Source organism: Pseudophryne corroboree, chromosome 5 (assembly GCF_028390025.1).
Source record: "Pseudophryne corroboree isolate aPseCor3 chromosome 5, aPseCor3.hap2, whole genome shotgun sequence".
Taxonomy (NCBI): domain Eukaryota; kingdom Metazoa; phylum Chordata; class Amphibia; order Anura; family Myobatrachidae; genus Pseudophryne; species Pseudophryne corroboree.
This window is the reverse complement of record NC_086448.1, coordinates 510,130,506-510,418,863: the sequence shown is the minus strand read 5'-3', so window position 1 is coordinate 510,418,863 and position 288,358 is coordinate 510,130,506. Positions and strand designations below refer to the sequence as shown.

At 46.9% G+C, this 288,358-nt stretch overlaps 2 protein-coding genes, 1 long non-coding RNA gene and 2 pseudogenes across 4 annotated transcripts; 3 read left to right on the top strand and 2 right to left on the bottom strand.

Annotated features, from left to right (window-relative positions):
- Window positions 1–74,099: 74,099 nt before the first annotated feature.
- LOC134927933 (tubulin beta-2 chain) lies at window positions 74,100–95,717 on the top strand. Its single transcript, XM_063923062.1, has 4 exons — window positions 74,100–74,426; window positions 75,637–75,745; window positions 75,939–76,049; window positions 94,370–95,717. Exons 1-4 carry the CDS (start codon window positions 74,370–74,372, stop codon window positions 95,428–95,430), a joined length of 1,338 nt encoding a protein of 445 aa, XP_063779132.1. The 5' UTR covers window positions 74,100–74,369; the 3' UTR covers window positions 95,431–95,717.
- Window positions 75,356–279,913, bottom strand: BPHL (biphenyl hydrolase like). 2 transcript variants are annotated; one of them, XM_063923063.1, is made up of 8 exons: window positions 279,730–279,911; window positions 241,847–241,950; window positions 207,578–207,744; window positions 163,010–163,163; window positions 129,536–129,667; window positions 117,235–117,358; window positions 96,639–96,758; window positions 75,356–75,708 (listed from the first exon to the last, which is right to left on the bottom strand). In XM_063923063.1, exons 1-7 carry the CDS (start codon window positions 279,831–279,833, stop codon window positions 96,665–96,667), a joined length of 879 nt encoding a protein of 292 aa, XP_063779133.1. In that variant the 5' UTR covers window positions 279,834–279,911; the 3' UTR covers window positions 75,356–75,708; window positions 96,639–96,664. The 2 variants fall into 2 exon arrangements, with proteins under 2 accessions (XP_063779133.1, XP_063779134.1); XM_063923064.1 differs by lacking the exon at window positions 129,536–129,667 and having other exon boundaries at window positions 279,730–279,913.
- On the top strand, window positions 234,246–234,364 carry LOC134931587 (5S ribosomal RNA; annotated as a pseudogene).
- LOC134931617 (5S ribosomal RNA) lies at window positions 263,268–263,386 on the bottom strand (annotated as a pseudogene).
- A 332-nt stretch (window positions 279,914–280,245) lies between the features above and the next one.
- On the top strand, window positions 280,246–280,994 carry LOC134929162 (uncharacterized). Its single transcript, XR_010178341.1, has 2 exons — window positions 280,246–280,444; window positions 280,658–280,994. It is a non-coding gene; the product is annotated as an uncharacterized LOC134929162 (long non-coding RNA).
- The last annotated feature ends 7,364 nt before the right edge of the window (window positions 280,995–288,358 follow it).

Below are 288,358 nucleotides of genomic sequence, written 5' to 3'. Positions count from 1 at the left end.
AGTCCCGGAGGCAACGGAGTCAGTTGCCGCCGGGCTCCAGCCTTGAAGGGGGCACTTGGCTCCTTCATTGTCCCCTCGTCCATGTAGTGCAGGAAAGGCACCCGCTGATACGGAAGGCATTTCCGTCAGAGTGCCGTAATACCTGCAGTCAGACTCCGCATCAGTCTAAATTACAGTGCTGCCGAGTGAAGAGCTGAGCATCATTAACGCGGCACTCCCCACCAGTGACCTGGACATAGTGCTCTGGGGGTCGCAGTCATCATGTAACATCCGACTGCGACCCCCAGAGCACTGTGTCCAGGTCACCGGTGAGGAGTGCCACGTTGATGATGCTCAGCTCTTCACTCGGCAGCTCCTCTAACAGGAAGCACCCGTCAGGCTTTCAGCACACTGAGCAGTTGGATGTGCTGAGGAGCCGAGAGAAAATAAAAGTGTTCGGCCATGCGCGGCTGTCACTCTGTGTGTGGACGGGAGACGGGAGTCGTGATAGCAGCAGCTGCATCACAAAGGTCTGGTGGCACACAATAACTCTTTAGTAATTGCAAGCCCTGTGGTGAGGTGTGTGTGTGAGTTGAGCGGGTGTCTATATTCTGTGGAGGGGGTAAGGGAGGCGGGTGTCTGTACGTGCTGCAGGGGTGAGGTGGGTGGATGTCTATGTGCTGTGGGGGGGGGGGGGGGGTCAAGTGTCTGGATGTGCAGCAGGGGTGAGGTGAGTGGGTGTCTATGTGCTGTGGGGGGGGGGGGGGCAGGTGTCTGTATGTGCAGCAGGGGTGAGGTGGGTGGGTGTCTATGTGCTGGGTGGTGTGGTGAGCGGGTGACTATGTGCTTGGGGGGGAAAGGGGGCAGGTGTCTATATGCTGTGGGGGGATATGAGCAGGTGTCTGTATGTACTGTGGGGGAGGGGAGCGGGTGTCTATGTGCTGTGGGGGGATGTGAGCAGGTGACTGTATGTGTTGGGGAGGGGAGCGGGTGTCTGTATGTGCTGTGTGGGGGAGGTGAGCGAGTGTCTATGTGCTCTGTGGGGGAGGTGAGCGAGTGTCTATGTGCGGTGGGGGGGGGCAGGTGTCTGTATGTGCTGCAGGGGTGAGGTGAGTGAGTGTCTATGTGCTGTGTGGGGGAGGTGAGCGAGTGTCTATGTGCTGTGGGGTAGAAGGTGAGCGGGTGTCTGTATGTGCTGCTGGGGGAGGCAGGGTGAGCAGGTGACTGTGTGTGCTGCGTGGGGGAGAGGAGCGGGTGACTGTATGTGCTGCTGGGGGGATGAGCGGGTGACTGTGTATGTGCTGCAGGGGGGCAGGTGAGCACCGGTGACTATGTGCTGAGGGGGGTGAGTACCGGTGACTATGTGCTGAGGGGGGTGAGCACCGGTGACTGTATGTGCTGCAGGGTGCGGTGAGCTATATGACCGATGGGACCCAGAAAAAGACAGGTAAAACCCCCATTTTTAAAAGTTACCCACTTTTTGGGGGGCTCAGTGTGATCACTGTTACTGTGTGGTTTAATTTGTAAGTGGCACTACTGTGACATTACAGAATAAGGGGCACTACTATGTGACAGGATGTGAATAAGGGGCACTACCGTGTTGCGTAATGTGAATAATAAGATTTTACTTACCGATAAATCTATTTCTCGGAGTCCGTAGTGGATGCTGGGGTTCCTGAAAGGACCATGGGGAATAGCGGCTCCGCAGGAGACAGGGCACAAAAAGTAAAGCTTTTCCGATCAGGTGGTGTGCACTGGCTCCTCCCCCTATGACCCTCCTCCAGACTCCAGTTAGGTACTGTGCCCGGACGAGCGTACACAATAAGGGAGGATTTTGAATCCCGGTTAAGACTCATACCAGCCACACCAATCACACCGTACAACTTGTGATCTAAACCCAGTTAACAGTATGATAACAGCGGAGCCTCTGAAAGATGGCTTCCTTTAACAATAACCCGAATTAGTTAACAATAACTTATGCAGATAATCCGCACTTGGGATGGGCGCCCAGCATCCACTACGGACTCCGAGAAATAGATTTATCGGTAAGTAAAATCTTATTTTCTCTATCGTCCTAGTGGATGCTGGGGTTCCTGAAAGGACCATGGGGATTATACCAAAGCTCCCAAACGGGCGGGAGAGTGCGGATGACTCTGCAGCACCGAATGAGAGAACTCCAGGTCCTCCTTAGCCAGAGTATCAAATTTGTAAAATTTTACAAACGTGTTCTCCCCTGACCACGTAGCTGCTCGGCAAAGTTGTAATGCCGAGACCCCTCGGGCAGCCGCCCAAGATGAGCCCACCTTCCTTGTGGAGTGGGCCTTTACAGATTTAGGCTGTGGCAAGCCTGCCACAGAATGTGCAAGTTGGATTTTGCTACAGATCCAACGAGCAATCGTCTGCTTAGACGCAGGAGCACCCATCTTGTTGGGTGCATACAATATAAACAACGAGTCAGATTTTCTGACTCCAGCTGTCCTTGCAATATATATTTTTAATGCTCTGACAACGTCCAGTAACTTGGAGTCCTCCAAGTCACTTGTAGCCGCAGGCACTACAATAGGCTGGTTCAGATGAAATGCTGACACCACCTTAGGGAGAAAATGCGGACGAGTTCGCAGTTCTGCCCTGTCCGAATGGAAAATCAGATATGGGCTTTTGTAAGATAAAGCTGCCAATTCTGACACTCTCCTGGCAGAAGCCAGGGCTAGAAGCATGGTCACTTTCCATGTGAGATATTTCAAATCCACCTTTTTTAGTGGTTCAAACCAATGAGATTTTAGGAAGTCCAAAACCACATTTAGATCCCACGGTGCCACTGGAGGCACCACAGGAGGCTGTATATGCAGCACTCCCTTAACAAAAGTCTGGACTTCAGGGACTGAAGCCAATTCTTTTTGAAAGAAAATCGACAGGGCCGAAATTTGAACCTTAATAGATCCCAATTTGAGACCCATTGACAATCCTGATTGCAGGAAATGTAGGAATCGACCCAGTTGAAATTCCTCCGTCGGAGCACTCCGATCTTCGCACCACGCAACATATTTTCGCCAAATTCGGTGATAATGTTGCACGGTTACTTCCTTCCTTGCTTTAATCAAAGTAGGAATGACTTCTTCCGGCATGCCTCTTTCCTTTAGGATCCGGCGTTCAACCGCCATGCCGTCAAACGCAGCCGCGGTAAGTCTTGAAACAGACAGGGACCCTGCTGAAGCAAGTCCCTCCTTAGAGGTAGAGGCCACGGATCTTCCGTGATCATCTCTTGAAGTTCCGGGTACCAAGTCCTCCTTGGCCAATCCGGAACCACTAGTATCGTTCTTACGCCTCTTTGCCGTATAATTCTCAATACTTTTGGTATGAGAGGCAGAGGAGGAAACACATACACCGACTGGTACACCCAAGGCGTTACCAGCGCGTCCACAGCTATTGCCTGCGGATCTCTTGACCTGGCGCAATACCTGTCCAGTTTTTTGTTGAGGCGAGACGCCATCATGTCCACCATTGGTCTTTCCCAACGGGTTACCAGCATGTGGAAGACTTCTGGATGAAGTCCCCACTCTCCCGGGTGAAGATCGTGTCTGCTGAGGAAGTCTGCTTCCCAGTTGTCCACTCCCGGGATGAACACTGCTGACAGTGCTATCACATGATTCTCTGCCCAGCGAAGAATCCTTGCAGCTTCTGCCATTGCCCTCCTGCTTCTTGTGCCGCCCTGTCTGTTCACATGGGCGACTGCCGTGATGTTGTCCGACTGGATCAATACCGGTTTTCCCTGAAGCAGAGGTTCTGCCTGGTTTAGAGCATTGTATATTGCTCTTAGTTCCAGAATGTTTATGTGAAGAGACGTTTCCAGGCTCGTCCATACTCCCTGGAAGTTTCTTCCTTGTGTGACTGCTCCCCAGCCTCTCAGGCTGGCGTCCGTGGTCACCAGGATCCAATCCTGTATGCCGAATCTGCGGCCCTCCAATAGATGAGCACTCTGCAACCACCACAGAAGAGACACCCTTGTCCTTGGAGACAGGGTTATCCGTAGGTGCATCTGAAGATGCGACCCTGACCATTTGTCCAACAGATCCCTTTGGAAAATTCTTGCGTGGAATCTGCCGAATGGAATCGCTTCGTAAGAAGCCACCATTTTTCCCAGGACTCTTGTGCATTGATGTACAGACACCTTTCCTGGTTTTAGGAGGTTCCTGACAAGCTCGGATAACTCCTTTGCTTTTTCCTCCGGGAGAAAAACCTTTTTCTGAACCGTGTCCAGAATCATCCCTAGGAACAGCAGACGAGTTGTCGGCATTAACTGGGATTTTGGAATATTCAGAATCCACCCGTGCTGTTTTAGCACTTCTTGAGACAGTGCTAATCCCATCTCTAGCTGTTCTCTGGACCTCGCCCTTATTAGGAGATCGTCCAAGTATGGGATAATTAATACGCCTTTTCTTCGAAGAAGAATCATCATCTCGGCCATTACCTTTGTAAAGATCCGAGGTGCCGTGGACAATCCGAACGGCAGCGTCTGAAACTGATAGTGACAGTTTTGTACAACGAACCTGAGGTACCCCTGGTGTGAGGGGTAAATTGGAACGTGGAGATACGCATCCTTGATGTCCAAGGATACCATAAAGTTCCCCTCTTCCAGGTTCGCTATCACTGCTCTGAGTGACTCCATTTTGAACTTGAACTTCTTTATGTACAGGTTCAAGGACTTCAGATTTAGAATAGGCCTTACCGAGCCATCCGGCTTCGGTACCACAAAAAGAGTGGAATAATACCCCTTCCCTTGTTGCAGAAGAGGTACCTTGACTATCACCTGCTGAGAGTACAGCTTGTGAATGGCTTCCAACACCGTCTCCCTTTCGGAGGGGGACGTTGGTAAAGCAGACCTCAGGAAACGGCGAGGTGGATCTGTCTCTAATTCCAACCTGTATCCCTGAGATATTATCTGCAGGATCCAGGGATCTACTTGCGAGTGAGCCCACTGCGCGCTGTAATTTTTGAGACGACCGCCCACCGTCCCCGAGTCCGCTTGAGAAGCCCCAGCGTCATGCTGAGGCTTTTGTAGAAGCCGGGGAGGGCTTCTGATCCTGGGAAGGAGCTGCGTGTTGCTGTCTCTTCCCTCGACCTTTGCCTCGTGGCAAATATGAATAGCCCTTTGCTCTCTTATTTTTAAAGGAACGAAAGGGCTGCGGTTGAAAAGTCGGTGCCTTTTTCTGTTGGGGAGTGACTTGAGGTAGAAAGGTGGATTTCCCGGCTGTAGCCGTGGCCACCAAATCTGATAGACCGACTCCAAATAACTCCTCCCCCTTATACGGCAAAACTTCCATATGCCGTTTTGAATCCGCATCGCCTGTCCACTGTCGCGTCCATAAAGCTCTTCTGGCCGAAATGGACATAGCACTTACCCGTGATGCCAGTGTGCATATATCCCTCTGTGCATCACGCATATAAAGAAATGCATCCTTTATTTGTTCTAACGACAGTAGAATATTGTCCCTGTCCAGGGTATCAATATTTTCAATCAGGGATTCTGACCAAACTACCCCCGCACTGCCCATCCAGGCAGTTGCTACAGCTGGTCGTAGTATAACACCTGCATGTGTGTATATACTTTTTTGGATATTTTCCATCCTCCTATCTGATGGATCTTTAAGTGCGGCCGTCTCAGGAGAGGGTAACGCCACTTGTTTAGATAAGCGTGTTAGCGCCTTGTCCACCCTAGGAGGTGTTTCCCAGCGCTCCCTAACCTCTGGCGGGAAAGGGTATAATGCCAATAATTTCTTTGAAATTATCAGCTTTTTATCAGGGGCAACCCACGCTTCATTACACACGTCATTTAGTTCTTCTGATTCAGGAAAAACTATAGGTAGTTTTTTCATACCCCACATAATACCCTGTTTAGTGGTACCTGTAGTATCAGCTAAATGTAACGCCTCCTTCATTGCCAAAATCATATAACGTGTGGCCCTACTGGAAAATACGGTTGATTCGTCACCGTCACCACTGGAGTCATCGCCTGTGTCTGGGTCTGTGTCGACCGACTGAGGCAAAGGGCGTTTCACAGCCCCTGACGGTGTTTGAGTCGCCTGGACAGGCACTAATTGATTGTCCGGCCGTCTCATGTCGTCAAACGACTGCTTTAGCGTGTTGACACTATCCCGTAGTTCCATAAATAAAGGCATCCATTCTGGTGTCGACCCCCTAGGAGGTGACATCCCCATATTTGGCAATTGCTCCGCCTCCACACCAATATCGTCCTCATACATGTCGACACACACGTACCGACACACAGCAGACACACAGGGAATGCTCCTAATGAAGACAGGACCCACTAGCCCTTTGGGGAGACAGAGGGAGAGTTTGCCAGCACACACCAAAAGCGCTATATATATATCAGGGATAGCCTTATAATAAGTGCTCCCCTATAGCTGCTTTGTTATATAAAAATATCGCCATAAATTTGCCCCCCCTCTCTGTTTTACCCTGTTTCTGTAGTGCAGTGCAGGGGAGAGACCTGGGAGCCGTCCTGACCAGCGGAGCTGTGAGAGGAAATGGCGCCGTGTGCTGAGGAGATAGGCCCCGCCCCTTTTCCGGCGGGCTCGTCTCCCGCTATTTTGAGAAATCAGGCAGGGGTTAAATATCTCCATATAGCCTCTAGGGCTATATGTGAGGTATTTTTAGCCTTTATAGGTACTCATTTTGCCTCCCAGGGCGCCCCCCTCCCAGCGCCCTGCACCCTCAGTGACTGCCGTGTGAAGTGTGCTGAGAGGAAAATGGCGCACAGCTGCAGTGCTGTGCGCTACCTTTAGAAGACTGCAGGAGTCTTCAGCCGCCGATTCTGGACCTCTTCTGTCTTCAGCATCTGCAAGGGGGCCGGCGGCGCGGCTCCGGTGACCATCCAGGCTGTACCTGTGATCGTCCCTCTGGAGCTTGATGTCCAGTAGCCAAGAAGCCAATCCATCCTGCACGCAGGTGAGTTGACTCCTTCTCCCCTCAGTCCCTCGCTGCAGTGATCCTGTTGCCAGCAGGAATCACTGTAACATAAAAAACCTAGCTAAACTTTCTCTAAGCAGCTCTTTAGGAGAGCCACCTAGATTGCACCCTTCTCGGCCGGGCACAAAAATCTAACTGGAGTCTGGAGGAGGGTCATAGGGGGAGGAGCCAGTGCACACCACCTGATCGGAAAAGCTTTACTTTTTGTGCCCTGTCTCCTGCGGAGCCGCTATTCCCCATGGTCCTTTCAGGAACCCCAGCATCCACTAGGACGATAGAGAAAAGTTGTATTATAGTGCAGTGTAATGAAAATAAGGTTACGCTACTGTGTGGCGTACTTTGAATTGGGGGTACTGTTGTGTGGACACACCCATTCACAGTGAGACCACACCTTTTATTGGTGCTGTCTCTATTTAGCATGTGGTGAGTGAAGGGGGGGCACCAACATCTATCTTGCCTCCGGGCAACTGGGAGGAAGTTACGCCACTGCCTGTGAGTCTATGTTGCCAACCGTTTTGGTGGTTTAACACAGTGCCATCTTCATAGGATGCATCTAATTATTCCCCCCCATCTAGCCTTCAGTAGTTGGGAATAATTAGTGTGAAATGCTAGTCACTTTATTCCATTCAAACTTGGTGACATTTGGTTTATGTTGGGGACAAGACCTGGTCTCTAGGTTGACAGTAACTAGGTCGACACTATCTAGATCGACCACTATTGGTTGACAGTAACAAGGGGATAGGGTTTCTAGGTCGACATGTTCTAGGTCGACATGAGTTTTTCACAATTTTTTCTTTTTTTGAACATTTTCATACTTAACAATCCACGTGGACTACGATTGGAACGGTGATCTGTCCCGAGCGAAGCGAGGCACCTTGCCCGAAGCATGGCGAGCGAAGGGAGCCATGCGAGGGGACACGGTGCACTAATTGGGGTTCGCGGTCACTCTACGAAGAAAACAACACCAAAAAAACCCATTAAAAAGTCATATCGACCTTTTGACCTGTCGACCTAGACCATGTCGACCTAGAGACCCTGTCGACCTAGTTACTGTCGACCAATAGTGGTCGACCTAGACACTGTCGACCTAGTTACTATCTACCTTCCATACCACACCCGTTGGGGTCTGGGAACAGTGGCTCCTCCAAAGATGGAGAATACAGCATCTAGCAAATGCATCTACAAAGGACAGGAGTACATTAGTCAAAGACTTTTTGGGTCTATAATGCAAAACCTAGAAAGAAAGTAGAATAAAGTCTACTTATCCTTTAAAAAAAAAAAAACAGTGATCATTTGTCTAATATACAGTAAAACTACAGTATAGTTCACAAGTCATTTCTATTAACTACAGTATATGTAACTTTTAAGTTTTTATTTGTACGGAAGTCTTTTTATTCCTTGTGACATTTCAGACAGTGCCACGATACATACTTTAAAATATTTCTTGATGGCAGTTTCTTAGGGTTAATTTTCAAAAAGCTGATAACACGAGAGTCATGTGTATGCTGAAATGAGCATAGCAAGGTCCTGCCTCACACAGCAGCTGCTGTTCTATTAAAATATGTAGAATTCTTTAAATACTAAATTTGTGACATGTCCCACACTCTAACTTCATCTATGCACTTGGTTTAGTTTGTTGCGGAAAAAACATTAATGAAATGAAGTTACACATTAGTGACTGAGAAGAGCACATGGGCAGGTCTTGAGTTGCTTCCCATTGTATTTACATTTGCTATAAAGCGGAGGTGTAACTGTTAGAGAGATTATGTCCTCCTTTCAGTATTTAACAAACAGCTTACTGCTTATGCCATCTATAGATGGGGATAGCAATATGGACCCCATTGCCATATATAGTTGCGGACCCAGCAACAGCCTGTACAGCTTCAGCTAAGCCTTCCAGTCATTGCAGAGTCCCCTGGCTGATGGGAACTTCTTGTATTGTTTATTTGTGTATCCCGAGAAAGGAGATCTGTTCTCCGAAAAGTTGAACGAAGCATGTTCTTCTTTCACCTGCACTACAACCTATGAGTGCCGTCTTTATTGCAGCTGCTGCTATTATATATAACACACACACATATATAGTACTGTGCAAAAGTGTTGGGCAGGTGTGGAAAAACTGCTGCAAAGTAAGAATGCTTTCAAAAATAGAAATGTTAATAGTTTATTTTTGTCCACTAACAAAATGCACAGTGAATGAACAGAAGAGAAATCTAAATCAAATCAATATTTGTTGTGACCACCCTTTGCCTTCAAAACAGCATCAATTCTTCTAGATACACTTGCACAGTTTTTGAAGGAACTCGGCAGGGAGGTTGTTCCAACCATTTTGGAGAACTAACCACAGATCTTCAGTGGATGTAAGCTTGCTCAAATCCTTCTGTCTCTTCATGTAATCCCAGACAGACTGATGATGTTGAGATCTGGGCTCTGTGGGGGGCTATATAATCACTTCCAGGACTTCTTGTTCTTCTTTACACTGAATATAGTTATTAAATACATTAGCTGTGTGTTTGGGGGTCATTGTCCTGCTGCAGCATAAATTTGGAGCTTGTCAGGCGCCTTCCTGATGGTATTCTATGATGGATCAGTACCTGCATGGTTGGTGACTGGTTCTTCCATCATGACAACGCATCTGCCCATACAGTACTGAGTGTTAAGCAATTTTTTACCATAAATTACATGACACCTTTGCCCCATCCACCGTATTCAGCTGATCTTGCCCTGTGCAACTATTTTTTATTTCCTCAGATGAAAAAAGACCTTAAAGGAAAACATTTTGCTGATATTGAGGTGAGGTGAAACAAAAACTTCAAAAGTACTAAAAGGCATCAACGAAGATGAGTTTAAAAAATGTTTTGAGTGATAGAAAAAAACGTTTGGACAGATGTATTGATTCAAGTGGAGAGTATTTTTAGGGTGACTGACGTTTCAAAATGTACAAATAAATAATAAATCATTAACTCCAGTTTCTTTTATGTACCCCCTTGTATATGTATATGGGTGTGTATACATTATATATATATATGTATATACATACACACACACACACACACACACACACACACACACACACACACACACACACACACACACACACACACACACACACACACACACAGAGCTGGATTAAGGCTATGGGGGGCCCGGAGCACTTAAGACAGGGGGGCCCTAAAGTAAAAAGTTAAAAGGCATTGTAAATGTTGAAGATTCTTTATTAAATATTGATAGTTAATGCAAAAGAAGAAACCGTCACTCTAAACTATCATTTGCTTACACACAGTGGTTTATTGGCAATATACAAAGTTTTGGACGCTTGGCTTAAGTGTTTGAAACGTTGCTGATTATTGCTACTAAGTTTGAAGTGCCGGTCTCTTCTTCTGCAATAACTATAACACACACACACACACACACACACACACACACACACGGGTCTACTACGGTATGCCTGTGCTCGGGATCCCGATCGCCAACATGCCGGCAGCTGGGTGAGCGCAAAAGAGCGCCTTGAGGGTTAGTTGCGCTCGCCGCGCTGAGGGGATGGTGGCGCGCTGTGCTATTTATTCTCCTTCCAGGGGTGTTGTAGACACCCCAGGAGGGAAAATAGTTGTTGGTATGCCAGCTGTCGGGATTCCGGTGCCAGTATGCTGAGCGCCGGGATCCCGACAGCAGGCATATCAAATGCCCCCCCCCACACACACACACATATATATACATATATATATATATATATATATATACACATACATACATACATACACACACACACACATGTTTTTGCAGGTGGCACTCACAACACATTCATTGTACTTGAGCTACACACATATATGTAGCTGGATACCTGGGAGGGCACCTAGGCAAGTACATACTATATAAGTGGAGTTGGTCTGAGTATGTGTTTACAAAGAGAGAGAGATATACACAAACACACACATATAGAGAGACAGAGGAATACAAACACACACATATACATATATATATATATATATATACACACACATACTTGTTTGTGTCTCTCTCACTATGAATATATATATATATATATATATATATATATCTATCACACCCACATATATACATACACATGGCGGGATGTACTGGAGTGCGAGACCGGTGGAGGTGCAGGATGCCGGCCGCTCTCGGACATTTTTTTAAAGGGTCAGTCACTTACAAGGCAAAACCGTGCCTTGTAAGTGATTGTCCCTTTAACAAACATCCAAGATCGGCCGGCATCCTGCACCTCCACCGATCTCGCACTCCAGTACATCCCGCCCATAGAGAGAGACACACACTGATGTATATATATATATATATATATATATATATATATATATATATATATATATATATATACACACAAACAAATATAGAAAACCACAGCACTTGCCACCCCAGAAGCGGGGTGCAGTGTCTGCACTCACCACTCATAGGGTGGGGTGCATGCAGCCCATGGCCACCTACCCAAATACATACAAATAGAGAATTCAGCACTCACCATAGCAAGCTCACTTGTCCTCACAACATCAATTAATAAATGATGGGGGTTTAGTTAGTGAATTGGCCAATGCACGGAAGCCTGCATACCGCTCCACGGTACCCCACCTACATGCAGGTCCTACACTATCACAAAGCCTTAAGAATTAAAACCTGGCAACTGTATCACATAATATAACTGCAAATATGCCCACTAAGTTTAATGTAAGCATGCCACATATCTAGTGGCTTTTAAAGGCATACTAGTCACCTGACACAGCCGGTAAATTACTAAGGAGCAGCTGACACAGGTTTAGAACAATTGAGATTACACAGGGGTGCATGAAAAGGCCTGTGACCATGGTTAATAAGAGTTAACCAAAGATTAACCCCATAATATACAAACAAATATAGAAAACCACAGCACTCGCCACCCCAGTAGCGGGGTGCAGTGTCTGCACTCACCACTCATAGGGTGGGGTGCATGCAGCCCATGGCCACCTACCCAAATACATACAAATAGAGAATTCAGCACTCACCATAGCAAGCTCACTTGTCCTCACAACATCAATAAATAAATGATGGGGGTTTAGTTAGTGAATTGGCCAATGCACGGAAGCCTGCATACCGCTCCACGGTACCCCACCTACATGCAGGTCCTACACTATCACAAAGCCTTAAGAATTAAAACCTGGCAACTGTATCACATAATATAACTGCAAATATGCCCACTAAGTTTAATGTAAGCCTGCCACATATCTAGTGGCTTTTAAAGGCATACTAGTCACCTGACACAGCCGGTAAATTACTAAGGAGCAGCTGACACAGGTTTAGAACAATTGAGATTACACAGGGGTGCATGAAAAGGCCTGTGACCATGGTTAATAAGAGTTAACCAAAGATTAACCCCATAATATACAAACAAATATAGAAAACCACAGCACTCGCCACCCCAGAAGCGGGGTGCAGTGTCTGCACTCACCACTCATAGGGTGGGGTGCATGCAGCCCATGGCCACCTACCCAAATACATACAAATAGAGAATTCAGCACTCACCATAGCAAGCTCACTTGTCCTCACAACATCAATAAATAAATGATAGGGGTTTAGTTAGTGAATTGGCCAATGCACGGAAGCCTGCATACCGCTCCACGGTACCCCACCTACATGCAGGTCCTACACTATCACACAGCCTTAAGAATTAAAACCTGGCAACTGTATCACATAATATAACTGCAAATATGCCCACTAAGTTTAATGTAAGCCTGCCACATATCTAGTGGCTTTTAAAGGCATACTAGTCACCTGACACAGCCGGTAAATTACTATGGAGCAGCTGACACAGGTTTAGAACAATTGAGATTACACAGGGGTGCATGAAAAGGCCTGTGACCATGGTTAATAAGAGTTAACCAAAGATTAACCCCATAATATACAAACAAATATAGAAAACAACAGCACTCGCCACCCCAGAAGCGGGGTGCAGTGTCTGCACTCACCACTCATAGGGTGGGGTGCATGCAGCCCATGGCCACCTACCCAAATACATACAAATAGAGAATTCAGCACTCACCATAGCAAGCTCACTTGTCCTCACAACATCAATAAATAAATGATGGGGGTTTAGTTAGTGAATTGGCCAATGCACGGAAGCCTGCATACCGCTCCACGGTACCCCACCTACATGCAGGTCCTACACTATCACAAAGCCTTAAGAATTAAAACCTGGCAACTGTATCACATAATATAACTGCAAATATGCCCACTAACTTTAATGTAAGCCTGCCACATATCTAGTGGCTTTTAAAGGCATACTAGTCACCTGACACAGCCGGTAAATTACTAAGGAGCAGCTGACACAGGTTTAGAACAATTGAGATTACACAGGGGTGCATGAAAAGGCCTGTGACCATGGTTAATAAGAGTTAACCAAAGATTAACCCCATAATATACAAACAAATATAGAAAACCACAGCACTCGCCACCCCAGTAGCGGGGTGCAGTGTCTGCACTCACCACTCATAGGGTGGGGTGCATGCAGCCCATGGCCACCTACCCAAATACATACAAATAGAGAATTCAGCACTCACCATAGCAAGCTCACTTGTCCTCACAACATCAATAAATAAATGATGGGGGTTTAGTTAGTGAATTGGCCAATGCACGGAAGCCTGCATACCGCTCCACGGTACCCCACCTACATGCAGGTCCTACACTATCACAAAGCCTTAAGAATTAAAACCTGCAGTGCTGTGCGCTACCTTGGTGAAGACTGATGTCTTCTGCCGCCGATTTTCCGGATTCTTCTTGCTTCTGGCTCTGTAAGGGGGCCGGTGGAGCGGCTCCGGGACCGAACACCAATGGCCGGTTCCATGCGGTCGATCCCTCTGGAGCTAATGGTGTCCAGTAGCCTAAGAAGCCCAAGCTACCACCAGTTAGGTAGGTTCGCTTCTTCTCCCCTTAGTCCCTCGCTGCAGTGAGTCTGTTGCCAGCAGATCTCACTGTAAAATAAAAAACCTAACATATACTTTCTTTCTAGGAGCTCAGGAGAGCCCCTAGTGTGCATCCAGCTCGGCCGGGCACAGGATTCTAACTGAAGTCTGGAGGAGGGTCATAGTGGGAGGAGCCAGTGCACACCAGGTAGTCCTAATTCTTTCTTAGCTGTGCCCAGTCTCCTGCGGAGCCGCTATTCCCCATGGTCCTTACGGAGTCCCCAGCATCCACTAGGACGTTAGAGAAATATATATATATATAATCAAGACATACATTTAAACACATATACAAACATGTAGATATATACACACACTTATATCTAGATATATATACTGTGTGTGTATGTGTATGTATATATATATATATATATATATATATACACACACATAAATATATACTGTACATATATATTAGTATTTATGGAGGGTGGGTGTGTCCTTGCCTGAGACACGGAGAGAAGTGGCTTGATGCAGGACAGCACGTAAGCCGGCACCCGGATGATGGACTGGAGAGCTGAAAGGCAGTGCTGGGAGAAATACTGTATCTTGTTGTAGCAATACACAGCCCTGGATTCACGAACGCTGATGAAGTAAGCAAGAGCGGATTCCATCTGCCCGCCCCCTTCCTCCCGATGTGTCCCGCGCACCAGCCAGACAGTTACAGCACAGCCGCAGGCTGCAAATACGCATCCCATTGGACAGCCGCTGCCGCCGGCATTCTGGCACTACTCTGTGGCGCTGTTTGTATGACGGCTGTCAGAGAGTTAGTGTCAGCAGCTGCTGGCTATAGCGCTGCAGATCGGATCAGCACTTAAGGTCTGATCTGTGGTGGCTGACGGGGGGCCCGGGGTACTTACCCCCTGGGACCCCCCCTTAATCCGGCTCTGTATACACACACACACACACACATACACATACATACTGTGTATAGGGCCCCAAGTGAGTATCTTGACTAGGGCATCATGGGGCCGTAATCCAGTGTTTGGTATTGGACTCCATAGTTGCTGCTATGTGCCTCTGGTCATAGTGGGCTTGATTCAGATGTGGTTAGCGGAGCTATCACTGCTGCTTACATGCAATTAGTGATCCATGCAGAGTCCTAGGGCACAACATAAACTGCCACACCATCCACCAGCTGCGTCGTGCAAGCCATCCGCCACAGGTCCGACCACGAGGCCAGGCAATCTACGTCCCTGGACGGAGATCCTGGCCTCATCCCTTCCCAACAACGGCAGCAACACATGTCCTTTTTGAGAAATAGAGGTTGTCTCCACCCCCTTCGGCATCCAACAGTCAATTACTGACAGTCTGATGCTGAAGCGTGACTGCACTACGGTACTGATGCCGTAGTACCAAATTGCTGACCTTTGCGACATACGCTGCTACAGCGTCAGGACCTGAACCGGGCCCAGTGTGTCTTGTGTGAGCATGCCTAAAAGCAGTTTGAGTCTGAAGTTTAAGATTTTTCTGTCAGTGGGCTAAAAGAAAAACTACTAGTGCCACAATTTTAGAGCAGAGACTGCAGAACTAATCATAGAAAATTATTAACAAAGGATCAACACTAACATGGCAAAATGTAATTGCTTCCAGTTAATTAGGATTATTAACATAATGCATTTTTATTTTCATGTTTAGCTCTACTTTCTCTGGTTACACTGCAGCTCAAGTATCAGCTGTTTTCTCAGTATCCACAGCTTCCTGGAAGCACAATCTCTCCATAATTACAGGCCTGTTACATGTAATGTCTGCTTTATACAGTCTGCTTCTCATAACCAATGGAAGCTTCTACATGCTGGAACATCTATTTTGCTGCAAGCAACCTATTTCATTTGGTTAATGATAAACTCTGTCCATTGCCATGAGAATAGTAACAAGGATGGTAGTAGCGATGGGCATACCTGAACACCAGAGAAATACCGTTATGATTTAGTTGGAAGCAGGGCTAAGTTAGGCCTTGGGGCATACTTGCCTACCTGACCCTCTCCATGAGGGAGAAAATACTCCGTTCCTGGACTTACCTGGTAATGTATGATTGCCATCACCTGTGGTGAGCTAGTTAATTGATAAGAAAGGTGTTTCACCACAGGTGATGGCAATCATACATTACCAGGAAAGTTCAGGAACAGAGCATTTTCTCCCTCATGGAGAGGGTCAGGTAGGCAAGTATGCCTTGGGGGGAGCCTGGGGCACTTCAGTCAGAGGGGCCAATATATTAGATTGTGCATACCTCTCAACATGTCTCATTCCAGGAGGGACAAAATGCTTTCTATCTGGACTTCCGTCTTAATATATATTTGGCATCACCTGTATTGAACTATTTCATTGATAAGAAAGGTATTTCAACACAGGTGATTGCAAACATAAATTAGGAGGGAAGTGCAGGTAGAGATTATCTTGTCCCTCCTGGAATGGGTCATGTTGGGAGGGGATGTAGTTATATGACCCCACCCATACCCAACCCGTTGGGAGGTATGGATTGTGTATATTACAGTTAAACCAATACTGTGTATTATATTTAAATAGTTTAATAATGCCTGGGGACTGTGTATAGCTCCACTTAATTGAGAGACAACTATTTTATGAAGTATTCTTGTAGTGGAACAATGACAATTTAAACAACCTTAAAATACACATAGAAAAATAAAATCTATAAATTTATCTTGTCACATGCAAGAATAGCAGCAGCCTCTACTACGTACACACTGGGAAGGGTTGGAAGTATCTTGAGCTATGCGCCACTCACCATTACGTTTGTGTGGAGACCACTAGCCTGATTTTGTGTCGCACACAAATGCAAACACTGCAGCTGAGATGCCCACTTTTAGGGTCTGTGCATGATGTAATACCCATTGGTTCAGCCTTATACACCACCATCGATACACCATCATAAACTGAATCAGCCCTATGGCAGGCGCAGTTTCTTAACCACGACATCCTATGCCTGTAGCAGTGCATCTGCGAACACAACCGCTTGCATTGACACACTCGCCAGGGGCAAACACAGGATTTACTCTGGAGGGTTTCAAAATGAACATACGTATGTATCTCTCTTGCTCTCTGATGCTGCAGCCACATGGTTTTTGATGAGTTAGAGACACAGCTGTCTCCGTCTGTACAATATACAATTTGGGTAACTGGAGGGGGACGGGGGTTATCCAGGTACTTGGAAACCCCCCTGAGTGCACCACTGCTCGCTACAGTCCTATATTACGACCAATTTCTCGCACACCAGTAGCCACCTCCAAGTCACTGCCCAGGAATGCCGATCACTTTTATGCCATTTTTCTGATACCATCTGTCCCAATCGCAACAGCCCCCTCGCCGCAGGGGTTTTCAGTAATTGTTTTGCGCATACGCAATTACAAATAATCACTCAAATATGTGAACATCAGAATCGCGTATGGCTCTGAATCAGATGTGCAGAGGTAAATTGTGGCAGTAATGAAGGCAGCAGGTGTACAGAATTGGTGCAACCAAAGTTTTACATGAGTCATAAGAGGCCAATTTAATTAGCGGCGATGTGCCACCAGCAGCACTCATATTCACCTGTTACACTAGGCTCAACATTGCTAATATTCAAGCGCTACACAGTGGGATGTGAGGTAAAACTAGGGATTGTTATGGCCCCAGTGTGCCATTTCAGAACAGAATGGTACAAGCGTGATAGAAATCTTATATAGATACATAAACTGGTTAATTGCTATAAAACTGCTTAGAGAATGAAATAGAAAACAATTTTTTTTTACAAATATAAAACTTGAGTTGTGTACACACAGTAGGTGTGTACACACGGTGAGATCCTTGCTATGCACGAATTTGACTATGCGATTTCCCTTGAACTCCCCCAGAGCCCAGATAGCACAGATTTTGACTATCTATACTTTCGATTTTGTCTATGTATGATTTTGACTATACTTTGTAATAGATAGTACACTAGATAGTCAAGATTGACTTGCCTGCACAGTCCATCTAGCCTTGTGATACCGACCCCACGGTAGAGCGCATTGGGATCGAATCTGTATTGCAAGCTGCCTAACACCTTGAGATGTGCACTAACTTTCCTTAAGATTTTGACCATAATTACAGATCTATTATTGTTGCCCAATACTTTTTTTAAATAAATAAATAATAAGATTTTACTTACCGGTAAATCTATTTCTTGTAGTCCGTAGTGGATGCTGGGGACTCCGTAAGGACCATGGGGAATAGACGGGCTCCGCAGGAGACATGGGCACTTTAAGAAAGAATTTATATTCTGGTATGCTCTGGCTCCTCCCTCTATGTCCCTCCTCCAGACCTCAGTTAGAGAAACTGTGCCCGGAAGAGCTGACAGTACAAGGAAAGGATTTTGATAATCCAGGGCAAGATACATACCAGCCACACCAATCACACCGTATAACTTGTGATAACCTTACCCAGTTAACAGTATGAACAACAACAGAGCATCATAACCCTTATTTAAGCAATAACTATATACAAGCATTGCAGAAGAAGTCCGCACTTGGGGCGGGCGCCCAGCATCCACTACAGACTACGAGAAATAGATTTACCGGTAAGTAAAATCTTATTTTCTCTAACGTCCTAGTGGATGCTGGGGACTCCGTAAGGACCATGGGGATTATACCAAAGCTCCCAAACGTGCGGGAGAGTGCGGATGACTCTGCAGCACCGATTGAGCAAACACAAGGTCCTCCTCAGCCAGGGTATCAAACTTGTAGAACTTTGCAAAAGTGTTTGAACCTGACCAAGTAGCCGCTCGGCAAAGCTGTAATGCCGAGACCCCTCGGGCAGCCGCCCAAGAAGAGCCCACCTTCCTTGTAGAATGGGCTTTAACTGATTTTGGCAGCGGCAATCCAGCCGCAGAATGAGCCTGCTGAATCGTGTTACAGATCCAGCGAGCAATAGTTTGCTTTGAAGCAGGAGCACCCAGCTTGTTGGATGCATACAGGATAAACAGCGACTCAGTTTTCCTGACTCTAGCCGTTCTGGCTACATAAACCTTCAAAGCCCTGACCACATCCAGTAACTCGGAATCCTCCAAGTCCCGAGTAGCCACAGGCACCACAATAGGTTGGTTCATATGAAAAGATGACACCATTTTTGGCAGAAATTTTGGACGGGTCCGCAATTCTGCTCTATCCATATGGAAAACCAGATAGGGGCTTTTATGTGACAAAGCCGCTAATTCTGACACACGCCTAGCCGAAGCCAAGGCTAATAGCATGACCACCTTCCACGTGAGATATTTTAACTCCACCGTTTTAAGTGGTTCAAACCAGTGTGATTTCAGGAAACTCAACACCACGTTAAGATCCCAAGGTGCCACTGGAGGCACAAAAGTGGGCTGAATATGCAGCACTCCCTTTACAAACGTCTGAACTTCAGGCAGGGAAGCCAGTTCTTTTTGAAAGAAAATGGACAGGGCCGAAATCTGGACCTTAATGGAACCCAATTTTAGGCCCAAAGTCACTCCCGACTGTAGGAAGTGAAGGAAACGGCCCAGCTGGAATTCCTCCGTAGGGGCATTCCTGGCCTCACACCAAGCAACATATTTTCGCCATATACGGTGATAATGTTGAGCAGTCACGTCCTTCCTAGCCTTTATCAGCGTCGGAATAACCTCTTCCGGAATGCCTTTTTCTGCTAGGATCCGGCGTTCATCCGCCACAAATCTGAGGCACGCCTGATGAGGTGGATAAATGGGGACATGAAGGTATGCATCCTTTATGTCCAGAGACACCATAAAATCCCCCCCTTCCAGGCTTGCGATGACCGCTCTGAGCGATTCCATCTTGAACTTGAACCTTTTCAGGTATCTGTTCAGGGATTTTTAAATTCAATATGGGTCTGACCGAACCGTCCGGTTTCGGTATTACAAACATGGTCGAATAATAACCCCTTCCTTGTTGAAGGAGGGGAACCTTGACCACCACCTGTTGAAGATACAATTTGTGAATTGCAGTTAACACTATTTCCCTCTCGTGGGGGGAAGCTGGCAGGGCCGATTTGAGGTATCGGTGAGGGGGCATCTCTTCGAATTCCAGCTTGTATCCCTGAGACACAATATCTATTGTATATCTTTCTTAGGTTGTGAGGAAACATATGACAAAAAATTTGACTTTCCAGCAGTAGCTGTGGAGACCAGGTCCGAGAGACCCTCCCCAAACAATTCCTCACCCTTGTAAGGTAAAACCTCCATGTGCCTTTTTGAGTCGGCATCACCTGTCCATTGCCGAGTCCACAGGACCCTTCTGGCAGAAATCGACATAGCATTTATTCTAGAACCCAGTAGACTAATGTCTCTTTGAGCATCTCTCATATAAAGGACAGCGTCTTTTATATGCCCCAGGGTCATTAATATAGTATCCTTGTCTAAGGTATCAAGTTCCTCAGACAGGGTGTCTGTCCATGCTGCTACAGCACTACACACCCAGGCCGACGCGATCGCTGGCCTCAGTAAGGTACCTGAATGTGCATAAATGGACTTCGGGGTACCCTCTTGCTTTCTATCCGCAGCATCTTTGAGGGTGGCCGTATCCTGTGACGGCAGGGCTACCCACTTGGATAAGCGTGTTAAAGCTTTGTCCACCCTAGGGGAGGATTCCCAGCGTAGCCTGTCCGTTGGCGGGAAAGGATACGCCATAAGCATCCGTTTGGAAATCTGCAGTTTTTTATCTGGAGATTCCCAAGCCTTTTCACATAACTCATTTAGCTCGTGTGAAGGGGGAAAGGTCACCACCTGCCTTTTTCCCCCATACATATGAACCCTGTTGTCAGGGACTGGGGTTTCCTCTGTGATGTGCAACACATCCTTAATTGCTATAATCATATAACGGATGGATTTAGCCAATTTAGGATGTAACTTTGCATCATCGAAATCGACACTGGAGTCAGAATCCATGTCGGTATCTGTGTCAACAATTTGGGATAGTGGGTGCTTCTGAGACCCTGACGGCCTCTGCGACATAGGATCAGGCACGGGCTGAGACCCTGACTGTCCTAAGGCTTCAGCTTTATCCAACCTTTTATGCAAGGAATTAACATTATCATTTAAAACCTTCCACATATCCATCCAATCAGGTGTCGGCGCCGTCGGCGGAGACACCACATTCATTTGCTCCCGCTCTGTTTCCACATAGCCTTTCTCGTCAAACATGTTGACACAAGCGTACCGACACACCACACACACAGGGAATGCTCTTTTTGAAGACAGTTCCCCCACAAGGCTCTTTGGAGAGACAGAGAGAGAGTATGCCAGCACACACCCCAGCGCTATATAACCCAGGAATAACACAGTAACTTAATGTTAACCCAGCAGCCGCTGTTTATATTGATTTTTTGCGCCTAATTATGTCCCCCCCTCTCTTTTTACCCTCTTCTACCGTGTATCTGCAGGGGAGAGCCTGGGGAGCTTCCTCTCAGCGGAGCTGTGGAGATAAAATGGCGCTGGTGAGTGCTGAGGAAGAAGCCCCGCCCCCTCAGCGGCGGGCTTCTGTCCCGCTTCAATGTACAATTTTTGGCGGGGGCTCATACATATATACAGTGCCCAACTGTATATATGTGTAATTTTTGCCAAAGAGATCCCAATTTCTGCCCAGACGCCTAGCGGGAACACTACATGACATGCCCCCCAGCAGTGCCAGCTACACGTGACATGCCCCCCAGCAGTGCCAGCTACACGTGACATGCTCCCCAGCAGTGCCAGCTACACGTGACATGCCCCCCAGCAGTGCCAGCTACACGTGACATGCCCCCCAGCAGTGCCAGCTACATAAATGGCCACACAGTGCCAGATATGCACCCACAGTTCAGATACATAAATGCCCCCAAAGTGCCAGATACATAAATGCCCCCACAGTGCAGATATGCCCCCCACAGTGCCAGATACATAAATGCCCCACAGTGCCAGATACATAAGTGCCCACACAGTGCCAGATACATAAGTGCCCCCACAGTGCCAGATACATAAGTGCCCACAGTGCCAGATATGTCCCCACAGTGCCAGATATAAAAATGCCCACACAGTGCCAGATATGTCCCCACAGTGCCAGATATAAAAATGCCCCCACAGTGCCAGATATGCCCCCACAGGGCCAGATACATAAATGCCCCCAGTGCCAGATACATAAATGCCCCCAGTGCCAGATGCATAAATGCCCACAGTGCCAGATATGTCCCCACAGTGCCAGATATAAAAATGCCCCCACAGTGCCAGATACATAAGTGCCCACAGTGCCAGATATGTCCCCACAGTGCCAGATATAAAAATGCCCCCACAGTGCCAGATATGCCCCCATAGGGCCAGATACATAAATGCCCCACAGTGCCAGATACATAAATGCCCCCAGTGCCAGATGCATAAATGCCCCCAGTGCCAGATGCATAAATGCCCACAGTGCCAGATATGTCCCCACAGTGCCAGATCTAAAAATGCCCACACAGTGCCAGATATGTCCCCACAGTGCCAGATATAAAAATGCCCCCACAGTGCCAGATACACATGTCCCATGCCCCCCCCCCCCCCACAGGGCCAGATACATAAATGCCCCCAGTGCCAGATGCATAAATGCCCCCAGTGCCAGATGCATAAATGCCCACAGTGCCAGATATGTCCCCACAGTGCCAGATATAAAAATGCCCACACAGTGCCAGATATGTCCCCACAGTGCCAGATATAAAAATGCCCCCACAGTGCCAGATATGCCCCCCAATGCCAGATACACATGTCTCATGCCCCCAGTGACAGACATGTTCCCAGTGCCAGATATCCCCCCCCCTCACCTGCCCCCGTGCTGCTCACCGGTCACCGCGATGGTTGCTGAGGCTGCTGCTAGGTGCTGCTCTTTGGCTGAGGGCAGAGAGGAGAGCGCAGCGTGCGCCTCTCCTAGGAGCCCTCAATCTCCGGCGGCGGTGTACAGGTTCAACTAGGCGCCGGTCCGCAAGCCAATCAAAGCTCGCGGTCCGGCAGCCAATCAGCCTCAGCTGCCGGACCGCGAGCTGTGGTTGGCTCACGGGCCGGCGCCGGTTAGCAGGGAGGGGAGCGGACTGCAGCTGTAGCGACGGCTCCAGGCTCCAATATGGCGGCCAGAGCTAGCGGCGCCCATAAAGTGTGGCGCCCTGTTCGCCCGCTCTATTGGAACATGCCTGGAGCCGGCCCTGGCTGTGCGCTACCTCAGTGAAGACTGGAGTCTTCTGCCGCCGATTTCAAAGTCTTCTTGCTCCTTATGCTCACCCGGCTTCTGTCTTCCGGCTCTGCGAGGGGGACGACGGCGCGGCTCTGGGATCGGACGACGAGGGTGAGATCCTGTGTACGATCCCTCTGGAGCTAATGGTGTCCAGTAGCCTAAGAAGCAGGACCTATCTTCAGAGAGTAGGGCTGCTTCTCTCCCCACTGTCCCACGATGCAGGGAGTCTGTTGCCAGCAGAGCTCCTTGAAAATAAAAAACCTAACAAAATACTTTCTTACAGCAAGCTCAGGAGAGCTCACTGAACAGCACCCAGCTCGTCCGGGCACAGATTCAAACTGAGGTCTGGAGGAAGGACATAGAGGGAGGAGCCAGAGCACACCAGAATATAAATTCTTTCTTAAAGTGCCCATGTCTCCTGCGGAGCCCGTCTATTCCCCATGGTCCTTACGGAGTCCCCAGCATCCACTAGGACGTTAGAGAAAAATAAATAAGCAAGGCCTGGAGATTTAAAAAATAAACAAATAAGCAAGGCCTGGGGCTTTTTTATATAAATAAGCAAGGCCTGGGTGTTTTTTTTTACATAAATAAGCAAGGATAGCAAGGATCTCACCTTGTGTACACACTTTTATTGTTGCCCAATACTTTTTTTAAATAAATAAATAAATATGCAAGACCTGGGGCTTTTATTTTTATACATAAGCAAGGTATGGGGATGTTTTCTTTTTAAATGAATAAGCAAGGCCTAGGGCTCTTTAAAAAAATAAAATAAGCAAGGCCTAGGGCTTTATTTTTAATAAAAAAGCACCGTACATATATATGGCAAGAGTAGGACAGTACAGGATACACAGAACATTGCATAGCATTACAGTAACCAAGACATAAACAGGTAACAATTAGCACCACAATTCTCAGTACACAATACAGCTGGGAAGCCAGGTAAGTGAGGGAGTAATCTGCGAAATGGTGGAACCTGTCTCCAATAGCGACGACACAACTAGAGGAGTAGAGCCGCTGGAAGAGATAAACAGCTGTGAGCGAGAGGAATTCTGGGCTAAATGGCCACTGAGTAGGTGAAGGCTGTCATTGAAGTGCTAGATAAGAGAGATGTAAGAACAGGAGGGAGGAGGAACCTGCTCCTAGGAGCTTACAATCTAGGGGAGAGGGGAGACTGACAGATGACATGAGGGGTGAGCATGTGTATGGGAACCTGAGGGCAGGAGGTAGGTGAGGTAGAGGACACAACTTAGGTCGACACTCATTAGGTCGACTACTAAAGGTCAACAATGCCAGTAGGCCGACATGCATTAGGCCGGCATGGTCATTAGGTCGACATGTACTAGGTCGACAGGTCAAAAGGTCGACATGAGTTTTTCAAATTTTTTGGATTTTTTCATACTTAACGATCCACATGGACTACGATTGGAACGGTAATCTGTGCCGAGCGAAGAGGTATCGGAGAGAGGCACCTTGTCCAAAGCATGGTGAGCGAAGCGAGCCATGCGAGGGTACACGGTGCACTAATTTGGGTTCCCCATCACTTTACAGAGAAAACGACACCAAAAAATAAGATTTTAAACCTACCGGTAAATCTTTTTCTCCTAGTCCGTAGAGGATGCTGGGGACTCCGTAAGGACCATGGGGTATAGACGGGCTCCGCAGGAGACATGGGCACTCTAAAGACTTTAGAATGGGTGTGCACTGGCTCCTCCCTCTATGCCCCTCCTCCAGACAGTACAAGGAAAGGATTTTTGTTAGTCTAAGGGCAAGATTCATACCAGCCCACACCATCCACACCGTATAACATGGAATATACGCAACCAGTTAACAGTATGAACAAAACAGCATCAGCCAAAGACTGATCTCAACTGTAACAGAACCCTTATGTAAGCAACAACTATATACAAACCTTGCAGAAATATGTCCGCACTGGGACGGGCGCCCAGCATCCTCTACGGACTAGGAGAAAAAGATTTACCAGTAGGTTTAAAATCTTATTTTCTCTTACTTCCTAGAGGATGCTGCGGACTCCGTAAGGACCATGGGGATTATACCAAAGCTCCAGACCGGGCGGGAGAGTGCGGATGACTCTGCAGCACCGATTGAGCAAACATGAGGTCCTCATCAGCCAGGGTATCAAACTTGTAGAATTTTGCAAAAGTGTTTGAACCCGACCAAGTAGCTGCTCGGCAAAGCTGTAAAGCCGAGACGCCTCGGGCAGCCGCCCAAGAAGAGCCCACCTTCCTAGTGGAATGGGCCTTTACCGAATTTGGTAACGGCAATCCAGCCGCAGAATGAGCCTGCTGAATCGTGTTTCAGATCCAGCGAGCAATAGTCTGCTTAGAAGCAGGAGCGCCAACCTTGTTGGCTGCATACAGGACAAACAGTGCCTCTGTTTTCCTAACCCGAGCCGTCCTGGCTACGTAAATTTTTAAGGCCCTGACCACATCAAGGGACTTGGATCCTCCAAGTCTCCCGTAGCCACCGGCACCACAATAGGTTGGTTCATATGAAACCACCTTAGGCAAAAATTGAGGACGAGTCCTCAACTCTGCTCTATCCACATGGAAAATCAGATAGGGGCTTTTGTGAGACAAAGCCGCCAATTCGGACACCCGCCTTGCAGATGCCAAGGCCAACAACATGACCACCTTCCAAGTGAGAAATTTTAATTCAACCGTTTGAAGAGTTTCATACCAGTGAGATTTTAGGAACCGTAACACCACGTTAAGGTCTCATGGTGCCACTGGGGGCACAAAAGGAGGCTGGATGTGCAGTACTCCCTTTACAAAAGTCTGGACTTCTGGGAGAGAAGCCAATTCCTTCTGAAAGAATATAGATAGGGCCGAAATCTGTACCTTAATGGAGCCTAACTTCAGGCCCATATCCACTCCTGTCTGTAGAAAGTGGAGAAAATGGCCCAGGTGGAAATCTTCCGTAGGAGCATTCTTGGCTTCACACCAAGATACATACTTCCTCCAGATACGGTGATAATGTTTCGCCGTCACCTCCTTCCTAGCCCTTATCAGAGTAGGGATGACTTCCTCCGGAATACCTTTCCCAGCTAGGATTCGGTGTTCAACCGGCATGCCGTCAAACGTAACCGCGGTAAGTCTTGGAACACGCAGGACCCCTGCAGCAACAGGTCCTCCCTGAGAGGAAGAGGCCATGGATCTTCTGTGAGCATCTCCCGAAGATCCGAATACCAGGCCCTTCGAGGCCAATCTGGAACAATGAGTACTGTCTGCACTCTTTTTCGTCTTATTATTCTCAATATTTTTGAGATGAGAGGAAGAGAAGGGAACGCATAGACCGACTGAAACACCCATGGTGTCACCAGGGCGTCTACCGCTACTGCCTGAGGGTCCCTTGACCTGGCACAATACCTACGAAGTTTCTTGTTGAGGCGTGACGCCATCATGTCTATTTGAGGAAGTCCCCAACGACTTGTTATCTCTGCAAAAACTTCTTGATGAAGTCCCCACTCTCCTGGATGGAGATCGTGTCTGCTGAGGAAGTCTGCTTCCCAGTTGTCCACTCCCGGAATGAAGACTGCTGACAGAGCGCTTACGTGATTTTCCACCCAGCGAAGAATCCTGGTGGCTTCCGCCATTGCCACTCTGCTCCTTGTCCCGCCTTGGCGGTTTACATGAGCCACGGCTGTGACGTTGTCTGATTGAATCAGAACCGGTAGGTCGCGAAGAAGATTCTCCGCTTGTCGTAGGCCGTTGTATGTGGCACCTTAATTCCAGTATGTTGACGTGTAGACAAGCCTCCTGGCTTGACCATAGTCCCTGAAAGTTTCTTCCTTGTGTGACTGCTCCCCATCCTCGGAGGCTCGCATCTGTGGTCACCAGAACCCAGTCCTGAATGCCGAACCTGCGATCCTCTAGAAGGTGAGCACTCTGCAGCCACCACAGGAGAGACACCCTGGCCCTGGGTGACAGGCTTATTTTCTGATGAATTTGAAGATGGGACCCGGACCACTTGTCCAGAAGGTCCCACTGAAACGACCTTGCATGAAACCTGCCGAAGGGGATGGCCTCGTAGGTCGCCACCATTTCCCCAGTACTCGAGTGCATTGATGGGCTGACACTCTTTTCGGTTTTAACAGGTCTCTGACCATGTTCTGGTGTTCCTGAGCTTTTTCCATTGGGAGAAAAACCCTCTTTTGTTCCGTGTCCAGAATCATGCCTAAGAAAGATAGCCGAGTCGTTGGAACCAACTGTGACTTTGGTAGATTTAGAATCCAGCCATGTTGCTGCAGCACCCTCAGGGAGAGCGACACGCTTTTCAGCAACTGATCTCTCGATCTCGCTTTTATCAGGAGATCGTCCAAGTACAGGATAATTGTGACTCCCTGCCTGCGCAGGAGCACCATCATTTCCGCCATTACCTTGGTGAAAATCCTTGGGGCCGTGGAAAGCCCAAACGGCAACGTCTGAAACTGGTAATGACAGTCCTGTACAGCGAATCTCAGGTACGCCTGATGAGGGGGATATATGGGGACATGAAGGTATGCATCCTTTATGTCTAGTGACACCATAAAATCCCCCCTTCCAGGCTGGAGATAACTGCCCGGAGCGATTCCATCTTGAATTTTAACTTTTGCAAGTACAGGTTTAGGGATTTTAGAGTTAGAATGGGTCTGACCGAGCCATCCGGTTTCGGAACCACAAACAGGGTTGAATAGTACCCCTTCCCCTGTTGAACTAGGGGAACCTTGACAATCACTTGCTGTTGACACAAGCTTTTGAATTGCAGCTAAAACTATTGCCCTCTCTGGGGGAGAAATTGGTAAAGCCGATTTGAAAAATCGGCGCGGAGGCACCCCTTCGAATGCCAGCTTGTAGCCTTGGGATACAATTTCCATCGCCCAAGGATCCACATCTGATTGAACCCAGACGTGGCTGAAGAGTCGAAGACGTGCCCCCACCGGCGCGTACTCCCTCAGTGGAGCCCCAGCGTCATGCGGTGGATTTAGTAGAAGCCGGGGAGGACTTCTGCTCCTGGGAACTAGCCGTAGCAGGCATTTTTTTTCCCCTCTACCCTTACCTCTGGCGAGGAAGGAAGAGCCCCGACCTCTTCTGGACTTATGCGACTGAAAGGACTGCATCTGATATTGTGGTGTTTTCTTTTGCTGTGGGGGAACATAAGGTAAAAAAATAGATTTACCCGTGGTAGCTGTGGAAACCAGGTCCGCGAGACCTTCCCCATATAAAATCTCACCCTTGTAAGGCAAAACTTCCATATGTCTCTTTGAGTCGGCATCACCCGTCCATTGGCGGGTCCACAGGGCTCGCCTAGCAGAAATCGCCATGGCGTTGGCTCTTGAACCTAACAGTCCAACGTCTCTCTGGGCATCTCTCATATATAAGACTGCATCTTTAATGTGACCCAAGGTCAATAAAATGCTATCCCTATCTAGGGTATCAATGTCAGCTGACAAGGTATCTGCCCAAGCTGCTACAGCGCTACAAACCCAAGCCGACGCTATTGCCAGTCTGAGCAAGGCACCCGTATGTGCATAAATTGATTTTAAGGTAGTTTCCTGTCTGCGATCAGCAGGAGCCTTGAGGGCTGCCGTGTCTGGGGACGGCAACGCCACCTTTTTGGACAAGCGCGTTAAAGCCTTGTCCACCCTAGGTGAGGATTCCCACCGTAACCTGTCCTGTGCAGGGAAAGGATACGCCATAAGAATTCTCTTGGGAATCTGCAGTTTCTTGTCTGGAGTTTCCCAAGCTTTTTCAAATAATGCGTTCAGCTCATGAGATGGGGGAAAGGTTACCTCAGGTTTCTTTTCCTTAAACATACATACCCTCGTGTCAAGGACAGAGGGGTCATCTGTGATATGCAAAACATCTTTTATTGCAATAATCATATAATGAATACTTTTGGCCACCCTTGGGTGTAACCTCGCATCATCGTAGTCAACACTGGAGTCAGAATCCGTGTCGGTATCAGTGTCTGCTACTTGGGACAGGGGACGTTTCTGAGACACTGAAGGGCCCTGTGACACAGTCAAAGCCATGGACTGACTCCCTGTTTTATCCCTGGACTCTGCTTTGTCCAATCTCTAATGTAATAAAGACACATTTGTATTTAAAACATTCCACATATCCAACCAATCAGGTGTCGGCGTTGCCGACAGACACCACAATCATCTGCTCCACCTCCTCCTTAGATGAGCCTTCCGCTTCAGACATGCCGACACACATGTACCGACACCCCCACACACTCAGGGATATATCTATATGGAGACAGTCCCCCAATAAGGCCCTTTGGAGATACAGAGAGAGAGTATGCCAGCACACACCCAGCGCCAACCGGACACTGGAATAAAATCCCAGTTAGTACAGCGCTTTTATATAAATATATAAATACATTCACTGCGTCAATTTAATGTGCCCCCCCCCCCCTCTTTTTTTGCCCTGTGTAACCGTGTTCAGCAGGGGAGAGTCCAGGGAGCCAGCTTCTCTGCAGTGTGCTGTGGAGAAAATGGCGCTGGTTAGTGCTGGAGGATCAAGCTCCGCCCCCTCAGCGGCGGGCTTCGGTCCCGCTCAAATTATTTATACTGGCGGGCTTTTTTTAATCTACCGCCTCTGCAGTAGCTAATCTATTTGCCAGTGTCCCTTGAGGTTCATATTGCTGCCCAGGGCACCCCCCCTGCGCCCTGCACCCTTACAGTGCCCGCTGTGTGTGTATGTGTGGGAGCAATGGCGCTGCGCGTTACCTCAGTGAAGATCTGAAGTCTTCTGCCGCCTTTGAAGTCTTCTTTCTTCTTAATACTCACCCGGCTTCTATCTTCCGGCTCTGTGAGGAGGACGGCGGCGCAGCTCCGGGACGAACGGCGAGGGTGAGACCTGCGTTCCGACCCTCTGGAGCTAATGGTGTCCAGTAGCCTAAGAAGCAGAGCCTATCAATTAAGTAGGTCTGCTTCTCTCCCCTCAGTCCCACGATGCAGGGAGCCTGTTGCCAGCAGTGCTCCCTGAAAATAAAAAACCTAACAAAAAGTATTTTTCAGAGAAACTCAAGAGAGCTTCCCTGCAGTGCACCGAGTCTCCTCTGGGCACAGGATCAAACTGGGGTCTGGAGGAGGGGCATAGAGGGGGGAGCTAGTGCACACCCATTCTAAAGTCTTTAGAGTGCCCATGTCTCCTGCGGAGCCCGTCTCTACCCCATGGTCCTTACGGAGTCCCCAGCATCCTCTAGGACGTAAGAGAAACAGTCAAAAACCTCATGTCGACCTTTTGGCCTGTTGTCCTAGTACATGTCGACCTAACATCCATGTCGACCTAATGCATATCGACCTAATGGCAATGCGACCTTCAGTGGTCGACCCAATGAGTGTCGACCTAAGTTGAGTCGACCCAACGACCCATACCCGTGCAGAGTTGGCAGGTGATGCAGACAAGTGTTTGATGTGATGATTTAGTGAACTTTTGTGGTTTTAACAAAGTCCATCTGCAGTAGTGCTGGTTTGTAGTCTGTTTAATGCCGTTATAACACCAATTTTGATTTTAACAACTAATGACACTTTAGAACTAGACAGCCAACCTATCCCATACTATCCTATACTGAATAAATAGGCAACAAACATGTGTGCACCCCAACCCTATACACATACACCCAGGGCAGTAGAGAGCCGTGCTGGGCCCAGGTACTTTTCAGAGGGGGGGTGTGGCCTAATCACAGGGGGCGTGGTCATGCACCCTTTGAAAAAATACAAAAAATATTATTTTAAGCGCCACCATGGCCATACTCCAGCCCAGCAGTCAGTAGAGTGTGCTGGGCATAGGAGAAAAGCTGCAGCTGCTGCTGCCAGCAAGAGATTAAGTCTGCCTGCACCGCAAGGAATAATTTTGAATAATAGCAATATACCAACAGTTTCAGATAATCATAGGCATCATATGGTTAGAATTGTATATACGTTGGTGGTGCACCCCAGAGGTATTAATATAGTTGCAAAAAAAGAGAGTTGTCCCTACAAAGAAATAGGGAACAAAAGAAAAAAGCCTCTTTGTGGGGGCACTCTTTCAAAATTTTATATATTGTTTAAAAATACATTTTAATTCGATAAATATAAAATTATGTGTATAGAAAAAGGGAAAAAATGTACCTATTGGTACAACCCTATTGAGAAAAAACAATCATGATTCTGTGGTGAATACAATATAATATACTCCTCCAATATAACAATGGCCCTCATTCCGAGTTGTTCGCTCGCAAGGCGAATGTAGCAGAGTTACACACGCTAAGCCGCCGCCTACTGGGAGTGAATCTTAGCTTCTTAAAATTGCGACCGACGTACGCGCAATATTGCGATTACAAACGAGTTAGCAGTTTCAGAGTAGCTCCAGACTTACTCTGCCTGTGCGTTCATTTCAGTGCTTGTCGTTCCTGGTTGACGTCACAAACACACCCAGCGTTCGCCCAGGCACTCCCACCGTTTCCCCGGCCACTCCTGCGTTTTTTCCGGAAACGGTAGCGTTTTCAGCCACATGCCCCTGAAACGCCGTGTATCCGCCCAGTAACACCCATTTCCTGTCAATCACATTACGATCGCCGGAGCGAAGAAAAAGCCGTGAGTAAAAATACTTTCTTCATAGTAAAGTTACTTGGCGCAGTCGCAGTGCGAACATTGCGCATGCGTACTAAGCGGATTTTCACTGCGATGCGATGAAAAATACCGAGCGAACAACTCGGAATGAGGGCCCATGTATCTAAAATTGGACAGTTTGTAGCAGCCTCTGTATCAAGTGATATGTCTGAGAGTACAGATAGAAATCCCTGTACTCTTGACACAGGATGCAATTTAATAGATTAATTGCCTTAAGCAATACTTATGGAGGGAAATTAATTAATTAAATGCTAGGTGAAAATTATAGACAATTAAAATAGTTGTTAAGTAGGCAAAGGCTTGGTACTTGTTAACCAGACCATTAGCTAAATCACCGCAATAAATTCAGATGATATAAACATGACAGAGGTATCTTAATTAATATCTTTGTTAATCTAATTATAGATAAAATAGTAATAATCAGTGTTGATAGCCACCCAAGAAAACGACCTCTTTTTTGTAAATAGTCTGGCGCGTGCATAGAATACAATACAATTGCTTAATGATCTAAGGATAAATCATAGGCGTGCGCAGCTGATTTTATTAGGGGGTGCACCGCCAGAGGGGCGTGTCTAGCACCGCCTTTTGGGCGTGTCTAGCACTGCCCTGGGACATGTCTAGCACTATTTCACATTCCCTCAGTAAAATCACAAAGCTTAATCAAATTTCTCCCTAGTTCTTAATAAAGTAAATATAATCCACCCCAGAGAAATAAAATATAATAGTGCGACCATCAGCTGGTACTGACTGCCTGCTATGGCATAACCCTTAGTCCTAGCTGCCACTGCACCCTATTGCTGCTTACACTTCCTCAACCTATCCCTGACCCAGTGGCGGAACTAGAGAGTGGTGAGCCTAGGTGCATATATATTCCTCTCCCTGCCACACACCCCACTCATTGCACCCCCCAGCACCAACACCCCGGTTTTGAGTGGGCCACTCTGAAAAGTATGGGAGATTTAGGGGGGCGAACATTTGGGTTTTAATATAACACAAGTAAAGTTTAAAATTTACATATGTGCCATCAGAACCCTCGTTGGCAGGACACCAGCATTTGTCACACATGTCCCCATGCTCGCCAGTTAACCCTTATTCATATTATGCCACATAGTATGAGACAAAATTCACATTACGCCACACGGTATGAGCGGAAATTCATATTACGCCACATAGTATGAGCCAAATACAGAGTATGCCACACAGTATGAGTGGAAATTCACATTATGCCACATGGTATAAGCGAAAATTTACATTACGCCACACGGTATGAGCCGAATTCACATTATGCCATATAGTATGAGCCAGATATAGATTACGCCACACAGTATGAGTGGAAATTGACATTACGCCACACGGTATGAGCCGAATTCACATTATGCCACATGGTATGCCCCAGCAGGGCAGGATACCCTTAAAGGAAACTACTAATAAACAGCTAATAATAAGATTTTACTCACCGGTAAATCTATTTCTCGTAGTCCGTAGTGGATGCTGGGACTCCGTAAGGACCATGGGGAATAGCGGCTCCGCAGAAGACTGGGCACAACTAAAGAAAGCTTTAGGACTACCTGGTGTGCACTGGCTCCTCCCACTATGACCCTCCTCCAGACCTCAGTTAGGATACTGTGCCCGGAAGAGCTGACACAATAAGGAAGGATTTTGAATCCCGGGTAAGACTCATACCAGCCACACCAATCACACCGTATAACTCGTGATACTATACCCAGTTAACAGTATGAAATATAACTGAGCCTCTCAACAGATGGCTCAACAATAACCCTTTAGTTAGGCAATAACTATATACAAGTATTGCAGACAATTCGCACTTTGGATGGGCGCCCAGCATCCACTACGGACTACGAGAAATAGATTTACCGGTGAGTAAAATCTTATTTTCTCTGACGTCCTAAGTGGATGCTGGGACTCCGTAAGGACCATGGGGATTATACCAAAGCTCCCAAACGGGCGGGAGAGTGCGGATGACTCTGCAGCACCGAATGAGCAAACTCTAGGTCCTCCTCAGCCAGGGTATCAAACTTGTAGACTCTTACAAAAATGTTTTAACCCGACCAAGTAACAGCTCTGCAAAGTTGTAAAGCCGAGACCCCTCGGGCAGCCGCCCAAGAAGAGCCCCTTTCCTCGTGGAATGGGCTTTTACAGATTTAGGGTGCGGCAGTCCAGCCGCAGAATGGCCCTCATTCCGAGTTGTTCGCTCGGTATTTTTCATCGCATCGCAATGAAAATCCGCTTAGTACGCATGCGCAATGTTCGCACTGCGACTGCGCCAAGTAACTTTGCTATGTAGAAAGTATTTTTACTCACGGCTTTTTCATCGCTCCGGCGAACGTAATGTGATTGACAGGAAATGGGTGTTACTGGGCGGAAACACGGCGTTTCATGGGCGTGTGGCAGAAAACGCTACCGTTTCCGGAAAAAACGCAGGAGTGGCCGGAGAAACGGTGGGAGTGCCTGGGCGAACGCTGGGTGTGTTTGTGACGTCAACCAGGAACGACAAGCACTGAAATGATCGCACAGGCAGAGTAAGTCTGGAGCTACTCTGAAACTGCTAAGTAGTTAGTAATCGCAATATTGCGAATACATCGGTCGCAATTTTAAGAAGCTAAGATTCACTCCCAGTAGGCGGCGGCTTAGCGTGTGTAACTCTGCTAAATTCGCCTTGCGACCGATCAACTCGGAATGAGGGCCAATGTGCAAGTTGAATCGTGCTACAGATCCAGCGAGCAATAGTCTGCTTAGAAGCAGGAGCACCCAGCTTGTTGGGTGCATACAGGAGAAATAGCGAGTCAGTTTTCCTGACTCCAGCTGTCCTGGAAACATATACTTTTCAGGGCCCTGACTACGTCCAGTAACTTGGAATCCTCCAAGTCCCAAGTAGCCGCAGGCACCACAATAGGTTGGTTCACATGAAAAACTGATACCAGCTTAGGAAGGAATTGGGAACGAGTCCTCAATTCCGCCTTATCCATATAAAATACAGATAAGGGCTTTTGTATGACAAAGGCGCCAATTCTGATACACGCCTGGCCGACGCAAAGGCCCACAGCATGACCACTTTCCACGTGAGGTATTATAGCTCCACGGATTTAAGTGGCTCAACCCAATGCGACTTCAGGAAATCCAACACCACGTTGAGATCCCACGGTGCCACTGGAGGCACAAACGGGGGCTGACTATGCAGCACTCCCTTAACAAAAGTCTGAACTTCAGGCAGTGAAGCCAGTTCTATTTTGGAAGAAAATCGATAGAGCCGAAATCTGGACCTTAATGGAACCCAATTTTAGGCCCATAGTCACCTCTGACTGTAGGAAGTGCAGAAATCGACCTAGCTGAAATGTCTCCTTTGGGGCCTACCTGGCCTCACAGCACGCAACATATTTCCGCCATATGCGGTGATAATGGTTTGCGTTCACTTCTTTCCTAGCTTTAAATAGCGTAGGGATAACTTCCTCCGGAATGCCCTTTTCCTTTAGGATCCGGCGTTCAACCGCCATGCCGTCAAACGCAGCCGCGGTACGTCTTGGAACAGACAGGCCCCCTGCTGCAGCAGGTCCTGTCTGAGCGGCAGAGGCCATGGGTCCTCTGAGATCATTTCTTGGAGTTCTGGTTACCAAGCTCTTCTTGGCCAACCCGGAACAATGAGTATAGTTCTTACTCCTCTCCTTCTGATTATTCTCATTACCCTGGGTAAGAGAGGCAGAGAAGGGAACACATACACCGACTGGTACACCCACGGTGTTACCAGAGCGTCCACAGCTATCGCCTGAGGGTCCCTTGACCTGGCGCCATATCTTTGTAGCTTTTTGTTGAGGCGGGACGCCATCATGTCCACCTGTGGCCTTTCCCAACGGTGTACAATCATTTGGAAGACTTCTGGATGAAGTCCCCACTCTCCCGGGTGGAGGTCGTGTCTTCTGAGAAAGTCTGCTTCTCAGTTGTCCACTCCGGGAATGAACACTGCTGACAGTGCTAACACATGATTTTCCGCCCATCGGAGAATCCTTGTGGCTTCTGCCATCGCCATCCTGCTTCTTGTGCCGCCCTGTCGGTTTACATGAGCGACCGCTGTGATGTTGTCTGACTGGATCAGCACCGGCCGGTGTTGAAGCAGGGGTCTAGCCTGACTTAGGGCATTGTAAATGGCCCTTAGTTCCAGAATATTTATGTGTAGGGAAGTCTCCTGACTTTTCCATAGCCTTGGAAGTTTCTTCCCTGTGTGACTGCCCCCCAGCCTCGAAGGCTGGCATCCGTGGTCACCAGGACCCAGTCCTGTATGCCGAATCTGCGGCCCCCTAGAAGATGAGCACTCTGCAGCCACCACAACAGCGACACCCTGGCCCTTGGAGACAGGGTTATCCGCCGATGCATCTGAAGATGCGACCCGGACCACTTGTCCAACAGATCCCACTGGAAAATCCTTGCATGGGACCTGGCGAATGGATTTTCTTCGTAAGAAGCTACCATCTTTCCCAGGGCTCGCGTGCATTGATGCACCGACACCTGTATTTGTATTAGGAGGTCTCTGTCTAGAGACGACAACTCCTTGGACTTCTCCGGGAGAAACCCTTTTTATCCTGTTCTGTGTCCAGAACCATACCCAGGAACAGTAGACGCGTCGTAGGAACCAGCTGCGACTTTGGAATATTCAGAATCCAGCCGTGCTGTTGTAGCACTTCCCGAGATAGTGCTACTCCGACGAACAACTGCTCCCTGGACCTCCCCTTTATAAGGAGATCGTCCAAGTACGGGATAATTATTTCGGCCATTACCTTGGTAAATACCTCGGTGCCGGGGACAGACCAACGGCAACGTCTGGAATTGGTAATGACAATCCTGTACCACAATTTTGAGGTACTCCTGGTGAAGAGGGTAAATAGTGACATGCAGGTAAGCATCCTTGATGTCCAGTGATACCATGAAATTCTCCAGGCTTGCAATAATCGCCCTGAGCGATTCCATTTTGAACTTGAACCTTCGTATATAAGTGTTCAAGGCTTTCAATTTTAGAATGGGTCTCACCGAACCGTCTGGTTTCGGTACCACAACATTTTGGAATAGTAACCCCGGCCTTGTTGAAGGAGGGGTACCTTGATTTCACCTGGAAGTACAGCTTGTGAATTGCCGCCAGTACTACCTTTCTCCGAGGGCAGCAGGCAAGGCTGATGTGAGGTAACGGCGAGGGGGAGTCGCCTCGAACTCCAGCCTGTATCCCTGTGATACTATTTGCAGAACCTAGGGATCCACCTGTGGGCAAGCCCACTGGTCCCTGAAGTTCCCGAGACGCGCCCCTACCGCACCTGTCTCCACCTGTGGAGCCCCAGCGTCATGCGGTGGACTCAGAGGAAGCGGGGGAAGATTTTTGATCCTGGGAACCGGCTGCTGGTGCAGCTTTTTCCTTCTTCCCTTGTCTCTGTGCAGAAAGGAAGCGCCTTTGACCCGCTTGCTTTTCTGAAGCCGAAAGGACTGTACCTGAAAATACGGTGCTTTCTTAGGCTGTGAGGAAACCTGAGGTAAAATGTTTTCTTCCCAGCTGTTGCTGTGGATACGAGGTCCCAGAGACCATCCCCAAACAATTCCTCACCCTTATAAGGCAGAATCTCCATGTGCCTTTTACAGGCAGCATCACCTGTCCACTGCCGGGTTTCTAATACCCTCCTGGCAGAATGGACATTGCATTCATTCTGGATGCCAGCCGGCAAATATCCCTCTGTGCATCCTTCATATATAAGACGACGTCTTTAATATGCTCTATGTTAGCAAAATATTATCCCTGTCTAGGGTATTAATATTATCTGACAGGGTATCAGACCACGCTGCAGCAGCACTATTTATGCTGAGGCAATTGCAGGTCTCAGTATAGAACCTGAGTGTGTATATACAGACTTCAGGATAGCCTCCTGCTTTTTATCAGCAGGCTCCTTCAAGGTGGCCGTATCCTAAGACGGCAGTGCCACCTTTTTTGACAAACGTGTGAGTCGCCTTATCCACCCTAGGGGATATCTCCCAACGTGACCTATCCTCTGGCGGGAAAGGGTACGCCATCAGTAACTTTTTAGAAATTACCAGTTTCTTATCGTGGGAACCCACGCTTCTTTACACACTTCATTCACTCATCTGATGGGGGAACAAAACACTGGCTGCTTTTTCTCCCCAAAAATAAAACCCCTTTTATGTGGTACTTGGGTTTATGTCAGAAATGTGTAACACATTTTTCATTGCCGAGATCATGTAACGGATGTTCCTAGTGGATTGTGTATATATCTCAACCTCGTCGACACTGGAGTCAGACTCCGTGTCGACATCTGTGTCTGCCATCTGAGGTAACGGGCGTTTTTTTTGAGCCCCTGATGGCCTTTGAGACGCCTGGGCAGGCGCGGGCTGAGAAGCCGGCTGTCCCACAGCTGTTACGTCATTCAGCCTTTTATGTAAGGAGTTGACATTGTCGGTTAATACCTTCCACCTATCCATCCACTCTGGTGTCAGCCACACAGGGGGCGACATCCCATTTATCGGCCTCTGCTCCGCCTCCATGTAACCTTCCTCATCCAACATGTCGACACAGCCGTACCGACACACCGCACACACACAGGGAATGCTCTGACTGAGGACAGGACCCCACAAAGTCCTTTGGGGAGACAGAGAGAGAGTATGCCAGCACACACCAGAGCGCTATAAAATGCAGGGATTAACACTATAAATGAGTGATTTTTCCCCCAATAGCTGCTTGTATACATATATTGCGCCTAAATTTAGTGCCCCACCTCTCTTTTTAACCCTTTGAGCCTGAAAACTACAGGGGAGAGCCTGGGGAGCTGTCTTCCAGCTGCACTGTGAAGAAAAAATTGCGCCAGTGTGCTGAGGGAGATAGCCCCGCCCCTTTTTCGGCTGACTTTTCTCCCGCTTGTTTATGGATTCTGGCAGGGGTAATTTATCACATATATAGCCCTGGGACTATATATTGTGATGATTTGCCAGCCAAGGTGTCTTATATTGCCCTCAGGGCGCCCCCCCCCCCCCAGCACCCATCAGTGACCGGAGTGTGAGGTGTGCATGAGGAGCAATGGCGCACAGCTGCAGTGCTGTGCACTACCTTGTTGAAGACAGAAGTCTTCTGCCGCCGATTTTCCGGAACACTTCTTGCTTCTGGCTCTGTAAGGGGGGCGGCGGCGCGGCTCCGGGAACGAACACCAAGGTCGGGTCCTGCGGTCGATCCCTCTGGAGCTAATGGTGTCCAGTAGCCTAAGAAGCCCAAACTACCACCTGTTAGGCAGGTTCGCTTCTTCTCCCCTTAGTCCCTCGCTGCAGTGAGTCTGTTGCCAGCAGATCTCACTGTAAAATAAAAAACCTAAATATACTTTCTTTCTAGGAGCTCAGGAGAGCCCCTAGTGTGCATCCAGCTCAGCCGGGCACAAGAATCTAACTGAGGTCTGGAGGAGGGTCATAGTGGGAGGAGCCAGTGCACACCAGGTAGTCCTAAAGCTTTCTTTAGTTGTGCCCAGTCTTCTGCGGAGCCGCTATTCCCCATGGTCCTTACGGAGTCCCAGCATCCACTTAGGACGTCAGAGAAATATTTTTATAACCCTACTTTTCTTAAAAATTTTTTTCCGGAGTACACTTAAAGATCTTATATACTTTTTTGTTTTGGGTTTGGGGGGGGGGGGCAGGTTCATGTACACAGTACATATATGTATACAAAGTCAAACAGACAGTATGTATATTGCCCATTGCTGGCCCCTGTCTTTCCTCTACAGGAGCAGGCTCAGCTGCAGCACTGCAGTTAACTTACTTTAGTCACTGACTGAGCGGTGACAGTTACTTTCTCAGTCTCAGCTGAACCGTCTGCTGAGCTGAATTTGTCCTCGGGTCCGTGACTCCTCCTGATTGAAAGGAACGCTGTGCGGCTGTGGTGGCACTCAATGGAGAGCGAGCGGGAAGGGTGGGTGGCATGACCTCCTGTCACACCGCGTGGCGGAGCTGAGAGGAGGTTTTTACTTCAGTCATTCACCCACTGCCGAGTGTAGCCGCGCTGGTCAGTCCCATCCCAGACAATCAGTCCGTCCTGACTGTGCGGTGGGGCAGGGCAGGGTGGCGCAGCAGAAGAGGGAGGAGGAACAGGCATGGAGCATCAGACGATCACTGTGCTGCAGGCGTGCAGGGGGTGCCGGACATTAGGGGGTGCCTGTGCGCACCAGGCACCCCCCGTGCGCACGCCTATGGGATAAATACCCAATTATTTCAACAAGTACCTGATAAGCAAGCTCAGCAGCAGTAATGGAGATTGATTTGTATATTTGCAAATTTCTATCAATAAGCTAGCATTAATAAGGAGTGACAGTGACAGTACCCGTGCCGTTCGTCCGCTAACTTCTGCTGCCTTCCCATATGTGAAAATCGCCACAGTGAATGGGAGGTGAGAGAGTCAGCGGCTGGAACGGGTATGAAAAAAGAAAGTGGCGTTACTTGCTGTTGTCGGGAACAGGGAGGGGTGACCGTGGTAACAATTTGTCATTGCAGGGAAAACCCACTCCCGTCCCGCAATAAGTGCGCGCCGAAATACCTATAGGAGTGGTGTATAGTCCTCCTGCTGTGCTGGGTTGCTGCCGTAGGTTTGACACATGTCCCTGGTTGCCTACGAGTCCGGGCCCGTGTGCGCTTCATGGGAATCCCGGAGAGGACGTCAAAGTGACGTCAGTATGAGACTGAAGCTGGACGTACGTTTCACCCTAGCCGGGCTTGTTCACCATGGATCCTATTGTGGTCCTGCTACTTTGTACCTATATACTGCCCGCAGCTGCTGCTGCCAGTTAAGGGGGAGGAAGCCTGGGGCCCTCACTGGCCCCTCCATCAGACCTGGGCCCAGGTAATTTGTATCCCCCCCCCCCTCTCTCGACACCACTGCACACACCCTCCTCCAACAGCAAAAGGTGTTAATCAAATCTAACAATTGTAAGGTCATTATACCAGACTCAATCACTATAATTTCTTGACATAGGGGGTCATTCCAAGTTGATCGCTAGCTGAAAATGTTCGCTGTGCTGCGATTAAGTAAAAATCTGGCACTTCTGCGCAAGCGGCGCAGTGCGCACGCACAACGTACTTTCACAACGGCCGATGTATTTTTACACAAGGTCTAGCGAAGCTTTTCAGTCGCAATGGCAGCCACAGAGTGATTGACACGAAGGGGGCGTTTCTGGCCCGTTTTCTGGGAGTGTTCGAAAAAACGCAGGTGTGCCAGGAAAAACGCAGGCGTGGCTGGCCAAACGTAGGGCGTGTTTGTGACATCAAATCCGGAACTGAATGGTCTGAAGTAATCGCAAGTGCTGAGTAGCTCTGGAGCTACTCTGAAACTCCACAATTTTTTTTGTAGCCGCTCTGCGATCCTTTCGTTCGCACTTCTGCTAAGCTAAATACACTCCCAGAGGGCGGCGGCTTAGCGTTTGCACTACTGCTCAAAACTGCTAGCGAGCGAACAACTCGGAATGACCCCCATAGTACAGATATAAAACTTAAAATGACTTTTAAAATTTTACTTATGCAACGTAATCACTGCTATGCTATAAAACATAAATCACTTGCATCCAATGGGAGTAGTGACTGATCAAATTGCCTAAATAATGTTTTAGAACACACAGTACAAACAGGATGTAGTTACATTGCCGGCGGACGGGATCCATGTTGACTGCCGGGATCCCGGACGCAGGCATCTCATACCCAACGCAGTACAAACAGTTGGGATCCTCCTTAACATGGCTGAGTCAGAGAGACAGACAGAGATAGTGTTGGTTTAAGACCCCATGGGGCTCCAGGCAAGATAGAGGTATGGGGCCGCCTTCCTCTGTTACATCCACATTACAATTTCCTATACATAATAAAATTTACTTTGGTTATACTGTATTACAAGTTTACGAATGCTAGGTTAGAGTACCAATGAGCCACATAAAATACATTGAAAAAGCCAGTTCCACCTAAGATACATTGAAAAAGTCAGATCCAAGTTACATTATATGTAAGTAATAAAATGCCCCCAATTCACACATAGGCCCTCATTCCGAGTTGTTCGCTCGCAAACTGCTTTTAGCAGCATTGCACACGCTAAGCCGCCGCCTACTGGGAGTGAATCTTAGCTTAGCAAAATTGCGAACAAAAGATTCGCAATATTGCGAAAAGACTTCTCTGTGCAGTTTCTGAGTAGCTCGAGACTTACTCTTCCAGTGCGATCAGTTTAGTGCTTGTCGATCCTGGTTTGACGTCACAAACACACCCAGCGTTCGCCCAGACACTCCTCCGTTTCTCCAGCCACTCCCGCGTTTTTCCAGAAACGGTAGCGTTTTTTCACACACTCCCATAAAACGGCCAGTTTCCGCCCAGAAACACCCACTTCCTGTCAATCACATTACAATCACCAGAACGAAGAAAAAACCTCGTAATGCTGTGAGTAAAATACCAAACTTCATAGCAAATTTACTTGGCGCAGTCGCAGTGCGTACATTGCGCATGCGCAATTAGCGGAAAATCGCTGCGATGCAAAGTAAATTACAGAGCGAACAACTCGGAATGACCACCATAGTGCACAACATTCACATTATGCCAGAGTAGTAGTACATCATGTACACGTTATGCCACACAGTAGTAGAATCCCATATACACGTTACACCAGAGTAGTAGTATTATGGCACACAGTAGTAGTGCCCATTATAGACATGTCACACTGTTGTAGTACCCCATATACACATTATGCCACACAGTAGTAGTAACCCATATATACGTTATGCCACACAATAGTAGTACCCCATGTACATACTACATCACATATTTTTAATGCCCATTATACACATGCCACACAGTAGTAGTACCCCATGTACGTTATACCACATAGTAGTATTTCCCCATATACACGTTACACCAAACAGTAGTAGTACCATATATACACTTTACGCCACACATGTCAGGATTCATTGTGGTAAACACTTACCAGCCCGCTGGTTGTGGGTGCTGGTTTCTGGAATTCAGCATCATGCCCCTCTGTCACCACTTAGTGTTGTCTGTCATTTCTCCCCCAAGCGCTCCTGCCTATCTTCCATTCCAGCATCCACATGCGGTGATCCCACCGGCTTCAGTCTCTGGGCACTGCCATCTTGGCAGGGCCGGCAACCGAAATCTTGGGGCCCCCTCAGATTATATAGGGAACTATTAATACATATTTATTTATTCATTTATCTATTGATAAAGTCAGTTATTACCTATAAACATTAAGCTATATTCTATTATGGACTAAGTACGCTATTGGCGCACTGAGTACCGTAAGGTACGCACCTAGCGTAGCAGACGCTAGGCCGTGGACGCGACGCACGAGCGAGCGACACGCACGCTCACTGAATGTTACACAGTAACCCTTAGTAACAACACACCGTAAGGGTATGCTTACACTTTAAACCTTGGCAATGAAATATTATAACGATGTAATGCTTATAAACCTTGCAGTGGCGTAACTACTGCCCCCGCAGTCCTCGCGGTGGCTTGGGGGCGAGGGGCTGCGGGGGCGCCACTGATTACAGCAGACTGACATGCGGACGAGCGCCCGCATGTCAGTCTGCTTTCTCCTTCCCGCCGCCGCTTGTTGGAGGGACACGGACGGCACAGCGTGTGCCTCTCCTGTGTCCCTCCTGCATCATCTCCGGCGGCCGCGGGTCTAATAGGGGGAAGTGCCGTCCGTGAGCTCTAATTGGCTCACGGACGGCACTTCCCCCTATTAGACCCGCGGCCGCCGGAGATGATGCAGCAGGAGGGACACAGGAGAGGCGATCTGTGCCCTCCGTGTCCCTCCAATAAGCGGCGGCGGCGGCGGCACTGGGGGGAATATCTGGCACTGGGGGGGGGGGGGGGGGGATGTCTGGCACTGGGGCATATATGGCACAGGGGGGGAGATCTGGCACTGGGGCATATATGGCACTGGGGGGGGGATGTCTGGCACTGGGGGGGATATCTGGCGCTGGGGGGGGGATGTCTGGCACTGGGGCATATATGTCTGGCACTGGGGGGGATATCTGGCACTGGGGGGGGGGGGGGATGTCTGGCACTGGGGCATATATGGCACTGGGGGGGGGATGTCTGGCACTGGGGGGGGATGTCTGGCACTAGGGGGGATATCTGGCGCTGGGGGGGATGTCTGGCACTGGGGGGGAATATATGGCACTGGCGGCATATCTGGCACGGGGGGAATATCTGGCACTGGGGGCATATGTGGCACTGGGGGGGGGATGTCTGGCACTGGGGGGGGATGTCTGGCACTAGGGGGGATATCTGGCACTGGGGGAATATCTGGCACTGGGGGCATATGTGGCACTGGGGGGGAATATATGGCACAGGCGGCATATCTGGCACGGGGGGAATATCTGGCACTGGGGGCATATGTGGCACTGGGGGGGGGGGTATATGTGTACCTGGCACATGGGGGGGGCTATATTTGGCACCGGGGGCATGTGAGTACCTGGCACCGCGGGGGAATATCTGGCACTGGGGTCATATGTGGCACTGGGAGCACAGCCCTAGCAACAAGGACTACCTCCTAGCAACGAGCATGACACCCAGTGCATGAAACACCTGACAACGAGCATGACACCCAGTGCATGAAACACCTGGCAACGAGCATGACACCCAGTGCATGAAACCCCTGACAACGAGAAGGTAATTGAAAAGTAATTAGAAGCCTTACTGTAGGACTTAATGTGTAATGGGCATTACGGTGTGTGGCATAATGTATCACGGACATTGCGGTGTGTGTCATAATGTGTCAGGCATTACGGTGTGTGGTATACTATATCACGGGCATTGTGGTATGTGGTATAATGTCTCAGGGTCATTGCAGTGTGGCATAATACATAACGGGCATTGCGGTGTGTGGCATAGGGTATAACGGGCAGGGCATTGCGGTATGTGTCACAGGCATTACGGTGTATGGTATACTATATCACGGGCATTGTGGTATAATGTCTCAAGGTCATTGCGGTGTGTGTCATAATGTGTCACAGGCATTGTATGTGCTATAATGTATCAGGGGCATTGCAGTGTGTAGCATAATGTATAACGGGCATTGCGATTCCTGTCATAATGTGTCGGGGGCATTACGGTGTGTGGCATAATGTGTCACAGGCATTACGGTGTGTGGCATAATGTGTCGGGGGCATTATGGTGTGTGGCATAATGTGTCATGTGCATTATTGTGTGTGGAATAATGTCTAAGTGCCATTGCAGTATGTGGCATAATGTATACTGGGCATTACTATAAGGAGGAAAAATGACAAATAATGTAAGGGGCATGAATCAGGATTATTTTTCTTTCCTGTGGTGGCTAACGTCTGGGCGTGCAGGTTGCAAAACTGGGGTATAAGGTAGTCTTTTCCTGCAATACCACGCCCCTTTATGAAAAACCACGCCCATTCCAACAAAACCACGCCCCTTTTTTTGCAGCGCGCGTCGAAGGCGCGCGCATATTTATCCCTTTCTTGCTCCCAATTATGCAGCGGGTGGGGGGGGGGGGGGCGCCAACGAATTTTTTGGCTTGGGGGAGAAAAATTTCTAGTTACGCCACTGAAACCTTGATAATATGAAAAGATGTTTGAGCGATTGAGACGCTCAGAAAGACCTTTACAGTAACTAGTGAAAACACAAGACCTGGTTAGGATTTAAAATCCACTTAGGCTCTAACACCCTCGTGGATAATTCTTTTAGTGTAAAAAGGGGAAAAACAGTACAGCTTATACACTACAAAACTAACATCAAAATCTAAACAGAATAACGAGGAATAATATGAACAATAGCGAACGATCGCAAACACAAGCAAACAGAATGAGTACACAATGAGAACAAATGGCAAACACAGAGGATAACAAAATGGCTACAGAGAACTTACACACGTGGGAATGATTCGCAGGCGCGTCCTGAATCCAGCCCTCAGCCTTCAATGTGAAAACCTTGCAGAGAGAGTGAGTGACTGGACAGGCAATGGTGGTCTTTATATACACAACATACAGTAACAATACAATGGTCCCTATAATCTCATGGTTCATTGGACACAGGAATGTGTCTCTGCATTATAACAAAAGGTCATAGGTGGGTTCGAACAGGTGGGCTGTGCCTTTCTCCAACTGCTCAGGTGGGAGGTATCCTTAGGATTCCCGCCGCATGGGTAATGAACAGCAAATACAGTAAATATCTATAAAGTACTTTTGTACATAACTATGCGCAGGAGCGAGCATTCTCTTCCTAACCAACACCGAAATGTCACCAATAAAATACTCTACAGCTGGATACTAGACACCACCGTTCTACCTTTATCTGACCCTTCCCATCATGCAAAGAGGAATTTCTCTGTCCAAGAACCGTTTAAACTAAACATACTTTCTGACATTGTTAAGGGGAATATTATCTATAAAACACACTATGTGGGTAAAATATGTTACGATCGAGTCGCCCGCTAGACGCTTACAAACTCTACCGTAAATGCGCATACACCGCGCGTGATCGCCGGAGCGATCTTACGCAAATTGCGGATATGTGCACGCATGGCAGAGCGTGTGCACGTGCAGGGGGCATGTGCATGAGGGGTTAGTACAAGGCATATGTATCAGGATATTTTTCGACTTTGACACTGTATACATGTATAAATATGTATCTCTCCTTCCTCCCACACACACACACACACACACACACACACACACACACACACACACACACACACACAACCAGTCTGTGTCTCCATCTCTCCTTCCTTCCACAAACCACACAGTCTGTCTCTCCCCAATGACTCCATGCTGCATTCTCATATGCCCCACCCCATCCCAAAGCTCTGTATCTCCTCACCAATCCACTCTTACCCCGGGGAGAGACTCACCTGCGCTGCACTCCCCAGTATCCAGACCTGAACACTGCACAACAGGTACCATGCTGCCCCTTGGTCCCTGTCAGCTGACCACGGGCAGACCAATCAGACGATGCTTCCAGTCCAGCTGACCATATCCACCAATGGCTGTAGAGCAAGGTGGATAATAGGCGACTTCTGGAAATCAGAAGACACCAGAGCAACGTTTGTCTTCAGGCATCTTGTGGCTCCAGTTACCAGGTCTCCCTATGTATCTGCATATCTAGCCAGCGTATTATTCCAGATACTGCAGCTTATTGTACTAAGCTATTCCAGGCCAGCCCAGATCCATTGTACCAAGCTATACATTGTACTACTAAGCTTTTCCAGTCCAGATAGGATCCATATTGTCAAGCCATTCTCGACCAGCCCGCATCCATTGTACCAAGCTACTAAAGGTGCCAAGTCATTCTGGTTCAAACCAGATCCATTGTGCCAAGCTATTCTGGCCCAGCCTAGATCCACCGGGTCAAGCTGTTCATAGTGCCAAGCCATTTCGGTTCAAGCATGGATCCATTGTGCAAAACTATTCCAGTCCAGCCCAGATCCATTGTGCCAAGCTATTCTGGCCCAGCCTGTCCCATTGTACCAAGCTAATCATAGTCACCAGCCATTCTGGTTTAACCTCAGATTCATTGTGCCAAATTATTATATTACTGTTTATGTAGCTTATGAATTGGCTCAATGAGTCTAGATCTCCTCAACATATGAAGAATATGTCATCAATGAACCTTGTCCAGAGGATGAGGTTCACGTCAAGGTCGCCACTGGACCAGATATATTCTTCGTCCCAATGGCTCATAAAAAGATTGTCATAGCTTGGTGCGAACCTCATCCCCATTGCTGTTCTTGTTGTCTGGAGGTAGAAAGCATTTTCAAACCATACATAGTTATGGGTCAGCATGAAATGGATGCTGTTGGTGATGAAATCTTTTTGTTCTGGTTTAAATTGTCTATTGTTAAGTAATGATGTGTGCTGGCTATTCCTATTGCGTAATCTATTACCGTGTATAAGGAAGTCACGTCACTGTTGACCTATCAGAGTTTATCATCCCATTTCACCTTTTGTAGTCTATTAAGTATATCAGTGGTATCCCTTAGGTATGACCTTTGTGCTGTTACGTATGGTTTTAGGTATGTGTCTAGATACTGAGAAAGGTTTGAAGTAAGTTTATGCCAGCTATAATGGGTCTGCCTTGTGGGGATGATGGGATATGGACTGCCTAGAAATTAATATTCTTGTGAAGTCAGCATGCAGGAGTTCAGACCTTCTTTGAGTAATGACTGTAATTCTTGTTTTAAGGTGTTTGTTGGCTTTTTGTCTAGTTTCTTGTACATCATGGGTGTGTGCCTGTCTTATGTAGTCTTCTCGATTGAGTATAACAATACCCCCTCCCTTATCTGCAGGTTTCACTATGATAGTTTTGTTGTTGCTGAGGTCTTTAATGGCAGTGTGGTCCACGAACATTTTGTGTTGTCACATGCTAGTGAATGTGTCAATTTGCTGCCCCATCATGTAGCTGGGGTAAAATATATTGTGTGGTTTGTGTTCAGTATGTTTGTAGATGTCGTTTACTCATGGCTTGTGTTTGGGGAACTGGTGTTTTGTGGAAAAAAAATGTACAGTAAGTGTTAGTTTGCGAGTAAATTTCTGTATGTCTAAATATGTTTCAAATTTATTCATGCTGGATGTGGGTGCAAATTTGAGACCTTTGTTCAGTGCATTTTAGTGGTCTTTGTTCAGAGTTGTGTTGCTGAGGTTTAACACTCCTTTTCCTGGGGGGATATGTGTCCTTGATCCTTTTCTTTGGCTTCCTTGTCCCCCTCTACATCCTCTCCTAGTTCTTCCATTTTTCTTTTTGTCTGTTTGGTGTTGTGACAGGCCTTGCTCTGAGGCCTGTCTCCTGCGCTAAAAAATAGGATTTTAATACCTACCGGTAAAATCCTTTTCTGTTAGTCTGTAGAGGATGCTGGGGATGCTTCAAGAACCATCGGGTATAGACGGGATCCGCAGGAGACATAGGCACACTTTAAGACTTTGATTGGGTGTGAACTGGCTCCTCCCTCCATGCCCCTCCTCCAGACTCCAGTTTAAGTAACTGTGCCCAGGGAGACGGACATTTCGAGGAAATAACTTATTGTTAAACCACGGTGAGCATCTTACCAGCTCACACCTCAGTATGCCGCAGAACTTGTCATTCAATAGAACACCAGCCGACGGCATGAAGAATATGCAGCAATACGCTGATATAAAGCATAACACAACCTGTGTGTGTAAACACAACCAATAACAGCATAACGCATGCCATTGCATGAACCTCATCAGCAACAGGCTGACTGAAACACAACACACCATGTGTGTAAACATACCCAATAACTGCAGATACAGTACGCACTGGAACGGGCGCCCAGCATCCTCTACGGACTAAAAGAAAAGGATTTACCGGTAGGTATTAAAATCCTATTTTCTCATACGTCCTAGAGGATGCTGGGGATGCTTCAAGAACCATGGGGTTTATACCAAAGCTCTAGAACGGGCGGGAGAGTGCGGATGACTCTGCAGCACCGATTGACCAAACAAGAGGTCCTCATCAGCCAGGGTATCAAACTTGTAAACTTCGTAAAGGAGTTTGATCCCGACCAAGTAGCAGCTCAGCAAAGGTATAATACCGAGAGCCCTCGGCAGCCGCCCAGGATGAGCCCACCTTTCTGGTAGAATGGGTTCTCACCGATTTCGGTAACGGCAATCCTGCTGTAGAATGAGCCTGCTGAATCGTATTACAAATCCAGCGCGCAATGGTCTGCTTAGAAGCAGTAGCCCCACTCTTGTTCGGAGCCCATAGGACAAACAGAGCCTCTGTTTTCCTAATATGAGCCGCTCTGGCGACATAGATTTTTAAAGCTCTGACCACATCGAGAGACTTCGATTCCGCCAAGGTGTCAGTAGACACTGGCACCAAAATAGGCTGGTTTACGTGAAACCACTTTGGCAGAAATTGCTGACGAGTTCTCAACTCCGCTCTATCAGCATGGAAGATTAAATAGGGGCTTTTGTGAGACAAAGCCGCCAATTCAGATACCCGCCTTGCGGATGCTAAGGCCAACATCATGGCTACTTTCCAAGTAAGAAATTTTAATGCAATCTTACGTAAAGGTTCAAACCAATGAGATTGCAGGAACTGCAACACCACATTAAGATCCCATGGAGCCACAGGGGACACAAAGGGAGGTTGGATGTGCAACACGCCTTTCAAGAAGGTCTGTATTTCTGGAAGGGAGGCCAATTTCTTCTGAAAGAAAATTGATAAGGCCGAAATTTGTACTTTAATGGAGCCTAACTTTAGGCCTGCATCCACACCTGCTTGCAAAATATGGGGCAATCGCCCCCCGCGGAAAATTCTTCCGTAGGAGCTTTCTTGGATTCACACCAAGAAACATATTTTCACCAAATACGGTGGTAATGCTTTGCCATTACTTCTTTTCTAGCCTGAAGAAGTGTGGGAATGACTTCACTGGGAATACCCTTCCAGGCTAGGATTTGGCGTTAAACCGCCATGCCGCCAAACGCAGCCGCAGTAAGACTTGATACACGCACGGCCCCTGTCGTAACAGGACCTTTCAAAGAGGAAGAGGCGAGGGATCTTCTATGAGCAACACCTGAAGATCTAGATACCAGGCCCTCCTTGGCCAGTCTGGAACAATGAGCATCGCCTGAACCCTTGTTCCCCATATGATCTTTATCACCTTGGAATGAGTGGAAGTGGAGGGAACACCTAGACCGACTGAAACACCCACGGTGTCCCCAGGGCGTCCACCTCTATTACTTGAGGGTCCCTCGACCTGGAACAATATCTTTGAAGTTTCTTGTTGAGGCGAAACGTCAACATGTCTATTTGACGAATTCCCCAACGACTTGACACTTCTGCAAAGACCTCTTGATGAAGACCCCACTCTCCTGAATGGAGATCGTGTCTGCTGAGGAAGTCTGTTTCCCAGTTGTCTACACCCGAAATGAAGATCGCTGACAGAGCGTTTACATGCCTTTCCGCCCAGCGGAAAACTTTTGTGGCTTCTGCCATCTCCACTCTGCTCTCCGATCCGCCCTGGCGGTTTACGTACACCACTGCTGTACGTTGTCCGACTGAATTAAGACGGGTAGACCACGAACAAGAGGTTCCAGAATGTTTATGTGCAGACAAGCTTCCTGGCTTAACCATTTTCCCTGGAAATTCGTTTCCCCCAGAATGACTGCTCCCCCGCCCTGGACACTTGCATCCATGGACACCAGGATCCCATCCTGGATCCCGAACCTTCGTCCTTCTAGGAGGTAAGAACTGAGCAGCAACCACAGGAGAGAAATTCTGGTCCTGGAAGATAAGATTATTTTCCGGTGCATGTGCAGGTGAGCCCCGGACCACATGTCCAATTGGTCCCGCTAAAAACCACTCTGGCATTTAACCTGCTCACTGAATGGCCTCGTAGACCGCAACCGTTTTTCATCAATGGAACGTATTGATGGATTGACACTGTTGTAGATCTGACCCGACTCTGGATCTTCACAGCTCTTTCCATTGGAAGAAACAAACTCTCAACAGTTCTGTATCTAACATTTTTCCCAACACCGACAACTGCGTTGTTGGGAACAACCGTGATTATGGCAAGTTCAGGAGCCAACCACTTTGTTGAAGATCAGTCAGAGATAAAACAACGTTTTGCATCACTTGTTTCTTGCCCTCCCCGTACACAGGAGAGCGTCCCAGTACAGAGTAATAATGACTCTTTTACTATTGAAGAAAACCATCATACCGCCATCACTCCGGTGAATTGGCACTGACAATCCTGAATAGCAAACCAGGTAAGCCTAATGTGGAAGAACCGTATTTAGACCCTCTTTCTCCTTAACAGATTGGAGATCCCTGCCCAGAGAGATTCCATCTTGTAGTTCAACTTCTTAAGTAGACATTGTTTGGAATTGTTCTGACCGAGCCTTCCGGCCTCAGAAGCACGAAAAAGCTTGTATAACAAGTTTTAGCCTTTTTTTTGTGTGACCGGGATAGCAGGACATTGACTTGATCCTGACCCAACTCTTGTATGGCGTCGCATACTATCTCCCCGTCCAGAGGAGAATTGGAAAGGTTTATTTGAAAAATCAGTGAGGGGAATCGTCTTGGGACTCTATCCTCAAACTCACTGGTCCATGTCCGTTCCAGGACTGACTGAAGAGTATTAGACGCGGTCCCATCGGTGTGGGCTCCCGCAAGATAGACCCAGCGACATGCGGTGGATGTGGTAGAAACAGAGGATGATTTCTGCTTCTGCGAACTTGAAAAGGCTGCTGACCTCTTACCTTTTCACCTTCCCCTACCTGCAAAGAAAGGGAAAACCATATCCATTCGGTCGAAATGACTGCATCCTACAAAAATGCGTCACCAACCGTTGTGAGGGAACATAGGTCAAGAAGGTAGACTTACCAGTGGTATCTGCCGAGATCAACTTAACAAAGCCATCCCCAAACCAGGTTTAACCTTCATAGGGAAGATAATCCAGTTCTTCTCGGAGTCAGCCTCAGCATTCCATTGGTGAATCCACAACGCCCTTCTAGCCGAGACCGCCATGGAAGTGGCCCGCGAAAACAAGAGTCCCACATCCCTTGTAGTCGCACGGCAGTATGCTGCAAAGATATAGACATGACTCAACTTAAGTTGCATACAACTACTCCCCCATGTGCATGTAATGCAAGTATAAACAACGTACATGCGGACACATAATTAGAGGATCACATATCTTCCTGCATACGATCCTTTTGTGACAGGTCCCCGTGCAGAACAGGGGGTGGCTCTCACCTTCTATCCATTGAGAAGGACAAACTTTCCCTCAGCATTCATTATAAATATCTTTATATACATACATATATACCTTCCAATGCACCTATACACACATACATCTATATATATATATATATATACATATATATACACATACACATATCTAAATATATATATATCTACATATACATATTTTTTGTCAGGAACAGCAAGGTCCCTAGTGACGTTAATACGTTCAAATGTGTATAAACAGGTACTGAATGCCAACATTATGGTCGGCCTAAGAAAGATTTTCGAGTCGATCTCAAGGAGTAGTAACTGGGCAAAATAACATTCTTGCGACCCTGAAGGGTCTGAGAGAAATCTATTCTATGAATATGATTCCCACCATAAAATTATCACGTCTGTGATCGAGCCACAGACCTATACAATCATACTATACATACATATTACACATAGGTATAGATCTATCTGATATGCATCATATTAACATGTCCATATCCACCCAGTCAGATATTGTTGGTGCCGACAGGGACACCCCCCACGTCTGTGTCTCCAATATAGTTTTCTCTTGGGAAAAATATACCTCTACTGACATGTTGACATATTTACATGTACTAAGTACCATTAGGAGTCGACAGCACCGACATAGTCCTTCCCTTTGTGGCAGAGCCCTCAGCCTCAAATATGCTGACACACGTGTACCAAATACCCACCGACATTTCACTGGCTATAAGGGATAGACCCCAGTACATTTTGTCATGGAAACACAGAAGGAGTTTATCAGCTCATTTTCCCCAGCGCCCATGATATAGTGTTTTTATTTCACTTTATATCACACCAAACCACTGTGCCCCCCCTCGTTTTCCACTATGATCCATGCAGCAGTGTTTAGGAAGGACCAGCGTCTCTGTGAGGAGAAAATGGCGCTGGAAGTGCTGTGAGGGCTAAGCCACGCCCCCTCACCGGCGCGCTTCAGTCCCGCTCAAATTCACATCTTTATACCTGCGGGGGTTATATTTTAGTGCCTAGGCACTTATAATACCAGTTTTAGAAGCTTCCGTGTCCATGCTGCCCAGGGCGCCCCCCCCCCTGCGCCCTGTCAGTGCCGCTGTGTGTGTGGGAGCATGGCGGTACCTCAACACTGAAGTCTTCTGCCGTCACTGAAGTCTTCTTTTCTTTATACTTACCCGGCTTCTTTCTTCCGGCTCTGTGAGGGGGTTGACAGCACGGCTCCGGGAACAAGCAGCTAGGCGTACCAAGTGATCGAACCCTCTGGAGCTAATGGTGTCCAGTAGCCTAAGAAGCAGAGCCCTTGAACTCTTAAGAAGTAGGTCTGCTTCTCTCCCCTCACTCCCACGAACCAGGGAGCCTGTAGCCAGCAGGTCTCCCTGAAAATAATAACCTAACATAAAGTCTTTTCAGAGAAACTCAGTAGAGCTCCCCTGTGTGTGACCAGTCTCTCTGGGCACAGAATCTAAACTGGAGTCTGGAGGAGGGGCATATAGGGAGGAGCCAGTTCACACCCAATCAAAGTCTTAAAGTGTGCCTATGTCTCCTGCGGATCCCGTCTATATACCCCATGGTTCTTGAAGCATTACCAGCATCCTCTAGGACGTATGAGAAAATGATTAAGTATATACCTGGCGAGATGTCCAACAGCGGACACTCCGCTGGGTACACTGCCCTGGCCAGCAGTGCCCCCGTCTGCTGGGCCTGCCACGCCGCCACACCTTTGGTCTTAAGGGGATATTTACCAGGCCAGTTTTTCACAGTTTCTGTATACAAGGGGTGTGCAATAGGTTTCTGGATGTGCAGTGCATATGTAGACACAATCTGACTGTTTGTGAAGTGTACTCTCTGACTAAAGTTCTTGTAAAATGTCAGTTCACAGAACCGTATATACAGTAAGCAGCACTGCACACCGAAGACGTCTGCATGTTCACTTCCTTCACAAACTTATTATGGAGTTTAACAGAAGCCACTGGAGAGCCATGATCTTCTATGACTACAAGAGTGGTCTGGGAGGAAGCAGGAGAGGGTTCTTGTAATCCTTTCTAGTAGCCTCAATCCTTTTTCGGTGGAGTTTCACAAACTGAGACTGTGCACACGCATTGGGGACCTAACTCAGATGTGGTCGGAATAGCAACAGATGTGGTAAAGTACTGTGCATGTACTGCGCCCAGTGCCGAGCCTGACCTGTATCCCAGATTAACACCTCCCCCCAACTGTGTGTTTTCCCATTGTCTTCTGTGACTCTTAATCTGGGTACACACAGTGATTACATGTCTACTCCTGTTATCTGGTATGTGCTATGCTTTCTAACTTCCCCATGTGTATGTGGTACAGGGCCGTTTCTAGACAATTTTGCTCCCAGTGCGAACAGTGAAAAAATGTGCTCCTGCCCCCCCCCCCCCTCCCAACTTAGACATTCTAAAATTTCCAAAGTGGGGGCATGGTCTCGTTAAAGTGGGTGAGGTCTCACTTAAAATGGACGTGGCCTTGCAGGAAAAGACTACTTTACACCCAGTTTTTGACCCTGCACCCCGAGACCTCAGACACCGTAGGAAAGAAAAAATTCCACCATATACCAAACACAGTAATGCCCTTTGCAGCATATTATGCACCACACAGTAATGCCCCCTGCACCATAATAAGCCATACACAGTAATGCCCCTGACACTTTATTATGCCCCACAAAGTATTGCCCAGGACAACTTATTATGCCCCATAGTTATGCCCTGGCCCTGACACGGTCACCTTAATATGCCCCACAGCATTGGTAACTTTTGCTCATTGTCAGGGGGTTTAATACCGCGTGCTGTCTCCCGTTTGGTGCCCGAGGTCAATGCAGCATCTCTCCACAGACTCTCTGGCATCTCCCGGCACTTCTGGGTATCAGAGTCCTCTTCTTTTCTCCAGTAGAACCTCTAGCATCGGTCTCCTCTAGGGCGGTGGCCATTTTGGGGGGGACATTTTAATCTGTATTCCATGCAGACAGGCCACATAGAACACTGCTGAAGACACTGGCCACGGCTCCCAGTGTGATTGCCCGGCTATAGAAACGGTCCTGATGTGGTAGCTTGCTGCTGCTCTGTGTATGGGACGCTGTCAGTGACTGAAAGTCTTCTGCCGTTTGGGAGTGGGCAAGGACAGCCTTTGTTTCCCAAAAGGGTAGCATGTTGCCACCATTGTGGGGAAGGGATGAGACCAGGATCAGAGGATGGAGGCAGCTAGGACGCAGCATGGATTACTAATGCAAGCAGGAGGCGTCACTGCATTAACATATTAGTGCTATTGCTTTCATGTAAGCATTCATAGCAACTTCATGCACATCTGAATCAGGCCCATCTGAATCAGGCCCAGAGTCAATAACTGTGGAGGAGTCTTTTTGAACACATAAAAGACACATTTAATGTGCCAGGAAGTATTGCAAAGGGACAGCGCTTTCGCTGTAAATATTGCTAGTACACACCAGGTATAATCGTGGAAAAAAATATTACCTTGTGATACAGCCTGGAAAGAATTGTGGCATTTCTGGGATTGCTAATACATAGGCACCTTAATGCGGAGTCAAAATTCTCTCCTGTATAATAATAATAAGCAGCAGTAGTCATGCCAGTTAATGTGCCCAATAAGAAGCGCTACAATTGATGTACATTTCATATTTACTATATTGCTAGTTAAGCTGGGTACACACTGGAGCGATGTCGCTCCAAAATGCCATTTTGGAGCGGCATATTGCTTACATCGCTCAGTGTGTTCCCAGGATTGCGCACTCCAGCTGTCGCAAGTGGCGGATGCTAGGTTTGATGTGCTGCACATCAAACCTAGCGTCCATGTTTATGCTAATGGAGGAAGGAACACTGGGGCAAATATATTAAGCCTGGAGAAGTAATAAAGCAGTGATAAGTGCAAGGTGATAACGCACCAGCCAGTCAGCTCCAAAATGTAAATTGACCATTAGGAGCTGATTGGCTGGTGTGTTATCACCTTGCACTTATCACTGCTTTATCACTTCTCCAGGCTTAAAACATCTGCCCCATTGTAGTTTCGTCCTTCATTAACATCGTGTCAGTGTGTACTGGCACATTCGTTCCGATTTCGGAACGAATGCCCGTCGCTTCAGTGTGTACCCAGCCTTACTCACTTCCATTTGTTTTTTTGTCCAGGTTTCACCACTGCTCTGCCACAGCACAGCCCTCACTGATTTCTAGATGTGCACCACCTTCTTCATAGACCGCTTTAATGGCATGATGTACAGTGCAGTAATAGTTTCCATTTGGTTGATAAAAGGAGACCAATCAGAAGTCAATTTCATATGAAACATTGAAAAGTTTAATTATGCAGATAGCAAATGTGAAAGATGTTCTTCTTAATGATAATGGTTTGAGTTGTGCAAGGCAAGCACTAGAGAGTGCCACCTTGCAAACTGCAGTGTCCATGCACATCCGCTAGCCTAGGACCATGCTCACTATAGCCCTCATTCCGAGTTAATCGCTCGCTAGCTGCTTTTAGCAGCAGTGCAAACACTAGGCCGCCGCCCTCTGGGAGTGTATCTTAGCTTAGCAGAAGTGCGAACGAAAGGTTAGCAGAACTGCTCGTAAAAATTTTCATGCAGTTTCTGAGCAGCTCTAAACCTACTCCTACCTTGTGATCACTGCAGTCAGTTTAGTTACTGCTTTGACGTCACAAACACGCCCTGCGTTCGGCCAGCCACTCCCCCGTTTCCCCAGGCACGCCTGCGTTTTTACCTGTTACGCCTGCGTTTTTTAGCACACTCCCGGAAAACGGCCAGTTACCACCCAGAAACACCCACTTCCTGTCAATCACTCACCGATCTACACAGAAAAGCGTTGCTCGACCTTGTGTAAAACTGCATAGTTTTGTGTGAAAGTACTTCACGCGTGCGTACTGCGGCCCGTACGCATGCGCAGAAATGCCGATTTTTAGCCTGATCGCTGTGCTGCGATCAACGGCAGCTAGCAATCAATGAATGAGGGCCTATGACCAAAAATGTGCTGCCCTAGAAAAGTAGTTAGGATTGTGAATAATTAGTATATTATAAAGTGTTGTCTTGTTCCTCATTAATGATCCTATATGCAGGATTTACACTTGAGTTGCAAAAGCAATTGTCTCGTCTTGTATGGCATCTATTGTATTCTGTAATTACTGGACCTGCTGCAGACTTCTCCTATGAATGAATTATTTCCTGGCGAGCACATGACTGCTGCAGGTCCCTGAGGTTATGATCAGAATGATAATATCAACTCTTAAACTTGGATAGAAAGTTATTTTATTTATTTTGGAAAAAAACAAGACTTGTGCTTATCCAGTCCAACTCTATCAGCAACATTGTGATTTATTGCCCTGTGATTTCTTACCTTAAATAATTGTACTTTCTATAAGAAAATATATAGAAATATAGTTTCTATATAAGAAAATTTGTTTATAGGAGTAAAAAGGGGTGGTCTTCAGGTTGCCATACCGGCGCCGGAATTCCGACCGCCGGCATACCGACAACTTTTCTCCCTCTTGGGGGTACACGACCCCCCTGGAAGGAGAATAGATAGCATGGCCCGCATAGCGCGCCACCGTGCCCGCAGCGTGGCGAGCGCAGCAAGCCCGCAAGGGGCTCATTTGCGCTCGCCCAGCTGTCGGTATGCCAGCGGTCGGGATTCTGGCGCCGGTGTGCTGGTCACTGGGAGCCCGACCGCCGGCAACACATACTACACCCAGTAGAAAGAAATCTCTAGTCCGGAGAAGTAAAGCATGTGCAGTGTCAGTCATGCCGCAGACAATCTTAGCAGCCCAGTGCCACGCCAGAGCTGGGACTCCGACCAGAAATAGATACTGGAGGAATAGTCAGGAAGACTTTGTGATTAGATCATTATACTTTATCCTACGACTGATGAAACATTTGTCCTAATGATACAAATGCATGGCCACCTTCTACTGTCTATGTTGACATATTTGTTATAAATTAATTATTCCTATTAGGTTTACAGAATAAGTAATATATTATTATTTTAGCAGGATATGTTTATTGTGTGTGTGTGTGTGTGTGTGTGTGTGTGTGTAGGAGTGGTTCTTGGTGCAGGCAAGCAGTGCCTGCGCCTGGGGCGCGCGGACGCAGGCACCGCCGCCTACCCGCACCCCAGCTGCAGCGGACGCTATGGGCTGTGTGGGCGTCCGCTGCAGCCGGCTCCAGTGGCAGACACTAGAAGTCAGTATTGACCTCTAGTGTCTGTGCGGCGCTGCTATGGGAGAGACGTCATGACGTCTCTCCCATACAGAGGAGCTAGCGGCCGAAGACGGAGCATCAGCAGCAGCGGCAGTCTTCGGGAAGCAGGAGTGGGGTAGTGGTAAGTATTGTTTTTTTGTGTGTGTTTGACAGCAGCAGGGGGCACAGCAGCAGAGGGCACAACTACAGGGGGCACAGCAGAAGAGGGCACAACTCCAAGGGGCACAACTACAGGGGGAACAGCAGCAGAGGGCACAGCAGAAGAGGGCACAACTCCAGGGGGCACAGCAGCAGAGGGCACAACTACAGGGGGCACAACTACAGGGGACACAGCAGCAGAGGGCACAACTACAGGGGACATAACTACTGGGGGCAAAGCAACAGGGGGCACAACTACTGGGGGCAAAGCAACAGGGGGCAAATCTACTGGGGGCAAAGCAACAAGAAGCACAGCTACTGGGGGCAAAGCAACAAGCGATGGGGCACAACTAATGGGGGCACAGCAGCAGAGGGCACAACTCCAGGGGGCACAGCAGCAGAGGGCACAACTACAGAGGGCACAGCAGCAGAGGGCACAACTCCAGGGAGCACAGCAGCAGAGGGCACAACTACTGGGGGCAAAGCAGCAGGGGCACAACTACTGGGGCAAATCTACCTGGGGTAAAGCAACAGGGTTCACAGCAACAGGGGGCACAACTACTGGGGGCAAAGCAACAGGGGGCACAACTACTGGGGCAAAGCAACAGGGGGCATAGCTACTGGGCAACAAGCGACGGGGCACAACTAATGGGGGCACAGCTACGGGGGCAAATCTACTGGGGGGCACAACTACTTGGGACAAATCTGGGGGCATAACTGTGGCCACGGCCCTCCCCTATGAAGCAACGCCCCTATTTTTTGGCGCGCGCCAGTGGAAAGTTTCGCACTGGGCGCCACAAGGTGTAGGACCGGCCATGTGTGTGTGTGTGTGTGTGGAAGGGTTAAATTTGATAGACAGCAAACTTCAATCTGTACAGGGCAGACATATAACATACCAAAATCTGAATTGTGGAATTCCAGTTCATCCTTTTCCATTGACTGTATTGATTGTAACACTGCCTTACGCAGCCACTCCTTTGACATATAGTACATGTTCCTTGAGAATGATGCTACTCATCATAATGGATGTTTCTGAGAAAAGCTACTTTCTCTGACGTCCTAGTGGATGCTGGGAACTCCGTAAGGACCATGGGGAATAGCGGGCTCCGAAGGAGGCTGGGCACTCTAGAAAGATCTTAGACTACCTGGTGTGCACTGGCTCCTCCCACTATGACCCTCCTCCAAGCCTCAGTTAGATTTCGTGCCCGGCCGAGGTTGGATGCACACTAGGGGCTCTCCTGAGCTCTTAGAAAGTAATAGTCTTAGATTTTTTTATTTTCAGTGAGACCTGCTGGCAACAGGCTCACTGCAGCGAGGGACTAAGGGGAGAAGAAGCGAACTCGCCTGCTTGCAGCCGGATTGGGCTTCTTAGGCTACTGGACACCATTAGCTCCAGAGGGATCGACCGCAGGCCCAGCCTTGATGTTCGGTCCCGGAGCCGCGCCGCCGTCCCCCTTACAGAGCCAGAAGCAAGAAGATGGTCCGGAAAATCGGCGGCATGAAGACTCTGTCTTCACCAAGGTAGCGCACAGCACTGCAGCTGTGCGCCATTGCTCCTCTCACACACTTCACACTCCGGTCACTGAGGGTGCAGGGCGCTGGGGGGTGGGGCGCCCTGAGGCAGCAATAAAAACACCTTGGCTGGCTAAAATACCTCAATATATAGCCCCAGGGGCTATATATGAGGTAAATACCCCTGCCAGAATTCCATAAAAAGCAGGAGAATAGGCCGCGAAAAAGGGGCGGAGCCTATCTCCTCAGCACACTGGCGCCATTTTTCCCTCACAGCTCCTGCTGGAAGGAAGCTCCCTGGCTCTTCCCTGCAATCTACAGTACCAGTAAGAGGGAAAAGAGAGGGGGGGCATTAAATTTGGCAGTATATATATTTTATTGAAAAGCAGCTATTAGGGACATAACTCAGTTAGTCCCTGTATATATATAGCGCTCTGGTGTGTGCTGGCATACTCTTACTCTGTCCCCCCAAAGGGCTTTTTGTGGGTCCTGTCCTCTGTTTGAGCATTTCGTGTGTGTGTGGAGTGTGTCGGTACGGCTGTGTCGACATGTTTGAGGAGGATAATGATGTGGAGGGGGAGCAGATGCCTTTAGCAGGGATGTCACCCCCTGGGGGGCAGACACCTGAGTGGATGAGTTTATGTCAGGAAATGAGTGCACGTATAGACTCCTTACATAAAAAATTTGACGACATGCCGACTGTGGGACAGCCGAGTCTTCAGCTCGTGCCTGTCCAGGTGTCTCAAAAGTCATCAGGGGCTCTGAAACGCCCGCTATCTCAGATGGCACAAGTAGATGTCGACACGGATACTGACACCAGTGTCGACGACGATGAGTCAAATTTAATGCCCGTTAAGGCCATTCACTGCATGATTGAAGCAATGAAAGAGGTGTTAAATATTTCTGATTTACATCCAGGTACCACAAAAAAGGGTATTATGTTTGGGGAGAAAAAACTACCTGTAGTTTTTCCCCCGTCAGATGAATTAAATGAAGTGTGTGAAGAAGCATAGGGTGGATAAAGCGCTCACACGTTTGTCTAAAAAGGTGGCACTACCGTCCCAGGATACGGCCGCCCTTAAGGAACCTGCTGATAGAAAGCAGGAGGCGATCCTGAAGTCTGTATATACACACTCAGGCATTATACTTAGACCAGCTATTGCGTCAGCATGGATGTGCAGTGCTGCCGCTGCGTGGTCAGATAAACTGTCAGAAAATATTGACACATTAGACAGAGACACGATTCTGCTAACAATTGACCATATCAAAGACTCAGTCTTATACATGAGAGATGCACAGAGGGAAATCTGCCGGCTGGCATCTAAAGTAAGTGCATTATCCATCTCTGCTAGGAGATGCTTATGGACTCGCCAGTGGACTGGAGATGCAGATTCCAAAAGGCACATGGAAGTTTTGCCTTATAAAGGGGAGGAATTATTTGGGGATGGTCTCTCCGACCTAGTTTCCACAGCAACGTCTGGGAAGTCAGCATTTTTACCCCATGTCCCCTCACAGCCTAAGAAGGCGCCATTTTATCAGGTTCAGTCCTTTCGGACCCAGAAAAACAAGCGGGGAAAAGGAGGGTCTTTTCTGTCTAGAGGCAGAGGTAGGGGAAAAAGGCTGCAGCAAACAGCAGGTTCCCAGGAACAAAAGTCCTCCCCCGCTTCCTCTTCCAAGTCCGCCGCATGACGGTGGGGCTCCACAGGTGGAGCCAGGTACGGTGGGGGCCCGCCTCATGAATTTCAGCGATCAGTGGGCTCGCTCACAGGTGGATCCCTGGATCCTTCAAATAGTATCTCAGGGATACAAGCTGGAATTCGAGGCGGCTCCACCCCACCGGTTCCTAAAATCTGCCTTGCCGATTGCTCCCTCAGACAGGGAGGCGGTGCTAGCAGCGATTCACAAGCTGTATTCCCAGCAGGTGATAATCAGGGTACCCCTACTTCAACAAGGCCGGGGTTACTATTCCACACTATTTGTGGTGCCGAAACCAGACGGTTCGGTGAGACCCATTTTAAATTTGAAATCCTTGAACACATACATAAAAAAATTCAAGTTCAAGATGGAATCGCTCAGGGCGGTTATTGCAAGCCTGGACGAGGGCGATTACATGGTATCCCTGGACATCAAGGATGCTTACCTGCATGTCCCCATTTACCATCCTCACCAGGAGTACCTCAGATTTGTGGTACAGGATTGCCATTACCAATTCCAGACGCTGCCGTTTGGACTCTCCACGGCACCGAGGGTATTTACCAAGGTTATGGCGGAAATGATGATACTCCTTCGAAAAAAGGGAGTTTTAATTATCCCATACTTGGACGATCTCCTAATAAAGGCACGATCCAAGGAACAGTTGTTAGTGGGAGTAGCACTATCTCAGGAAGTGCTGCGCCAGCACGGCTGGATTCTGAATATCCCAAAGTCACAGCTGGTCCCCACGACACGTCTAATGTTCCTGGGAATGATTCTGGACACAGTCCAGAAAAAAGTGTTTCTCCCGGAGGAGAAAGCCAGGGAGTTGTCTTCTCTAGTCAGAGACCTCCTAAAACCAAAACAGGTATCGGTGCATCACTGCACGCGGGTCCTGGGAAAGATGGTAGCTTCTTACGAAGCAATTCCATTCGGCAGGTTCCATGCCAGAATTTTTCAGTGGGACCTGTTGGACAAGTGGTCCGGATCGCATCTTCAGATGCATCGCTTGATAACCCTGTCCCCAAGAACCAGGGTGTCTCTTCTGTGGTGGCTGCAGAGTGCTCATCTTCTGGAGGGCCGCAGATTCGGCATACAGGACTGGGTCCTGGTGACCACGGATGCCAGCCTACGAGGCTGGGGGGCAGTCACAAAGGGAAGAAACTTCCAAGGACTATGGTCAAGTCAGGAGACTGCCCTTCACATAAATATTCTGGAACTAAGGGCCATTTACAATGCCCTAAGTCAAGCAAAATCCCTGCTCCTACACCAGCCGGTGCTGATCCAGTCAGACAACATCACGGCAGTCGCCCATGTGAATCGACAGGGCGGCACAAGAAGCAGGATGGCAATGGCAGAAGCCACAAGAATTCTCCGATGGGCGGAGAATCATGTACTAGCACTGTCAGCAGTGTTCATCCCGGGAGTGGACAACTGGGAAGCAGACTTTCTCAGCAGGCACGACCTCCACCCGGGAGAGTGGGGACTTCATCCAGAAGTCTTCCAAATGATTGTAAATCAATGGGGTCGTCCACAGGTGGACATGATGGCGTCCCGCCTAAACAAAAAAACTAGAGAGGTATTGCGCCAGGTCAAGAGACCCTCAGGCGATAGCTGTGGACGCTCTAGTGACACCGTGGGTGTACCGGTCAGTTTATGTGTTCCCTCCTCTACCTCTCATACCAAAGGTATTGAGAATAATAAGAAAGCGAGGAGTAAACACAATTCTCGTGGTTCCAGATTGGCCAAGAAGAGCGTGGTACCCGGAACTTCAAGAGATGATCTCAGAGGACCCGTGGTCTCTGCCGCTCAGACAAGACCTGCTACAGCAGGGGCCCTGTCTGTTCCAAGACTTACCGCGGCTGCGTTTGACGGCATGGCGGTTGAACGCCGGATCCTGAAGGAAAAGGGCATTCCGGAGGAAGTCATTCCTACGCTTATTAAAGCCAGGAAAGAGGTCACAGCAACTCATTATCACCGCATATGGCGGAAGTATGTTGCATGGTGTGAGGCCGAAAAGGCCCCAACGGAGGAATTTCAACTAGGTTGATTTCTGCATTTCCTGCAAGCAGGAGTAAATATGGGCCTAAAACTGGGCTCCATTAAGGTACAGATCTCGGCTCTATCGATTTTCTTTCAAAAAGAACTAGCTTCAGTACCTGAAGTTCAGACATTTGTTAAAGGAGTGCTGCATATTCAGCCCCCGTTTGTGCCCCCTGTGGCACCTTGGGATCTCAACGTGGTGTTGAGTTTCTTAAAATCACATTGGTTTGAACCACTAAAAACCGTGGATCTGAAATATCTCACGTGGAAGGTGGTTATGTTATTGGCCTTGGCTTCTGCCAGGCGAGTATCAGAATTGGCGGCTTTGTCCTGTAAAAGCCCTTATCTGATTTTCCATATGGATAGGGCAGAATTGAGGACTCGTCCCCAGTTTCTCCCAAAGGTGGTGTCAGCGTTTCACCTGAACCAGCCTATTGTGGTGCCTGCGGCTACTAGGGACTTGGAGGACTCCAAGTTGCTAGACGTTGTCAGGGCACTGAAAATATATGTTTCCAGAACGGCTAGAGTCAGAAAATCTGACTCGCTGTTTATCCTATATGCACCCAACAAGCTGGGTGCTCCTGCTTCTAAGCAGACTATTGCTCGTTGGATTTGTAATACAATTCAGCTTGCACATTCTGTGGCAGGCCTGCCACAGCCAAAATCTGTCAATGCCCATTCCACAAGGAAGGTGGGCTCATCTTGGGCGGCTGCCCGAGGGGTCTCGGCTTTACAACTTTGCCGAGCTGCTACTTGGTCATGGGCAAACACATTTGCAAAATTCTATAAATTTGATACCCTGGCTGAGGAGGACCTGGAGTTCTCTCATTCGGTGTTGCAGAGTCATCCGCACTCTCCCGCCCGTTTGGGAGCTTTGGTATAATCCCCATGGTCCTTACGGAGTTCCCAGCATCCACTAGGACGTCAGAGAAAATAAGAATTTACTCACCGGTAATTCTATTTCTCGTAGTCCGTAGTGGATGCTGGGCGCCCATCCCAAGTGCGGTTTATCTGCAATACTTGTACATAGTTACTGTTAACTAAATCGGGTTATTGTTGAGCCATCTGTTGAGAGGCTCTGTTGTTTCATACTGTTAACTGGGTTTCATATCACGAGTTGTACGGTGTGATTGGTGTGGCTGGTATGAGTCTTACCCGGGATTCAAAATCCTTCCTTATTGTGTACGCTCGTCCGGGCACAGTATCCTAACTGAGGCTTGGAGCAGGGTCATAGTGGGAGGAGCCAGTGCACACCAGGTAGTCTAAGATCTTTCTAGAGTGCCCAGCCTCCTTCGGAGCCTGCTATTCCCCATGGTCCTTACGGAGTTCCCAGCATCCACTACGGACTACGAGAAATAGAATTACCGGTGAGTAAATTCTTATTTTCCCATTCCTGCACTGAGCCTAGTCTATGCATCTCATTATTCCCTGCACTGGCTGTGTGTGAGCTTGCTGGCGTACAGCCCCTCCGACGCTGCAGTACTACAAAGAAAGGAAAAGAACTCTGTGCATGTCAGCGGAAAACTGTAGGATTTCTTCCTCTACACAAAGATCTGAACTTGGCTTGGTGGACAGCTCCTGACCAGCTCTGGAGCACTGGTATGATCTAAACAAATGAGCTGATCTGAACCCACAACTTGTCTACTACACAGAATAATACCATGATGTCAAATGATAGGTGAAGGTAAAATGCAATATTTATAGTTGACTGGTCAGCTTAGTGTCATGTTAGATATTTGGCGACAACCGGGGATGAGGGGAATCACACACACACTCGCACATACTTATAAACAATCACACACACATTACTACACTCATTGCTGCAGCAGGAATCCAGATACCGACACTGGAGAAGACACAGCTTCGGAAGGTGAGTAATTACAGACTAATTAAGCGAACTTCCAATTGCTAAATTGGTCTACAGGGGCGGTGCCAGAGCAAGTCCCGGTGATTTTTCTTAAATTAACGATTTTAGGAAAAGTCAGATTTGCTGAGGAGGTGCCTTACTAAAGGAGCAGTAACGTATATATAAATCACTGCGTTTCATTTTCTGTCCTCTAATTGAATAGCAAAACCCTGCGGCTGCAGAAAATAAGATTTTAAACCTACCGGTAAATCTATTTCTCCTAGTCCGTAGAGGATGCTGGGGACTCCGTAAGGACCATGGGGTATAAGACGGGCTCCGCAGGAGATAGGGCACCTAAAAAGAACTTTGACTATGGGTGTGCACTGGCTCCTCCCTCTATGCCCCTCCTCCAGACCTCAGTTAGAGAACTGTGCCCAGAGGAGATGGACAATACAAGGCAGGATTTAGCAATCCAAGGGCAAGATTCATACCAGCCCACACCAATCATACCATGTAACCTGGAACATACATAACCAGTTAACAGTATGAACAAAAACAACAGTAACGGTCCCAGACCGATGTCAACTGTAACATAACCCTTATGTAAGCAACAACTATATACAAGTCTTGCAGAGTTTCCGCACTGGGACGGGCGCCCAGCATCCTCTACGGACTAGGAGAAATAGATTTACCGGTAGGTTTAAAATCTTATTTTCTCTTACGTCCTAGAGGATGCTGGGGACTCCGTAAGGACCATGGGGTTTATACCAAAGCATCCAATCGGGCGGGAGAGTGCGTATGACTCTGCAGCACCGACTGAGCAAACGCTAGGTCCTCATCAGCCAGGGTATCAAACTTGTAGAATTTAGCAAAAGTGTTTGACCCCGACCACGTCGCCGCTCGGCAAAGTTGTAAAGCCGAGACGCCTCGGGCAGCTGCCCAAGAAGAGCCCACCTTCCTAGTGGAATGGGCCTTAACCGAATTTGGTACCGGCAATCCAGCCGTAGAGTGAGCCTGCTGAATCGTATTACAGATCCAGCGAGCAATAGTCTGCTTTGAAGCAGGAGCGCCAATCTTATTGGCAGCATACAGGACAAACAGAGCCTCTGTTTTCCTAATTCTAGCCGTCCTGGCTACATAAATTTTTAAAGCCCTGACTACGTCCAGGGATCTGGAATCCTCCAGGTCACCGGTAGCCACAGGCACCACTATAGGTTGATTCATATGGAACGACGAAACCACTTTAGGCAAAAATTGCGGACGTGTCCTCAATTCAGCTCGATCCACATGAAAAATCAAGTAGGGGCTCTTGTGTGATAGAGCCGCCAATTCTGACACTCGCCTTGCTGATGCTAAGGCCAACAACATTACCACCTTCCAGGTAAGAAATTTCAACTCAACCTTGTTAAGCGGTTCAAACCAGTGTGATTTTAGAAACTGCAACACCACGTTCAGGTCCCATGGTGCCACTGGAGGCACAAAAGGGGGCTGGATGTGCAGCACTCCCTTTACAAACGTCCGGACTTCTGGAAGAGAAGCCAATTCCTTCTGAAAGAAAATCGAGAGGGACGAAATCTGTACCTTAACCGAGCCTAATTTCAGGCCCATATCCACTCCCGTCTGTAGGAAGTGGAGAAGACGACCCAAATGAAAATCTTCCGTAGGTGCATTCTTGGTCTCACACCAAGACACATACTTTCGCCAGATACGGTGATAATGTTTTATCGTCACCTCCTTCCTAGCCTTTATTAAAGTAGGGATGACCTCTTCTGGAATGCCCTTTTTTGCTAGGATTCGGCGTTCAACCGCCATGCCGTCAAACGTAACCGCGGTAAGTCTTGAAATACACAGGGCCCCTGCTGCAACAGGTCTTCCCTCAGAGGAAGAGGCCAGGGGTCTCCTGTGAGCATCTCTTGTAGTTCCGAGTACCAAGCCCTTCGAGGCCAGTCTGGGACAACGAGTATCGTCTGTACTCTTCTTCGTCTTATGATCCTCAACACTTTCGTGATGAGAGGAAGAGGAGGGAACACGTAGACCGATTCGAACACCCACGGTGTTACCAGTGCGTCTACTGCTACTGCCTGAGGGTCCCGAGACCTGGCGCAATACCTCCGAAGTTTTTTGTTGAGGCGTGACGCCATAATGTCTATTTGAGGAGTTCCCCAAAGACGTGTTACGTCTGCAAAGACTTCTTGATGAAGTCCCCACTCTCCTGGATGGAGATCGTGTCTGCTGAGGAAGTCTGCTTCCCAGTTGTCCACTCCCGGAATGAAGACAGCCGACAGAGCGCTTACATGATTTTCCGCCCAGCGAAGGATCCTTGTGGCTTCCGCCATCGCGACTCTGCTTCTTGTCCCGCCTTGGCGGTTCACATGAGCCACTGCTGTGACATTGTCTGATTGAATCAGAACCGGAAGGTTTCGAAGAAAACTCTCCGCTTGTCGAAGGCCGTTGTAAATGGCCCTGAGTTCCAACACATTGATGTGTAGACAGGACTCCTGGTCTGACCAAAGACCCTGAAAAGTCTTTCCCTGTGTGACCGCTCCCCATCCTCGGAGGCTCGCGTCCGTGGTAACCAGGATCCAGTCCTGAATCCCGAACCGGCGACCCTCCAGCAGGTGAGCACTTTGCCACCACCACAGGAGGGACACTCTGGTTCCTGGGGACAGAGTTATTTTCCGATGTAAATGCAGATGGGACCCGGACCACTTGTCCAGAAGGTCCCATTGAAAAGTCCTTGCATGGAACCTTCCGAAGGGAATGGCCTCGTAGGCCGCCACCATTTTCCCCAGAACTCGAGTGCATTGGTGAACTGACACCCTTTTCGGTTTTAGCAGGTCTCTGACCATGTTCTGGATGTCTTGGGCTTTCTCTATTGGGAGGAAGACCTTCATTTGTTCCGTATCCAGTATCATACCTAGGAACGGTAGTCGAGTTGTCGGAATCAACTGTGACTTCGGTAGATTTAGAATCCAACCGTGTTGCTGGAGCACTCTCAGAGAGAGCGCCACACTGCTCAGCAATTTCTCTCTTGATCTCGCTTTTATCAGGAGATCGTCCAAGTATGGGATAATTGTGACTCCATGCTTGCGCAGGACCACCATCATTTCCGCCATTATCTTGGTGAAAATCCTCGGGGCCGTGGAAAGCCCAAACGGCAACGTCTGAAATTGGTAATGACAATCCTGTACAGCGAATCCCAGGTATTCCTGATGGGGGGCATATATGGGGACATGAAGGTACGCATCCTTTATGTCCAGAGACACCATAAACTCCCCCTCCTCCATGTTGGCTATTATTGCTCTGAGAGATTCCATTTTGAATTTGAATCTTTTTATGTACAGGTTTAGGGATTTCAGATTCAAAATCGGTCTGACCGTACCGTCCGGTTTCGGGACCACAAATAGGGTTGAATAGTAACCTCTTCCCTGCTGGTGCAGGGGAACCTTGATGATCACTTGCTGTATACACAGCGTTTGAATTGCAGCTAACACTACATCCCTTTCCGATGTGGAAGCTGGTAGGGCCGATTTGAAAAATCGGCGCGGGGGCACCTCCTCAAATTCCAATTTGTAACCCTGGGAAACTATTTCCAACACCCAGGGATTCAGGTCCGAACTGACCCAGGCCTGACTGAAAAGTCGAAGACGTGCCCCCACCGGTGCGGACTCCCTCATGGGAGTCCCAGCGTCATGCTGTGGGTTTTGGAGCAGCTGGGGAGGACTTTTGTTCCTGGGCACCTGACGAAGCAGGTGCTCTCTTGCCTCTGCCCTTACCTCTGGCGAGGAAAGAGGATCCCCGACCTCTTTTGGACTTGTGCGACCGAAAGGACTGCATCTGATAGGGTGTTGCTTTCTTTTGCTGTTGGGGAATATATGGTAAAAAATTTGATTTACCTGCTGTAGCTGTGGAAACAAGGTCCGTCAGCCCATCCCCAAACAATACAACACCCTTATAGGGTAGTACTTCCATATGTTTTTTGGAATCCACATCACCCGTCCATTGGCGAGTCCATAAGGATCTTCTCGCTGAGATAGACATGGCATTGGCCCTAGACGCTAGCAATCCAATGTCCCTTTGAGCATCCCTCATAAATAAGACTGCGTCTTTTATATGGGTTAGAGTTAGGAATATAGTATCCTTATCCATGGTATCAAATTGATCTGTCAGCTCATCTGTCCAATCTGCAATTGCGCTACACACCCATGCCAACGCAATCGTCTGTCTTAACACAGCACCCGTATGAGAATAAATACCCTTTAAGGTAGTTTCTTGCCTGCGATCTGCAGGGTCCTTAAGGGACGCTGTGTCAGGAGACGGTAGCGCCACTTTCTTGGACAAGCGCGTCAGGGCCTTGTCCACAGTGGGGGGTGATTCCCAAATCTCCCTGTCCTGCTTAGGGAAAGGGTATACCATAAAAATTCTTTTGGGGATCTGCGGTCTCTTATCCGGAGTCTCCCAAGCTTTTTCAAAGAACTCATTTAATTCATGAGATGTGGGAAAATTAATAATCTGTTTCTTTTCCTTAAACATGTGTACCCTTGTGTCGGGGACCGAGGGTTCATCCACAATATGCAACACATCCCTTATTGTCACAATCATACACTGAATGGTTTTAGTCACCCTAGGGTGCAATTTTACTTCGTCATAGTCGACACTGGAATCAGAATCCGTGTCGGTAGTAGTGTCTTGTGTTAAGGGACGCTTTTGAGACCCCGACGGGCCCTGTGAGTCGGTCCAATCTGAGGATTGACCGCCTGATGTCCCCCCTAAACCAGCCTTATCAAGCCTTTTATGTAAAGATGCCACACTTGCATGCAACGTATGCCACATATCCATCCAATCTGGAGTCGGCACAACCGACGGGGACACACCACTCATTTGCTCCACCTCCTCCTTGGAGAAGCCTTCCGCCTCAGACGTCGACACACACGTACCGACACCCCCCACACACAGGGAGTTACCTATAAGGGGACAAACCTCCAACCAGGCCCTTAGGAGAGACAGAGAGAGAGATATGCCAGCACACACCCAGCGCTTAAAAACACTGGAATATATGACCAGATAGCGCTGTTATATGTTTATATAATTATAATCTCCACTCACTGCGTCACCAAAGTGCCCCCCTCCTCTTTTTTCCAGCCTGTGAAGCTCAGCAGGGGAGAGAACAGGGAGCCAGCGTTTTCTCATGCAGTCTCTGTGGAGAAAATGGCGCTGGTTAGTGCTGAGGATCAAGCCCCGCCCACCCGACGGCGGGCTTCGGTCCCATCAACTTTCTATAAAAAAATGGCGGGGGTTACCGGATTTACTGTGCCACAGCCTAATCCATACTTATCAATGCCAAATATGAGGAATATTGCTGCCCAGGGCGCCCCCCCCAGCGCCCTGCACCCTTTAGTGCCTGCTTGTGTGACTGGGAGCAATGGCGCGCAGCTTACCGCTGCGCGCTTACCTCATGAAGATCTGATGTCTTCTGCCGCCTGTCTTCTTTGCCTTCTCATACTCACCCAGCTTCTATCTTCAGCATCTGTGAGGAGGAAGGCGGCGCGGCTCCGGGACGAACCCCAGGTGAGACCTGTGTTCCGACTCCCTCTGGAGCTAATGGTGTCCAGTAGCCTTAGAAGCAGTGCCCAACTTAACAAGCCAGCTCTGCTTCTCTCTCCTCTGTCCCACGATGCAGGGAGCCTGTTGCCAACAGGACTCCCTGAAAATAAAAAACCTAACAAAATTATTTTTCCACAGAAAACTCTGGAGAGCTCTCTGCAGTGCACCCATTCTCCTCTGGGCACAAGATCTAACTGAGGTCTGGAGGAGGGGCATAGAGGGAGGAGCCAGTGCACACCCATAGTCAAAGTTCTTTTTAGGTGCCCTATCTCCTGCGGAGTCCGTCTTATACCCCATGGTCCTTACGGAGTCCCCAGCATCCTCTAGGACGTAAGAGAAAGTGGTTTTAAATTTCCCACCCTCAATTGAATGGTTCCGGTATGAATGGTCGACCATGTTATGGTCGACCACTATTGGTCGACATTGACATGGTCGACATGGACACATGGTCGACACATGAAAATGGTCGACACGTGAAAAGGTCGACATGAGTTTTTTAACTTTTTTGTGTCGTTTTTTGCGTAAAGTGACTGGGAACCCCAATTAATGCACCGCGTCCCCTCGCATGGCTCGCTTCGCTCCCCATGCTTCGGGCATGGTGCCTTCGCTCCGCTACCGCTTCGCTCGGCACAGATTACCGTTCCAATCGTAGTCCACGTGGATCGTAAAGTATGGAAAAGTTCCCCAAAAGAAAAAAAAGTTAAAAAACTCATGTCGACCTTTCATGTCTATCATTTTCATGTGTCGACCATGTGTCCATGTCGACCATGTCAATGTCGACCAATAGTGGTCGACCTAATGACTGTCGACCATAACATGGTCGACCATATGAACGGATACCCAATTGAATTCCCCCCTATAAGTAAGATACTAACACGTATCTTTCTATTTGCTGAAACAACAACTGTAGTCTGCACAGTGGAGGCTGATATTACCCACAGCAGGATGCGGTCAGGATCCCGGCAGTTACAACCCCAACAGTCAGAATACAGACAGCGGAATCCTACAAGTAAGTACTGGGGTTAGGGTTGGGCTGCGAGGATGGATGGGGACAGGTAGGGTTAGGCTACGGGAGGGGAAGGTTAGGTTTAGGCTGCGGGACGGGTCGGTAAAGGTTAAAATAGCGCAATCCATCAGAATTCTGTACGTTGGGATCCTGACTGCAGGCATTTAGGGGTCTATTCATGTAGAAAACGAAAACATAATTGCTACTTATCACTATACATCGCATCTCTTCGATGCGATGTATAGCTGTGATAAGTAGCAATTCATGTATACTCACCCTTCCGACGATGCGCTGCGGTGTCTGGGGCTCCTGCGGTGAGGTCTTCTCCAGCTTTCCCTCCCTGCGATGCGCGGAGTCCAGCGGCGGGTCCCTTTGCGCATGCGCAGCTTGATGACCTCCCGGCAGGCCGCAGTGGTTGCTGGGAGGTCGGGGGGCGGAGCCAGCACGAGGTGCCGAGCAGCGATCAGGGAAGCATTGAGCTTCCCTGACGTCTCCGCACTACAGTTCAGGTTACGCCGTCCTGAGATGGCGAACCTGAACTCCATGGAGAAGCGGAAAGCAGAGCTTTCCGCACCTTCATGAATTGCACTCACCATACAAAGGTATGGTGATGCGATTCAGGCACAGAGCGGGGGTACCGCTGGAGAAGTCAGAGACTTCTCCACGGTAACCCGCTCTGTGAATTGCGGTAGGCAGAGAAAAGCCCAGTTTACCGCAAAACAGGGCTTTTCACTGCTGCATGAATAGACCCCTTAGTATCCAACCCTCTACCAGTGTAACAATTCCATAACATGACAGAAACCATATCAATCTTGTAAAATGTGTAGATAGGATTATAATCATTTTCTAATTGAACCTGTTGCTATACAAGAGACTTATGCCTATATTTCATCATATCCTTGGAGGAACAGGCATTAGAGAAAATGTAACTATACCCTGGGGGAAACCAACAGTTAAATGGGCAACATGAGACAGCTCTCTGGCACCAAGTTTAGGGGTATTAAACAAAACGGGATTTATTTTTACAAGTGCTAATTTTCCGAGTTTTACTATCATTTACCTTACTTAATAGACCTTATATTGTTCATGTACATATACTCCATGTAGTTATAATAAGAAGGGGTCAGCAGGTGTTGTGAACAGATCTGTAGAATAAGAGTAATGGTCTTCATCAGCTGCAGTGGACCAGGCACTGGATCTTTCATGTAGTTCCTCAGCAGCAATACAGGAACTTTGCAGCCACTCCTCACCAGTCCTGCCCAGAGTGATGGAAATGCTGGGAATGGTGGAGGGGCTGTGAGTGAGAATATTATGTGATACAACCTTCTGGTAGAGTACACATATCCCATCCCATTGCTCGGGTACACATCTCCCATTGCTGAGACACGTCTGTTGCCTCCTCCCATTCTCTTATCTTTGATGGGCAGACAATGCACTGAATGCAAAACCCATACAACCACCCAGTACACCGCCCTTACTGCTGCCAGCTCCCCCACTCTAACCACACCCTTTGTTCCGTCCCCCATTACATCATCCAGCCCAGGAACAAGTGGAAGTGAATGGAAGAGCGATGATGCCGGTGTCCTCAGGAGAGTTGCGGAGGGAGGGATCAGCATACTCCCCATCCCGCATATATAAGGGCGAAGACGGGGGACCTGGCAGCTCACACACCATCACCCGGCGGCAGTGCACAGGAGCCAGGGAAGCCAAAAAACAAGAAAGGGCTGAAACATCCGCACAAAGAAACCGCAACTAATACCCCGAGCTTCCCTGCATCACCCAGACACAGCCATGCGTGAGATCGTGCACCTCCAAGCCGGCCAATGTGGGAACCAGATCGGCGCAAAGGTAAGATCACGTCGCATGGCACTGATCGCTGCTGGAGGGAAGCGCTGCGGGCACACAGCCAGTCTGTCCGACCGTGTGACCCGCTGTAAGCAGTAGTACCACAGTGACAGCTCCCATGCATTATTCATCCCCACGCTGCTGCACGTCGCTGGTAGTTCACACTACAGAGATGCTGTCTCTCATTCATCTGGAAGGATCCGCTCCTCATCTATTCCCCACATCAGCCACTTGTACTACATAGCAGGGCGAGCCGGTCCTCAATGCTGGCATATATCCGGGAACCTGTCTGCTCACCTCCTGAGCAGTGCACGATCCATATACATACTGTAGCATGCCAGGGATGGTTTCGTAGGACAGTAAATGCACCGTAATCTTCCACGTATATCTATACGGTCCCCTGTGTTATGCGATAGTGATCTGGCTGGGTGGAGTGCCCTGACAGCCACCTTCATCGCTCGCTGTGGGGGAGGTGTGCCAGCTCTTTGTGGGGCTGAGGGATTGCCTTTGTGCGATGCACTGAAATGAGATTGTGCTGGGTGTTGTCTTGCCAACGGAATAAATGTAATGTCACTGCTGCTTAGACAACTGGGCAATGTGTGTGTGGTTACACTGTCGCATATTATATGATCAAAGTCATCTTTATATTCTCAATTGTCTACAATGATAACTCAATACATGAGCACACCTATACAGTATATCTGTAATGGGCAATCAATGGCGTATACTGTCTTCCCTATACTGTATTATTTCCACAGTCATATGTATTTTCCCTTACACATGAAACTACAGGGACTACATGGCTAACGCATTCCTAGCTTGCTCCTGTTACAGCTCTCTGCAGACTATTACTTTGGGTGTGGTATCACCAGATTTGTATTCACAGACAAATCCTATAGTAAAAGGTGTACACACAACTGTCTTTAATGCAATTATTTGCTAAATGTATTTATTTTAATTTATATTTCAGAAGATTTGTATTCATCTTCAATAATAGGTGTCTGCTTCACTTTTTAATTAATATATTCAAATTGTTAGTCTTCTTCCTTAGTCCTGTTTCAATAATGGGTTTTTTTTTCATGTAATTAAACACTGTAGTACTTTACAGGCATATTTCAGTTCTCTTACCATGTGGAATTAGGCTTGGTGCTATATTGTAATCTATAACAATGCCAATGAGTATTCAAACATTTATTTTATATTCTCTTGACAGTTCTGGGAAGTCATCAGTGATGAACACGGCATTGATCCAACTGGTAGTTACCATGGAGACAGTGACCTGCAACTGGAAAGAATCAATGTATATTATAATGAAGCCACGGGTAATCTCATTTTGATTAATATTTGGGTTGATTGTGTATGTTAACTGTCTATGTATTTATTTTCAGCATTAAAACTAAAATGAACATTTCTGGCTGATAAGGCTTGGTACTGGTGCATGAAAATTTGTAGCTCACTTTATGGTATGACTGTAGATTTGCAGTAATTATGAATTGTTTATGTCATCATCCACAGGTAATAAATTTGTACCACGCGCAATCCTTGTGGATTTGGAACCCGGCACAATGGATTCTGTAAGATCAGGACCATTTGGACAGATATTTAGACCAGACAACTTTGTATTTGGTAAATATTTGGGTCATCTTAATATAAAATGTAACCTAAAACAGGTATGCTAGAAAATATACTTGGCATTATAAGCACCAGCATCATATACTTGGCATTATAGAACAATGTAAATATGAATTAGTGTCAGGCTTTCATGCTCATGTTACAAAACAAAATATCCAGTGAATCCATTGAAGAATGAAAAACTGAAATATGACAATTTTGTTAACACATGCATTTCACAGTCATATTATGGCAGAAAATAAAACCTGATTAAGGTGAGAGAGCTGACTGACTGGGCACAATCAAGAAAATACTATTGATCTGATTGTAAATACATTTTGTTATATTAGTCAGACTTCCTATCCACTTTTAGGGCCCTATCACTTTGCTGCTCCCAAGACTGTTGCCTCACTACCCCTGGTAATACATAGATCATGTCCACTTTGAATGCTTTTGTGATGGTCTTGCATTGTATATCTATGGAACTCACTTCCTCGCACAGTGCGAGAGGCCCCAACTATATAATCCTTCAAAAGTAGACTCAAGACTTTTCTGTTTACTCAAGCATTTCCATAATGTCCCTTTTAGCATCTTCATGCTGCTGTATTTTATGAAATATACTTCATTATTTTCTGTACTATATTATGCTATGCATCTGTTAAGCGCCTTGAGTCCCATTGGAGAAAGAGCGCTATATAAAAAAAAAATATTATTATTATTATTATTATTATACTATCCACAGTTAAAGGAAATATTTCATTGTTAAGACCTTGGATAGACAAAATTGTAAACCATAATATATCAAGATGGCTACCTTTTCTCTTTCATCCACTAGGGGACACTGGAGTTCCATTATACATTAGGGGTGTGAAGCTTGCAAACCGGAGGTGTGGCAAAATGTTAAAAAAATATTGCCTGCACAGCCGGTTCCTCCCCCTTCACATCCCTCCTCCCTCAGTTTTGAAAATTGTGCTAGGAGATGTAGCACATGGAGCTCAGAGCTCCTGACAAAAGAACTATAAAAAGAAAACTACTCTGCTGCGTCAACCTAAGAAAAGGGGGACAAAGCCCATGAGTATAGGAGAGACAAAGATCCCTTCTGAAGGGACCTGCATCTCTCACAGGAGATCCTATTAGACACTAACAGTGAGTACTGGTTGTATGTAAAAGGACCCCAGTGTAAGAATAGGGGGTTTTACAGGAAGGATAGGGATTATCACTGTCTAATGATTTTAACTGTTCAGTCTCCCCTGTTAGAAGGCGCCGCTGTAGGGACCGAGTGACGGGTCCCGTAGCGCGCGTGCTCTGGAGATAGAGTAGCGCAGCTCAAGCCCTCTCTCCCTGTCAGGATTCCGCCTTCAGCCTCTAGGGCTCTAAACCCGTCCACAACGGCACAGTGGATATGGTATTCTCGTCGAGGGCAGACGCACCGCGAGGGGACGGGAGAGTGCAGTCCCAGTGCGCGCGTGCGTTGGCGGACACAGTGCAGTGCGGGTAAAATATAAGCACAGCACGGAGGTGAGACTCCACGGGCGCAGTGAAACCAGTTATAGAGGCTAGAGGTAGGGATAGAGCAGCTCCTCCTGCTGAGAGACAGTTAGGGTCACATAATCTAATGAAGGGACTACTATTTTTCAGTGGCGGCCATTTTAATTTCTCTAACGTCCTAAGTGGATGCTGGGGACTCCGTAAGGACCATGGGGAATAGCGGCTCCGCAGGAGACTGGGCACATCTAAAGAAAGCTTTAGGACTAACTGGTGTGCACTGGCTCCTCCCCCTATGACCCTCCTCCAAGCCTCAGTTAGATTTCTGTGCCCGACGAGAAGGGTGCACACTAGGGGCTCTCCTGAGCTTCTTAGTGAAAGTTTTAGTTTAGGTTTGTTATTTTCAGTGAGACCTGCTGGCAACAGGCTCACTGCATCGAGGGACTAAGGGGAGAAGAAGCGAACTCACCTGAGTGCAGAGTGGATTGGGCTTCTTGGCTACTGGACATTAGCTCCAGAGGGACGATCACAGGCCCAGCCTGGATGGGTCCCGGAGCCGCGCCGCCGCCCCCCTTACAGAGCCAGAAGAGCGAAGAGGTCCGGAAAAATCGGCGGCAGAAGACGTTCCTGTCTTCAATAAGGTAGCGCACAGCACTGCAGCTGTGCGCCATTGCTCTCAGCACACTTCATACTCCGGTCACTGAGGGTGCAGGGCGCTGGGGGGGGCGCCCTGAGACGCAATAAAACAGGATAAAAATACCTTACATGGCAAAAAATGCATCACATATAGCTCCTGGGCTATATGGATGCATTTAACCCCTGCCAAAATATACAGAAAAACGGGTGATAAGGCCGCCGAAAAGGGGGCGGAGCCTATCTCCTCAGCACACTGGCGCCATTTTCCCTCACAGCTCAGTTGGAGGGAAGCTCCCGGTCTCTTCCCTGCAGTCACTACACTACAGAAAGGGTTAAAAAAAGAGAGGGGGGCACTAATTAGGCGCAGTATTAAAACATACAGCAGCTATAAGGGGAAAAACACTTATATAAGGTTATCCCTGTATATATATATAGCGCTCTGGTGTGTGCTGGCATACTCTCCCTCTGTCTCCCCAAAGGGCTAGTGGGGTCCTGTCCTCTATCAGAGCATTCCCTGTGTGTGTGCTGTGTGTCGGTACGTTTGTGTCGACATGTATGAGGAGAAAAATGATGCGGAGACAGAGCAGAGTGTCTGTAACAGTGATGTCACCACCTAGGGGGTCGACACCTGAGTGGATGTACTGTTGAAAATTACGTGACAGTGTCAGCTCTGTATAAAAAAACAGTGGTTGACATGAGACAGCCGGCTACTCAGCTTGTGCCTGTCCAGACGCCCCATAGGCCGTCAGGGGCTCTAAAGCGCCCGTTACCTCAGATGGCAGATACAGACGCCGACACGGATACTGACTCCTGTGTCGACGGTGAAGAGACAACCGTGATTTCCAGTAGGGCCACACGTTACATGATTGAGACAATGGAAAATGTTTTATACATGTCTGATAATACGAGTACCACCAAAAAGGGGTATTATGTTCGGTGAGGGAAAAACTACCTGTAGTTTTCCTGAATCTGAGAAATAAAATGAGGTGTGTGATGATGCGTGGGTTTCCCCCCGATAACAATTGATAATTTCTTAAAAAGTATTGGCTGTATACCCTTTCCCGCCAGAGGTTAGGGTGCGTTGGGAAACACCCCCTAGGGGGGATAAGGCGCTCACACGCTTGTAAGAACAAGGGCTCTACCCTCTCATGAGATGGCCGCCCTTAAGGATCCTGCTGATAGAAAGCAGGAGGGTATCCAAAAATGTATTCACACACATACTGGTGTTATACTGCGACCAGCAATCGCCTCAGCCTGGAGGTGCAGTGCTGGGTTGGCATGGTCGGATTCCCTCACTGGAAATATTGATATCCTAGATAAAGGATAGTATATTATTGCCTATAGAGCATTTAAAAGATGCATTTCTATATATGCATGATGCACAGCGGAATATTTGCCGACTGGCATCAAGTATAAGTGCGTTTGTCCAATTCTACCAGTAAAATAGTCAGGTGATGCGGATTCCAAACGGCATTTGGAAGTATTGCCTTTGAAAAGGGACATTTGGGGTCGGTCTTTTAGACCTGGTGGCCACGGCAACAACTGGGAAAACCACGTTTGTACCCCAGGTCGCCTCTCAAAATAAGACGCCGTATTATCAGGCGCAGTCTTTTGTTGGCAAGCGGACAAAAGGTTCCTCTTTTCTGCTCGTGACCGAGGGAGAGGAAAATGGCTGAAGAGATTAGCCAGTTCCCAGGAACAGAAACCCTTTCCCGCCTCTGCCAAGCCCTCAGTATGACGCTAGGGCCTTACAAGCTCAGGCACGGTGGGGGCCCGTTCTCAATTAATTTCAGTGCGCAGTGGGCTCACTCGCAAGTAGACCCCTGGATCCTTCAGGTAATATCTCAAGGGTACATATTGGAATTCGAGACGTCTCCCCCTCGCCGTTTCCAAAAGTCGGCTTTACCGACGTCCCCCTCTGACAGGGAGGCAGTTTTGGAAGCCATTCACAAGCTGTATTCCCAGCAGGTGATAATCAAGGTACCCCTCCTGCAACAGGGAACGGGGTATTATTCCACACTATTGTGGTACCGAAGCCAGACGGCTCGGTGAGACCGATTCTAAATCTAAAATCTAAAATCTTTGAACACTTACATACAGAGGTTCAAATTCAAGATTGAGTCACTCAGAGCAGTGATTGCGAACCTGGAAGAAGGGGACTACATGATGTCTCGGGACATCAAGGATGCTTACCTTCATGTCAAAATTTACCCTTCTCACCAAGGGTACCTCAGGTTATGATACAGAACTGTCACTATCAGTTCAGACGCTGCCGTAGGGATGGTCCACGGCACCCCGGGTCTTTACCAAGGTAATGGCCGAAATGATATCCCTTCGAAGGAAGGAAATTTTAGTTATCACTTACTTGGACGATTCCCTGATAAGGGTAAGATCCAGGGAACAGTTGGAAGTCGGTGTAGCACTATCTCAGGTAGTGTTGCGGCAGCACGATTGGATTCTCAATATTCCAAAATCGCAGCTGGTTCCGACGACTTGTCTTTTGTTTCCTAGGGATGTTCCTGGACACAGTCCAGAAAAAAGGTGTTTCTCCCGGAAGAGAAAGCAAGGGAGTTATCCAAGCTAGTCAGGAACCTCCTAAAACCGAACCAAGTCTCAGTGCATCAATGCACAAGGGTTCTGGGTAAAAATGGTGGCTTCCCATTCGTTAGATTCCACGCAAGAACTTTCCAGTGGAACCTACTGGACAAATGGTCCGGGTCGCATTTTCAGATGCATCAGCGGATAACCCTGTCACCAAGGACAAGGGTATCCATCCTGTGGTGGTTGCAGAGTGCTCATCTTCTAGAGGGCCGCAGATTCGGCATTCAGGACTGGGTCCTGGTGACCACGGATGCCAGCCTGCGAGGCTGGGGAGCAGTCACACAGGGAAGGAATATCCAGGGCTTAGGGTCAAGCCTGGATACATCACTTCACATAAATATCCTGAAGCTAAGGGCCATTTACAATGCTCTAAGCTTAGCAAGACCTCTGCTTCAAGGTCAGCCGGTGTTGATCCAGTCGGACAACATCATGGCAGTCACCCACGTAAACAGACAGGGTGGCACAAGAAGCAGGAGGGCAATGGCAGAAGCTGCAGGGATTCTTCGCTGGGCGGAAAATCATGTGATAGCACTGTCAACAGTATTCATTCCGGGAGTGGACAACTGGGAAGCAGACTTCCTCAGCACGACCTCCACCCGGGAGAGTGGGGACTTCACCCAGAAGTCGTCCACATGATTAAAAAACTCGACCGGTATTGCGCCAGGTCAAGAGACCCAGAGGCAATAGTTGTAGACGCTCTGGTAACACCGTGGGTGTACCAGTCAGTGTATGTGTTCCCTCCTCTGCCTCTCATACCCAAGGTACTGAGATTGATAAGATGGAGAGGAGAAAGCACTATATTCGTGGCTCCGGATTGGCCAAGAAGGACTTGGTAACCGGAACTTCAAGAGATGCTCACGGAGGATCCGTGGCCTCTACCTCTAAGAAGGGACCTGCTCCAGCAAGGACCCTGTCTGTTCCAAGACTTACCGCGGCTGCGTTTGACGGCATGCCGGTTGAACACCGGATCCTGAAGGGAAAAAAAAGGCATTCCGGATGAAGTCATCCATATCCTGATCTAAAGCCAGGAAGGATGTAACCGCAAAAACATTATCACCGCAATTGGCGAAAATATGTTGCGTAGTGCGAGGCCAGTAAGGCCCGACGGAGGAAATTCAACTGGGTCGATTCCTACATTTCCTGCAAACAGGAGTGTCTATGGGCCTGAAATTGGGGTCCATTAAGGTTCAGATTTCGGCCCTGTCAATTTTCTTCCAAAAAAGAACTAGCTTCAGTCCCTGAAGTTTAGACGTTTGTAAAAGGGGTACTGCATATACAGCCTCCTTTTGTGCCTCCAGTGGCAATTTGGGATCTCAATGTAGTTTGGGTTCCAAAAGTCACATTGGTTTGAACCACTTAAATCTGTGGAGTTAAAATATCTCACATGGAAAGTGGTCATGCTGGTGGCCCTGGCCTGGGCCAGGCGCGTGTCAGAATTGGCGGCTTTATCCTGTAAAAGCCCTTATCTGATTTTCCATTCGGACAGGGCGGAATTGAGGACTCGTCCTCAGTTTCTCCCTAAGGTGGTTCCAGCGTTTTCACCTGAACCAACCTATTGTGGTGCCTGCGGCTACTAGGGACTTGGAGGAATCCAAGTTGCTGGATGTTGTCAGGGCCCTGAAAATATTTCCAGGACGGCTGGAGTCAGGAAATCTGACTCGCTGTTTATCCTGTATGCACCCAACAAGCTGGGTGCTCCTGCTTCTAAGCAGACTATTGCTCGTTGGATTTGTAGTACAATTCAGCTTGCACATTCTGTGGCAGGCCTGCCACAGCTAAAATCTGTAAAAGCCCGTTCCACAAGGAAAGTGGGCTCATCTTGGGCGGCTGCCCGAGGGGTCTCGGCTTTACAACTTTGCCGAGCAGCTACTTGGTCAGGGGCAAACACGTTTGCTAAATTCTACAAATTTGATACCCTGGCTGAGGAGGACCTGGAGTTCTCTCATTCGGTGCTGCAGAGTCATCCGCACTCTCCCGCCCGTTTGGGAGCTTTGGTATAATCCCCATGGTCCTTACGGAGTCCCCAGCATCCACTTAGGACGTTAGAGAAAATAAGAATTTACTTACCGATAATTCTATTTCTCATAGTCCGTAGTGGATGCTGGGCGCCCATCCCAAGTGCGGATTGTCTGCAATACTTGTACATAGTTATTGTTACAAAAATCGGGTTATTATTGTTGGGAGCCATCTTTTCAGAGGCTCCTCTGTTATCATACTGTTAACTGGGTTCAGATCACAAGTTATACGGTGTGATTGGTGTGGCTGGTATGAGTCTTACCCGGGATTCAAAATCCTTCCTTATTGTGTACGCTCGTCCGAGCACAGTATCCTAACTGAGGCTTGGAGGAGGGTCATAGGGGGAGGAGCCAGTGCACACCAGTTAGTCCTAAAGCTTTCTTTAGATGTGCCCAGTCTCCTGCGGAGCCGCTATTCCCCATGGTCCTTACGGAGTCCCCAGCATCCACTACGGACTATGAGAAATAGAATTATCGGTAAGTAAATTCTTATTTTTTCAGCTGGGTGCCAATCTGAGGGACAGGGATTATCCCTCCCCCTCTTGGAGTTTATCATATAGGAGGGTATTGTTTTATAGCAACTGCTCCCCCTACTGGTGGAATTTAGATATACAATGAGGATCTCCTGAAGAATAATTCAATTTTTTTTTATATTTTCAAGGGACTTCTATACAAAGATCCTGCAGAAAATACTGGGAAGCGCAAAGACAACCCCACCATCGTAGCTGATTTACAGTTCGGTCTGTGAGGGTTGCAAACCGGCTGGTGACATTTAAAAAAAAAAAAAAAAAAATTTTTTTTTCTCTGACGTCCTAGTGGATGCTGGGAACTCCGTAAGGACCATGGGGAATAGCGGCTCCGCAGGAGACTGGGCACAAAAGTAAAGCTTTAGGACTACCTGGTGTGCACTGGCTCCTCCCCCTATGACCCTCCTCCAAGCCTCAGTTAGATTTTTGTGCCCGGCCGAGAAGGGTGCATTCTAGGACTCTCCTGAGTTTCTAAGAAAAAGTTTAGTTTTAGGTTTCTTATTTTCAGTGAGACCTGCTGGCAACAGGCTCACTGCATCGAGGGACTAAGGGGAGAAGAAGCGAACCTGCCTGCTTGCAGCCAGCTTGGGCTTCTTGGCTACTGGACACCATTAGCTCCAGAGGGACCGAACACAGGCCCAGCCTCGGAGTCCGGTCCCAGAGCCGCGCCGCCGGCCCCCTTACAGAGCCAGAAGCAAGAAGAGGTCCGGAAAATCGGCGGCAGAAGACATCAGTCTTCACCAAGGTAGCGCACAGCACTGCAGCTGTGCGCCATTGCTCCTCAGGCACACTTCACACTCCGGTCACTGAGGGTGCAGGGCGCTGGGGGGGGGGCGCCCTGAGCAGCAATAAAAACACCTTGGCTGGCGAAAATACCTCACATATAGCCCCCAGGGCTATATGGATGTATTTTAACCCCTGCCAGAATACAGCAAAAAGCGGGAGAAAAGTCAGCCGAGAAGGGGGCGGCGCCTATCTCCTCAGCACACAGGCGCCATTTTCCCTCACAGCTCCGCTGGAAGGACGTCTCCCTGACTCTCCCCTGCAGTCCTGCACTACAGAAAAGGGTAAAACAAGAGAGGGGGGCACTAATTGGGCGCAGTATTAACATAACAGCAGCTATAAGGGGAAAAACACTTATATAAGGTTATCCCTATATATATATATATAGCGCTCTGGTGTGTGCTGGCATACTCTCCCTCTGTCTCCCCAAAGGGCTAGTGGGGTCCTGTCCTCTATCAGAGCATTCCCTGTGTGTGGGCTGTGTGTCGGTACGATTGTGTCGACATGTATGAGGAGGAAAATGATGTGGAGGCGGAGCAATTGCCGGTAATGGTGATGTCACCCCCTAGGGAGTCGACACCTGAGTGGATGAACTTATGGAAGGACTTACGTGATAGTGTCAGCTCTTTACAAAAGACAGTTGATGACATGAGACAGCCGGCTACTCAGCTTGTGCCTGTCCAGGCGTCTCAAAGGCCATCAGGGGCTCTAAAACGCCCGTTACCTCAGATGGCAGATACAGACGCCGACACGGATACTGACTCCAGTGTCGACGGTGAAGAGACAAATGTGACTTCCAGTAGGGCCACACGTTACATGATTGAGGCAATGAAAGATGTTTTACACATTTCTGATAGTACAAGTACCACTAAAAAGGGTATTATGTTTGGTGAGAAAAAACTACCCGTAGTTTTTCCTGCATCTGATGAATTAAATGAAGTGTGTGATGAAGCGTGGGTTTCCCCCGATAAAAAACTGATAATTCCTAAAAAGTTATTGGCATCATACCCTTTCCCGCCAGAGGATAGGGCACGTTGGGAAACACCCCCTAGGGTGGATAAAGCGCTCACACGCTTGTCAAAACAAGTGGCACTACCGTCTCCTGATACGGCCGCCCTTAAGGAACCTGCTGACAGAAAGCAGGAGAATATCCTAAAATGTATATACACACATACAGGTGTTATACTGCGACCAGCAATCGCCTCAGCCTGGATGTGCAGTGCTGGGGTGGCTTGGTCGGATTCCCTGACTGACAATATTGATACCCTGGATAGGGATAGTATATTACTGACTATAGAGCATTTAAAAGATGCATTTTTATATATGCGTGATGCACAGAGGGATATTTGCCGACTGGCATCAAGAGTAAGTGCGCTGTCCATTTCTGCCAGAAGGGGGTAATGGACGCGGCAGTGGTCAGGTGATGCGGATTCCAAAAGGCATATGGAAGTATTACCTTTATAAAGGGGAGGAGTTATTTGGGGTAGGTCTATCAGACCTGGTGGCCACGGCGACTGCTGGGAAATCCACATTTTTACCCCAGGTAGCCTCTCAACATAAGAAGACGCCGTATTATCAGGCGCAGTCCTTTCGGCCCCATAAGGGTAAGAGGGCAAAAGGCTCCTCTTTTCTGTCCCGTGGCAGAGGAAGAGGAAAAAGGCTGCAGCAGACAGCCAGTTCCCAGGAACAGAAGCCCTCTCCCGCTTCTGCCAAGTCCTCAGCATGACGCTGGGGCTTTACAAGCGGACTCGGGTACGGTAGGGGCCCGTCTCAAGAATTTCAGCGCGCAGTGGGCTCACTCACAAGTGGACCCCTGGATCCTTCAGGTGGTATCTCAGGGGTACAAATTGGAAATTCGAGACGTCTCCCCCTCGCCGTTTCCTAAAGTCTGCTTTACCGATGTCTCCCTCCGACAGGGAGGCGGTATTGGAAGCCATTCACAAGCTGTATTCCCAGCGGGTGATAATCAAGGTACCCCTCCTGCAACAGGGAAAGGGGTATTATTCCACACTGTTTGTGGTACCGAAGCCGGACGGCTCGGTGAGACCTATTTTAAATCTAAAATCTTTGAACGCTTACAAGGATGCTTACCTCCATGTCCCAATTTACCCTTCTCATCAAGGGTACCTCAGGTTTGTGGTACAGAACTGCCACTATCAGTTTCAGACGCTGCCGTTTGGATTGTCCACGGCGCCCCGGGTTTTTACCAAAGTAATGGCCGAAATGATGATACTCCTTCGAAAGAAAGGAGTTTTGATTATCCCTTACTTGGACGATCTCCTGATAAGGGCAAGATCCAGGGAACAGTTGGTAGTCGGAGTAGCACTATCTCAAGTAGTGCTGCGGCAACACGGTTGGATTCTCAATATCCCAAAATCGCAGCTGATCCCGACGACACGTCTTCTATTCCTTGGAATGATCCTGGACACAGTCCAGAAAAAGGTGTTTCTCCCGGAAGAGAAAGCCAGGGAGTTATTCGAGCTAGTCAGAAACCTACTAAAACCAGGCCAAGTATCAGTGCATCAATGCACAAGGGTCCTGGGAAAAATGGTGGCTTCCTACGAAGCAATCCCGTTCGGCAGATTCCACGCAAGAACATTCCAGTGGGACCTGCTGGACAAATGGTCCGGATCGCATCTTCAGATGCATCAGCGGATAACCCTGTCTCCAAGGACAAGGGTGTCTCTCCTGTGGTGGTTGCAGAGTGCTCATCTTCTCGAGGGCCGCAGATTCGGCATTCAGGACTGGGTCCTGGTGACCACAGATGCCAGCCTGCGAGGCTGGGGAGCAGTCACACAGGGAAGAAATTTCCAGGGCTTGTGGTCAAGCCTGGAGACATCACTTCACATAAATATTCTGGAGTTGAGAGCCATTTACAATGCTCTAAGCCAAGCAAGACCTCTGCTTCAAGGTCTGCCGATACTGATCCAGTCGGACAACATCACGGCAGTCGCCCACGTAAACAGACAGGGCGGCTCAAGAAGCAGGAGGGCAATGGCAGAAGTTGCAAGGATTCTTCGCTGGGCGGAAAATCATGTGATAGCACTGTCAGCAGTGTTCATTCCGGGAGTGGACAACTGGGAAGCAGACTTCCTCAGCAGGCACGACCTCCACCCGGGAGAGTGGGGACTTCACCCAGAAGTCTTCCACATGATTGTAAACCGTTGGGAAAAACCAAAGGTGGACATGATGGCGTCCCGCCTCAACAAAAAACTGGACAGGTATTGCGCCAGGTCAAGGGACCCTCAGGCAATAGCTGTGGACGCTCTGGTAACACCGTGGGTGTAACAGTCAGTGTATGTGTTCCCTCCTCTGCCTCTCATACCCAAGGTACTGAGAATTATAAGACGGAGAGGAGTGAGAACTATACTCGTGGCTCCGGATTGGCCAAGAAGGACTTGGTACCCGGAACTTCAAGAGATGCTCACAGAGGACCCATGGCCTCTACCTCTAAGAAGGGACCTGCTCCAGCAAGGACCCTGTCTGTTCCAAGACTTACCGCGGCTGCGTTTGACGGCATGGCGGTTGAACGCCGGATCCTGAAAGAGAAAGGCATTCCGGAGGAAGTCATCCCTACCCTGATCAAAGCCAGGAAGGATGTAACCATAAAGCATTATCACCGCATTTGGCGGAAATACGTTGCTTGGTGCGAGGCCAGGAAGGCCCCTACGGAGGAATTTCAACGGGGTCGATTCCTACATTTCCTGCAGACAGGAGTGTCTATGGGCCTCAAATTGGGATCCATAAAGGTTCAGATTTCGGCCCTGTCGATTTTCTTCCAGAAAGAACTGGCTTCAGTGCCTGAAGTTCAGACGTTTGTCAAGGGGGTGCTGCATATACAGCCTCCTTTTGTGCCTCCAGTGGCACCTTGGGATCTCAATGTCGTTTTGGGGTTCCTAAAATCACATTGGTTTGAACCGCTTAAATCTGTGGATTTAAAATATCTCACGTGGAAAGTGGTCATGTTGTTGGCCTTGGCTTCGGCCAGGCGCGTGTCAGAATTGGCGGCTTTATCCTGTAAAAGCCCTTACCTGATTTTTCATACGGACAGGGCAGAATTGAGGACTCGTCCTCAATTTCTCCCTAAGGTGGTTTCAGCGTTTCACCTGAACCAGCCTATTGTGGTACCTGCGGCTACTAGGGACTTGGAGGACTCCAAGTTACTGGACGTAGTCAGGGCCCTGAAAATATATGTTTCCAGGACGGCTGGAGTCAGAAAATCTGACTCGCTGTTTATTCTGTATGCACCCAACAAGCTGGGTGCTCCTGCTTCTAAGCAGACTATTGCTCGTTGGATTTGTAGTACAATTCAGCTTGCACATTCTGTGGCAGGCCTGCCACAGCCAAAATCTGTAAAAGCCCATTCCACACGGAAGGTGGGCTCTTCTTGGGCGGCTGCCCGAGGGGTCTCGGCTCTACAACTTTGCCGAGCAGCTACTTGGTCAGGGGCAAATACGTTTGCTAAATTCTACAAATTTGATACCCTGGCTGAGGAGGACCTGGAGTTCTCTCATTCGGTGCTGCAGAGTCATCCGCACTCTCCCGCCCGTTTGGGAGCTTTGGTATAATCCCCATGGTCCTTACGGAGTTCCCAGCATCCACTAGGACGTCAGAGAAAATAAGAATTTACTTACCGATAATTCTATTTCTCGTAGTCCGTAGTGGATGCTGGGCGCCCATCCCAAGTGCGGATTGTCTGCAATACTTGTACATAGTTATTGTTAACTAATTCGGGTTATTGTTATTGTGAGCCATCTTTCCAGAGGCTCCTCTGTTATCATGCTGTTAACTGGGTTCATATCACAAGTTGTACGGTGTGATTGGTGTGGCTGGTATGAGTCTTACCCGGGATTCATGAATCCTTCCTTATTGTGTACGCTCGTCCGGGCACAGTATCCTAACTGAGGCTTGGAGGAGGGTCATAGGGGGAGGAGCCAGTGCACACCAGGTAGTCCTAAAGCTTTACTTTTGTGCCCAGTCTCCTGCGGAGCCGCTATTCCCCATGGTCCTTACGGAGTTCCCAGCATCCACTACGGACTACGAGAAATAGAATTATCGGTAAGTAAATTCTTATTTTTTTTTTTATATATGATTATTTAATTATTGGTTTTGTCATTCCATATAGAAAGATTAGTTTGCCCAGCCGGTTCCAATACTTCGCTTCCGTCATCGCTCAGTCCTTCCCTTTCTAATTTAAAAGGCTGAAAGCACTGCGTAATACCCTGATACGGGTTTAAATAACATGTCTAAAGCACAAGACCTCTAAGACCTGCTATGTTTGTAAGAAATGTAACAAGAAGAGCACGAGGGTTGGCAGCTCCGGGGTGTGCGACTCCTGCTTAGACAAGGACGCTCCACCTGGGAGCAGTGCTCCACATAGGTCATGGGAAGATAATCTGACAAATAGAATCTCACAGGAAATGGCGGAATCCCGCAGGCAGCAGTCGGAATGGGCTGCAGGATTCTCTAAGACGATGGAGGAATTTCTCATCAGGTTAACGCCGCGAGCACATGCAGAAACGAATGTGCGCAAGGCGGTTAAAAGACCTCTTCCTGTCATAACAGAGACAGACGAGGAGGGAGATCCTCTCATTGATACGGAGGAAGGTGAGTTAATTGAATCTACCCTGGACACCGATTTTCCAGAAGTAGACACGGCAATCTCAGGTATTGAGTCTTTGATTGAGGCGGTAAAATAGATCCTAGACTTCAAAACGGAATACGTCAAAGAACCAGAAGAATTAGATTTATTCGAATCACAAAAGCTGCGGCCTGCGGTGTTTCCCATTCCTAAATCCCTCCAATCTCAGATAGAGGAGGCTTGGAAACAGCCGGACAAACGCTTTCAATTTCCAAAGAGGTTTCAAGCGACTTATCCCCTACCCAATGGTGTCATGGATAAGTGGGAGACGCCACCTGTAGTGGATGCTTCCCTTGGAAGGTTATCAAAAAAGACAATTTTGCCAATACCTAATGTGACGACTTTAAAAGATGCGTCGGATCGGAAGGTGGACACAACTTTAAAGTCAATATTCATGGCAGCAGGTGCAGCACAGAGACCTGTGATCGTCTGTGCTTGGGTCAACAAGGCCATGGGCGCGTGGTCTGGGCGTATTGTACAAGCTATTGAGGAGGAGAATAGCTTGGAAGGGATTACCCAACTGGCGGACCACATTCGAGAATCTGCTTCATACTTGTGTCAGGCCTCACAAGATCTTAGCAGAATAGCTTCGCGCATCTCCGCTTCGGCTATATCAGCTAGAAGGATTTTATGGCTCAGAGAATGGCAAGGCGACTCTGACACCAAGAAGGCGGTGGAATCCATCCCCTTTGGGGGAGAGATGCTTTTCGGTGCTGAGTTGGATAAGCGGATTTCGCAGGCTACAGCAGGGAAATCTACCTTTCTGCCTACTCCATATACGAGAGCCGTTCCACAGGCTAGAAGAGGATATTCGGGACCGGCGTTTAATTCATTTAGATCGCGGTCCTGTCGAGGTTTTGGTACACAAGTCCGTGGAGGCAGAGGTAGAGGTAGCGCACAGGCAGCAGCCAGACAACAGGATAAACCTGTTGACAAAACCGTGGCATGACGATCTTCCGGCCCACCTGGGATCTCCCTTGGTGGGCGCCCGTCTGGAAGGTTTTCGGGACATATGGACCGTCACCTGTCCAGATCTTTGGATCAACGACATAATCTCCCAAGGGTACAGACTGGATTTTCAACAAAGACCTCACAGTCAATTTTTTACAACGGGTCTGCCTCAATGCCCTCAAAAGGCAGAAGCACTACTGACGGCCATTCAAAAATTATTACGATCACAGGTCATTACTACAGTTCCCGCCGCTCAGAGAGGAACGGGTTTTTATTCCAGTCTTTTTGTCGTGCCAAAGCCAGACGGAACGGTCAGACCAATACTCAATTTAAAAGTTTTAAACCAGTTTCTAAAGATATACAGATTTAAAATAGAATCAATCCAGTCGGTCATTGCGGGTCTCGAGCAGGGCGAATTCATGGTGTCCATGGACATAAAGGATGCATGCCTGCATATTCCAATTTGGGCTCCCCACCAGGCTTACCTAAGGTTTGCACTGGGGAAGGATCATTACCAATTCAGAGACCTGCCATTTGGTCTGTCATCGGCACCGAGGATCTTCACGAAGATAATGACGATCATGGTTGCGGGGTTGAGAATGTTGGGAGTCACGATAATACCCTATCTAGACGATCTCCTGATCAAGGCCTCCACTCAAGAGAAGCTAATCAAAAATGTTCAGACGTCTCACAATTTCTCATTCAACACGGATGGATTGTGAACTTCCAGAAATCCAACCTCACTCCGACTCAACGGATTCAATTCCTTGGTCTCATCTTGGACACGGTACAGTTAAAGATTTTTCTGCCAGAATCCAAGATCAAGGACATACAGAAGATAGTAAATCAGGTATTACGGACACCATCAGTGTCTCTGCGCCTCTGTGTACAGCTTCTCGGAAAAATGGTAGCGGCGTTCGAAGCTCTCCAGTACGGCAGACTTCATTCCCAGATGAACCTCCTTGCTCAGGGAGCCGGTTCACACTGGCTTCTTCATCGACGGATCCGACTTCAACCACACGTACAAGTCTCTTTAATTTGGTGGTCGTTACACAAGAATCTCGCAGCAGGGAAGAGATTCGGAGTATGGAATTGGAGAATCCTGACAACGGACGCCAGCCTCAGAGGTTGGGGTGCCGTCTTCGAGGACCATCAATTTCAGGGACGATGGTCGTTACAGGAGAATCAACATACTCGAACTGAGGGCAGTTTACAATGCACTTCTCCTCGCCGAAGGCTTAGTCATGAACCAGTACGTGAGGGTACAGTCGGACAATGTTACGATGACGGCTTGCATAAACCGTCAAGGAGGAACAAGGAGCAAAATGGTGTTAAGAGAAGCCACAAAGATATTGTTGTGGGCGGAAAGACGAAACGTCATTCTCTCGGCAGTGTTCATTCCCGGTGTGGAAAACTGGGAAGCAGATTATCTCAGTCGACAGGACATGCACCCGGGAGAGTGGTGCCTGTATCCACGGATTTTCGACATGGTGGTGAGGAGATGGGGTCTTCCTCAAGTGGACCTAATGGCGTCTCGGCAGAACCACCAGCTGCCCAGATATGTGTCCAGAACAAGGGATCCAGCAGCAGAAGGAGTGGACGCATTAACACTTCCTTGGGGTTACGAAAAGGTTTACATCTTTCCACCGTTCCCACTCATTACCAGGGTTCTGAAGAGGTTGAAACGCGAGCGAGTGTGGGCGATTCTAATCGCACCGGATTGGCCACGCAGGAGTTGGTACTCAGATCTACAGGGTTTGTTGACAAACCGTGGCGGTTACCTCAGAGAGTGGACTTGCTATCTCAAGGGCCGTTTACCCACCCGGACCTGAACAGGCTACGTTTAACGGCGTGGCTATTGAGACCAAGATCTTAAGGAACAGAGGGATACCTAGAACGGCTATTCCTACGATGATTGCGGCTCGAAAACCGGTCACGGCCATGCATTACTACAGAATTTGGAAGAGGTACATCGACTGGTGTCAGGAACGTGGATGGAATTCGAGGACCTTCCACTTATCCAGACTTTTGCTTTTCCTTAAGGCCGGCCTAGACTTAGGTCTGCGCCTGGGATCTCTGAAGGTTCAAGTTGCGGCTCTTTCCATCCTTTTTCAACAGCGGTTGGCATCCTTGCCAGAGGTACAGACCTTTTTACAGGGGGTTCTGAGGATACAGCCCCCATTTCGTCCTCCCACTGCACCGTGGGATCTCAATCTGGTATTAGATTTTTTTTTTTAAATCGCCACTCTTTGAACCGTTACCTAGTAACAGACCTTAAACATCTCTCTTGGAAGGTAACGTTGTTGCTAGCCTTCGCATCGGCTAGGCTTGTTTCTGAGTTAGGAGCCTTATCGTGTAAGAGTCCTTTTTTTTTTTTTTTTCATGAGGATCAGGCGGAACTCCGTACACGAGCGGGTTTCCTTCCTAAAGTTGTTTCAGGGTTTCATGTAAATCAGCCGATTGTGGTCCCATCCTTCCAGTGTCTGGCGGATGGGGATGTATCTTTGGATGTGGTCAGAGCGTTGCGGGTGTACGTACACATTACGTCGTCCTTTCGGAAGTCGGATCATTTATTTGTTCTGTATGATGGGCCAAAGAAGGGTTGGCCGGCTTCTAAGCAGTCTCTGGCTAGATGGATTAGTCTTGCTATTCGGCAAGCTTATGTTTCCTGTGGTAAACAGGTTCCGGAACACACGGGTGCTCATACTACCCGGTCGGTGGGTGCCTCCTGGGCGGCTGCCAGAGGTGTTTCCACGACTCAACTTTGCAGAGCGGCGACGTGGTCCTCAGCCCACACGTTCGCAAAATTTTACAAGTTTGATATCTTTGCGTCCGAGGATTCTAAGTTCGGACGTTTGGTTTTACAGGCAACAGACAGCACTCCCTCCCTGGGGGATAACTTTGGGACGTTCCCTAATCCCTAATGTATACTGGAACTCCAGTGTCCCCTAGTGGATGAAAGAGAAAAGAGGATTTTGGTACTTACCGATAAATCCATTTCTCTGAATCCTCTAGGGGACACTGGACGCCCGCCTCGGTGCTGTCAGCCTGCTGTGTATGGGTTATTGTTCAAGTTCGTACAAACGGTGTTAGTTCGGTTTAAGAAGTTCTTGGATTCTGTTTGTTCTGTTGTACGGTTCGGTTCCTCACCAGGTGCGGTAGTCTCATGTCCAATTCTCTCGGTCACATTTTCAAAACTGAGGGAGGAGGGATGTGAAGGGGGAGGAACCGGCTGTGCAGGCAATATTTTTTTTACATTGTGCCACACCTCCGGTTTGCAAGCTTCACACCCCTAATGTAGAATGGAATTCCAGTGTCCCCTAGAGGATTCAGAGAAATGGATTTATCGGTAAGTACCAAAATCCTCTTTTTTGTGTATGCCAATGTACTCATTCTTGCTTTAAATCACTTTAAACAGAAACATTTACTATGAATAAAGTACAATGAGCCTGAATCCCTGTTTAGAATGAACCCCTACTTTAGCCAGACTTGCCAACTGCTATAGTGGGGTTTACTAGCATTACTACAACATTTTTTAAAGTACATGTGGCTTCACTTCTGCTAAGTCATGCTCTAATAGATTTACAAGCAACCTATTAATAAGGGGGTTCTGAAACAAAATAAGATGCCAACTCCATTCAATATAGATTCCAGATTGACAATTTAGTTATTTAATTTCTTCTTATTTTTTTGTAGGACAGAGTGGTGCAGGAAACAACTGGGCCAAAGGTCACTACACCGAAGGGGCTGAGCTGGTGGATTCTGTTCTAGATGTAGTGAGGAAGGAATCTGAAAGCTGTGATTGCCTACAGGGTTTTCAGCTGACCCACTCATTGGGTGGTGGCACTGGCTCCGGTATGGGTACACTGCTCATCAGCAAGATTAGGGAAGAGTACCCAGACCGAATCATGAACACATTTAGTGTGATGCCATCACCCAAAGTCTCAGACACTGTGGTTGAACCATACAATGCCACCCTCTCTGTGCACCAGTTGGTGGAAAACACAGATGAAACCTACTGCATAGACAATGAAGCCCTCTATGATATCTGCTTCCGCACTTTAAAGCTAACAACACCAACGTATGGTGACCTCAATCATCTGGTATCTGCTACAATGAGTGGGGTAACAACTTGCCTTCGCTTCCCAGGCCAACTGAATGCAGACTTGCGAAAACTGGCTGTCAACATGGTGCCTTTTCCACGACTGCACTTTTTTATGCCCGGTTTTGCCCCACTAACAAGCCGTGGCAGCCAGCAATACCGTGCACTGACGGTGCCAGAACTTACACAGCAAATGTTCGACTCCAAGAACATGATGGCAGCTTGTGACCCCCGCCATGGTCGCTACCTCACAGTGGCTGCTATTTTCCGAGGAAGAATGTCCATGAAGGAGGTTGATGAGCAAATGCTTAATGTCCAAAATAAAAACAGCAGCTACTTTGTTGAATGGATCCCTAACAATGTGAAAACCGCAGTGTGCGACATTCCACCACGAGGCCTCAAAATGTCTGCCACATTTATTGGCAATAGCACAGCCATTCAAGAGCTGTTTAAGAGAATCTCGGAGCAGTTTACAGCTATGTTCAGAAGAAAAGCCTTCTTACACTGGTACACAGGTGAAGGAATGGATGAGATGGAATTCACTGAAGCCGAAAGCAACATGAACGACCTGGTTTCAGAGTACCAACAGTACCAAGATGCCACTGCAGATGAGCAAGGAGAATTTGAAGAGGAAGGAGAAGAAGATGAAGCTTGATGGCAAGAAAAGGCTTGTGTTTTTAGAAAACAAAGAAAAGGCACAATTTATAAGTAGCCAGTATGTCTGCCGCGACATTTGTGTCCAAGCATGTGTTTATTTTCTATTGTCAAAGAAGTCAGGATCAGTTTTTGTTACCTTAACAATATCAAAGTAACAGTTGATGTTTTAGACTCTTCTAATTCATGAGAAGACCTATGCTATGTTTAGGAGGCTGTAGAAGTGATTTGAATGCAATTAGATGTTGTTGCACTGGATGAGATCATAAAACAAAGTATTTGTGTGAACGGTGTTGTCTTTTTTATTAATCTAGTTTTAGGGAGAAATATTTTTTCTTACTAACACACATTTTTTATGTAAGAACTTAAATTCCATTTCCACCCTCTAAAACCAAATACAACTGTAAGAAAAATAGTCTGTACACTGAAGCATTTTTACAGCTGATCTTATTGAACTCTCATTTACAGCTTAAGCAGCTGTTATGTCGACTTAACCAATATTAACGCACCTAAAGAATAATTGTCCCTGAAGTGTCTCTCATGTCACTGATTCGTAGGGATCTGATAAGGCTGGTTCTGTCAATATATTTCTAGCTTTTAAAGATCAATTACCTGAGCTCAGTCTGTTGGGCTAATGCAAGTTACTGTACATGCTCTGAGTGTGCTCAATGTTCAATTTCCCTGACAGATTGAACGACTAGCCGCTCAAAAGTAGCACACATTGCTTAAACTGTTACATAACACAATATTAAAAGCTGCACTAGACAGCAAGATCATTGGCTGTTATAAGACATACACACTGGATCAGAATTATATGAGGTGTACGATTGTAAAGCAGGCTTCTAGATTCTGAGGTTATTGTGTGGCTTCTCCAATCCAGCTATTTGCAATTGTGTAGACTCAAACTTTTTACAATGTGTCCTAATAAGAAATTCAAAACAGATCAGTATTATGGAGAGACAAACTGGGTCAGGTTTTGATATAATAATAACAATAGATTTATAAGTCAAATTTTCACATGCTGACCACAGTAAGCTGTAGAGAGTCTACCACTGCGTTAGTAGCACAGAAAGTACAGATATTTTGCCAGTTTTTCCCCTCGGCACAAAACTGGCCACATTTTTTTTTCCATGAAGTTCGTGATTAGTTTGTTTTTATTCCCCCAATAGACACAATATACAAATAAAAGTGTTTTATTCATTATGATACCTCACAATGTGAACCAATGGAAAAACTCATGTTGAGCATAAGAAATCTTCGACTAGTTTGTTAAACTCTGCAGCATATTTTAGATGGAGATTATGTTTGCCCTCTGGCATCAGATGCAACCTGCAAAATACAGAAATAGAGACATCTTAATTACTATTGAGGACAATAACATTATCACCAGCTAAGATGTGGATGTCCATATTGAAACTATAAAATACTTATTACTGTAAAGCGGAGAACCTTGTGTTTAGTGTCATGAACCAATGTATCCTCACCAAAGTCTACATTTCATACCAACAACATGAAAATCCCCACTACACGTTTATGGCGCCTTACTATCACATCCCCTGCCAATCTTGTAGTCCTTTACTTGCCGCTCACTTATTTAGAAAATTTCCCCACCCCTAGTCCTGAGGATATCGACAGGAGGCAAAATAGATCAAATACAAGGTGATTTAGGGTAAATAGGATTTTAAAATTACCTACCGGTAAATCCTTTTCTCGTAATCCGTAGAGGATACTGGGGTCCACATTAGTAACATGGGGTATAGATGGGTCCACTAGGAGCCTTGGGCACTTTAAGAAATCAATAGTGTGCACTGGCTCCTCCCTCTATGCCCCTCCTACCAGACAGTCTAAAAACTGTGCCCGAGAAGACTGACATACCTTGAGAGAAGGATAGGTAAGGATACCATAACACACAACAAGAGGAAAGCCATGCTAAACAAACATGAAACAGGAACAGCAACAGCTGAACCAACATTACTTAACCAAGTAACAATGCAGGAAGAACGAAGCACTGGGCGGGTGCCCAGTATCCTCTACGGACTACGAGAAAAGGATTTACCGGTAGGTAATTAAAATCCTATTTTCTCTTACGTCCTAGAGGATACTGGGGTCCACATTAGTACAATGAAGATGCACCAAAGCCCCCAGACCGGGTGGGAGAGTGCTGAGGTTCCTGCAGAACTGATTGACCAAACTGAAGGTCCTCAGAGGCCAAAGTATCGAATTTGTAGAACTTAGCAAACGTGTTCGAACCAGACCAAGTAGCTGCTCGGCAGAGCTGTAAGGCCGAGACACCCGGGCAGCCGCCCAGGAAGAACCCACCAACCTAGTAGAGCGGGCATGTACAGACATAGGAACCGGCAAACCTGCCGTAGAGTAAGCATGCTGGATAGTAAGCTTGATCCAGCGAGCAATACACTGCTTGGAAGCAGGACACCCAATTTTATTGGGATCATAGAGTACAAATAGCGAGTCCGATTTTCTGTGACGAGCTGTCCATTTGACATAGATTTTCAAAGCCCGCACAACATCCAGGGACTTTGAAGTGGAAGAGGTGTCAGTAAGCACCGGAACCACAATAGGCTGGTTGATATGAAACGAAGACACCACCTTTGGAAGAAATTGCTGACGAGTTCTGAGTTCAGCTGTATCTTCATGAAAAATCAAATAGGGGCTCTTGTGAGACAATGCCCCCAATTCCGACACACGTCTTGCCGAAGCCAAGGCCAGCAATGTGACGGTTTTTCACGTAAGAAACTTTACATCAACCTCCTGTAAAGGCTCAAACCAGATTGTAGAAACTGCAACACCACGTTGAGATCCCAAGGTGCCGTGGGAGACACAAAGGGCGGCTGGATGTGCAGAACCCCTTTCAAGAAAGTCTGAACCTCAGGGAGGGATGCCAACCGTCTTTTGGAAGAAAATGGACAAGGCTGAGATATGGACCTTTAAGGAACCCAGGCGTAGGCCCACATCCACTCCTGACTGCAGAAAAAGCAGAAAACGACCCAGCTGAAATTACACAGTAGGAAATTTACTGTTTTCACACCAAGACACATACGTCCTCCAAATCCGGTGGTAATGTTTAGACCAGTGATCTCCAACCCATAGCTCGCGAGCTACAGGTAGCTCACCGTAGTATTTTCGGTAGCTCACGGAGCGCACGGGCCTGGGCAGTCACTGGCACTCCTCCTCCCTTTATTTTTAATATGGTGCCGGCCGTCAGCCAATCAGAGCTCAAGGACCGGCAGTGGCGGCACCTGTTTGGCTCACTTACCGGCACCATATTTTAAATGCCCGCTGCCGCCAGAGACTCTGTCACCCTCACCGCAGCCGCTCTCCGGACTTCACTACCAAGCCCTTCTTGGCCAATCCGGAGCAATGAGAATTGCTTGAACCTTTTCCCTTTTTATTCTTTTGAGAATACTTGGGATCAGTGGGAGTAGTGGAAACACATACACCATCTGGTAGACCCACGGAGCAGGGCCGAAACTAGGATTTTTGTCACCCGGGGCAAAACAGTAATCCGGCGGCCCCCCCCCCCCCCCCCCTACACAGACAACCAACCCACCACCACCACCACGTGTAACTCTGTGAGAAGGCTGACAATGCCATCAGCCAGTACCAGCTAACGGGCTATTTCCACTCATGGGTGTCCACAACACCCATAGAGCGGGAATAGAACCTGTGGCCAGCGCAGCGAAGCCCACAAGGGGCTTTTTTACACTCACCCCCTGACGGCATTCTGGCGGCCGGGATCCTGGTGTCGGTATGCTGACCGTGCACCGGCCACGTAACCCCAACCCATATATACTCCATGAGAGCAAAGGGCTGGTAGCGGCTATATAGCTTCTTTTCTAGACATTTAGCTGGACTCGGGGTCATTCCGACCCGTTCGCACGCTGCGGTTCATTGCAGCGGTGCGAACGGGTCGGAACTGTGCGTGTGCAGCGGCCGCATTGTGCAGGCGCGTCATTGCCCGGTGACGGCAGTCTCCAGGCAGTGACGCCACGTACGAAGAAAGCGGTCGCAGCGGCAACTGCAAGAAGATTGCCAGGAGGAAGGCGTTTTGGGGCGACAACTCGCCGTTTTCCGGATTTGGAGATCCAAACGCAGGTGTGTCCAGGCGTTTGGGGGGCGGATGTCTGATGTCAATTCCAGGACCTTCATTGCTGGATCGATCGCACAGGGTAAGTAACTGCAGGGCTAGTATTGTTTTACACAAAACTTTTTTAGCATACCAGGCTGCACAAGTGATCACAGCCTTGCTATGCTAAAATTCACTCCCCCATAGGCGGCGTCTAGTTGATCGCACGGGCTGCAAAAAGTTGCTACGTGCGATCAACTCAGAATGACCCCCTTAGTTAGACATTTGGGCTACAGATGAAATGAAAAAGGAAATAATACCCCATACATTAATACATATGTAAAATCACACACATACATACTGTCACACATCTAAACACATACACGCACGCATACATTCACTCACATACATAGTCACACACCTGTATACATACATAGTCATACATACGTACGTACGTACGTACGTACGTACATACAGTGACACACAAGCACGCATACAGATATGTAGTGACACACCTATTCACATACAGTCACACACATGCACAACACATTCATACACACACATGTAGTAGTTGCACACACATACAGTGCCCCTTCACTGTGTGTCACTCACTATTTAAGCTGTGCTGTGCTGCTCCTCTTCTCCCCTCCTCTCTTCGATGGTGCTGGCTGCCCTGTCACTGTGAGCACAGTGCCGTGTAGCTCCGCCCCTTTTTCGGACCTTAGGCTGCAGTCATACATTTTTCCAGCTCAGCAGTGCACTGCTGCGGTGATCAAAGGCAGCGGGGGGGGGGGGGGGGGGGGGGGGGCTGGAGTAACTTGTTCCCTGTGCCCCCTCTTAGGGCACAACAGGTAGCACACGAATGTCCACATAGAAGAAACTGAAAGTTAACTACAGCTCCCGCAGCAAGGGATTCTGGGAGCTGTAGTTTATTTTCAGTTTCATCACACGGCAGCCTTGTGCTGCTCTGACGAAGGGACCTGTGCGCATCGGGACTCGGAGGGGGTGTAAGCATTGCGTCGCCCCCTCCAATCCGGTGCCCAGGTCACATGCCCCCCTAGCCCCCCCTTCGTTACGGCTCTGCATGGAGTCACCAGAGCGTCCACCGCCACTGCCTGTGGGTCTCTCGACCTGGAACAATAGTGCCTGAGTTTCTTGTTGAGACGAGAGGCCATCACGTCGATTTGTGGAATTCCCCACCGACGTGTCACGCTGAGGAAGTCTGCTTCCCAGTTGTCTACTCGCGGAATGAAGACTGCCGACAACACCACAGCGTGTTTTACTGCCCAGAGGAGAATCCGTGTTACCTCTGACATTGCTGCTTTGCTCTTCGTTCCACCCTGTCGGTTTATGTACGTTACTGCCATTACATTGTCCGACTGAACATAGATTGCCTGATTTTGAAGATGGGCTGCCTGCAGAAGGGCGTTGTATATGACCCTTAGTTCCAGAATGTTGATTGGAAGAATAGTTTCTAGATTTGACCATTTTCCTTGGAAGTGTGCCCCCTGGGTGACTGCTCCCCAACCTCTGAGGCTTGCGTCTGTGGTTAGCAGAATCCAATTTTGAATCCCGAACCTTCGGCCCTCGGTCAGGTGAGAAGTCTGGAGCCACCACAGAAGAGAAATCCTGGCTTTTGGCGACAGACGAATCCACTGGTGCATGTGTAAATGCGATCCGAACCATTTGTCCAACAGGTCCAGCTGGAAGGGTCTTGCGTGAAACCTTCCATACTGCAGTGCCTCGTAAGTGGCAACCATCTTTCCCAGAAGGCGAATGCAGAGATGCACCGATATACAGGTTTGTTTTAGAATATCCTGCACCATTGACTGGATCACCACTGCCTTTTCCAATGGAAGGAACACCTTCTGTACCTCCGTATCCAGTATCATCCCCAGGAACGGAAGCCTCCGAGTTGGTTCCAGGTGAGATTTTGGAAGGCTCAGAATCCACCCGTGATCCCAGAGTAGTCGAGTTGAGAGGGCAATGTTGTCCAATAGCCGCACCCTGGATGGTGCTTTTATCAGCAGATCGTCCAGGTACAGAATTATGTTCACTCCCCGTTTGCGTAGGAGAAACATCATCTCCGCCATTACCTTGGTGAACACCCTCGGAGCTGTGGAGAGGCCAAAGGTCAGAGCCTGGAACTGGTAGCGACAGTCCTGTAAGGCAAACCTGAGATAAGCCTGATGAGGCGGCCAGATCGGGATATGAAGGTATGCATCTATGATATCCAGAGACACCAAGAATTCCCCTTCCTTCAGACTCAAGATCACCGCTCTCAGAGACTCCATCTTGAATTTGAACACCCGTAAATATGGGTTCAACGACTTGAGGTTTAAAATGGGTCTCACCGAACCGTCCAGTTTCGGTACCACAAACAGGTTGGAATAAAAAACCCCTGGTCCGTAGCTGAGGTGGAACTGGAACAATGACCTAAGTCTGTACCAGTTTTTAAATTGCATCCTGTAAATTTATACTTGCCTCCTGAGAAGCTGGTAAGCCTGACTTGAAGAATCTGTGAGGTGGGAGTTCCTGAAACTCCAGTCTGTATCCCTGGGCGATGACCTCTTTGACCCAGGGATCCTGGCATGACGTCGCCCATATGACACTGAAATCTCTTAATCGGGCTCCCATCTGCCTGTCTCCCAGGCAGAGAGGTCCACCGTCATGCTGAAGGCTTTGAGGAAGCAGAATCTGAGTTCTATTCCTGTGAACTTGCAGTTGCTTGTTTTCTGGATTTACCTCTATTGCCTTTGAAGGCTGTAGGAGAACCCTTGGCTTTATGAAGGACTGTAGAGTCGGAGCAGAGATCTTCCTAGCTGGTGGGGCTGCGGAAGGAAGGTATGTAGACTTATCCGCCGTAGCCTTGGATATCTACGTATCCAGTTCGTCACCAAATAGGGCCTCGCCTGTGAAAGGTAGGCTTTCCACACCCTTTCTGGAATCCACATCCGCCGTCAACTGACGTAACCATAGGCCCCTGCGTGCTGACAGTGCCATGGCCGTGGAGCAAGCATTGAGCAATCCAATTTCTTTTATGGCTTCCACCATAAAATTTGCAGAGTCCTGTATATATTGCAGGAGTGAAATCATCTCGCCTCTTAAGGAATCTAACCCCTCAATTAGGTTACCTGACCATTTTGTAATGGCCCTAGTGATCCAAGCACAAGCAATAGTGGGTCTCTGGGCCACCCCCGCAACTGTGTACAGAGATTTAAGAGTGGTCTCAATCTTGCGGTCTGCCGCATCTTTTAAGGAGGCTGCCCCGGGGACCGGTAAAACTATCTTACGTGATAATCTAGATACCGATGCGTCAACAATCGGTGGGTTTTCCCATTTCTCTAACGTCCTAGAGGATGCTGGGGTCCATATAAATACCAAGGGGTATAGACGGGTCCTGTGGAGCCTTCGGCACTATAAAAACTTAATAGTGTGGGCTGGCTCCTCCCTCTATGCCCCTACTCCAGACCTCAGTTTAGAATTTGTGCCGAGAGAGCCGGACAGACTTCCAGGGAGCTCCACAGATGGAGTTCTGGAATTAATATTTCTAAGTTCTAAAATACAGGGAGGCTGCTGGCAACAGCCTTCCTGCTTCGTGGGAAGCAGGGGGAAGGAGCAGGAACCAACTTCCTAAAGAGTTAATGGCTCCTCCTCCCGCTGACAGGACACCATTAGCTCCTGATGGTGATGATCGCATAGCCCCCGATGGCGAACGCTCACTCCCGCAGCACCAGCCGCCACCCCCTGCAGCTGCCAGAAGGTGACAAGGTGGTGAGTACTACACACCAGCGATCCGTTAGAATGGAAAGCTGGTGTTAATGGCGGCTGAGGGGAGCGGAGCATAGCAGAGGCTGTGCTCCGCCAGTTCACTTTATACAGCACATGGGTGCAGAGCGCAGGAGGGGCGCTCTGAGCTGGCTATAATCCCCACACTGGATTGGGACTATTAACCACTAAAAAGATACATCCCAATCACATCCTCTGACAGAAGCACGTCAGCACATTGGTGTTTTAATTACAAAAAGCAGCTATGCAGGATACACCATTATGCACGCAGAAAGCACCATTATCATTTTATTTATTAACAGTTTCTTATATAGCGCAGCAAATTCCGTTGTGCTTTACAATTGGAACAACAGCAATAGAAGAAAACTGGGCAATAACAGACAGACATAGGAGGTAGGAAGGCTCGCAAGCTTACAATCTATAGGGAAAATAAGATTTTACTCACCGGTAAATCTATTTCTCGTAGTCCGTAGTGGATGCTGGGAACTCCGTAAGGACCATGGGGAATAGACGGGCTCCGCAGGAGACTGGGCACTCTAAAAGAAAGATTAGGTACTATCTGGTGTGCACTGGCTCCTCCCTTTATGCCCCTCCTCCAGACCTCAGTTAGGATACTGTGCCCGGAAGAGCTGACACAATAAAGAAGGATTTTGAATCCCGGGTAAGACTCATACCAGCCACACCAATCACACCGTATAACTCGTGATACTATGCCCAGTTAACAGTATGAAATATAACTGAGCCTCTCAACAGATGGCTCAACAATAACCCTTTAGTTAGGCAATAACTATATACAAGTATTGCAGACAATCCGCACTTGGGATGGGCGCCCAGCATCCACTACGGACTACGAGAAATAGATTTACCGGTGAGTAAAATCTTATTTTCTCTGACGTCCTAGTGGATGCTGGGAACTCCGTAAGGACCATGGGGATTATACCAAAACTCCCAAACGGGCGGGAGAGTGCGGATGACTCTGCAGCACCGAATGAGAGAACTCAAGGTCCTCCTCAGCCAGGGTATCAAATTTGTAGAATTTAGCAAACGTGTTTGCCCCTGACCAAGTTGCAGCTCGGCAAAGTTGTAAAGCCGAGACCCCTCGGGCAGCCGCCCAAGATGAGCCCACTTTCCTTGTGGAATGGGCTTTTACTGATTTAGGATGCGGCAATCCAGCCGCAGAATGCGCCAGCTGAATTGTGCTACAAATCCAGCGAGCAATAGTCTGCTTAGAAGCAGGAGCACCTAGTTTATTGGATACAGGATAAAAAGCGAGTCAGTTTTCCTGACTCCAGCCGTCCTGGAAACATAAATTTTCAAGGCCCTGACTACGTCCAGTAACTTGGAATCTTCCAAGTCCCTAGTAGCCGCAGGCACTACAATAGGTTGGTTCAAGTGAAAAGCTGATACCACCTTAGGGAGAAACTAGGGACGAGTCCTCAATTCTGCCCTATCCATATGGAAAATCAGATAAGGGCTTTTACATGACAAAGCCGCCAATTCTGACACACGCCTGGCCGAAGCCAAGGCCAATAACATGACCACTTTCCACGTGAGATATTTCAGATCCACAGTTTTAAGTGGCTCAAACCAATGTGATCTCAGGAAACTCAACACCACGTTGAGATCCCAAGGTGCCACAGGAGGCACAAAAGGGGGCTGAACATGTAGCACTCCCTTTACAAATGTCTGAACTTCAGGCAGTGAAGCCAGTTCTTTCTGGAAGAAAATCGACAGAGCCGAAATCTGGACCTTAATGGAACCCAATTTTAGGCCCATAGTCACTCCCGACTGTAGGAAGTGCAGAAAACGACCCAGCTGAAATTCCTCAGTAGGGGCCTTCCTGGCCTCACACCACGCAACATATTTTCGCCAAATACGGTGATAATGGTTTGCGGTTACTTCTTTCCTGGCTTTTATCAGCGTAGGAATGACTTCCTCCGGAATGCCCTTTTCCTTTAGGATCCGGAATTCAACCGCCATGCCGTCAAACGCAGCCGCGGTAAGTCTTGGAACAGACAGGGCCCCTGCTGTAGCAGATCCTGTCTGAGCGGTAGAGGCCATGGGTCCTCTGATATCATTTCTTGAAGTTCTGGGTACCAAGCTCTTCTTGGCCAATCCGGAACCACGAGTATCGTTCTTACTCCTCGCCTTCTTATTATTCTCAGTACCTTTGGTATGAGAGGCAGAGGAGGGAACACATAAACCGACTGGTACACCCACGGTGTCACTAGAGCGTCCACAGCTATCGCCTGAGGGTCCCTTGACCTGGCGCAATATCTCTTTAGCTTTTTGTTGAGGCGGGACGCCATCATGTCCACCTGTGGCCTTTCCCAACGGTTTACCAACAGTTGGAAGACTTCTGGATGAAGTCCCCAGTCTCCCGGGTGTAGGTCGTGTCTGCTGAGGAAGTCTGCTTCCCAGTTGTCCACTCCCGGAATGAACACTGCTGACAGTGCTAAGACGTGATTTTCCGCCCAGCGGAGAATCCTTGTGGCTTCTGCCATCGCCATCCTGCTTCTTGTGCCGCCCTGTCGGTTTACATGGGCGACTGCCGTGATGTTGTCTGATTGGATCAGTACCGGCTGGTTTTGAAGCAGGGGCCTTGCCTGACTTAGGGCATTGTAAATGGCCCTCAGTTCCAGAATATTTATTTGTAGGGACGACTCCTGACTTGACCAAAGTCCTTGGAAATTTCTTCCCTGTGTGACTGCCCCCCAGCCTCGAAGGCTGGCATCCGTGGTCACCAAGACCCAGTCCTGTATGCCGAATCTGCGGCCCTCTAGAAGATGAGCACTCTGCAGCCACCACAGCAGAGACATCCTGGTCCTTGGAGACAGGGTTATCAGCCAATGCATCTGAAGATGCGATCCTGACCACTTGTCCAACAGGTCCCACTGAAAGGTTCTTGCATGGAACCTGCCGAATGGAATTGCTTCGTATGAAGCTACCATTTTTCCGAGGACTCGTGTGCAGTGATGCACCGATACCTGTTTTGGTTTCAGGAGGTCTCTGACTAGAGATGACAGCTCCTTGGCTTTGTCCTGCGGGAGAAACACTTTTTTCTGTTCTGTGTCCAGAACCATCCCCAGGAACAGTAGGCGTGTGGAAGGAACCAGCTGTGACTTTGGAATGTTTAGAATCCATCCGTGCTGTCGTAGCACCTCCCAAGATAGTGCTACTCCGACCAACAACTGCTCCTTGGACCTCGCCTTTTAAGGAGATCGTCCAAGTACGGGATAATTAAAACTCCCTTTTTTTGAAGGAGTATCATCATTTCTGCCATTACCTTGGTAAACACCCTCGGTGCCGTGGGCAGTCCAAACGGCAGTGTCTGGAATTGGTAATGGCAATCCTGTACCACAAATCTGAGGTACTCCTGGTGAGGATGGTAAATGGGGACATGCAGGTAAGCATCCTTGATGTCCAGGGATACCATGTAAACCCCCTCGTCCAGGCTTGCAATAACCGCCCTGAGCGATTCCATCTTGACCTTGAATTTTTTTATGTATGTGTTCAAGGATTTCAAATTTAAAATGGGTCTCACCGAACCGTCCGGTTTCGGTACCACAAACAGTGTGGAATAGTAACCCCGTCCTTGTTGAAGTAGGGGCACCTTGACTATCACCTGCTGGGAATACAGCTTGTGAATTGCCTCTAGCACAGCCTCCCTGCCCGAGGGAGTTGTCGGCAAGGCAGATTTGAGGAAACGGCGGGGGGGAGGCGCCTCGAATTCCAGCTTGTACCCCTGAGATACTACTTGAAGGATCCAGGGATCCACCTGTGAGCGAGACCACTGATCGCTGAAATTTTTGAGGCGGCCCCCCACCGTACCTGGCTCCGCCTGTGGAGCCCCACCGTCATGCGGCGGACTTGGAAGAAGCGGGGGAGGACTTTTGTTCCTGGGAACCTGCTGTTTGTTGCAGCTTTTTTCCCCTACTTCTGCCTCTGGACAGAAAGGACCCGCCTTTTCCCCGCCTGTTTTTCTGGGGTCGAAAGGACTGTACCTGATAATACGGCGCTTTCTTAGGCTGTGAGGGGACATGGGGCAAAAATGCTGACTTCCCAGCTGTTGCTGTGGAAACTAGGTCTGAGAGACCATCCCCGAATAACTCCTCACCCTTATAAGGCAAAACTTCCATGTGCCTTTTCGAATCTGCATCCCCTGTCCACTGCCGAGTCCATAAGCCTCTCCTAGCAGACATGGACAGAGCACTTATTTTAGATGCCAGTCGGCAGATCTCCCTCTGTGCATCTCTCATGTATAAGACTGAGTATTTTATATGCTCTACGGTTAGCAGAATAGTGTCCCTGTCTAGGGTGTCAATATTTTCCGACAGGAAATCTGACCACGCAGCTGCAGCACTGCACATCCATGCTGAAGCAATCGCTGGTCTCAGTATAATGCCTGAGTGTGTATATACAGACTTCAGGATCGCCTCCTGCTTTCTATCAGCAGGCTCCTTTAGGGCGGCCGTATCCGGAGACGGTAGTGCCACCTTTTTTGACAAGCGTGTGAGCGCTTTATCCACCCTAGGGGGTGTTTCCCAACGTGACCTATCCTCTGGCGAGAAAGGGAACGCCATTAGTAACTTTTTAGAAATTACCAATTTTTTATCGGGGGAAGCCCACGCTTCTTCACACACTTCATTTAATTCTTCAGATGGGGGAAAAAACTATTGGTAGTTTTTTCTCCCCAAACATAATACCCTTTTTTGAGGTACCTGGGTTTATATCAGAAATGTGTAATACCTCTTTCATTGCCTCAATCATGCAACGAATGGCCCTAGTGGACATTAAATTAGACTCTTCGTCGTCGACACTGGTATCAGTATCCGTGTCGACATCTGTGTCTGCCATCTGAGGTAGCGGGCGCTTTAGAGCCCCTGATGGCCTTTGAGTCGTCTGGGCAGGCACGAGCTGAGAAGCCGGCTGTCCCGCATTTGGCATGTCGTCAAATTTTTTATGTAAGGAGTCGACACTTGCACGTAATTCCTTCCATAAGTCCATCCACTCAGGTGTCTGCCCCGCAGGGGGTGACATCACATTTATAGGCATCTGCTCTGCCTCCACATAAGCCTCCTCATCAAACATGTCGACACAGCTGTACCGACACACCGCACACACACAGGGATTGCTCTGACAGAGGACAGGACCCCACAAAAAGCCCTTTGGGGAGACAGAGAGAGAGTATGCCAGCACACACCAGAGCGCTATATAATACAGGGACTAACTGAATTATATCCCCTTATAGCTGCTATAAATTATATACTGCGCCTAAATTTAGTGCCCCCCCTCTCTTTTTTACCCTTCTGTAGTGCAGACTGCAGGGGAGAGCCAGGGAGCTTCCTTCCAGCGGAGCTGTGAGGGAGAAATGGCGCCAGTGTGCTGAGGGAGATAGCTCCGCCCCTTTTTCAGCGGACTTTTCACCCGCTTTTTTATGGAATCTGGCAGGGGTATTTATCACATATATAGCCTCTGGGGCTATATATTGTGATTATTTTGCCAGCCAAGGTCTAATTATTGCTGCTCAGGGCGCGCCCCCCCAGCGCCCTGCACCCATCAGTGACCGGAGTGTGAGGTGTACAAGAGGAGCAATGGCGTACAGCTGCAGTGCTGTGCGCTACCTTGGTGAAGACTGAAGTCTTCTGCCGCCGATTTTTCCGGACCTCTTCTAGCTTCTGGCTCTGTAAGGGGGACGGCGGCGCGGCTCCGGGAACGAACATCAAGGACGGGTCCTGCGGTCGATCCCTCTGGAGCTAATGGTGTCCAGTAGCCTAAGAAGCCCAAGCTAGCTGCAAGCAGGTAGGTTCGCTTCTTCTCCCCTTAGTCCCTCGTTGCAGTGAGCCTGTTGCCAGCAGGTCTCACTGTAAAATAAAAAAATAAGAATTTACTTACCGATAATTCTATTTCTCGGAGTCCGTAGTGGATGCTGGGGTTCCTGAAAGGACCATGGGGAATAGCGGCTCCGCAGGAGACAGGGCACAAAAGTAAAGCTTTCCGATCAGGTGGTGTGCACTGGCTCCTCCCCCTATGACCCTCCTCCAAGCCAGTTAGGTACTGTGCCCGGACGAGCGTACACAATAAGGGAGGAATTTTGAATCCCGGGTAAGACTCATACCAGCCACACCAATCACACCGTACAACTTGTGATCAAAACCAGTTAACAGTATGATAACAGAGGAGCCTCTGAAAGATGGCTTCTTAACAATAACCCGAATTAGTTAACAATAACTATGTACAATTATTGCAGATAATCCGCACTTGGGATGGGCGCCCAGCATCCACTACGGACTCCGAGAAATAGAATTATCGGTAAGTAAATTCTTATTTTCTCTATCGTCCTAGTGGATGCTGGGGTTCCTGAAAGGACCATGGGGATTATACCAAAGCTCCCAAACGGGCGGGAGAGTGCGGATGACTCTGCAGCACCGAATGAGAGAACTCCAGGTCCTCCTTAGCCAGAGTATCAAATTTGTAAAATTTTACAAACGTGTTCTCCCCTGACCACGTAGCTGCTCGGCAAAGTTGTAATGCCGAGACCCCTCGGGCAGCCGCCCAAGATGAGCCCACCTTCCTTGTGGAGTGGGCCTTTACAGATTTAGGCTGTGGCAGGCCTGCCACAGAATGTGCAAGTTGGATTGTGCTACAGATCCAACGAGCAATCGTCTGCTTAGACGCAGGAGCACCCATCTTGTTGGGTGCATACAATATAAACAACGAGTCAGATTTTCTGACTCCAGCTGTCCTTGCAATATATATTTTTAATGCTCTGACAACGTCCAGTAACTTGGAGTCCTCCAAGTCACTTGTAGCCGCAGGCACTACAATAGGCTGGTTCAGATGAAATGCTGACACCACCTTAGGGAGAAAATGCGGACGAGTCCGCAGTTCTGCCCTGTCCGAATGGAAAATCAGATATGGGCTTTTGTAAGATAAAGCTGCCAGTTCTGACACTCTCCTGGCCGAAGCCAGGGCTAGTAACATGGTCACTTTCCATGTGAGATATTTTAAATCCACCTTTTTTAGTGGTTCAAACCAATGAGATTTTAGAAATTCCAAAACCACATTGAGATCCCACGGTGCCACTGGAGGCACCACAGGAGGCTGTATATGCAGCACTCCCTTAACAAAAGTCTGGACTTCAGGAACTGAAGCCAATTCTTTTTGAAAGAAAATCGACAGGGCCGAAATTTGAACCTTAATAGATCCCAATTTGAGACCCATAGACAATCCTGATTGCAGGAAATGTAGGAATCGACCCAGTTGAAATTCCTCCGTCGGAGCACTCCGATCCTCGCACCACGCAACATATCTTCGCCAAATGCGGTGATAGTGTTGCACGGTTACTTCCTTCCTTGCTTTAATCAAAGTAGGAATGACTTCTTCCGGCATGCCTTTTTCCTTTAGGATCCGGCGTTCAACCGCCATGCCGTCAAACGCAGCCGCGGTAAGTCTTGAAACAGACAGGGACCCTGCTGAAGCAAGTCCCTCCTTAGAGGTAGAGGCCACGGATCTTCCGTGATCATCTCTTGAAGTTCCGGGTACCAAGTCCTTCTTGGCCAATCCGGAACCACTAGTATCGTTCTTACGCCTCTTTGCCGTATAATTCTCAATACTTTTGGTATGAGAGGCAGAGGAGGAAACACATACACCGACTGGTACACCCAAGGCGTTACCAGCGCGTCCACAGCTATTGCCTGCGGATCTCTTGACCTGGCGCAATACCTGTCCAGTTTTTTGTTGAGGCGAGACGCCATCATGTCCACCATTGGTCTTTCCCAACGGGTTACCAGCATGTGGAAGACTTCCGGATGAAGTCCCCACTCTCCCGGGTGAAGGTCGTGTCTGCTGAGGAAGTCTGCTTCCCAGTTGTCCACTCCCGGGATGAACACTGCTGACAGTGCTATCACATGATTCTCTGCCCAGCGAAGAATCCTTGCAGCTTCTGCCATTGCACTCCTGCTTCTTGTGCCGCCCTGTCTGTTCACATGGGCGACTGCCGTGATGTTGTCCGACTGGATCAACACCGGTTTTCCTTGAAGCAGAGGTTCTGCCTGGCTTAGAGCATTGTAGATTGCTCTTAGTTCCAGAATGTTTATGTGAAGAGACGTTTCCAGGCTCGTCCACACTCCCTGGAAGTTTCTTCCTTGTGTGACTGCTCCCCAGCCTCTCAGGCTGGCGTCCGTGGTCACCAGGATCCAATCCTGTATGCCGAATCTGCGGCCCTCCAATAGATGAGCACTCTGCAACCACCACAGAAGAGATACCCTTGTCCTTGGAGACAGGGTTATCCGCTGGTGCATCTGAAGATGCGACCCTGACCATTTGTCTAACAGATCCCTCTGGAAAATTCGTGCATGGAATCTGCCGAATGGAATTGCTTCGTAAGAAGCCACCATTTTTCCCAGGACTCTTGTGCATTGATGTACAGACACCTTTCCTGGTTTTAGGAGGTTCCTGACAAGCTCGGACAACTCCTTGGCTTTTTCCTCCGGGAGAAAAACCTTTTTCTGAACCGTGTCCAGAATCATCCCTAGGAACAGCAGACGAGTTGTCGGCATTAACTGGGATTTTGGAATATTCAGAATCCAGCCGTGTTGTTTTAGCACTTCTTGAGACAGTGCTAATCCCCTCTCTAGCTGTTCTCTGGACCTTGCCCTTATTAGGAGATCGTCCAAGTATGGGATAATTAATACGCCTTTTCTTCGAAGAAGAATCATCATCTCGGCCATTACCTTTGTAAAGACCCGAGGTGCCGTGGACAATCCGAACGGCAGCGTCTGAAACTGATAGTGACAGTTTTGTACAACGAACCTGAGGTACCCCTGGTGTGAGGGGTAAATTGGAACGTGGAGGTACGCATCCTTGATGTCCAAGGACAGCATAAAGTCCCCTTCTTCCAGGTTCGCTATCACTGCTCTGAGTGACTCCATTTTGAACTTGAACTTCTTTATGTACAGGTTCAAGGACTTCAGATTTAGAATAGGTCTTACCGAGCCGTCCGGCTTCGGTACCACAAATAGAGTGGAATAATACCCCTTTCCCTGTTGTAGAAGAGGTACCTTGACTATCACCTGCTGAGAGTACAGCTTGTGAATGGCTTCCAAAACCGTCTCCCTTTCGGAGGGGAACGTTGGTAAAGCAGACTTCAGGAAACGGCGAGGCGGATCTGTCTCTAGTTCCAACCTGTACCCCTGAGATATTATCCGCAGGATCCAGGGATCTACCTGCGAGTGAGCCCACTGCGCGCTGAAATGCTTGAGACGACCGCCCACCGCCCCCGAGTCCGCTTGAGAAGCCCCAGCGTCATGCTGAGGCTTTTGTAGAAGCGGGGGAGGGCTTCTGTTCCTGGGAAGGAGCTGCCTGTTGGTGTCTCTTCCCCCTTCCTCTGCCTCGTGGCAGATATGAATATCCCTTTGCTCTCTTGTTTTTAAAGGAACGAAAGGACTGCGGTTGAAAAGTCGGTGTCTTTTTCTGTTGGGGAGTAGCTTGAGGTAAAAAGGTGGATTTCCCGGCTGTAGCCGTGGCCACCAAATCTGATAGACCGACTCCAAATAACTCCTCCCCTTTATACGGCAAAACTTCCATATGCCGTTTTGAGTCCGCATCGCCTGACCACTGTCGCGTCCATAAACTTCTTCTGGCCGAAATGGACATAGCACTTACCCGTGATGCCAGTGTGCAGATATCCCTCTGTGCATTACGCATATAAAGAAATGCATCCTTTATTTGCTCTAAAGACAGTAAAACATTGTCCCTATCCAGGGTATCAATATTTTCAATCAGGGACTCTGACCAAACTACTCCAGCACTGCACATCCAGGCTGACGCTATAGCTGGTCGTAGTATAACACCTGTATGTGTGTATATACTTTTTTGGATATTTTCCATCCTCCTATCTGTTGGATCTTTAAGTGCGGCCGTCTCAGGAGAGGGTAACGCCACTTGTTTAGATAAGCGTGTGAGCGCCTTATCCACCCTAGGAGGTGTTTCCCAGCGCGCCCTAACCTCTGACGGGAAAGGGTATAAAGCTAATAACTTCTTTGAAATTAGCATCTTTTTATCGGGGGCAACCCACGCTTCATCACATACATCATTTAGTTCTTCTGATTCAGGAAAAACTATAGGTAGTTTTTTCACACCCCACATAATACCCTGTTTAGTGGTACCAGTAGTATCAGCTAAATGTAACGCCTCCTTCATTGCCAAAATCATATAACGTGTGGCCCTACTGGAAAATACGGTTGATTCGTCACCGTCGCCACTGGAATCAGTGCCTGTGTCTGGGTCTGTGTCGACCGACTGAGGCAAAGGGCGTTTTACAGCCCCTGACGGTGTTTGAGGCGCCTGGACAGGCACTAACTGATTGTCCGGCCGTCTCATGTCGACAAACGACTGCTTTAGCGTGTTGACACTATCCCGTAATTCCATAAATAAAGGCATCCATTCTGGTGTCGACCCCCTAGGAGGTGACATCCCCATATTTGGCAATTGCTCCGCCTCCACACCAATATCGTCCTCATACATGTCGACACACACGTACCGACACACAGCAGACACACAGGGAATGCTCTTAACGAAGACAGGACCCCACTAGCCCTTTGGGGAGACAGAGGGAGAGTTTGCCAGCACACACCAAAAGCGCTATATATGACAGGGATAGCCTTATAATAAGTGCTCCCTGTATAGCTGCTTTTATAATATAATTTTTGCCACTATTTTGCCCCCCCTCTCTTGTTTTACCCTGTTTCTGTAGTGCAGTGCAGGGGAGAGACCTGGGAGCCGTCCTGACCAGCGGAGCTGTGTAAGGAAAATGGCGCTGTGTGCTGAGGAGATAGGCCCCGCCCCTTTTCCGGCGGGCTCGTCTCCCGCTCTTTAGTGTATTCTGGCAGGGGTTAAATATCTCCATATAGCCCCGGAGGCTATATGTGAGGTATTTTTTAGCCAAATAGGTTTTCATTTGCCTCCCAGGGCGCTCCCCTCCCAGCGCCCTGCACCCTCAGTGACTGCCGTGTGAAGTGTGCTGAGAGGAAAATGGCGCACAGCTGCAGTGCTGTGCGCTACCTTTAGAAGACTGAGGAGTCTTCTGCCGCCGATTCTGGACCTCTTCATGTTTCAGCATCTGCAAGGGGGCCGGCGGCGAGGCTCCGGTGACCATCCAGGCTGTACCTGTGATCGTCCCTCTGGAGCTGATGTCCAGTAGCCAAGAAGCCAATCCATCCTGCACGCAGGTGAGTTCACTTCTTCTCCCCTAAGTCCCTCGTTGCAGTGATCCTGTTGCCAGCAGGACTCACTGTAAAATAAAAAACCTAAGCTAAACTTTCTCTAAGCAGCTCTTTAGGAGAGCCACCTAGATTGCACCCTTCTCGGCCGGGCACAAAAATCTAACTGGCTTGGAGGAGGGTCATAGGGGGAGGAGCCAGTGCACACCACCTGATCGGAAAGCTTTACTTTTGTGCCCTGTCTCCTGCGGAGCCGCTATTCCCCATGGTCCTTTCAGGAACCCCAGCATCCACTAGGACGATAGAGAAACCTAAAATATACTTTCTTTCTAGGAGCTCAGGAGAGCCCCTAGTGTGCATCCAGCTCGGCCGGGCACAGAAATCTAACTGAGGTCTGGAGGAGGGGCATAGAGGGAGGAGCCAGTGCACACCAGATAGTACCTAATCTTTCTTTTAGAGTGCCCAGTCTCCTGCGGAGCCCGTCTATTCCCCATGGACTTACGGAGTTCCCAGCATCCACTAGGACGTCAGAGAAATAGGCATTGACACACAAGGATAGGTGCTATCTTTTACATAATAGTCCAGCCAGATTGCAAAGGTTCTTGTTGGACTGTATGATATGTTCACCCAGAAATGTTGGCAAGGGATCAGGGGAATGGGAAAGTGAAGAAAGAGAAAATATGTGAGGATGTGTGGACTGTACAGTGGGGATGTCCTTGGATAGGATAGCTTATTAAGGTTATGTGGGTGGTTTTGAAATTTGATACGCTTGCCTGAAGAGGTGAGTTATCAGGGAACACTTGAAGGTCTGGAGACTAAAGGAGAGTCTTATTGTACATGGGAGGGCAATTCACAGAGTGGGTGCAGCCCAAAGAAACTCCTACAAACGTAAATGCGAGCGAATAATGAGTTGGGACGAGAGAAGTAGATCTTGTGAAGAGCGAAGGGGTCAGGTTGGGAAGATATTTTGAGATAACTGAAGATATGTACGTTGGTGTAGTTTGGTTAGTGGCCTTGTGAGTAAAAGTATTTTATATTGAATATGGTAGAATACAGGTAACCAATGGAGGGTCTGACAGAGTGGATCCACAGACGATGAACGTCTAGCGGGGAATATTAGCCCCGCAGCTGCATTCAGAATGGACTGTAGTGGTGAGATTATCTTTTTGATAAGACGAGTAAGAAGATTATTGCAATAATCAATGCAGGAGATAATGAGAATCGATTAGACTTTTGCAGTGTCTTGTATAAGGTATGGTCGTATTTTGGATATGTATCTCAGATGCATGTAACATGGTTTTGACAGACTGAATGTTGGGAAAAAAAGGTCAGTTCAGAGTCCAGGATGACACCTAGGCAGCGAGCTTGTGGGGTAGGATTGATTGTCAAGTTCTCAACAGTGATATAGATATCAGGTTGATAACGACTATTGGTCGGTGGAAATATAAATCAGCGTACAGATGATACGGAAATCCAAAAGAGTTTATTTGTTTGCCAAGGGATGTGGCATACATGGGAGTAAAGCAGAGGATGTAAGACTGAGCCTTATGGTGCTCCACTATTACACATGAGAATGACAGCGAGGTACCCGGCTGCCCCAGGGGCGCACGGGACGGGTAGTTGTATTGTGCAGGCCACTCACTGAGCTGCTGCTGGGTACCGAGACAGTTTGCAGAATGCCTGATGTATGGCTGGGGGTGGGGGCGCAGCAGACAAGGTGCACTTGACGGATGCAAGGGGGGGGGGGGGGGTTCGCACAGTGCTGCATGTCCTGGAGAGGTGAGGGGTGTGGTAATAACACAGATGCGTGGATGCACAGTGTGCTGGATGGGTGGGGTGGTTACAGGATGGCAGTGTTCAACATACTGGTTGACTGGAGGCAGAAATGCACAGCTCTTTACACTGGGTCGGGAACAACATCACCCTGGCATGCCTACTTCCCCCTGGTAGCCCACTGACGGAGTGTCTGTTCAAGTGGTGCATGGGGCAGAATGCAAAAAGGCGGCAGCAACAGTACTGGCAAAAGTAGGCGGACACTGCTGGCCAGTGTCTGCCTACTTACCGTACAGGTGGGGGGGGGGGAGTTACCCCTACACTAGAATGATTAGTTGGGAAAAGTCAAACAGATATAGATTTTTCCCAACTAGTTGGACGACCATTAACTACCATTTTTCAGGGTGTGGGAGCAAATGGCTGATTATTGTTTACTCCCAACACATTGCCAGATTATCATACCAGATTATCTTTGCCACTAGTTGGCTGTTTGGAATGAAATCGTTCTGATGAACAGTATGGCCAGCATAACACACACAAACACACACATACACTAGCACAGTGGTTTCCAAACTTTTTTAAATCACGGCGCCCTAGAATATCAGAATTTTTTTCACGGCACCCCTAGGCCAAAAATTTCTTATTTAGAAATTTAGAAAGAAATCTTACATTAAGTAGATCGCGTTTATATGTCCTCCTTAGGGTCAGTTGTGTGGTGAGGGACAAGATTTGCTTCTGTTTGGCCACATATTTTATGACTGACAGCCACCAGCACTGGTTTTGCCTATTATATTGACCATGAATAATTTGAATTGGTCCTGGACCACCAACCTAGGGCAAACCTGCAAGTGTCCAGAGGCACCCCAGGGAGCCACGGCACACAGTTTGGGAACCTCTGCACTAGCATGAGCTTTAATAATGCTATTAAATGACTCACCTTGAATTCTTTAACTGCTGATGAATAAATTGTGGGTGAAATGGTGGCACCATAGCATCCTTCATACCATGAATAACTAACGTTGGGCAATCAATGAGGGGAAGCAAATGTCGACAAATATTACCTGCCAAATAAACAATCACAATTTTATTTAGTCTTATATAAAGATTTAGTGGTTGTATGTGTGTGTGTACTTTATTTGATAAAAAAACTTATTTGCATAAGCATTGTATGTCCAATTATTACATATTTTAAAAATTGTTTCAACATTGTGAATAATCTTTTTAAAATTAAACTTTTAATTTAATTACAGTAGTTCATTGTTTATTCTTAAATGGATCCATAATCCTGTGGCTCAGCCAGTACATGCTACATACACGGTAGGTTATTGTATGGGTAATAATAACTGAACTAGTACGGAGAACTGAAGAGTTTACTGAAACCTCTCTTAAGGTCCGTATTCACAGGCAGATGTGGGGAAAGATGTGAAGGGGGGGCGCTCATTTCACCCAGCGGGTGAAATAAGCGACCTGCTAGATTGAGCCAATCTAGCACCAGCGATAGCAACGTGCGGGGCTGCACATCGCTATCGTTGTGGGGGGTGCACACGGACAGATCATGCTTACAACCTAAGCAATTTAGTCAGATTGCTTAGATTATCGCTCCGTCAGTATTCCCCTTTAGTGATGGCAGATTTGGAATATTCATTGTGAGAGGAACAGATGCCTTGGTGTATTCATTGTGCAGCAAACCAGAAGGTGACTTTGATTATCTCTGTATTACAGCGGTTACTGACAGCAGTTACACACTGGAGTATCTGAGAACAGGCTGATCGTAATTCATACAGACATTATAAAATGCTGACATGCATGCGAATAAGTGTAGTAAACGAAAAAAGAAAGGAAAGACTCTTGTTGGGGCACACTGCCTATAATAAAATCTAACTTTTAATAGATGTAGTTAAAAAATAAATGAATGAAAAAGATTTTTTTATAAAGATTAAAAACACAAAAAAGAAAAACATGTGGCTATAATGTTGGTGCTCATAGTGAAAATATTGGGGGTCATTCCGAGTTGTTCGCTCGCAAGCTGCTTTTAGCAGCTTTGCACACGCTAAGCCGCCGCCTACTGGGAGTGAATCTTAGCTTATCAAAATTGCGAACGAAAGATTAGCAGAATTGCGAATAGACACTTCTTAGCAGTTTCTGAGTAGCTCCAGACTTACTCGGCATCTGCGATCAGTTCAGTCAGTGTCGTTCCTGGTTTGACGTCACAAACACACCCAGCGTTCGTCCAGACACTCCTCCGTTTCTCCAGCCACTCACGCGTTTTTCCCAGAAACTGTAGCGTTTTTTCGCACACACCCATAAAACGGCCTGTTTCCGCCCAGAAACACCCACTTCCTGTCAATCACATTACGATCACCAGAACGAAGAAAAAACCTCGTAATGCCGTGAGTAAAATACCTAACTGCATAGCAAATTTACTTGGCGCAGTCGCACTGCGGGCATTGCGCATGCACATTAGCGACTAATCGCTCCGTTGCGAGAAAAAAATACAGAGCGAACAACTCGGAATGACCCCCATTGTGCAGTAAAAAGTTATTGCTATAATTAGACCACTGAATGGGTTAATATAGATGAATTAATGTTTACATGTAATACATGTTTACATCCCTTGATAGTCCCTGGTTTGTTCGCTGCTGTGACAGAATAATCATATGCCAAGCAAAAATGTGCAATCAATAGCCTGCAAAGAGAATATATGCCCGCACCTGTCTAGAATATAGTTTTTTTTAATAATAACTGTGATGGCAATTAGTGTAACAGATAGACACTGGATCTGTTTGACATATGCGGTCTGTTACAAAAGGAAACAATGTTATACTTCTTTCAGTTGTTAGTTTGTGAGTTAACCAATGCAGTTACTGATTCCTCCTGGACAATAGGTGCTGATATTCAGTGGCGTAACTACTGCCCCCGCAGTCCTCGCGGTTGCTTGGGGGCGAGGGCAGTGGCGTAACTACTGCCCCCGCAGTCCTCGCGGTGGCTTGGGGGCGAGGGGCTGCGGGGGCGCCACTGACTTAGAACAGATTGACATGCGGACGAGCGTCCGCATGTCAATCTGCGGTCTCCTTCCCTCCGCTGCTGTGTTGGAGGAACACGGAGGGCACTGTGCGCGCCTCTCCAGTGTCCCTCCTGGCTCTCCGGCCGGTCTGATAAAGGAAGTGCCGTTCGTGAGCTCTGATTGGCTCACGAACAGGCACTTCCTTTATTAGACCCGCAGGAGAGCCAGGAAGGACACGGGAGAGGCGCGCGCTGTGCCCTCCGTGTCCCTCCAACACAAAGGAGCGGGGAGCGGGCGGGGGTGGATAGGGGAGCAGGCACTGTGGGGGAATATCTGTGGCACTGGGGGCATGTACCTGGCGGCACTGTGGGGGAATATCTGGCACTGGGGGCATATACCTGGCACTGTGGGGCAATATCTGGCACTGTGGGGAGCAGGCACTGAGGGGGCTTATGTGACACTGTGGGGGAATATCTGGCACTGGGGGCATATACCTGGCACTATGGGGAAATATCTGGCACTGGGGGGAGCAGGCACTGAGGGGGCATATGTGGCACTGTGGGGGAATATCTGGCACTGGGGGCAAATACCTGGCACTGTGGGGGAATATCTGGCACTGGGGGGAGCAGGCACTGAGGGGGCATATGTGGCACTGTGGGGAATATCTGGCACTGGGGGCAAATACCTGGCACTGTGGGGGAATATCTGGCACTGGGGGGAGCAGGCACTGAGGGGGCATATGTGGCACTGTGGGGGAATATCTGGCACTGGGGGCATATACCTGGCACTGTGGGGGAATATCTGGCACTGGGGGCATATGTGGCACTGGGGGGGTATATTTGGCACTGGGGGCATGTACCTTGCACTGTGGGGGAATATCTGGCACTGGGGGCATATGTGGCACTGGGAGCACGGCCCTACCAACAAGCACTACCCCCTAGCAACGAGCATGACACCCAGTGCATGAAACCCCTGGCAACGAGCATGACACCCTGAGCATGAAAATCCCTGGCACCGTGCATGGAACCAAGAGCATGAAACCCCTGGCAACGAGCAGGTAATTTAAAAGTAATTAGAAGCCTTACTGTAGAACTTAATGTGTAATGGGCATTACGGTGTGTGGCATAATGTATCACGGACATTGCGGTGTGTGTCATAATGTGTCAGGCATTACGGTGTGTTGTATACTATATCACGAGCATTGAGGTATGTGGTATAATGTCTCAGGGTCATTGCGGTGTGTGTCATAATGTGTCACAGACATTGTATGTGCTATAATGTATCAGGGGCATTGCAGTGTGTAGCATAATGTATAACGGGCATTGCGATTCCTGTCATAATGTGTCACAGGCATTACGGTGTGTGGCATGTGTCGGGGGCATTACAGTGTGTGCATATTGTGTCATGTGCATTATTGTGTGTGGCACAATGTTTAAGGGCCATTGCAGTATGTGGCATAATGTATACTGGGCATTACTATAAGGAGGAAAAATGACAAATAATGTAAGGGGCATGAATCAGGATTATTTTTCTTTCCTGTGGTGGCTAACGTCTGGACGTGCAGGTTGCAAAACTGGGGTATAAGGTAGTCTTTTCCTGCAATGCCACGCCCCTTTATGCGAAGCCACGCCCATTTCAACGAAGCCACACACCCTTTTTGGCGGCCCTTTACTAGTGCCAATTATGGGGGGGGGGGCGGGCGCCGGAGAATTTTTTGGCTTGGGGGAGAAAAATTTCTAGTTACGCCACTGCTGATATTCTGGAAAACAATGATCAAACCATGCAAGCTATAGATGTCAGTATTTAACACATCCGCATTTTAAAGCAAACGTTTGGAGAATTCAATACTCCATCATGAATTCATCCGCAACTTTCGACTGAGATTATTTTTTCTGACAGGACAAAAATAAGCTCACAAGTAAGATAAACTGTAATCAGTAAAGAGTTATTGAACCTACAGTAACTTCTGAACCGAGTACAAGAATTTTTTATATAAGCACAGCAGAAACAAATAATTTCTTAAGGTATATCCGCATGACTTACAAAGCCTATTTTGTAAATTTAAGCACTAATTGTGCTGCAGGTACAAATAAGGGTTTAATTCCAGAAAAAATGTCTGTTGTTAGTATACTGTAGATAAAAGACCCCAGAGATCTGCATTTGAGTCAAGCAGCTGCTGCTTAGACATCTGCTATGAGCATCGAATGTCCAAGTGAGCGTGCCCCAGTGTTGCTAATCAAAGGGGAGAAGTAAAAAAGCAGAGTTTCTGCTTTTGAATCAAAAACCCCTGACACAGCCCTGATGTTGAAAACCGCGCAAAACCGATAGTAGGGGACAGACTCAATGAGAAAACTCTGGAAGTCTACAACAAGAGATAGAAAAGGCGATTGAATAAGTGCAGAAGCAGTTTCTGGAGCCAATTGCTACTTCCAGGTGTTTGTGAATAATTCACATTGAACACAGATGAGCGCATTGGTCCACAGCACAGAAATTCTGCTAAGGAAGAAATGAATTAGAGGAAGGCAGAATGGAGCCTTGGTTACACCATGGTACTGCAGGGGCTTTACACGCTTCTGCTACCAATCCGTGCATCCACTGGAAAAAGAAAAGTACCTGGGCTTGTAGTAAAAGCAGAATAGATGAGAAAAGCTCAGCGTGCAGGGAACGGAGAGCAGGGAAGCCGTTAGCGTGCAGCGGCAACCTCACTGTGATCCGAGGCGTACGCTTCACCAGAGGCTTTGTCAGTCGGAATAGCCGCCATCAAATAATTGGCGGTATTTAAAACAAGCTCCGCCTATCAGTGATATGGAGCTAATGATGGACAAGAATTTCAGCCACTTGGCTGCAAATGTAATTGACTATTGTTTCTACATGAACTTTATGTAAAAAGCGGACAGTATTTTCGGAGTCTAATTAGTTAAACAGTAAATAATATGGTATCAGAATCCTATTAGTTTATCACTTAGACATATAATATCGTATAGAGGATCTCCCTAAATTTGGGTATAAGGAAATGACAGTTAGAAAGGTTTGGGAAAAGTATCCCATAAAGAAAAGGGGGGTGGGGGGGGGGGAGATACTGGTATATTGAAAAAAAAACTTCTTTTTTTCTAATTAATATTAAACACATGTAAATATAAATATTAGAAAAAAGAGAAAAGGGAGGGGGGGGGGGGATAAAGGGAAGAAAAGAAAATAGGTACTGTTACCATCAATATTGGTCCTAATATAATTTGTAGTAGTTGATATAATATTGAGAGAGATAATATATTAGAGAAATAGTACCCTAGAGGTAGGAAAAGAATAAGGAACATGAGGTGGTCCATAATATAAAAATGCATGCATTTCACAACTGTGAGTATTACAAGTATATATATGTACATACACATAACTAATGTACGCATGGATGATGGATATTAAAAAGAAAAAAAAAATACCCCATCATACTAATCTGTTCCCCAATATCCCTTATGGACTTCGAGAAAAGGATTTACCGGTAGGTATTCAAAATCCTATTTTCTCTAGCATCCATAAGGGATATGGGGGAACAAATTAGTACAATGGGGATGTCCTAAAGCTTCCAGAACGGGCGGGAACGTGCAGACACATCTGCAGCACCGCCTGCACAAACTGGGTCATCTTTGGCCATGGTATTAAACGTGTAGAATTTAACAAAAGTGTTCTTCCCCGACCAGGTAGCAGCTCGGCAAAATTGCAAGGCCGAGACTCCACGGGCAGCCGCCCAGGAAGAGCCCACCGATCTCGTAGAGTGGGCCATCAGATACTGTGGAACTGGTAAGGCAGCAGACGCATATGCCTGTTGGATAGTAAGCTTAATCCAACAAGCAATGGACTGCTTAGAAGCGGGCAACCCTTTTTCTGCGCCTCACAGAGCACGAACAAGGAATCCGTCTTTCTGATCCGAGCAGTCTTCTTGACATAGATTTTCAAGGCTCGCACCGCATCCAATGCCTCTGGAGGAGGAGCAGAAGTGCCAGAACCGGACGGAATCACGATAGCTTGATTCAAGTGAAACGCGGAGACCACCTTCGGCAGGAACCGCTGTCTAGTCCTCAGCTCCGCTCTGTTCTCGTAAAAGACCAAATACAGACTTTTGCACGACAAGGCTCCCAATTCTGAGACACGCCTAGCAGGGCCAGTAACATCACAGTTTTCCACGTGAGGTACTTATCTTCTACCGTCGTCAGAGGTTCAAACCAGGAGGACTGTAGAAAGTGTAACATTACATCCAGATCCCAAGGTGCCGTAGGCGGCACAAAAGGAGGTTGTATGTGAAGCACCCCTTGCAAGAAGGTCTGAACTTCCGGCAAGAGAGACAACTTCTGGAAGAAGATGGAGAGAGCTGAAATCTGGACCTTAATGGATCACAGACGTAAACATTTATCCACTCCAGCCTGCAGGAACCTTCCCAAGTGGAATTCTGTAGAGGGATATGTGTGTTCCTCGCACCAAGAGACATATCTCCGCCAGATATGATAAAAGTGTTTCGACGTCACAGGTTTTCTGGCTTGTACCATAGTGGCAATGACCTTTTTGGAAAGCCCTTTGTGAGCTAGGATGTTCCGCTCAACTTTCATGCCATCAAACAAAGTAATTATAAACCGGTTAGACGAACGGTTCTTGTTGAAGGAGATCCCTTCTTAGCGATAGAGGCCAAGGGTCCTCTACGGACATGTCCAGAAGAGCCACGTACCACGCTCTTCGGGGCCAATCTGGGGCAATCAAGATTGCTTCCACTCTTTGGTGTCTGATCCGCTTGAGCACCCTTGGGATCAGCGGAATCGGATGAAACAGGTAGACCAGTTGGTAAGGCCAAGGCGATGTCAGCGCATCCACTGTGCTCGCCTGAGGGTCTCTGGTTCGTAAGCAATAGCAGCAAAGCTTCTTGTTGAGGCTAGAGGCCATCAAGTCAATCTGTGGGTATCCCCTCCTGATCTGTAGAAACACCTGAGGGCGTAGTCCCCACTCCCCCGGGTGGAGGTCATGGCGAGTTAGGAAATCTGCTTCCCAGTTGTCCACTCCCGGAATGAAGATTGCGGACAGTGCTCTTGCATTTCTTTCTGCCCAGTATTCTGGACACTTCTCGCATGCAGGCCCTGCTTTTTGTCCCTCCTTGTTGATTGATGTACGCCACGGTTGTGGCGTTGTCCAATTGCACCTGGATCGCCTGATCCCGGAGTAGGAGGGGGATGCGTGAATCAGAGCACTGTGGATAGCCCGAAGTTCCAGAATGTTAATCGGATGTAGGGACTCTTGGGCAGACCACCTGCCCTTGGTCTGCCCTGGAACTGCGCCCCCTGGGTGACAGCTCCCCATCCTCTTAGACTCGCATCCGTCATGAGGAGGATCCAATCCTGAATCCCAAAGCGTCGACCATCCAGCAGGTTGGAAGACTGTAGCCACCACAGGAGAGAAATCCTGGCCTGAGGTGACAGCCGAATCATCCGGTGCATCTGAAGATGGGAACCGGACCACTTGTTCAGAATGTCCAGTTGGAAGGGCCTGGCATGAAACCTTCCAAACTGAATCGCCTTGTACGCGGCCACCATCTTTCCCAACAATTTCATGCAAAGATGAATGGAGACACGAGCAGGTCGGAGCACCCTGCAAACCATTTCTTGAAGTGTTCTCACTTTGTCCTCTGGGAGGAACACTTTCTATGCTACAGTATCCAGTAGCATCCCCAGAAACAGGAGCCGCTGAGACGGTTCCAGGTAGGACTTCTGCAGATTGAGGATCCACCCGTGGTGAGACAGAAGTTGGATAGTGCGATCTATATGGAGCAATTGAAGCTCCCCGGAGTACGCTTTTATCAGGAGATCGTCCAGGTATGGAATTACATTGACCCCCACTGGACCCCGAGATGAAAGATAATTTCTGCCATCACCTTCGTGAACACCCTCGGAGCTGTAGACAGGCCGAAGGGTAACACCTGAAACTGGTAGTGATCATTCAGTAGGGCAAACCTCAGATAGGCCTGATGAGGAGGCCAAATTGGGATATGTAGGTAAGCGTCCTTGATATACAGGGACACTAGGAATTCCTGTTGTTCCAGGCCTGCGATCACCGCTCTCAAAGATTCCATCTTGAATTTGAAAACCTTCAGGTAAGGATTCAAGGACTTCAGATTCCGAATGGGTCTCACAGACCGTCTGGTTTTGGTACTACGAACAGACTGGCGTAGTAACCCTGTCCTTGTTGCAGCAGGGGCACTGGAACAATTACCTAGGACTGGACCAATTTGTTTATGGACAGTAGTAGCGTACCACGCATACTTTCCAAAGCTGGTAAGACTGATTTGAAAAATCATTGGGGAGGAAAACCGTCAAACTCCAGCTTGTAACCCTGAGAGATAAGGTCCCTTACCCAAGCATCTTGGCAAAACTGTCCCAGATCTGGCTGAAGTGACGTAACCGAGCTCCCACCACGAGATCCCCTTGGGGTGGGTGGGCACCGTCATGCTGAAGTCTTTGCGGAAGCGGAACTGGAGTTCTGGTCCTGAGATCTGGCGACGGCTGGTTTCTTAGGTTTTCCCCTGGAGCCTCTAGCTGATTTGGAGGCCCCTCTGGCCCTAGATTGAAATCTGGAGGATCGAAAGGACTGTGGAGACTGTCCCGGGTTAGAATGATCATATGTTTACATAGTACGTCACCGGAAGTGACATTACGCCGTATTTTTGTCAGTATAGTACGGGACTTCTTTCCTTATGGTTACGGATACATGGAATGGTTTAAAACATCAGAAACCAACGAGAATGCAATATCTGTGAAAACGAGTAACAAGAGAGGTGTTCTCACACAACACGGGTACCAGAAGTGACGCCAGGATGCCTGAGCTGTAATTGGACGTTTGGTTACTATGACAACCCGTGTATACGGAAACGGACTCCGGGGTTTTGACACATGAGCAGATTTCTGTATAGGGTCCAGCTGCGGACATAGGATTTTGATTGGTGTACGGATATTTAAATTTGGATCATTATGGAGGGATCAGTATTCTGACCTGAACCTTGAAAAAGACCCCAGCATGGGGTAGAAACGAGTTGGTGTTCTTGTGGTGGCGCCATGGAGCGGAGTTTTGTGACCGGGAAGCAGCAGTAACGATCGTGACTCGTGTGGGTATATCCGGATTTCCCATATCGGACACATGCGCTGATAGGGACTGTTTGACCACAGTTCCCATCTTTTCTGGTAACTACCAGTCTCATATGCCGCCTAAGGATTGTGTCAAATCTGATCCTAATATGTTATTCTTGTATATGTGTTTGTATTAAAACGTTACTTCACTATATACATTTTTTCTTCATTGTTTTTATGACGCTTTACGTCCAATACTGAAAAGTGCACGGAGTGAAAAAGATCAAAGGAGTAACGGATAGCGCTGGCTAAGTGGACTCTCCAAAAAATTTCTTTTCTAAGTAAATCACACCTGTAGTGTCACAGTTTATGAATTGTTTAATGTGGGTAATGTTCTTATAGCTATCAATAACCGTGTCCTTTTTAAGAATATAACTGCAAGCTTTGCACTTGCCACACAGTGATGTACCCCTGAATTTGGGTGGATTGCGTGCTCTTCTTGAGAAGTGACTTTGGACAAGTTTGTCTTTGATATTTGGTGCTCGATGCCAACTAAATGCCGCTCTTTCACCAAATGATGACAGAGATCCATATCTGCTGTAAGGATATGACAGTGTTTTTGTATTATGGATTGCAATTGTCTCCATTCGTTACAAAAGTTGCCAACAAATCGAATCTGGTTTTGACTTTTGTCTTTCTTCTTTCCGAATATCAGGGAGTCTCTTGTAAGCTTCGATACTTGATGTATGGCAGTTTTGATGTTTTTTTTTTTTACTGTATCCCCTCTTGATAAGTCTATTTGTTAGTTCACCACATTTATATATATATAAATCCGATTATGGTGGCCAATCCCGGGATCAGGATAGGCGGGATCCCGGGATTTAGGGCCAAAAATGGCTGAGATTCAATCCCGGAATTGGAAGCTCCAATCCCGGGGATTGAGGGATCAGCGTTGAGTGTCCACAGGACGCTCAGACGCTGCCCGGCTTCCTTGTTCCGGCTCCCCAGCGCAGCGTGAGAGGTCACGCTGCGCCGTCAGCAGCTGCAGGGAGCCGCCAGCAGCGATCAGAGGATGTTTCCCACCCGCCCGCCCCCGGTTTATGGTGAGTTATGTGTGCGGGGCAGGGTGGGACGAGGGGGCGGCCACATAGCAAAAAGCCAATCCCGGGTATCCCGGGATTGGCCATTTTTTAATCCCGATACCCGGTATTGAAAAAATGGACCGGGATTGGCTTCCCTAAACCCGATCATCAGAGCAGTTCCTCCTTAATCGGAGGAAATCCCCCTTGGGTATGTTTCTTACAGTGGCAGGAAGATGAGCGCTCTTCTGATGTAACAGACTATTGCTTGCTGTCTGTTTCCTGTACAATTCCGTCATGAGTGCTCCATCCGAAGCCCTGTAGAGGTGTAGGTCCAAAAAGGTTGCTTCCTTTGGACTACATTCTGATTTTCAGTGGGTTGTCATTCAGGGTTACCATAAAATTTTCGAGGGTCAAGACATCGCCATTCCATATCATCAAGATATCATTGATATATCTATACCAGCCGCTGATCTGACTGGTAAAGCGTTCATTCCTTTCAGTAAAAACACATTCTCTTTCCCACCAGCCAAGAAAAAGATTTGCGTATGTGGGTGCACACGCCACGCCTATGGCGGTACCCCGTACTTGAACATAAAATTTGTCATCAAAGGTAAACAAATTGTGGTTGAGAATGAAGTCTAAAAGTTGTACCAGAAAGATATTGAAGTCATTCATCCCTTCTGTCTCAAGATAATATCGCACAGCTGAGATACCATCTGTGTGTCTTATGCTGGTATATAGCGACTCCACATCCATAGTAACCAGATACTAGTTTTCATCCAATGTGATGTCATGTAATTTTCGTAAGATGTCAGAAGTATCCTATAAGTAAGATGGAAGGCTCAGGACATGGTGTCTCAAATGTTGATCTAAGAACGTACTTGCTGTCTCTGATAGTCCTCCAATTCCCAGAACTATTGGACGTCCTGATGGTTTGACATCTTTGTATACCTTCGGCAACATATAGAAGGTAGGTACTTTCAGGTTATGAACTTGCAAATATGAAAATTTCTGTTGAGTTATGGTACCATTATGCCGTGCTTCATTGATTATCCTGTCTAAGCAGCAGCTGCTTAACTCAAACGCAGATCTCTGGGGGTCTTTTATCTATACTAAACAGAATTTATTTCTGGAATTAAACCCTTATTTGTACCTGCAGCAAAATTAGTGCTAAAAATTTACAAAATAGGCTTTGTAAGTCATGCGGATATACCTTAAGAAATCATGTGTTCTGCTGTGCTTATATAAAAAATTATTGTACTCTGTTCAGAAGTTACTGTAGGCTCAATAATTCTTTACTGATTACAGTTTGTTATCTTACTTGAGAGCTTATTTTTGTCCTGTCAAAAAATATAATCTCCGTCGAATGTTGCGAATTAATTCATGATGAAGTATTGGATTTTCCCAACGTTTGCTTTGAAATGCGGATGTGTTAAATACTATATCTATAGCTTGCATAGTTTGAACATTGTTTCCATTATAATGTATGAGAATATAAGCACCTATTGGGGCAGATGTATTAACCTGGAGAAGGCATAGGGATGTGATAGACCAGTGATAAATGCAAGGTGATAAACACACCAGCCAATCAGCTCCCATATGTAAATTAATAGTTAGGAGCTGTTTGGCATCGCCTCTGCAAATGCCATAATCTTGCTACACAAAGTTGTGCCCTTTAGGGCAAATTAATAAATGTGGCACCTTCACAGGAGCATTTTCTATTGCACCTTAGATGTTTAGTGTTTAGTAAATGAGGCTCATAACCTGCAAACTTTATGGAGGCCATATAGCACTATCTAGGCTTGTACTGGTAAAGAAACAAGTATTTTAATCAAGCACAGTGTAATGACCTACATATATCAAACACTGCACTAACATTCTGTATTACACTTTCCTACAATTTATAAAAATATCTTTACTTATCTTGGAAAGTGTAAGCTCTGTACTCAGCCTAGTCACCTAATTTTTTTTATTATACTAATTCTAACAAAGTGAAATAATACTAACAGAAGAAATAAAGCCAAAAACAAATGATCTTTTCACAAATCTATTTACCATCCGATCTCCTAGGGAAATGACTCATAGCATCAACCCATGCTGAAAAGGTCTTAGCAAAATACTCCTTTCCATATAGCTTTTCCATAGGCTCTCTCATCCTTGGACTCCAATTGGCTACATCTTTTACAGCTGAGAAAATAACAAAACATGTAAGCGCATTTGTCACTGGATCTACACGTCAACTCACACAATACTTTCAATGTATTAAAGTATAAAAAAAATGGTAAGTGTATTTGCTGCAAGGCTTCCTCAGGCAGACATGCCGATACTTACTCATGAGGAAAGAGAATTTGTAACTGCTCCGGTCACTGAATTGGAGTTGTCCCCTGTTATCAAATCTTTGGTTAGAGGTAAATCCCCGGGTGGCTTTGGGGCCGAATATTACCAAATGGTCCATGACCAATTACTACCTTATCTTATATCTTTATTTAATTCCTTACTCCCTGGGAAGCCACCACCCCCAGGATTTACTGAAGCCAGGATAGTTGTTTTTCTAAAACCTGGAAAAGATCCCACGAAAGTACAATCCTATAGGACGATATCCTTATTGAATCAGGATTTAAAACTGTCCACTAAACTGATGGCTCAACGCCTGCAATCCATTCTTCCCAGAATCTTACACCTTGCACAAAACGGATTTGTTAAAGGACGTAACTCTGTGCACAATGTCCGCATGTTGGTAGCAGCCATACATCGCATTAATCAACTTGACAATAAAGAAACTATTATAGTTAGTTGTGATGCCGATAAGGGTTTTGATAGGGTTTCCTGGTCCCATATTCTTAGAGTACTCCAAATGCAGCAATGTGGTAAGGGTTTTATAGATCTTTTTCAAATGTTATACACCTGCTCCACCGCACACCTGACGATAACTGGCTTAAATTCACCTTCTTTTCCATTGTTTAGGGGAACCCGTCAGGGATGCCCCCTCTCACCTCCACTTTTTAATTTACATTAGACCCGTTAATTCGTACCTTCTTTAATCATAAATTAAGGAAAGGGATACAATTAGCGGACAAAGAAATCAAGGTCTCGGCTTTTGCAGATGACTTATCGTTATACATCAGCAACCCAAGCCCGCTATGACTGGCCTGCAAAAGATCTTGGCTGACTTTCAAATAATATCTGGGTTTTTGATTAATTCTGATAAGACAGAAGCTTTAGCTTTCCATGCCAATGCTAAATTGGGATGGACATCACCATTTCCTTTTCATTGGACCCAAGAATATTTAATTTATTTAGGTCTGAGATTTCCTGGAAAACTGTCTGATTTATATTCAGTTAATTTATCTCATTTTATTAAACAAATGAAAGATGACTTTGACAAATGGAAACACCTACCGTTATCTTACATTGGTAGGTGCCATTTGTTTAAAATGGTCTCCTTTCTGCGGCTTCTCTACCCAGTCCAGATGTTGCCCTATCTTCTGACTAAACATGATATTACCTCTATCAATAGAGCTATTACTAAGTTTATATGGATGGGGACTTGACCTAGGATTTCATTATTTAAACTACAGCAACCTCTGTTGTTGGGGGGCATTAATCTGCCAAATATTCAAGATTATGCTCTAACCTAATGGGCCCTACAGACAAGGCGACCCGCCGCCAATCTGCCCGACCGCCGATACGGCAGACGGGTGAACCGGCGGCAGGGGGAGAGGTGACGGGGGGAGTGAATTTTCTTCACTCCCCCCGTCACCCTGTGCCATAGCAATGCATGCTAATATAGACAATCTCCATATTGGCCTGCATGCATAAGCGACGGGGCCACGCATCGTTCATCGTTAGTGCCTACACACTGCACGATATGAATGAGTTCTCGTTCATTAAGGAACGAGAACGTTCATATCGTGCAGTATTATCAGCCAGTGTGTAGGGCCCTTTAGATATGCTTTGGATTGGGTAGGAGGAATCGATAACTATGTACATCGGACCCTAGACCAGGCATTTCTCACAGGAACTTCGTTAGAGACGGTTTTGCATATGCCAATATTCTCCCTCCCACAAGAGATAAAGGAAAATCCCTTACTATTTGGCCAGGCGTACTTCTCGAAAAAGATTCCATTTATCGACTACCCTTTTTTGCCATTGATTAATAATTGTGATTTCCAGGAAGGTAATGCGGATGTGTTTTTTTGAACTTGGCACCTCCAGGGTTTACGTCTAGTTTATCAGTTTTTAGGTGAGGATTATACATCTGTTCTTTCTTTATCCCGACTCAAGGAATTGTTTCCTAACCTATGCTTTCCTATGTTTGCCTACTTCCAAGTTCGTAGTTATATAATAAAGTTGTTGACTGAACTCTCGCCAACTGAAAAGAATCATACGTTAAGTAGATTAATTATTACTGGTAAGGGTAGACCTCTTTCCACTTCTACACTAATAGGATCAAATTCGGAAAAAACTAGACTTATCGACGGCTACTACTGGCTTAACTAGGTGGAGAGACTCTTTTCCCGATCTCACAACTCAAGATATAGTTAGACTATCGGTCCGATTGAATAAACAATTGGTTTCGGCCTCTTTTGCAGAAATGCAATATAAAATATTACATAGGGCCTATTATACCCCACAATTACGATACATAACCGGGGTGTATACTAACTCCAACTGTTTTAAATGTTCATTACCTGAGTCCGACATGACCCATTGTTTATGGTCGTGTACTATAGTACAAAAAGAAAAGGATATCATTCGGACATTTGTAATATTAACCTCATGGTGCAACATGTATATGCTGGAAAATGGGACTTTCCAGTTTTAACATAGTCTCTCTCCTACCATATCTGGTTATATCATTTCTCTTGCTTGTTATTATTGTGTACTTTGACATGTTATGCAAAATGACGGACAACGATATACTTAATCACACTCCTTCGATTGTACCCTGTTCTTACTGATTATATCTTTCCTCCTATTGTATCATGTGTGCCTTCTATGTTTTATATAGTATTATTGTTTTCCTTTATATGCCTCAATAAACATATATTTAAAAAAACAACTGGTACAACATCGATTATTCGGCACCTGATGGTCCAACACCTCTTTAAATCCGGACACATCAGGTGTCGGGGGGAATTAGGCTGCGGGAGGGGACTCAGTCAGCCTGTGGGGTAGAGTTAGGCTGCGGGGAGGGGCAGGCTGCAGGAGGGAGTCAGGTTTTGGGAGGTTTAGGACTAGCTGGTGGGGGGCGGGAGGGTAAGCCATCAAGATGACACTGAAAGTACCACAAATAATCCGGCACAGTGCTGGAACCGAGGGTGTCGGATAATCGGTTGTGTACCTGTAGTCTTACAGTGAAATACTACATATAGGCAGGGCTGGAGTGGACAACTGGCTCTTCTAGCAAACGCCAGTAGGGCAGGTCCGGCCAGACAGAGACAGGGCCTGGATGAGCAGCACAGCCTTTCAGCGCTCTGCCCGGCACGTAACAGGGGAGCGCCGCCTCCCACTGCTCTGCTAGGCTGCCCAGCATACAGAGACACAGGGGCATGCTGCAAGACTGCCAGCCCCAAGAGCCACGACTACAATGCCAGGGCTCTCAAAGAGCCCCAGTCCATCTATGCATATAGATATAGTATAGCATATCATAAAAGAATAGCACAAAGGAGTCTAGATATTATGTCCACAATATAAGAAACAAGTCTGTTTTCAAGTTTCAAAAGCTTATTAATGAGATTGTTCTGAGACCGTGGGACGGATGTAATGCTGGCTGAGTTCAGCAGCCGTGCGGGATGCTTTCTTACAGGGGCAATAACTCACAAGGCAAAACCATGCCTTGTCAGTGATTGCCTCTTTAAAAAAAAAAAAAAAGTCAGAGTTCGGCCGACATTCCACACGGCCGCCGAACTCAGCCGGCATTACATTCGACCCCACATTTGATCTCAGTAGTAAACAGTGGACTTAAGCTTAGTACACAATAGATATATCGCTTGTTCCATCATTCATAGACATATCAGGTTGGCCGTACAGCCCAGCTGATGCAGATATATCTTGCAGATATATTGGTAAATCTGTACGAGCAACACGCCGACCGCCCGTACACTGGCTTCAGGGACTAATATCACAGCTGTGATGTCAGGAAGGACACATCACCTGGCAAGTGTGTATGTTGGATCCGCTGGTCTGTCATCAGTTATGGTGGATCTGCTGGTCGGCATAATGTGTACCCAGACTGTGTTATGTATGTCTTTAACTTACAAATTGAAGGAAAGGTCTGTCTCATTAATCATGATGTCCGGGGGGGCGTGGCTTGGCTGCGGAGACGAGCAGACGTGCTGCGCTGCTGCTCCTGCCTTGGCCGTGTTATTGGCCCCTTCTGCGGTCCCCTCTTGTTCCAAGGGCCCCCATCCTACCTACTGGGGCCCTCCTGTACCGGCCCGTGAGGTCCGCGGAGCCGGCAAACGCCTCCTGCATCTGTGCGGGTTGCGGCCTGCGGGTCGGCCCGAAGCCGGGGCCTCTATTTGTCTCCAGGATCCGAGGTGGCTGGGGACGCGAGGACGCCTGCGCAGCTATTCCTACCTGCTGCATCGGACGGTCTTCGAGCTTCCGTGGTCCCTGCTCGTCTGTGCCTGCCGCCCGGGGAAGCCTTCCTACTGTGCTTGGACCGCCTGACGTGCCTCCGGAGACCGGGTTCTGCCGCCGCACGGCGGCTCTGAGGTGAGCTCTGGGAGCGTTGTGCGGCCACTGCGTCGCCTGCCGGCGGCCTGTGCGCTCCCGCCCCTTTGCCTCCACTTCCCTGCCTGGCTGGCTCACGGCTCTCTTCTCCCGCTGCACACCTGATACCACGACGGCCCGTGCCCTGCGGCCCCCCTGGTGCCTGGAGCCCCCGTGCTGACAGCATCTCTACTATAAGCCCCCAGCCTGTGTTGAATTGCTGGCTGGGCACCCGGAGGCCTTTCTTATTGCCCCCCTCACCCTCCCAACAGTGCTGGCAGTGTCTCTACTATAAGCCCCCAGCCTGTGTTGAATTGCTCTCAAACAGTAAATTGATACATAAAATGTAACTTTTATTAGATTATATTTAAAAAGACTTGTAGCTGTGAAATATTAAAACCAAAACAGAAATAGACAAGACAAAGTGTGACATGTGTTGTTAAAAAAACACACTGTACTAACTGTGTTGTGCTACACATAGAAGGTAATACTATAGGTGCCATGCAGAGCCGGACCTAACCAATATGATGATTTTGGCTGGTGCCCCCTAGCACCACCGCTGGTTCCGCCTCTGACCTTGCACCTCTTTCCCAGCACCATCACTCCTCACCCATAGCAGTCCTTGTTTTGGTGTTTGTACCCCCTAGATTTTAAATAGGAACAGTTCGCACATTTGGCGCACATCCCAAAAAGGGGTGTGTTTTTGCTGGCAAGGGGCATGGCCACACAAGAGTAACCCCAATTCCAATTACGCCACACAGTGCTGCAACTTTATTCACATTTGATCATGCGATAGTGTCCATAATTCATATTACATCCCACAGTAGTATCACTTTACCTTATAAATGTTACGCCTCACTGTATCCGGACTCCAGGTCGACACACCTTAGGTCGACACCAATTGGTCGACACACCTTAGGTCGACATGGACAAAAGGTCGACAGGAACAAGGTCGACATGGAAAAAGGTCGACATGAGTTTTTCACTATTTTTTTCTTTTTTGGAACCTTTTCATACTTAACGATCCACGTGGACTACGATTGGAACGGTAATCTGTGCCGAGCGAAGGCACCATGCCCGAAGCATGGCGAGCGAAGAAAACGACACCAAAAAAACATAAAAAACTCATGTCGACCTTTTTCCATGTCGACCTTGTTCCTGTCGACCTTTTGTCCATGTCGACCTAAGGTGTGTTGACCAATTGGTGGCGACCTAAGGTGTGTCAACCTTTTTGTTGTCGACCTGGAGTCCCAGACCCCTCCTCACAGTAGAGCCCCTTATTCACATTACATCACACTGAATTGCTACTTATTCACATTACACCACACCCTATTGCTCTTTATTCACATTAGACGACACAGTAGTGCCCTTTCTATACATAGTAGTGCACCTTATACACATAATGCCACACATTAGTAATACATTTATACACAATTCCACACAGTAATGCCCCTTACACATGAGACACATTAATGTTCTTATAAACATAATTACACATTATGACAACCTTTATTAATGCCCTTTTACACATAATGGGGTATATTTACTAAGGTCCCGATTTTGACCGAGATGGTGTTTTTTCTTCAAAGTGTCATCTCGGGAATTTACTAAACTCAAATCTCGGCAGTGAGGAGGGCATGCGTATTTTTTTGGAAGTCAAAGAAAAAAAATATGAATGAATACAACATCGGTCAAATATGACTGTTTTTTGATACAACTCGGTAATTTACCAAAAAGTGTATTTCACAAACACTGCCGTGAAAAAATACAAATCGTAAAAAAAAAGCAAATTTAAAACAGACCTGCTTTTTTTTACCGTGTTCTGATAGGCATGCATGGATCCATGAGATCCGTGCATGTTTATCAGTGGGAAGGGGTGGGAAAGTGTTACATTTTCTGGAAAAAAATGTGTGGGGTCCCCCCTCCTAAGCAAAACCAGCCTCGGGCTCTTTGAGCCGGACCTGGTTGAAAAAATATGGGAAAAAAATGTCAGGGGTTCCCCCATATTTAATCAACCAGCACCGGGCTCTGCGCCTGGTCCTGGTTCCAAAAATACGGGGGACAAAAAGCATTATATCCAATGGTGGGAACTTTGCTGTCAGCGGTTGACCGAAAGTAACCTCACCGCTGACCGCAAAGTTCCGACCATTGGATACAATGGAGCGCATAGGCGCAACATTGTATCTCTGCTATGTGCTAGCCTGACAGACACTACAGGAGCACACAGCCAATCAGGAGAATGCCACGACGTGGCGCTCCCTGATTGGCTGAAGGGACCCTCTTTGACAGGAGTCAGGGGGGGGTCCTGGCAGTCGGGGAAAGGGGTCCCATGTGTAAACATGGGCCCCCTTTCAGTGTGTGGTCGGGTTTCCGTTTTTTTGTTTTGCCAAGTACGTGGATTATACAAAGAACAGAAGGTACACTGGATTATGTGAGTATAATTTTTTTCACAGGTACCCCATGGATTCTACATGGAAAAGAGGACCGAGCCTCGTGTGAACATAGGTAAGTATGTATGTTTGGAGGTGTGCATGTATGTAATAAACTTATACTGTCACGGTGTGTGTGTCCTGTTTTTTGGGGGGTATTTTTATAGTAGTAGTACTACTACTACTACTACAGGTACCAGCGGGCCCGGTTTTCCACCGCATGCTGGTACTTGTGGTTCTCCAAGTACCAGCTTGCGGGGGAGGCTTGCTGGGACTTGTAGTACTGCTACTAAAAACAATATTCACATTTTTTTCAAAAGGCTATCAGCCCCCCATCCGCCGCCCTTGGATGGGGGGGACAGCCTCGGGCTTCACCCCTGGCCCTTGGGTGGCTGGAGGGGGGGGGACCCCTTGATTTAAGGGGTTCCCACTCCTCCAGGGTACCCCGGCCAGGGGTGACTAGTTGGGTATGCAATGCCAGGGCCGCAGGGACCTAGATAAAAGTGTCCCCCGGCTGTGGCATTATGTACCTGGCTAGTGGAACCCGGTGCTGGTTTCAAAAATACCCTACGCTTTTTGTCCCCCGTATTTTTGGAACCAGGCGCAGAGCCCGGTGCTGGTTGATTAAATATGGGGGAACCCCTGACATTTCCCCCCCCATATTTTGTCAACCAGGATAGGCTCAAAGAGCCAGAGGCTGGTTTAGCTTAGGGGGGGACCCCACGCATTTTTTTTAAATGATTTGTAACAATGTTATTTTTTATACGAAAGGTGCACAATGAAGCCTTGCACGGATCTCAGAGATCCGGCCGAGATTCATTGTGTTCATGTCGGCAGTGTTTTACTATTCACTCCCGTAAAACACTGCCAAAAAATACGAATGACATCGACATCGGAAAACACAAAAATGCAGAATACGACAGCTTAGTAAATTAGTTGTAATAAATTTAAAAAGTTTCAAATTTACACTTGCGATGTCATTCGTGTTTGAACTTTAACCTCATTCTGAAAAATACGAATTTTAGTAAATATACCCCAATGTCCCTTACACATATGCCGCACATTATTAATGCCCTTACACACATAATGACACACACAGTGCCCCCTACACATTTGCTGCACATTATTAGTGCCCCTATACACATAATGACACACATACAGTAGTACCGTTACACATATGCCGCACATTAATGCCCTTATACACATGACACACACACAGTGCCCCTTTACACATATGTTGCACATTATTAATGCATTTTTACATGACACACATAATGCTCCTTACACATTCCAAACACTACTGCACAACCAGCCCACTCACATGCACACAGCACTCACACTTCCACTGACACTGTGACCTCTGCTCTGCTTGGATACAGATGTGTCCTCATAAATCTTGCCTCAATGCTAACGTTGGGTACCTTTTTTTAATGAAAATGCATCTTATTTGCATTGCTATGTAGCTAGGATGCACAAGCATTCTGCTGATTAAACTGATATGCAGCAAAAGACATCCCCAAACTGCTCACTACAGCTCTCTCTTATGCAAACTCATGTATGTTTTTTGATCTAATAATTGGCTTGTAATTGGCATTGCATGTGTGGGGAAGTTGCACAGTGAATCATAGTTTATTATTGCATGCTCTCTGGTGTTTACTAGAGATGTGCACTTGAAATTTTTCGGGTTTTGTGTTTTGGTTTTGGGTTCGGTTCCGCGGCCGTGTTTTGGGTTCGACCGCGTTTTGGCAAAACCTCACCGAATTTTTTTTGTCGGATTCGAGTGTGTTTTGGATTCGGGTGTTTTTTTCAAAAAACACTAAAAAACAGCTTAAATCATAGAATTTGGGGGTCATTTTGATCCCAAAGTATTATTAACCTCAAAAACCATAATTTCCACTCATTTTCAGTATATTCTGAATACCTCACACCTCACAATATTATTTTTAGTCCTAAAATTTGCACCAAGGTCGCTGGATGACTAAGCTAAGCGACCCTAGTGGCCGACACAAACACCGGGCCCATCTAGGAGTGGCACTGCAGTGTCACGCAGGATGGCCCTTCCAAAAAACACTCCCCAAACAGCACATGACGCAAAGAAAAAAAGAGGCGCAATGAGGTAGCTGTGTGAGTAAGCTAAGCGACCCTAGTGGCCGACACAAACACCTGGCCCATCTAGGAGTGGCACTGCAGTGTCACGCAGGATGGCCCTTCCAAAAAACACTCCCCAAACAGCACATGACGCAAAGAAAAATTTAAGAAAAAAGAGGTGCAAGATGGAATTGTCCTTGGGCCCTCCCACCCACCCTTATGTTGTATAAACAGGACATGCACACTTTAACCAACCCATCATTTCAGTGACAGGGTCTGCCACACGACTGTGACTGAAATGACGGGTTGGTTTGGACCCCCACCAAAAAAGAAGCAATTAATCTCTCCTTGCACAAACTGGCTCTACAGAGGCAAGATGTCCACCTCATCATCATCCTCCGATATATCACCGTGTACATCCCCCTCCTCACAGATTATCAATTCGTCCCCACTGGAATCCACCATCTCAGCTCCCTGTGTACTTTGTGGAGGCAATTGCTGCTGGTCAATGTCTCCACGGAGGAATTGATTATAATTCATTTTAATGAACATCATCTTCTCCACATTTTCTGGAAGTAACCTCGTACGCCGATTGCTGACAAGGTGAGCGGCGGCACTAAACACTCTTTCGGAGTACACACTTGTGGGAGGGCAACTTAGGTAGAATAAAGCCAGTTTGTGCAAGGGCCTCCAAATTGCCTCTTTTTCCTGCCAGTATAAGTACGGACTGTGTGACGTGCCTACTTGGATGCGGTCACTCATATAATCCTCCACCATTCTTTCAATGGGGAGAGAATCATATGCAGTGACAGTAGACGACATGTCCGTAATCGTTGACAGGTCCTTCAGTCCGGACCAGATGTCAGCATCAGCAGTCGCTCCAGACTGCCCTGCATCACCGCCAGCGGGTGGGCTCGGAATTCTGAGCCTTTTCCTCGCACCCCCAGTTGCGGGAGAATGTGAAGGAGGAGATGTTGACAGGTCGCGTTCCGCTTGACTTGACAATTTTCTCACCAGCAGGTCTTTCAACCCCAGCAGACTTGTGTCTGCCGGAAAGAGAGATCCAAGGTAGGTTTTAAATCTAGGATCGAGCACGGTGGCCAAAATGTAGTGCTCTGATTTCAACAGATTGACCACCCGTGAATCCTTGTTAAGCGAATTAAGGGCTCCATCCACAAGTCCCACATGCCTAGCGGAATCGCTCCGTGTTAGCTCCTCCTTCAATGTCTCCAGCTTCTTCTGCAAAAGCCTGATGAGGGGAATGACCTGACTCAGGCTGGCAGTGTCTGAACTGACTTCACGTGTGGCAAGTTCAAAGGGCAGCAGAACCTTGCACAACGTTGAAATCATTCTCCACTGCGCTTGAGACAGGTGCATTCCACCTCCTATATCGTGCTGAATTGTATAGGCTTGAATGGCCTTTTGCTGCTCCTCCAACCTCTGAAGCATATATAGGGTTGAATTCCACCTCGTTACCACTTCTTGCTTCAGATGATGGCAGGGCAGGTTCAGGCGTTTTTGGTGTTGCTCCAGTCTTCTGTACGTGGTGCCTGTACGCCGAAAGTGTCCCGCAATTCTTCTGGCCACCGACAGCATCTCTTGCACGCCCCTGTCGTTTTTTAAAAAATTCTGCACCACCAAATTCAAGGTATGTGCAAAACATGGGACGTGCTGGAATTTGCCCAGATTTAATGCGCACACAATATTGCTGGCGTTGTCCGATGCCACAAATCCACAGGAGAGTCCAATTGGGGTAAGCCATTCCGCGATGATCTTCCTCAGTTGCCGTAAGAGGTTTTCAGCTGTGTGCGTATTCTGGAAACCGGTGATACAAAGCGTAGCCTGCCTAGGAAAGAGTTGGCGTTTGCGAGATGCTGCTACTGGTGCCGCCGCTGCTGTTCTTGCGGCGGGAGTCCATACATCTACCCAGTGGGCTGTCACAGTCATATAGTCCTGACCCTGCCCTGCTCCACTTGTCCACATGTCCGTGGTTACGTGGACATTGGGTACAGCTGCATTTTTTAGGACACTGGTGACTCTTTTTCTGAGGTCTGTGTACATTTTCGGTATCGCCTGCCTAGAGAAATGGAACCTAGATGGTATTTGGTACCGGGGACACAGTACCTCCAACAAGTCTCTAGTTGGCTCTGCAGTAATGATGGATACCGGAACCACGTTTCTCACCACCCAGGATGCCAAGGCCTCAGTTATCCGCTTTGCAGCAGGATGACTGCTGTGATATTTCATCTTCCTCGCAAAGGACTGTTGGACAGTCAATTGCTTGGTGGAAGTAGTAAAAGTGGGCTTACGAGTACGACTTCCCCTCTGGGATGACCATCGACTCCCAGCAGCAACAACAGCAGCGCCAGCAGCAGTAGGCGTTACACGCAAGGATGCATCGGAGGAATCCCAGGCAGGAGAGGACTCGTCAGAATTGCCAGTGACATGGCCTGCAGGACTATTGGCATTCCTGGGGAAGGAGGAAATTGACACTGAGGGAGTTGGTGGGGTGGTTTGCGTGAGCTTGGTTACAAGAGGAAGGGATTTACTGGTCAGTGGACTGCTTCCGCTGTCGCCCAAAGTTTTTGAACTTGTCACTGACTTATTATGAATGCGCTGCAGGTGACGTATAAGGGAGGATGTTCCGAGGTGGTTAACGTCCTTACCCCTACTTATTACAGCTTGACAAAGGCAACACACGGCTTGACAAATGTTGTCCGCATTTCTGGTGAAATACTTCCACACCGAAGAGCTGATTTTTTTGGTATTTTCACCAGGCATGTCAACGGCCCTATTCCTCCCACGGACAACAGGTGTCTCCCCGGGTGCCTGACTTAAACAAACCACCTCACCATCAGAATCCTCCTTGTCAATTTCCTCCCCAGCGCCAGCAACACCCATATCCTCCTCATCCTGGTGTACTTCAACACTGACATCTTCAATCTGACTATCAGGAACTGGACAGCGGGTGCTCCTTCCAGCACTTGCAGGGGGCGTGCAAATGGTGGAAGGCGCATGCTCTTCACGTCCAGTGTTGGGAAGGTCAGGCATCGCAACCGACACAATTGGACTCTCCTTGTGGATTTGGGATTTCGAAGAACGCACAGTTCTTTGCGGTGCTTTTGCCAGCTTGAGTCTTTTCAGTTTTCTAGCGAGAGGCTGAGTGCTTCCATCCTCATGTGAAGCTGAACCACTAGCCATGAACATAGGCCAGGGCCTCAGCCGTTCCTTGCCACTCCGTGTGGTAAATGGCATATTGGCAAGTTTACGCTTCTCCTCCGACAATTTTATTTTAGATTTTGGAGTCCTTTTTTTACTGATATTTGGTGTTTTGGATTTTACATGCTCTGTACTATGACATTGGGCATCGGCCTTGGCAGACGACGTTGCTGGCATTTCATCGTCTCGGCCATGACTAGTGGCAGCAGCTTCAGCACGAGGTGGAAGTGGATCTTGATCTTTCCCTAATTTTGGAACCTCAACATTTTTGTTCTCCATATTTTAATAGGCACAACTAAAAGGCACCTCAGGTAAACAATGGAGATGGATACTAGTATACTTATGGATGGACGAGCGACTGCCGACACAGAGGTAGCTACAGCCGTGGACTACCGTACTGTGTCTGCTGCTAATATAGACTGGATGATAATGAGATGAAATCAATATATATATATATAATATCACTAGTACTGCAGCCGGACAGGTATATATATTTATTATGTAATGACTGATGACGGACCTGCTGGACACTGTCAGCTCAGCAGCACCGTAGACTGCTACAGTAAGCTACTATAGTAGTATGTATAAAGAAGAAAGAAAAAAAAACCCACGGGTAGGTGGTATACAATTATGGATGGACTGCCGAGTGCCGACACAGAGGTAGCTACAGCCGTGGACTAACGTACTGTGTCTGCTGCTAATATAGACTGGATGATAATGATATGAAATCAATATATATATGTATATATAATATCACTAGAACTGCAGCCGGACAGGTAGATATATATTTATTAGGTAATGATGACTGATGACGGACCTGCTGGACACTGTCAGCTCAGCAGCACCGCAGACTGCTACAGTAAGCTACTATAGTAGTATGTATCAAGAAGAAAGAAAAAAAAAAACCACGGGTAGGTGGTATACAATTATGGATGGACTGCCGAGTGCCGACACAGAGGTAGCTACAGCCGTGGACTACCGTACTGTGTCTGCTGCTAATATAGACTGGATGATAATGAGATAAAATCAATATAATATCACTAGTACTGCAGCCGGACAGGTATGTATATTTATTATGTAATGACTGATGACGGACCTGCTGGACACTGTCAGCTCAGCAGCACCGCAGACTGCTACAGTAAGCTACTATACTATAGTAGTATGTACAAAGAAGAAAGAAAAAAAAAAAACCACGGGGAGGTGGTATACAATTATGGATGGACTGCCGAGTGCCGACACAGAGGTAGCTACAGCCGTGGACTACCGTACTGTGTCTGCTGCTAATATAGACTGGATGATAATGAGATGAAATCAATATAATATCACTAGTACTGCAGCCGGACAGGTATGTATATTTATTATGTAATGACTGATGACGGACCTGCTGGACACTGTCAGCTCAGCAGCACCGCAGACTGCTACAGTAAGCTACTATACTATAGTAGTATGTACAAAGAAGAAAGAAAAAAAAAAAACACGGGGAGGTGGTATACAATTATGGATGGACTGCCGAGTGCCGACACAGAGGTAGTTACAGCCGTGGACTACCGTACTGTGTCTGCTGCTAATATAGACTGGATGATAATGAGATGAAATCAATATAATATCACTAGTACTGCAGCCGGACAGGTATGTATATTTATTATGTAATGACTGATGACGGACCTGCTGGACACTGTCAGCTCAGCAGCACCGCAGACTGCTACAGTAAGCTACTATACTATAGTAGTATGTACAAAGAAGAAAGAAAAAAAAAAACCACGGGGAGGTGGTATACAATTATGGATGGACTGCCGAGTGCCGACACAGAGGTAGCTACAGCCATGGACTAACGTACTGTGTCTGCTGCTAATATAGACTGGATGATAATGAGATGAAATCAATATAATATCACTAGTACTGCAGCCGGACAGGTATGTATATTTATTATGTAATGACTGATGACGGACCTGCTGGACACTGTCAGCTCAGCAGCACCGCAGACTGCTACAGTAAGCTACTATACTATAGTAGTATGTACAAAGAAGAAAAAAAAAAACCACGGGGAGGTGGTATACAATTATGGATGGACTGCCGAGTGCCGACACAGAGGTAGCTACAGCCGTGGACTAACGTACTGTGTCTGCTGCTAATATAGACTGGATGATAATGAGATGAAATCAATATATATGTATATATAATATCACTAGTACTGCAGCCGGACAGGTATATATATTTATTATGTAATGACTGATGACGGACCTGCTGGACACTGTCAGCTCAGCAGCACCGCAGACTGCTACAGTAAGCTACTATAGTAGTATGTATAAAGAAGAATGAAAAAAAAAAAAAACCACGGGTAGGTGGTATACAATATTATATATATATTATATACAATTATATATATATATATATATATATTAAACTGGTGGTGATTGATTATTAAACTGGTGGTCAGGTCACTGGTCACACTATCAGCAACTTGCAAGTAGTACTCCTAAGCAGACAATAACAAAATATATTATACTGGTCTGGTGGTCAGTGTGGTCACAATGGCAGTGTGGCACTGACTCTGGCAGCAAAAGTGTGCACTGTACGTTATATGTACTCCTGAGTCCTGCTCTCAGACTCTAACTGCTCCCCACTGTCAGTGTCTCCCCCACAAGTCAGATAATTAATACAGTCACACTATCTAATCTATATCACTTCAGCAAGTAGTAGTAGTATAGTAGTACTCCTCCTAATAATGCTCCCCAAAATTACTACTACTGTGTCTCTCTCTACTGTCTCACTCTCTTCTCTAAACGGAGAGGACGCCAGCCACGTCCTCTCCCTATGAATCTCAATGCACGTGTGAAAATGGCGGCGACGCGCGGCTCCTTATATAGAATCCGAGTCTCGCGATAGAATCCGAGCCTCGCGAGAATCCGACAGCGGGATGATGACGTTCGGGCGCGCTCGGGTTAACCGAGCAAGGCGGGAAGATCCGAGTCGCTCGGACCCGTGAAGAAAAAACTGAAGTTCGGGCGGGTTCGGATTCAGAGGAACCGAACCCGCTCATCTCTAGTGTTTACCTCCTTTGATCATTTGGTCATTGTGGTCAGGTGTACTATATCTTTACATTTAGGGATGTGTATTCATGGTGTAAAGGAAACAGTGTGATTCCTGATTAGTAAAAAAAAATTGATATATATATATACACACACACAGAGGGTAGGTGCGGCACTCCAATAAACCAGTCGTAAAGCTCCGTAAGTCACAACGTTTCAATGCCGTTTAATAGTTAGGCATTTTCATCAGGATACAAAGAAAACATTAAAACAACCTACCTTATATAGCAGATATCACCCTGTGAGGCGCCAACTGCCGCAACGGGACTGCACACCCGGCGGAGGCGCACAGAAGATGACGTAATGACGTCCTGTAAGAGGAAGCCAAGCGTCGTGTGAAAAAACCCATCACCATAACAACTGATAACAACAACTTGCTGGCACCCAAGCGCAGGCACAGTGCGGCTGCTGGCAAACAGGGTAATACAGATAGCTCAATAGCAATATGTCTAACATAACATACTAATTCAAAAAAATGCGATGGAGCAATGATCAAATCAATATATAAATGCCATCAGCTATTGAATCATATTAACACCAGGACTAAATAAAGTGGCCTAAGGTAAATGTGTCATAGTATATACAAACACATAAAAGAAGAAATTAGCCACTAAAGCTACCACATCAATTACTACTAGCTAGTATGCAAATACCTGACTGTTCATTTAAACCACCAGGGGTGGAGTGCCGCACCTACCCTCTGTGTATACATTCCCTTGTGAGGTCACCCAGTCTTACATTGATTTTAAGTGGCCGTGCCGGACTCCCATCTGTCGTCTACAAATTGATTTCCAGCTCACTGGACATCTGGTCAGGGCACCCCTTCATTCATCATTCAGGTATCATCTCTTGTGGACATTGATTTGGACATTTTTTATTTTTATTTATCTTTTCACAGTTTTATGGTGTTTTACTGCATTATTTGCAATTGCTATTTTGCACACCATTGCTGCATTTCAATGTGATGGCTGACCCAGATTCTGAGCAAACCACCAGTGGCCATGCGTTCACTAATTACCGTATTGGGGATACATACACCTATTCAGAAGCTGAGGCTGATACTATTTTATGTACTGGAATCCTTTCAGAGCAAGCTGAAGCTCTCCTTCTAGATGATATATATCGTGAGCTGCATAGGCTCAAAAAGAGGGAAATTGACTATTATTTACATGCATTATCACTCAGTGAGTACTACAGGGCTAAAAAAATCCCCAGAGGGCTACGAGTCCGCAATGGCCCCACTATAGGAAAACATGATCCTGCATTTTGCAGGAAGTGGGTGTCCATTGTTAATAAATGCTCATTCGACCTCATGTTACTCATTATAGAGTTTTCTAACAAAGAGTGTCAGCACCATGCTAGAAAAGATCAATGCATTTGAAACCATTCACAAACCCAGCCTCATTGAAGACACTAACACTGACTGGTATGCTAAATTGAATGCACAATTGCAGGTGTACAAAAGGGATCTTATCAAATTTAAGAAAGCCAAACAGGTTAAGGTGGATACTGATTATGAACTCAATACAGTCTACCAATGGACATACCCGGCTAGGGGTAATGACTATAAGAAACCTTTCTTTAGACGTAATAGAGGTATGGGTGAACGACAAATGGATTCTTCCACCGATTTTTATTCATCAAGCGACAATGACAGGAGTAATAAAAGTAACAAAAGAAGTAATAAACGTGGCCAACCTGACCCTTTAGGGGTCACGACCCGGGCACAATATTCCCGCGACGACGGCGATACACCAGGAGGGGCGGCCAAAGTAAAAGGCAGGGGACGTGGAAGAAAAGCTGCAAACAAAACCTGATTGTTAATTTATCATCATATGAACTGTCTGGGATTGAAACAGAAATATTATCAAAAGGTCTATCCTTTGTAACTTCAACTAGGTTCAATATGTTGGATTGGAGTGTTGAGAAACATAAATTACATCGCCAACTGAAACTTAGCGAATTCTATGGTAAACGCAATACCACTGCTAATATTCAGGATTCAGATGAGGTTGTCCCTAAAACTGAGCTTCCTCCCCAATTATCTAAAATCCTCCCAAGATCCACATTTGAACCGCAGTCATTTAACCCCTCCATAAAGACTTTTATGCGCCTTTTGGATGAGGACACACAGACGGCTATACCTAAGCTGCCACCACAGCGGCACAATTTAACTCCTGGCCAACAGCTGGCTTTAGATAATCTATCTAACAACAAATCCTTGATTTTTCGCCCAGCAGACAAGGGGGGTGCCCTGGTCATCCAGGATTTAGCCCAATACAAAGTTCAAGTAGCAGTGCACCTGAATGATTGTACCACGTATAGGCGGTTACCTCAAGACCCTACGGCATTGTTTAAAAGAGAACTGTCGACCATTCTTCAAACTGCTATGGAAAATGGAACTATCACGGAGCAACTAAGTAAAGCGTTATTACCTGCATTTCCTTTGGTCCCATTATTTTATACCATCCCGAAAATACATAAATCGGTTATTGACCCCCCGGGTAGACCAATCATTGCTGCCCGGGGTGGTTTGTCACAACCCATTTCTGTGTATCTGGACAGTCTTCTTCAGCCATTTATCATAAAGCACCCAAGGTATTTATTAGATACAACGGCATTGTTGGTTAAATTGAGAGCTCTTCCTAGATTAGACCCAGATACGGTGATGTTTACAATCGATGTCACTAGCCTATACACCGTCATTCCGCATGATATGGGTTTGACGGATGTAGGTCGATTTTTGAATGATCAGGTTGATTATCATGGTCCAGTAATCTCATTTGTTTTGTCATTATTACAGTTTATCTTGACTCGTAATTTTTTTCTTTATGATAGTGCATTTTACCTTCAATTGGTCGGTTGTGTGATGGGGGCGGCGGTAGCCCCCTCATATGCAAATATTTTTATGTTTGACGTTGAACAGTCAGTATTCTTTGCAGACCCCACTATTTCTTCTAATATTATTTTTTTCTGTCGTTACATAGACGACCTTCTGATCTTTTGGAAGGGTGACAGTAGTGTTTTAATTAATCATATCAATTCCCATAATGCTGGAGGGAGTCCTGTAAAATTTACTTTTGACCACAGCCCTGACAAGATCCATTTTTTGTATGTAGCGATATCAATCTGTGATGGGTATATCTCTACAGATTTATATACTAAGCCCACTGATCGTAATAACCTTCTTTTATCTACTAGTTGCCATCCCAGATCTCTTGTTAAAGGCCTCCCCTACTCGCAGTTTATACGGGCTAGACGCATTACATCAGATCCTACACAAGCAATAGTACAAATTGATAAGTTATTCCAAAAATTTCTAGAGCGTGGATATGACTTTACCGTATTACAAGCAGCTAAATCTAAGGCCCTGGACATTGATAGAGAGTTACTTTTACATCCCAAGAAAGATGTTCAGAAACATATTATGCCTTGGGTTACACAGTATACTCCAGCTACTCAGACAATCAGCAGAATCTCAAAGAAATATTGGCCTATTGTAAGATCTGATCCGGAGTGTAATTTATCTAACACTCAACTTATGTCATGCTACAAACGTGGCCGTAGTCTGCGTGACATTTTAGTGAGGTCAGATATCTCTGATATCCCCCCTAGCCTATATAGAGGTAGTTTGGGTTGTATTCGCTGTACATGTGTTACTTGCAAATTTTTAATTCCAGGTGAGACTTTTTATCACCCTCACACTGGCAAGATTTTACACATTCGTCATAGACTCACATGTAACTCTAAGTTTACAGTGTATCAAATCATTTGCCACTGCGGCCTTTCCTATATTGGAAAAACAGAACGTCCTTTTAAAGAAAGGATGGCCGCTCATAGGTCATCAATTAAATCAGCCATTAATACAGGCAAAAGTGACCTACCAGTGGCTAGACATTTTTTGCTAGCCGCGCACAACCTAACTACCCTTAGATATCGGATGATTGATCATGTGCCTCCTTCACTGAGAGGAGGCAATCGCGGCCTCAAACTTTTGCAGTGTGAGGCACGCTGGATTTATCGTTTGGGTACTCTTGCCCCTGGTGGTTTAAATGAACAGTCAGGTATTAGCATACTAGCTAGTAGTAATTAATGTGGTAGCTTTAGTGGCTAATTTCTTCTTTTATGTGTTTGTATATACTATGACACATTTACCTTAGGCCACTTTATTTAGTCCTGGTGTTAATATGATTCAATAGCTGATGGCATTTATATATTGATTTGATCATTGCTCCATCGCATTTTTTTGAATTATTATGTTATGTTAGACATATTGCTATTGAGCTATCTGTATTACCCTGTTTGCTAGCAGCCGCACTGTGCCTGCGCTTGGGTGCCAGCAAGTTGTTGTTATCAGTTGTTATGGTGATGGGTTTTTTCACACGACGCTTGGCTTCCTCTTACAGGACGTCATTACGTCATCTTCTGTGCGCCTCCGCCGGGTGTGCAGTCCCGTTGCGGCAGTTGGCGCCTCACAGGGTGATATCTGCTATATAAGGTAGGTTGTTTTAATGTTTTCTTTGTATCCTGATGAAAATGCCTAACTATTAAATGGCATTGAAACGTTGTGACTTACGGAGCTTTACGACTGGTTTATTGGAGTGCCGCACCCACCCTCTGTGTATACATTCCCTTGTGAGGGCACCCAGTCATACATTGATTTTAAGTGGCCGTGCCGGACCCCCATCTGTCGTATATATATATATATATATATATATATATATATATATATATATATATGGGTACGGAAGGATGAGGTACTTACAAGCGACCAAAGGTGTCGAAATAATAATGTAAAAGCCAGGTGTTCAATAAATAAAATAAAAATTAAATTTATTCTCAGAATACAATGCACTAAAAAAAAGGGGGGGGGGTGTTATATATAGGGTATATAGTTATTTTAAAACTTGTAAACAATTTTAAAAAATGCAACCTAATCAATAAAATCTGGTATAAAAGCAGCAGAGTTGAGGCTAAAAAGTTGTAACACATATACCAAAAATCAATGAAAGGTCCATAGAAACAAGAGCAATAAGTATAAAAACAAGTACAAAAAATGCAGGATGGGCATGAAAAAGGAATAAAAAATAGGTAAAAATGAAAGAGAGGTAGCTTAACTTCAATAGTGGAGGTATGTTCAGAGTGGTACCCAACGCGTTTCGTCCCTCATGGACTTCATCAAGGACCCCATTTTTACCTATTTTTTATTCCTTTTTCATGCCCATCCTGCATTTTTTGTACTTGTTTTTATACTTATTGCTCTTGTTTCTATGGACCTTTCATTGATTTTTGGTATATGTGTTACAACTTTTTAGCCTCAACTCTGCTGCTTTTATACCAGATTTTATTGATTAGGTTGCATTTTTTAAAATTGTTTACAAGTTTTAAAATAACTATATACCCTATATATAACACCCCCCCCCCTTTTTTTTAGTGCATTGTATTCTGAGAATAAATTTAATTTTTATTTTATTTATTGAACACCTGGCTTTTACATTATTATTTCGACACCTTTGGTCGCTTGTAAGTACCTCATCCTTCCGTACCCATTTCTAACCCTCTAGGCATATGTACCAGTGCCTATATATTTTTTGAGGTCCATAAGCTGACGCCCTAATAGCCTATAGGGAGTGTCCTCCAGGTAACATATATATATATCCCTTGACAATTAACTCAGAATACTCTCCTTCCTAATACTGTTGTTTACAAACTTTGACACTACTTCTGTGGCGCTACCAGCTTCCTTTGTACACATATATATATATATATATATATTTTTCAAACATTGAGCAACATCCCCAAACAGGTAATTTCAAATGCACAGACAAAAATCTTAAAGCTATGTGTGCAAATGCTAGGAGCTTAGGAGACAAGATTCCAGAGCTAATTGCGATAATGACAAGGGATAACCTGGATTTTGTGGCAATTACAGAGTCATGGTGCAATGAAAATCATGACTGGGACATAGCTATACCAGGATACAATTTATTTAGTAAGGATAGAATAGTAAGAATAGGAGGAGGGGTAGCAAAGTATGTGAAAAAAAAGCATAAATGCTACTTTAATACAAAATATTGAAGACAAAACTGAGGCCCTTTGGGTCACCATAGAAACCGGGGAGAAGGATGTTATTCACATTGGGGTGATCTATAGACCACCAGGCCAGGGGAAGGATTTGGACAGAAACCTATTGTTGGACATCACTAAAATGGCTTTAAAGGGAGAAGTCATAATCATGGGAAACTTTAATTTACCTGATGTAAATTGGGAGGGGTCTTTTGCAAATTCAGCTACAAGTGGCAAATTTCTACATTCCTTACAGGGAGCATCTCTCAAGCAATTGGTGACAGAGCCCACTTGCAAAGATTCAATATTAGATTTAATTCTTACAAATGGTGATAGGATATCCGACATATCTGTGGGTGAGCACCTGGGATCCAGTCATCAAGCAGTATGGTTTAGTATAAAGACAGGATCCAACTCCTGTCACACAAAAACAAAGGTGTTGGATTTTAGAAATGCTGATTTTGCAAAAATGGGGAGATGTTTAAGTGATTCATTGGCGGACTGGTGGAACTTGGAAGGAGTGCAGGAGAGGTGGGAAAAACTGAAAAGTGCAATACTAAGTGCAACTGATCTTTGTATCAAAAGGGTTAGGAAAAGCACCAGGAAAAGGAAGCCAGTGTGGTTCACAAAAGAAGTATCAACTAGTGTGAAAGCAAAAAAGATGGCTTTTAGGAAATACAAACAGACTCAAAATAATAATGACAAAGAGGTGTATCTTGACAGACGGAAGGATGCTAAGAAAGTGATCAGACGTGCAAAGGCAGAAGCTGAGGAAAAAATGGCCCAGTCAGTAGATAAAGGGGGCAAAACCTTTTTTAAGTATATAAGTGAAAGGAGAAAATCAAATGGAGGAATAATAAGACTTAAGACAGAGAGTGAGAATTTGGTGGAGGGAGACAAGGCAATAGCAGATCACCTAAATAATTATTTTTGCTCAGTATTTACTACAGAAGAAGGGATGGGGCCACAGTTAAGTTGCAAGGACATTCATAAAAATAAGGTAGATGAAAGTACATTTACAGAGGAGAAGGTCCTAACAGAACTTTCACAACTAAAAGTGGATAAATCAATGGGACCAGATGGGATACACCCAAGGATACTCAAAGAGCTAAAAGATGTGCTGGTTACACCGTTAACAGAATTATTTAACCAGTCACTAAATACAGGTGCCATTCCAGAGGACTGGAAAAGAGCAAATGTAGTTCCACTGCACAAAAGTGGAAGCAAGGAAGAAGCAAGTAACTACAGACCAGTAAGCCTTACATCAGTAGTGGGGAAAGTAATGGAAAAACTATTAAAAGAAAGAGTTGTGGAATATCTTAAATCAAACCACATACAGGATCCAAAACAGCATGGATTCACTGGTGGTAGATCATGCCAAACAAATCTTATTTACTTTTTTGACTCTGTGACGAAAATAATAGATCAAGGGGGAGCTGTAGATGTAGCATATCTAGACTTTAGTAAGGCATTTGACACTGTCCCACATCGCAGACTGCTAAATAAACTTGAAAGCGTGGGGGTGGATTATAAAACAGTTAAATGGATAAGAACCTGGTTGCAGGATAGGAAACAGACAGTTGTAGTTAATGGAGTGCAATCTATGGAGGGAAATGTTACCAGTGGAGTACCCCAGGGATCTGTACTTGGTCCAGTTCTCTTTAATATCTTTGTTGGTGACATTGCAGATGGTATTGAAGGGAAGGTATGCCTTTTTGCAGTTGATACAAAGATATGCAACAGGGTAGACACACCGGGAGGGGTAAAACAAATGATTGATGACCTAGCTAGGCTTGAGAAATGGTCAAGAACGTGGCAACTACAGTTTAATGCTAAAAAATGCAAAATCATGCACTTGGGTCTCAAAAACCCAAAGGCTAAATATAGTATCAAGGGTACTATAATGGAAACTACTGAGGAGGAAAGGGATTTAGGAGTCACTATTTCAAGTGACTTGAAGGCAGGAAAGCAATGCAACAAAGCAATGAGAAAGGCAAGTCAGATGCTTGGTTGCATAGGGAGAGGAATCAGTAGCAGGAAAAAAGAAGTGATAATGCCACTGTATAGGTCATTGGTGCGGCCCCATCTGGAATACTGTGTCCAGTCCTGGAGACCATATCTCCAGAAGGATATAAATACAGTAGAGAGTGTACAAAGAAGGGCAACTAAAATGGTGCATGGCCTACATCACAAAACGTACCCGGAAAGGCTAAAAGATCTTAACATGTATAGTTTGGAGGAGAGAAAGGAAAGGGGAGACATGATAGAAACTTTCAAAATATATCAAGGGTCTTAACAAAGTTCAGGAGGGAAACATTCTTCAAAGGAAGAGAAGTATTAGAACTCAAGGACATACACGGAGACTGGAGGGGGGGAGGTTCAGGGGAAATTTAAGGAAAAATTACTTCACAGAAAGGGTAGTGGATAAGTGGAATAGTCTCCCATCAGAGGTGGTAGAGGCTAAGACTGTAGAGCAATTTAAACATGCTTGGGATAGGCATATGAATATCCTTACAAAGAATTAAGGTTCAAAAAGGATTGAGATTACCTAAAGGATAAAAAAAGGGCAGACTAGATGGGCCAAGTGGTTCTTATCTGCCGTCAAATTCTATGTTTCTATGCCTATAAACTGTGTGAGACTGTGGCTGTATCTGCATATGAAATGCTACACACAGAATATAGGCATGCCGCATATCATTTTAATCAGCAGAAGCTGCTGATGCCCCTAGGCATATCAAATGCCATAGGCAATTGCCTAGTTTGCCTATGCCTATGGCCGGCTCTGGTGCTATGACCCCTTAGTTAATAATAAATGTTGTTAGGTTGAGTGCTCAAATAGATAGAGTTCTCTATATCACCCTTCCGTTTATCTTATTACCAGTGAATTTAGATACAGATCTCCTATGTTGCCGAGTATAATTGCAATATGGAGTCACTATGTGATCCTGTACTAGGCGAACCCATTGTGAGTTCTGGTTAAGCTCACTGAGTATAATCTGGGATACGTTGTTCCAGCGAAGTGCTCCCCTTCTATTGGGCACTGTAGAACAATCCTCCCTTATGTACACACATATGTACACATATGTACATATGTACTTATGTACACACATACAGCTGCTGGCTATTATTTCCCCTCTATTAGGGTCTCCTTATGAGTAAATGTTCTCTGTCAATTGCTGTCAACCTAATTGGAACATCATTCTGTTATCTGGCTCAAGAGTGGCCCTTATCATATATATAATAAATGATAGTACAATAGATCAATTAATATAGTAAATGTAAATTAAGATGTCAGTTTCACCTAGGACTGAAGTTATGTGCAAGCTGAATACCCTCAATGCAGTTTTAATATTTAATTTTCCAGAATGTAACCTCATATACATAGAATACTATACAATAATCTTCACTATTCTTGAATGTGTGATTATTAAGATGCTGGTCAATGTTGCACCTCTATTTCGATCCTTAGTAAAGATAGGCATACACAGTAATTGCTAGTAATTCTGTTAATAAGGGACACTGTATTGTCCAATGCTGCTAGTGCACTACAGTGTCCCTTATTAACAGAATAGTGAAGATTATTGATTAACTTCAGTCCTAGGTGAAACTGACATCTTAATTTACATTTACTATAATAATTGATCTATTGTACTATCATTGCCGCCAATTGCCGTCAACACCCTGAAAAGGCCAACCGCCGCAGGCGGTAGAGGTCTCCATGATATTAAACTCTACTATCTGGCCTCTCACCTCTCTCATATTGTCACCTCTTACGCTCCCCCTGGCTCTGTCTCCTGGTTGGATATTGAGTCAGCCTATGTTAACCTTCCTGACCTGACCCCCTTATGGGGTTTATCCTCCACTTCTCACCCCCGACGTCCAAATTACTCCCCACTATTAAATTTAATCTTAAAATTTGGGACTCTCCCTCTGTGAAGTTAAACCTCATCTCCACTCCCTCACCCTTGACCCCTATTTGGCAGAACCCTCTGTTTCCTCCTGGACTTTCGATTACGAGGTTCCGTACATGGTCGCCGTTGGGCTTCAAATTCCCAGTTGATTTTGCTGATCGGGGCCAATGGTTGTCCCTACCTGATCTTCAACAGAGGGTCCCTTCGCATACACTTAATCCCTTCCAATTCCTACAAATCCGCCACTTTTTAAGTTCCCTGCCCTCCTCCGCGACCTCACCTCCTTTGAAAATATATGTAAAAACTCCCACCTCTCCAAAGGCTTGATATCCCAACTCTATTCTCTCCAGCTAGACTCTACCCTTCCCTCTACCAGATCCCACGAACTCGCTTGGGAACGTGATCTTGGACCGCCCCCCGGATAATGAGGACGGGGGATAGCTAGAAGCTCTATTGCAACTGCTTTCAAAGAGACGGCATACAAGGTTTACTATCGTTGGTACTATACTCCTGATCGACTCAGTAAACTCTTCCCATCTTCCTCCCCAAATTGTTGGAGGAATTGTGGATTTAGAGGCAGTATGCTCCATATATGGTGGACCTGGCCGGCCATTGTTCCCTTCGGAAACCTAGTCCACTCCCTCCTGAATTCCCTTCTGGAATCTCCCATGTCGAAAGATCCCTGGACCTTTCTGCTATGTTATCCTCCCCCAATCCTTGATAAATTCTCCAAAAAATTGGCTACACATATTCTAACCGCAGCAAAATCGCTGATTGCTCTCAACTGGAAAAACCCTTCTCCCCCTTCGCTCTCCTCTCTTAAAGCCAAAATTTGGCACATTGCATCTATGGAGTGTATTACGTATTATCTACATGATCGGGATCACGTTTTTGAGCAGGTCTGGACTCCCTGGCTCCTTGCAGAGCGTAGATCACCGCCTTCCCCCTCCAGTCCTTAGCTCATCCGCTGGCCCATGGGTAACAGTTATTACCTCTTCTTCGTTCTTTCTCCTTTCTTCTTCCTTTCTTTCCTAGTTTGGCAGCTCTTAAAGAATCTACGGATATGGGACTACGTTGTGGTCTTCCCCCTTTCCCCCGTCCCCCCTTCTTCCTCCCTTTCCCTCCTCCCCCCTATATTTGATATTTTATTGCCAATGATTCCTCATTGTATGTTCTCGTTTTACATTTTTAAATTGTGGTCCCTGTTGGACGATGGTTTTCGGACCGTCGGCCCTCTCTCTCATTGTACTGTTTTACCACTATGTTTGACCATGCAAAAAATAAGATTTTACTTACCGGTAAATCTATTTCTCGTAGTCCGTAGTGGATGCTGGGGACTCCGTAAGGACCATGGGAATAGACGGGCTCCGCAGGAGACATGGGCACTTTAAGAAATAATTTAGATTCTGGTGTGCTCTGGCTCCTCCCTCTATGACCCTCCTCCAGACCTCAGTTAGAGAAACTGTGCCCAGAAGAGCTGACAGTACAAGGAAAGGATTTTGGTAATCCAGGGCAAGACTCATACCAGTCACACCAATCACACCGTATAACTTGTGATAACCTTACCCAGTTAACGGTATGAACAACAACAGAGCATCAGATCAACCCTGATGCAACTATAACATAACCCTTATTTAAGCAATAACTATATACAAGCATTGCAGAAGAAGTCCGCACTTGGGACGGGCGCCCAGCATCCACTACGGACTACGAGAAATAGATTTACCGGTAAGTAAAATCTTATTTTCTCTAACGTCCTAGTGGATGCTGGGGACTCCGTAAGGACCATGGGGGTTATACCAAAGCTCCCAAACGGGCGGGAGAGTGCGGATGACTCTGCAGCACCGAATGAGCAAACACAAGGTCCTCCTCAGCCAGGGTATCAAACTTGCAGAACTTTGCAAAGGTGTTTGAACCTGACCACGTAGCTGCTCGGCAAAGCTGTAATGCCGAGACCCCTCGGGCAGCCGCCCAAGAAGAGCCCACCTTCCTTGTGGAATGGGCCTGAACTGATTTAGGCAGCGGCAATCCAGCCGCAGAATGAGCCTGCTGAATCGTGTTACAGATCCAGCGAGCAATAGTCTGCTTTGAAGCAGGCGCCCCAAGCTTGTTGGAAGCATACAGGATAAACAAAGATTCTGTTTTTCTGACCCTAGCCGTTCTGGCTACATAAACCTTCAAAGCCCTGACCACATCCAGTAACTCAGAATCCTCCAAGTCAGTAGTAGCCACAGGCACCACAATAGGTTGGTTTATATGAAATGATGAAACCACTTTTGGCAGAAATTGTGGGCGGGTCCGCAATTCTGCTCTATCCGCATGGAAAACCAGATAGGGGCTTTGATGTGACAAAGCCGCCAATTCTGACACACGCCTAGCCGAAGCCAAGGCTAGTAGCATGACCACCTTCCACGTGAGATATTTCAATTCCACCGTCTTGAGTGGTTCAAACCAGTGTGATTTCAGGAAACTCAACACCACGTTAAGATCCCAAGGTGCCACTGGAGGCACAAAAGGGGGCTGAATATGCAGCACTCCCTTTACAAACGTCTGAACTTCAGGCAGAGAAGCCAGTTCTTTTTGAAAGAAAATGGATAGGGCCGAAATCTGGACCTTAATGGAACCCAATTTTAGTCCCAAAGTCACTCCCGACTGTAGGAAGTGAAGGAAAGGGCCCAGCTGGAATTCCTCCGTAGGGGCATTCCTGGCCTCACACCAAGCAACATATTTTCACCATATACAGTGATAATGTTGAGCCGTCACGTCCTTCCTAGCCTTTATCAGCGTAGGAATAACCTCATCCGGAATGCCTTTTTCTGCTAGGATCCGGCGTTCAACTGCCATGCCGTCTAACGCAGCCACGGTAAGTCTTTGAACAGACAGGGCCCCTGTTGCAACAAGTCCTGTCTTAGAGGCAGAGGCCACGGGTCCTCTGTGAGCATTTCTTGCAGATCTGGATACCAAGTCCTTCTTGGCCAATCCGGAACCATGAGTATTGTTCTCACTCCTCTTTTTCTTATGATTCTCAGCACCTTGGGTATGAGAGGAAGAGGAGGAAATACATAGACCGACTGGAACACCCGCGGCGTCACCAGTGCGTCCACAGCTATCGCCTGAGAGTCTCTTGACCTGGCGCAACACTTCTGTAGCTTTTTGTTGAGGCGGGATGCCATCATGTCCACCTGTGGCAGTTCCCACCGACTTGCAACCTGCGCGAAGACTTCTTGATGAAGTCCCCATTCTCCCGGGTGGAGGTCGTGCCTGCTGAGGAAGTCTGCTTCCCAGTTGTCCACTCCCGGAATGAACACTGCGCTTACGTGATTCTCCGCCCAGCGAAGAATTCTGGTGGCTTCTACCATCGCCACCCTACTCCTTGTGCCGCCTTGGCGGTTTACATGAGCCACTGCGGTGATGTTGTCTGACTGAATCAGAACCGGGTGGTCGCGAAGTAGGGACTCCGCTTGGCGTAGGGCGTTGTATATGGCCCTTAGTTCCAGGATGTTGATGTGGAGGCAAGTCTCCTGACTTGACCACAGACCTTGGAAATTTCTTCCCTGTGTGACTGCCCCCCACCCTCGGAGGCTTGTATCCGTGGTCACCAGGACCCAGTCCTGAATGCCGAATCTGCGGCCCTCGAGGAGGTGAGCACTCTGCAGCCACCACAGGAGAGACACCCTGGCCCTGGGGGATAGGGTGATTAACCATGCATCTGAAGATGTGATCCGGACCATTTGTCCAGTAGATCCCATTGAAAGGTCCTCGCATGGAACCTGCCGAAGGGAATGGCCTCGTATGATGCCACCATCTTTCCCAGGACTCGCGTGCAGTGATGCACCGACACCTGTTTTGGTTTCAATAGCTTTCTGACCAGTGTCATGAGCTCTTGAGCCTTCTCCATCGGGAGATAAACCCTCTTCTGGTCTGTGTCCAGAATCATGCCCAGGAAGGGCAGACGAGTCGTAGGAATCAACTGCGACTTTGGAATATTTAGAATCCAGCCGTGTTGTCATAACACTTCCAGAGAGCGTGCTACGCTGATCAGCAACTGCTCTCTGGACCTCGCCTTTATGAGGAGATCGTCCAAGTATGGGATAATTGTGACCCCTTGCTTCCGCAGGAGTACCATCATTTCCGCCATTACCTTGGTAAATATTCTCGGTGCCGTGGAGAGACCAAACGGCAACGTCTGAAATTGGTAATGACAATCCTGTACCACAAATCTGAGGTACGCCTGATGAGGTGGATAAATGGGGACATGAAGGTATGCATCCTTTATGTCCAGAGACACCATAAAATCCCCCCCTTCCAGGCTTGCGATGACCGCTCTGAGCGATTCCATCTTGAACTTGAACCTTTTCAGGTATATGTTCAGGGATTTTAAATTCAATATGGGTCTGACCGAACCGTCCGGTTTCGGTACCACAAACATGGTCGAATAATAACCCTTTCCTTGTTGAAGGAGGGGAACCTTGACCACCACCTGTTGAAGATACAATTTGTGAATTGCAGCTAACACTATTTCCCTCTCTAAGGGGGAAGCTGGCAGGGCCGATTTGAGGTATCGGTGAGGGGGCATCTCTTCAAATTCCAGCTTGTATCCCTGAGACACAATATCTATTGCCCAGGGATCCACCTGGGAGTGAACCCACTTGTGGCTGAAATTTCGTAGACGTGCCCCCACCGGGCCTAGCTCCACCTGTGGAGCCCCAGCGTCATGCGGTGGATTTAGTGGAAGCCGGGGAGGACTTCTGTTCCTGGGAACTAGCTGCGTTGTGCAGCTTCTTCCTCTGCCCCTGAGGACTTTCTTGCATTTTTGTGATCGAAAGGACTGCATTTGGTAATACGGTGCTTTCTTAGGTTGTGAGGAAACATATGGCAAAAAATTTGACTTTCCAGCAGTAGCTGTGGAGACCAGGTCCGAGAGACCCTCCCCAAACAATTCCTCACCCTTGTAAGGTAAAACCTCCATGTGCCTTTTTGAGTCGGCATCACCTGTCCATTGCCGAGTCCACAGGACCCTTCTGGCAGAAATCGACATTGCATTTATTCTAGAGCCCAGTAGGCTAATGTCTCTTTGAGCATCTCTCATATATAGGACAGCGTCTTTTATATGCCCCAGGGTCATTAATATAGTATCCTTGTCTAAGGTGTCAAGTTCCTCAGATAAGGTATCCGTCCATGCTGCTACAGCACTACCCACCCAGGCCGACGCAATTGCCGGCCTTAGTAAGGTACCTGAATGTGTATAAATGGACTTCAGGGTACCCTCTTGCTTTCTATCCGCAGCATCTTTTAGGGTGGCCGTATCCTGTGACGGCAGGGCTACCCTCTTGGATAAGCGTGTTAAAGATTTGTCCACCCTAGGTGAGGATTCCCAGCGTAACCTGTCCGTTGGCGGGAAAGGATACGCCATAAGCATCCGTTTGGAAATCTGCAGTTTTTTATCTGGAGATTCCCAAGCCTTTTCACATAACTCATTTAGCTCGTGTGAAGGGGGGAAGGTCACCACCTGCCTTTTTCCCCCATACATATGAACCCTCTTGTCAGGGACTGGGGTTTCCTCTGTGATGTGCAACACATCCTTAATTGCTATAATCATATAACGGATGGATTTAGCCAATTTAGGCTGTAACTTTGCATCATCGTAATCGACACTGGAGTCAGAATCCATGTCGGTATCTGTGCCAACAATTTGGGATAGTGGGCGCTTCTGAGACCCTGACGGCCTCTGCGACATGGGATCAGGCACGGGCTGAGACCCTGACTGTCCTAAGGTTTCAGCTTTATCCAACATTTGCTCCCGCTCTGTTTCCACATAGCCTTCCTAGTCAAACATGTCGACGCAAGTGTACCGACACACCACACAAACAGGGAATGCTCTTTTTGAAGACAGTTCCCCCACAAGGCCCTTTGGAGAGACAGAGAGAGAGAGTATGCCAGCACACACCCCAGCGCTATATAACCCAGGAATAACACAGTAACTTAATGTTAACCCAGTAGCCGCTGTTATATTGCTTTTTGCGCCAAATTATGTGTCCCCCCTCTCTTTTTACCCTCTTCTACGGTGTATCTGCAGGGGAGAGCCTGGGGAGCTTCCTCTCAGCGGAGCTGTGGAGAAAAAATGGCGCTGGTGAGTGCTGAGGAAGAAGCCCCGCCCCCTCAGCGGCGGGCTTCTGTCCCGCTTTAATATACAATTTTTGGCGGATGCTCACACATATATACAGTGCCCAACTGTATATATGCAAACATTTGCCAAAGAGGTCCTAAATTGCTGCCCAGGGCGCCCCCCCCCCCCTGCGCCCTGCTCCCTTACAGTGACCGGAGTATGTGGGTGTGTGTGGGAGCAATGACGCACAGCTGCAGTGCTGTGCGCTACCTCAGTGAAGACTGGAGTCTTCTGCCACCGATTTTGAAGTCTTCTTGCTTCTTTCACCCGGCTTCTGTCTTCCGGCTCTGCGAGGGGGGCGGCGGCGCGGCTCTGGGATCGGACGACAAGGGGGAGATCCTGTGTAAGATCCCTCTGGAGCTAATGGTGTCCAGTAGCCTAAGAAGCAGGACTTATCTGCAGAGAGTAGGGCTGCTTCTCTCCCCTCAGTCCCACGATGCAGGGAGTCTGTTGCCAGCAGAGCTCCCTGAAAATAAAAAACCTAACAAAATACTTTCTTATAGCAAGCTCAGGAGAGCTCACTGAACAGCACCCAGCTCGTCCGGGCACATATTCAAACTGAGGTCTGGAGGAGGGACATAGAGGGAGGAGCCAGAGCACACCAGAATCTAAAGTCTTTCTTAAAGTGCCCATGTCTCCTGCGGAGCCGTCTATTCCCATGGTCCTTACGGAGTCCCCAGCATCCACTAGGACGTTAGAGAAATAAAGAATTATAAAAAAAAAAATCATGATGTCCGAAAGAATGTATCAATTGAATTAACAGATTAGCCAAAGTGTCATAAACATGAATCTGCCACTCTAGGGCTCATTTACAAAGCAAATTATGACTTTAGAAGATGTGAAAAGTGATGTGTCCGCATGTTTATGCACAGAATTAAGTGTTGCTAGCATTTAACAAACTAGGCTTTACAGCTTTATAATTAGCAGCCACTGCAGGTATCGTCCACACAGTTTTCTATCAGGCAGGTGATCAGGGGCTACTGTATGCAACAAACTCCAAAATGATTTGCAGCAGTATCTGCTCACATCTATGGTGCAGCGCTACTTGCCTCTCTTTAGGGCTGGAGTGGATTGTGAATTTTTCACACAGTTGTGCAGCCATGTCGGAACCTTGGATCAAGTGGTTCAGGACACATTAGTATTAGTATTAGATATACTGTGCAACAATAGCATTAAAAAATCAAGCTACACAGAAACATTATCTGCTGAGGAAGAGAGGATCTGATTCTCAGATGCCAATAGGTTATAATGTTAAGAGCCCACGCTATTATCGTTATCTTGAAATCTCTTAAGAAGAGAGTAGAGGATCATGTTATGATTTTGTCAGAGACTAGAACTGGATTTAATAGTTTATTGACCAGATCTGCTAGAATATTAGGGTGATTGGTTCAACCAAAACTAAAGAGAGTGTAGTGTTGAGTAGGAGAGTCACAGAGAACCTAGTACTTGGAAAAAGTGGCTAATGAACATTGAGAAAGAAGAAGACAGTTGCTTAGCTGTACACCATATGGTTTACATGCATTAGGTTGATAGGTACAAAAGTTTGTCATGATCCTGTTTTAAAGGCAAAGGGTGGTCCCACCAAATATTGATTTGATTTAGATTTATCTTCATTCACTTTGCATTTCATTAACTGATAAAACTAATAACGCCTCTATTTTTTAAAGTACTTTGCAGCATTTTTTCCACAGCTGCCTAAAACGTTTGCACAGTAATGTATGTCTTCCCATTGTCAACTATACATGTAATACAATACATCTGTGTATGATTCTAAACATATAGCACTTTTTTAACATATTAATTCATGGCTACAACTGCACATTAACGTTGTTAAATAATATTACCATTATAAAGTTGTAGATCCTCTTCAGTCACATAAGCATTGGCTCCCCATACAACAAGCTTATGAATAAGAGATGGATAAGACCCAGCTGCTATGAGTGCAGTGATACCCCCATCACTCCAACCTAGCAAGGAGAATTTCTTGAAATTTAGAGCCTAAAACAAATGAGAAATGTTATGAATATTTATTTTACAGACAGTCATAATTATTAACCAGATTGATGCCAGAGCGCAATACAAAGGATCACCTAAACAGTGTAATGAAAAAAGTATTTGCCCCTTCCCAATTGTATAATTGTCAGACTGGATGGTTGTAGATCTATAACCAAAGGGGTCTATTTAATAAACAAAAATATGGTTTTTCTTTAGGATTTGCTTCCCCTCTATTTAGTTGCATTGAAAGTGCAGATAAATCTCAGATTTTTCCACCTTTTCATTTCTCCTGTCACATTAAGCTCCATTGTATATAATGGGGGCTGTGAAGGAATGGTATTTATAGAGAGGAGAGAAGCGTTATATGCCATCTTACCTGTAAAAAATAAGAATTTACTTACCGATAATTCTATTTCTCGTAGTCCGTAGTGGATGCTGTGAACTCCGTAAGGACCATGGGGAATAGCGGCTCCGCAGGAGACTGGGCACAAAAGTAAAGCTTTAGGACTACCTGGTGTGCACTGGCTCCTCCCCCTATGACCCTCCTCCAAGCCTCAGTTAAGATACTGTGCCCGGACGAGCGTACACAATAAGGAAGGATTTATGAATCCCGGGTAAGACTCAAACCAGCCACACCAATCACACCGTACAACTTGTGATCTGAACCCAGTTAACAGTATGATAACAGAGGAGCCTCTGGATAGATGGCTCACAACAACAATAACCCGATTTAGGTAACAATAACTATGTACAAGTATTGCAGACAATCCGCACTTGGGATGGGCGCCCAGCATCCACTACGGACTACGAGAAATAGAATCATCGGTAAGTAAATTCTTATTTTCTCTGACGTCCTAGTGGATGCTGGGAACTCCGTAAGGACCATGGGGATTATACCAAAGCTCCCAAACGGGCGGGAGAGTGCGGATGACTCTGCAGCACCGAATGAGAGAACTCCAGGTCCTCCTCAGCCAGGGTATCAAATTTGTAGAATTTTGCAAACGTGTTTGCCCCTGACCAAGTAGCTGCTCGGCAAAGTTGTAAAGCCGAGACCCCTCGGGCCGCCGCCCAAGATGAGCCCACCTTCCTTGTGGAGTGGGCATTTACAGATTTTGGCTGTGGCAGGCCTGCCACAGAATGTGCAAGCTGAATTGTACTACAAATCCAACGAGCAATAGTCTGCTTAGAAGCAGGAGCACCCAGCTTGTTGGGTGCATACAGGATAAATAGCGAGTCAGATTTTCTGACTCCAGCCGTCCTGGAAACATAAATTTTCAGGGCCCTGACAACGTCCAGCAACTTGGAGTCCTCCAAGTCCCTAGTAGCCGCAGGTACCACAATAGGCTGGTTCAGGTGAAACGCTGAAACCACCTTAGGGAGAAATTGTGGACGAGTCCTCAATTCTGCCCTGTCCGTATGAAAAATCAGGTAAGGGCTTTTATAAGATAAAGCCGCCAATTCTGACACGCGCCTGGCCGAAGCCAGGGCCAACAGCATGACCACTTTCCATGCGAGATATTTCAAATCCACAGATTTAAGCGGTTCAAACCAATGTGATTTTAGGAACCCCAAAACTACATTGAGATCCCAAGGTGCCACTGGAGGCACAAAAGGAGGCTGTATATGCAGCACCCCCTTGACAAACGTCTGAACTTCAGGAACTGAAGCCAGTTCTTTCTGGAAGAAAATCGACAGGGCCGAAATCTGAACCTTAATGGATCCTAATTTTAGGCCCATAGACACTCCTGTTTGCAGGAAATGCAGGAATCGACCCAGTTGAAATTCCTCCGTTGGGGCCTTCCTGGCCTCGCACCACGCAACATATTTTCGCCAAATGCGGTGATAATGCTTTGCGGTCACATCCTTCCTGGCTTTGATCAGGGTAGGAATGACTTCTTCCGGAATGCCTTTTTCCTTCAGGATCCGGCGTTCAACCGCCATGCCGTCAAACGCAGCCGCGGTAAGTCTTGGAACAGTCAGGGTCCTTGCTGGAGCAGGTCCCTTCTTAGAGGTAGAGGCCACGGGTCCTCTGTGAGCATCTCTTGAAGTTCCGGGTACCAAGTCCTTCTTGGCCAATCCGGAGCCACGAGTATAGTTCTCACTCCTCTCCGTCTTATAATTCTCAGTACCTTGGGTATGAGAGGCAGAGGAGGGAACACATACACTGACTGGTACACCCATGGTGTTACCAGAGCGTCCACAGCTATTGCCTGAGGGTCCCTTGACCTGGCGCAATACCTGTCCAATTTTTTGTTGAGGCGAGACGCCATCATGTCCACCTTTGGTTTTTCCCAACGGTTTACAATCATGTGGAAGACTTCTGGGTGAAGTCCCCACTCTCCCGGGTGGAGGTCGTGCCTGCTGAGGAAGTCTGCTTCCCAGTTGTCCACTCCCGGAATGAACACTGCTGACAGTGCTATCACATGATTTTCCGCCCAGCGAAGAATCCTTGCAGCTTCTGCCATTGCCCTCCTGCTTCTTGTGCCGCCCTGTCTGTTCACGTGGGCGACTGCCGTGATGTTGTCCGACTGGATCAGCACCGGCAGACCTTGAAGCAGAGGTCTTTCTTGGCTTAGGGCATTGTAAATGGCCCTCAGCTCCAGGATATTTATGTGAAGTGATGTCTCCAGGCTTGACCACAAGCCCTGGAAATTTCTTCCCTGTGTGACTGCTCCCCAGCCTCGCAGGCTGGCATCCGTGGTCACCAGGACCCAGTCCTGAATGCCGAATCTGCGGCCCTCTAGAAGATGAGCACTCTGCAACCACCACAGGAGAGACACCCTTGTCTTTGGTGACAGGGTTATCCGCTGATGCATCTGAAGATGCGATCCGGACCATTTGTCCAGCAGGTCCCACTGGAAAGTTCTTGCGTGGAATCTGCCGAATGGGATTGCTTCGTAGGAAGCCACCATTTTTCCCAGGACCCTTGTGCATTGATGCACTGACACTTGGCCTGGTTTTAGGAGGTTTCTGACTAGTTCGGATAACTCCCTGGCTTTCTCCTCCGGGAGAAACACCTTTTTCTGGACTGTGTCCAGGATCATCCCTAGGAATAGAAGACGTGTCGTCGGGATCAGCTGCGATTTTGGAATATTGAGAATCCAATCGTGCTGCCGCAACACTACTTGAGATAGTGCTACCCCGACTACCAACTGTTCCCTGGATTTTGCCCTTATCAGGAGATCGTCCAAGTACGGGATAACTAAAACTCCCTTCCTTCGAAGGAGTATCATCATTTCGGACATTACCTTGGTAAAGACCCGGGGTGCCGTGGACAAACCAAACGGCAGCGTCTGAAACTGATAGTGACAGTTCTGTATCACAAACCTGAGGTACCCTTGGTGAGAAGGGTAAATTGGGACATGGAGGTAAGCATCCTTGATGTCCAAAGACACCATATAATCCCCTTCTTCCAAGTTCGCAATCACCGCTCTGAGTGACTCCATTTTGGATTTGAACCTGTGTATGTAAGTGTTCAATGATTTCAGATTTAAAATAGGTCTCACCGAGCCGTCCGGCTTCGGTACCACAAACAGCGTGGAATAATACCCCTTTCCCTGTTGCAGGAGGGGTACCTTGATTATCACCTGCTGGGAATACAGCTTGTGAATGGCTTCCAATACCGCCTCCCTGTCGGAGGGAGACGTCGGTAAAGCAGACTTTAGGAAACGGCGAGGGGGAGACGTCTCGAATTTCAATTTGTACCCCTGAGATACCACCTGAAGGATCCAGGGGTCCACCTGTGAGTGAGCCCACTGCACGCTGAAATTCTTGAGACGGGCCCCCACCGTGCCCGAGTCCGCTTGTAAAGCCCCAAGCGTCATGCTGAGGACTTGGCAGAAACGGGAGAGGGTTTCTGTTCCTGGGAACTGGCTGTTTGCTGCAGCCTTTTTCCTCTCCCTCTGCCACGGGGCAGAAATGAGGAGCCTTTTGCCCGCTTGCCCTTATGGGGCCGAAAGGACTGCGCCTGATAATACGGCGTCTTCTTATGTTGAGAGGCTACCTGGGGTAAAAATGTGGATTTCCCAGCAGTTGCCGTGGCCACCAGGTCTGATAGACCTACCCCAAATAACTCCTCCCCTTTATAAGGCAATACTTCCATATGCCTTTTGGAATCAGCATCACCTGACCACTGCCTCGTCCATAACCCTCTTCTGGCAGAAATGGACAGCGCACTTACTCTTGATGCCAGTCGGCAAATATCCCTCTGTGCATCACGCATATATAGAAATGCATCTTTCAAATGCTCTATAGTCAGTAATATACTGTCCCTATCTAGGGTATCAATATTGTCAGTCAGGGAATCCGACCAAGCCACCCCAGCACTGCACATCCAGGCTGAGGCGATTGCTGGTCGCAGTATAACACCCGTGTGAGTGTATATACATTTTAGGATATTCTCCTGCTTTCTGTCAGCAGGTTCCTTAAGGGCGACCGTATCAGGAGACGGTAGTGCCACCTGTTTAGACAAACGTGTGAGCGCTTTATCCACCCTAGGGGGTGTTTCCCAACGTGCCCTATCCTCTGGCGGGAAGGGGTATGATGCTAATAACCTTTTAGGAATTATCAGTTTTTTATCGGGGGAAACCCACGCTTCATCACACACTTCATTTAATTCCTCAGATGCAGGAAAAACTACAGGCAGTTTTTTCTCACCAAACATAATACCCTTTTTAGTGGTACTTGTATTATCAGAAATATGTAAAACATTTTTCATAGCATCAATCATGTAACGTGTGGCCCTACTGGAAGTTACATTCGTCTCTTCATCGTCGACACTGGAGTCAGTATCCGTGTCGGCGTCTGTATCTGCCATCTGAGGTAACGGGCGTTTTAGAGCCCCTGATGGCTTTTGAGACGCCTGGACAGGCACGAGCTGAGTAGCCGGCTGTCTCATGTCATCAACCGTCTTTTGTAAAGAGCTGACACTGTCACGTAATTCCTTCCATAAGCTCAGCCCATTAGGTGTCGACTCCCTAGGGGGTGACATATCCATTACAGGCAATTGCTCCGCCTCCACACCATTTTCCTCCTCATACATGTCGACACAATCGTACCGACACACAGCACACACACAGGGAATGCTCTGATAGAGGACAGGACCCCACTAGCCCTTTGGGGAGACAGAGGGAGAGTATGCCAGCACACACCAGAGCGCTATATATATACAGGGATAACCTTATAGAAGTGTTTTTCCCCTTATAGCTGCTGTTTTATTAATACTGCGCCTAATTAGTGCCCCCCTCTCTTGTTTTACCCTTTTCTGTAGTGCAGGACTGCAGGGGAGAGTCAGGGAGACGTCCTTCCAGCGGAGCTGTGAGGGAAAATGGCGCCCATGTGCTGAGGAGATAGGCTCCGCCCCCTTCTCGGCTGACTTTTCTCCCGCTTTTTGCTGTATTCTGGCAGGGGTTAAAATACATCCATATAGCCCTGGGGGTTATATGTGATGTATTTTCGCCAGCCAAGGTGTTTTTTATTGCTGCTCAGGGCGCCCCCCCCCAGCGCTCTGCACCCTCAGTGACCGGAGTGTGAAGTGTGCCTGAGGAGCAATGGCGCACAGCTGCAGTGCTGTGCGCTACCTTGGTGAAGACTGATGTCTTCTGCCGCCGATTTTCCGGACCTCTTCTTGCTTCTGGCTCTGTAAGGGGGCCGGCGGCGCGGCTCTGGGACCGGACTCCGAGGCTGGGCCTGTGTTCGGTCCCTTTGGAGCTAATGGTGTCCAGTAGCCAAGAAGCCCAAGCTGGCTGCAAGCAGGCAGGTTCGCTTCTTCTCCCCTTAGTCCCTCGATGCAGTGAGCCTGTTGCCAGCAGGTCTCACAGAAAATAAAAAACCTAAAACTAAACTTTTACTAAGAAACTCAGGAGAGCCTCCTAGAATGCACCCTTCTCGGCCGGGCACAAAAATCTAACTGAGGCTTGGAGGAGGGTCATAAGGGGAGGAGCCAGTGCACACCAGGTAGTCCTAAAGCTTTACTTTTGTGCCCAGTCTCCTGCGGAGCCGCTATTCCCCGTGGTCCTTACGGAGTTCCCAGCATCCACTAGGACGTCAGAGAAATGGAGAAAAGCAGGGAAGAGGCGTTCTATTCCTGCTTTTACCCTTTGCACTGGCTGGCTCTGTGTTTTCCGATCTTCCTCCTGCTAGTGCTAATCCGCCGGCTCACTCTTCTCCACTTCCCCTTGCCGGCTTCTCTGATCAGCATCGGCCTGTCCTCACTGGCGCTCATCGGCGCATGCGAAATACGAAAGAGGTTTGTAATTTCCCTGTACGTCAAGGGCTGTCCCGGCACGTCAACGTATATAAATAAGGTGAAAATCACACTCTGTAGGTAAATCATCCAACTAGAGTCAGTTGATTCAACACAGCCAGCTTTCTCAGTATAAATGGACTCATTTTTACATGAAACATCAAGTCATGCTTCCAGTGCAAAGATTTAACAAAGAATTTCCAGAAAAGATCAGAATAAGCTTTTGATCTTATTTATCTGGAAAAATAAGATTTTAAACCTACCGGTAAATCTTTTTCTCCTAGTCCGTAGAGGATGCTGGGGACTCCGTAAGGACCATGGGGATATACGAGCTCCGCAGGAGACATGGGCACTTTAAGAAAGACTTTAGATCTGGTGTGCACTGGCTCCTCCCTCTATGCCCTTCCTCCAGACCTCAGTTAGAGAAACTGTGCCCAGAGGAGACGGACAGTACGAGGAAAGGATTTTTATTAATCCAAGGGCAAGATTCATACCAGCCACACCAATCACACCGTATAACTTGTGATATACTATCCAGTTAACAGTATGAAAACTACATAGCATCAGTCCAAGACCGATGAGACTATAACATAACCCTTATTTAAGCAATAACTATATACAAGTCTTGCAGAAGTAGTCCGCACTTGGGACGGGCGCCCAGCATCCTCTACGGACTAGGAGAAAAAGATTTACCGGTAGGTTTAAAATCTTATTTTCTCTTACGTCCTAGAGGATGCTGGGGACTCCGTAAGGACCATGGGGATTATACCAAAGCTCCCAAACGGGCGGGAGAGTGCGGATGACTCTGCAGCACCGATTGAGCAAACAGGAGGTCCTCCTCAGCCAGGGTATCAAACTTATAGAACTTTGCAAAGGAGTTTGAACCCGACCAAGTAGTAGCTCGGCACAGCTGTAGCGCCGAGACCCCTCTGGCGGCCGCCCCAAAAGAGCCCACCTTCCTAGTGGAATGGGCCTTGACAGATTTAGGTAACGGCAATCCCGCCGTAGAATGTGCCTGCTGAATCGTGTTACAGATCCAGCGAGCAATAGTCTACTTTGAAGCAGGGGCACCAATCTTGTTGGTTGCATACATGACAAACAGTGCCTCTGTTTTTCTGACTGTAGCCGATTTGGCCACGTAAATTTTCAAAGCCCTGACCACATCAAGGGACTCGGGATCCTCCAAGTCACGTGTAGCCACAGGCACCACAATAGTTCATATGAAAGGATGAAACCACTTTTGGCAGGAATTGAGGACGGGTCCGCAATTCCGCTCTATCCATATGGAAAACCAGATAGGGGTTTTTATGTGATGAAGCCGCTAATTCCGACACTCGCCTAGCCGAAGCCAAGGCTAATAACATGACCACCTTCCAAGTGAGATTTTTCAACTCCACCGTTTTAAGTGGTTCAAACCAGTGTGACTTAATGAAACTTAACACCATGTTAAGGTCCCAAGGCGTCACCGGAGGTACAAAAGGAGGCTGAATATGCAGTACTCCCTTCACAAAAGTTTGTACTTCAGGGAGAGAGGCCAATTCCTTTTGAAAGAAAATGGATAAGGCCGAAATCTGAACCTTAATAGATCCTAATTTTACGCCGAAATTCACTCCAGTTTGCAGGAAGTGAAGGAAACGGCCCAGATGGAATTCTTCCGTAGGAGAATTCCTGGCCTCACACCAAGAAACATATTTTCGCCATATACGGTGATAATGTTTAGATGTCATGTCCTTCCTAGCCTTTATTAGCGTAGGAATGACCTCATCCGGAATACCCTTATCCGCTAGGATCCGGCGTTCAACCGCCATGCCGTCCAACGCAGCCGCGGTAAGTCTTGGAATAGACATGGCCCCTGTTGCAACCGGTCCTGTCTTAGAGGAAGAGGCCACGGATCTTCTGTGAGCATTTTCTGCAGATCCGGATACCAGGTCCTTCGTGGCCAATCTGGAACAATGAGGATTGTTCTCATTCCTCTCCCTCCTACCATTCTCAACACCTTGGGTATGAGAGGAAGAGGGGGAAATACATAGACCCACTGGAACACCCACGGTGTCACTAGGGCATCTACAGCTACTGCCTGAGGGTCTCTTGACCTGGTGCAATACCTCTGTAGCTTCTTGTTGAGGCGGGACGCCATCATGTCTATCTGTGGCAGTTCCCACTGACTTGCAATCTGTGCGAAGGCTTCCTAAAGAAGTCCTCTCTTGGATGCAGGTCGTGTTTGCTGAGGAAGTCTGCTTCTCAGTTGTCCACTCCCGGAATGAACTGCTGAAAATGCGCTTACATGATTTTCCGCCCAGCGGAGAATCCTGGTGGCTTCTGCCATTTCCACTCTGCTCCTTGTGCCGCCTTGGCGGTTTACATGAGCCACTGCGGTGATGTTGTCTGACTGGATCAGAACCGGTAGGTCGCGAAGCAATGTTTCCGCTTGCCGAAGGGCGTTGTATATGGCCCTCAGCTCCAGGATGTTGATTTGAATACAAGTTTTTTGACTTGACCCAAAGACCTTGGAAGTTTCTTCCCTGTGTGACTGCTCCCCCACCTCGGAGGCTCGCGTCCGTGTCTACCAGAATCCAGTCCTGGATGGCGAACCTGCGACCCTGCAGAAGGTGAGCACTCTGCAGCCACCACAGGAGAGACACCCTGGCCCTAGGGGACAGGGAGATTAACTGATGCATCTGTAGATGTGATCCGGACCACTTGTTCCGTAGATCCCATTGGAAAGTCCTCGCATGGAACCTGCCGAAGGGAATGGCCCCGTAAGATGCCACCATCTTTCCCAGGACCCGAGTGCAGTGATGCACTGACACCTGTTTTGGCTTTAATAGGTTTTTTACCAGAGTCATTAGTTCCTGGGCCTTCTCTATCGGAAGATAAACCCATTTCTGGTCCGTATTCAGAATCATACCCAAGAAGGGCAGACGAGTCATAGAAACCAACTGTGACTTCGGGATATTGAGAATCCAGCCGAGTTACTGTGACACCTTCAGCGAAAGTGACACGCTGTTCAACAACTGCTCTTTTGATCTCGCCCTTAATAGGAGATCGTCCAAGTATGGGATAATTGTGACTCCTTGATTGCGTAGGAGCACCATCATTTCCGCCAATTACCCTGAAATTGGTAATAACAATACTGTACCGTAATTCTCAGGTACGCCTGATGGGGTGGATAAATGGGAACATGAAGGTATGCAGCCTTTATGTCTAGATACACCATAAAATCCCCGCCTTCCAGGCTGGCGATGATCGCTCTGAGCGATTCCACCTTGAATTTGAACCTTTTCAAGTATAGGTTCAGAGATTTTAATTTTAAAATAGGTCTGACCGAACCATCCGGTTTCGGGACTACAGCCAAGGTTGAGTAATATCCCCTTCCTTGTTGAAGGAGGGGAACCTTGAGCACCACCTGTTGGAGATACAATGTGTGAATTGTATTTAATATTATCTCCCTTTCTGGGGGAGAAGCCGGTAGGGCCGATAAGGAAAACCGGCGAGGAGGCACCTCTTCGAATTCCAGCTTGTAACCCTGAGAAACAATTTCTATTGCCCAGGGATCCACCTGTGAGTGAACTCAGATGTGGCTGAAGAGTCGAAGACGTGCTTCCACTGGGGCGGACTCCCTTAGCGGAGCCCCAGCGTCATGCGGTGGATTTAGTAGAGGCCGGGGAGGACTTCTGTTCCTGGGAACTAGCTGTGCCCTGCGCGCTTACCTCTGGTAAGAAAGGACGCTCCTCGTACTTTCTTGTTTTTCTGCGACCGAAAGGACTGCATTTGATAATGTCGTGCTTTCTTAGGCTGTGAGGGAATATAAGGCAACAGATCAGATTTACCAGCTATAGCTGTGGAGACCAGGTCCGAGAGCCCTTCTCCACACAATTCCTCACCCTTGTAAGGTAAAACCTCCATATGCCTCTTTTAGTCGGCATCACCTGTCCATTGCATGTTCCACAGGACACGTCTAGCAGAAATCGACATAGCGTTAACCCAGTAGACCAATGTCTCTTTGAGCATGTCTTATATATAAGACAGCATCTTTTATATATCCTAGGGTCAATAACATGGTATCCTTATCTAGGGTTTCAATCTCCGCTGGTAAGGTATCTGTCCACGCTGCTACAGCGCTATAAACCCCTGCCGACACAATTGCCGGTCTGAGTAGTGTACCAGAATGTGTGTAAATGGACTTCAAAGTACTTTTCTGCATGCTATCTGCAGGATCCCTGAGGGTAGCTGTATCTTGGTACAGTATGTCAGCGCTACCTTTTGGGTAAACGTGTCAACGCCTTGTCCCCCCTAGGGGAGGATTCCCATCGTATCCTGGCCCTAGCAGGGAAAGGATACGCCATGAGAATTCTTTTGGGAAACTGCAGTTTCTTGTCTGGAGATTCCCGCTCTTTGTCACACAATTCATTTGGTTCATGAGAGGGGGGAAATGTTATCTCAGCTTTCTTCCCCTTAAACATGTGTACCCTCGTGTCAGGGACAGATGGGTCATCAGTGATATGCAAAACATCTTTTATTACAAGAATCATATATTGAATACTTTTCTGCCAGTTTTGGCTGTAACTTTGCATCATCGTAGTCGACACTGGAGTCAGACTCCGTGTCGGTATCAGTGTCTATTATTTTGGATAGTGGGCGTTTTGAGACTCTGAAGGTCCCTGCGACATAGGGACAGACATGGGTAGATTCCCTGTCTGTTCTCTAATCTTTTGTGCAATAAATTTACCTCAGCACTTAATTCCACATATCCAGTCAGGTGTCGGCGTTGTCGACGGAGACACCACACACACACACACATTTTGCTCCATCTCCTCCTTAGAAGAGCCTTTTACCTCAGACATGTCGACAAACACGTACCGACACACCACACACTCAGGGAATCCTCTTATCTGTAGACAGTTCACCCACAAGGCCCTTTGGAGAGACAGAGAGAGAGTATGCCAGCACACACCCAGCGCTAATACCCCAGGAAAACCACACAATGTGTTTACCCAGTAGCACTGTAATACTATTTGCTGCCAATTATGTGCCCCCCCTCTTCTCTGAAACCCCCTTTCACCGTGGATAAGCAGGGGAGAGTCCGGGGAGCTTCCTCTCAGCTGTGCTGTGGAGAAAATGGCGCTGGTGAGTGCTGAGGGAGAAGCCCCGCCCCCTCGGTGGCGGGCTTCTGTCCCGCTTAAATATAATAAAAACTGGCGGGGGCTCTTTATATATACAGTGCCTAGCTCTATATATATCTCTTTTTGTCAGAAATGAGGTTTATATTGCTGCCCAGGGCGCCCCCCCTGCGCCCTGCACCCTTACAGTGACTGCCGTGTGTGAGGTGTGTGGGAGCAATGGCACACAGCTGCCCTGCTGTGCGTTACCTCAGTGAAGATCATGAAGTCTTCTGCCGCCTCTGAAGTCTTCTTTTCTTCTCATACTCACCCGGCTTCTATCTTCCGGCTCTGTGAGGAGGACGGCGGCGCGGCTCCGGGACGAACTCCAGGGTGAGACCTGTGTTCTGACTCCCTCTGGAGCTAATGGTGTCCAGTAGCCTAAGAAGCAGAGCCTTGAAACTCACAGAAGTAGGTCTGCTTCTCTCCCCTCAGTCCCTCGATGCAGGGAGTCTGTTGCCAGCAGGCTCCCTGAAAATAAAAAACCTAACAAATATACTTTCTGTCAGAAAGCTCAGGAGAGCTCTCTGAAAAGCACCCAGTCTCCACTGGGCACAGTATCAAACTGAGGTCTGGAGGAGGGGCATAAAGGGAGGAGCCAGTGCACACCAGATCTAAAGTCTTTCTTAAAGTGCCCATGTCTTCTGCGGAGCCCGTCTATCCCCATGGTCCTTACAGAGTCCCCAGCATCCTCTAGGACGTAAGAGAAATAATACAAAGCAAATTCTAACATGCTGCGCCTCCACAGACGGATAACCTCTAAACAGAGAACACTGGGACACGTAAAGCTTTCCAGGAGTGCATAGCCTGTCTAAATAACTCCAAGGACACAGCAGAAAATCATGCATGAAGTCTCAAAAGACCATACAACTCATCCACATTGCCTTAGATAATGTCAGTGTCCATGACGCCATAATCAGAAAGCATGAGCAAAAATAGACTAGTAGAATAGCAAGGTGGAAACCACTAACCTACATAAATACTGGTATCTCATTTGGCTGAATACGCGATATACTACACTTGTATATTTGTGTGCAACTGAGTATTTGAATTTGTACACAAAGTGCCACAAAGTAGCAGTCGCAGTATTTTTCCAATACAAGTTCTGTTTTGCTTTGTATACAGACTCAGTCACACACAAGCGACATATCAAATTAATCAGAACAGTCGCCTCGTTGTGTTGCAACTACGATGCATTTTCAGCAACAACAAAAAAAGAAAAAGACCGACTCTTCGTTGAGTTGCACGGGACCTGGCGGCTCACTCAAACCAGGCATCTTGCGCTGCATGGCGTATTGAGGCTGAATGTATGAGGACACATCTGTATTTATATAGTGGTGAGAGGGGTTGTCTCTCACCTGAGGCTGAAATAAAACCTGTTCAGTTTGCCCTAGCAGTGGAGGTTTGGAATTCCGGGTTTTCCAAGCTGCACAGATTCAGCAGGAACTCATCACTGAAAGACAGGAAGGTTTAAAACTCTCATACACCCAATGTTCTGTGCACTGATGCGGAATAGCAGCCAGTTAGTAGGCCAGAGTCTCCTTAATGCCACTGATTGATGATTTTGGCTGTGCCAGAGGACCACAGCAGATTGTGGTTGCAGGCCATCAGAGCATACTGATCATTAAGCACTTTAGTGCTGGGGCATTAACTTTCACCTATTTGTTTGTTTGTTTAACGTGCCTGAGTGCCAAGGCTTATATCACATACACAAACTGGCCTGCATGTTGGCTGCTCCAGTATGGTGCTAGATGGTTGAGAGATAGATTGCAGATTTGTATTTATAAAATGGTGTTATATAATGTCAGAAATCTTGCTAACATGATCAAAGTGTAAACGCACGCCTGAGCTACTGCCAATTGTCACCAGAATGTCATCACAGCCACAGCTGTATCACTCTACAACTGTAAACACTAGCCTCATTCGCAGAAACACTATTCACAGAAAATAAGCCACACTGACAGCGGCCCATCCCTGCCACACTGACAGCAGGCCCATCCCTGCCACACTGACAGCAGGCCCATCCCTGCCACACTGACAGCAGGCCCATCCCTGCCACACTGACAGCAGGCCCATCCCTGCCACACTGACAGCAGGCCCATCCCTGCCACACTGACAGCAGGCCCATCCCTGCCACACTGACAGCAGGCCCATCCCTGCCACACTGACAGCAGGCCCATCCCTGCCACACTGATAGCAGGCCCATCCCTGCCACACTGACAGCAGGCCCATCCCTGCCACACTGACAGCGGCCCATCCCTGCCACACTGACAGCGGCCCATCCCTGCCACACTGACAGCGGCCCATCCCTGCCACACTAACAGCGGCCCATCCCTGCCACACTGACAGCAGCACAACCCTGCATCACTGACAGCAGCACAACCCTGCATCACTGACAGCAGCACAACCCTGCCTCACTGAAAAAATATACATTTGTCACAGAAAAATTTCCCAAAATGTCAAAATTACTACATAACTCAAAGGATGTGACATCAACAGTCACCAAAGATGACTGGTACAATAACGAGTTCTTCAAAGAACCTGAACAGGACTATTTTTCCCTCCTATTCTGTATCTATTTCACCCTACATTATCTCACGTAGAACTATTATGTCACAACAGGGATATACCACTTTCGGGTGTGCGTCGCACTCTGATATACACAAGCTTTGGGTGATTGAACGCACTCAGTCTTCTACCTCATGCGTCACAATGCACACTAAGGCTGCGTATCAGAGCATGACAGCACTCCCAAGAGTGGTACATCTATTACATATACATATATGTGTGACAGGGGGAGAAAAACAAGCGCCTTATGGTGTAGTAAGTTTTAAAGAGAGCTTTTCGGCACACAGAAAAAGTTTTTAGCGTACCAGATAGTGGCTTGGGTTAAGGCCAATCAATCTCCACTCGAGCTGTTTATCACCAACTGTCCATGTTCTCTGCTCAGGGATGACATAGTATTTATTCTCAAACTGATCAGTGGGAATAATGGTGCTTCACAGTCCCCCTGTGCCCTCTGCAGAAAAGAGGTGCCGCCTCTGAGCCTATATGCCTGAACTCTGGAGTGGGATATCTCTATCTATATGTATATATTTATATCTCAAGTTAATTACTTAGTTAATTACTCAGTTAATCATCCGCCCCATGTAGCTAAATACAAAATAGCGGCACTCAGAGACTTATATCATGGTTTTACATACACAACCTCTTTTATCCGAATTTTGGAAATAAAACTCTCTGAAGATGAAAGATGTACTGTATTTAAAACCCAGATACAAGTCTTTGAATGCAGCTATTGGTCTGCTAGTGTGTATACGCCAGAAGGAAGGAAGAAAGGAAGAACAGACATGGCGGAAGTAAGGAAAGAAAACAAAACAAAAAGGGTATGGCGGAAAGAATAGAGTTGGTATCTGCACACTCAATATTTTTTATATGTTTCACTGTGGATATATGTGATTCATCACCATAAGTCCACTGATGAAGACCCCTTTTCCCAAATGAGAGACAATGATCAATATATCCAGGGGGTGCTGTCGACTACAATATATATAAGTAGTATTTGGGAGGAAGAAACAAGAAGAAATCTGTATTGTCGACAATACAGATTTCTTCTTGTTTCTTCCTCCCAAATACTATGGCGGAAAGAAGAAAGGATGGGTATAGCGGAAGGAAAAAAGGACGGGTATGGCGGAAGGAAAAGAGGAAGCAAGGGAATGGAGGAAAGAAGGCAGGACGGGTATGGCAGAAAGAAAGAAGGATAGGTATGGAGGTAGGATGGAAGATAGAAAGGGTATGGCGGTAGAAAGGTAGAACAGTTATGACAGAAGGAAGGATGGGTATGGCGGAAGTAAAAAAGGTAGAACGGGTATGGTGGAAGGAAGAAAGAAAGGGTATGGCAGAAGGACGGACGGGTATGGTAGAAGGAAAGAAGGACAGGTATGGCGGAAGGAAAGAAGGACATGTAACCCTTGGTTACGTATAATATAGGTATATCATGCACTACTAGACTATTGATACACAATGTCCCCACCCAAGCTAAGTTTTACTTACTTTATTTTATCTTTATAGGGCTGGCTTGGGACAGCAAGCTATACTTAATTTATTTCCCTGTATTAAATGAAATATTACCACTTTTACACTCTGTTGCCTTATGTTTCAAATAAATGTGACAATATTTAATTGTGATAGGATAGTACCATTTTACAAAGATTGTAATATAACAATACAAGTTATACGTTACACTTTCCCTGCTAATCCTACCCTCAAGGCCTATACAATTTACCTGCATGCAATACAAACATAACCTTTTGGTAGCTACCAGAATTTGTCTGGGCAATAAAAATACTCCTAGGTGTACACCTGGGTTGCGAACTACAGTAAATGTCATGCATGACACACCTTTACAGATGCACAATTTAGTCAAAGTAATGACATTTTAGAGAAAAGCACATGCATCTACACTCTTGTGTTAATATGACGTATAATCAGATAAACACTTTAGTTTTAAGTTAATATTTCCTTCACGCAATTTGTAATGTCTGAATTCAATTAAATATACCCTATGAGTATATGTAAATATTGAGGGCATATACTGGCGCCTTATGCTGATGCTCAATGAGTCGTTTTATACACTAAATCCTTTCCAGAGTTATTATGGAATAAATACACTGACTGTATTCCTATATGCTCCAGTGGAATATGGTATGTGGTCTGGAAGGTTTCCACAGGGTAAATTACTCTCACTTTGTCAGACAGCAAGTATTTCAATATTGTAGCTTTTACTCTTGTATCCAGTATATGTACACAGTCTGGCAGTGCTCCCAGAATCTAAAGTTACTTTGTTTAGCCAGACAATTCTGATGCAGTTATACCCCTTTCAGACTGACAAGAGCCGGGTGGTACCCGGGAATGTGTAAACGGGTGCTTCCCAGGTGCGACCCGGCTTGAGACACCTTCAGACTTGCGGCCTGACTCGGCATATTGCCAGGTTGGTGACGGTCACCGCTGACGCTACCGGAGGCTGTGCTTGGAGATAATCATTTCCAAGCACCGCCTCCTCCTATGTTGAGAACGGGTGCCGGTCGCCTTGACCTGGCATACCCGTTCACATTGCACCGCATCCCGGGACGATCCCGGATTCAACCCTGGTCGAGACCTGGGATGAAATACCGGGACGCTCGTCCCGGGATATTGTTCCTGTACCCTTTTCCCACTGTGCAATTTCCCGAGTTGATGTGCGTTTATGTGCAATAACCCGGGAAGTGTTTGTCAGTCTGAAAGGGGTATAAATGTGTCCTTAGTGTTACCAAAACCTTACTAAACTTGTCTGGCAGCACACTCCTGATGACTCTCTTATCAGTTGAATATTCTGAAAGTCACTCCTTATATTATACTTGACGCCAGATATTACTGTACTTGTAATGAATTTGGTTTACAGCTTTCTTTATACTAGTGCTTGACAGTCAACAAACTGCAGCGAATTAAACGTCAATGTTCGGAGTAAGCTAGTGGAATACTATAGCTTTAGTGTCTATAGAAGCTATAGGTGAGTGCAAGTTTTAGATCTCACCCATCCACGACTTATCTGGACTCACTGTTCTCCCTTGTTCTCTCAGGCTGCTTCTCAATGTACTGCTTTGGGTGAGGTGGGCACTGTATCTCTCTCAACCTTTTGCTCTATGACCGGCACCTCGTCCGACTACACTTGGCTTCTGCATACAGGAGAGAATGGCGACCTACAGCCAATCTCTGTCACAGCCCGGAACTCTGCGTCCACATGTACAGCTGACCAAGCGAGCCCTATACACTTGGCATTAACATCTATAAGCGCCTTCCGTTTTCCTACTCTGTGTTTACAGCATATAGATGCAAGGTGTAAGAAGTGCCTTAGATGTGCCCAGCTCTTATGTGTATTAGGAGGGTAGCTTTCTCATCTCCCATGCTGCCCACTCAATGTTTACAGTTTAGGATGAGTGGCAGCAGACAGTGTGTGATAGGTGCTATACTACCTCCCAGGCAAGCATATAATTCAGCGGTCTCAGTCCCCTCCTGGCTCACTCATGTTCACAGCTTTTGAGAGCGACAGCCGGAGAGAGAGACTTCGACAGCGCTACTATTCAATGCGCCTTACACTGGCTCATAACTCAGCTCTAGCTACAGTCCAGAAGCTCATACTCCGCCAATGTTACAGCCAGCTCTTTGTGGTGGGGAGGAACTCTCAGAGACTGTGCTCGCACTGAGGGAACTGCAGGCTCCCGATCAGTGCTGAGAAGCCCCTTTTATGCTTTTAAGTATTGAGCTCGCGCTGATCCCTATTGGCCCCTAAAAACTCCTGCTGCCAATGAGATCCCTAACCTCCACAGCGGCTCGCGCTGCAGCTCGCGGTAGTGCGAGGATCCCGTTTAGCAGCCCTGCAGCCTATCCCTATAGCAGCATGCGAACAGCGCGAGGGACCTCTCTTCCCGCTCTTGCAGGCTATTACACTCCACGGTAACCTTTACAGTACGTAAGTCTATACTGCCTGCCACAGCTGCTGTACCTCTACATGTGCACTACAACTTTATTTATATACGTGTCTATGGACAAACTGCCCCATTACAGTACCTTGACGACCATTGTATGTATGTATGTATGTATGTATATATATATATATATATATATATACACACACATACATACACAAATACAATAAATTACATACACCTATATACATATATCTTCTACACAACATAGCTATTATTTACCTATGTTATAGATGCAACATAAATAATGAATTTTTATTTATAGAAAAATATTTTAGATTTGTATTTATTTATTTCATAAAATAATACCTGAATATTTTTTTTTATTTTTACATATAACCACTATCTTAATATTAGTAACATAGTAACGAAGGTTGAAAAAAGACAATTGTCAATCGAGTTCAACCTATTTGTAGTCTCCTATGCAGTCTTATTATAGGACTAGCTATTTTTATGTTAGGACTAGTTATATTAACTATAATGCAAACCTACACGCCATAACCCTGAATATATTTATCCAATAGGAATTTATCTAACCCATTCTTAAAAGGTGTTGACTGAGTCCGCCATTACTACTCTCTCAGGCAAGAAATTCCAAACACGTATTGTCTTTACTGTGAAAAAACATTTTCACCTCAATGTGCGGAAACTCCTCTCCTCTAACCTAAGAGAGTGACCACATGTCCTCTGTGCTGATCTTATAGAAAACAGGTCCCTCCCAAGCCCTGTGTATTGACCCCTTATATATTTGTAGATGTTGATCATGTCCCCTCTTAGTCTCCTCTTTTCCAATGTAAACATGCCTAGCCTTGCAAGCCTTTCCTCGTATTCCAATGTCTCCATACCCTTGATTAGTTTTGTCGCCCGCCACTGAACCTTTTCTAGCTCCAGTATATCCTTTTTGTAATATGGTGCCCAAAATTGCACACAGAATTCAAGATGTGGCCTCACTAGTGATTTATATAATGGGAGTATAATACTCTCGTCCCTTGCATCAATTCCCTGTTTTATGCATGCTAATATCTTATTAGCTTTCTTTGCTGCACTCCTACTTTGGGTACTGCTGCTTAATTTGTTATCTATGTGAACCCCTAAGTCTTTTTCCAGTACAGAATCCCCTAATATTACCCCATTTAGTGTGTAGGTGTTATTTTTGGTCTTGCCCCCACAGTGCATTACCTTACACTTGTCTGTGTTGAATCTCATTCTCCATTTTGCTGCCCATGCTTCCAGTTTAGTTAAGTCATTCTGAAGAGACTCAGCATCCCCCTCCGTATTTATAACCTTACACAATTTGGTATCGTCTGCGAAAATTTACACCATGCTCTCTAGACTACTGTTAGGTCGTTGATGAAAATGTTGAACAAAAGAGGTCCAAGTACAGACCCTTGTGGCACACCACTTAGTACGTTAGTCCAATTTGAAAATGATCCACTGACCACAACGCGCTGTTCCCTATTACCTAACCAATTACTGACCCAAGTGCATATTGTGCTCCCTAGCCCTGTTTCTTGTAGCTTATAGATAAGACGCATGTGTGGTACAGTGTCGAAAGCTTTGGCAAAGTCTAAAAAGATTACATCCACCTCCTTACCCTGGTCAAGGTTCGCACTTACGGTTTCATAAAAGCCAAGTAAGTTGGTCTGACATGATCTGTCCTTCACAAATCCATGTTGGTTCCTTATAATGACCTTATTTGCTTCAAGGAACTTTTGAATACTGTCCCTTAGAATACCTTCCAATACTTTTACCACTATAGATGTAAGACTAACTGGTCTATAATTTCCTGGTTCAGCTTTGCTCCCCTTTTTGAATATCGGCACTACCTCCGCTATACGCCAGTCTTTGGGAACCATACCCAATTTAACTGAATCCATGAAGATCAAAAATAGAGGTCTTGCTAGTTCAACGTGCAGCTCCATAAGAATCCTCGGGTGAATTCCATCGGGACCAGGTGACTTATTAATCTTTAACTTTTTTAATCAGTCACAGACTACCTCCTCACATAAATAAGCATATTTATTTACTTATTTATTGCATGGCTACAGGCAGGTATGGCTGAGGAAGGATACATATGGTGGAAGAAGGAAAGAAGTTAGGAAGGGTATGGCAGAAGGATGAAAGATATGGCAGATGGACAGAAGGAAAGACCGGCATGGCGGAAGGGAAAAAGGACAGGTATGGCGGAAGGAATGTAGAATGGGTATAGCAGAAGGAAGGATATGGTGGATGGATGGAAAGAAGGATGGGTATGGCGGAAGGAAGGGAAGGAAAGAAGTGCGGGTAAGTCGGAAGGAAGGGCGGGTGGGTAAGTCAGAAGGAAGGACGGCCAGGTACGGCGGGTATGTCAGATGAAATGTTATTGTGGAAAAAAAGAAAGAGTATGCTAGAACATAGGGTTTGGCAAAAGAACTATTCACAGTCAAACACATCCATCATACTGTCTGTGTACTCTTGATAAATGGAGATCATGAGTGGGCACCAATTCTTGTGGTAATTAAAAAGTGTAAATGTCTGCAACAGGGAAGAATAAAGTAACCTCAAAGTAACTAGGCCCATTTTTTTCCAAGGCACCAGAGGTAAAAACCATGTAGCATAGTAAATGCATGCACCAGTATCAATAACATGTCACGAAATAACTGTACAAGTGACAGCTATTGAGATGAGGATTTTGTGGATCACAGCATTGCTAACTGATTAATTCCCCTAATGAAGTCTATAATAATTAATATACACAGTAGATTTAATCAACAGTAGTACAGCCTTTTTTTACATCATCTTTCTAAGGGAGATAACAGGAAAAGTCTGGCAGAGGAATGGGTGAAAATAACGAGTTTTATGGTAAGAACTTACCTTTGTTAAAACTCTTTCTGCAAGGTACACTGGGCTCCACAAGTCTGGACAATGGGGTGTAGAGTAGGATCTTGATCCGAGGCACCAACAGACTCCAAGCTTTGACTGTTCCCAGAATGCACAGCGCCGCCTCCTACATCACCCCGCCAACCAGCACAGGAGCTCAGTTTTAGTTAACCAGCCCAATGCAGTAGCAGGAAAAGAGACGACAACGGTTAGTAGCCACATACATCACACTCTCACGACAAGAGAAGTGTCAGCGGCTAATGCCATATCAACCCAAAGAAGCTAAGTGCGTCAGGGTGGGCGCCTTGTGGAGCCCAGTGTACCTCGCAGAAAGAGTTTTAACAAAGGTAAGTTCTTACCATAAAACTCGTTTTCTGCTGCGGGGTACACTGGGCTCCACAAGTCTGGACAATGGGGATGTCCTAAAGCAGTTCCTTATGGGAGGGGACGCACTGTAGTGGGCACAAGAACCCGGCGTCCAAAGGAAGCATCCTGGCAAGCGGCAGTATCGAAGGCATAGAACCTTATGAACGTGTTTCCGGAGGACCACGTAGCCGCCTTGCACAATTGATCAAGGGTCGCACCAAGGAGGGCCGCCCAAGAAGGTTCAACAGACCGAGTAGAATGGGCCGTAATGTGAGCAGGAGCTGACAGACCAGCCTTCACATAAGCATGTGCAATCACCATTCTAATCCATCTGGCCAGGGTCTGCTTGTGAGCAGGCCAGCCACATTTGTGAAATCCAAACAAAACAAAGAGAGAATCAGATTTTCGAATAGAAGCAGTTCTCTTCACATAGATACGGAGAGCCCGTACCACATCCAAAGACCGCTCTTTGGGAGACAAATCAGGAGAGACAAAGGCTGGAACCACAATCTCCTGATTAAGGTGGAACGAAGAAACCACCTTAGGTAAATATCCAGGACGAGTCCTAAGAACCCCCCGGTCACGGTGAAAAATCAGATATGGGGAACTACAAGACAAGGCACCCAGATCCGACACTCTTCTAGCAGAGGCAATAGCCAGCAAGAACACCACCTTAAGGGAAAGCCATTTAAGGTCAGCCGAAACAAGAGGTTCAAATGGAGGCTTCTGCAACGCCTCCAAAACCACCGACAAGTCCCAAGGAGCCACAGGCGGGACATAGGGAGGTTGGATACGCAACATACCCTGAGTGAAAGTATGAACATCAGGTAAAGTCGCAATTTTTCTGTGAAACCACACCGACAAGGCAGAAATATGAACCTTGAGGGAGGCCAGATGCAGGCCTAAATCTAGGCCCTGCTGCAGAAAAGCCAAAAGTTTGGCTGTACTAAACTTGGAAGCGTCATAATTGTTAGATGCGCACCAAACAAAGTATGAATGCCAGACCCTATGGTAAATTCGAGCAGAAGCCGGTTTCCGGGCCCGCAACATAGTTTTAATGACCTCTTCAGAAAAACCCTTAGCCCTCAAGACGGAAGCTTCAAGAACCACTCCATCAAAGATAGCCAGGCTAGGTCCTGGTAGACACAAGGGCCCTGAACGAGGAGGTCTGGGCGTTGTGGAAGTAGAAGTGGACGCTCTGATGATAAACCTTGCAGGTCTGAGAACCAGTGCCGTCTGGGCCACGCCGGAGCTATGAGAAGCAGATTTCCTTTTTCTTGCTTGAACTTCCGAATTACCCTGGGCAGGAGTGACACCGGAGGGAACACGTATGGCAGCCGAAACCTCCACGGCACCGCCAGCGCATCCACGAATGCTGCTTGAGGATCCCTTGTCCTTGCTCTGAAGACCGGAACCTTGTGATTGTGTCGAGACGCCATCAGATCCACATCTGGAAGACCCTACCTTTCCACGAGGAGTTGAAACACTTCTGGATGGAGGCCCCACTCGCCGGCAAGCACGTCCTGACGACTGAGAAAGTCTGCTTCCCAATTCAGGACTCCCGGAATGAATATTGCAGATATTGCCGGTAGATGGCGTTCTGCCCACTGTAGAATCCGTGAGGCTTCCTTCATTGCCAAACGGCTTCGAGTGCCGCCTTGATGATTTATGTAAGCCACTGTGGTGGCGTTATCCGACTGTACTTGAACAGGACGGTTCTGAATTAAATGCTGGGACAGGTTCAACGCAGTGAAGACCGCCCGCAACTCCAGAATGTTGATCGAGAGGAGAGATTCCTCCTTGGTCCACCGACCCTGTAAGGAGTACTGCTCCAGCACCGCACCCCAACCTCTTAGACTGGCATCTGTCGTCAACAGGACCCAGCTGGATATCCAGAAGGGACGGCCCCTGCACAATTGTTGATCCTGGAGCCACCAGAGCAGCGACAGACGGACCTCCGCAGTCAATGAGATCATTTGAGACCTGATCCGGTGAGGCAGGCCGTCCCACTTGGCTAGAATCAGCTTCTGGAGGGGGTGAGAATGGAATTGAGCATACTCCACCATGTCGAATGCTGACACCATGAGGCCCAGCACCTGCATCGCCGAATGTATCGACACTTGCGGACGAGAAAGGAAGCAACGAATCCTGTCCTGAAGCTTCAGGACTTTCTCCTGAGACAAGAACAACCTCTGGTTGTGAGTGTCCAACAGCGCTCCCAGGTGCACCATGCTCTGAGCAGGGACCAGGGAGGATTTCTTCCAGCTGATAAGCCACCCGTGGGCTTGCAAAACCTGGACCGTCATATCCAGATGACACAGGAGAAGATCTGGGGAATTTGCCAGGATTAACAAGTCGTCCAGATACGGCAGTATCCTGGCCCCTTGATGGCGGAGTACCACCGTCATCACCGCCATAACTTTGGTGAAGACTCTCGGAGCCGTTGTTAAACCAAAAGGTAATGCCCGAAACTGGTAATGGATGTTGCCAATAGCAAACCTCAGGTATTGTTGATGTGACACTGCTATAGGAATATTCAGGTAAGCATCTTGTATGTCCAAGGAGAATATGTAGTCCCCAGGTTCCAAGGCCAGAACTATAGAGCGAAGGGTTTCCATACGGAACTTGGAAATCTTCACAAACCTGTTCAATGCCTTGAGGTTGAGAATGGGCCGGGAGGAACCATTCGGTTTCGGGACTAGAAACAGTGGTGAATAGAACCCCCAGGCCCTCTGAGCAAGAGGCACCTGTACTACGACTCCTGTATCCAGGAGGGTCTGTACCACCGAGTGTAGAGTTTTTGCCTTTGTCTGGTCCAAAGGGACGTCTGTCTGGCAAAATCGTTGAGGGGGTCGGTTTTTGAAGGCAATGGCGTAACCTCGAGTGATGACTTCCCGTATCCAGGCATCTGAAGTGGTCTTCAACCATTCCTGGGTATACCCTAGAAGCCGGTTCCCCCAGGGGGAGGCCCGCCCCGTCATGCGGCAGGCTTATCGGTCTTTTCTCAGGGCTGCTTGGAGCAGCCCCTCTGTTAAGTGCCTGCTTACTGCAGCACCAACTTACAAACTGAGCTCCAGTGCTGGGAGGCGGGGTGATGTAGGAGGCGGCGCTGTGCATTCTGGGAACAGTCAAAGCTTTGAGTCTGTTGGTGCCTCGGATCAAGATCCTACTCTACACCCCATTGTCCAGACTTGTGGAGCCCAGTGTACCCCGCAGCAGAAAAGTGAAATATGGGGTGGTCTAGGGGAAAAGCAGACTGGTTTGAAGAACTCAAAATATCTTGAACAATGCTGCAGAAATTAGTTATCTTCAGGGTTTATATAGGGACACAGACAGTTTGTAAAATTCTGTGGTAACCCAATTGGTACCATATAAATGTTGGCAACAGTGGCGTAACTTCCTCCCAATTGCCCGGAGGCAAGATAAATGTTGTGCCCCCCCTTACAAAAATTGTTGTGTGTGAGCCATGTCACCCTACCCACTGTGCGAGACACAGAGACAGAGAAAGGGAGACACGGAAACAGGGAGAGAGAGAGAGAGAAAGGGAGACAGACAGGGAGGGGGGATATAGACGGGGAGAGGGAGAGAGAGTTTAATGGAGAGACAGAGGTAGAGACGCAGAAACAGGGAGAGAGAGAGAGAGAGAAAAGGGAGAGAGAAAGAGACACACACACACACACACACACACACACACACACACACAGAGACAGGGTCATAGGGGAAAGGGAGATAGAGACAGAGGGGGAGAGAGAGAGAGAGAGAGAAAGACAGACAGAGAGGGAGACAGATGGGTAGAGAGAGATAAGGTAGAGAGAATGAGAGAGAGTTGGTTCTTGTATGCAATGGAACGGCATCCAAATCCCCGTTGACACTCTTATCCAATGGCAGCAGTGGCGGATTGGGCAGGGTGCCAGCTGCTCCCTGGGCCAGCACATTGTAGACTGTTTGGGGAACCGGAGTAGTGTGCAGCGCATGTACTATGGCCGGGAGCCATGCGAACTGTGCTCCCAGCGCTCTGATTGTATTTTGTCTTATCACTCGCACTGATCGTGGTGTAAGGGGGCAGGGTTTCAGGAAGTGTACCTCTATGCTCTCCTCCTCCGGGGATGTCCGCTGACTCTGCCTCCTCTATCTGTACCAAAGCAGTGGAGGCAGCGCCTCTCTGTCCTCCTGCTATGTGCAGCACTGCCCGGGTCTACCCCTGGATCCTCCTTCATCCGCAGTACTCGTCAGCTCTCAGCCAGCGAGTCCTTGTACGTGTCACCGCTCTCCATCCCTCGGGAGAAATGTTTTGTTAAAAGCTAGACTGCTCATGTCCCATGCCGCCACCGCGGTTCCTGGTGTGTGTTGGATACACATCGGTATGGTGCCGTGGTCCCTTGTCTCCTAAGACTTCCGGGTCTTGCGTGAAGGGGATCTTTTAGTGACCCCCCCACCCCACTGAGTCTCTAGGTCACATAGGCGGAGCAGCAATTGATGCTGATCGGCGCTCCGCATCTGCTTAGTAGCTTTTCTATTTAAGCAAGAATGGTAGGTTGGGAGACAATGGAGGAGGCATGTGCCCCCTTCAGGGCTGGAGCCCGGTGGCAACAGATCCGTTGCCTTCCGAGAGTTCCGCCCCTGGTTGGCAAATGGTACATTGGGGCCGTGACTATGCAGATCCCATCACCCTGCCCACTACAGCTGCAACCTGGACTTCCCCTCTGAAATCTCCCAGTGGGGAGCAGGAAAGAAATGGAGTATGTAGTAACTAATGAGAAATTAGAAACAATATTTTGCAGCAAATAATGAAATATTGCAACTACATAAATAAATACAGCAATAACCTGAAGTGTGCGTCTTGTTAGAGTTGTGTAAATGTAATTCCAACAATTAAAGCATCAAGGGTGCATACTGCCCCAACTATGGCCCTCATTCCGAGTTGTTCGCTCGCTAGCTGCTTTTAGCAGCATTGCACACGCTAAGCCGCCGCCCTCTGGGAGTGTATCTTAGCATAGCAGAATTGCGAACTAAAGATTCGCAAAATTGCGAATAGAAATTTCTTAGCAGTTTTTGAGTAGCTCGACACTTACTCTGCCACTGCGATCAGTTCAGTCAGTTTCGTTCCTGGTTTGACGTCACAAACACACCCAGTGTTCGCCCAGGCACTCCCCCGTTTCTCCAGCCACTCCCGCGTTTTTCCCAGAAACGGCAGCGTTTTTTCACACACACCCATAAAACGGCCAGTTTCCGCCCAGAAACACCCACTTCCTGTCAATCACACTCCGATCACCAGAACGAAGAAAAATCCTCGTAATGCCGTGAGTAAAATACCTAACTTTTGAGTAAAATAACTAAGCGCATGCGCTCTGCGAACATTGCGCATGCGCACTAAGCAACTAATCGCAATATAGCGAAATTCGGCAACGAGCGAACAACTCGGAATGAGGGCCCATGTGTGGAACGGTAAGAAAGTGTACTAGTTATGTCTAAAACTCTGGTAGGCATATAACATATATGTGTGACCAAATTCAACAGAACCAGACCGAGCAGAATGATTGGTCCAGCATTATTGCTAAATGGGATAAGGACAATTAAATAGAACAATCCTGCACCTGACTTACATTTGGTCCAGGCACTATGGGTGCACAAACCTTAGGGCACCTTACAATGATAAGCACAAGCCTTCTACCTACAGAATCTGATGACAGCTGCTATAAAGAGAAGAAAACTGTGGGGTTTTTTTTTCAATTATAAATAGGTTTTAACAGTTTAACAGTTTTAGCCCAGTTTACAGACACTGGGCCAGATGTATGAAAGTGCGCTGTGGTTTCCGCTGACCACAGCGCACCTTAAGCCTGCAATTAGCGCTTCCTCCTAATGTATGAACGGCGTGTTAACGCCGTATAGCCTGGTCGCCGCGCGCCCCCGCCACTTACCGCTACCCCGCTGTAGTGAACGGGAGACGAAGAGCAGAGGCAATGTATGATTGCCTCTGCTGCCCCTTTTCGTCTCCTGAAGCCGAGTGTACTCATTCCGAGTTGATCGCTCACTAGCTGCTTTTAGCAGTCGTGCAAACGCTAAGCTGCCGTCCTCTGGGAGTGTATTTTAGCTTAGCAGAAGTGCCAACGAAAGGATCGCAGTTCTGCTGCAAAATATTTTCAAGCAGTTTCTGAGTAGCTCCAGACCTACTCTTACCCTGCAATCACTTTTGAATATTTATTTCCTGCTTTGACGTCACGAACACGCCCAGCGTTTGGCCAGCCACACCTGTGTTTCCCCAGGCACGCCTGCGTTTGTAACTGTCACGCCTGCGTTTTTACACACACTCCCTGAAAACGGTCAGTTATCACCCTGAAACACCCACTTTCTGTCAATCACTCTGCGGTCAGCAGTACGACTGAAAAGCGTCGCTAGACCTTGTGTGAAACTGTATAGTTTGTTGTGAAAGTACACCGCACGTGCGCATTGCGTACCATACGCATAAGTTACAATTTTTAGCCTGAACGCTGCGCTGCTAACAACGGCAGCTAGCGATCAACTCGGAATGACCCCCCATGTCTTTATGAAGCATTGAATGAGAGGGAGGACAGATGGTGGTGGAAAAACTGAGGGGGAATGGGGCATTGTGTGAGTGGGAGGATGCAGGGTGGAATAAGGACATATTGGGAATAGAGGAATGGGGGGGATGACGGGTTGGAGTTGAACATATTTGTGTTTCGGATACTGGATGGGAGAGGGTTGCAGGGTAGGAGCGTGGATGTGGGGTGTGAGTAGGACATATTGGGGAGAGGGAAAGAGGCAGACAGTGGATGCAGGATGGTAGAGGGGTACGAGGTGAGAACGGGGATGCAGGGATGATGGAGGATATTTTGTGGAGGGGGACAGAGGAAGAGGTGGTTAGTGGTTGAGAGTGGGCATGCAGGCTGTGAGTGGGGATACAGTGGACTGCAGAGTGGGAGTGGATGCAGAGTGAAAGTGGGGTGCAGGGTGGGAGAATCCGCAGGGTGGGAGATGACGCAGGCTGAGAGTGGGGTGCAGGGTGGGAGATGACGCAGGCTGAGAATGGGGTGCAGGGTGGGAGATGACGCATGCTGAGAGTGGGGTGCAGGGTGGGAGATGACGCATGCTGAGAGTGGGGTGCAGGGTGGGAGATGACGCATGCTGAGAGTGGGGTGCAGGGTGGGAGATGACGCAGGTTGAGAGTGGGGTGCAGGGTGGGAGATGACGCAGGCTGAGAGTGGGGTGCAGGGTGGGAGATGACGCAGGCTGAGAGTGGGGTGCAGGGTGGGAGATGACGCAGGCTGAGAGTGGTGTGAAGATTGGGAGAGGACGCAGAGTGGAAGTGATATGCATGGTGGGAGCGGATGCAGGGTGAGAGTGGTTTGCAGGGTGGTAGAGGATGCTTGGTGGGTGTGGGGTGCCAGTTGTGTTGGGGGGGGAGAGGATGAAGGGTGGTGGGGAGTGGGTAGCAGGTTGGGAGAGGGACATATTGTTGGATTTAATTTATTGAAGCCTGCTGCCTACCTGTCGATGGCACCAGGTACAGGGGCTATGGCGACAGCAATGATGCTAGCCGGGTGCTCCACACAAGGACAGCTGTTGGGTCTGCGTTGGTGGCAGGGTTAAGACCCTGGAACAATCCACATGTGTGTCTGGCTAGACAGGACAGTTGGCTGCAACGCAAGTGAGCACAGGGACATGATCATCCTGTTAGTGCGGCAGGCTGTCGTCTATCCCAGGCTCCTGCTGCATTTTTTCTCTTTTTAAAAACAGAGGGCACTTCCTGATTAGTGGTAACGAAGTACTGGTATCCAATCCCGCTGCATAGCGACCCACTTTGACCACTGTGTGTATATATATATATTTAGATATATAATGGATTTTGGACCTAAGTCAGGTGTGATTGTAGATGTTCTTCATTTAGTACATATCCGATCAGTGTTTATACAAGCGGGGGGAGACCTAGCACAGGGCTAGTCTGGGCCGCTTGTCAGGGCCAACCCCCTATGCACAAGTTCAAAATCTTCACACAGCAGCCAAGCTTTTGGACTGGAAGAGTAGCTCTCAGCCAGCGCTGTTTCTGTAAGCTGCCAGGGAGCTACTTGTCGTTTCTTAGGTTGCAGCTGCTGCATGTGACATCATGCATTCACCGTGGGCCTCCCCCTCCAACAGTTTGGTCACGTCTCCTAAATGACTTGTAAATGCTGTTGGACTGCTCCTTCCCGCACAGCAATTGCCTCTGCCTGTGAATCCGGAAGATGCAAATGCAGGGCTAAGACAGATGTTGGCATTCTGGCCTGGGTCGTTGCGCAGTTCACACTCAATTGCAGCTATCTGTAAGCGCATAGTAGTGTTCAGGTCTCAATGAGCCCCTTTATTTGGAATCCTGACGACTGGGATGCTGACAGTTCCATTGATGGTGCCACCATGGCTACACTTGTCACATTATCATTGGCACCATTTTCACAGGCAGAAAGGTGGATAGAAGTCCACCAGAGAGTTTTGGTTGAGCCTTTAGGGGGAGGGTAATCTAGGCTGTGTGGGTAGGCTTAGGGTTAGGCGGCGGTGATGTAGGGTGGGTTAGGGTGTGGGCTGTTTTTCCCCCTATGTGCTGCAGGACAGCAACACCCACTGCTAAAAGGTGGCAAGCAGCTCATACCACCAAACCAAGATGCAGTCCGTGACACAGGACTAGTTTCATTGAGAATGGCAGATGCTTTCTATTGGAAGTCCTACCTGTCAGTCTTAGACACTACAGGCAGTCTCATTGGGAGGTGAATCCTCTCGAACTGGCAGACTGGCCTGCAATTGTCACATAACTGCCAAACTGCAGGATTCTACGCCCTGTTTCTCCAACCCTATCCAGATTTTCTGGAATGCAGCTAGTGTAGGCCAAGGATAACTACTATTTAGGAAAGTTGCTGGTGGACTGAATTGGACAATTACCCACGGAGCCATTTTAGGCGTGTCTCCATTTGCCTCGCTGGTTGCGCCTATGGCAGCATTTTGGACGTGCATGCCCCCCATTGACTGCAATGGAAATGTCTATGTGCACCCTCCGCAGTGTGTGTAGGTGCAAGATTGGGTAGTTGTGCTGGTAAGGCAAGTTTGCAAGGAGCTGCATTAGAAGACAGTGGCTACATCTGGACATAATACATGAGCTGGGACACGTACAGACGACACAACATTGAGAAATTGTGGAGACCTTGCACCTTGGCCACCGGAAGATTTTTTCCTGGATAGGGGGAGGGAGTGGATTAGGCTTAGTGTAAGTGTGTGTGTGTGTATATATATATCTATATAATAATTTGGAAATCAAATAAATATGGCAGCTTGGGTGTGTGCCCCCCAAGTCTCAAAAATAATTTTTAAACTGGTGCCGCACTTCTGGCACCATAAGAACGCAGAGACAGGTGTCACCAATAAGAGTGGTTGTTTTTCTGACTATAGGTCTACATTGAATACATAAATACGCATACATTGTTAATAATAATAATTGTTAATAATAATGGCTGTCAGGTGTCGGCGTTGTCGACGGAGACACCCTCTCACACACATATCCGCTCTATCACCTCCTTAGAGGAGCCTTTTACCTCAGACATGTCGACACACGCGTACCGACACACCACACACACAGGGGATGCTCTATTTGAAGACCGTTCCCCCACAAGACCCTTTGGAGAGACAGAGAGAGTATGCCAGCACACACCCCAGCGCTATATAACCCCGGGATTACACTACAACTCAGTGTTTACCCAGTAGCTGCTGTATATACAAATTTTGCACCTACATTTATGTGCCCCCCCCCCCCCCCCTCTCTTTTCACCCTTTGTGTACCAGGATACTGCAGGGGAGAGCCTGGGGAGCAACCTTCCAACGGAGCTGTGAAGAAAAAATGGTGCCGGTGTGCTGAGGAAGAAGGACCCGCCCCCTCAGCGGCGGGCTTCTGTCCCGCGATTTATGTACTTTAATGGCGGGGGTTTTTACACATATACTGCCCGGAGACTGTATTATGTGTATTTTTGCCAAAAGGTATTTATAATTGCTGCCCAGGGCGCCCCCCCCCCAGCGCCCTGCACCCTACAGTGACCGGAGTGTGTGGTGTGCTGTGGGAACAATGGCGCACAGCTGCAGTGCTGTGCGCTACCTTAATGAAGACAGGAGTCTTCAGCCGCCAATTTTGAAGTTCTCTTCTGTCTTCTGGCTCTGCAAGGGGGACGGCGGCGCGGCTCCGGGAATGGACGATCGAGGTCAGGCCCTGTGTTCGAACTCTCTGGAGCTAATGGTGTCCAGTAGCCTAAGAAGCACAAGCTAGCTGCAAGCAGGTAGATTTGCTTCTCTCCCCTCAGTCCCACGTAGCAGTGAGTCTGTTGCCAGCAGATCTCACTGAAAATAAAAAACCTAACAAATACTTTCTTTCTAGCAAGCTCAGGAGAGCCCACTAGGTGCATCCAGCTCTGGCCGGGCACAGATTCTAACTGAGGTCTGGAGGAGGGGCACAGAGGGAGGAGCCAGTGCACTTTCTTTTAGAGTGCCCAGTCTCCTGCTGAGCCCGTCTATTCCCCATGGTCCTTACGGAGTCCCCAGCATCCACTAGGACGTCAGAGAAATTAAAGAGAGAGAGAGAGAGACAGAAATGACATTAACGAACGAAGCTCGGGTTACACTGCACCTTCCGGCCCTCAGCCAGCGGCTCTTATCAGCGGGGTAAGAGGAGTGGGAACATGATACAGATGTCAGGTGTGGGTGACCAGGAGAAGCGGCTTGCTGGTGGAGGATGAAGTTTGAGAGCGGCTCTTCTCAGCAGGAAAAGACAAGGAGGAACATGCGCAACCCCCAGTCCTCTCCTCAATGTCTTCCACCCCACAGAGGGCTCACAGCCTATCCGCGTATGCGCCGCCTCAATCCCCAGGCCTCACTGGGAGCTGAGGTGACAGCGCATGCGCGCCGGGGCAGCTAGCGGCTAAATAAGTCTGGCCAATGTGGGAGGACACATATCACGGTAAGGTGACATAGCGCCCGCCCACATCGACTGGGACCTGTTTAGTACCTTGGGGAGGAGTGACAGGGCGTATTACAACGATAATGTACTGATCGCCCCTGGACACATAACGTCTGTTAGGACGTTTTTAATACATCACCCCCACTATTTGCAGAAAAAAGCCTTTACATAACAAATACAGGAAGCAGCATTGGTACTGCCAATTTACTGACAGTGGCAGGCACCCAATACCCCCCCCCTTCCCCTACAGGGACACTATCCGTCTCCCTGTCTCACCGTCTGGCTTCAAAAAGTGGCGATTACGACCCCCCCACTTCCAGGCACATCCCCCAACATAAATCCAGACGCCACACACAGCTTCTCTCTCCCCCCTTCCCCCTTCCCCCAACCACTTGCAAAGTTGCAGGCACATCCCCCTTCAGAAAACAAGACAACCCCCTCAGCTTCTCTCCCCCACCTGCAGGCACATCCCCCAACATAAATCCAGTCAACACACACAGCTTCTCTCTCCCTTCCCCACTTACAAGCACATCCCCCTTGAGAAATACAGACACAGCTTCTCTTCCCCTCCTTTCCCCCACCCCAACCACTTGCAGGCACATCCCCCTTCAGAATCTCTCTCTCTCACCCCCCCTTTAAAGCCAGCAGCCACGACACTCACTGGCAGGCTGCCAGCTTCCTTTATGAATCCCCTGCGCGCTTAAGGCTGACTTCCGACACCCACCACACAGCCGGCGCCGAACAGCGCACAGCCTATACGCGCATGCGCCTCCTGCTGCCAGCGGCGCGAGCAGGCCGAACGGATGAAGAGCGCATGCGCAGAAATATGCTGCCGATGAGGCCAGCCCAGCCGATGTGGAAAGTGCCCTATCGGCGGACAGGTAGGATAACGCACTCACACATCGGCGGGGGCCTTCTTCATACATTGTGGCGGCGGCTGCGGGCGTATCACCACGATAATATGGTGATACGCCCATGGACACATAACGTCCGTTAGGACGTTTTTAATACATTACCCCCACTAGCCGGTATCAGATTTGACAAGGTAATTGCTAGTAGAGGGAGGGTTGTTCTGTCTGGTGCCAAAGGCAGATGTATATATACTGTATGTAAGTAAATATAGGTATGGTGGTCTATACTGCAACCTGGGAGAACATAACTACCCAAGTTAGTTCCAAAGTGCATATATTGAAAAAAGTTACCTGCACTCACATCAGATCTATTTCAATTCCACTATAGTTAGCAGTAGAAACTGGAATGTATATTATAGTTTCTACCCTTAACTATAGTGGAATTGAAATAGATGGATCTACTATCAAAGCCTGTAAGAAAATAGCAAATTATAATTACCGATAATTTCATTTCTTTAAGATACTTCATGGCAGCCATTACTCTGGGATTGTATCCCATCCACCTAGTTCTAGACAGGACGTTTTTTTTCACACTTAAGGGACCACCCACTTAGGGTGTATAGAGCTACTCCTCTTCCTCCTCAATCTTTTGAGTGTCTCCTCACATTCGCTTCCTGTGAAAAAACACACTAAAAAACTAGACGTTATGGTAAGAACTTACCGTTGATAACGTGATTTCTCCTATGGTCACAGGTATCCACAGGATAACACTGGGATTTGCCGGAGCGACAGCGGAAATGGCACCAAACGGTCACGAGCTTTCTGGCCTCCCAGGATGCATTGGGGCTTCTCCATATAATCCCGCCCACTGACTCAGTCAAATCAGTTATTTCCACAGCACTTTAGGCAGAAGCATCAGGTAGAAACCTATTCAGGCGATAAGAACACACATGCACACCCTTCCATGCAAGAGGGAAGAGGTTTAGTGATTGTAAAGATCCTCAAATCAGGTGCGTCAGGGTGGGGGACCCCTGTGGATACCTGTGGACATAGGAGAAATCACGTTATCAACGGTAAGTTCTTACCATAACGTCTATTTCTCCGGCTGGGTCCACAGGTTATCCACAGGATAACATTGGGATTCCCAAAGCCAGTTTTAGTGGTGGGGCGCTCCTGATTAGACAGGAGAACCTTTCGCCCGAATTCAGCGTCATGAGAGGCAAAAGTATCCATGGCATATTGTCTAATGAAAGTGTTAATGGAAGACCATGTGGCTGCCTTACAAATCTGTTCTGCTGAAGCACCATGTTGTGCTGCCCATGACATTAGCCGAAGTAGGGAGATCAGCACGAGAATAAGCTTCTGAAATTACCATTGGGAGCCATCTTGCCAGCGTCTGTTTACTAGCAGGCCATCCTCTTCTGTGAAATCCATAGAGGATGAAGAGAGAATCTGTCTTTCTGATGGCACTAGTACGGTCTACGTAGATTCTTAACGCCCGGACCACGTCCAGCGACGCTTCTCCCGCAGAAAGTCACGATATCTGAAAAGCTGGGACTACAATCTCTTCGTTAAGGTGAAATTTTGAAACCACCTTCGGAAGATAACCAGGCCTTGTTCTGAGAACTGCCTTATCTGGAAAAAATATTAGAAAAGGAGACTTACACGACAGTGTTCCTAAATCTGACACTCTTCTAGCTGACGCCATTGCCAGTAGAAAGAGCACTTTAGCTGTCAACCATTTAAGATCTGCTCTCTTAAGTGGTTAAAACGGAGCTCCCTGAAGGATTTTAAGAACCAGATTCAAATCCCAGGGAGCTGCAGGAGGAACAAACGGAGGTTGAATGTGTACAACTCCCTGAAAGAAAGTACGCACATCTTGTAAGTCAGCAATCTTTCTCTGAAACCATACAGTTAATGCTGATACTTGAACTCTCAAGGAAGCTACTTTTAACCCCTTATCCAATCCTGCTTGAAGAAAATCCAAAATCCTGGATACTTTAAAAGATCTTGGATTCAAACTTTTTTCACTACACCAATGAATATAGGCTTGCCATATTCGATGATAAATGTGAGCTGAAGAAGGTTTTCTTGCTCTAAGCATAGTTTGAATTACTTGTTTTGAAAATCCTCTAGCTTCTAGGATAGAGGTCTCAATAGCCACGCCGTCAAAGCTAGACTATCCAGATGACTGTGATAACAAGGACCCTGCATTAGCAGATCTGGACGTTGAGGGAGCAGTATTGGTGCTTCCATGGACATCCTTAGTAGATCTGTGTACCAATGCCTTCTGGGCCAAGCTGGAGCTATTAGAATTATGGCTCCCTTTGCTTGCTTTATTTTCCTCACTTCTCTGGGTAACAGAGAGATTGGAGGAAACAGATATGCCAGATGAAATTTCCAATTTACTGACAGTGCGTCTACAAGGATCGCTCCGGGATCCTTTGTTCTTGATCCGTACATTGGAACTTTGTTGTTCAGCAGAGACGCCATGAGATCTATCTCTGGTAGACCCCATATGTTCACTATAGTCTGAAACACTTCTGGGTGTAATGCCCATTCGGTTTCCTGAATGGTGTGTCAACTGAGAAAATCCGCTTCCCAGTTCAGTACTCCTGGAACAAACACTGCTGACAATGCTGGAAGATGGAGCTCTGCCCACCTTAGTATGTGAGTTACTTCCTCCATCAATCTTTTGCTGTGAGTTCCTCCCTGATGATTGAGGTACGCTACCGCTTTTGCATTGTCTGAGTGGATCTGGACTGGTCTTCCTTGCAGACTGTCCTTTGCCTGAACTAGAGCCATATATATGGCCCTTATTTCCAACAGATTTATTGGCAGGCGACTTTCCCTTATAGTCCATTTTCCCTGGAACCAAACGTTTCGAGCACCGCTCCCCAGCCCTGAAGACTGGCATCTGTTGTCAGGACTTGCCATTCCTTTATCCAAAAGGGTCTCCCCTTGTTTATATGGTCCCTCTGTAGCCACCAAGCTAGAGACCTTCTTACGTTTACCGGAAACTTTATCATCTGTTTTTTTATTGTCTGATGATTTCCGTTCCATTTGGTCAGAATAAGGTGCTGTAGAGGTCTGGAGTGGAATTGTGCATATTCCACCATGTCGAAAATTGACACCATCAGACCCAACAGTCGCATTGCAGCATGGACTGACATTGTCTGAGTGTGCAACGCCTCCTGAGTCATGATCTGCACCTTGGACATCTTTTTCTCTGGTAAGAAAATTCTCTGTAGACCTGAATCCAATATGGCCCTCAAATGAACCATCCGTTGTGACGGATTCAGAGACGACTTTTCCCAATTTATGAGCCACCAGTGTCTTTGTAGACAAACTACTGTCTGTTGAAGATGGCTCAAAAGTAATTCCTACGAATGTGCTATGATTAAAAGGTCATTGAGGTATGGAAATATTCTTATCCCCTGCTTGTGGAGATAAGCTGCCATAACCACCATAATTTTGGTAAACACCCTGGGTGCTATTGCTAGCCCGCAGGGCAAGGCTTGGAACTGAAAATGTTGCTGGAGGATGGCAAACCTGAGGTAACATTGATGAGACCGTGCTATAGGCACATGTAGGTAAGCATCCTGTATATCCAGAGATACCATGTAATCTCCCGGTTCCATAGCCAAAACTATGGAGCGTAACGTCTCCATGTGGAACCTTGGAATCCAAATGTATTTGTTTAACATTCTGAGATTGAGAATTGGTCGGAATGACCCATTTGGCTTCTGAATCAAAAATAGATTAGAGTAAAAACCCTGTCCCCGTTTCGATGGGGGTACTGGGATAATTACACCAGACTGAAGCAATTTCTGAACTGCTTCTTGCAGGGCGTTGGCCTTCGACTCTATACGAGACGGGCTGGTGCAAAAAAACCTTTGAGGAGGCTGCCACCTGAAGGGGAAACCATAACTGAGAGATACCACCTTCTGCACCCAAGCATCTGTCGTCGACTGCTGCCATATGTGTGCAAATTGAAGGAGTCGGCCCCCAACCCTGGAATCCTCCAGGCGGAGGCCCGTATCTTCAGACTGATTGCTTCTGTTCTGGCTTGGAAGCTGGCCTTCTACTAGCCCATTGCTTCCTACCCTGGCTGATCTATTGAACTGGGGTTGCTTAGCCTCCTCTTTTGCTTTGCCATCGAAATAGCTGAAATGTTGAACCCTTAGTCTTTAGGGCTATAACTAGCCGGAAATCTGACCTTTTTGGATTCAGCTTTCGATTCTAAAATATCTGACAATTGTTTTCCAAACAATATATTACCAGTGAAAAGCAACGCTTCCAAAGCTTTCTTGGATTCTGCATCTGCTTTCCAAGTGCGTAACCAAACTGCTCTACGAGCGGCTACCGTCAAGGCTGATGCTTTAGAAGCAGTCATACCCATATCAATTGCTGCTTCTTCCAAATATTGCGCAGCTCGTCTTATACGGCCTAGATGACACTCCTGCTCCCTATTAGGAGGGGAAAGGCCATTCTCTAGTTCCTCCACCCATTCTACCATTGCCCTTGCCATCCAGGCTGAAGCCATAGCAGGCCTTGCCACCGCTCTTCAGAGAGAAAAAATATTTTTCAAGAAGTTATCTACCCTTCTATCTGTGACATCATTTAGTGAGGTAGAAGACAATGGCAAAGCAGATTAATGCACAAGTCGCAGTACATGTGCATCTACTTTAGGAGGAACTTCTCTTTTTGAACAATCCGCAGCTGGAAATGGATAATAAGAATCCCACTTTTTCGGAATCTTATATTTTTTACTGGGCGTAGCCCAGGGTTCTTCCATCATTTCCGTCGGATCCTCTGACCCTGGGAATTCAGTCTTAACTGTTTTTGTTCGTTTAAACACAGGTGCTTTAGATTTTGACACTGTTTTGGCTGATTCCTCCAAAGAGAGAATAGCCTTCATTGCATCAATAAGCTCAGCAACATCCTCTGAGCTGAAACCCTGCGACTGATCATCATACGGAGTATTTGTATATACTGTATCATCATCTGTTGTATCATCTTGTGTAGTCTGCAACATGGATGTATCTATATTAATCTTACCTGCACCTTGGTTAATTGTAGAAGCTACTGGAACCAAACCATAAGGAGGGAGCTGCATGTATGGGTTAATAGTGTAACCTATTCCCTGGGGTGGAATTGCAGGAGTTAATCTGTCCGCTATTGAAGACAAAGTCTGTGCGAACATACTCCATGGTGGCTCTATTGGTTGCTGAACCAAATCCTGCTTTTTACTTTGCAGATAAGCAAAACAGTTTGCACACAACCCCTCATAAGTGACCAACTGGGCTATTTCAACTAACCCTGTTTTACAAGATAAACATGTTAAGGATGTAGGACTGCCTGATAAATTATCATTGTCACTTTTGCCGCTCACAGACATAGTAAATATTCTGTTTTTACAACTACACAATTTGTGACTGAAAATCACCTATATATAGATATATAGAAGTGAGATCAATCTGACCACAACCGTGCACCTGAACTGAGGTTCAGAACAAAACTGACAACATATAAAAGTCAGCACACATACTAGCAGTCAGTCACATGTTAAATATTAGACATTGTCATATGAGAATACAATCAACCATCATAATTACTTACAAGTAAGTGGGACAATTGTATTTCTGTTTTTAACCAGTTTTTCAGACATATCATGCAGAAAACAACAGTAATATACAGGCCTCATATGCAATATGTACCAAAATTAACAATTCATACTATCAAGTAGAGAGAATTTTAGTACTGTATAACCCTTTCTCCATAGAGTGGGATACAGGGAGACTCACCACACTTCCATATCAATCAATACGCTCGAAAGACGCTGAGTGGATTCAGACGCTACTAGTGTACACTGCCGCTCTGATAACTGATGAGAGACACAGACGCTCATTAACGGACACAGACGCTCAGTGAACGATAAGTGTATGCAGACGCACCTGTCTGCGACCCGGTCTAGGCGGAAAGTCTAGTGTGCACCATCGCAGCGTCTTAGCTGCGACCGAGTACCCTTGTGGTAGCGTCTGAGACGGAAGTGAGGTCATTAGTTCATGGACGGGAGACGCGCGGAAACTGGTCATGAACTTGGGGGAGGGGCGAACAGGAGAGCGTCTAACTTCCCCCATTGACATAAACTCTAAGGATCGCGGCCTCAACCTAGTCCTGGCGCCTATGATCCCTAAAGCATAGCGCCATTGCACTTAAGAGTGGCGGCGCATCAACCACTGTTTGAAGTCTCCTCCAATACAGTGTAGCTGTGTCCGGAACCCCCTAGTAAGAGGAAACCGATGACTTTCCTTCTCCCCATGCTCCGGCCACAGCCTGGTAACGTCTGCTGGACCTGCTAGAATCATCCGACACAGACACCCGCCGAGACAGCACTGTACCGTGAAGGTAAGCGTTGTTGCGACCCTGTGGAGAGTTGTTGGAGCGACTCTTTCTAGCATGCGTTTAAGACGCTGTTAAGAAAGATCACTCAAAAACAGTAACACTATAAAAATAAAATAAAAGCTTCAGGATGCTATCAACAGCAGCCCTGTGACCATGGTCCGGCTCCTGCCGCACCAAACAAAAAACTAATTTGACCGAGTCAGTGGGTGGGATTATATTGAGAAGCCCCGATGCATCCTGGGAGGCCAGAAAGCTCGTGACCGTTGGTGCCATTTCCGCTGTCGCTCCGGCATATCCCAATGTTATCCTGTGGATAACCTGTGGATCCAGCTGAAGAAAGGGAGGGTATGTTATAGGCTGCCATGAAGTATCTTGAATAAATGAAATTATCGGTAAATATAATTTACTATTTTCTTCTGCACTACTTCATGGCAGCCATTACTCTGGGCTATACCAAAGCATAATATAGGGAGGGTAACAAATAGTCCAGTAAACAGAAATTCATGCTTAATTACCCAATTTTATTCATTCATCGCAATGCCCCTTCAAGGACATAACTGTCAAAGTGGGCGCCAGCCAAATCCAGGGCATAGTGACTAGAGAAAGTGGGAACAGATGGCCAGTTGGCTACTGTACATGTCTTTCATTGATACCAAAGCGTCCTTAACCCAGGAAATTGCAACAACACTGGTTGAGTGTGCCGTCAGATTTTATGACTACTTTTATTATTATTATTACTACCAGTTATTTATACTTTCTTCATACACAAAAATAATTAGCTCCTTGATCCACCTGGCAAAAGGTTGCTTCATGGGTGCTCCACCCTTCTTTATGCCTACATGTAAAACAAATACTTTGTTTTACAAAAAGTTTTTCACTCCTATCCAAATAGACAAAAAGTGCTTGTCACAAGTTCAGCATATGCAACCTTTCTTCCTTCTTGCTTTTAGGTTGTGGGAAAGAGGAGGACAAAAAATAAAATAAAATAAAAATCTCCTGGTTTAATGAAACGCTGACACCATCTTTGGTAACGAAGCTGTATTTGTTCTTTGAACATCTTTATCTGGCAAATATTAAGATATGGGCAGAAAGGCCCATGGTGGTCATTCCGAGTTGTTCGCTAGCTGCATTAGTTGAGGCAAAAAAAGGCACTTCTGCGCATGCGGCGCAATGCGCACATGCTGCGTACTATTACAACGAACTATGTCGTTTTACACAGGGTCTAGCGATGCTTTTCATTCGCACAGGCAGCCGCAGAGTGATTGACAGGAAGAGGGCGTTTGTGGGTGTCAACTGACCATTTTCAGGGAGCGTTCGGAAAAACGCAGGCGTGCCAGGAAAAACGCAGGCGTGGCTGGGCGAACGCAGGGCGTGTTTGTGACGTCAAAACACAAACTGAATGGTCTGAAGTGATCGCAAGCGCTGAGTAGGTCTGAAGCTACTCTGAAACTGAACAAATTTTTATTTTTAATTTGGGGCACATGAAAATGGGTATAAGTATATATTTGGGTCATTTTAGGGTACTTTAAAAAAAAGTGGAAACAGACCAGAGATTACTCCCATCTGCAAGCCTAAAAACACCTGTCCCACTCATAAAGCACCCCAATATACCTGTCCCATACCTTGAACCCCAATTTCCATCACTTTGTACTTTTTCACCCCAAAAATGACATGTCATTATTGGCCAGTTAAAAATAATTAAAAACTTCAACGTGCCTAATTAGTCATTAAGGGGGGTGTCCCAGGAGTTCTGTACCATATCCAAACATTTTTTCCTTAAAATAGAGACTTTTCACCTGCTCAGAGTAGGCGAGGTGAAATTAGTGAAAAAATTATCACCGATAAATTTTCCCTGCAAATTGAATAGGTTGTAATTGCGTTTCACGGGAAAAGTCCGTTTTTTCGCGCAAAAAGTCCGTTATCGTTGCTAATTGAATATCCCCGAAAGTCTCTTGTAGCTTGACATACAGTAGCTTTAACTGGTAATTCAGGAAGGTTCCTTCTTGGCTGTACTTCAGCAAGTTCTATCGTAATTTTTTCATCCTCCATCTTGCTCAAAGGATATGTCTATGTTTGAGGATATTATTCCCAGCAAACGTAGTCCAGTATGTAATGTCACTTTTGTACCAATGTGGTCAGTTCTTGAATCTTCCCACATCTCTCTTGTTACAGAGGGACTACATACTGTAGTATCCACTTGTACCCCCAAGAACTGTATTTGTCGAAGTGGATTTAACTGAATTCTCTCCCAGTTTATTATCCTTCTGTAATACTGAGGGATCTGTAAAGTTCTGTACACAGCATCATTCATTGTTTATTTTGACTTTTCAGCAACATAGTAAGTTGTTCAAATACTGTCAAACCTCTATTCCTTTTGTTCTTCGAAGCATTAAGTGACACAAAGGAGCTTTATAAATGTTCTTGGGGATCTTGTCAATTCAAAGGGAAGACATGTGAACTGAAGATGTTTTGCCTTGGATGCAGAATCTGAGATCTTTTTTATATTCCCTGCATACCAAAACATAAGACTAGGCATCTTTTAGATGTATTGATACTATAGAATGCTCCTCTTGATAAATGACTTGATGGGTAATATCCACACCATCATAAATGATCCCAAATATATATCATTTTTATTGTGCACAGTGACTTGTACCACATTTATAACAAACAATAGTAAAGGGAATTGGTACTTTAATTTTAGATTTGACATCATCAGTAAAACTTCTTAAAACAGTCAAAATAGATTTCAGTGTTTCCATAAGAAACCTTATCTTATCCAAGCTGTCTTGAGATCCAGATTAGTCTGAACCCCCTGTATACTTTTCTAAAAGAAATATACGAGAGTAAAAACTTTAATTTATCTTGGATGACTTTTCAAAATCTCCACAGCCTTTGAGCTAATTTCTGTATACTGTTATAGCACCGTGACTTTCAAATTCACAACTGTAACCTCAGTTTTCACAAAATGATTCCTTCTTAGAACCCCAGCAATTCCATCCGATACCTTTGAGATACTACATCCTGAACTCATCTGTTCTGCACAGATTCCTGCCAATGCCTGACAAATTTCAGAAGACCCCTATTGGCACAGATGCAGAAGACCCATAGTAGTTATCATCAACTGCCTCTTCTGAAGGTTTGGCAAAAGGACTGCCTCAACATTCCTGTAGAATATCTACCACCGTAGTACCATGCTGGCACAAAACGTCTAGCTTCTAAAAATTGCTGCATAGAAGATGGCATAGGATACCTACTTCTATCCTGAGGTAACTTTCAGCCTGCTACAAAACAGCAGGGAACTTTCATAAGCAAAGAAAGCAAACTATTCCTTCTATGTAGATCTGCCCATAAATGCACCACAGAGCTGTAATTCCAACACATTCTATGAGAAAACATACAGCTATTATATATCTGTATATAAAGTCTTGAAATTTTCTCTTCCAAGACTGTTCATCATAGTCCAAGTCTCAATGCACTAAACCTACAGCACCTTGTAATTCCCAGATGGTCTCCCATCCAAATACTAATCATGCCCAACACTGCTTAGCTGCCAGGAACTGAAGAGATTGGGCATGTGCAGTGTACTGAAGCTGTGACAATGAAGCTTTAGTAACATCAGTTTGTGAAAAAAAACTTGCTGTATACAGTATATGCATATTATATTATAATATTATATATATCCACACACTTTATTTTTTTAGGTTATCGATTTATTTATTTAAATGCTACAATACAGCCCTGCTCTCTGTGGGGGACTGCGAGGACCAGTTGCCGAGATCGGCTCTCCCAGTAGTAGCTTATGAAACAACCTCTGCTGCTGCTGTATCAGCTCTACGTATTGTTCATCAGTTTAGGAACTGCTCACCATAAACAGATACATATGATAACTTCTCTTGGTATCACCCAGGCATTTATCAACATTCTGCCATCATAATCAAAGTCCATACTAGCAATGTAGGTTCAGATTTTATAATATACACTGCTTAGCTTCCAAGATCAGATAGATTAGGCATATCCAGTTTGGTATGGCTGAAGTTTGGTATATTTTACTTGATGGACTGAACACATACTGGTGCAGATAAAATTAACAAGTCCAGGGTATAGCCCACAGCTCCATAATTGCCAATTAGCCCAATTAGACAACACACAGAATATGAGGCGTGTTGAATGCACTATAAGGAGAGTGATCTTTAACAACTTCAATACAGGTACAGCTTCTTGCATCCTGACTTCTATATAAGTTTTCTTCTTAGCTCCAATGCAGGAGACACAATGCAGCATAGGATGGTAACCAGACTATATATCCTAACTAACACTATATTAATAAAGTGCCCTGTATGAGGACTTACCTCTTTTTTGGGCACATACAGGCTTTTGTGGAGAAGGCTCTCCTTCATATTGTCATAGGCTTGTAGCATAAATTGGAGGGACCAGCAGCTCCATTATTTCTCGGTGCACGGCGCCACTCTGCCTCTGACCCCTAACTTGGGGCGGGCGTTTGTTCGGACCACCTTCCTGGGACAGCCACCAGCCATCACACGCACCTATGCAGATTGTTTTGCAGGACCAGGGAGCATAAAAACACATGTGGCTGCAAATGGAGAGAGGAAAACCAGCAGCGATCTGGCTTTGTAAAACATACAGACAGGCACTTACTTGACTGGCCTTAAAAACTGCCGTGCACCAGCCTCTCCCCAGGGTGCCACCCCATCCAGACTTCGGCTACCAAGAGGCGCACACGCTGGGTATAGATAATGAGGTAAGCCCTTGGAACAAAATAACAAACAACTACTCTGTCCTGACTAGAAGACAGGAAAAAAGACTGAGGAGGAAGAGGAGTAGCTCTATATACCCTAAGTGGGCGATCCCTGAAGTCTAAAAAAACGTCCTGTCTAGAACTAGGTGGATAGGATGCAATCCCAGAGTAATGGCTGCCATGAAGTAGTGCAGAAGAAACACTGTTTTCTAGTAATGACCAGTTACATTAAGAAATGATTCTTTTAATAAATATGTATTTACCTGCATCAAATCTACTGCATCTTTTGCATCTCTTGAAAAAAAGTCTGTGGGGTAGTCTCGAGCTGGTGGGATAGACAGCCCATATCCCTGAGGATCCCACGCCACAACAGTGAACGTTTCTTTATTCAAATACTTGAGTTGTGGTCCAAAGTCTGTCTGAGTGCTTCCTATTACCAAAACACATGATCATTTAGTATAACCCTACAAGACTTTCTTAAGTGTCCATAAATCTTTAATGTTTTGCCTAAGGCAAGAAACACATGCAGTACATCATATAGTTGCAAAATGATTCACTGTATAAAAAACATCTTTAAAAAAAAAAGGAGCAAATATAACGTATATAAAAATGATAATTTAAAATAAAACACAAACCATTTATAACCACAGAACAAGCCAAGCTATATGAAAAGGGTTCATGGGATATGGAATAAGGATTAATGATATCAACACCATAGGCTAAATGGAATGGCAGGCCTGCAAATTGCAGGATCCAGCGCATTTCCATTGATTTAGCCAGTATATTTAAAGTAGTAATCATTTAAAAGGTTAAAGTCATTTGGTTTTGCTTTTAAATCATTGCCACTTTAAAAATATGCGTTAATTTGCTGGAATCGTCCTGGGCCTCGCAATTGGTAGGTTATTACGGATGTGATTCAGAAGGCCGCCGTAGGAATGCTGGCAGTCACATGATCAACACCGGTATCCTGACAATTAGAATGCCGACAGGGGATGGAGTAATTATTTTACCTCTCCCCTGTCCCCTACCCTAACCCACCAGGGGTGGTGGCTAGGGCTAAGATAGTGAGGGTGGTGGCTAGGGCTAAGTCACAGGGGGTGGCGGCTACGACTAAGACTCATGGAGTGCTGATTTCTTGCGGGTCCCTGGTGGTCTAGCGCATCCAAGCAGTGTTAGGCTACCTTACCCTCTTCTAAATTTTGGCAATGAGTGAAGACAGCACTGGGAGCCTCCACAGTAGTTTCATACACCAGTGAGTATGAGAAGGGGGCCATCTGTAATAAATGTCTAATTTTGACTCATTCATAGAGGGATATCCAATGTAATTTACCGGGACTAATTGTCCCACCGGGGGCTATCCTATTAGACCCTATAAGCCTGCACGAGCGGTCGGCTTATCGGGGGTTACCTGTAGCTGCACCGGGTACCGGCTCCAGACAGCTCCCAGTGTAGCGCTGCATCTCCAGCTTCGCCCGGCCATATGACCGCTCCCCCGTCATGTGACCGATGTCGGGGGAACATGGGGGATGTGGGTCACAGCGCTGCACCGGCTTCCCCGCATGGAGTCACAGCGCCAAGTGCCAGCTCCCGGGACGAGGCGCCCTCCCTGCAGTTCCAGCCTGCTGCTGCAGTGGGCAATAGACACTGCAGGACGCAGCGGTTATCAGGAATTTTGTAACGCCTGCCAAATCCCCAGAAACAGCCCCGTTTTTATGCGAAAACGGGGCTGTTTCTACCGAAAACACACAGGTTTCACTGAACCTATGCGTTTTCAGGAGTTAATGTATTTTTTTTATTTTATTTTTTTTACAGGCGATCTAATTGGATAGCATTTAAAAAAAATATCGGTGAAACATCAGAAAGAAGTCATATGTTGTTTTACCTCTAATTGGATACCCCCCCATAGAGTGTTCACTCACTGCACTTGTATGTTCATTTGCTGGCTTTGGGCACGATTCAGAGGTGGATGCGGTTCCCACAGTAGCTGCGTTTTTGACCACAGCTGCTGTGCGAAAATATGCTAATGCTGCAGGAAGCATCTTGTGTAAATAGACACCTCCGGCCAGGTTCTCTGGTCCGCTGCTGTGCCCAAAGATCGATCTGTACATATTGTCGAAGTCCAAAAAATATTACATGGAAAGAACATACAGACTACACACATATAAGTCGCTATACTTGCAAATACGCGCAGCGAGCACAGCAATATATGGTAACACACGCATTTACACGGACATGCCACAGAGATGGATTCCACATTTATTTCATACAGTACATAATTATAATAATATCAAGCGCCAGACATCATAATGATTTAAAATTATATAATGGAGTAATGTCATGTATGTGTATTATTGGAACGAAGCAAGATAGGCCTGTCATATTTGGTATTAAAGCAAGCAGATTAATGTGTAGATTCATTTGATACTTGTTATTAAGTTGTAGGACATTGCAACAAGGAGTTATGATTAAATGTATGAAAGCTAAAATCTCCCTTATTAGGACAATAGACATTTACAGAAACAGGCAGTGGACAGGAAGCTCAGGGCAGCCCCTTTTGATGTCTTCAAGGCTGAACCTGTTTAGCATACGAACAGACTAGTGACTCATCATGAATGAGAAAGTTCCCTCCCCCAAAACTAGATAACACATTACAGAGACACACAGTTGCCAGTTGCTGTTTTGTCCCAGATGATGACGGAGTTGCTGCCAGACCAGTTCCTGTATTTATTTGCTGAGAGAGAGAGAGATATTAAGAGGAAGATGCATTGAGGGAATGGTATGGTATGCTGGCCTGTAACTGTATGTATTTTGTATTAACTGATTACTGTATAAATTGTAACTATATAACTATATGTAAACTGTACATTGTAATATATTGAATCCATATCCTTTTAATAACAAATATATACATCAATGAGCTTTGGAACTCAGATAATGTGTGGGTGTATTGTTTTCTCTTATGGGATGCAATGTTTTGAGATGTACAGCGCACGTATATGGTAATAAGATGCGCCTGGCGTCTGCAGTATATATTAGAGTGGGCATTTTAAATATTTGTTAGAAAGCAATTTGGTATTCACAGATGAGGGCTCGTCCACGATATCAAGGTCTTAATGATGCACTGTACATTACAAACGCGGCTGTGATCGACCGGCTCCGATGGACGCATCGCGACGCTGATGAATAACATCCACGTGTATTGTTGTGTTATCAGTAAGCCAATGATATGAAATTTCAAGGGACAATGTGTTTCTCATAATAATTAAGATGCTACAATGTATTTTTATTGTTGCAAAACAAAGTTCAAATAAGTCATATTGTGTTTGATTCAGATTGGATTGTTTATCTGTTAAGTAGATTTAAAAGTACATTTAAAAGTTGCTGCATAGCCTTGATATAGTTTTTTTTTTTTTTTAACTCAGGCCTAAAATAACTTCTGGTGCTTGTATGTGTGATTTCTTTGTGACAAAGGAAGCAGCATGGTCTGACCTCCATTTTGGTCTAACCACATGGCCTGTCCACCATCTTGTGTAAACCTCATGGATGTGGAAGGGGGAGGAACAGTGGCCATTTTAGGAAGGTCATTTTCTAAATAGCTGATTTTCAGTCTGCTCAGAACAATCAGTTTCCTTTGTCACATCAAGCACCATTTATGAGTTACCAATGCATTTATTTAACCTATGCCATAGTCAATTACAAATAGTTTCAATTGGGCCTAGTGAGAGTAAATTGTGAGATAAATGCTTGGCTTGGTGTAAGAAATTGCACACAGGTAGAAAAAGGAAAGAAAGAGTCTTGGTTTTGTTTTTTTTCCTTCCAAGACTTGTAGAATCTGCTTACTAGGGAGGATAGCCATTGAAATGCAAATTAACTTGTGTAACTGGTTTTTTTTAGCAGTGAAAAGCACATAGCTTTGATATACAAATAAGAGGTAAGGTGTCACATAGAAGGCCAGTGAATGATACATATATATATAATATTATTATAATTATGTGTATATTTATATCAGTGTATGTTCTGCAAGATAGCTATCCAATCTGAATCATATCATTTAAATTATAGATTATTGCAGTCATTATAGATCTGTGTGAAATCGGATACATTTGTTGCTATATAGGTAAATTTGAAATAACAGTATTTAAGGAAGTAAGTGTAAAGACACAAACGCAGTTCTGGCCTGGTTGTTAAGGTTTATACAGAAAAAAACTGGGTGTTGTGTTAAGTGAGCGATAATAGTTAGTATTGCTCACATTTATAGAGTTGTGTGATTTGTTTTATTGCATACGCACATTGGTACACGTGGTACGGAACGTGAGGACAGCGTACAAAAACGTGCACGTGGCGCAAGGCCGCACACGTGGCATAGGGGTACGCACGGTTTGCGTAATTACGCAAGCTTGCGTAGGGTTGTGTGCGCATAATAAAATCACACGATATTTGTTCAATTAAGGTGGGATAGTAGCCATGCTACAATAGCACAAAACTACCCGGTTTCTAAAGCAGATTAGTATAAAACTTTTGTTTAAACTGTATTGCCTGAGGCAAGGATGTTTTATATTCAGATGCTATGGCTTACAATGCAGGGCTCATATACGTCATGTTTTGTGGGTGTTGATAATGCTTATACTCAAAATGTATTCTGGGAGAGGTCCATCCGGAAGGTGTTTAGAGCATATAGGGGGTCATGATTAATCTGAAAATTCTGGCATGGAATGTTCGAGGTCTGAATAACAACATCAAACGTTCTTTGATACTTAATATGATTAAGAAATATGACCCGGATATTGCATGCCTCAGTGAGACCCACTTGGAGGGACATAGGTTACTGTCCTTACGACGGGCCTGGGTGGGCTGGGCATATCATGCCTCCCACTCCTCCTTTTCTAGAGGTGTCTCCGTTCTGATTAAAAAGACAGTGCAGTTCGAGATGATATCGATTAAAACTGACCCGTATGGAAGATATGTATTTATAGAGTGTAAGCTGAACTCCCAGCCATATTACATCTTAGCAGTGTATGTCCCCCCTCCGTTCTCATATAATGTGCTGCAACAAGCTGCGTCCTTCATAGCTCCCTCCCCTAATACCCCAGTGATTTGCTTGGGGGATTTTAATAACGTCCTGGATATGTCTATGGACCGATGGCACTCCCCACAGGCTGCGCTGGTGGGAGGTGGTCCTACCAAGTTTGCGGATTTTTTGAATAGTTTGCAATGGGTAGATGTGTGGCGACTTCGTCATCCCGCGGCTCGTCAGTTCTCCTGCTTCTCCAGCACTCATGGCTCCTTCTCCAGAATTGACCTGATGCTGGTGTCCCCCACCCTCGTCCCTAGGATAATTGACGTTCACTACGAGGCTCGAGGGGTTTCCGACCACTCCCCTCTGATGATGACTCTTGCTGTGGAAAGTCAGAGGGGGCACTCCTATTGGAAATTGCACCCCTCTTGGCTGACCCAGCTGGGGAACTGCGGTGACTTGGAGACTCAATGGGAGGGGTACTTTGGCGACAATGTAGGGTCTGCCCCGGGTACAGTAGTTTGGGACTCGTTTAAGGCGTTCTTGAGAGGATCATATATTGGACGAATAGCGGCTCATAAAATGGCCTCTAGGGAGAGAGAACAGGCCCTTGAAAAAGATGCTAGGGACCTAGAGTCCCAATATCTATCTGACAGCGCCCCCGCGACAAAGACAAGATGGCTGATGGCTCAGTCAGTTTGGTTGGCCCACCTGTCTGATAGAAACTCTCGCTCCCTTCTTTTTAAAGCTACTAATATATATATGCAGGCTGATAGAACGGGAGGCCTCCTGGCCCGTCTTATACATTACGATCGTCCTGGGACCACAATCACCCAAATGTCCGGAGCGGATGGCTCTCTTGTCGACACCACACCGGACATTGCGCTGTTATTCCGTTCTTACTTCTCTGAGGTTTATAATTCACAGTTGCAGCGCTCTGCTTCAGATCTGTCATGCTACATGGGGGGTGTTCCGCTGCCCGCGCTCTCCTCTGAAGCCCGAGAGCTGCTGGAGGCACCTTTGACGTTGGAGGAGGTGACTGCGGCCATTGGTATGTCCCCTAATGGCAAGGCTCCGGGATGTGACGGAATCCCCTCCGAGGTATACAAGAATCATATTGATTTTTTTGGCCCCAAGCTGCATGCCCTGTACTTAGATATATTTGCCAGTAACGATCTCCCCCCCTCCATGTCAGAGGCAATTATAATAGTGATTCCAAAACCCGGTAAAGACCCTAAATCTCTGGACTCCTATAGACCGATTTCCCTGATTCCCACCGATGCCAAGATCCTGGCAAAGATATTGGCAATACGGCTCAACTCAGTGATAACCTCCCTAATTCATCCGGACCAGACCGGCTTCATGCCAGGAAAGTCCACGTCTATCAATTTACGTAGACTATATACCATTTTACAGCTCCCGCATGAATCCCCCTCTGACTCGGCTGTGGTCTCGTTGGACGCGGCCAAGGCCTTTGACAGCATTGAGTGGGCTTATTTATGGGAGGTGTTGGCTCGTATGGGATTTGGACCCAATTATATAAAATGGATTAAACTATTGTATCAACATCCGACTGCCAGGATCTTGGTGAACGGTTATGTGTCCCCATCTTTTCAATTGACCCGAGGCACTAGGCAGGGTTGCCCCCTGTCCCCTACGCTGTTCGCCTTGGCCATCGAGCCCCTGGCATGCTTGATTAGATCGCACCCGGATATTGTGGGAATATGTACAGGTTCACGTGAGGATAGGATAGCTCTATATGCCGATGACATGTTGATGTTTTTGCAGGATTACACCAGGTCAATGCCCAGCCTGCTGAGTGTGATAGAAGGCTTTGGAGATCATTCGGGCCTTAGAATTAACTGGCCTAAATCATACATTATGCCAGTTATAGGCCCCCCTCCTACTGTTTCCAGAATCCCCCTGCCTTTGAGTTGGACGGTACAATTTAAGTACCTTGGAATCCAAATAACTAATGACCCTTCTGATTTTGTCCCCCTGAATCTAGATCCGACCACTCAGTGGGTCATGGGCAAATCTAAGACTTGGTGTAAGCTTCCACTAACGGTCTCTGGCAGGGTTAATCTCATTAAAATGATTATACTCCCCAAGCTCCTGTATATTATTCTCCAATCCCCGGTGTATATCTATCCAATATTCTTTAGAAAATTGAATAGCGTTCTGTCCTCACTGATCTGGGCTAATAAAAGACCTAGGATACAGCTAAATACCCTTACCAGACAGAGATCTGACGGCGGCCTGGCTCTACCTAACTTTCAGATATATTACTTCGCTGCTCAGCTGACTCATATCACTATATGGGCACAAAACTCGGGGACTGACTCTTTGCATTGTGAGTTTATCCGTTGTTACTTTCCCTACCTCTCTCCTATGCAGGTGTTACTAAGTGGGAGCATAGCTAGATTTCTTCCCCCTATCATTTTTCAGGCCCTAAAGATTTGGCGGGCCCTGAGAGACCTTTTGAGATATGACGACCTAGACCCGGATACCCCCTTGTGGTACTCTGACTGGCTCCCTGAACTGCATGCACTTGAGGGGCGGGAGGTGTGGGCCCCTAGATCGGTGATATCTGTCTCTCAACTTTATCTAGATAATACATTAAAATCCTTTCAACAACTGAGGGATGAGTTTGACCTACCCAATTCCTACTTCTTCAGATACCTCCAGCTTCGGCATGCCCTCCAGACCCAATTTGCTGAATCACCTCCGCGAATCCTCCCATTTCCCATCAAGACATTTGTGACCACTTTGGGTCAGGCTAAGATGGTCTCACTTGCGTATGGATATCTTCTTACCAAGCTCCATACGGACCCTTTGACGCGTCTCCGTGGAAGGTGGGAGGAGGATTTGGGTCTAATAAATGAGGAGGACTGGGCCCTCGCTTTAGAATACCCTGCTAAGGTTACCAAGTCCCTTAGATATCAGCAGATTCAATTCTTCATCTTACACAGAACATATATGACTCCAGCTAGGCTGGCTACATTCGGGACGGGCAGATCTAATCTCTGTCCTAAGTGTGGGGGGGCGGTGGGAACATTCTGGCATCTGGTGTGGGATTGCCCGAGGTTGAGGGTGTTCTGGTCGGGGGTCGGGTCAATTCTGGAGAGTACGGGAGTGCCTGGCGGACTGCTTACCCCACAATTCTGTATCTTGGGAATGGGGTGCCTTGCTCCTGGGTCAGTTTCAAGGGGTCTCTATGCTCTAAATGTATGTGCCTTGGCTAAGGTTTGCATTGCAAGAATGTGGATGGCCCCCAAAGGACCGTTAATATCTGCACTTAAGGCCTTAATTAATGACACTATAATTAAGGAAAGATATGTTTACATGAAGCAAAGTGCATCAGCTAAGTTTGAAAGAGTTTGGTCTCCATGGCTAGATTCCCCCCACTCTCGTCTTGTTCCCCAAATATAGTAGACACTGAAGTGCAAGCTTGTCAATAACCTAATGCGCCTGATGTGTACTGAGATGATGACGGCTGGGCCCTGCGAGCCCTCTTACTTACTTATGTGTATGACTAGTGGAGCCCTGAATCTAACTCTCCTTCTTAAATTGCCTCCCTTGCCCTTTCTTTAGTTGTTTGTTATTTTCTTATAGTTTAGGTTGCGGGTTTAAATATAAAAATTAATGAAGACTAATATAGATGGTTGCGGACTTCGTAGATCATGAGAGTCTGAACATTGGGAAATCCTAGTATACATCTTTATTGAAAATATTCTGATATCCTATTGATGTAGGATATGTGTAAAACATGGCTTTGATTCAACATGAATGGATGTAATGTTTGAGATATGATTATGATATGCAATGTCTGTACCTTAAATCTCCAGACTATTGAATAAAAATTACTTTATTAAAAAAAAAAACTGTATTGCCTCTGGGGGTAAAGCTGCCAATCAGAACGAGTGAAAATTTTCTGTACAGAAAAACAAAGCGTATTTGAGTGAGTGAAAGCGGAGCGAGTGGAGCTGAACCCAGGAACTGAAGTGGTCTAAGTGGCTGAAGTGGTAACACTGGGTTAGTAGAGGCCCGGTGGCGTAGGGTTCGCTACCTTGCGTGATTAGGAACTGAAGTGGTCTTAGTGATCTGAAGTGGTCTAGGTGTCCCATACAACTAAGTGATCTGGTGTGGTCTAGGTCAGGTGGTCTACAGCAATCCTAGGGCATATAGATAACTAGTATCTATAGGCTGTGCGATTGCATCGCATGTCCGTTTGTTCTACACAGCACAACGTGATACCATTGTGTCATATGCGCTGTGGAAAAGCATACGCAGACGTGATTGTATAGACAAAGGGGTTTTTCTTTGATAACGTCGGGAAATCTCCCTGGTGGGCTTTCACTGGAAAGGGTGAAGGATAGTTATCTAATTTCTCTGTTTTTCACCCTATAAACAATTCCAGTTGAAAGATACCGAAAAGGAATTTTTCGCTTCCTCTCTCAGGAAAATATTTCAACAGAACCTCCACAGAGAGAAATCACGGTGCTGTAAGATCTGATAGGAGCCCTAAATTGGGTACATCGCCTTCGCTATCGACAGTGTATGGTAGTACCGGCCAACGTGGGCGAGAGTGGGTGGAAGCGCTCGGAGAACTTTCACCGTCGCCTTATATTGAGTATTTTGGTATTTGTGGGATTAGCCGAGAAGGCAAGACCCGCAAATTATGGGAGCCAGTTGCTCAACTAAGGGACGTATGGTAGCCAGGGTTCAGGCAGAAGAGTTGGGATCGAGAAGGTCAGACTCGGGACCGAGAAGGTCAGAATTGCGACCGAGAGGGTCAGCAAGGTTTATTATGTGTGAAAAAAATATGGTTCAAACACGGAGGCTTTTTGCAATGAATGGGTAGGTATGACTGACAAAGATAGGGTACCATTCCCTAGGGTGGGCAGCTTTGAACCAGAGGTATTGCAGAACTTAAGGATAAGGATATGTCTGATAAAATCCAGAAAACAAAGGGTCAGACATACAAATTGTTTAAACCTGTGGCAGCAAGAGGGGTTGGTGAGTTTGATCCTAAGGTATTGCAGGTGGTATGTCTAACCAAAGTCATATAAGACAAGAATGGAAATATAAGAACTGTTTGAACTTGTAGCAACAATAAACAAGTAGAAAAAAAAAAGAGAATGCAAGTACACCGCCATATGTAGATGTGGAAGCAGTTACGGCCAGCATACAAACTATAGAAAATAATAAAAATATGAAAAATATGACTGTAACCTATATATGTACTAATGAATGTTGACGTTTTATTTAGGAGGAGAAGGTGACCTGATTGTTTTCAGCCATTTCTCATGCACTCAGAGGAGTATCCAACCGGTAAAAGTAGAGCAGTAGCCTGAGGGGGAAGTGGCTGAGACTAGTGGAACAGGTAAGTATGGTATCATTCGTGTATATATATATAGTAAAACCAAAAAATAAAACCAAAAAAATCAAGAAAGTAACATCAGAAATGGAGAAAAACCTGTCCGCACATTAGTATTTGCCAGTAGGAAAGCGGACAGAGACAAGGTAATCCCCGGGTATTTATTTCAGTTACCATATAAGAAGTATTCATTCCTAGTAATGCCCCTAGTAAAGATGAGCTCGGAAATGTTTGTTGGACCATGTACAGACCCTTAATACGGGATGAGAAGGATTGAATGAAATACTTCGCGTGACCTAAAAGCTTGTTAAACTTTTTTTTTTTTTGTCTCTTGCAGTAATAGAAAACTCTCCATCTGGATAAGACCACTGGTAAACACTAATTCGGCAAATGGGAGGTGGCTGTCTCTGTGCAAATGGACGGGCTCAATAAGGCATTGAGTGTCAGGGTGCAGACTTCTTTGCAAAATTGGAAAGGGGTCACAGTAGCTAATCTTAGATAGTGTGCTATTGAACATCACAAGAATAGTGCTAGGCACAGAGAACAATAGGTGGAGAGGTTGAGGACGGTAAGTATACTGGCACATACAGGAAAGACCCATCAGTCCAAACCCCAGATCCCTAATGGTCAATAATATGTTACACTTGTAGGAAGGAAGGGCATTTTGCCAGAGATTGTAGGAGTAGTAGAACACATAGTCAATATAGACCCCCTAGATAGAAAACACAAGCCACATTATTAAACACATAGACGGGACCAAGGGACATATAGTAAGGAATCATAAGCCATATAGAAAACACAGATTCGGCTAATGGGAAGAACAAAATAAATGCAACATTACCCTTTGACAAAACTTGCTGGGGTTAAGATGGGGCCTCTAAACTTTTGCTTCTTTTTCCTAGCAGAAATGGCCCCGATTAAATTAATTTTGTTAGATATGATATACATATACTGTGCTCCCGCTCAGGAATTACAAAGTATGTTAGACACCCACGAAGACTAATGTTACATTTCATGGTTCTAGATTCATGTCCGTCACAGGTAGAGGAAATTATCTCACAGATACCGGGTTCCCTATGAACTTAGGATGGACAGGACACTGGATTGATGGCTGGGATAGTCCCAATAGCGATACGATAAACAGAATTTTTTTTAAGGGGAGTAGACCAAGTAGAGAATCACTTCCCCGTAGTGCCCAATCTAGTTGTCAAATTTTTATCAAATATTCTCCACCCCTACAAACTCATCTGTCACCAACCTCTATTCTGTTTCTCTACAGTTTCCTCTTCATCTTTTGCGTTCACACAGGGTGGTACAATACATGGACCCAAGTACAGTTCAAACTCCACATGCCTAGGTCCTTCAGAGTTCTGCCCAAACCCAGTATATCTCAACAGCACGATAACACCAGTATTACTGCAGTGTGCTTTGTCATGCACAAAGGGTGGATGAAGGATGAGAATATTGGTGAAGGGAAATGTTGTATAGACACTGATATGCCTGTTGGTGAATGGCAAACCTGACATTTCCTTTTTCATTTTCTTCTTCTTTCTCTCCTCTAGAGAAGTTTTTTTTTTTTTTTTTAGTTATGCTCATGGTACTCTACATTGCAAACACACAATGACTTCGTACAATTAACACCCTTTAGGAATTATTGTATGATGTATTAGTGTGCACTGATGTTTTCTCAAACTGGGTAGAGGCATTTCCTGCCGCCACGGATGCTGCTGTGTTTACCGCAAAGAAAAATTGCGTAGAAATTTGTGTGTAGATAATGGTACCCCTAGAAGTAGGAGCAAAGCTTGAAATTGTACTATTGTGATCATAGATACTGCCACTAGTATTATGTAGCATCGGAACCACTCCCAGATCGTCACTTAACGAATCACCCTCTTCGAAATTTGTTTTTGTTTTGGTATTTGTGTCTTTTTTGTTTTTGGAAGACAACCTCATGTCATGATTGATCCGCACAATGATCATAAATACACCAATGAGGTGACAGTACAGTACCTTATTGAGATGAGCCAGCATTTGAGAACTTGACAAAAGAACTTGAAACTGTTGATTGCTGGTATGCCAAATACTAACTGTCTTGATTGTGAACCAAGAGACTGTGTGATTGTTCTTACGCTCAGGTTGCCTAATAGACAGGTGAGAAGGACCCTACCAAGTTTTGTTGATAGCACTATCCCAGTGAAAGTAGCCGAGAGAGAGACTTGGGTCCACGATTCCCATTGCAGGAAAGTCAATAGTCCGGAAGGAACTCGTAAATGGAGTGAGATCGCAAAAGTATCACCAGAGACTCTGTTCCGTGAAGACTGAGAGGTGGCACTGTTGAACACTACCTGAGCGTACTAAAGGATTGCAGAAAGACCAGTCATTGTAATTGATTTGTTATGAACAAGAGTTGTTTTGTTCTATTTCTCTTTTCTCTCTTTCCCGCTGACAAATATTCTTTTTTTCAGGACATTCTATTTTTGCGAGGTTTTTTTTATGAGGAGTCGAGTGTGGGACTGGAACTGGTTCTGGAGGAAGGAGTGATTTCCTTATAGGATCCCAGGATTAGCCGATTAGTTTGTAAAAGCCAAAAAAAAAAATCAAAAAAAAAATCAAAGGTCTAGTAGTTATGGAGTTCGGAGGTAATCAGTAACAATCAGACAATGGCTATTCACACATTGCAGATAAAGAGCTCATTAATATATGTGGAAGAAAGGTTTATGAGTGGCTGTCCCCGAACTCCGAAGGTTTATGTTATTTAGGAAGTACACTACTTATAACCCTTGTTCAATTATTAAACAGACCTAGCATACATTCCAGAAATGGAAACAATGTTGAGAAAATGATAGGAATATGTAGATCATGAAAATTTTATATGTCACTTTCACGATTTGTTTGTGTCTTCTTCATCTACCCAGCAGAACCTCAATCGAATCCAAACATCAGTGTACAAAGACGTAGGTACATGTATGTGTGAAATGTTTGTCGCAAATCAGACATTATAGGCCATAGCACTGTCCCAGCATACTCTATAGGTTGAATGTTGTCCCACACCCAACCAGTGGTCCCGTGACCGCCAAGTGCATATAGAGGATGTCTCGTCCTCCTCCCTGTCTTCCCCAAATATAGTCAAGTGTCTGATTTGCGAAATGAATACATACTTGTGTCTAGGTCACCGATTATTGTCTCAAATATTTTTTTCTTATGTTAATAATTGATGGCAGTTATTGTTTGCTGCCAAAGGGTGGACTGTCAAAGTCAAAAAAATATTACATAGAAAGAACATACAGACTACACACATAGAAGTCGCTATACTTGCAAATACGCGCAGCGAGCACAGCAATATATGGTAACACACGTATTTACACGGACATGCCACAGAGATGGATTCCACACTTATTTCATACAGTACATAATTATAATAATATCAAGCGCCAGACATCATAATGATTTAAAATTATATAATGGAGTAATGTCATGTATGTGTATTACTGGAACGAAGCAAGATAGGACTATCATATTTGGTATTAAAGCAAGCAGATTAATGTGTAGTTTAATTTGATACTTGTTATTAAGCTGTAGGACATTGCAACAAGGAGTTATGATTAAATGTATGAAAGCTAAAATCACTCTTATTAGGACAATAGACATTTACAGAAACAGGCAGTGGACAGGAAGCTCAGGGCAGCCCCTTTTGATGTCTTCAAGGCTGAACCTGTTTAGCATACGAACAGACTAGTGACTCATCATGAATGAGAAAGTTCCCTCCCCCAAAACTAGATAACACATTACAGACACACACAGTTGCCAGTTGCTGTTTTGTCCCAGACGATGATGGAGTTGCTGCCAGACCAGTTCCTATATTTATTTGCTGAGAGAGAGATATTAAGAGGAAGATGCATTGAGGGAATGGTATGGTATGCTGGCCTGTAACTGTATGTATTTTGTATTAACTGATTACTGTATAAATTGTAACCATATAACTATATGTATACTGTACATTGTAATATATTGAATCCATATCCTTTTAATAACAAATATATACATCAATGAGCTTTGGAATTCAGATAATGTGTGGGTGTATTGCTTTCTCTTATGGGATGCAGTGTTTTGAGATGTACAGCGCACTTTTATCGTATATGGAAATAAGATGCGCCTGGCGTCTGCAGTATATATTAGAGTGGGCATTTTAAATATTTGTTAGAAAGCAATTTGGTATTCACAATATGTAGTACTGCTCCTGTACATGCACAGATCAGTAACCAAAGATGTATACAAGCCATCAGGTTTGCGTTGAACTCTGAATCAGGCCCTTTGTGGTTTCAATCACTGGTAATTTCAGTACTCTCCTGCATTTTGGTTGTAAAATTGTAACTATTGCTTAAATCTATGAACAAAAAAATGAGATTTATGGTAAGAACTTACCGTTGTTAAATCTCTTTCTGCGAGGTACACTGGGCTCCACAAGGAATAACATCGGGGTGTAGAGTAGGATCTTGATCCGAGGCACCAACAGGCTCAAAGCTCTGACTGTTCCCAAGATGCACAGCGCAGCCTCCTCTATAGCCCCGCCTCCGTGTACAGGAGCTCAGTTTTCGTTAACCAGTCCAATGCAGCAGCAGGTAACAGAGACGATAATCGTTAGAAGCCACACACACCACACACTCACGACAGGAGAGGTTGTCAGCGGCTAATGCCATACCAACCCAAAGAAGCAAAGTGCGTCAGAGTGGGCGCCTTGTGGAGCCCAGTGTACCTCGCAGTAAGAGATTTAACAATGGTAAGTTCTTACCATAAATCTCGTTTTCTGCTGCGGGGTACACTGGGCTCCACAAAGAAGAACATCTGGGATGTCCTAAAGCAGTTCCTTATGGGAGGGGACGCACTGTAGCGGGCAAAAGAACCCGGCGTCCAAAGTAAGCATCCTGGGAGGCGGAAGTATTAAAGGCATAAAACCTTATGAACGTGTTCACAAAGGACCACGTAGCCACCTTGCACAATTGTTCAAGGGTCGCACCATGGCGTGCCGCCCAAGAAGGTCCAACAGACTGAGTAGAATGGGGTTTGATGGCAGCAGGAGCTGGAAGACCAGCCTGTACATAAGCATGTGCAATCACCATCCATCTGGCCAAGGTCTGCTTGTTAGCAGGCCAGCCACGTTTGTGAAATTCAAGCAGCACAAAGAGAGAATCAGACTTCCTAAAGGAGGCAGTTCTCTTCACGTAGATACGGAGAGCCCATACCACATCCAAAGAACGCTCTTTGGAGGACAACTCAGGAAAACTAAAGGCCGGAACCACAATCTCCTGGTTAAGGTGGAAGGAAGACACCACCTTAGGCAAATAACCAGGGTGCGTTCTAAGAACTGCCCGGTCACGGTGAAAAATCAGATAGGGGGACTTACAGGATAAGGCACCCAAGTCCGAGACCCTTCTATCAGAGGCAATAGCCAGCAAAAACAAAACCTTAAGGGAAAGCCACTTAAGATCAGCAGACGCAAGAGGTTCAAACGGATACTCTTGCAAGGCCTCCAGAACCACTGACAAATCACAATGGGCCACTGGTGGTACATAAGGAGGTTGAATCCGTAACACCCCCTGAGTGAAAGTATGAACATCAGGCAAGGTAGCAATCTTTCTCTGAAACAATACCGACAAGGCAGAAATGTGAACCTTGAGGGATGCCAGACGAAGGCCTAAGTCCAGGCCCTGTTATAGGAAGGCCAAAAGTTTGGCTGTACTAAACTTGTAAGCATCATGATTATTAGATGCGCACCAAGCAAAGTAAGAATTCCAGACCCTATGGTAAATCTGAGCAGAAGCTGGGTTACGGGCCTTCAACATAGTATGAATGACCGCCTCAGAAAAACCCTTGGCCCTCAAGACAGAAGCCTCAAGAGCCACGCCGTCAAAGCCAGTCGGGCCAAATCCTGGTAAACACAAGGGCCCTGAACGAGGAGGTCTATTCGTTGTGGAAGTAGAAGGGGACGCTCTATCGCGAGACCCTGTAGATCGGAGAACCAGTGCCGTCTGGGCCATGCCGGAGCGATCAGAAGCAGGGTTCCTCTTTTTTGTTTGGACTTCCTTAGTACTCTGGGCAGGAGTGACACTGGAGGGAACATATATGGCAGCTGAAAGCTCCATGGGATTGCCAGTGCATCTACGAATGCCGCTTGAGGATCCCTTGTCCTTTCTCTGAAGACAGTAACCTTGTGATTGGGTCGAGACGCCATCACATCTGGAAGGCCCCACTTGTCCACGAGGAGTTGAAATACTTCTGGATGGAAGCTCCACTCTCCGGCGTGTACGTCCTGATGACTGAGAAAGTCCGCTTCCCAGTTGAGGAACCCTGGAATGAACACTGCCGATATGGCTGGCAGATGGCATTCCGCCCACTGAAGAATCCTTGACACTTCCCTCATCGCCATGCGGCTTCGAGTGCCACCATGATGAGTTACGTATGCCATCGTGGTGGCATTATCCGATTGTACTTGAACAGGTCTGTTCTGTATCAAATGCTGGGCCAAGTTCAGTGCATTGAACACCACTCGCAGTTCCAGAATGTTTATCGGTGGACCTCCTTGGTCCACCGGCCCTGAAGGGAGTGTTGCTCCAACACCGCGCCCCAACCCCTCAGACTGGCATCCGTCATCAGAATGACCCAGTTGGAGATCCAGAAGGGACGACCCCCGCTCAATCGGTGGTCCTGAAGCCACTAGCTCTTCAGTGACAGACGGACCTCTGGAGACAAGGAGATCATTTGAGACCTGATCCGGTGAGGCAGGCCGTCACACTTGGCCAGAATCAACTTCTGTAGAGGGCGGGAATGGAATTGAGCATACTCCACCATGTCGAAAGCCGACACCATGAGACCTATCACTTGCACTGCCGAATGTATCGACACTTGCGGACGAAATAGGAAGCATCGAATCCTGTCCTGAAGTTTCAGGATCTTCTCCTGAGACAAGAACAACCGATGGTTGTGAGTGTCCAACAATGCCCCCAGGTGTACCATGCTCTGAGCAGGAGCAGGGACCAGGGAAGATTTCTTTCAGTTGATGAGCCACCCGTGAGCTTGCATAAACTGGATTGTCACATCCAAATGACGTAGGAGAATTTCTGAGGAGTTTGCCAGGATCAGTAAGTCGTCTAGATACAGGAGGATCATGATCCACTGACGGCGTAGCACAGCCATCATTACCGCCGTGACTTTGGTGAATACCCGCGGAGCCGTGGCCAAACCATAGGGTAACACCCAAAACTGGTAATGAAGGTTGCCCACCGCAAACCTCAGGTACTGCTGATGTGACACTGCAATAGGAATATGCAGGAAGGCATCCTGTATGTCCAGGGAGACCATATAGTCCCCAGGCTCCAAGGCCAGAACAATAGAGCATAGAGTTTCCATACAAAACTTGGAGACCCTCACATACTTGTTCAAAGACTTGAGATTGAGAATGGGCCGCGAAGACCCGTTCGGTTTCGGGACTAGAAACAGCGGTGAATAGTACCCCTTGCCTCTCTGAGCCAGAGGCACCTGTACTACCACTCCTGTCTCCAGGAGGTACTGCACCACCGAATGAAGAGTTTTTGCCTTCACCGGATCCGAAGGGACGTCTGTCAGGCAAAATCAATGAGGGGGACGATTCTTGAAGATGACTTCCCATACCCAGGCATCGGAAGTGGTCTTCAGCCATTCCTGGGTAAACCCTAGAAGTCGTCCCCCCACCCTGGGATCCCCCAGAGGGAGGCCCGCCCCGTCATGAGGCAGGCTTGTCTGTTTTGGAAGCAGGCTGACGGGCAGCCCAGGCCCACTTGGGTCTGGGCTTAGCAGGTTTGGAAGTACGAGCTTGTTTCGGGTACGCCTGACCTTATGCCTTTCCTGGAGCACGAAAGGAGCGAGAGAAGGTACTTTTAGCGTTCGGCGCCGTACTCGGTAGGCAAGCTGTTTTAGCAGAGGCTAAGTCAGCCACGATCTTATTGAGGTCTTCTCCGAAAAGAATGTCTCCCTTGAAAGGAAGTACCTCCAGGGTTTTCTTAGAATCCAGATCCACAGACCAGGATCTCAACCAAAGGATACATTGAGCTAAGATGGACATAGTCGCAGCCTTGGCCGCCAGCACCCCGGCATCAGAAGCCGCCTCCTTAAGATAATGAGAAGCCGTGGTAATATATGAGAGACATTGTCTAGCATGACCAGAAGCATTGGAAGGTAGCTCCGCCTCCAGCTCCTGAGCCCATGCTTCAACAGCTTCAGCAGCCTATATCGCTTCAATGGTTGGCCTATGCACAGCCCCTGTTAGGGTGTAAATCACCTTTAAACAACCCTCCACACGTCTATCCGTCGGTTCCTTCAGAGAGGTGACGGTAGTCACTGGCAGAGCTGAGGAAACTACTATTCTTGCAACATGGGAATCTACAGGCGGGAGTTTCCCAATTTTTACATAGCTCCGCAGAGAGAGGATAGCGAGCCAACATTTTCTTATGCGGCATGAACTTTGTTCCTGGATTTTCCCAGGATTCCTGACGTATGTCAACCAGGTGTTAATAATGAGGCAAAACTTGTTTAACTACTTTCTTACATTTCAATCTGTCCGGATTTTTAGACACAGGCTCAGGTTCTGGTTCTGGTTCATCAGAAATTTGAAGAATCAGCCTGATAGCCTCAATCAAATCAGGGATATCCACCTGTGACTGTCCCTCCCCATCTGAAGCATCAGAGTCAGTGTCTGTGGGGTCAGTGTATGCGCCATCCTCATCAGAGGAAGTGTCTGGAACAATGGTGGATTGTGAGGAAGTAGCGGCCCGTTTAGAAGACGCCTTAGTCTTAGGCGGGCGAGAGTTAGACTTCTTTTTAGTCAGTGATTGGTTCAAGTGCTGTAACGGAGATGAGATCTGATCTGCCCATGGCGGATTGACTGCAGGGACCATAAACTACTGTACTGGCATAGGCGGTCCCACAGGGGGCATAAGTTTAGTTACCAGCGTATTTAATAATGTGGAGAAGGTTGCCCAGGGCGGGTCATTGTGGACCCCCGTTGCTACAAACCCACTGGGGGGCAAAGAACCCCCAGTACCTGAACTCTCTGCTGCCATGTTTTCCTCAAATGTGTCTGCAGCGTCACCTGCACTCAATGTGGGATAAGCCCCAGTTCCGTTGCCTATTGCAGCTGACATAATGAGAAGCTCAATATCAGGCAACCTAGTACAATATTAGCAGCACTATATCAAACAAGAATTCCCAGTGTAGTGTTATCAGCACAAATCGGGAACCCAAGAGTTATATGGTGACCAGAAATCACAGAGAAAAATACACAGTAAGTATATCTTGTGAAACACCTGTATAGTCTAATAAACCTGACGCACTTAGCCCCCTCAGGTTATAGAATATAGGGGTAGCAGGCTGAGCGAAATACATGAAATGGCAGTCACTCAGCAACTACACGCACACACACACACACACACACACACACAGAAAGTCACAATGTACAATGCAGAAGTTATATCATACAATAAGACTGCACTGAACTAGCAATACAAAGTAATACTCAGTATATATATATTTATTGTAACACTGTAAGGGAACAAGGTGCCGTTTCCTGGGGTAAATGGCAGCAAGCAGCAGCTGAGGAATCATACAAGTCCAGTTTGTGGTGCAACTGGCCACAACAGTTTTATTTAGCAAAAAACAAAACAAACATCAAAAGAAAATACCTTTCCTGTCCGGCACTAATTAAACACAGGACGTTCCTAACTATCACTAAACAAAAACACAGAGTTCTCCAGTAAACCCTGTATGGCTCACTTGCATAAAGAAGCGTGTTTCTCTCTTCAGAGATTCTCCTCAGGCAGTCTGCACACACTAATCAGGCTAGGCAGTCTGCACACACTAATCAGGCTAGCAGCCCTATAAGGCTCTTGCACAGCTGAAAGCCCTGATTAGCCCTCTGTGAGGCCAAAGAGCTGAACTGGGCCCAATGTCTGAAACTTGCCCTATCTCTCTTACAGGTCCCTTATCCAGCTTTTCCAATAAACTGAAAAGGATCTGACAAAACAAAACAGTTTCCTAGAAGTTTTCATTTTTCTAATACATGTAAGACAAGAACCTGGGACAAACATACCTGCCCTCAAACACTATTCCAGTGTTCTTGTCACTATATATATATATATATATATATATATATATACACACATATACATATATATACATACATACATACACAGTAGATATAGCAAACCACAGCAAATACTTGATGTATATCACAGGGTATTTGTACCACACAACCCTGACTGTATGCACTCTTTCTTAACTAACACTGTCCACTGACAGGTAGAGTACTTAAGTGTCCTGTAAAATGCACAGCGCTGATGTGCAGGCGGCTTTACAGAGGAGGATTTGCCCAAGCAGTCCCAGGAACAGCACAGCTCCGTGTAATGGCAGCTGACAGGGAGAGAGATGCAGATCCAGGGCGAGAACATTTGCCTAAATGGCACCCTGGGGCTGGGGGAGCGGCTACAGGTCAGGCCTTATCCCTCATGCTGGCTTCCCCACCAGGCGCTGCGGGCTGTCAAACAAACGGTTTTATGAAGAAAACCAACCTGTGCCCAGTGTCCTGGTGGCTAGTGGAGTCCCTGCCCCTTACAGTGTCCACGCCAACGCGCGCGGCCCGCCTCCCACCGGCCGCGCCGGATCGCGATTACAGCAGGCTAAAGAGACCCCCTTACCTCCCCCTGTATGCGGCCACGCGATCCGGGAGGACAGCGGCGAGTGTGTGACTAACCAGAAGAACATCAGAGCCTCCGCTGTAAGTACCCGGCAACCAGGGCACGGGACTATACAGCGCCGCTGGGGGAGTGATGGAGCTGCAGCAGGGGATGTCTGACATCCAGACACTGCTGCAGCCCTTGAAGTCTTCAGATTTTCTTTTCTTTTGAAATAGCTTTTTCTTTAGGGCTGCAGGAGCAGCTTCCCTGTTGACTGCCTGCTTACTGCAAGGCACCAACTACAAAACTGAGCTCCTGTGCACGGAAGCGGGGTTATAGAGGAGGCGGCGCTGTGCATCTTGGGAACAGTCAAAGCTTTGAGCCTGTTGGTGGCTCGGATCAAGATCCTACTCTACACCCCGATGTTATTCCTTGTGGAGCCCAGTGTACCCTGTAGCAGAAAGTTCCTTTAGAAGTAAACATAATCCTGATGATGGTGCAGGGCTTACAATTGTTTTAATTTTGTATTTTCTACATGCACCATCATCTTAAACAAGAGATTTTCCTTGACTGTCCATTCACTGGATGACTCACCCTGTTTGAGATAAGGAATCCAGAGAGTAGCAATGCCAGACAACTTACCAGTTAAGCTAGCAGGATTCCAAGAATGTCGACATTGTCATTGTCCTTGCCCTTGAGTGCCCCTCCAAGGACATTGTCCTTGGAGGGGCACTCAAGCGAAGACAAAATAAGGTGGGTACCCATCAGCACAACATGCAATCTGGACGAATTCCCTTCGTCCCGTACCATCCGAGAGTGCCCCTAAACACTGTGTGATGTAATCAGGGCCGTCTTAACAGTAGTGTAGGCCCCTGGGCACAGGAATGCGCTGGGCCCCCTACCCATCCTTCAGAGGTAGGGGTGGGGGGTGCTATCAGCGGCAGCTTTGATGTCCCGTGGGCGGTAGGGGGTGTTCTATCTTCTGCTCAGCATGTAGGACATGGAGCAGTAATTTCTACTAATTTTGCCTTTACTGCACAGATGGGGCTAAACTGTAGAAGGGGCATTGGGCTGAATGAAGGGACCCTGGTACATGACTTCTAGGGTGGTATGGGGTGTTTAATATGTAGGGAACGGGTGGATAGTGGAGTGGGCTTAATATTTATTATTTTTTTGTGGGAGGGCAGCTTGCTTGACTGCAGATATCTCAAGTTCCTGAAAATATATTTCTTAGCTTTATGGGATAAAAAACTAGAGAGTCCCACCTTTCAGATGGTTCTGGGGACTTGGGGTTCAGAGTTCAGGAGCCAGAGCAATTCACCAACGAAAATCTAAAACTGCATATTAGGCATGTGGAGCTGGAGCAGGGACCATCTGCTTGAAGGCTGATATCTCTGGTTCTGGGCATAGCAGAGACAAGCTGCCAGTGTTCACTGAAAGGGGAGAGTCACAGCTTTTGGATTATATCCTCAGAAAAACTCTATGTCAGACAGAACCTGAGATATCTGGCTGGGAAGAGCAATTAACAGGTTTGGATGGGGACCACTGGTTTCAAGTCGGATATCTCCGGTTCCCCAGGGCCGATTTTCAAAAATCTGGTACCCCTGGAAAGAGGGGACCCTCAGCTATCAGCCTAGGGCCCTTAAACTCCTGGGGCCCTTGGGCAAGAGCCCATTGAGCCCATACGAAAAGACGGCCCTGGATGTAATGAACGTCATCTCGTTCCATCGCTTCATTACACTGCACCACCTCGCACACGATATCTTCTGGTTGGCCATCCAGCACGGCAAAACAGAAGACACTACGTGCGACTCACAGGAGCACGCAATCGGGCATATACACTGCATGATATGTACGATTTGTCATTTCGATTTGCCCAGAAACGTCAAACTGCAGATATTGTGGAAGTGTGTACCCAGCCTCAGGAAGGAGACCTAAAGATAATCTAGTGAAGAGGCCAAGCCCCATTATCACCATAAACAAGGAGGAATTGCGCTTCCTTGCCAGTGAGCACAATGTTAAAGGTGTGAATATGGTCCAAAAAATATATTATATAAACCGCAGCATTTGCACTCTTCCCATATGCTGCAATAAAACTGCAGAACAGCAAATACAATACTAAAATTTCTGGTCCACAAAAATGGCAGAAATATTATAATAAGATCTGTAAATTATAAAAATGATTTAACATAAATATGTTTCATATTCAAATTAACAGTACCTTAAAATTATCAATACAAGACCAATATACCCAGAATACACTCCCTATATCGAGTCAAATTTTTAAATAAGTAAAAAAGCTGGGAACCATAGCATGGGCCACAAAGCAATCATAAAAGAAAATATATTCTAGTATATGATGTACAATCCTGCAGGTGTTGTAGAAATAATAGGATTTTAATTGCCTACCAATAGATCCTTTTCTCGAAGTCCGTACAGGATACTGGGGTCCATTTAGTACCATGGGGTATAGACGGGTCCACTAGGAGCCATGAGTACTTTAAGAATTTGATAGTGTGGGCTGGCTCCTCCCTCTATGCCCCTCCTACCAGACTGTCTAGAAACTGTGCCCAAGGAGACGGACATACTTCGAGATAAGGATAGGTAAGGATAGTGGCGAGATTCCGAACCAGCACACACAACAAGAGGAAAGCCAAGCTAACCAAACTTGAAACAGAAACAGTAATGGCTCACCAACATTACTTAACCAAGTAACAGTGCAGGAAGAACGAAGTACTGGGGGGGTACCCAGTATCCTCTACAGACTACGAGAAAAGGATTTACCGGTAGGTAATTAAATTCCTATTTTCTCTTACGTCCTAGAGGATACTGGGGTCCATTTAGTACCATGGGGATGTACCAAAGCTCCCAAACCGGGTGGGAAAGTGCTGAGGTTCCTGCAGAACTGATTGACCAAACTGAAGGTCCTCAGTGGCCAAAGTATCGAACTTGTAGAACTTAGCAAACGTGTTCGAACCTGACCAAGTAGCTGCTCGGCAGAGCTGTAAAGCCGAGACGAGAGTAGAGTGGGCCTGTACAGATTTTAGACACGGCAAACTTTGCCATGGAATAAGCATGCTGGATAGTAAGTCTGATCCAGCGTGCAATTGTCTGCTTTGAAGCAGGACACCCAAACTTATTGGGATCATAAAGAACAAACAACAAGTCCATCTTTCTGTGACGAGCTGTTCTGTTCACATAAACCTTCAAAGCTCTCACAACATCCAAAGACTTTGAAGTAGCAGAGGTGTCTGTGACAACCGGAACCATTGCCTCACATGCGCAAACTAGTTATTTTTAATATCATAAATACCTTCATACACAACCTTTTATAACCTTATCCAGTCACACAAGAGACTGTAATAAGCACCTATTATGCATCTTAGATACTTACCAAAAGTCACTTTATCTATATACTAAACCATTCTTTTATGGTCACCTAGCAACCAGACAAACATAAACACGATCACATGACTAATTAGTATCATGTGATTGACTATACAGAGCACTTTCCAATTTATGTTTTTTTCACATAGGTAGTCCTACAAGCACATACCCTTATGTTTACTTTATAGCGGAAATGATGCTCAGTTACGTAACTTCCGGTTGCGGACCGACTTCCGGGCATGGAGCTGGTGCTCTGGTTGCAGCTCGACTATCCCAGTTATGTAGTTAAAGGTTGGCCGTTCCTTCTCACATTGCAGTGGCTATTTAACTTTACCCAAATCCTTAAACCCCAACCTGGTGGCATAAAAACCTACATGCCACGGGTCCCGCACCGCTTCCGGGTTTTGAAACCGGAAGTGACGCGTGGATGAAGGGTGATGTCTTGTATTAGTCCCGTGGGCTGGTGACTTCCGGCAATAAGGCTCCGGTTACCACGGCCGTGATCTCGTGCTCTGACCACGATCATTACAAAACAAGTGACTCTACAACACAGTTAGACAGCCTTGGCTCTGTTTAACCCACATTTCATTCGCATGATTAAGCTGGAACGCATCGGTACTCGCGCCACTTCCGGCTTTCCAAACCGGAAGTGACGCGCACATGCACAAACTAGTTAATTTTAAATAACATAATTACCTTCATACACAACTTTTTATAACCTTATCCAGTCACACAAGAGACTGTAATAAGCACCTATTATGCATCTTAGATACTTACCAAAAAGTCACTTTATCTATATACTAAACCATTCTTTTATGGCCACCTAGCAACCAGACAAACATAAACACGATCACATGACTAATTAGTATCATGTGATTGATTATACAGAGCACTTTCCAATTTATGCTTTTTTCACATAGGTAGTCCTGCAAACACATACCCCTATGTTTACTTTATAGTGGAAATGATGCTCAGTTACGTAACTTCCGGTCGCAGAGCGACTTCCGGGCATGGAGCTGGTGCTCTGGTTGCAGCTCGACTATCCCAGTTATGCAGTTAAAGGTTGGCCGTTCCTTCTCACATTGCAGTGGCTATTTAACTTCATCCAAATCCTTAAACCCCAACCTGGTGGTATAAAAACCTACATGCCACGGGTCCCGCACCGCTTCCGGGTTTTGAAACCGGAAGTGACGCGTGGATGACGGGTGATGTCTTGTATCAGTCCCGTGGGCTGGTGACTTCCGGCAATAAGGCTCCGGTTACCACGGCCGTGATCTCGATGCTCTGACCACGATCATTACAAAACAAGTCACTCTACCACACAGTTAGACAGCCTTGGCTCTGTTTAACCCACATTTAATTTCGCATGATTAAGCTGGAACGCATCGGTACTCGCGCCACTTCCGGCTTTCGAAACCGGAAGTGACGCGCAAACGCGCAAACGCTCTGTGACGCGTCACAGGTCAGCCTGTTTACCTGACGACCTCTGTCACCGCAAACTGTGCCCTTACCTTGGTTTTAATACACAGACCACAGCCTTATCATTCCTTATTTCATCTCAACTAAATTCTAAGATTATTAGCCACATATTATTGCACGTTGCAATGACGCAATTTGACACCACTTCTGGTCTCTGTAACCGGAAATGATGTAATAAACACCTTACTAATATCACGTTTCCTTCCCTCCTCTATGATTGGCCCTCCTCAGGAGACCACTCCCCTACATTGACCTTAAATAAGTTGTCTTCCACTACTACCTCACTCAGTGAACAAGCCACCTTCAGGTGAAACGGCCGTCTGTGTTTTGTGGTGCTGAACAGTGCACGGTTCAGCCCACTCATCCCCTGGTATCGTATATTGGAGGAAATTATTCTCTTTATTATCTGAATATTGGATATTAGTAAAATCTGCTATTTTATTACCTAACCACAAAAGGTTTAATATTCAACATGCTCAATGACTACTCTTTTTTCTTATGTTTACGTTCTTAAACTTTTACTCTGCAGCATAGATGGTTAATTTATCTATAAACCATAACATTTTGCTGAACCATAAAATTTCTGATCACATATAATTTTTTGTTCTCTAATTCTATACCCTTAGGGGGCATTATCAAAACTAAACTCAAATTTGGTCACTCCACCTTCATAGGCAACTTTAAGATACCTGTGTAATTTCACACTAATTTTCAATAGGTCCAGGTAACCCGCCTCTCTCATCCACTGTCCGCTATATTGTTATATGACGGTGGACAGTAGAAGACGGTCCCTGAACCTATACGTTTCCTGTATCTTGCCTTTTTTTCAGTACTCTCTCATCCTGATGCCGGCCATATAATTTCTCTGCAATGTGAAAATAACAGAGAGACTGTGCATACGAATGGATAGTAGAAGTACCTTTCTGGTATGTGCCAATAACCAGACACCCTCTCATTCACAATCTATGTGATATTACTGCCATATCTCACTGGCTACGCCCAATCTCGCCTGATCTTGGAAGCTAAGCAGTGAGGAGCCTGATCAGTACCTAGATGGGAGACTGCTAGGGAATATTAGGTGCAGTAGTAAATACCTCTGTTTCCATGTGAAAAGCAGAAGTGTTGGAGCAACCTTTGACCCTTACCAACTTCAAACCTATAATCTTTCCTTCCTTATTTGTTCATTTTTTTGAATCTAGATCAACTCAGAGATGCTTTCTTTCACTGTACATGTTGACTAACAATCTAGTATTAACAGATTACCAGATACCAGGTTATATTATCATTATAGGCAATGGTTATTGGTGGATAATTCCTAATCTAAATTGCCATACTGAATGCCTATATGACGTATGCCGGAAATCTCTTTTTTCCTGTTATGTTGAAATTTAATTTCTGATATTTTCATCGTGAGTGTCAGTCACCGCAAAATAATTGTTTAAATTGGAGACGTGATACTCCTATACATTTATCTTTTTTTATTGTCAATAGTAGAATCTTTTTTCAGATTCTAAAATACCAATAGAAGAAGGTTTAAAATTATTTACAAACCTTCTTATTAAGCATTATATGTGTGTTTGTTTGTGTATTTAATTTTTATATACATTCAAATTAAAAGTTAAGTTTTATTTTTTAAGCGTGCCCCAACACAGAGTCTCTCTTTTTTCTCTCCTTAATATTGACGTATGCTATTGACTCTGGGTGCACCACCAACAACAGCAACTCCTTGGATACCGATTTCAGGCATCGCTTATGCACATGCACTGTTGGTCTACAAGGTACAAATTATACAAAAACCCATTTCAAAGACATTACTTTAATCTTGTGCGGTACCAAACTAACCCCTTTTTTCTTTTTACAACCGGAACCACAATAGGTTGGTTGATGTGAAATGCGGAAACCACTTTAGGAAGAAATTGCTGACGAGTTCTGAGTTCAGCTCTGTCCTCATGGAAAATTAAATAGGGACTTTTGTGAGACAAAGCCCCCAGCTCCGACACACGTCTTGCTGAAGCCAAGGCCAACAGTGTGACGGTCTTCCATGTAAGATATTTTATGTCCACCTCCTGTAACGGCTAAAACCAGTCCGATTGCAGGAACTGCCGCACCACATTGAGATCCCAAGGTGCCGTAGGAGGCACAAAGGGAGGTTAGATGTGCAGAATACCTTTCAAGAATGTCTGGACCTCAGGGAGAGAAGCTAATTGTTTCTGAAGAAAATGGACAAGGCCGAAATCTGGACTTTTATGGAGCCCAGACGCAGGCCCGCATCCACGCCTGCCTGCAGAAAAAGCAGGAAACGTCCCAGATGAAATTCCACCGCAGAAAATTCTCTGCTCTCACATCAAGAGACGTATTTCTTCCAAATACGATGGTAATGCTTAGACGTTACCACGTTCCTGGCTTGGATCATAGTCGAGATAACCTTGTTAGGAATCCCTCTCCTGGCTAGAATCAACCGTTCAACTTCCATGCCGTCAAACGTAGCCACTTTTAAGTCCTGATAGAGGAACGGGCCCTGTTGCAGAAGATCCTCGCGAAGAGGTAGAGGCCACGGATCTTCGAGGAGAATCTTCAAAAGGTCCACATACCAGGCCCTTATTGGCCAGTCTGGCGCAATGAGTATTGCTTGAACATTTTCCCTTTTTATTCGTTTTAGAATTCTTGCATCTGATAGACCCATGGAGTTGTCAGGGCATCTATCGCCACCGCCTGTGGGTCTCTCAACCTGGAACAATACTGCCTGAGCTTTTTGTTGAGACGAGAGGCCATCATGTCGATCTGTGGGTATCCATATCGACTTGTGAAGCACCTGAACTGTTTTTATCATAAGATCGTCCAGGTACGGAATTATGTTCACTCCCTGCTTGCGGAGTAGAAACATCATCTCTGTCATCACCTTGGTGAACACCCTCGGTGCCGTGGAGAGGCCAAATGGCAGGGCCTGGAAATGGTAGGGACAGTCCTGCAGGGAAAACCTGAGATAAGCCTGATGAGGTGGCCAGATCGGAATATGAAGTTATGCATCCTTAATATCCAGAGACACTAGGAATTCCCCATCCTCCAGACCTGAGATCACCGCTCTCAGGAGACTCCATCTTGAGTTTGAACACTCGTAAGTACGGGTTCAAAGACTTGAGGTTCAGAATTTGGCTTACCGAACCGTCTGGCTTCGGTACTACGAACAAGTTGGAATAGTACCCCTTGTTTAGTAGATGAGGTGGAACTGGAACAATGACCTGAGTCTGTACCAGTTTTTGGATGGCATGCTGTAAAGTTATACTTGCCTCTTGTGAAACTGGCAAGCCTGATTTGAAGAATATGTGAGGTGGGAGCTTTTGGAACTCCAGCCTGTAGCCCTGGGAAATAAGATCTATGACCCAGGGATCCTGGCACGAATTTGACCAGATCTGACTGAAGAATTGTAGTCGGGCTCCCACCCGACAGCCTTCCAGGCATTGCGGTCCACCGTCATGCTGAAGTCTTTGAGGAAGCCGAGCCTGAGCTCTGTTCCTGAGCACCTGCTGTTGCTGGTTTGCGTGGTTTAACTCTTGCACCGCTGGAGGACGTAGAAGCACCTCTGGATTTGCCCTTGAACTTGGCCATCCGAAAGGACTGTAACTTAGAAGCTGAATAAGTCTTCTTGGTAGGGGGGGTTGCGAAAGGAACATACGTAGACTTACCCACAGTAGCTGTGGAGATTCATTTGTCTAATTCATCTCCAAACAAGGCCTCTCCAGTGAATGATAGGCCTTCCACGCCTTTCCTGGAGTCCGCGTCAGCAGTCCACTGGTGTAGCCACAAGCCCCCATAGCGGTGGTGCATGTGTTAAGCACGTCTATTTTCTTTATGGCTTCCACCATAAAGTTCGCAGAGTCCGGAATATGCTGCAGGAGTAAGACAACATCCCCCTAGATAAGGAATCGAACCGCTCAATTAGGTTACCTGACCATTTAGCAATGGCTTTAGTGATCCACGCACATGCAATAGTGGGTCTTTGGGCCACCCCAGCAGCTGTGTACAATGATTTGAGTGTAGTCTCAATTTTATGATCAGCCGTGTCTTTCAGGGAGGCTGCACCAGGAACAGGCAATACAATTTTACGTGACAGCCTAGAGACTGATGCATCCACTATTGGTGGATTTTCACATTTTTTCCTATCCTCCAGAGAAAAAGGAAAAGATGAGAGTAACCTCATAGGGATCTGAAACTTCTTATCAGGATTAACCCATGGTTCTTCAAACAGGGTATTCAATTCCTTTGACACAGGAAAAGTAACTGAGGACTTCTTTTTTACATAAAAATAAGATTCCTCACACTCCTCTGACACCTTATCAGGAATATGCAGAACATCTCTGATAGCCTCTATAAGAGCCTCTATTCCCCGTGACAGAGCTGTATTCCCCCCCTTTCCCCTTCCCTTGAATTCACCTCTACCTCCTCCAAGTCAGACCTGTCAGCGTCAGAGTCAGACTGCAAGATATAAGCCAGAGATCGCTTTTGCGGAAAAATGGGAGGGAATTAAGATGCTGTTTAGGGGATTGAGTCTCTGTTCATAAACTCATCCACAGTCTGTTTTAAGTATTGCGTCTCTTTCTCAATGCGGGACAATTTTGTAGAAAGGGTTGAGATCATTCCCTTAAGAGAATTAACCAATTCCGGTTCAGCCCCACTAGTCTGCGAACCCTGAGTTCCCAGTAGTGAGCCCCCTGGTGAAGAGGAACACTCTGCGGTACAAGAGACACACTCTTTGCCTGACATAATGTAAATGTGACAGCACACACAGGAAAGGTTAAGCACAATTAACCCACAAAGAGCCCTTCAGGGAGACACAGAGTTGTTTGGAGCAGCCCTCACCGCGCCCTTATCGCAAATGCCTTAGCTGAGTCGCAGACTAAGTACCCTGATAGGGTACTTAGTACTGTCAAAGTCAGAAAAATATCACGATGCACACTGCCATATTTGCACCTCATACAGGTCTGCGCTGCGCATGCGTGCGCTCTCCCGTGCGTGCGCATACTCGCTGTTGCGGGCACCCGCGGGCGCGCGGTATGTGCATTTACGGTAGAGTTCATGTGTTCGTAGCGTGCGACTCAATCGTTACATATTTTCACTATATAATGTATTTTGTAGATCATGGTCCCTTTGATAGATTCTGAAAGTTTGGTTAATGTAGAATGTTCATGAACAGAGAAATCCCCCTTTGTTTGATACGAAGGGTCAGACAGGAGTAATACAGTGGTGTTTAGTATCCATCGGAAGAGTATTTAATTAGCAATATTCCGGTGTTGGTTTGAAGCGGATTAATCGCTCGTGCGAATAATTATGGACATAAGAAATTTATGTCCATTTACTATTATTTGCACTTACTTATCCATGCGGCGGGAAACCTAGTTTCCCACCCACCTGAGCAGTTGGAAATCGTCACAGCCCACCTGTATGAATCAACCTATGACCTTTTGTTATAATGCGAGGAGGAATTCCTATGTCCAATGAACAATGAGATTGTAGGGACCATTGAATTGTATTGTGTGTGGGGCATAAATAGACAAGCCGATCACATCCAGCTCTCACTCTTCAACGGTTATCATTGCTGAAAATCGGGAGCTGGATGTCCAGAGGCGCATGCGATCGTTTCCTTTGTGCGTAAGTTTTCTCCGCAATCATATTGTCTTTCTTGTTGTTGTGGGCCATATCTCTCTCTCTCTCTTCTCCTCTTTCTCTCGTATTCTCTTAAACGTAATAGTATTGTATTGTATTTCATGTGTAGTTATCTGGTTAGGTAGTCTATGTTATATTGTAGTGTATGACTTGTATTGTATTAATTCTTTTGCAAGTATAACATTCATAATATATATATTAGGCGTTGGACCCTAAGCACGGTATCTGTGTATTTCTTATAGTGTTAAGTATTCTCAGAGCGTCGGTGACGCTCAAACAGCTTTTAAGTTAATAAGGTTACACTGTGTTGCATCTACACCCTATCTCTACACTAAGGTTTTACAGCATATTACATTGTTTATGGTTTAGATATAAAGGTTTAACATTGTGAGCGTCTGCGCCGCTCGTGATCTCCTCGTGGTCTCGAGCGTCCGCTACGCTGATAGCGTAGCATTACGGTAGTCGCTCACCTATAAGTGTGCCCGATACCAACAGCGTATTCTTGTGAGCGTCTGTATCGCTCGAGCAGCCCGCTCCCGATACAGCGTCCGTTACGCTATAGTGAACCATTACGTTAGTCACCAGCCAATAGCGTGCCTGCCTGTGATCTCTTTGCCGTGAGCGAACGTGACGCTTGAGCGTCTCGACCACGGCTAAGCGATTGTTACGCAACGAGCGTACCCTTACGGTACTCCATACGTAAATAGCGTACAGTGTTCTTAGACCTCATAAAGGGTTTTATATAAGATAAATATTTAGCTTTATCAGTACACTAATAATCGCTCCTCCCCTGCTATGATCCCCTGGTACCATTGTCGTAATCTGGGGTCACACTGGAGGAGCTGCGCGTCCCTGTCCTGTCAGCGTCTGTGTCCACTGCAGAGGGAAAATGGCGCTGGTGAACTGCTGGATCCTATCATAGTGAAGCCCCGCCCCTTCAATGGCGCGGTCTTCCCGCTTTTTTTTATCCTGGATGAGGAATCTGGTACTTAAAATGGAGAAAACCGTTTTAAGGCTGTTGTGCCAGTATGGGTACTGTGTATAGTGTACGGGGACGCAGTTGTGTACTGTGCCCGGAGACGCATTCCGCCCCGCATAGAAGCCGTGCGTCTCCGTACCCTCATGCCGCCATAATGGCCGACACCCCGCTTTCCGGGACGCCGGCTCAGTACTCACCACACTTCATTCTTCTGGCTCTGTTAGGGGCGGCGGCGTGCTGCGGGAATGGACACTTGCCGTGGTGGGGCTTGCGAATAGTTCCCTCAGGAGCTCAGTGTCCTGTCAGCGGGGAACGGGACCATTAATCCTTCAAGAGGTTGGGCCGCCGCCGCCCCTCCCCCTAAGTCCCACGAAGCAGGCAGGCTGGTATCAATCAGCCCTGAGTGAAAATAACAAACATAGAAAATAAATGCAGAAAACCCTTCATGAGCTTCATTCAGCGTGACCGGCTCCTCCGGGCACATTTCCTAAACTGAGTCTGGTAGGAGGGGCATAGAGGGAAAAGCCAGCGCACACTATCAAATTGTTAAATTGCCCATGGATCCTAGTGGACCAGTCTATACCCCATGGTACTAAATGGACCCCAGTATCCTCCAGGACGTAAGAGAAAACTAAGGAACACATGTCCCAGGCAAGTTAGGTAAGTCTGTGTAAGTGATGGCTTTCATGTTGTTCTCTATCTTCATACCTATCAGAAAATCTCCTAATGGTCCACAAATAGGGCCTCATTCTGTTTTGTACTTTACTGCACAGCAGCAGGGAAGCAGCTGTGCAATACGGTACAAATGAAATGCAAATGTAGCAGGAGGAGTCTGTAGGAAATAGCCGTTTCCTGCATGCATCTGCAATCTTAGTACTGCGGGGGTCATTCAGACCCAATCGCACGCTGCATTTTTTCGCAGCCGTGCGATCGGGCCTGTACTGTGCATGCGTGTGACCTGCAATGTGCAGGCGCGTCGGCTGCCGGCGATGCCCGCCGCCGGGCACCGAAGAATCGAACGAAGAAAGCGATCGCACCGGCGACTGCAAGAAGATTGACAGGCAGAAGGTGTGCGTGGGTGGCAACTCACCGTTTTCTGGGAGTGTCCAGAAAAACGCAGGCGTGCCCGGCCGTTTCCAGGAAAGGTTCCTGACATCAGCAACATCCCGGATCGTCGTAGCGACTGAGTAAGTCCTGGGCTGTGCAGAAACTGCACAAACTTTTGTTTGAGCAGCTTTCTGCACAGCCAATCGCTCCCCTGCAAAGCGTTTACCCCCTCCCCTGTAGGCGGCGATTACCTGGTCGCAGCAGTGTAAAAAATAGCCAGGTCTGAATTAGGTCCTGTGTCCAAAGACATAGCATCGGAACCATTGGTCGCAGCACTCTGCCAGTCTGCGTAGAGTTGAAGTGTACTCAGACTGGCTGATGGAACAGGTCAGCAGAGTCCAGGAAGTCTGCTTCAGACGACATAGACCCTGGGCTTGGCACGCCTACAAAAATGGGGTGACATGCTCCCATTTAGTAAACCAGACCCAGTCGCCACATGTTAATCATGTTGCAGCTGGGGTGGGGGGCTGCAAGCGATCACGCAGGACCTGTTCTGCACATGCATAAAACGGATACTGTGCCTGTGCAAACCTACAAACATTAGATTAGTAACTTAACCATCGGGACACTAGTACAAAACTTTTTTTATGAACAGATAGTCAGTCCTTTGAAATTGTAAGTAATGCAATAAATCACATTTAAGTAAAGCTAGGTACATACCATTTAATTATATTTATTACATTTTAAGATTAAATAATTACTAAATTTCATCATTGCAACATAGAAACTCAGACTCACGATATTATGTACCTCATCACATGACTATTACAATGTCTCTGCCTAGCCTGTCATCCATGAGTTTTGAGGTAGATGTTATGTCCGTACCTAAAGCACCAGGAAGGAGCAGAACCACATGATCTCCACAGCCCGTGCGCTGATAATGCAGATTAACGCCATTAACGTGTACTCTTCCAGATGTGACTGCTGTGCTGCAGAGAAACATTCAGAATTCACAAATGGCAATAAGGAAACAGAAAACAGGATTTTAATACCTACCGGTAAATCCTTTTCTCCTAGTCCGTAGGGGATGCTGGGGTCCACTTCAGTACCATGGGATACAGACGGTTCCGCAGGAGCCATGGGCACTTTAAGACTTTTTCAGAATGTGAACTGGCTCCTCCCTCTATGCCCCTCCTCCAGACCTCAGTATAGGAACTGTGCCCAGGAAGACGGACATTTCGAGGAAAGGATTTACTTTTTTAAGTTAATGGTGAGATTCATACCAGCTCACACTTCAACCATGCCGCACAACATGGCATTTAACAAAACACATGCCAACGGGCATGAACATTACAGCAAACGTGCTGAAAACATTTTCAACAAATTAACAACTGCAGGTAAAGTACGCACTGGGCTGGGTGCCCAGCATCCTCTACTGACTAGGAGAAAAGGATTTACTGGTAGGTATTAAAATCCTGTTTTCTCATACGTCCTAGAAAATGCTGGGGTCCACTTCAGTACCATGGGGTTATACCAAAGCTCGAGTACGGGCGGGAGAGTGCGGATGTCCCTGCAGCACCGACTGACCAAACTGTAGGTCCTCATCGGCCAAGGTGTCAAACTTGAAAAACTTAGCAAACTTGTTTGTCCCTGACCAAGTAGCTGCTCGGCAAAGTCGCAATGCCGAGACCCCCCCGGGCAGCCTTCCAGGATGAGCCCACCTTTCTAGTAGACTGGGCAGTCACCGAATTCAGTATCGGCAATCCTGCTGTGAAATAAACGTGCTGAATCGTACCACTGATCCAGCGCGCAATAGTCTGCTTAGAAGCAGGACACCCAATCTTGTTGGGAGCATACAGGACAAACAGAACCTCTGTTATCTGTATCCGAGCTGTTCTTAAATTCTCAAAGCTCTGAACACATCCAGAGACTTCAAACCAGCGACGGTGTCAATAGCCACTGGCACCACAATAGGTTGGTTTATATGGAAAGAAGAAACCACCCTTGTAAGAAATAGCTGACGAGTTCTTAACGCCGCCCTATCTTCATGGAAAATCAAGTAAGGATTCTTGTGAGACAAGGCCCCTAACTCAGACACCCTCCTTGCGGATGCCAAGGCCAACAGAATGGCCACTTTCCAAGTGAGAAACTTCAACTCTACCTCCTGGAGAGGTTCAAACCAATCCGATTGAAGTAACTGCAACACCACGTTAAGCACCCATGGTGCCACAGGAGGCACAAATGGAGGTTGGATGCGCAGAACCCCTTTCACGAATGTCTGAACTTATGAAAGGGAGGCCAATTGTTTCTGAAAGAAAACGGACAAGGCAGAAATCTGGACCTTGATTGAACCCAACCGTAGGTCCACATCCACACCTGCCTGGAGAAAACGTCCTAACTGAAATTCTTCCGTTGGAGCCTTCTTGGTTTCACACCAAGACACATATTTTCCCCAAATATGGTGGTAATGTGTAGACCAGTGGTTCTCAAACTCGGTCCTCAGGACCCCACACAGTTCATGTTTTCCATGTCACCCAGCAGATGCACTGTGTATCACCAACTGTCATATTTTAAAAATATACAAGTGACCTGCAAAACATTGACCGTGTGGGGTCCTGAGGACCGAGTTTGAGAACCTGTGCTGTAGACGTTACTCCTTTCCTGGCCTGAATAAGAGTGGGAATGACTTCTTTGGGAATACCCTTTCAGGCTAGGATCCGGCGCTCAACAGCCATGCCATCAAACGTAGCCGCGGTAAGTCTTGATACACGCACGGCCCCTGCTGCAGCAGGTCCTCGCGAAGATGAAGAGGCCGAGGATCTTCTATGAGAAACTCCTGAAGATCTGGATACCAAGCCCTCCTTGGCCAGTCTGGGACAATGAGGATCGCTCGAACCCCTGTTCTTCTTATGATCTTGAGAACTTTCGGAATGAGTGAAAGTGGAGGGAAGACATATACCGACCGAAACACCCACTGGGTCACTAGTGCATCCACCGCTATTGCTTGAGGGTCTCTCGACCTGGAACAACATCTCTTAAGCTTCTTGTTGAGACTAGATAGCATCATGTCTACTTGAGGAACTCCCCAAAGACCTGTCACCTCCGCGAAGACTTCCTGGTGGAGGCCCCATTCTCCTGGATGGAAATCGTGTCTGCTGAGGAAGTCTGCTTCCCAGTTGTCCACTCCTGGAATGAAAATTGCAGACAGAGCTCTTGCATGTCTGCCCAGAGGAGGATCTTTGACACCTCTGCCATTGCCGCTCTGCTTTTCGTTCTGCCCTGACGGTTTATGTACGCGACTGCTGTTACATTGTCCAACTGGATCTGTACGGGTTGATCTTGAAGAAGATGCACCGCTTGTAGAAGGCCGTTGTAAATGGCTCTCAACTCCAGAACGATTATGTGAAGACAAGTTTCTTGACTTGATCATCTTCCTTGGATGGTCACCCCCTGTGTGACTTCTCCCCAGCCTCGGAGACTTGTATCCGTGGTTACTAGGACCCAGTCCTGAATCCCGAACCTGCATCCCCCTAGGAGGTGAGAACTGTGTAGCCACCACAGGAGCGAAATTCTGGCTTTGGATGACAGGATTATCCTCTGATGCATGTGTAGATGGGATCCGGACCTCTTGTCTTATAGGTCCCACTGGAATACTCTGGCATGGAATCGGCCAAACTGTATGGCCTCGTAGGCCGCTACCATCTTCCCCAACACCCGAATGCATTGATGAATCGACACTCTTGTTGGTTTCAGAATTTGTTTGACCATTCTCTGGATTTCCAGAGCCTTATCTACTGGAAGAAAATACCCTCTGTACTTCTGTGTCCAGTATCATCCCCAGAAAAGACAACCTTGTCGTCGGTTCCTGCTGTGACTTTGGAAAATTTATGATTCAACCGTGTTGTTGAAGTACTGTCAGGGAGAGTGCAATGTTCTGCACAAACCTTTCCCTGGACCTCGCTTTTATCAGGAGATCGTCCAGGTAAGGAATTATATTGACTCCTTGCTATCGAAGGAGGACCATCATCTCCGCCATCACCTTGGTGAACACCCTCGGTGCCGTGGAGAGTCCGAACGGCAACGTCTGAAATTGGTAATGACAATTCAGTACTGCGAATCTCAGATAAGCTTGATGTGGAGGATAAATGGGAACATGCAAGTAGGCATCTTTTATGTCCACTGACACCATGAATTCCCCCTCCTCCAGACTGGAAATCACTGCCCTCAGAGATTCCATCTTGAACTTGAACCTTTGCAGGTAGAGATTCAGAGTTTTCAGGGTTAGAATCGGTCTGACCGAGCCATCCGGCTTCCGAACTACAAATAGGCTTGAATAAAACCCTTCTCCTTGTCGTAACAAGGGAACCAGGACAATGACTTGATCCTGACAATTTTTGTATTGCTGCTGCTACCACTTCCCTGTCTGGGATAGAAGCTGGTAATGTCGATTTGAAAAATCGGCCTGGGGAATGTCTTGAAACTCCAGTTTGAACCCTTGAGACACTTTGTACGACCCACAGGTCCAGGCCAGATTGAACCCAGAAGTGACTGAAGAGTTTCAGACGTGCCCCCACCTGAGCGGACTCCCACAAGGGAGCCCCAGCATCATGCTGAAGATTTGGTAGAAGCAGAGGTTGATTTCTGCTCCTGTGATCCTGGAGACACTGTGGACTTTTTTTCCTTTTCCCCTTCCTTTTGCAAAGAGAGGGGAACCTTTACCCTTATTGTATTTTTTTTTTTTTGAAGTTAGGATTTTTATTGAGAGTGATCAACAATTATCGTCATGTAATACACATTCAGGTACAGGTCAAAATTACGAACTAGCAAACAGAAAAAAAACTTGCATATATAGCAGCAGAGAGTAGTGACATAAAGAAACTATCAAATATAAGAAAAATTAGTTACATAGTTCCATAAAAGTATAGACTATCAGAGTACACCAGTATATAACCTGTGTAAATTCACATAAGTGGGTGATCTATCTCATTTTGTTTTTCAATTAAAGTATATAGTCTATATCAAAACCGAGAGAGAAATTGGTAAAAATAAAAAGGAGAAGGGAAGAAAAAGTGTAAGAATAGGAAGTTGAGAAAGTTACAGTAGAGGAATCGGGAGATTGGTTGGGAGCCTCAGCAAGGGTTCTAGCAGAGTCCGGGTAAGAGTAAAGAGCGCGCAAGGTACCACGGGGACCAAATGTTATGGAATTGGGCTACAGTATTATTCCGCAGACTAGTAATATATTCCATATTAGCAATATAATTAATCTTAGACACAAGTGATAATTTGGAGGGTGGTTTTTGGTCCTTCCAACATTTAGCAATCAGAGATTTAGCCGCCATGCAGAATTGCATAATAAGCTTATCTTGTAGTTTAGGTAGTGTCAGTATGGGGGCATGAAGTAAAGCAATTTCAGGAGAGAGATCAATGTCATGCCCGCAAGACTGATTTATGAGCACCCCAACTGTATCCCAGAAGGGGCGAATAGAGGGACAGGTCCACCATATGTGGAAAAAGGTGCCCTCCTCTCCACAAAGTCTCCAGCATTGATTCGAGGTCGCGGGGAAAATGGAATGGAGTCTGGAGGGAACTAAATACCATCGGGTATAAACTTTATAACATGTCTCCTTAAGTGCCACACTAAGGGAAGCCCTAGCAGTGCGCAGTCTAATTTCGTCCCATTGATCGTCTTCTAAAGGATGAGAAAGGTCTGATTCCCAGGCTAATTCATGGGGTTCACGAGGAGGAGGTTCTGGAGCTAAAATAGAGTTATAAATTGTCGAAATATTCCCCTTGCTGCCAATTGAAAACAGACACATACGCTCAAAGGAGGTGGGCGGTCTCAAAATAGTAGTTTTAAGTTGCGATTTAAGAAAGCTAAGAATTTGGATATAATGGTAGTGACACGAGGATGGAACACCAAGGCGTTCTTGAAGATCTCCAAAGGAGGTCGGCGCAGAGCGGCCTTTAACATGGATAAATCTCGTGACCCCCTGAGATTGCCATGGACCCGCCATATGTCGTTCGCAACCTGGGGGGAAGGCAGGGTTACCCCAGATAGGTGCCAGAGGTGATGGGTATGAAGAAAGATTGTAGGTGATGCGAAGTTTATCCCATAATCCGAGGGTGAATTTAATCGTGGGGACAGAATAGGCCGAGGCTGGTCTGCAGGACTTGGGGAGCCACAGTAGGGAGTCCAGGGGAATACCTTGAAATATAGAGTTCTCAATATCGACCCATTTTCTAATCCCTTGGGGGGAATGCCAGGACACTATGTGGTTAAGTTGACATGCGTTAAAATAAGCTTGAAGGTTAGGGTAACCCAAACCGCCTGAGGTAGCAGTTTTGGTTAATATAGTACGCCTTAATCGAGGTTTACGGTGAGCCCAGATAAATTTGTGGCATAGTGTTTGCAGGGAGGTCAAAGTCATACGGGGCACCAGTGTCGGGACAGTTTGGAACAGGTAGAGGATACGGGGGAGGAAGTTCATTTTTAGGGCGTTAATCCTTCCAATCCATGAGATATACAATCGATCCCATTTATCTAAGTCTTGTGTGAGCGTTTTAATCAGAGGAACATAGTTAGCCTGAAAGAGGCTAGTATAGGATTTAGTAATATAAATGCCGAGGTATTTGATAGCCGTAGGTCTCCAAAGAAAAGGAAAAGTAGAGGTCAAAGTCAAATTAGTATAAGAAGAAACATTAAACTCAAGGGCCTCTGATTTGGTGTGATTTATTTTATAGCCGGATAGGGATCCGTATGAAAGTAGTTCAGTCTGTAAGTTAGGAAGAGATATCAAGGGGTTAGAGAGAGTCACAAGCACGTCATCTGCAAATAACGATATTTTGTATGAATCCTGCCCCACAGTAACACCCCCGATGTCTTTGTTGAGTCTAATACGGGCTGCAAGAGGTTCAACACAGGGCAAAAAGCAGGGGCGAGAGAGGGCATCCTTGACGAGTGCCGTTCCTTAAATTAAACCGGGGTGAGCTTAAACCGTTAGTCAGGACCGTAGACGAGGGGTTAGAGTAGAGGGCCGCCACAGCAGTGACGAAGTGACCATGAAGGCCAAACGTGGATAATGTAGAAAACAAAAAGGGCCAGGAGATGCGATCAAATGCCTTTTCGGCGTCAAGCGCTAATACAATCGCTGGTATTTTAGACGAGTTTATGTGGTGAATCAAGTTAACCATATGTCTGGTGTTATCTGAGGCCTGACGACCGGGGATAAATCCTACTTGATCAGGGTCTATCAGTGACGTCAGCACAGTATTCAGGCGAGACGCCAAGACCTTAGCAAAAAGCTTGAGGTCGGTATTAATTAAAGAGATGGGTCTATAATTTGAGCAATACGAGGGGTCCTTTCCGGGTTTCGGGATAACTATAATACGGGAGGTCGTGGAATCAGTGTGAAAAGGGGTGCCCTGCAAAATTTTATTAAACAAATAGACCAGATGAGGGAGAAGTTGAGGAGCAAAAGTTTTATAGTACACCATTGGGTAACCGTCCGGACCAGGGGCCTTTGAAGGTTTCTGTGTTTTTAATGCCGCCTCGATTTCTTCGGCAGAAATATCAGCATTAAGAGCAGAGTTAGCTGCTTCGCCTAACCGAGGGAGAGCGCATGAATTAAGGTATTGTTGGACCTTACAGGCATGCGTCGAGGGATCGGCCGGGGGGTCCAGGTTGTAGAGTGCCCTATAATAATCAGAAAAGATATTGTTAATTTTCTTGGGGTCATATGTTACACTGCCTGAAGGTTCCCTAATAGTGTGAATGGCTTGATTAGCTTTCTTGGTGCGTAAGCGATTAGCTAGTAGAGTGTGGGCCTTGTTGCTTTTGTCGTAAAACGTTTGATTAGCCCATCTAAGGGAGCGCTCCACGTTCTCCGCCAAAAGAGTCTGGAGATCAATACGAGCCTTAGAAAGTTCGGCTAGTATTTTTTTAGAATGTGTGTGTTTGTGTTCCCGGTCTAATTTTGCAATGGAGTCAGTTAATAAAGCAATTTGAGTCTCCCGATTTCTTTTACGGCGGGACGCATATTGAATAATGTACCCTCTGATAACCGCCTTATGAGTTTCCCATATTGTGGCTACACTGCAATCACCTTCTACATTGATATCAAAGTATTCCTGAAGCTTAGTTTTAATTAAGTCCTGAAACTGAGGGATCTTCAGTAGGGTTTCGTTAAGTCTCCATGTCGGTCTACCGTCAGGGTTATCAAATATGTCAAAAGTCGCAAGCAAGGCTGCATGGTCAGTCCAAGTGAGTGGGATTATCGAGGAAGTACGAGCCGTCCGGGAGAGAGGCGCACAACTCAGAAACAGATCAATACGGAAATACACATCATGCGGGCAGGAGTAAAAAGTGTAGTCCCTAGTGGTTGGATTAAGAAATCTCCAGACATCAAACAGACCAGCCTCGGCCATGCCCCTGTGTAATGCTGAAGAGTTTGGGGTTCGGCCACTGCGCAAGGGGCCGGATTTATCCATATACGTGAGGGCCATGTTGAAATCCCCACCAACAAGTGTCTTACCTCGTCTATATGAATAGAGGTCCTGGAAGAACTTGCGATAAAATTTAGATTGGCCTGTATTCGGGGCGTAAAGATTTGCCAGTGTAACCTCCTCGTGTCCTATTTTTCCTCTTATCATTACATAACGACCGTCATTGTCGCATTTACAATCCAAGAACTGGAAAGGAATGGATCCTCTAACTAAGATAGCTACACCGTTCCTTTTTGCAGTATTATTGGAGTACCAGGCCATGGGAAATAGTTTAGATGTCAGCGAGGGATGGGATGCTGATTTCAAATGCGTCTCCTGTAGGAAGATTATGTCACCCTTTAAAGTTTTGAGAGACCTGTGGAGGTGAGAGCGTTTCTGGGGGGTGTTAAGACCTTTGACATTAATGGACAGACAAGTTAGTGGCATGATTGAAAATGAAAAGGGGGTAATCTGCAGGGAACCGAAGAGGCCCCGGTCTCTGCCAAAATCAGTGCGGAAAGAAGAGAAAGAGGAAAAGGGGAAAATAAAAAAAAATAAAAAAGCAGACAAAGTATCCGAAAGGCAGGATACTCGACCACTAAGATTGAGCTCTATGAGAAAAAGAGCTCACTGGTGGGATACAAATGCAACGAAACAGAAGAGGGTATCAACCCAATATTAGGGGATATAACTCTAATCCCTAGAGACTGGGGGAGGAAGTGTCAAACAAAAGCGCTGACACCCCCTACCCAAAACGAATCGTAAACATAGTAAATGGACCATCGAGTACCGAAAAAAAAACAAAAGCGGAGGCAGGACAGTCCGATACATAGAAAACAGAACAAAATATAAGCATAATAATAAGTATTTCGAAACATAAACAGTGGTAAATCAGTAATAATTGCAGATCAACGGCAGAGTCACCGAGCTGCCCGGCAGCCAGAGACAGGCCCCAGGGTATGGGAGCAGGGAGCAATCTGAAAGCATTAGCTATAGGGCAATGCATCTAGGCCACCGGTCAGGACCGCGAGATAAAAACACTGCAACACAAAAAGGACATAGGCCCATGAGAACATACTGGCAGTGAAGTAAAGGAACAATCAAATATGAGATACTATCTAAAATGGAGTCAACACAACAATTGAGCATACATAAGAATCAAAGCTGAGTCAAGCTATAGGCTAGCGAAATTCAGACTTAAACATGAGGAGCTTCATATCTTGGAAGAAGCAGCGGGTCCTGCTTGATTCGAATCGGAGGCAGGTGACAATTGCAGTTTACGAAGCAGTCTATCACCATCTTCAGGAGAGCGGATGATATGAACTTTGCCATCAATTTCCACAATCAGACGAAAAGGAAAACCCCATCGATATTTGTAGCCGTTATTGCGTAGGGCAGAGGTGACAGAGCGTAGATCACGCCGTTTAGCAATAGTCACAGGCGACAAATCTTGGTAAATCTGGATCCGAGAGTCCTCGAATAATATTGAAGTTGAATTCCTACTTGCCATGGTGATACTGTTTTTAATCTTGAATGACAAGAACTGAAGGATAACATCGCGTGGAGGGTCCGAGTCTCTCGGCTTGGGCCTCAAGGCGCGGTGAGCTCTCTCTATCAGGATGGCAGATTCCGAGAGTGAAGGGACCAAGTAAAGAAATAATCGTTTGAGGTACGGTTCCAGTTCGGAGGCCGATATGGATTCCGGAACATTGCGAATGCGTAAATTATTCCGCCTCTCGCGATTTTCGCTATCCTCAACTTTATCTTTAAGGAATTCCAATTCGCCGGATAAATAACTCATGTCCTCCCCCACTTGTTTTCGGAATTCCTGCTGTTTTTCCATCTGGGATTCCAGTGAACCAGTGCGAGAGTCCAAAGCCGCCATATCAGATTTCAGTTCACCAATCGCTGACTGGAGAGCGGTGGTAAATGAGTTTTTGAGGTCCAATATCATACTCTGAAGAGATTGGATATCCTCTTTGGTGGAGGGAGAATCCTTCGGATCCATGTTAGGGGTGGACAGTAGGGAAGACGGAGATGAAATTTCAGCTGACTTTTCCCGACGCGAAAAGTGTTGTGAAATATCTTGTGAAGCTCCTGTTTTTTTTGCTCGGGTGGTCGCTCTGCTCATAATATCAGGTAAGATAGAAGTGCCAGCTTATGGACAGATTACAATAAAAGTCCGCCAGGTCGTTACGTACTCATCAATTGAATTGGGTAGGGGGGAAGTCAGGCAGTGGAGTGTTCACATCATTCGAAGGACCTAGGTCCCAATAAACTGTTAAAGCTGTGAAAGGGGTCCGCAGGAGAGCACTCAAAGGCACCGCAGAGTGTGCTGCAAGTAAGGGAGATGCAATATAAGGTCTAACAGCAGAGGGCTCTGAGGAGCAGGTCCAGCAGAGTGCACTGTATGCACATAGAAGATATAGGTGACAGGAATCCTCAGTGTATTAGTTATAAACAGGGAGCTGTGGAGGGCTATATGCCTAATTTTAATAGCTAAATAAGAGTTCTCTGTGATGGCCGTGGTTTTTCTGGCCCCTGAGTATAGCAGGGATAGCACAGCACAGGGAAGCCTGCTCTGCCCCCTCCAAGATGGCCGCCGTCAGCAGTCCTCAGTGTGCCTCTCCCCTCGTCTGTGGCTGCCTGCGATTCACAGCAGCAGGGGTTAGACGTCCCCCCCCCCCGCTGTCTCCAGCAAGATACCTCTAGTTGGGGGAGTGTAGGAGATAGAGGCTGCCTGCACGAGCGCGGCTCCCGGACTTCATGAGCCGCCACTTCCAATATGGCCGCCGTCAGCTGTCTTCAGTCTGCCTCTCCCCCCGTCAGCTGCTGCCCGCGAGTTACTGCAGCAGGGGCTAGATGTCTCCTCCGCTGTCCCCAGCAAGACACCGCCAGCCGGGGGGAGTGCAAGGAATACCCTTATTGTATTTATTGGGCCGAAAGGACTGCATCTGAAAGTGATGTGTCTTTTTCGCCAGCGCAGGAGCATTAGGCAAGAATGTCGACTTACCCGCGGTAGCCGCAGAAACTAAAGCATCCAGCCCATCTCCAAACAAGGCCTCACCTTTGTACAGGAGAGCCTCCATATTCCTTTTGGAATCTGCGTCAGCATTCCATTGGCGAATCCACAACGCCCTCCGTGCTGAGATTGCCATGGTAGCGGCTCTTGATCCCAAGAGACCAATATCTTTCATGGTTTCAAACATGTACAGAGCAGCGTCTTTGATATGACCTAACGTTAGGAGTATCTCGTCTCTATCTATTGTGTTAATGTCTGATGACAAGTTTTCTGAACACTTTTCAATAGCACTAATCACCCACGCACAGGCAATGGTAGGCCTGAGTAGTGTCCCATTGGTTACATCAATAGATTACAACGTAGTCTCCAACTTGTGGTCTGCTGGCTCCTTAAGTGAAGCCGTCCCAGGCGCAGGGAGAAACACCTTTTTCTTTAACCGTGACAGGGCACTGTCTAAAATGGGGGGTGACCTTTTCCTGTCCTCTGCAGGGAAAAGGGTAAGCTGCCTGAATTGTTTTGGGAATCTGAAATTTCTTTTCGGGTTAAACCAGACTCCCTCAAAGAGACTGTTCAGCTCATGGGGTGGATGGAAAGTTACATTACTTCTTTACTAAAGTAAGCCTTCTCCTGTGGTAAAGGAGGGGCCTCCGTAACTTCTGACACCTCCTTTATAGCAACAAATATGTTTTGAATGTTTTTCGCTAACTTTGGATCTATTCCCCTGGAATCACTAGTATCGATACAGGAATCAGAGTCCATTCCGGTATCAGTTTGTACTACTTGTGCAAATGTTTATGTGACCCAGAGGGGTCCCCTGTGGATGAAAGGCAGAACTATTAAAAATCACATCTTCAACAGATTATTTTCAGTTTTCTGCATGAGACTCAGACTTATCCAATCTCTTACTGATATGATTCACACTATCACGTAAATCTTTCACCCACTCAGGCTCTTGGTGTGACGGCAGCGCCACCACATTACAACTCTGTGTCCCCAAAATGGCTCCCTCAGGGGAAGAGCTCCCTGCCTCAGACATGTCACACACGTGCATAATCACACCACAGATGCTCCGGGGCATATAGGGGACAGACCCACAGTAAAATCTGTCAGAAGGACACAGAAAGGAATTGCCAGTCCACAACTCAGCGCCTAAAGAAAAAAATCCCTGTGTCGTGTACACAGAGACTTTCCCCTCTATATATATTGCCAATAATAGGTTATGGTACCACAATATACACTTTCCCCCCCTTTTTACACCCTGATACTAAAATCAGAAGTTGAGAGGAGGATCAGCGTTTCTTCCCCTGCATTTTGCTGGAAGAAAATGGCGCTGAGCAGTGTGCTGGCTGCCTGAGGAAGAAACCCCGCCCCCTGCAATGGTGCATTTTTCCTCAGCTATTGAACTAGATATTTATACTGGTGGGGGTGTAGGACTGTGCCGCAGCATCATATGCCACCTTTTGCCAGTGAGAGTAGGTTTCATGCTGCCCAGGGCGCCCCCCACCCTGCTGTGCACTGTGTAATGGATAACATGTTCGCACAGCGTTCCCGCTCGCTGCGCGGTACCTTAAGCCGTCACGATGACCGGAAATCACTCTCTGCAGACCTCTGGTAATACTACTCACCCGTCTTCTGACTTCTGCCTCTGTTAGGGGGGTGACGGCATGCTGTGGGAGTGAGTGCATAGCCGCAGCTAGTGTTCAGTACCCTTCAGGGGCTAATGGTGTCCTCTCAGCAGAAGCAGAGCCATGAAACTCTTTAGGAAGTTGGTTCCTACTTCTTCCCCCTAAGTCCCACGAAGCAGGGAGACTGTTGCCAGCAGCCTCCCAGAAAATAAAAAACCTAACCTAAAGTCTGTTAGTGAAACTCAGTAGAGCTCCACTAGAGTACAACCAGTCTGCCTGGGCACATTTTCTAAACTGAGGTCTGGAGGAGGGGCATAGAGGGAGGAGCCAGTTCACACTCTGAAAAAGTCTTAAAGTGCCCATGGCTCCTGCAGAATCGTCTATACTCATGGTACTGAAGTGGACCCCAGCATCCTCTAGGACGTATGAGAAAGCCTAAGTAAGCCATGTACAGGTCAGCAAAATAATAATTACATATTAACTACAAACGACTGCTGGTCACATTTTGTGCACCAAACACAAAAACAACTGTAGAAAAATAGAAACATGCCTACTATCTACTGTAGTAAATGTAAATGTTACAATAATCAGTTTGAACACAATACAATTTAATGGTGTCATATACAGTATCATACTTGCCTACCTGACCCTCTCCATGAGGGAGAAAATGCTCTGTTCCTGGACTTTCCTGGTAATGTATGATTGCCATCACCTGCGGTTAAACACCTTTCTTATCAATTAACTAGCTCACCACAGGTGATGGCAATCATACATTACCAGGAAAGTCAAGGAACAGAGCATTTTCTCCCTCATGGAGAGGGTCAGGTAGGCAAGTATGCATATACATAAGTTAGAATAGGATCACTGGCTTTGTTAGTAATAAATGCAAAAGTTCATTTTATAAAGTGTAATTAATTACAAACATCCTCACATTCATTCCTTCATTTACCACTTTGCAATTAAGTAATTGAATAGACAGCCTCAACTTGATATAATATAACCCTGACAATAATTAAGTATTATCAGCTGGGGGAGTCAATATACAAGCAGCTAATGAGAGCAGCAGGCGGGGCTGCTGGTGGCATCATCACCACAGATAGAAACACATTATAAAAGGTATAAAATAGGAATATAATTCCGACCAGTAATTCCTTTTCTAGTAGTCCGTAGGGGATACTGGGATGGTCTACTATCATGGGGGGTATAGATGGGGTCCATTGGAGCCTGGCACTTTAAATTTCTTCAGAGTGTGCTAGCTCTTCCCCTCTATGCCCCTCCCGCAGACCCAGTCTAGGAAATCTGTGCCCGAGGAGATGGACATACTTTGAGAGGCAGAAAATAGATGAGAAAGTGGTGAGAAAAGAACCAGCACACAACACAACAAGAGGATAGTAACGCTAACCACAACTTGAAACTAGGGACAGCAACAGCAGACCCAAACAAGAACTTGCAGAAACAATGAAGCACAAAGGTGGGCGTCCAGTATCCCCTACGGACTACGAGAAAAGGAATTACCGGTAGGTATTAAATTCCTATTTTCTCTATCGTCCTAGGGGATACTGGGATGCTAGAGAAAAAAATGCCTAGGCGCTGTAGTTCAATGGTAATTGCAAGGTGGTAAGTTGATTGACTAAGTGTATATAAATTATCTTTAAAACTGCGGTGGTACTTATGCGCTGTTGTGAAATAAACCTCTGCAAGTTTATAGCATGTAGCAAGGAAACAAAGAAAATTCAACTGCGCTTTTTTTTTTTAATTATCATTTTTTATTCTGAAATTTTTATTTATTGTAATATCATTATATATATTTATATTTTGAGCTGTGTGGTCTCTAGAGATAATAAGACATCTGACATGACTGGGATTAACAAAAGCAACAAAAGCGACTCTCTGCAAGCGATGCAATCAAACTCTGATTAAAAAATCCAACACAGGTTTTCCGTCCATGGTTATTTAACCCAGGCTCTGGTAACAGAGGTCACACCTTTGAGAAAATCACGTGAACGTGACGAAATGCGTTAGCACTCCTCCCACTTCACTTTTGCAGCACATTGGATCCCCTCACTCCGTCCTAAAATCGGACTGCTCCGGGGAGCGACAGCCTAAAACCTTGCACCAGGTGGCAGCGGTCGATGTGAAAAGTTTAAATTCTATACTGACTTATCCAGTCCAAGCGCACTTCAGCGACACCCGAGGCGAGGACAGCCCGGCATCGGCTTCTCCTCACAACACGGACAGGTAACCTGCACAGTAAGACGTCACTTACTTACCTGATCCGACATCGGCTATCGCACCTCCCACTGACCACATTGATGCTGCCTAGCCGCTCTCCGACAATAGCGGTGAATAGAGTACTTCTCACGGCTTTATAACATCAGCTTGCCTGATAAGACGGAGTAAGTAAATGTGCACACTGTTTAAAACCATCAAGTCACAAGTTTTGAGAGACAATTATTAATCATATATACAGGACTTCACAAATTGCTACAATCCTGTGAACTTTGCAGTCATCGCTATCTCTGAGAGCCACAGTACTTTAATTTGCTGCTTTCATTTATTGTTGCTTTTAATATTGATACTTCGTATTTATATAGTATCCTATGGCAAATGCTCAATTAACACTGTGCATACCAACATGCCAATGCTTTTTATATATTCTTGTATGACTTAAACATATACATACTTAATAAACTAGATAGTTTATATTTGATACACTGTTGGCTCTAATCTATAAAGTTCCTCAATTAGTTGTTATTTAATTATAGAACCGTGGTTTCTTAAGCGCAGTTGAATTTTCTTTGTTTCCGGTATACTGGGATGGCCTAGTATCATGGGGAAGCCCCAAAGCTCCCAGACCGGGTTGTAGAGTGCTGAGACCCCTGTAAAACTGAGTGATCAAACTGAAGGTCCTCTGTAGCCAAGGTATCGAACCTGTACAAACGTATTCGAACAAGACCAAAAAGCTGCTCGGCATAACTGCAAAGCAACAACAACCCAACAAAAAGGGAGAAAAGAAGACTCTTTTGTGGGTGCACTCTTAAATGTTCTTTAAGTATCAGAGATAAGATAATTTGATAAAACCATTTAATTTTTATTAATAATCACAAATAAAACATATAGTAGTTGAAAATGAAAAAAAGAAAGAAGAAACAATGGAACCAATAATACTGATATTGATATTAAATAGTGGTTCCAAGCTGTCTGGGTTAGATCAAAATTCAAGTATACAGTGAATCCACAGATTTATCTAAGATATCTGACTGAATGAAAGAAAATAAGATTTTACTTACCGGTAAATCTATTTCTCGAAGTCCGTAGAGTATGCTGGGGACTCCGTAAGGACCATGGGGAATTGACGGGCTCCGCAGGAGATAGGGCACTTTAAGAAAGCTTTGGTTTCTGGGTGTGCACTGGCTCCTCCCTCTATGTCCCTTCTCCAGACCTCAGTTAGAGAAACTGTGCCCAGAGGAGACTGACAGTACAAGGAAAGGATTTTGGTAATCCAGGGCAAGATTCATACCAGCCACACCAATCATACCGCATAACTTGTGATAAACTACCCAGTTAACAGTATGAACAATAACATAGCCTCGGTTCAAACCCGATCAACTATAACATAACCCTTATGTAAGCAATAACTATATACAAGTCTTGCAGAAGAAGTCCGCACTTGGGACGGGCGCCCAGCATCCTCTACGGACTACGAGAAATAGATTTACCAGTAAGTAAAATCTTATTTTCTCTAACGTCCTAGAGGATGCTGGGGACTCCGTAAGGACCATGGGGATTATACCAAAGCTCCCAAACGGGCGGGAGAGTGCGGATGACTCTGCAGCACCGATTGAGCAAACAGGAGGTCCTCCTCAGCCAGGGTATTAAACTTATAGAACTTTGCAAAGGTGTTTGACCTCGACCAAGTAGCAGCTCGGCACAGTTGTAGTGCCGAGACCCCTCGGGCAGCCGCCCAAGAGGAGCCCACCTTCCTAGTGGAATGGGCTTTAACCGATTTAGGCAATGGCAATCCTGCCGAAGAATGCGCCTGCTGAATCATGTTACAGATCCAGCGAGCAATAGTCTGCTTTGAAGCAGGAGCGCCAACCTTGTTGGCCGCATACAGAACAAACAGAGCTTCGGTCTTCCTAATCCTAGCTGTTCTGGTCACATAAATCTTCAAAGCCCTGACCACATCCAGGGACTCGGAATCCTCCAAGTCCTGTGTAGCCACAGGCACGACAATAGGTTGGTTCATATGAAAAGATGAGACCACCTTGGGCAGAAATTGAGGACGAGTCCTCAACTCTGCCCTATCCACGTGAAAAATCAGGTATGGGCTTTTATATGATAAAGCCGCCAATTCCGAAACCCGCCTTGCAGAAGCTAAGGCCAATAACATGACCACTTTCCAAGTGAGGTATTTCAACTCCACTGTTTTGAGTGGTTCAAACCAAGGTGACTTGAGGAAACTTAATACCACGTTAAGGTCCCAAGGCGCCACCGGAGGTACAAAGGGAGGCTGAATATGCAGCACACCCTTCACAAAAGTCTGTACTTCAGGAAGAGAAGCCAATTCTCTTTGAAAGAAAATGGATAAGGCCGAAATCTGAACCTTTATGGACCCTAATTTTAGGCCCAAATTCACTCCCGTTTGAAGGAAGTGAAGCAGACGGCCCAACTGGAACTCCTCCGTAGGAGCCGCTCTGGCCTCACACCAAGAAACATATTTTCGCCATATACGGTGATAATGTTTCGACGTCGCGTCTTTCCTAGCCTTAATCAGGGTAGGAATGACCTCCTCCGGAATCCCTTTTTCCGCTAGGATCCGGCGTTCAACCACCATGCCGTCAAACGCAGCCGCGGTAAGTCTTGGAACAGACAGGGCCCCTGCTGCCGCAGGTCTTGCCTTAGAGGAAGAGGCCACGGATCTTCTGTGAGCAACTCTTGCAGCTCCGGATACCAAGTCCTCCGTGGCCAATCTGGAACAATGAGGATTGTTCTGACCCTGCTTATTCTTATTATTCTCAACACCTTGGGTATGAGAGGAAGAGGAGGAAACACATAGACCGATCTGAACACCCAAGGTGTCACCAGAGCGTCTACCGCTACCGCCTGAGGGTCCCTTGATCTGGCGCAATATCGCTTTAGCTTTTTGTTGAGACGGGACGCCATCATGTCTATTTGAGGCAGCCCCCACCGACCCGTGATCTGTGCGAAGACTTCTTGATGAAGTCCCCACTCTCCCGGATGCAGGTCGTGCCTGCTGAGGAAATCCGCCTCCCAGTTGTCCACCCCCGGGATGAACACTGCTGATAGTGTGCTTACATGGCCTTCTGCCCAGCGTAGAACCCTGGTCGCTTCTGCCATGGCCACTCTGCTTCGCGTTCCGCCTTGGCGGTTTACATGAGCCACTGCCGTGACATTGTCTGACTGAATCAGAACCGGTTTTTCCCGAAGCAATTCCTCCGCTTGACGCAGGGCGTTGTATATGGCTCTCAACTCCAGGACGTTGATGTGGAGACAAGTCTCTAGATTTGACCAGAGACCTTGGAAATTTCTTCCCAATGTGACTGCTCCCCAGCCTCGGAGGCTTGCGTCCGTGGTCACCAGGACCCAGTCCTGAATGCCGAATCTGCGACCCTCTAGTAGGTGAGCACTGTGCAGCCACCACAGGAGAGATACCCTGGTCCTGGGAGACAGGGTGATCCTTTGATGCATTTGTAAATGGGACCCTGACCACTTGTCCAAGAGGTCCCATTGAAAAGTCCTCGCATGGAACATGCTGAAGGGGATGGCCTCATATGAAGCTACCATCTTCCCCAGAACCCGTGTGCAATGATGCACTTTAACCTTTTTTGGCTTTAATAGGTTCCTGACCAAGGCTATGAGCTCCTGAACCTTTTCGATCGGAAGAAAAACCTTTTTCTGGTCTGTGTCCAGAATCAGGCCCAAAAAGGTCAGACGCGTTGTAGGGACTAGCTGGGACTTCGGTATATTTAGAATCCAGCCGTGTAACTGCAACGTCTTCATGGACAGAGACACGCTGTCCAGCAACTTCTCCCTAGATCTCGCCTTTATGATGAGATCGTCCAAGTATGGGATAATTGTGACACCCTGCCTGCGCAGGAGCACCATCATTTCTGCCATTACCTTGGTGAAAATTCTCGGGCCCGTGGAAAGCCCAATCGGCAACGTCTGAAATTGGTAGTGACAGTCCTGCACTGCAAATCTCAGGAACGCCTGGTGAGAGGGGGGAATATCGGATCATGAAGGAAAGCATCTTTTATGTCCAGGGACACCATCCAATCCCCCCCTTCCAGGCTGGCGATGACCGCCCTGAGTGATTCCATTTTGAACTTGAACCTCTTCTAGTACAGGTTCAGGGATTTTAGATTTAAAATGGGTCTGACCGAACCGTCTGGTTTCGGGACCACAACAGGGTTGAGTAATATCCCTCTCCTTGCTGGAGATGAGGAACTCTGATATTCACCTGTTGAATATACAATTTTTGGATTGCTGCCAACACTAGCTCCCTCTCTGACGGGGAAGCCGGCAGAGCCGATTTGAAAAACCGGCGAGAAGGCAAGTCTTCGAATTCCAGCCTGTATCCCTGAGAAACAATCTCTAATGCCTAAGGATCCACCTGCGAGCGAACCCAGACGTGGCTGAAACACCGAAGACGAGCCCCCACTAGATCTGCCGCCCCCCGGGAAGCGCCAGCGTCATGTGGTGGACTTTGCAGATGCAGGGGAGGACTTCTGCTCCTGGGAACTAGCTGTGTGCAGCCTTTTTCCCTTGCCTTTTCCTCTGGCCACAAAGGACGATCCCCGTACCTTCTTGCTCTATTGGAACGAAAGGACTGCATTTGATAATGAGGTGCCTTTTTTGTATGCTGCGGGGGGACATAAGGTAAGAAATTTGACTTACCAGCCATAGCAGTAGAGACCAGGTCCGAGAGGCCGTCTCCAAACAACTCCTCCCCCTTGTAAGGCAAGGACTCCATATGCCGCTTTGAGTCGGCGTCTCCTGTCCACTGTCGGGTCCACAAGAGCCGCCTAGCAGAAATAGACATAGCGTTTATTCTGGAGCTTAGTAAACAAATGTCTCTTTGAGCATCTCTCATATACAAGGCAGCCTCCCTGATATGCTCTATGGTCATTAAAATGGCATCCCTATCTAAGGTGTCAAGCTCCGTAGGTAAGGAATCTGCCCATGCCACGACAGCACTACAAACCCAGGCCGACGCCATAGCCAGTCTAACAATAGTACCGGAATGAGTGTAAATGTGCTTCATGGTAATTTCCTGTCTGTGATCAGCAGGATCCTTGAGGGAAGCCGTATCCTGCGAAGGCAGTGCCACCTTTTTGGATAAGCGCGTCAGCGCCTTGTCTACTTTAGGCGAAGATTCCCATCGTATCCTGTCCGTTTGTGGAAAAGGATACGCCATAAGAATCCTTTTGGGAACTTGTGGTCTCCTATCTGGAGATTCCCAAGCCTTTTCGCACAATTCGCTCAGCTCAAATGAGGACGGAAAGGTGACCTCAGGCTTTTTCCCTTTATACATGTGTACCCTCGTGTCAGGGACAGGGGGTTCCTCAGTAATATGCAAAAGCTCTTTAATGGCAATAATCATGTAACGAATACCTTTTGCCACCTTCGGATGTAATTTTGCATCTTCATAGTCGACACTAGAGTCAGTATCCGTGACGGTATCTGTGTCATCGATCTGGGATATGGTGCGCTTCTGAGGCCCCGAAGGTCCTGGCGCCACAGGGACAGGCATGGTCTGGCTACCTGACTGATCCCTAGCTTCAGCCTTGTCTAACCTTTTATGCAATAGATTGACATTTGCATTTAAGACATTCAGCATATCCATCCATTCCTGTGTCGGCGCTGCCAACGGCGATATGACATTCAAGCACTCCCCCTCCACATTAAGCGAGCCTTCCTCGTCAAACATGTCGACACACGTGTACCGACACACTTCACACACACACACACACACAGGGAAACTCTTTTCTGAAGACAGTATCCCCTTTAAGGCCCTTTGGAGAGACAGAGAGAGAGTATGCCAGCACACACCCCAGCGCAATGACCCTGGAGACCAACACAAAATGTTTTTCCCCAGCCGCACTGTAATATAAGTTATCCGCCAATTATGTGCCCCCCCCCCCCTTCTCTTTTAAACACCCCTACACCGTGTGTAAGCAGGGGAGAGTCCGGGGAGCTTCCTCTCAGCGGTGCTGTGGAGAGAAAATGGCGCTGGTGAGTGCTGAGGGAGAAGCCCCGCCCCCGCGGCGGCGGGCTTTAGTCCCGCTCAAAGTTATTAAAAAATGGCGGGGGCTCTTTTATATACATGTACAGTGCCCACCTGTACATGTATATTGTCTTTTGCCGTAAGAGAGGTGTTATATTGCTGCCCAGGGCGCCCCCCCTGCGCCCTTACAGTGACCGGAGTATGTGAGGTGTATGGGAGCAATGACGCACAGCTGCAGTGCTGTGCGTTACCTCAGTGAAGCTCGGAAGGCTTCTGCCGCCTGAGACGTCTTCTGACTTTGTTTCTTCTGGCTCAGTGAGGAGAACGGCGGCGCGGCTCTGGGGGTGGACGCCCAGTAAGAACCTGTGTTCACCCCCTCTGGAGCTAATGGTGTCCAGTAGCCGAGGAAGCAGAGCCTATCAATTAAGAAGGTCTGCCCCTCTCTCCTCAGTCCCTCGATGCAGGGAGCCTGTTGCCAGCAGTGCTCCCTGTAAAAATGTAGAAAAAATCCAAACAAAAATGCTTCCTAGGCAGAGAACTCCGGGGAGCTCCCTGCAGTGCACCCATCTCGCTCTGGGCACAGTGTAAAACTGAGGTCTGGAGGAAGGACATAGAGGGAGGAGCCAGTGCACACCCAGAATCCAAAGCTTTCTTAAAGTGCCCTATCTCCTGCGGAGCCCGTCTATTCCCCATGGTCCTTTACGGAGTCCCCAGCATCCTCTAGAACGTTAGAGAAACATTTTTTTTCTCTAGGATTTGTTCAGATTTTAGGGTACTCTGAGCCTCAATGATAGTTATGATTATAGACCGAATGAAGACAGTAGTGATTACCCTGCCACTTGTGTTGAAAGAGAAGTAGAATGAAAGTTAGATGTGAAAGATGAATCTGCTGTCAGTGTTAGACACCGAGCATGAACGTCCGAAAATATTCTACTAAACCGAGTATTCCTCAAGAGTCTCCCACTTGAGTACTGACTCAGCCCAACACTGATTAGCTTCCAAGATCGGATGGAATCGGGCGTTTCCAGTGTGGTATGATAGTAGAAAAAGTAACCAATAATCTTATGCTCTTGAATCACTGATGAGAGTTCACGAATATTGTTAGATTAGATGTGATAAGAATATTGACAGTACTGTGTCCAAGGGAAAAAGTTTACAGAGGATCTGCTGCCAAGGTTAGACAGGGAAAAACCCCTGAATCAATGGTGAGAGTCCAGAAAAATAGTTAGATTAAGGAAGAGATCAGAAAAAGTGGACAAAGATGTTTGAACAGAGAGAAGTTCCCAATGGTACAGGTCTTTACATATAATAAGATTTTAAACCTACCTGTAAATCTTTTTCTCCTAGTCCGTAGAGGATGCTTGGGACTCCGTAAGGACCATGGGGATAGACGGGCTCCACAGGAGACATGGGCACTAAAAAGAACTTTAGATATGGGTATGCACTGGCTCCTCCCTCTATGCCCCTCCTCCAGACCTCAGTTAGAGAAACTGTGCCCAGAGGAGACGGACAGTACGAGGAAAGGATTATTGTTAATCTAAGGGCAAGATTCATACCAGCCCACACCATCCACACCATATAACATGGATATACGAACCAGTCAACAGTATGAAACAAAACAGCATCAGCCCAAGACTGATCAAAACTGTAACATAACCCTTATGTAAGCAGAAACTATAAACAAGTCTTGCATAATTTAGTCCGCACTGGGACGGGCACCCAGCATCCTCTACGGACTAGGAGAAAAAGATTTACCGGTAGGTTTAAAATCTTATTTTCTCTTACGTCCGTCCTAGAGGATGCTGGGGACTCCGTAAGGACCATGGGGATTATACCAAAGCTCCAAAATGGGCGGGAGAGTGCGGATGACTCTGCAGCACCGATTGAGCAAACATGAGGTCCTCATCAGCCAGGGTATCAAACTTGTAGAACTTTGCAAAGGTGTTTGAACACGACCAAGTCGCTGCTCGGCAAAGCTGTAATGCCGAGACACCTCGGGCAGCCGCCCAAGAAGAGCCCACCTTCCTAGTGGAATGGGCCTTTACCGAATTTGGTACCGGCAATCCAGCCGTAGAATGAGCCTGCTGAATCGTGTTACAGATCCAGCGAGCAATATTCTGCTTAGAAACAGGCGCGCCAACCTTGTTGGCTGCATACAGGACAAACAGAGCCTCTGTTTCCTCACCTGAGCCGTTCTGGCTACATAAATTTTCAATGCCCTGACCACAACAAGGGACTCGGAATCATCCAAGTCCCGCGTAGCCACAGGCACCACAATAGATTGGTTCATATGAAAAGATGAAACCATCTTAAGCAAAAATTGAGGACGAGTCCGCAACTCTGCTCTATCCACATGGAAAATCAGATAGGGGCTTTTGTGAGATAAAGCCGCCAATTCAGACACTCGCCTTGCCGATGCCAAGGCCAACAACATGACCACTTTCCAAGTGAGATACTTTAATTCCACCGTTTTAAGAGGCTCAAACCAGTGAGACTTAAGGAACCGCAACACCACGTTAAGGTCCCAGGGCGCCACAGGAGGTACAAAAGGAGGCTGGATATGCAGCACTCCCTTCACAAAAGTCTGTACTTCCGGAAGAGAAGCCAATTCCTTCTGAAAGAAAATGGAGCCTAATTTTAGGCCCAAATTCACTCCAGTCTGTAGGAAGTGAAGGAAACGGCCCAGATGGAATTCTTCCGGAGGAGCATTCCTGGACTCACACCAAGAGACATACCTCCTCCAAATACGGTGATAATGTTTTGCTGTCACGTCCTTCCTAGCCTTTATCAGAGTAGGAATGACCTCATCCGGAATGCCCTTTTCCGCTAGGATCCGGCGTTCAACCGCCATGCCGTCAAACGCAGCCGCGGTAAGTCTTGGAACAGACAGGGCCCCTGTTGTAACAGTTCCTCTCTGAGAGGAAGAGGCCACGGATCTTCTGTGAGCATTTCTTGCAGATCCGGATACCAGGCCCTTCGAGGCCAATCTGGAACAATGAGAATTGTCTGTACTCCTCTTCGTCTTATGATTCTCAAGACCTTGGAGATGAGAGGAAGAGGAGGAAACACATAGACCGACTGGAACACCCACGGTGTCACCAGGGCGTCCACTGCTACCGCCTGAGGGTCCCTTGACCTGGCGCAATACCTCGGTAGTTTTTTGTTGAGGCGTGACGCCATCATGTCTATCTGAGGCAGTCCCCACTGACTTGCAATCTCTGCGAAGACTTCCTGATGAAGTCCCCACTCTCCTGGATGTATATCATGTCTGCTGAGGAAGTCTGCTTCCCAGTTGTCCACTCCCGGAATGAAGACTGCTGTCAGAGCGATTACATGATTTTCCACCCAGCGAAGAATCCTGGTGGCTTCTGCCATTGCCACTCTGCTCTTTGTTCCGCCTTGGCGGTTTACATGAGCCACTGCGGTGATGTTGTCTGACTGAATCAGAACCGGTGGGTCGCGAAGCAAAGTCTCCGCTTGACGAAGGCCGTTGTATATGGCCCTTAATTCCAGTACGTTGATGTGAAGACAAGCCTCCTGGCTTGACCAGAGACCCAGGAAGTTTCTTCCCTGTGTGACCGCTCCCCAACCTCGGAGGCTCGCGTCCGTTGTTATCAGAACCCAGTCCTGAATGCCGAACCTGCGATCCTCTAGAACAGGCATTCCCAACCACGGTCCTCAAGGCACACCAACAGTGCAGGTTTTAGTGATATACAGGCATCAGCACAGATGGTTAAATCAAAATAACTGAGGTACTAATTAAGTCACCTGTGCTCAAGCCTGGATATCACTAAAACCTGCACTGTTAGTGTGCCTTGAGGACCGAGGTTGGGAAACACTGCTCTAGAAGGTGAGCACTTTGCAGCCACCACAGGAGAGATACCCTGGCCCTGGGGGACAGGCTGATCATCTGATGAATTTGTAGATGTGACCCGGACCACTTGTCCAGAAGGTTCCACTGAAACGTCCTCGCATGGAACCTGCCGAAAGGAATGGCCTCGTAAGACGCCACCATCTTTCCCAGAACTCGAGTGCAGTGATGCACCGACACCCTTTCTGGCTTCAAGAGGTTAGCTGGCCTTTGCCGGTTTGTGGGGTTCTACACCCCAGGCCCAGACCTAGAGTTAGGGACCACCAGCATCAGAGGAGCCTAGTCGGGGCCTGGTGGCTTATCATACGTTTGCAAACTGTATGTAACTAAGACCTCTGGATTTCTATTATATATATATAGTCTTTCATGTCTTGGTACAGGTACAGCTCGGTGTGCTGGGGGACACCAGGGGTTTATCCCCAATGTATTTCTAGCTCAGACTACCCCCTCCCTTTCATGCACCTGAACTGTATTTCCTAATTGATTTGAGCAACTTACATTTTGTTCTGTTAGTATGAGGGGCATGGATGGGACCAGTGTTTGGAGGGTATGCTGGTCTCTGTAGTGCCATTTGGAGATTCCGGGGGTATCTTCAGGTGAGTTAGCTCTCAATTGGGATACATTTGCTCAGATGCCATTATCATGTGGCATTATGTTATATTACCCGGAAGGGTTGTTATTATTATTATTAGTACCTGGGGCGGGTCTGGGGTGCGGTTCCCCCTGGATTGGTGGGGCTGGGCTGCTTTGGGGTAGCACACTGCAAGATCTTATTTAGCACCCCCTTAACATATTTATTAATCCTTCTGGTCTTTTAATTACACTTTCACTAGTATATTAATTTTTGTATATAGATTTTGTTTTCCTTTATTAACACATACTAACACTTTACCTTCTCGCATTGTGCTGCCCTGGGGTTAGCTGGCCTTTGCCGGTTTGTGGGGTTCTACACCCCAGGCCCAGACCTAGAGTTAGGGACCACCAGCATCAGAGGAGCCTTGTCAGGGCCTGGTGGCTTATCATACGTTTGCAAACTGTATGTAACTAAGACCTCTGGATTTCTATTATATATAGTCTTTCATGTCTTGGTACAGGTACAGCTCGGTGTGCTGGGGGACACCAGGGGTTTATCCCCAATGTATTTCTGGCTTCAAGAGGTCCCTGACCAAACTCATGAGCTCTTGGACCTTTTCCATCGGGAGATAAACCCTTTTCTGGTGTGTATCCAGAATCATACCTAAGAAGGGCAAACGGTTCGTCGGAACCAACTGTGATTTCGAGATATTGAGAATCCAGCCGTGTTGCTGCAACACCCTCAGGGAAAGCGATACGCTGTTCAGTAACTGCTCTCTTTTCGCTTTTATTAGGAGATCGTCCAAGTACGGGATAATTGTGACTCCCTACTTGCGCAGGAGCACCATAATTTCCGCCATTACCTTGGTGAAAATCCTTAGGGCCGTGGAAAGCCCAAACGGCAACGTCTGAAATTGGTAAAGACAATCCTGTACAGCAAATCTCAGGAACGCCTGATGAGGCGGATATATGGGGACATGAAGGTATGCATCCTTTATGTCCAGGGACACCATATAATCCCCCCCTTCCAGGCTGGCTATGACCGCCCTGAGCGATTCCATCTTGAATTTAAACCTTTTTAAGTATAGGTGTAAGGATTTTAAATTTAAAGTGGGTCTGACCGAACCGTCCGGTTTCGGGACCACAAACAGAGTTGAGTAATACCCCATCCCCTGCTGAAGCAGGGGAACCTTGACCACTACTTGTTGAAGACGCAACTTTTGAATTGCATTTAAAACTATCTCCCTCTCTGGGGGAGAAGCCTGTAGGGCAGATTTGAAAAACCGGCGAGGAGGCACCTCTTCGAATTCCAGCTTGTAACCCTGGGAAACAATTTCTATTGCCCAGGGATCCACCTGTGAGTGAATCCAGACGTAGCTGAAAAGTCGAAGACGTGCCCCCACTGGGGCGGACTCCCTCAGCGGAGCCCCAGCGTCATGCGGTGGATTTTGTAGAGGCCGGGGAGGACTTCTGCTCCTGGGAACTAGCTGTGGCTGGCAGCTTTTTCCCCCTGCCCTTACCTCTGGCAAGAAAGGAAGATACCCGCACTATCTTGGGTTTATGCGATCGAAAGGACTGCATCTGATAATGTGGCGTTTTCTTGGGCTGTGAGGAAACATAAGGCAAAAAATCTGATTTACCTGCCGTAGCTGTGGAAACTAGGTCCGTGAGACCTTCCCCAAACAATTCCTCACCCTTGTAAGGTAAAACCTCCATATGCCTCTTCGAGTCGATATCACCCGTCCATTGGCCCTCATTCCGAGTTGTTCGCTCACAAGCTGCTTTTAGCAGCATTGCACACGCTAAGCCGCCGCCTACTGGGAGTGAATCTTAGCTTCTCAAAATTGCGAACGAAAGATTCGCAATATTGCGAAAAGACTTCTCTGTGCAGTTTCTGAGTAGCTCGAGACTTACTCTGCCAGTGCGATCAGTTCAGTGCTTGTCGTTCCTGGTTTGACGTCACAAACACACCCAGCGTTCGCCCAGACACTCCTCCGTTTCTCCAGCCACTCCCGCGTTTTCCCCAGAAACGGTAGCGTTTTTTCACACACTCCCATAAAACGTCCAGTTTCCGGCCAGAAACACCCACTTCCTGTCAATCACATTACGATCACCAGAACGAAGAAAAAACCTCGTAATGCCGTGAGTAAAATTCCTAACTGCACAGTAAATTTACTTGGCGCAGTGCGAACATTGCGCATGCGCAATAAGCGGAAAATCGCTGCGATGCGAAGAAAATTACCGAGCGAACAACTCGGAAAGACCACCATTGTCGGGTCCATAGGGCTCGCCTAGCGGAAAATCGCCATAGCGTTGGCTCTGGAACCCAGAATGCCAACGTCTCTCTGAGCATCTCTGATATATAGGACAGCATCTTTAATATGACCCAGGGTCAATAAAATGGTTTACTTATCCAGCGTATCTATATCAGCAGATAAGGTATCTGTCCACGCTGCTACCGCGCTTCCAACCCAAGCCGACGCTATCGCAGGTCTGAGTAAGGTACCAGTATGTGTGTAAATTGACTTCAAGGTAGTCTCCTGCCTGCGATCAGCAGGATCCTTGAGGGTCGCCGTATCTTGAGATGGCAGCGCTACCTTTTTGGATAAGCGTGTCAACGCTTTGTCCACCCTTGGGGAAGATTCCCAACGAATCCTGTCCTTAGCCGGAAAAGTTTACGCCATAAGAATCCTTTTGGGAATGTGCAGTTTTTTGTCTGGAGATTCCCAAGCCTTTTCAAATAACTCGTTCAGTTCATGTTATGCACACCAGTGCCAGCAGGAATGTACTGGTGTCTGAACGGTGAGGGATGCAAAACAAATGAACTCACAGACAGACTGGGGAATATGACATTACATACACAGAAGGTGATAGGGTAACAAAATAAACACAAAGTGAACAGAGAAGCCCAAAGGCTAAGAAACTAGGTGTCTCCCTAGTATTAGGAATGCTCAGATGGAAAGCGAGATGTAGTGATTTAATACGTAGAGAACCCGAAATGCTGTGGCAGTAAACTCCTTGGTCAGAGATGGAATAATAGACACAAGGAGAGTCTCCACAATCCTAGTCCTCACTTGCAGTGCACTGGTTCAGCTTACTGCCACTAAACTGACACCTGAGCACCTTGCACAGTGAGAAAGGATTTTGGCAGGCAAGTCTGAGAATACAGCCGCAAACTTGCTAGGTTCACAGAGTAGCAAAAGAACCCCAGCAGGTTAAACGACTGACTCCAGTCTTACTGCTAGGTCTGGATTGGCAGAGTGTAATACCAAATCCCAAGGCCTATTTGCAGTAAGCAACAAACAACTACAAAGTTTACACAGTACTAGCTAGCTTTCAGGAACTGACTAACCAACAAAGATTCAGCAGCATCTGCCTAACCTGAGAAGAGGGTTTATATAGCAGGTGCTGTCCACGCCCCACTCAGACCTCACAGACTGTGAGCACAAAAACCAGCACCGGATCCCCTGCCGTGCACAGAGCCTGTAACCACTGCACAGCAAAAGACCCGAACCGGAGTATCAGCTACGCTCAGGTTACTCCGCTAGCACTTGTCTCCCGGTTGCCATGACGACGTGGCAGCACAGAGCAGGAGACCCTAACAGTTCATGAGATGGGGGAAAGGTTACCTCAGGTTTCTTTTCCTTATACATACGTACCCTCGTGTCAGGGACAGAGGGGGTCATCTGTGATATGCAACACATCTTTTATTGCAATAATCATATAATGAAAACTTTTAGCCAATTTTGGTTGTTGCCAGCAGGTTCCCTGAAAATAAAAAACCTAACAAATTCTCTTTCTTTCAGGAAACTCAGGAGAGCTCCCTGTAATGCACCCAGTCTCCTCTGGGCACAGTATCAAACTGAGGTCTGGAGGAGGGGCATAGAGGGAGGAGCCAGTGCACACCCATATCTAAAGTTCTTTTTAGTGCCCATGTCTCCTGTGGAGCCCGTCTATCCCCATGGTCCTTACGGAGTCCCCAGCATCCTCTAGGACGTAAGAGAAAAATAGATAGATATATATATGTGTAATACAATATATCAGATATAAATATGAGATAGTTAATAGTATTTATGAGGAAGACCCAAGATATAACAGTAATTCAAATAACGAGTTTTATGGTAAGAACTTACCTTTGTTAAAACTCTTTCTGCGAGGTACACTGGGCTCCACAAGTCTGGACAATGGGGTGTAGAGTAGGATCTAGATCCGAGGCACCAACAGGCTCAAAGCTTTGACTGTTCCCAGAATGCACAGCGCCGCCTCCTATATCACCCCGCCTCCCAGCACAGGAGCTCAGTTTAGTTAACCAGCCCAATGCAGTAGCAGGAAAAGAGACGACAACAGTTAGTAGTCACATATACCACACTCTCACGACAGGAGAAGTTTCAGCGGCTAATGCCATATGAACCCAAAGAAGCTAAGTGCGTCAGGGTGGGCGCCTTGTGGAGCACAGTGTACCTCGCAGAAAGAGTTTTAACAAAGGTAAGTTCTTACCATAATACCGTTTTCTGCTGCGGGGTACACTGGGCTCCACAAGTCTGGACAATGGGGATGTCCTAAAGCAGTTCCTTATGGGAGGGGACGCACTGTAGCGGGCACAAGAACCCGGCGTCCAAAGGAAGCATCCTGGGATGCGGCAGTATCGAAGGCATAGAACCTTATGAACGTGTTCCCGGAGGACCACGTAGCCGCCTTGCACAATTGTTCAAGGGACGCACCGCATTGGGCCACCCAAGAAGGTCCAACAGACCGAGTAGAATGGGCCGTAATGTGAGCAGGAGCTGACCGACCAGCCTGCACATAAGCCCTTATGTGCAATCACCATTCTAATCCATCTGGCCAGGGTCTGCTTGTGAGCAGGCCAGCCACGTTTGTGAAATCCAAACAAAACAAAGAGAATCAGATTTTCGAATAGAAGCAATTCTCTTCACATAGATACGGAGAGCCCGTACCACATCCAAAGACCGCTCTTTGGGAGACAAATCAGGAGAGACAAAGGCTGGAACCACAATCTCCTGATTAAGGTGGAACGAAGAAACCACCTTAGGTAAATATCCGGGACGAGTCCTAAGAACCGCCCGGTCACGGTGAAAAATCCGATATGGGGAACTACAAGACAAGGCACCCAGACCCGACACTCTTCTAGCAGAGGCAATAGCCAGCAAGAACACCACCTTAAGGGAAAGCCACTTAAGGTCAGCTGAACCAAGAGGTTCAAATGGAGGCTCCTGCAACGCCTCCAAAACCACCGGCAAGTCCCAAGGAGCAACAGGCGGGACATAGGGAGGTTGGATACGCAACACACCCTGAGTGAAAGTATGAACATCAGGTAAAGTCGCAATTTTTCTCTGAAACCACACCGACAAGGCAGAAATATGAACCTTGAGGGAGGCCAGACGCAGGCCTAAATCTAGGCCCTGCTGCAGAAAAGCCAACAGTTTGGCTGTACTAAACTTGGAAGCGTCATAATCGTTAGATGCGCACCAAACAAAGTATGAATGCCAGACCCTATGGTAAATCCGAGCAGAAGCCGGTTTCCGGGCCCGCAACATAGTTTTAATGACCTCTTCAGAAAAACCCTTAGCCCTCAAGACGGAAGTTCAAGAGCCACGCCGTCAAAGATAGCCGGGCTAGGTCCTGGTAGACACAAGGGCCCTGAACGAGAAGGTCTGGGCGTTGCGGAAGTAGAATTGGACGCTCTGACGATAGGCCTTGCAGGTCTGAGAACCAGTGCCGTCTGGGCCACGCAGGAGCTATGAGAAGCAGATTTCCTTTTTCTTGCTTGAACTTCCGAATTACCCTGGGCAGGAGTGACACCGGAGGGAACATGTACGGCAGCTGAAACCTCCACAGCACTGCCAGCGCATCCACGAATGCTGCTTGAGGATCCCTTGTCCTTGCTCCGAAGACCGGAACCTTGTGATTGTGTCGAGACGCCATCAGATCCACATCTGGAAGACCCCACCTTTCCACGAGGAGTTGAAACACTTCTGGATGGAGGCCCCACTCGCCGGCATGCACCTCCTGACGACTGAGAAAGTCCGCTTCCCAATTCAGGACTCCCGGAATGAATATTGCCGATATTGCCAGTAGATGGCGTTCTGCCCAACGTAGAATCCGTGAGGCTTCCTTCATTGCCAAACGGCTTCGAGTGCCGCCTTGATGATTTATGTAAGCCACTATGGTGGCGTTGTCCGATTGTACTTGAACAGGACGGTTCTGAATCAAATGATGGGCTAGGTTCAACGCATTGAAGACCGCCCGCAATTCCAGAATGTTGATCGAGAGGAGAGATTCCTCCTTGGTCCACCGACCCTGCAAGGAGTGCTGCTCCAGCACCGCGCCCCAACCTCTTAGATTGGCATCTGTCGTCAACAGGACCCAGTTGGATATCCAGAAGAGACGGCCCCTGCACAATTGTTGGTCCTGGAGCCACCAGAGCAGCGACAGACGGACCTCCGGAATCAAAGAGATCATTTGAGACCTGATCCGGTGAGGCAGGCCGTCCCACTTGGCTAGAATCAGCTTCTGGAGGGGGCGAGAATGGAATTGAGCATACTCTACCATGTCAAATGCTGACACCATGAGGCCCAGCACCTGCATTGCCGAATGTATCGACACTTGCGGATGAGAAAGGAAGCAACGAATCCTGTCCTGAAGCTTCAGGACTTTCTCCTGAGACATAAACAACCTCTGGTTGTGAGTGTCCAACAGCGCTCCTAGGTGCACCATGCTCTTAGCAGGGACTAGGGAGGATTTCTTCCAGTTGATGAGCCACCCGTGGGCTTGTAGAAACCGGACTGTCATATCCAGATGACGCAGGAGAAGATCTGGGGAATTTGCCAGGATTAACAAGTCGTCCAGATACGGCAGTATCCTGACCCCTTGACGGCGGAGTACCACCGTCATCACCGCCATAACTTTGGTGAAGACTCGCGGAGCCGTTGTTAAACCAAAAGGTAACACCCGAAACTGGTAATGGAGGTTGCCAATAGCGAACCTCAGGTATTGTTGATGTGACACTGCTATAGGAATATGCAGGTAAGCATCCTGTATGTCCAGGGAGACCATTCGGAACTTGGAAACCTTCACAAACCTGTTCAGTGCCTTGAGGTTGAGAATGGGCCGGTAGGACCCATTCGGTTTCGGGACTAGAAACAGCGGAGAATAGTATCCCCGGACCCTCTGAGCAAGAGGCACCTGTACCACCATTCCTGTATCCAGGAGGGTCTGTACCACCGAGTGTAGAGTTTTTGCCTTTGTCTGGTCCAAAGGGACGTCTGTCAGGCAAAATCGATGAGGAGGGCGGTTTTTGAAGGCTATGGCGTAACCTCGAGTGACGACTTCCCGTACCCAGGCATCTGAAGTGGTCTTCAACCATTCCTGGGTATACCCTAGAAGCCGGCCCCCCACCCTGGGATCCCCCAGGGGGAGACCCGCCCCATCATGCGGCAGGCTTATCGGTCTTGGAAGCTGGCTGACGGGCAGCCCAGGCTCTTTTGGGCTTTGGCTTACCAGGTTTGGAAGTGCGGGCCTGCTTGTGGTACGCCTGACCTTTTGCTTTACCTGAAGGACAAAAGGGGCGAAAGGAAGTACCTTTAGCCTTCGACACAGAAGGAGCGGTACTTGGCAGACAGGCATTTTTGGGAGTAGCCAAGTCAGCCACTATCTTATTTAAGTCCTCCCCAAACAGAATATCTCCCTTGAAAGGGAGTACCTCCAGGGTTTTTCTAGAGTCCAGATCCACAGACCAGGATCCCAGCCACAATATCCGGCGAGCCAGGACTGACATAGTAGAGGCCTTGGCTGCTAGAATACCGGCATCAGAGGCTGCTTCTTTAATATAGTGAGAAGCTGTGACAATATATGACAAGCATTGTCTAGCGTGGTCAGAATAGATTTCAGCTTCCAACTCTAGGGCCCATGCATCAATAGCCTCTGCAGCCCATGTTGCTGCAATAGTGCGCCTTTGTGCAGCACCCGTGAGGGTGTAAATCGCTTTCAGACAACCCTCCACACGTTTATCCGTAGGCTCTTTTAGAGACGTGTCGGTAGTGACAGGTAGAGCTGAGGAAACCACCATACTAGCCACATGTGAGTCTACTGGAGGAGGCGTTTCCCAATTTTTAGACAGCTCTGGCGCGAGGGGATAGCGAGCCTGCATCTTCTTTTGAGGCACAAACTTCTTTCTTGGGTTTCCCCAGGATTCCTGACGTATATCCACTAGGTGGTCAGAGTGAGGTAAAACTTGTTTAACCAACTTCTGACGCTTGAACCCGTCTGGTTTCTTAGGAGGGATGGATGGCTCAGGATCATCCATAATCTGTAGAATCAACTTAATAGCCTCCAAAAGATCAGGAACATCCACATGTGAACTACCCTCCCCATCAGCAGTATCTGTGTCAGAATCTGTGGGGTCAGTGTAAGCGTCATCTTCATCAGACGAGGTGTCATTGACAGCATTGGAATGTGAGGAGGTAAGAGCTCGTTTAGAGGACCCCATGGTCTTAGGCAAGCGAGGGTCAGACATTTTAGTAGTCAAGGACTGGTTCAATTTCTTCAGTTGAGCAGACAAGTTATCTGCCCACGGTGGGTTAGCCGCGGGGACCACATACGGTTGAACCGGCATAGGAGGTCCCATAGGGGGTGTTAGTTTAGTAACTAGCGTTTTTAGAAGCGTGGAGAAAGTAGCCCACGGTGGGTCATTACGGACCCCCGTTGCCACAGTCACACTGGGGGGCAAGGAGCCCCCAGAACCAGAGCCCGCAGCTGCTATAGTCTCCTCATAGGGATCTGTGGCTTCAGCACCAGAACCGTTACCTTCAGAAGCAGACATGATATAACCTGCAATATCAGGTAACACAGTACAATTGTCAGCAGCACAATACCTCTTGCCCAAACCCCTGCGCAGTGTAGTCAGCACAAGCAGAGATATAGGAGATATGGTGAATAAAATCACAGAGAGAAATACGTATTAAGAGTATATCTTGTGAATATTCTATATTATTATAAAACCTGACGCACCAAGCCTCCTTAGGTTATAGAATATAGGGATAGCAAGTTGAGTGAGAGACACGAAATGGAAATCACTCAGCAAGCTAATGCACACACATATAGTCACAGTTATACAAATGCAGAGGTTATTACCAACAATAATACTGCACTGGACCAGCTTATATATATATAGCTCTGTAATCAATAGATATAACACTGCACAGTAAGAACTGGATGCATATCACAGGGTACTTGTACCAGAGAACCCTGACTAAATGCACTTTTTCTTAACTAACACTGTCTAATTGACATGTAGAATACTTAAGTGTCATGTAAAGTCACAGCGCTGACTACCAGGCGGCTTTACAAAGGAGGATTTACCCAAGCAGTTCCAGGAACAGTGTAGCTGAGAGAAATGGCGCCCAAACACTGACAGGGAGTGAGGGAGAGACAGATATGCAGCTCCAGGGTGGGAACATTTACTGGAAATGGCGCCCTGGGGCTGGGGGAGGGGCTCCAGGTCTAAGCCTTATTTCCTCTGCTGGCAAAACCACCTGGTACAGCGGGCTACACATAAAAAGGTTTTAAGAGAAAACCTGACCTACACCCATGCTCTGGTGATCTAGTGGGATCGCCTGTACTGCCAGTGTCCACCGCCAGCGCACGCGGCCCGCCTCCCACCGGCCGCTCCGGATCGCGGGACCCACTCACCACCTCCCGATGCTCGGCCGCGCGATCCCGGAGAGCCCCAGTCGTGTGTGCCTGACCAGAAGAAAACCGGAGCCTCCTGCTGTAGTTACCCGGCAACCAGGGCGCGGGAGTGTACAGCGCCGCTGGGGAGAGATGGAGTTGCAGTAGTGAATGTCTCCAGACACACTGTTGCAGCCCTTGAAGTCTTCACTTTTCTTCTAAAAAAGCTCTTCTTAGGGCTGCCTGGAGCAGCCCCTCTGTTATGTGCCTGCTATCTGCGGCACCAACTACAAAACTGAGCTCCTGTGCAGGGAGGCGGGGTTATAGAGGAGGCGGCGCTATGCATCTTGGGAACAGTCAAAGCTTTTGAGCCTGTTGGTGCCTCGGATCAAGATCCTACTCTACACCCCCCCCCCTCTATGTCTATCCTTGTGGAGCCCAGTGTACCCCGCAGCAGAAAAGTAAATAACGATAGTAACAACGCTCCTCTACCAATGAGAGATTGCGGCCACAATAGGGCAACCCTGTAACTAGAACAGATGTAAAAAAACGAGTATAAAGGTACTGTTGAAAAATAAGTAATGATGGTACCGCTGAGGTAATCTGGAGTCACTCCGGAGGAGCTGCGCGTCCCCGACAGTCAGCGGCCGTGTCCACTGCAGAGGGAAAATGGCGCTGGTGAGCTGCTGGATCCGCTCATAGTGAAGCCCCGACCCCTCTATGGCGCGCGGTCTTCCCGCTTTTTTTATACTGGCTGAGGTAATTTAGTGCTTAAAATGGAGTCAGATTCGTTTTAAGTCTATGTTTGCTAGTGTGGGTACTGTGTACAGTTTACTGAGACTCAGTTCGCCCCCCAAGAAGCTGTGCGTCTGCACTGTGTACTGAGTTTGGAGACGTACTCCTCCCTGGTGAGAAGCCGTGCGTCTCCATACCCTCATGCCGCCATAATGGCCGGTGACCCGCTAATCGGGACGCTGGCTTAGTACTCACCACTCTTCACTCTTCTAGCTCTGTTAGGGGTGGCGGCGTGCTGCGGGAATGTACAGTACGGATGGTGTAATGGTTAGCATTATTGCCTCACAGCACTGAGGTCATGGGTTCGATTCCCACCATGGCCCTAACTGTGTGGAGTCTGTATATTCTACCCGTACTTGCGTGGGTTTCCTCCGGGTATTCCGGTTTCCTCCCACAATCCAAAAATATACTATTAGTTTAATTGGCTACCAACACAAAAAATGTAACCCTAGGGTGTGTGTGTGTGTACATGTGGTAGGGAATATAGACTGTAAGCTCCTCTGGGGCAGGGACTGATGTAAATTGCCAAATATTCTCTGTAAAGCGCTGCAGAATATGTGTGCGCTATATAAATAACTGGTAATAAATAAATGTACGCTCGCCGTGGCGGGGCTTGCGAATAGTTCCCTCAGGAGCTAGTTTTCTGTCAGCAGGGAACGGGACCATTAACCCTTCAAGAAGTTGGGCCGTTCCCAGCCTAAGTCCCACGAAGCAGCTAAGATGGTGCCAACCAGTCCTGTCTTAAAATAACAAACAGATAAAATAAATGCAGAAAACTCTTCAGAAGCTTCCATAAGCATGACCGGCTCCTCCGGGCACATTTTCTAAACTGAGTCTGGTAGGAGGGGCATAGAGGGAGGAGCCAGCGCAAACTATCAAATTCTTAAAGTGCCCATGGCTCCTAGTGGACCCATCTATACCCCATGGTACTAAATGGATTCCCAGTATCCTCTAGGACATAAGAGAAATAATAGTTCACACTGATAAAGTTAATTAAGGAAATCTAACATCTAATCTTTAGGGCTCATATTCCAATTATTTTGAACAATTAGAAGCCTATGTACTAATAATCACGGCAGCGGCGCAGTAGTCAGTCAGTATTGCAGTGGGGTTTTCCATCATCAACTGAATTATCCCTGCTGCGTATGAAAACTAATTTGCAAGGACTGCAGAAGCGGTAAACGCTGTCCCTGTGAGTTACATCCCGGTCACATTGGAGGAGTCTACGTTTCTGTGCACATGTACGGTCAGTAGATTGCGCCTACGCAGGAATCCCGATAGAGGAGTGAAGAGACTGCCAATGCGGTCTCCTTACTCTGAGCAAATTGCAGGGACGTGCTCCTTTCGCAGCCCTTGTCTCTGCATGTGCTCTTTGATATGTCCGGGTGCTAAATGCAATTTGGGTGATAATATCGCGCCCAGATCACATTGAGATTGTGATTATTGATAAATGGGCCCCAAAGTAACAATACATAAAATTATGCAAAAACTGCAGTTTTTATATACAGTAATTCTATGAAATAAGGCCCCACAGCCAGAAAGTGTCCAACTAGTTACTTGCATGGAAAAGCGTCACTTATGCTAATTTTCAACTATGCTACTTCATTTTATTGGATGCATAGGGGGCAATTCAATTGTTTTACGCACCGGCCGCATGCCTGATCTCCTGTATAAAGCGACGGAGATCACAGATAGCAAGTCAACTGGGGGTTTTAATGCGCTGGTTAAGCCGAGACAGACCTGGTTTAACCATGTAAAATAGCGGTGCAATGAGAAAAGTACTGTTTGGGCGCCCAAATGGGTGACTTTTTGCTAATTTCAGCTCGCCAGTTCGGGAGGGTTGCGAGCTGAAATGACAATTGAATTTTTCCGTCGGACGCCATTAAGTGGCTCACAGCGCGTTAAACTATTGAATTCCCCATATAGAGAACTCGCAATAGTGTCAAAGGTCCTGTATTCTCTCCATAGAAATACTGTTCTCATAGGTGCCAAAACAAGCAAATTTAGTAATGATAACGACATCATATTTTGGATGTTAATCGAGTAAATACAGTACAACTGAATAACATATTGCAGGTACTGTGGCTAATGAGTGAACATCAGAGCTATTCACAAAGCGCGATTCTGTGAGGGTAGATGCTAGAATCAAGTGGGCTAAGGGACCTTTTCCGTAAGGGGGAGGAGTTACGACGCAAGGGGGAGGAGCTAGGCCAGCGGGATAGTTCCTCTACTATCCACGCCACCAACTATTACCTTTAGTAATTAGGTGGTGAGCGAAGCGAGCCACCGTGCCCGAAGCGTGGCGAGCGAAGCGAGCCCGCGAGGGTACTTTTCGGGTACCCTGTTCGCCCGTAGCTCCTCCCCCTGGTGACGTAGCTCCTCCCCTCAATACGTCACAAGGTCCCTTCAGCCCCTCCGATGTGAGTCCCATTTATCTATGAGAAGGGAAAATTGACTTATTACCAGAAGGGAGCAGCTGCAGGTCTGTGCGATGCTGCCCGCAGTACAGAGCACAGGAGCCGTGCAGGAGACCCCAGCGTACCGTTCACACCACACCACAGCGCCATATTGCTGCGGCAGCAGCAGATGCCTGTCACACAGACCAGACAGCACTTTTGTTGTTATTGATAGAAAGTTCCGAGGTTGTTAATAACACGGCTCACTAACATGTATCTGCTGCGGTACAGCGCCTCCTACAGGCACCTCACTGTTCTACACTTTCCTATCTGGCTGCAGGAGCAGATACATACATATTTTACACTTTATTCCTCTCTATCTCCAGAGGGTCCGGTCAGGATCCCGGCTGTCATAAGTCCGACACCGGAATCCCGACACTGATCAGAATGCCGACTCTCCAGCCCAGAGGTTCTCAAACTTGGTCCTCGTGGGCCCACACAGTGCATGTTTTGCAGGTCTCCTCACAGAATCGCAAGTGAAATAATTAGCTCCACCTGTGGACCTTTTAAAATGTGTCAGTGAGTAATTAATACACCTGTGCACCTGCTGGGTTACCTGCAAAACATGCACTGTGTGGGCCCACGAGGACCGAGTTTGAGAACCTCTGCTCCAGCCCATCTACAGCAGCACATTTACATTATGCATATTTATTCCTATGTACAGCAGTACATTTATATATATTTTGAAAGGGAACGAGTCAGGAAATGTTATTGCTGAAAAGGTAAAAAATATGCATTGTATTCTGTTTCTCCACTGCTTAATGTTCTCTTACCAGGGCTGTATACAGAGCACACTATAGTAGTGAGCATGTAACGTGTTTGTAAGCAAGGAAGCACTGACTAAGATAAAACACCATCTATTGTAACCAGTAACAGTACATTCTTGTATTTTTCATTCATCTTGTGAAGCAGTGAATTTACTAATGTTTCTTTAGAGATTACAGATTTTATCCCAGAACCGCGCTTACAGGTTAAGATGACAGCCCGTGTTCCCAAAAAAAGCCTTCACCAAGAAGCACTGCTTCTGAGGAAGGTCTTCGGACCGAAAACGCGTTTAAGCAATTTATCATTTGGTATTCCTGTGTTTTCACTGTTTGGTCATCGACTCCATATCTAATGTTTCTGGCTGCTGGGATTTCTTTCTGGATGCAGAGGGACTTTGGATCGGTGCTGTGACGGGATATCATTTGACCTACCATGTGATTGGTGATATATGCCCTTTAAGTTTTTAAAATTGTGAGTGTATTATTTTATTAAATTTTTATAAGACTATATTGCACCATATTGGTCTTTTTTAAGTCCTTAGTATTCCGTTGGGGATTTCTGGATATATTTCCTATAAGGATTATACACACAGACCAATTCCATCTATAATCCTGCTGATGACTTCCGGATACACCTCTTGTGCGGATGATATGCATTGTTAAAAGTTTCTCCATGTGAGTGGAACCATTAAAAACACACATTGGATATTTGTCATTACATATTACACTATTGTGTTTATTTCCTTTATTGTTCTAGAATCCAGTATCACATATGTAAGTGAATCTTACCTGGATCTTGTGGTAAATTTCAGACCACCTTTTCAAATGTGTTTATGGTTACGGTAGCGCCACGAGTTCTCATCTTTGGTTTTACTAATGTTTCTTGTTCAATTTCAGTCACATTTTTATAAGCATTTGTTACATTCAGTCAAGTGCACCTAAAAGAATCAGACCCTATAAGTCACACGCAATACTGATATTTGTGCAAATATCATATTGGGTACATCATCTAGTGCAGGGGTTCTCAAACTCGGTCCTCAGGACCCCACACAGTGCATGTTTTGCAGGTAACCCAGCAAGTGCACAGGTGTATTAATTACTCACAGACACATTTTAAAAGGTCCACAGGTGGAGCTAATTATTTCACTTTTGATTCTGTGAGGAGACCTGCAAAACATGCACTGTGTGGGGTCCTGAGGACCGAGTTTGAGAACCTGTGATCTAGTGTGTACCCATGATCTGCGCAATCCTGCGGGTTGTTAGTGACATCCTCCGTTGGCCCCAGAGGATGCCGCTAGCAATTATGTCATGCGTCCCCCCCCCCCCCCCCCATCGGACCCGGCGCGGCAAGTGTGTATGCTTGCAGCATGCTTGGTCTCATCAGCAGTGATGTCGGGCTGGGTACACATTGTCTAGTGCAGGGGTGGGGAACCTTTTTCCTACCAAGGGCCATTTGGATATTTATAAAATCCTTCGGGGGCCATACAAAAATGATCAACTTGAAAATGAGCCTGCCCCCAGAAGATATGCCCCCAGTCAGTAGTTATGCCCCCAGTAGATATACCCCCAGTCAGTTGTTATGCCCCAGTAGGTATGCGCCCAGTCACTTGTTATGCCCCATTAGATATGCCCTGTCACTTGTTATGCCCCATTAGATATGCCACCGGTCAGTTTTTATGCTCCATTAGATATGCCCCCTAGTAGTGACGCTTACACACACACTTAAAGAAAAAAACAACACAATACTCACCAGCTCCACTCTCGCTTCCGAACCGTTGCCCTCCGCCTGGCCGCTTGCTCCTCAGAACTATGGGAGAGAAGTCATGACATCTCTCCCATAACACCGCACAGCAGCACAAGCACACTGCCAGAGCCAGAAGCCGAAGCTCAGGAGTGAGCTCCTGCCTCCGGCTGCTACTGAGGGTAAGAAGCCAGGCACCCACTAGTAACAAAATCTCAGCGGGCGCCTGGCTAGGGGAGCCTGGCCGGGCCGGATCAAGTGGCTCTGCGGGCCTTATACGGCCCTCGGGCCTGAGGTTCCCCACCCCTGGTCTAGTGTGTACCCAGCTTAAGACTATAAAAAGTTGCACAACGTTACTGCACAAGCATACATACGGCCATTGATGGTTAAACCTCTTCCAGTAAATTTTGCATAAAATAGCCCATAAGCTACAACAGCTTACGCCATCTGACAGCTTCACAGCCCCCGTAGAAACCTAGGGCGGCTACGGCTACTGTCAGAAATTGAAGGGCATTCATACATTAGCCACTCAACGCTCATGTCCCCACTTTCACCATTCCCAGCTCATGTCTCCACTTTCCCCTTTGGGACACGGTCGTTAGGTCGACCCAACTTAGGTCGACACGCATTAGGTCGACCACTGAATGTCGACATTGCTCTTAGGTCGACAGGTCAAAAGGTCGACATGCGTTTAAAAAAAATTGGGGATTTTTTCATACTTAACGATCCACGTGGAGTACAATTGGAACGGTAACCTGTGCGAAGCGGAGCGAGGCACCTTGCCCGAAGCTCGCGAGCCATGCGAGGGGACACTTTGCACTAGTTTGGGTCCCACGTGACACCAAAACCACTAAAAGCACTAATTTGGGTCCCACGTGACACCAAAAACAGTCAAAAACCTCATGTCGACCTTTTGACCTGTCGGCCATGTCGACCTAATGCATGTCGACCTAAGAGCAATGTCAACCTTCAGTGGTCGACCTAATGAGTGTCGACCTAAGTTGTGTCGACCCAACGACCCATACCCTTCCCCGCCTTCCGCTCCCAGCTCCTGTCCCTACTTTCACTGCTTTCTGCTCCCAGCTTTGCCTCCAGGCACCAATTTACCTTTAACAGCTAAAGCTTCCATGTTCAGTACCTGCTAAAGTCTGTTCAGAAAGTTCCGAATGCAACGGAGGAAAGGGTTCTTCATTGTTAGGGCAATTAGGATGTGGAATTCCCTGCCAGGGAAGGTGGTAATGGCGGAATCTGTAATTGGATTTAAAAAAGGAATGGATAAATTTCTGAATGAAAATGATATCCAAGGTTATATTTAAAATATCAACGTGGTTAATTCGGGGGTAACATGAATTATAGTAGTTAACTAGTCATACAACATTATTCAGCAGGTATGTAGAATCATTACAACTTAATACAGGTTGAACACGATGGCCAATTTGCCTCTATTCAACCTCAATTACTATGTTACTACTGTATGTTACTAGTGTGAATCATCCACTACCTCTGATGAAGGCTCCATCCCCAAGTTGGACCTGGCTTTGTCCCCTCTAGTCCAAACCTAGCTCAGCATCCTACTTTGACATCTGACAATGCAGGCGGGGGGTCAAGACTTCACAGTGAGAGGCTGTGCAGCTGCAGATTTGCAGATGATTTGAGCCCTGTCCACACACATCCAACAATCGGCCTCACAGTAAATTTCAACTTCCAGGAAAGTTCCCGGTGACTTTATTCGCCAATTGGTCCCTGAGTCGCACACAAAAGTGAACGCAGCAGCGTGTATTGGCAGTGGTCCGTCTGCATGTTTATGCAAAAGACATACAAACTTGTGTACATCCATGCGGCCAAATGTGCAAGGACCAGATATTCAGGTGACCTTGAAACAGACCTTGGGCAGCGATTGCAGTCTGAAGCCCTTTGGGGAGTTCGCGTGTGCACCCCGAGAGGCGCATCTCAGGGCTGTGATCGCCTCTACCTGATAGACAGGCGGGAGGAGGGGTGCCAACGCAGGCGTGTCAGGACCGGTGGCTGTGTGACATCACAAGAAGCCGCTGCAACCCAGGACGCGGCTTGTAGGGGAACTACTTGGCTGCCTCACCTTTTGCATGCTCCTGATCATCTCCATAAAACAGCTGAAATTCACCACAACTGACCTATAAATCATCATAAATATCCAAGGACTTACATTTAACTTGTACTACTCTACGCGGACATTACATCAAAACCAACGGATTGCATTCCTGCGCTGAGATACACACTAGATTGAAACCTCTGCAACTGTCCACTGAGAAGTCCTTCAGTTTGGAATCTACTGTGCTCTGCATTGGACATCCCAGATAAGGTACTGTGGACTACAACCTATATTTGGCTCCATCCAGCCCCTCACTTAGACATCATTCACCTCAGTTCTCTGAGCAAAAAATAACTGACTTCTTGCACTAATCAACTAATACCCCTTTCCCACCTATGTAGCACGGGTCGCAGCCGTGTTGCCTGACACGGCTGCGACCCGTGCTACAGCCCCCTGCAGACCGCTCACCAACCCGGCAATTGCCGGGTTGGTGACGCGCTAGTGATGCGGCAGGGGCGGCGCTGGGAGATCACATGATCTCCCAGCCCAGCCCTCCCTATGCACTGTGAACGGGAGCCGTGTCCCCTCGACATGGCTCCCGTTCACACTAGACAGCCGGGTTGACAGCCGGGTTGAACACGTATTCAACCAGGCTAGCTGCCCGGGTAGGATTCCCGGATCACTTGATCCGGGAATTTGCCGGGGAACCCGTTTCCACTAGGGAAAAACACGGGTAAATGCGCGCCCCGCGCATTTACCCGTGTTTAAAAAAGCTAGTGGAAAAGGGGTATAATATACAGCATATTCAGGCTCTGAATCACTGAAGGGTCACTGCTCACTTCAAATTGCAAGACCCATTCCACAGGACACATGTTATCATAATAATACCCCCACACAGAAATCTACTTTTCTCTAACGTCCTAGTGGATGCTGGGGACTCCGTCAGGACCATGGGGAATAGCGGCTCCGCAGGAGACAGGGCACAAAAGCAAGCTTTTAGGATCACATGGTGTGTACTGGCTCCTCCCCCTATGACCCTCCTCCAAGCCTCAGTTAGGTTTTTGTGCCCGGCCGAGAAGGGTGCAATCTAGGTGGCTCTCTTAAAGAGTTACTTAGAAAAAGTTTTTAGGTTCTTTATTTTCAGTGAGTCCTGCTGGCAACAGGCTCACTGCATCGAGGGACTTAGGGGAGAGATTTTCAACTCACCTGCGTGCAGGATGGATTGGATTCTTAGGCTACTGGACATAGCTCCAGAGGGAGTCGGAACACAGGGCTCGCCCTGGGGTTCGTCCCGGAGCCGCGCCGCCGACCCCCCTTGCAGACGCTGAAGATGAAGAGGTCCGGAACCAGGCGGCAGAAGACTCTCAGTCTTCATCAGGTAGCGCACAGCACTGCAGCTGTGCGCCATTGTTGTCAGCACACTTCACACAGCGGTCACGGAGGGTGCAGGGCGCTGGGGGGGGCGCCCTGGGCAGCAATGTATAATACCTGTATGGCGAAAAATACATCACATATAGCCCTTGAGGCTATATGGATGTATTTAACCCCTGCCAGATATCTAAAACTCCGGAGAAGAAGCCCGCCGAAAAGGGGGCGGGGCCTATTCTCCTCAGCACACAGCGCCATTTTCCCTCACAGAAAGGCTGGTGGGAAGGCTCCCATGCTCTCCCCTGCACTGCACTACAGAAACAGGGTTAAAACAGAGAGGGGGGGCACTGATTTGGCGATATGTATATATATTAAAATGCTATAAGGGAGGAACACTTATATAAAGGTTGTCCCTGGATAATTATAGCGTTTTGGTGTGTGCTGGCAAACTCTCCCTCTGTCTCCCCAAAGGGCTAGTGAATCCTGTCCTCTATCAGAGCATTCCCTATGTGTGTGCTGTATGTCGGTACGTGTGTGTCGACATGTATGAGGAAAATATTGGTGAGGAGGCGGAGCAAATTGCCTGTAATGGTGATGTCACTCTCTAGGGAGTCGACACCGGAATGGATGGCTTATTTATGGAAATTACGTGACAATGTCAACACGCTGCAAGCCGGTTGACGACATGAGAGGGCCGGCGAACAAATTAGTATCTGTCCAGGCGTCTCAAACACCGTCAGGGGCTGTAAAATGCCCATTTACCTCAGTCGGTCGACACAGACCCAGACACGGACACTGATTTCAGTGTCGACGGTGAAGAAACAAACGTATTTTCTTTTAGGGCCACACGTTAAGGGCAATGAAGGAGGTGTTACATATTTCTGATACTCCAAGTACCACAAAAAAGGGTATTATGTGTGAGGTGAAAAAACTACCTGTAGTTTTTCCTGAATCAGATAAATTAAATGAAGTGTGTGATGATGCGTGGGTTTCCCCCGATAGAAAATTATTGGCGGTATACCCTTTCCCGCCAGAAGTTAAGGCGCGGTGGGAAACACCCCTCAGGGTGGATAAGGCGCTCACACGCTTATCAGAACAAGTGGCGGTACCATCTACGGATAGGGCCGTACTTAAGGAGCCAGCTGATAGGAGGCTGAAAAATATCCTAAAAAGTATACACACACATGCTGGTGTTATACTGCGACCAGCGATCGCCTCAGCCTGGATGTGCAGAGCTGAGGTGGCTTGGTCGGATTCCCTGACTAAAAATATTGATACCTTTGACAGGGACAGTATTTTATTGACTATAGAGCATTTAAAGGATGCATTTCTATATATGCGAGATGCGCAGAGGGATATTTGCACTCTGGCATCAAGAGTAAATGCGATGTCCATATCTGCAAGAAGATGTTTATGGACACGACAGTGGTCAGGTGATGCAGATTCCAAACGGCACAAAGATGTATTGCCGTATAAAGGGGAGGAGTTATTTGGGGTCGGTCCATGGGACCTGGTGGCCAGGGCAACTGCTGGAAAATCCACCGTTTTTTACCCTAAGTCACATCTCTGCAGAAAAAGACACCGTCTTTTCAGCCTCAGTCCTTTCGTCCCTATAAGAGTCATATCTGCCCAGGGATAGAGGAAAGGGAAGAAGACTGCAGCAGGCAGCCCATTCCCAGGAACAGAAGCCCTCCACCGCTTCTACCAAGTTCTCAGCATGACGCTGGGACCGTACAGGACCCCTAGATCCTACAAGTAGTATCCAAGGGGTACAGATTGGAATGTCGAGAGGTTTCCCCCCTCACAGGTTCCTGTAGTCTGCTGTACCAATGTCTCCCTCCGACAGGGAGGCAGTATTGAAAACAATTCACAAGCTGTATTCCCAGCAGATGATAATAAAATTACCCCTCCGACAACAAGGAAAGGGGTATTACTCCACACTATATGGTGGTACTGAAGGCTAGGTGAGACCTATTCTAAATCTGAAAAATTTGAACACTTACAAGGCTTCAAATCCAGATGGAGTCACTCAGAGCAGTGATAGCAAAGAACAAGGGGACTATATGGTGTCCCGGGACATCAGGGATGCTTACCTCCATGTCCCAAAATTTGCCTTTTCTCACCAAGGGTACCTCAGGTTCGTGGTACAGAACTGTCACTATCAGTTTCAAGACGATGCCGTTGGATTGTCCAAGGCACCCCGGGTCCTTACCAAGGTAATGACCGAAAGGAGGATTCGTCTTCAAAGAAAATGGACGACCTCCTGATAAGAACAAGGTCCAGAGAACAGTTGGAGGTCGGAGTAGCACTATCTCAAGTAGTTCTACGACAGCACGGGTGGATTCTAAATATTCCAAAACCGCAGTTGTTCCGACGACACGTCTGCTGGTCCTAGGGATGATTCTGGACACAGTCCAGGAAAAGGTGTTTCTCCCAGAGGAGAAAGCCAGGGAGTTATCCGAGCTAATCGGGATCCTCCTAAAACCAGGAAAAGTGTCAGTGCATCATTGCACAAGAGTCCTGGTAAAAATGGTGGCTTATTACGAAGCGCTTCCATTCGGCAGATTTCACGCAAGAACTCTTCAGTGGGATCTGCTGGACAAATGGTCCGGATCGCATCTTCAGATGCATCAGCGGATAACCCTATATCCAAGGACAAGGGTGTCTCTCCTGTGGTGATTACAGAGTGCTCATC

Excerpts from the sequence above, each read along its gene's own strand:
- LOC134927933 (XM_063923062.1), top strand. The coding sequence starts at position 74,370 with ATGCGTGAGATCGTGCACCTCCAAGCCGGCCAATGTGGGAACCAGATC. Across the intron at positions 74,427-75,636 it reads GGAACCAGATCGGCGCAAAG|TTCTGGGAAGTCATCAGTGA; the intron begins GTAAGATCACGT and ends TTCTCTTGACAG. Across the intron at positions 75,746-75,938 it reads ATATTATAATGAAGCCACGG|GTAATAAATTTGTACCACGC; the intron begins GTAATCTCATTT and ends CATCATCCACAG.
- BPHL (XM_063923063.1), bottom strand. The coding sequence starts at position 279,833 with ATGGCGCTGTGGTGTGGTGTGAACGGTACGCTGGGGTCTCCTGCACGG. Across the intron at positions 163,164-207,577 it reads ATGCAGTAGATTTGATGCAG|GCTCTAAATTTCAAGAAATT; the intron begins GTAAATACATAT and ends CATTTGTTTTAG. Across the intron at positions 129,668-163,009 it reads GGATCTACAACTTTATAATG|CTGTAAAAGATGTAGCCAAT; the intron begins GTAATATTATTT and ends TTATTTTCTCAG.